This window comes from Lycorma delicatula, chromosome 2 (genome assembly GCF_047948215.1).
Source record: "Lycorma delicatula isolate Av1 chromosome 2, ASM4794821v1, whole genome shotgun sequence".
Taxonomy (NCBI): Eukaryota; Metazoa; Arthropoda; class Insecta; order Hemiptera; family Fulgoridae; genus Lycorma; species Lycorma delicatula.
This window is the reverse complement of record NC_134456.1, coordinates 75385050-75673407: the sequence shown is the minus strand read 5'-3', so window position 1 is coordinate 75673407 and position 288358 is coordinate 75385050. Positions and strand designations below refer to the sequence as shown.

Here is a 288358-nt window from a genome sequence, read left to right as displayed (position 1 = left end):
TAAAAATGTGAGCACTACAAAGAACAAACCCACGCACCATCCTTTTTCATGAAGAACGACTAGCCGGTAAGGGCTTGCTTCGCTAGCCCAACCGTCTGGAGCCCCGTGGACCCTCGGCGCTTTCGTATCCTTACGTGTTTGAGAATATTAAGTATTTTACAGAAATATTTTAAGAAAAGAAATATTAGTGTGTAGAGAATATTTTGGTGTTTTTATTTTTAAAATAGCCGTAAAAAGTGAGTAAGAATTTAATAGTTAGAAATATAATGTTTCTAACTATATTAAATCTTATAGCCATATTAAATCTTCCTTTTTCCTGTTTAGCCTCCGGGAATCACCGTCAGGTACATTACTTCAGAAGTTGAACGAGGACGATATGAGTGTAAGTGAAGTGTAGTCTTGCATAGTCTCAGGTCAACCATGTCTGAGATGTGTGGTTAATTGAAAGTCAACTACCAAAGAACACCTAATACTCAAATCCTTATAAAAGTAACTGCCTTTACTAGGTCTTGAACGCTGGAACTCTCGAATTCGAGATCAGCTGATTTAAGAAGACGCGAACACCACTAGACCAACCCCGGTGGTTAACGCTAACCATATTGATATCAGGGAATTGGCTTGTATATGTTTGTGTGAGGTTGTGTTAGTTGCCAGTCCAGTTGCTGCTATTGGCGCAGAGCGGTCACGTGATGCGCCGACCGGATGCGAACCAACAACTCTCTCCCTCTAAATAAAGAATCCTTTTTTTAATGCTAAATATTAACTAATAATTCCTTTCTTTTAATAACAAAATTTAATAAATAATAATAAGTAAATAAAAATAGTCTACGCTCAGAAATTAAATTAATCTGTAAATTGATTGACAACGGAGTGCTTCTAGCAGGAAAGAGTCGGCTGAGAGAGGGCCCGGCGCACCACCATTGATCCAATCAATAGCAGGTAAAATAAAAATGTGAGCCGTCATTTTTTTATAAAGAGTAATGAGTAGGACTTCATAATTAAAAGCTCTGCCAAATATGAAGTAAGAACTTCCAAAGTTATAGTAAATATTTTATCGTTTTTTGTGTTTTTTGATTGTGGTAAAGATTCCGGGTTGGATGATATGATTGGTTGCATATGAAGGAACTTTAGGGTTATCTTCAACACTACAATGGATATTTGGATTATGTTATGATTCCTCCATGTATAATTATTTTTCATCAACCAACTTTTTTCATTTTCCTTGACCCTTTTTCTTCTTTCTGAATTTATTGTGTGATTAAATAACCCGTTTTGTCATCTAACTGGGTGTTGAGGACACTCCCCGTGATGAACAATAAAGATGGTAGTTGAAATCTATATTAAGTAGACCTTAATTCCATAAAATAAAAATGATTTTTATTTTAATTGTTTTATTGTTATTATTTTTAATAAAAAAAGTAGATGAAGGCGGATTCGAACCTGTGTGTCTTTAAGATCCAAATATTTCAGTAATTAAAATTTTATTTGGCTATAAATTTGGAACCAATAAAAATAAGTACTACATATTATGTGATATATCGTCGAAAATCTCTCAATGAGGGCTTATTACTGCAGTGAATAAAAAGTCCAAAATTCTTTTTTCTTTTGTGTTTCGGGATTTTTTGGACACTTTGGTCTCATCGATTGCAATCAAAAGGGAGACTGCACAACTCTTAGATGTTAGAACACTTCTAAATGCAAAATTTCAACATTATACGGCTAACCGTTTTTATGCGAGATACATATGAACGTATATGTACAGACGTTATGCCGAAAATGGATATTTCTCTTGAAATTTGAAAACCGAAATTTTTCGCGATCACAATACTTTCTTTACTTCGTACAAGGAAGTAACAAAGAATTCATCCGAGGGAACATTCAACGTGTGGCGTGATTTCAATGATCAGTGTTGAAGCAGCTACAAACTATGTTTGTAACGGAATATTTCAGGTCTATTGTTTTTAAGAGTATATAATTAGAAAGGAAAATTTAAATATAGGGACGAAATGGATTTGCTGTTTTGCTATTACTGTTACAGTTATCTTTTAAAAAACCTATTTACGCTTACTAAACCCATTAATATTTTTTCTACCTTATGGCAATGAATTTTAGGTACGTATTAAATTATAGAATAAGGGTTCAATCTATTACCAGAATTTGCGGTTTAATTTTGCCACGAAAAATAATATTCTAAGGAAGGAAGATGATTATCGTTACATGCAGTAAGATAGATACACAGAACTAACTGGGGAATGGCTAAACGGCCCCCAACGGTAACCTTTTTTCCTGTTGGTTATAGATCGTCAAAATTTTCTATATACATCTCTCAAGTGCATTTTATTCGGCTCTAGAAAGTCTATGTTAGGCGAATGATAGCGGGCTTTATGATACGCTCGAGATCGCCGCTAGTGAGCGCGTTTTTTAGTACTACAAAAGTAGTGAGTAGTTTTTTATTCTAAAATTAAATTTATATTTTTATTGAATCGTTTTAGTAAATTTAGTAGTTTTAATAAATCGTTTTTTTTTTTTTATTTGTATATTTTTATTTCATTATTTAAAATATAAATATATTTTTCTTAGGATTTTATATTTTATATATATTTTTTTAAATTACAAGAAAATTATTTCCTGTTATTAGTATTTTTAATATAAATATTTAACAACCGAAAATTAAGAATGAATAAATAAATTCGATGCATTAAATATGAGTAATGCATTTCAAATAAAAACTTCAAGATATAATTTTTTAAGGAGCCTGTAGATAAAAAATATTATTAGAAATAAAAATTATATTTGAGTACTACATGCACATTATCAAATAACAAAAAGCTACACAGCACGAAACTTCACCTCGCAAACAACATATATATCATTAAGCAAGCAGATTAAACAGATTAAATGACCAATTACACTGGCTCTACTAAATCATGACAACATAGTTCTGTGCCACGATCAATAACCGTAACAACAAGATTACAACTGTGATGTGCAATTAAAACCTCACTTACGCTAGGTAACAAAATGAAACAAAAATTTCTAATTGGAATAGTAACACAGAAAAGAAAAAAAAGAATTTAAAAAATACAAAAGTAAAGTACACTTAGAAAAAAGAACACATTTGTGTGAAATTGAATAACCATTGAGTTACGGTATTAATTCAGTATTTATTACTTTAAGTATATTTCCTTAAAAAATAACGATAATAGTAGAAAAATACAGTACCATTTTTTAAATTATTTTTTTATTTTATAAAATACACAACAAAATCTTTTTTTAGCCTCCGGGACCACCATTTAGGTATTACTTCAGAGAATAAGATGAAATCGCAATTATTAATCAATTAGTATTTGTAGCATATGTTCAGGATTCGAACCCGGAACCTCCAGATAAAAGAAGAGACGCTATCATTCGCGTCACGGAGGAAACTGGTAACAACTGAACTACTCCGAGGTCACCAAAGAGCTTAAAATATCCATCCTCACAAACAATTGAAAATTATTTTTATTTTACACATCAAGAAAACTCATTCAGTTAAAATAAACTTACAGAAATAAAAAAAAAATTGTACTACAAATATGGACATTTCTCAAAAAATTAATATTTTGTTTAATTTCTTTTCACTTGACGCCAATTAACATCAACTACTCATAACGTTCCCTTAATTTAACAACACCGACGACTACAAGTCAGCTTTTAAAGAAATTAAAAAGTTTTAATTTTTTATTTTAATGTGGCTTTTTTAAGCCGGTTTACAAGACTACCCAAAAAGGAGTGTAATGTATTTAGAATATATATATGTGTGTTTTTTAAAAGTAAATTAAAAAAATAATGCTGTATAAATGGTATATATAAAAATACTATATACAAAATTGTTATCCGCTCGCTCTTTAATTATCTCCAGAACTACTCGACCCATTTTAACCTAACGTGGGCTTACTTCTGTATATGGGGCATTGATGCCATTAAATTTTCAACTTAGAAGGTTAAAGGGTATAGAGCAAGGTCAACCTCAGTATCTCGATATTTCGTATAATTCGTCTTATTTTTCTTAGGCACATTTGTTAAGGATTAAAAAAGAATATTTGCAAAACAATTTTTGAAAAAACGCACCCCCATCCCAAAAAATGCTCTAAATAAACTAGTAGCTAAGTGGGTATACAGCGTCATTAGTTTCCCACCTAACCACAAGGAGCGTTAGTGTAGCTGTCCACTTTTATTAAAGAATTGGAGGATCGTATCTCACTTTCAAATTAAATAAGTTTAAATGAAGTACAGAAAAAATGTGTATATGTAATTAATGGGCGTACAAGGAAGTCATGTGGTGTACACATCAGATTTTTTTTTGTTTTGTAAATATTTATCAAAATATAATCTATACAAAAAAATAATGCAAAAAAAGAAATGAAAATTAACCGGTAAAGAGAAGAAATTAACTTAACTAAAAATTTATTTAGTAAATAAATTATTGAAAACATCATAGTTATTGCAAGAATTATTACGTAATCTTAAAATCTTGTTTAACGGGAAAAAAATGCCTTCTGTACAGGATCGCGATATTTAGAAGAAAGACTAACGTCTTATTGGTACCCAAGGAACACAAACACAGATTACTGAAGTGAGATAAGCAAGTTGTTAGTTCACAAAATAAAGCGGTAAAGAGTATTAAAACACGCCTAGTTTGTAAAGGAGGAGTAATAAGTACAGCTCTGAGATTATCAGTGGAAAAATTTATCCGATAAATATGATATAATTTACTGCAAATTACAATACAAAAAGTAATTTATATTTTCTGAGGTTTTTGTTTTATTTTTGGACTAAGAAAATTCAATACGATGGGAAGTACAAAAATTTGAGGTTAGGTTTGATTAAAACCAATACTTTTCAGTTTTAGCTTAATAAATAACAAGAAAAATTAGTCAAAAAAAAAAGAAAAAACATTTACTAAAAGGTAAAAAAAAATTATTTTTTTTATATCAACATCGGGACCAAGTTAAAGAGTTGTCAGTAGTTCGTTTGTTTGACCGCGTAGTTAAGCTAATTTGTTTACATTTAGGTTTTCCCGTCTAGCGCTATAGCAGAGCTAAATTTTCAACTTAATGTCAAGGGGGTGAGGCTGTAGAGCAAGGTCACCCTCAGAATCTCGATATTTCGCCTAATTAACGTGTTATTTTCTTAGAAAAATTCGTTAATTAAAAAAATAATATTTGCAACAATAACCTTTGCAAAATCGCACCCCCAACCCCAAAAAATGCTCTAAATAAACTAGTGGCTAAGTGGATATACAGCGTTATCAGTGTCCCCTCTCACCACAAGGAGCGCTAGTGTAGCACTGACTTACAGCTGTTGTAATCTTCTTCTATGTTGTAGCGTAACTGGTGAGGGATAAAACTAAATAAATGAATAATATTTAAAATATAAAAAAATCTGATGTGAACCCCACATGACATCCTTACACGCCTATTAAATTACATCTACACATTTTTTTTTTTTTTAATGTAAAGTACATAAAATTATATTGCATTAATAACTTTTGATTTTTATTGTTATTATTATTATTATTGATTTATTATTTTTACAATCGAAGGTTAATAATTATTAATATATTTAAATTGAACAAAAAAAGGTAAAAAAAGAACTTTCCTTTTCTTTCCCTGAAAGAAAAAGAAAGTTGGATTCATTAATTAAAATTTTATTGGTTATTTTGTTCTTGTTTATTTTCATGCGGTAGTTCTTCCGTAGGCATCATCCATGACGTTCAGTGTTTCTTCTAAATCCTTTTTACTCTCAGCTAGAATTACTATATCACCAGCAAATCGTAGCATCTTTATCTTTTCACCTTGTACTGTTCTAAATTGTACTTAACATCATTAACTGCTGGTTCTATGTAAAGATTAAAAAGTAACGGGGATACGGAACATCCTTGTCGGATTCCCTTTCTTATTACGGCTTCTTTCTTATGTTCTTCAATTATTACTGTTGCTGTTTGGTTCCTGTAAATGTTAGCAATTGTTCTTCTATCTCGGTATTTGAACCGTAATATTTTTAAAATGCTGAACATTTTATTCCAGTCTATGTTATCGAATGCCTTTTCTAGGTCTATAAATGCCAAGTATGTTGGTTTGTGTTTCTTTAATTTTCCTTCTACTATTAATCTGAGGCGTACCATCTTTTTACAAATTATTAGATTTTAATTTATGTACCCCAAAATTTTCCTTAAGTTTGCTGTATGCTCCGTCTATTTTACAAATGTTCATTTATCTTTCCATTTCTGAAAACTTTTCTTTAATCCACTCTTTTTTTGCTAGTTTGCACTTCCTGTTTATAGTATTTCTTAATTGTCGATAGTTCCTTTTACTTTCTTCATCACTAGCATTCTTATATTTTCTACGTTCATCCATCAGCTGCAATATATCGTCTGAAATCCAAGGTTTTGTACCAGTTTCTCTTTGTTCCGCCTAAGTTCGCTTCTTCTGATTTAGGAATTTCCTTTTTAACATTCTCCCATTCTTCTTCTACACTTTCTATCTTATCTTTTTTACTCAGACCTCTTGCGATATCCTCCTCAAAATTCTTCCTTATTTCCTCTTCCTCAAGCTTCTCTAAATTCCACCGACTCATCTGACACCTTTTCTTCAAGGTTTTGAACCCCAATCTACATTTCAATATTTTATTAAAAGCTTTTAAATATTTCTTTTATTTTAACATGTTATTATTTACATAATTAGTTATTTAGGGTAAAAATATTTATAATAACCTAATAAATTATGTATTCTGGAAAAGCATAAATTCAATGAGAAGATATGAATTCTACAATAAACGTTAACTTTTTGTAATAAAACATAAGTTAAACCAAGTTATAATCGATAATTTCCCAAACGATGTGAGTTACATTACATTGCACTGATTAGATTTTATTAAAATGTTTTGACTGAAAATGAGTATAAAACCTGTGGGAGTATCTTGCCCTGGTAGTAGACAGCCTGGTTGAATAAATATGTTTATACTTTTTATGTGTGTAATTTTCAAAAGGCAAATCATAACGGGAAGGATGGTTATTTTTTTAATTGCTGTTCCTTTTAGTTTGAGAGGGTTAGGTTATGACTACACAATAATACAAAGAAATACACTGTAACGTAAATGATGTGTACGACCGCAAAATTTTCAGCTAGTTGAAAATAATGTTTTATCGTTGTTTTACAGAGTAGAGCTTGTATTAATGTTAAATTTTAATTACGCATTCGTGAATAAGAATTCATTATAAAATCTGATTAGGAAGATGTTTAATTTATTTTTGTATGCATATTTTTTGCTCTTCCTCGCTTGCTCACTCAATCTACTTCTCTCTTTTAAAAAAAAGGACTTCATACATTAATTTGTTTTTTTATTAGCTCATGATTACGTTAATCTTTTCTTTTTTTTTTAATAACTCTCATTTACTGTTTATCTAAGGAAGGTGGGCATTAAAAATAAACTACGGCGACCGTTTTGAAATTGTTGAAATGTGATTATAATAATTGATTGCAATTTATGTTTGTAACGTTACATGTATGTGCGTGAGTTTATTAGACTGTGTAATATATTTGCGTGTAATTATTTTTTAAAAATCAATGTTTTTTTTTTATTTAAGTTAATTGAATTTTTTTATCAACATGCTGGTTTATAAGTTATTATAATTGTTAAGTGGTTAATTACAAAGTAATTATTATAGTTAGATTTTTTATCCATTATTTATTATTTTATTTTCTTGACTAATATATATATATATATATATATATATAAATATATAAATATATATATAAATATATATTATATATATATATATATATATATATATATATATATATATATATATATATATATATATATATATATATATATATATATATATCACGCAGAAAATGTATATAATATTTCATTTATTTTTAATTAACTATTTAAAAATAAAAATAAAATTAAAATAATATTGAAATCAGTTGTACAAATGGGTTCTATTAAACAGATTAAATAAATAAAAAATAAAATTAATTACGAAAATGTTAATCAATAACGCTTTGTAAAATAGTAATTTTGATATTCCTATGAGTTAATCGCTTACATTTTTTTAGTAATCGTTCAATTCAAAAGGTTAAAAGTAATAATTGAATACCTCAGTATTTAGCTCCTAAATATTATTGTAATAAAAACACTGACGTGCAATATTTCATGTAAACACATTTTACTTTCTCTGCGAATACATGTGGAATAGCTGGTCAAGTCAAAAATGGGGTATCGGATTTTGCAAATCTTTACGTTTTTGAGTTCAAATAGTTCATCCAAGCCAAAACAACATATGTATATACTAGCAGGTTATCCGTCGCGGCCTTGCCCACGCGATACTTGAATTTTAAACATATTTATTGAATGTATTGGAGTGATGCTTTTGCTTATTATGTTACTATGTTTAAAAGATGATGTCGGAAATAGATAATAGAACTCCTGCTCTTATGACTCATAATCATCATTCATCATCATAGTTACTTGCGGGCTCCCTTTTTTCCATCCGAGCCCTCACAGACCCAGTGCTTTTAAAATTCTACTAATAATTACTAAAAACTTCTTAATCGCATGTTATTTACAGAATTTATTTTAACAAATATTTAAATAACAAACAACATAAATAATTTAAAAAAACATTACTAATAACAAATAACAAAAAATTATTATAAATATTTTAAGTATAATATAAAAATAAAATTATTCTAGAACTTCTTTGTAAACTACTTTAGATGATGTTTTTCCTTCTGGCACCAAAACAAATAAAACTGAAGGGTTGCTGATTCTGGAGCGTGCCACATAAAATTACCCATGTGAAAAACACTTCTCTAACATCAATCCCAGCAACTTGTAACTTTTGAGCTTGCGATTTATTTTTTCTCTTGCAATTGAATTTGAACCCCTTAAAATCAAAATTTCTTAAAATCCTTTCTTAGTGCATGCCTACTTAAAGATACGAAGGTACCCTGAAAATTTTAAGTTTCTATCTATATTAATTTTGGCTGTACGTTGATTATGATTCAGTCAGTCAGGACATTCTCTTTTATATATAGAGATGTACATTATATATATATATATATATATCGCAAATTTGGCTCAAATATTTATGTATATGGAGCATTGAACATATTATTTTTTCTCAAAAATTTGTTAAGGACGTGCGAAATACCAATTTCGATTTTCTTCATCGGTATTTTATAAAACTTTAAATGTAATTTTTTATTTATAATGCCTGTATCAATAATCCAATTCTTAATTTTTTTTTTTTTAAATCAATCCCATCTCTTAACTTTGAAATAAATGTTTTTTGTTGTTGTTTTTTTCTTTATCTCCGTTTGATTTAGGTATTTTTTGGAAACATTTTTGAAAGTTTATTCTTAACATGTAGTACTATCAAGAAATGTCTACAACTTTTCGACTCAAATGGTACGACGTAAATGATGTGTGATGAAGAACACTGCTGTAAATTATAAAAATCAGATCGCATGGAAATGGCTCTTACTTTTGGATATCCACAGGCAAACAACAACAAAACAAGTCGTTAAAAATCTAACGAAAAACGTTAAATATTTCACATGAAAAAAATAGTTTTGCTTCTTATCAAGGTTTTTTTTTGTGAGTCGGAGGAACCCCAGTTACGGGCGAAGTGTCGGACTCGCTATCAGGTTCCGCCAGATATTAATAAAGTGCGTATGTGTACTTGCGCCCTATCGACTAAACTTCCTATCTCACTAACTCCGCTCCCGGGGCTGGATCCGCATGCTGAATCTGCATGCATCATTACCATCGTCCATCCACGCAAGCGGGGACGCGCGACGGCTCCGCAGGAGGCTGTCCGTCATCCCGTCACTCTCCGGTCGATTTCTTCTCCACAGTTTTGGAGATCTTATCTACATACCAACTATTGTGAACAACCATTCTATATTATTCTATTCTGACAAGAAGAAAGTTTATTCCAGAATCCAGTGCCGCTGCCCAAACCATACCATGAGCAACTGAGCACCTGTTTGTATTCACATATAAGCACATCAGTTGCGCTCACACTCCCGTCTGCTCCTCCTGTGACTGGCCACATTGAACACACCTCGGTTTCTCCTTACAGTCTGCTTTATGGTGGCCAGGTCCATCACAGTTAATGTCCTTTCCCTTACATGTGGACGCCTTATGTCCAACCTCCCAGCATCTGCAGCAGTTTTCCTCAGCTCGGCACGACTGCCAACCAGTATTGTCGTGCCTCACTCGGCAACAGAACCGCTGTGGCGTTTTGAGTGCAACTTAGCGCCGGTCGCAGCGACGTAACCTTGGCAGAGGTGGTGTCACTCATGAAATCTTGACTGAGGGCTTAATCTCGTCCCTCGTTACCTCGGCATCTAGGTTTTTAGTCTGTACTACTACAGCTGTCCTTAGAGCACCTTTCTCAGCCATGGTCGCACTAGGAATAGAAGCCAGGATTTTGTCTTTTAACGCATGGGGCGTTCCTTCGTCCTATAGTCTAACTTCCAGGTCCTGTTCCCTGTCCTTTCAATGTATTTATTTATTGCTTAACGTTTTCTATCTGCTCAATCCTTCTTTTTGCTGCGACAAATGTAAAGCATCTGAGTTCAGAGGCGGAAGTTAGGGTTGCTTTCTCTAAGAGTAACGATATCCACTAAACAGCCAGTAAAACTCTCAATTATGGGGCTGAATATTATCTGTATTTCGATGGACTTAGTATGCTGATATGCTAGGTAATAGGAAATCAGCTGTGCTCCTCACTTCCCCGACTAATGCTAGGTTGGGTTGCTTGTTATTCTTGAGAATGGATAGTTCACTTTCGGAAAGAAGTTATAATTCATTGCAGGTCGCCTACAGCCATGAGCTTACGCCATTTAATATGCATAAAAAAAATAAAAGTAATTTTCTGGAATGCAATTTTGAAGAAATCAGTAGTTTGTATAATAGGAACTTCTTTCTTTCACAATATCTGCTCTCTATCACGCGAGATATAGTGTGCGTGAGATGTACTGGAAAAGAAAGAGTATTGCGGTGATCAGTAATATACGCTATCAGGATAAGCCAGTTGCAGATCAACTTTAAGGCAGCTAGCTGTACCACATGTTTTCTTCTACACTAGTTGTTTCATTGTTATGTAATTTGTAAAATTACTTCATTTATTTTTTATTTATTTATTTTTTTTATTAAAGAATTTTTTTTTCTTATATCAATGATGAAGCAGTTATTACGGTACCATACTTCAGATCTCAAATAATTGTGTATTGGGCAAAAGTACTATAATTTGAGTAACTACAATTCCTCTGCATTACTGTTCTTTGGCATGCTCTCTTACTTCTCTATTTTATGTTTGGCTTTACCAAGGAAAGAATTCAAAAGATAAACTTTTAATTTTAAACATTTTTAATTAATTTTTAAATACATTCAGATGATTTTCACGCTCTTTGGTAGTAGCAAAAAGGTTGCCTGTATTCTTTAGCCCGTAACCTGCTTTGTCGTCTTTTTTCGTTAATTTACAAAGACCCCTAAAACAAAACAGTCTAAAACAAAACATCTCTTTGTTAAATTTAATCCGTACCGCTGTTCCTAAATAAAAGGTGACACTTCACTCAGATAAATCGCACGTAGTATACTGCAAAATCGTACAGTTCTGGTAAAAATGTCGAAATTTCGGATCTACCTAAGATCTGAAATTTATAAATTTTATATCATATATAATTCATGACATATATATAACGGTGCGCTGTAGTTTCATGCGATAACGTTTGCTAGATTATTCTATATACATTGAATCTTTGTTACGTGTTTATATGGTGGCACGCATTAATGCCCGAAATTTTGTGCACAAATTTCAGTCACGCACAATTTCTTATCACTCATTTCTTCGCACAAAACCATACACTCGAAGTCACCGAGAATAACATGCGTATAAAGCTAGCTGATTAAGAATGACTACCGAATGCCTACGGAATAGAAATAATAACAGTCACAATAAGAATTACTTAATAATTAAACATCATAACACAAATAGTGTAATAAATATATAAAATTGCCAAATAATTTTACGAACAATAATAGTAAAGTAAATATTTAGAAAAAAATCAAAAAAATCAAAAATATATCGTTGTCTGGAAATTTACGTAAATCTTTATAACTAGCAAAATTTGTAAATCTAATGCCAGTCGCGTCGTACATACAATAACAGTGGCAGTGGTTGTGTTATTGTGCCGTACACCGTTGCACCCCTTAAAAAAATCCAAATCCAAAAAAAAAACCAAAATGGTTTTTAGTGCTTACCTGAAGAGTATTTGAAGCTAAAGTCTAGTAAATATCTCGTTTAATATTGCCGGAAATGGAGAAAAGTTTTATCATTCTTCACCCCTTTCAAGGTAAAATTACGAAATATGTAGTGAATTACTTTAGATATTCACATGAAGATTGCACAAACTAAAACTCGAATTGATATCTTCATTTGTTACCGAAAAATTCTAAAAATAATGAATTTCATTTTTACTCCATTTTAACCTTTTATGGGGATGTTACCATTCCCGGGGATGTTAGCATCCGTCGGGAGGTCCCACATTGAGGCGGCCAGGGAACTTCTTCTGTTTCCCATTTTCTTCCCATTTTCTATGTATATATATATATATATACATAGTGATAGAGAGAGAGGAGAGAGATAAGAATGGTAGAATGTAGCTCTCTCTGTATGAAATTTACCTTCATTCTCCGAAAAGTAAAAAATCGATGAGTTAATCTGAATGATTGTTAATGTTTGAATTTGAGAATGGTTTTAGATGTAGATTTATTTTAGATAACTCCATTATTGGATGAGTGGTAAACAGAGATCGCGTAGTATCTTTTTAACAGCTTGTTTTTCACTTATTAATTGTTAAATATTAACGAAATTCTCATTAAACAGTAAATAGTAGAATAGAATGGGAAGTAGTAGAATTGTTTTCCTTGAGCATATAATAAATTGCATACATTTGTGTGTTATATCATTTTAAACACTCCAGGCCATTTTCTCGTAAATTACCCACAATACAAAATAATTACCTAAATAAAAGTTACTTAGATTGTAGGGGGGGGGGGACACCTCTTGGTGGCCTTTGATTTAACCTTGATCTTATTTAAATGTTGACACAGTTTTTTCAAATGGACTGGCCTATTTTTGATCCCACCAATGAAAAGAGCAAAAACTTTACATTGAAATATATCTTCACATATATAACCCTGGACCTTTTTGAAGGTCATACGGCTAACCATCAGAGATAGTGTAATACACTAAGATGCATTTTATTTTCCCATTATCTTTGCGTTCCTGTTGTTATTTCAGTATTAAATCAAAACAAAACACCTTCAATCAATTTAGCTTCAGTAGTTTTATTTACTGCAATTTTTTCCAATTATTTAGATTTTGTGTCTATTCTATTTATTCTTAAGAGATAACATATGTCCATAACTTGTTTTAAAACGTCCTAATGGCAACAGATGCTCTGTAAGTCAAATTAAGGGTTTTAATATCTGATGCATGCGGAATAAATTGCATATAATAAATACGAAATATTCAAAAACAATGTAGCAAGCTATTTAAATAAGCATAAACCTCCCGGAAGAAAGAAATAGATTATTAAAAATAATTGATAAAGGTGTAACGATAAAAAATATAAAGAAATATCTCTTATTTATTATCTACAAGGGAAATTAATTTTAACGAGCGGAAGTAGGTCAGCTCTTTTAATAATAATTTATTTTACTTAATTATTTAAAATCCGTATAAATTTTTTATATAATCAAGCAATATCCTTTTATTAATCATAATTTTTAATGGTTTTATTAGTTTTAATATTATTTTAAATACTTCTTTGACAATATTGGTATAACAACGGAAGCGGTGAGGTTAAGAAAAATAAACATTTCCCGAAAAAATAATTTTTTTTTATCATAAAAATCTTAGGACTAATAAAGGAGCACTGCTTTTGTGAGATTACCACATCCTGAGATATTATTATAATTCCAATTACAATCGTTGTCATTTGCTAATTATCCAGAAAAGGTGATGAAGATCATGACAATAGGAATAAGTTCATGTTTAAATTGCGATATCCGTGGTTGAGTGAGATAGCGTCTCGATCTTTAATACGGAGGTCCCGGGTTCGAATCCCGGTCAGGTATGGCATTTTTCATACGCCACAAAATTCCATTCCCATATCCCACGCACAATCTTAAAGCTTATATGGCGATACCATCAACCAAAAAAAAAGAACAAAATTTAGTACATTTTCCTAATCTCATTAGATTATAAAATTTTTTCTGAGTATTTATCAATTAAAAGCTTTTTCTACGTAAGTAAATAAAACATTTTTCTTGTTCAATCTTTGATTTTTTTAAAGTTATGGCTAATTTTAAAGATGCTAAATTTGAATTCTCAAGTATATTGTAGGTTATTTTATTTTAAGCTATGTAATTAGAAAACTAAGTAGAGCATTTATATTTTGAATTATTTTTTTGTTTCCTCCATTTAATAAAAAAAGTACAAAATTTAAATACAGTTTAAATAATTTAAACGGGGAATTTTTAAACTCGTAAAGGTGGCGGCACTTCATAATTTTGTTGTTGAGATAGGAATAACCTTCTCATTTAGTAACAATGGGCCAGTGGACTGGTTCACAGCGAGCATTTACCGTGAAGGCGTATTAACAAGAACGGTGGTGACATTTTGAAACTTATGTCAAAGTATTACTTTTCTTCATGTTCGATTTTTGTGAAATGTTGTAGTAAGGTTCCTTTCACTTAGGTTGAACGATTTCTTTGCAACAGTTTTTGCAGAGGAATTTCGGCTCACTACAATTTAGGACGTCATGATCGTGTTTATAACGGGACGGATATTACTGTTCGACATTGTTTTCAAAAACAGAAGATTAATACGTGAATCCTTAATCGCATATAGTAAAGTTTTAATTTTCAGCAATAAAACTTTCAAAAATATTTTTTAACATTGGTGACAGTTATTGCAAAACTTCCCCGTTTTCTTGGTCCACCTTGAACTTAGACATGGAATTTTTTTTTTTGGTTCTTGAAAGTAGATATTTCCGACAGATTATTTCGTCCCCCCAAAAAACGACTCAACTGTGCGAAGGCAGTACAAAAAGTACAGAAGTATGGAACTATGAGTTCTTTTTTAGAATATCTTCTTTTCACAAGAATGTATCATTTAGTTAAGATAAATAATTTAAAAATAAATAATAAGAGTAAATAATAATATAATAATAAATAATAATAGTTAAGATAAATAATAAGTTCAGTAGGATAGGATTTCATTACTGATATTTTGTAGGTAAACAGAAAACGAGGATGATTCTATTTACAAAATAATAATCCTCTGATTTTTTCCGCAATTATCAAATAAATTAAGTTTCAAACTCATAGGCAATGACAAAATGCATCAAGTACAAGCTTCCTTTTGTTGACAATAAAATTGAATAAACTGGAAAGATAATTAATATTACAACTTAGTTAAATACAGTTTTTTAGTTCGTGGTAATTGATATTGCAACATGTACTAGTTTGTGCTCCAATCTATCTTTTTTCTGAAAATTCTTTGGTTGGTTAAACACATGAGTCGCCACATTACGTTCTGAATGAAATGGTTTTATAAATGTTATTTTACGTTAATAAGTACCAGTTGTTTTATAAACGTATGTCAAAGTATTACTTTTCTTCATGTTCGATTTTTGTGAAATGTTGTAGTAAGGTTCCTTTCTGTTAGATTGAACGATTTCTTTGCAACAGTTTTTCATAAATTTTTCTTTTTCCAAAATGGCGGCTGGTAATAAAGAAAGAATGGAGGGAGAAGTTTCCGTCGCCAAGATACCGCTTCAGATCGATTGATCATGTGGTCTATACTTGTTAAAAAATTATTAAGACGTGTCACTTAGCGATTTTGGGTTATTTTTAAATGGGATTCCATCCTTAACTTTAAGCGTACTTTTATTATTTTACAGCACTATGTCTTTCTCAAAAAAATTTTAAATTTGTAAATCTTAGGTTTCGATAAATTTATTTTTTTTTTGTTTACTTTTTGGATTCTTAAAAAAATGAAGCTTGGGATATAGTATAAGTAGTCTTGTGCAAATTAATGTTAATAAGAGGTACTTTTTTGTTAGTTATGTTGTACCACTGATGTTTATATGCTGTCGTGGCATAAACGTTATTGCAATCGTTAGTAAAGTGCGTACATACGGTTTTAGGTGGTGATAGTTATGTATAGAGTAAGGTGCGGGGTTTTTGATCTTCCACGTGTAGACTGTTAGTTTAGCAGTTCCTGAGGGCTACGTGGTAGAGTTAGGTGTCTGATGTATTCTTTGAAGGCAAACTTGACTAGGGTGGAATTTACCGATGTGAATGTCTCTCGAGGCATCTGCATCGAAGGCTTCTCACGAGGACGGACTGATGACTGTGAAATGTGATCAGTTTGAGGGCAAGAAGATTTCCTCCGATTAAGCCACTCATTGCTAGTAACGGAAGGGGTGGTGTAGAGACCAGACACGCTACGAGGCGGGTGTTCTTCTTCCCGGGGGGGGGGGGGGGGGTATTGAGATGTACTAGTGATGCCAGATTTATTACAGCTGTTTCCCTCCATTTCAAATATTACCTGAAACTATCTTGTTTGTTTTCACAGGTTATGCGTATTACTTATTTTATTTTGGTTTCTTCTACTGTAAGTAATCTTTTTGTGATTTCGTTAATAAATTTAGAAAAGTAACAATATGAATTTAACTCCTAAGAAAAGAAACATAATAACAGTCAATGAACATGCTCGTATGTAGAATAATTAAAATTAATCCTCAGAAAAAGAGATATGAGTTGCAAAAAGACTTATAATAAACTGGTGTGAAAGTTCACGATTCTACTGTACGAAGAAGACTTCTGGAAATTAGCAAGCCGCGAAGGCTCATAAGAAAACGACTTCTTACGAACGCCATGAAAAAGAAAAGGCTTCTTTGAGCCAAAAAATACAAAAACTGGAGTTCTGAGACACAGAGGAAAGTACTTTTCTTTGACTAGAGTCATTTTCTAGTTCAGTGCGTTAGCTTGTCGCATGTGCGACGAAGCAATGATGAGCGGGTTCGAAAAAATACATTTAAAGATGTTTTAGGTATGCTTCAGCTACTTTGGACCTAAAACTTTAGTACCCATTTCTGGGATTATGAACAGTGAAAAGTACTTCCCATTATTGGAAAATAGGGCTCTACCAGAACTTCAAAATCGTACAGATTTACTTTGACTCGAAAACTGTTGTCTTTCAACAAGATTTGGTCCCCTGCCACTCATCAAAGAAAGTTAAGCTTTCCATGTCGCAAAAAGGGATTCAGTGTTTAGACCGACCTGAAAATTCACTAGACGTGAACCCAATTGAAAATTTGTGGGCAGTTGTGAAGAAAAGACTGCGAAAAATACATTGCACTACCAAAGAAAAGATGATTTGTGCTGTGATAAAGGTGTGTAGTTTCACGATCAAGAATTCAATAAAGTATATAAAACACTTGCCTAAAAGGAAATTGTTACTGAAAAGCGAGGAGGGCAAATCAAGTAGTAAAAATACTGTATTAAACACACTGTACATTCTTCATATGAGATAAATTTCATATTTTTGAAGATAATACTTTGTTCACATCAATTTGCACAAAACTAGTTCATCTACCTTATCAGTCATTGATGACTGGATTCTTTGCAAACAGTTTCTTATTAATTAAATTTATTTTTCGTGCTAGTTACAATCAAGTTACGGACGAAAATTATGATTTTCTATTTTACTTTAATTTTTACATAATTAATTCAGATTTTTTTGTAGAGCTTAATTTGTTAAATTTAGTATAAAATTAGTAGGGTTCCGCAGAATTAATAATATATCTTATAATGGTGTGTGAACAATTAACTATACCCGTAGAATATTTTTATAGCTAAAATATATAAGGTACCAGTGCGTGGCAAGGACAGACCCCCAACAGTGTTACTCAGTGTTACACGGGCTCGAAAAATAATTTTTAGAATGTGTGTTTTTGGTGATATTACCTTTATTAATAAAGCGTACACTTTTGGTTGTGTTTAAATGAGAATCCTTTCTATGATATCATGCAAAAACAATGCTTAATACCAGGGAAATTGTTTTTAACAACATTTTATGACACCTTTGGATAAAATACTTTAAAAGAGAATCTAATTTATGTGTTTTCCTTTTTTTACTGTTTTAATAAGTCACAATTAACAAACAAAACATTTTTAAACTCTATGCAAATCTGTGTATACTCAGCGACATTGTTGATAACTACTTTTTAACTAAGGTACAAATAAATGGTTGAAGTAATGCTTAGTTTATATTAAATATGAATCGCTTTGAATTTTGAATATTATTACAACAAAAAATAATAAATTAAAAAAAAGACGTGACTGTAAAGAATATCGGAACAACAAACACAAGTGGAGAAAATTCATTAATCATTTTCACTCTTAGGATCCTTTCTAAAACGGATAATGGAGGAAGAAGATTTGTTTATTCAAAATTTGATAAATTATAGGTTCTACTGTCTCATAAAAGTATTCTGAATATTCTCTTTTCGAAATGTTATGACGTTACGATTTTTTATTTCTGAATAGATATTTAGAAGTAAGATTATTTTATTTTTTATTTATTTTTTTTTTTTAATAATAAAATGGAATATTTTATATGTTAGCCTAAATTTGTTAGCTGTGCATTGAAGTTTTAATAACTAATCATTTAATTATAGTCATTTAATTTAATTTAAATGGAATTACTGATCTATCATTGCAGTTATAATTATTAGTACATTTGTCTATTGTAAAACGATTCAATTATGTCGTGTAAACCTTTGAATGACCAATTGTTTATGATAATAGGTTGACCGTTGTATTTAATTACCATTTCGTTAGCAGGGTAACTCCAGTTATTCAGTTAAATTACGTCAGTTTACTTTCTACAACACGGGCAAACATATGCTTTTAAAATATATAAAATATTGCTGTGTCAGCTGTTCATTATAATAAACTTCGAATAACTATTCAAAATAGTAAATTTTGATTTTTCAAGTTCATTTGAATTTTATTATAAATCATAATTTTATTTTTACGAAATTTTTATTTAACTATTTTAATTTTATTTGTAAAAGCGACGGCGTTTGTTCCACCAAGTATTTTCATAACTGAAATCAGTGCTGAAAATTATTTATGATGGGAAAATGCGAAATAATATGACATGACATCATAATTCTCTCTATACTACCTTTTTAACGTGATTTGCAGCTTTGGCTGTACAACTGTTCTTTCTAAAAATGTTATGTTCTAATCGTATACATATATAAACAAAAACATACAAGATTGAATTTAAAAGATATGGAATTAATAGGTAAAGGATTCACAGGTGTATTTTTAAGATTCGAGGCAACGGTAATCTTTGTAACGTTGATGGAAAAAGAAAATTTTATACCTTTGTAAAAACTTTCTCAAATTTAAAAAAAAAAGTTATTTTCCATAAGTAGATTGGAAATGAAAATGCATGCATTTACTGTAGCATTAATTTTGGTTTTAATACATAAAATAATTGTCAGAAACATAATTTTTACACCCTGATTATAGTGTATTAGTCAAAATAAATTTATTTAGTTCTTATGAAGTAATTGTTAAAATTTTTCCCATTCTTGTTTTTTGTCCGATATTTAGTATTTTACTTTCCCGTCTAGCGCTATAGCAGACATCTTTAGAAAGGAAAGTATGTAATCGGTCCAACTTGGCATATGAGCTTTTCTCCGGGTCTTGACTTTTTTTTTTAGTGAAGGTGAGCGGTAGAATTAAATAAATGAATATTTCCGTAATAATAAGTGTAAAAATTATTTAACGTGGCCGCTACTAGTACCGCCACACCCGCGCAAATGAAATACGGTACGCGCGCGTTAAAATCATTGGATTAAATAAACAAAAAAATATTATATTTAAATGAAATAATAAATATTTTAAATTAAGTTGTGCGTGTATTTGTGTGTAAGTTGTGCATCAGAAAAAACCGCATAACGGGAAATTCCTACATCTGTGTTTTCAGCTTTTTCTTTGATTTTTTCTTTTTTTTACGTTTGAGGCCACGTTGAACCACTTTAGTTATTCATATTTCGGTTCCTCTTGAATTTCTGTATTAGTCTGGCTTTACTATTTTTCCAGTATTTATTCATTCTATCGGATCGTTGCTTCCTAACCTCATCTGTGACCTTCACTTTGTTATACCTTTCTAATTTTTTAACGTTGAATCTATTGTTTTGAAATGCGTAATTAATTTTCATTTTATCACAGGCGTCCTCAAATCAATCCAGTTTCTTGAAGTTCTCTGTGGATTTCTCCAGCGTATTTTCCACAGGTTTTTTTTTAATATTCCTTGTGACCAGTTGTTTTAGAATTCGGTTCTCAGGCATACTTGAAACGTGGAAAAATGGGAAATCCTTCGTTTTTTCATTGTATTGAGAATCGGCTCGACTTGTTTTGTAGACGGTTTCATTTGTGGCAATTCGCCAGACTCCATCATTTTGATAACTTTTATTTAAACAAGTTCTGATAATTCGCCTTTTGCTTTAATTAATTGGTCCGTTTTACTTTCATTCTTAATCTGAAAGATAGTCTCACAAGCGCCACCGGAAGATCTACTGTGTTATAATGGTGAATTTTTGGATTTTATTAAGAGACATTTTTTATTGTATATTTGTCAAGTTAGACTTTGTGTTCTTTTAATTATTCTGTTTTGCCATCTTTGCTTTTCCTTCAATTTGTGATTTATGATTTCACCTAAGTATTTAAATTTTCAACTATTTTTATTTCTTTATCTTTAATTTTGATTTTGCTTATACAGAGGGAATCCATGACAACTATTTCCGTCTTTTCATAAGAAATTTTTAGGCCAGTCCTTAGGGAAATTTTTTCTAGGCTGATGATTTGTTTTTTAACCTCTTCCATATTTAGTGCTAGTAGGGCCAAATCATCGGTAAATCCTAATATAATAGTTTTTATTGAATTTTTACCTGTTCCTATTATTGTTTTAACGAGATTTTCCTCTTGCCAAATTTTATATTTGATTTTATGTTTTGAATTTTTTTGAAAAAAAAAAACAAAAAACAATGTTGATGTAAGCTTAACTGTTCCTGTTTTTCTTTAAACTCATTAGCTCTGTATTTAATTTCTTAGGTGTATCAAATTTATAGTATTTTTTTCTTATTTTACCGTTATCAAACTAAGAGAGTGGCACACATACATTTTTGCTTTTTTCAAACTAAAATAAAGATTTAAATTAGAATAAGGAACTCATTACAAATATATATATATATATATATATATATATATATATATATATATATATATATATATATATATATATATATATATAAACGACTGTAATAGCTTACTTTTTCTCAAATATAGTAACAAAATCATTTATTAGAAAAACCACATCTAGTATGCAAAAACTAGATAATTTGGAAACTTTATCAGTGTTGTAAACTATTCATTGTTGAACAACGATAGGGAACCAATATCTGATAGTTTTTTTTTTAATTTTAAGCTAAATAAATACGTTTTTGTGAAAAATCATTACATTAAATGATTACCCTTGCTCATAAAGTTTGTTCATGGGCGGGAATATCTCATTGATTGGTTGAAGGTTTATGCTGTGTCTATTCAACCTTCACGGAGACATACATTGAATCAGTGGACATTCTGAATGTTAGGTTTAGTTAATTTAAATATATATTTTTGCTAAGTTTAGATTATCTATCTATTGATTGTCTGAAATCACAACAGTTTTTTAAAAGTATTCTTAAGTACTGTTTGTTTGTCAACTAATATTGTTTTATTACTATTATTATTACTTCTTTAATGCATTTAATCGTATTTCCCATTTATTGTTCTTTTATTTGCTTTTGTTTTCCCTGCAGATCTACTGACTGTAACAATAAAAATGGCCACCTGAATTTGGATTTTAATAAAAGATGTGTGTAATGGGGTTTATGAGCGTAATCCTCTCTTCCAGTTGTTGTCAATGATAGTTTAACAAAACTCATTTGTATTTTTCCAGATGAAAAATTTCTTCTGGACAAAGATTTTTGTGAAAACTAAAATGGGGTTGACTGTGAGAATTAAATAGAGAGACGAACATACAAAGCCAAATAAGAACATTTGTTTTTAAACGTTTCTTAGAAGTTAGTTCTTTGTACGCTGGTGATGAAAGTAACCGTTATTCAATAGAACAAATTGTTATTTGAACTGTAATAATTCAGAGAATGGATATAATCAAGAGTCTGTTAAGTTTATAAATAATTTGGCAGTTTATTAAGTTATTATTTTCTAACGTGTACGTTGCAACCTATTCAATTAGTGAACAATAAGTATCCCCCACGGCCCAATGGATAAGGATGATATGTATAACATGTAAATGAGGTGTAATCTTGTACTCTTGACTCAGACCGAGTTGTAATCATGAGGTTGTAATTACAAGGTGTAATCAGGCATATGGTGTAATCTTGACTCAGATTGACCGCTCCTAAGACGTGTGGTTAATTGAACCCCAAGAATACCTGCAGTCAAATCTATAAAAAAGTAAAATTAACTTTTTCTAGGACTTGAACCTCAACTTTCGACTTTGCTGTTAATTTATTAAATGCTGATTTAGAAAAACAAAAAAAAATTAATTTAATATATATTACTTGCGTCTCTTTCAGATCGGCTAAAACGGTAACAGTTTTATAATATTGACTAACAGACTTTTTGCTGTCCAATTTATTTTAACTAGGAGATCTTTTAATATAATCATAATAGTATCATTGATTAGTTAAATTTTTTTTCTAGTCTTCCTAATCCGTATACAGCATTGTTTTTTTAAAGAAATAAATAGATATCTATAGAGACCATATGGACATAAAGGTATTAATAAATCTTATATTTCCATAACGATTTATAAATATATGATTGCTTTAATACAGATTTGAATTTTTATATCGATATATTAAAAGTTCAGAAAATTATTATGCTAAGCACACCATAAGACAATTATTCATCAATATAACAGTTTAAAAATTCTGCCAACGGTAAACGTCTGTCCCCTTCGGCTTCACTCAATCTGATATTGATAAATTGTTATGATTTATCGTTATAAAGTCACATATTGTTGTGTGACATTAGAATGCCGTTAGTTGTATCGTATTTGATTCCTTTGCATTGTATTATAAATTAAGTTCAGACTTGGGAAAATAGATTAAACGCTGTTCTCAATAGATCTGTATGTAATCCAGTCATTTTGAATATAGTAATACATTGTATCCCCCTTCATATTTAATAAATATCTCTCACCTATTCTAATGATTTTATTTTTTTTTTTTTTAATTGATATATATATATATATATATATATAATTACTTCAAACGTTTTCGAGAGTTAAAAAAAAATCTGATAACGATTTTTATGAATTCAAACTTTAATTTATTAAAAATAAGATTTATTATATTTGAATTAGATATAAATCATATTTATTTATGATTACTAGGAAAAAATCGGTTAGTTTAAAGAAGTGAGGCCCAATAACAAACAAAACGCACGCACCATCCTCTTTACTTTCTTGTACAAAGTAAAGGAATTATTGTAATCTGAAAAAATTTCGGTTTTCAGATTTCATCGGAAATATCCACTTTGACCATCCCTGAATTCATTTTGACTAGTTTCAGCGTTACGTCTGTGCGTACATATCTCGCGTAACTCAGAAACGATTTACTGTAGGATGTTGAAAGTTTGGATTTTCCTAACATCTATTGTACACCTCCCCTTTTGATTACAATCGACTGGACCAAAAGTGTCCAAAAATGCCCAAAATCTAAAATATTTGGATTTTGGACTTTCTCTTAACTTCAGTAAGAAGCCCTTATTGAGAGCTCTTCAACTGTATATGTTAAGTTGTACTTATTTTCATTGTTTCCAGAGTTATAGCCAAATAGTTTTGGATCTTACAAGGGGAAAGCACATCGATTCGAATCCGACTACATCTCCTTTTGTTTTACTTTCTTTTTTTTAAATTTAAATATATTAATTTATTAATAATTATTAACTTCTGATTGTAATAAAAATTTACAATAAATTATAATTCAATAATACAATAAAAAAATATATATATGAAAAATATCAGAAGTTATTAATAAAATAAAATTTTATCTACTTTTAAAAATGTGTATATGTAATTTAATAGGCGTACAAGGATGTCATCTGGTGTACACTTCAGATTTTTTAGATTAGCAATGTAAAATGTAATAACGGGTAAATTTCGATCCATAAAGTTCTGATTGTATTAAGGACTTTTAGAAAAGACGCCATTTTTTTCAATAGACTTCATGAATCTCTTGATTTAAAATCCATTCCTCTTATGTTTGAAACTGACAAATTAATGTTTTATTTATTGAGGAATTCTGCCGTTTAAGCTGACTGAAACTGCTTAGAACATTATATCTCCATATTATTAAATTACAAATATAAAATTAACTAATATGTATATAAAATTAACGTTAGATGGTTTATTTAAGCTGTTTAACACTTTCATAGCATTTTATTTCTTTCCTTTTTAATTCTATGCTTCAAGAAAAAAAGGTATGGCAGTCAGTCAAAAAGTGGGGTTAATTTTATCAGAACTTTGCTAACGTAACCCCACTATTTATTAAGCTCAGTAAATGCGTGAATATTTATCTTACAATATTTTTTTTTTTAATTTGTCACAAAATTTTCCCTTCACCAAACATCGAGAAAGCTATCTTTTTATTTAATGTATATTTTTAACCGAATTTTTTATGTCTTCCTAGGCATAGTAATAGTGCAAGCGACTCAAAAAAATAAATACTTTGGGGATAATATAGTGGGTGGAGGAGTCGATCAATAAAAATTTCATCATACGTAATTTACCCCCAAAAAATCTGTTTTAATTAACTTTTTATAGGTTACGTTTTACAGTGGAATTCTTTTTAGTTTCTTCTATTTGACATAGTAAACGTAGAAAAATCTAAAAAAATTTTTGGAAGGTGATTTTGAAGAAAATCACTTTGTGGAGAGAAAACAATTTAAAAAAAATACTGATGTTTTTTATTTTTTTAAATTTTCTTTGTTTGTTAAACATTAATGATAATTTTACAATAAAACTTCATCTTAGGTAACATTTGTCATGAAATCTTAGGTAATTTTTCACGTATAATTATTTTTCCACTATATAAAAATAAATAACCATTGCCAGAAAGCTATTACAACTTTGTTGTCAGCTTGTTTTCTTATATTTTCCACTGATGCGTAAGCTAGATGAAATGTGAAAAAGTTTACGCCCGGAGTTAAAATGATTTTATTTTAACTCAATCATGTTCTGGAATACTTTGTTTAAATCAGTTCCAAATATGAATGAAATGGATTGTACTAGCGAAATAATTTTCTTTTGTAGAAGTCAGAAATTCTACTTCAGATGCGATACGAAAAGAATTTAAATTTTACTGAGAACTAATATGAAATTAACGAAATAAAACGAATTTCTTCCACCCTCCTTGTCAATCCTTGGACTGATAATGAAACTGTTTATTTCATCGACTAGCTGAGGTAATGGCATTTTATTAAAAATAAATATAGCTATCTCCAAGTAACATTTTTTGAAAATAAAAGTAAAGAAGACATAAATATTAAAAATTAAAAGACACAACTTCCAAAAAAAAAACACTGCTGACAAACACTGCTCTTTATTAGAAGGTAATATAGGATGGTAATATTAATATAGGATAATTAAAGAGTGTGCGGGGGACAATTTTCTACGAGGTATGTATATATATATATAAAACATAATTTTTTTCTAATTTTATTAGTTCTTAACATTATATATATATATATATATATATATATATATATATATCTATATGTTTACAGCCTATAACACTTCCGGTAACGTAAGGATTCCAACGCGGAGTCATACAGCTAAATCGGTTCAGCCGTTGAGCTGGTATTGAAAAAAAATGATAAGCAGAGAGAAGTTTCCATTGAAATCTCTCAAATATGTTATATATTATAATATATTTATATATTATAACCCCTTATATATGTATACATATGTATGCGTATCTTATACAGTATACATAAATATATCTATATATATAAAAATGAATGTTTGTCTGTCTGTATATCTCTTATGCCTTCCTAAACCATTCATCTGATTGCGATGAAACTTTAGTAAGTTGTTGTGCGCACGTTCGCGAATGTTTCTGAATTTATTTGGACCCGCTAGGTGGAGCTGGCGTCGAGATATTCGAAAATTTGTATTTATGGTCCGATTTACCTCATATTCAGATTTGGTCCATACAAACAAACAAATATACAAACAGACTTTTTTATTATATAGAATAAAAAAGTATGTATGTATATATATATATATATATATATATATATATATAATATATATATATATATATATATATATATATATATAAAAGGGATGTTCGTATGTGTGTCCGCTAAAGACCAAAAAACTAATGGACCGATTTACGCGTGGGCAGAAGGGGAAAAGGTGGAAAGAGAAAAGGGAAAAACGGGAAAGGGTAAAAAGGAAACTGGGAGAGAGGCGAGGGAGAAGGCAGAAAGTGAAAAGGGGAAGGAGAATAAGTGAAAGGTAAAATTTGTGAAGTTCCGTAATGTTCAATTTTTTCATTTTTTTATCAAATTTTCAATTGTGTTCATTTAAACTTTCTCTCTCCCTCTCTTTATATGTATATGTATATAATCAAATCGAGCAATAGTGAAGTATTGCCGGGTCTGCTAGTACTAAATATATATAAGTTCATACAAAGATGAGGACCCAAACAACGTTGATTTAAATCCAAGGTTCAAATAATAATAAGCAAAGAAAACACCAGAAATTAATCTTACCAATAACACAAAAAATATCTAATAAAGGAAAGAAACAAATCAAAAAACCAACAGAATTAAGTAGCGAAATGAAATGAAGAATTTTGACGACGCACAACACCCTAGTGTAGCCGATTCACCTCAAATCTCGAAGAAGGTACAAATCTAATGTATGCAGTTGTTTAAGCGCCTAGCGTCCTCGTTGTTATCTAGGAGGTTAACCGCGAACCAGTTCACACATTTGTTCAGTCTCATTTTTTATCTGTCACCGAATCACTTTATCTCCTCTCGAACGGTTGGCAATTCCAAATAATTTCTGCGTTTTCCATAAACCACACAGTGCTTCTATCAATATTTTGTTTTGGAATCATAAGACTTCGATGTTATTGTCGTACCTCACAGTTGGATTCTGTAGGTTCCAGTCTGTTTCAGGACCGCAATTGCTTGTAAGAAAATAATAATTTCCCTTCCTAGTAACCACTAAATCTCCCTGAACTTAATGTTAAGCTGCGTTATTTTCTTCCTGATATGAATTCTCCACGTCAGTTAGCTATCCAAATGCACTCCTTGGTATCGCACGCTAACATGAAAACTCTAAACTCTCGCTACTCGCCAGTAGCGAGTCCTTCCCTCCTCAACGCAAACGTAATCTTCCATTTAGCTAGCCACTTGTTAATTAGATCCAGTAAAGTTTGCAGTGTAGCAAAATCTAACCTTTCTAAGTTTCTCAGTTCGTAGAAAGGTTTACGTGTGGTTTACAAGTGTAAATACAATATATAGTTGATTTTTATTTAATATTTTCATTATGTGTGTTTTCGCGTAGGAAGTTTACATTTTAGAATATTTTATCCGTAATATTCATATTCTGTCCGTTTTTGAAATTAATTTTATTATAGTTCTATATCTTTTTTAAATCTAAAAAAAATAATTTGAAAAAGATCTATCGATCCACGTTAAATTATTTCATATTACCCTCGATCTTTTCTTTTTATTTTAATTATCATTTTCATTAAATCTTTAATCCTATCCTTTAATGGAAAGCTGTCATCGGATAAATAGATTGCTCAATTTCAATTGAACGCTCGTGTTAGGATAACGATCTCTTAGAACGTCTTCTGGTTTAATAAAATATCTACAACCGTTCTTTCTTTCAGCACGAAATCGCATCAATCTCTCTGACTCGCTATCACTTAATAAACTGACTTTTAGTTGTAAACAGTTGTTAGAAACTTGTTAGTACTCTCAATACAGTTCGTGAATCATATAGATTCTTCAGTACTTATGAATGTAACTCCTTTCCTCTTTGAATGATTTACAACCTTACCTTATATCGGATTTTTATTTTGATTATTTTATTTACTGTTTTATTTATTATTTTTAGTAAGCTGCAATAATAAAGAATATCAGTCGACCGTGAAACCTTCCATATTAATCGAGTAATAGACCGTTTTCCTATGAATAAAATAACATCGAATGAAATTGATAAATGAGTTGGTTCTTTCCATAATTTCTTGCTGAGATTATCTTGCAGAAATACTTTTCTTGTTATTCCAGAAAAGTCTCAGGAAAGCAGGTATGAAAAAAATCCAATTTTTATCATAGATTTTACTTAGTAGTATATTATAATTTTTCAAAATTTTGTGATTTTTTTTTCATTTGTTTAACTACTTTAATTGTATTATAGTGTTATCGGTAAGAAAATACGTTTGTAAAGATAGAATTTACCGCTCGGTCGGTCTAGTGGTTAACTCGTCAACGCAAATTAGCTGATTTCGAGATTTTCTTATAATCTCGTGAACTTTTAATTAACACTTGTGAAGTTTTAATTAACATTATAAAGATGACGAATATGAGAGTTCCTGAAGATGAAATATAATTCCGGAAGCGCTTGAACGCATCGAATTCAATTGCTGGTAAGTGTTTTTTTTTATATTAACTATAATTATATATTTCTACCAACAGGCCATGGTTAACAAAATTATTCGAAGAAAAGGATTGAAAGTATTACTTTTTTACTTTCATCTTTCCGGAATCAGTTTTATTTTATTTCTAAGTTTTATTTATAAGAATAAGAAAGCCCATAGCAAAGTTTTTCGTATGAAATATCCGTTCCAAGAAACGCGAAAGGCAAAATATGACCTTTTTGGTGAAAATAAGAAAATGCAAAGAAACCATTACAGAGCGTACTTAAAGGCTGAGGAGTTCATTATTAATAATATAAATTTTTACTTACATTTTTTCCAACCAATTTGTTCTATATTTTGGCATAAAAATACATAAACTATTATAATGCCAACAGTTTTTACAACATTGGGCTATAAGAATTCAGTACTTAATAATGACGACAGTATGATGAACAATTAAAGATATATCTTTAACCATATAACTTCCACTGATTTCATCTATTAAAAACCAATGGAGCATCTAGGAACTTAAAAGGAGTAAAATAAAATTTAGTTTTAAATACTTTCGGACGGGATTCAAGTTTTTTTTTTGTCTTTGTTAAAAAGACATTTTGTGACATAATTGGTGCCATAACTCAGTTAAGCCCGGTTTAATATAACATTCAGTTTTACGTTGTATCACTATTTTGATATAAGAAAAGATCTCAGCTTTACTTATCTTTTGAAGTAATTTTTGTATTTAATTGTTTAGTAATTAGTCTACAAAACTTTTAATTACGTCACTCTTTATTTTTTCCAATTTAATTTTAATTTTGAATCGTTAGAGCTCTTAGATAAATATGGTTTTCAGTTATGGGCTAGAATCGTTTAAATAATTTTCCTTTTTGTTGTTGCAATTGATTTAATTTTTCGCTGTTGACTGTAGTATTACAGTTAAGCTATTTTCTTTTAAAAAGTTTTTGAGGTTTTAATATTCGTATTTGTACGTTTACGTGGGGGGTAGGGGGAATTTCTTTGAAGCTTTTATTCTAAACTTCTTTTTACGCTAGAAATTCTTTTATTTTATCTGACAAGTTACCTACTCTGTTTCTTTTATTTTGAACTTTTTTACGTCATAGTAGAGTATATTCTTTTATTTGCTGGTTGATTCATAAACGTGTGATGAATAGAAAATCTCTTCCATTAGTTTTTTGTTAGTTTAATTTAGTTTTATAAAATTTATGTTGTGTAATATTGTGAATACGTTAAAAAGTTGAAAATTTATAGTAATAAGGTAACTAAATATATACGCCGTACATTTTTATTTTTTAAAGTTTTTTATTTAATTAAATAAAGTATTAATAAAGTTTATTTTTGTGCAAGATTAGTTTCTTCTATTCGTATTTTAAATTAAGAGATTACTGATATAGTTATATTATTAGGAAGTCAGCGCGCGCGCGCGTGCTCATGTGTACACACATATGTATTTTCATTTTCAGGGTTACGTATTTATATTTTTGAATGAATAATACTTTTTTGTTTTGAAGCTTCAATAGAAGCTATTTAAATTCAGAAGAGAAAAATGAGCTATTAATGGGAGCGAAGAAATGTGGCGCCGATCCAACCTTCCAACCCTGGAATGTTACATTGTCACCAGATTTGTTGATAACACTGCCATCCTTGCCGTTAATGAATACCCGTTAATGATGATGCCGTTAATGAACTAGCCTCGTGAGAGCTGCTAATGGCATTGGACCTTCTCTGCGCATGGCAGAAAAAATGGAAGGTGTTAATCGGGACAAATCAAAGCACATCACATTCGCCATGAGACGGGAAGACTGTCCCAATGTGAACAGGGTTTGAGATGGTGTCTTAATCCCAAAAACAGAGTGTGCGGTACCTAGGGCTGCAGCTAGATCGGCATTTGACTTGGAAATGTCACGTGAGGATGAAAAAAACAACTGAACAACTGAGTTGCATTGGCTTAGGTATTGTGGAGAAAGTCACACATCACGTTATCCAGTAATGTTGTAATTAGTTTTTTGTTTGGTTTTATGGACTATAAAGTGTTTGCAGAAATGGGGAAACTAAGCAGGCGACGGCGTCGGTCCCGCCTCTGCTGTCCGAGGAACTGCTAAAGATTGGCCGAATTTATGTTGAAAGGGATCTTTCCGACTCTCGAGGAGGTCCGCCGAGGAACAATGCTGTCTGTGCTGGGGCATAGGGTACCGACATAGTCCTTCAGCGGGCCCGACAAAAGGGGGCATTGTTTTAATTGTGGGGTTGAAGGTCATTTCCATGAAGACGGTCGAACGGAAGCTAAATGTTTACTCTGCAATTCCCGCGGACATTCACTTGGAGCAAAAAATGAGTTTCTTCGCCTTTCCTTCTGGAGGACCTAGGGTTGGGACAGCCCCGTCCAGGAGAGGTGAGCCGCTTAGGTATCCCACTCTCGATGACTGGACGGGAACTCCCTTGTGTCTTCAGAGTGAGGTAAAGTAAGACCGTAGTCACGGTGGGGGATTCCTTATTACAGGCGTGGCCTAAAGACCGGGGTTACGGTGGGGGGATCCCTTTCGGGCTCCCTCATTAGAAGCATGGCGTGCAAATAAAATACCGTGTCCCGGCTCTCTTGGGGAACATTAGTTCTCGATTAGGTAGTTCAAGGTGATGGCACCCCCTGCAGCTGTGTAAATGCTTAGTTTCGGGTCCGGATCCAAAGGGAACAATTATTATGGTTTGGCTTATGGAAGAGTTCCTTAAGAACCCCGTCTCATGTACTTATTATCAAAATATTTACTTATGGTTCCACTTAAGGAGCCGATTGTAAATATACTGGTTGTGGAACAAAAAAAAATAATTGGAGCGTGATGTTAAAAATTGATGGTTCCACTATCATTGCATATATATTATTTTTTTCTAGTAAGCTTCTAGTACGAATTTTTTTCTAGTAAGTCCATCATCCATCATCCTACAATTAATCACCTTTTGGAGTAAAAATGATGGAGTAAGACAAGGATGGACGATTCAGTTACATGTAACCTTTTACCTATTATTGGCAAAATTTAATAGTAAGATTAAGGTTTTTAATCATTCCTACCACTTATTACTACAATGGATTGGGCTAAGAAATTTATAAATGATTTTGTTAGCCGTAATTTTGTATTATTTTTTTCAGTCACTGGATACTCGTATAAAATAAAAAATTGGAATTACATTTTTTATTATTTAAATTATGTAATTTAATATAAATTAGATATTTTATTTTATTTTTGTTCAAGAAGAAAAATATATCTTAGCGATTTAATTCATAAAGTGAAATGAAAAACTTATACTTTATTACCTACAAACTTTTTAAAAATGCATTTTCTATACCATTTGCATTATCTTGAATTACATTTTCCGTTTGATGTTTTGTGTTCTCAAGAAACGTATTTTTATCTTAGTTTGAAAATGTTATAAACGCAATGTTATCTTTATATAAAAGCAGATATTATATAATATTTATGTATTTATTTTTTAACATTAGATTTAACCTTTTGTTTTTATCGTTATTTATTTTAGTGTAATAATTAGGAAAATTACAATCTATTCTTAAAATAAAATAGACAGAATAATTAGTGATTAACTACGAAGTTACAAAATTACATTTTACAAGTCACAAAAAACATTTCTGACAAAATTTTCAAATTAGATAATTTGTTGGATTTTTTAGCTAAATAGATATGTTGCCATTATTGAAAAAAAATTATAGAGCCCACTGATTTTTAATGTACGATGACATTTTTTAAATTGTAATTAGAAATTCTTTTTTTTTTGGAAATGTAAAACTTCTGTATTGGAATTATTAGACTTTCCTCAAAGTTGAGCTACTTATGCCTACATAGGTTTTAAGATTGACTTTTATAAAATTGTATTTGATTATTTTGAAAATTAAGACTGTGTTCTAGTCAACTTTTCTCCATAAATCGAGTTGCTTGATATTCATTTTGATGTACTCTTCCATGTTAGACGACGATTAGCGATGATCAGCGCAGGATAATGAAAAGGGTCATCAGTCCGCTGTCATGCATTCAAAAACGAGTATACCCGGAACACGCCGTGACAAGATAGGAACTGGGTTAACCAAGGAGAGCTCGCCAAACCTACGGCTGATAAACCTCTTCATTTCAGCATAATTTTACTTTTTCATAATCCCATCCATTATTTGGTATCTCTTCCTTCTTTTTCCTTTACTTCCGTTCATTACCTTCTAACGCATCCATTAATAAACAACACCTTCTTCTCATACAATGTCCTAGCCAGTTCCTTTTCTTATATTTAATCACATTTACCATTTTCTTGTTCTCTTCGATTCTTTTTAATACTTCTTCATTTGTTGAATGGTCTTGCCATCTAACACTTATCATTCTCCGCCACACCCACATCTCAAAAGTGTCAACTCGTTTTCTGTCATCGTCCACGTTTCAGCTCCATAGAGCATCACACTCCAAATAAAGCATTTCATTAATCTCTTCCTTAACGCTAAATTTAACTTAGCACTCAACAGTCTTCCCTTCTTATGAAATGCCTGCTTTTTTTCTGTTATTGTTTTAATTTCCACTTTTCAATTCAGGTCATCAGTTATAAAGCTCCGTTAGTACTGAAATTTCTTCACCTGCTCTAAAACTTTATTTCCTATCTTCATCTCAATTCTCTCCTCTTTTCCACCTAATACCATATATTATGTCTTCTTTTTGTTGATTCTCATACCAGGACTTTGCATTCTACATTTAAGTCATGAAGCATTTCATTTAGTTTTATGGGCTCTACTCCAGTACTGCCATGTCATCAACAAAATGTACATAGTAGATTCCGGATAGTAGACTTCGGAACCGGGCCTAAGTGGCTCTATTAAGCGATATTAACGAAAAATGAGGAGCAATGTAAAAATACGGCATATGTATTCTGATTATTAAACTCGAATTAGCGATTTACTTTTCTGAATATTATTTCTAATATTAAGATTACATGAACAATGTTATAAATTACCACAAACAAAAAAGTTAAATACTATACCGTATAACACGTGTGTAATAAAATACAGTACGTTATTTACTATCCTTTTACATTACACAGCTATGCATAAAAACAGGCCATGTATAAACAAACAGGCTATGTATAAAAAGAGCTGGTATAAAATGTTCTAGTACAATGCATTACTGAATAGTTTTTGTAATTTTACATAATGTAAAAGAAAGAAAACGATTGATAAACAATATATATAAGTTACGAAATACAGTAATATTTGCTGTTTATGATCAGTAAAGTAAAAACATACTTTAATGTCTTGTTTAAACTTTTTGAAAAAATTATTTTATTTTGCTTTGTCGTCTCCTTTTTTAATACTTGGTGTTCTACAAATTTCGCACATTAGTTCTTCTAGCGGGCTTCCTTCACTGCCTTCTTGTGTAAAATACTGCTGAAGTCATTCAAACAATTTTTTTTATCTTGTGTAAGTACGCAATTGATTTCGGGTTCGTATTCATCTTCTTCAGTCTCGTCCAGCTATTGAGTACCAGTAATTTAATTATTTCTTCATCACCGGTTTCATTCTCATCATAGCATTGTATTTTTTCGTCTATATTTGAAAACTTATAAAAATTTTCAACCTGGGGCTACAAAAAAAACGTGATCATTGTCATCAGCATCGATTGTTTCAGTATCATCGTCGGCATTGACTTTTAAACCACTTTTGGGAAAGAAATTTCTGATTGTGCTACTTTTTACTTCATCCCAACTATTCGCTACGAACTGAATTGCCTGCAACAAACTAACATCTGTAACCGTAGTTGTAGATATCAAGGAAGTCGTTGACTTCCTTGATTTCTACGGCTTGATAACACAGTTATCAATAAGGAGGCAAATCTTTCTTGATGTTTTTCTGTGACTCACTGTCCCACGTACTCAGCCAGTCGAAAAAAATTAGACTCGTCATCCTGGTTGATTTATTAAAATAGTAGTGCAGGGGTAAACTCTCTCCATTCTACCCAACTTAAAACATCGCGGTTTACCTGTTTTCCCCAAAACTTCTTGTTTTGGGAAAACTACAAACTACTGCAAAGCACAGTAATTCAATCCATTGGTTTTTCTGGGCCAGATAACGCGATGTGTTTGTAACAGATCTTTTATGTGTTATCTTTTATGTTTTATCGCGCTACGCCATCCGGCGTAGCGCGATAAAACAGGCCCGTTTCGTCTGCTTTATAGATGTCATCGCGTGAATATTTCTTCATTATTTCAGGAAGTTTAGTACTCTTCCATGATTCAGTACAGTGAGTATCGGCGCTTGCCTTTTCACCGTGAGCTTTTTTAAATTTTATTTCAAGTTTATTAAAATGTAGCGCGACAACCAACCGTCTGTTGCTTTTAAATCAGTGTCCCAATTATGTGCAATGTCTTCTGCGTGTTATTTTAGCGTAGGACTACTGAGACTTAATCCTCGAGTAGAAGAGTTTTTTCATACTGTAAAATCCGAGCTATTGTTGTTTTTGATGATCTAAGTAGTTCTGCAATTTTAAGCTGACCAGTGCGGTGGATAACTTTTTATTTTGTCTAGCAAAGCAATTCTTTCTGTCAATGACATGTCTTTAAGCGCCATGGCGACGAATTGAATAAATTATGAATACCGATTTTTAACTAAACTAACACTTCAAAGTAAAACGTTAAAAGTGATTAAAAAAATTAAATGATTAATGAAAGTAAAATGATAAGCAAACGTGATTAAAAATAATTACGGAAAAACGATAACAGCACCATATACAATAAACAACGAACTCGCAATGAAGAAAATAAAATAATTCGCTCGTCATAACTGCATGATGTCATCTGTGTCGCCACGCATTGCTTACCAGTAAAGCGATTATATCACTAATAAAATTGTGGTATTTTAGAAGTAAGAAAAAGAAACGAACGAGCTAGTAGACCGTTAAACCGGCTTTTACGTGAATTATACCAATATTATACCAGAATTGTATTATATACAATTCTGTTTTAACAAAAATGGCTGCCCCGAATAACCGGTGGTTCTATTAACCGGAATCCACTCTACATTCTATACTTCTTCTGATCTTTATTCCTCTTTTCATATTCATACAGCATTTATTTCTTCCAGGTATACTGAACAGTGTAGGTCACATGCAGCTTCCCTCGCTTATTCCATTTCCATTCCCTATTTCGTCTCCTAACTTTTATTCTCTTGTTATAGTACAGCTTTTTTATTAAGCTCCTCTTTTTCTCCCTTATTTTCCAAAATTAGCAGTAATTTATCACATCTAACTCTGTAAAACGCCTTTACTAGGTCGATAAATGTAACGTATACTCTTCGCCTCCTTTCCATATATCACTCATCTATTACTCTTAGCAGCACTATAGCGTTCCGTGTTCGAACACCTCTTTTAAACCCAAACTGTTCTTCAATACTCCCATCTAATTTATTTATTAATCTCATCAATCTTTTTGTTAGTTTATTTATTTTTCCCCTAATTTATTACATACTCTTACTTAAAACCGTTAATAGTTCCGTAGCTGCATGTGATATTAGGCTAACCATTCTTCACACTTTTTTGTACGCATTTTCTTCTCTATTGGTACCATTATTGTATTCCAGAAGTCCTCTGGCCATTTTCCTTCTTCAGTTATTCCACTGCATAGACCAGTAATAACAATTGTTTATTAGATAAAATTTTTTTGTGATATTAATTTTTTACAAATTTTTTTCTTCACATCGCTATTTTTTTTTTTTACCCGTGTAAAAAAGAGAAGCAATATTCAGTAATACTGTACCCATCTCAAATGACGTTGTGAAAATGAATATTTAAATAAACAATAGTAAGTAATGTATATAGCTGTTAAGTATAAATTTTTTTTAAATAAATTACGAAGAAGTAATTAAAAGAAGATATTTTATAAATAATTAAATGTAGTCGAAAAGATCACGTAGTTTTATATGTTAAATACTTTATTTAGTATAAAAAGACTTTTTTTATTGGTAAGGAATCAAACTTATATCCTATGGTAGAACATGATATGACATGGTGCTTTTTTTCTATATCGAATCACAACGTTCCTATGTCATTTCTGGGCTAGAAAATCTCAACATCAGGTATCATACAGTTTTCGTCCTTATTTTTCATAACAACAAAAGCAAAAATTTATCACAATTTTTATGATTCCTAATTTGTCATAGTTTGGTAAATATCAATAGACATTTGAAATTTTTTGTAGCTGTTATTTTTTATTTATATTTTTTGAGCAATTTATTTTTAGGTCGGTTGTCAAAAGGATTACGAACATAAGTAAATTTTTTGGCTATGAATAATGTATCAGGAGACCATCCAAAGATAGCCAATTTATATACAATATAATATGCATCACCTCTCATAACACAAACGAACCAGTTAGTCAAGATAATGATAACAAAGGTAACATATAATAAAGGCAGATAAACAATAATGGAGAGCGGGATACCGCAGAACATAGTGTCTTCCAGTGCCCAAGACGGGAAGAAGACAGGATGATGATGCGGACGCGGTTGGGAGAGGTCACCGCAGATAATATAGTGGAAGTAATGCTTTATGGTGAGCGAAACTGGTCTATAGTGAGTAAGGTAATAGGGAACATTATTCGAAAGAAGACCCTGGAACAAGTGGAAGCCGGGTGAGGGGTGTTATCATTAGGGTAGGGAGGACAGCCCCGTTCAGGAGGGATGGGATGCTCCGGCGTCCCACCTTCAGTGATTGAACGGGGACTCCTAGGGCCCTTATGTGGGGAAGAAAGACCCCGGATTAGAGGCAGGCGCTTATTAAAATAAGACCCAGCCACTGGGGAGTGCTGTCAGGAACGGCATAGCCGGGTCTGGCGTGGCCTCCTACAGGAGTAGAGGCAACTGGCACCCTCAAGGCCGTGTTATACTAGATTGTCGTTCCGGCCTTGAGGGGAAGGGAGAAAAAAAAAGATAAATAATAAGGGAACACAACAGCTCCAACATATGTCAGATTCCAGTATAGATCCTTAAAGTTTAAACTAACTTTAATAGAATAACCACTGTGTCATCCCACGGGTGATGCATTCCAATGACCCTCAAAGATCAGCGAGATCCAGTACCATCTTATTTTCTCACTATTGTAAAGTAGATTCAGCGCCATATGATTCACACACTTCTCCAGCTTTGATATATATATACAGGGTGTCCCATATAAAACGCAACCCAACCTTATATTGGTAGGTATCGAAATAATAAAAAGGCATGTGTAAATGTAAATGTAATTTTTATTATTACTATCCATTACCTTACATTTAGAGTAAATGTTGGAAGTGGCCGCCATCTTCTTGAATACAAGCTTCAATTCTTTTTACAGCGTTTCTTGCAACTTTTTTCAAAGTTTATGGCTGGATATTTAATACAGCTTGTTCAATATTGACTTTCAATTGTTCAAGTTTCGTGGTTTGTTGCCGTAGGCTTTTTCTTTGAGGTAACCCCATAAAAAAAATCCGCCGCAGTCAAATCTGGAGATCTTGGTGGCCACAAGCTGCGACCGATAACACGATTACCAAAGAATTCCTCAACGAAATCAGAAGTTGAACCTGCGTAGTGCGATGTCGCACCGTCATGTTGTAGCCAGCAGTCTCTGTCTTCCTTTTTCAAAAGTGCAATGAACCGAAATAAAATCCTGATATCGTTCTGCATTAATGGTGTACTCGAAAAAAATAGGACCGATTATTTTTTTCCGTGATATCGCGCACCACACGCCCAAGTTCTGCGGGTGTAATTGTTTTTCGTGATAAACGTGGGGATTTTCAGCACTCCAAATTCTACTGTTTTGGCTGTTTACGTAGCCGTCCAAATGAAACCTTGCTTCAACTGTGAAAAATAACGAATCCATAACATTAATTACCTCACGCAGAAATCGACGGAACCATTGACAATATTGTAGCCGTTTTTCTTTGTCGGGCTCAAGAAGTTGATGAACCGTTTGAATGCGATAAGGTCGTAATTGTAATTGTTTGGTCGCCCGATGAACAGTTGATTTAGACAAATTAATTTCAGCAGACAAACGTCTGATCGATTTATTTGGCGAGGCGAGTAATCGGTCTTTGATTTCTGTGACTGTATCTGTATTCAACACTGACGCAGATCTTTTGTGTTAATCTCTCTAAATTTTGCACTAACCTTAATACTGATGTTTTGTTAGGAGCTGGTTTATCTGGGTACTTATGGCGAAACAAATCTTGCACTGCAACTGATTTCATACTGAAGTACGACTCCAACAATGAAAACATGTTCATCTAGCGAAAACACCATCGTGTCTCTAGCAATACACTGAACGTTATGATTGCATTGTTGTTACTATCGGTAGTGTTCTACTGCGTCGCCGCGATGTTCAGATGTTGGACGAGACCATTTCAGTAACGAGTAAGGGAGTAAGCTTGACTATTGAAATTTCATGGATGAGTGATTGATGGGTTGCGTTTTATATGGGACACCCTGTATTATGTTGTCAAAACTTTGGTAAATGTCGACAGTAATTTGGACTTTTTTGTAGCCATTATTTTTATTAATTTATCATATCCTACTTCTAAAAACAGTTCCATAATAAATATTTTGTATGAAGAAAGGTTTAAATTATTTTTCTTATTCTATAGATCTTTTCTGCCACTCTCCCTGAAATTATAATAAACCATCAGCACGGTATAGACTGGTATGGTGTAATGTATTTTTAATATTGGTTATGGAGGACATGAGTTGTGTCCTTCTTGGACAATTATTTTTTCTAATTCCATATCACGTTATAGTACAGTTAGTTTATTTGAATCAAAATAAATTCAGACCTACTCAAAATAGTTTAAAATTTGAAATAAATATAAATTTCAGTTAATAACGCTAAAAGTTTATTTATTAATTCCAAATGTAAGTAAATTTAAATTACTTTTATACGGATTTGAATTCTAGACAGTGGATATCGGTGTACTTTCGTGGTTGGGGTTCAATTAATTACACATATCTGGAATGGTAGGCATGAATCTGTCTGTGTAAGACGTACACCTCATCTATAACTTCTTCATTTCATAACTTCTTCATCTCATCGGGCCGTAGGGTTGCTTATTGTTCACCAGATGAATAGATTTCAATGTACACATTAGGAATAGAAAATAAATACAATTTATTAATTATGTAGGTCAACTATTGCTTAGCGCTATCCATTATGCATTAAAATGTATTTTATAGAAAAATGTAAAAATAAATAAATAAATTACCAATTTATTTATTTATTTCATAATCCTTTAGTATAATTAAATATTCATATAAATTTATTCATTTTCTTTCATCAGCTTTATCTAATAGTTTCATATTATTCTGTCTCTACAGAAAATTGTTTTTTATTAATGCAGTATGTGACCATGTGAAAATTATATACATTGGGGCTTAAAAAAAAAAAAAAAAACATTTTTATGTTATTTGTATCATGTATATATTTAGACTCGTTTTGGCCTGCATATATAAAATAATCCTTCATCTGCACATTTTATTTTGTATATTTTTTTATAAAAATGAAATTTTTTTTTTTTAATTTGCGTTGTTGCTTATGTTAACTGCAGCATGTTACTATTAAATGTATTAGTAGTCTTTAAAATATTTTAATTTTTTTTCATAAGGTAAAAAGAAAATCATTTTAATAAATATTTGGTATTATAATAATTTTCATCAAATTTTTATAAAATATTAATCTTTTTTTATCTCAATTTAACAAAAGTATTTCTAATACATAGCTGGAAAATGGGAACTTATATACACTGTATATAAAATAGAATTTAAGAAAATTTTTAATTTTATTAACACAAAATAATTTTGTTTTTCTTTTTTGAAAGTTGGAAGAAAATATATTGGTTATATCTGGACAGTACAATTTATTTCTTCTCTCTTTATATTATTAAGAATAAATTTGTTAAGGGGGTTTAATTATTTTTACATTCTTGGGCGAAGTAAAGGAAATATTGTTATCGCGAAAAATTTCGGTTTTCAGATTTCACTGGAAATATCCATTTTGACCATTCCTAAATCCATTTTGACAGGTATCGGTGTGACATCTGTACGTATGTATGTATCTCGCATAACTCAAAAACGATAGCCGTAGGTTGTTAAAATTTTGGATTTAGGACTGTTGTAACATCTAGTTCTGCACCTCTTCTTTTTGATTGCAATCGACTGGACCAAAAGTCCAGAATCCAAAACATTTGGATTTGGAGTTTTTCGTAACTGCAGTAATAAGTCCTCATTGAGAGCTTTTCAACGATTTAATGAAATATTAAATCGTTTTAGCTTTTAATTAATGAAATATTTGGATCTTCTAAGGGGAAGGCACATTGGTTTGAATCAGACTTCATCTCCTTTTTCTTAATTTTTTTTAAAATGTATGTATGCAATTTAATAGGCGTGCAAGGAAGGTCATGTGTTATCCATATCAGATTTTTTTTTAATGAATTCTAATATTTTAATAATATATGTTCCAAAATTAATATTTTACTTTAATACAGTGGGTTCGGAAAGCTGCTATGCAATGTAATTATGGAAGTGTAATCACGAAACTTTCTTAATTATTTATTACTTCCTACTTTTATTTCATTATTTTATAGACACGGATATTACAGTAACTAGAGTAGCTTATAAAAAAGTATTGAAAATGACCCGTCCTCCAACATCAATACAACAATGAGCTCGTTTAAATTTGTTTTCAAACACTTTAACCAGCTGATTTACTGGAATGTCTCGTTGGTATGCCGTTATTGCGATTTTTAGTTCGTCAATCGTGAGTGGTCTGTTGCGATACACTGCTTGTTTCGCTTCTTATGTCGAAGATACTTACGGAATTTTGGTCAGTAAAATGTTTAAACCATTGACAATAATCAGTCTATTGGCATGATATGTAGGTGTTCAGTTCTTGAACACACATTCATTATTAGGGGGAAAGTTTCATTTCCTTTCTTAAAGCATTATGTGTTCTAACAAGTGCTAACTTGCGTATTGACTCTAATTGATTTTCGGCCATAGTATCCGAGATATCAAGCTGCTTCTTTTCGTTTAGTCTAGGTGGTCTTCCTCTTCGATTAGCGTCTTCAAAAGAGCCTATTGCCAGGAAATGTATCAATAAATGTTCGAATTACATTGCGATGAAGAATAGGAGTATTTGGAAACTTTTCAGAAAATTTGCGCTTCGTTAAATCAGTATATTACCTTCATGGTAGACGAGTTCAACGAGAAAAATACGTTCCTCTATCGAAAAAACCATCACGCTTCTTGCAACTATTGATTCCGATAAACGAAACGAAACGAAGCACGTTCGATCGCAACTCAACTACTGACGACACCCAACTAACCTACAGGACAAACCAACCTTACGCCTAAAGAACAGAATGCACCACGTAATTCTAACGCATACTGCACATCGACTTTCCGCACGCTCTGTATTTTTATACACTTAAAGTATATAATGTATACTTTGTATTTTTTTATATATACTTTGTATTTTTAATATACTAATATATTTTTATAACAGATTAAAAAATAAATTAACTAACTGTATTAAACAATAATCAAACAGAACAGCTTAGTAGTACTGGTGTACATAAAATTATGTACAATAACCAAATTATGGGTTATTCTACACAATTGAATCCAATATTCTTTCACCTCATACGTGACACAAATTAGGTAGGACATGGCCTCTTAAGTACCATTCTGCTATGAAAAACTGATGAGCTTCAAAATTAGCATAACATTATTTCTGAGAAAATAAACAGTTGTTGAAATTACTCACGTAAAATTAATTTTTTATTTTATGTTTATACGTATACATATGCAAGATGAATAAGATATATATACATTTAAAAAGAACCTGATGTAATCCGCTCGTATCTAATTTATTATTTTTATCAGTTAATGTTTTCATCACATAATAACCACTTTTAATAAAATTTTGCATTGGAAGCTACCATAAATCATGATTAAAACCTATATTTTCTTTTATCAAGAAATATTTATAGCCGGACCCTACCTAAAATTGTTTAAATGTTCTTTCCTGCGCATAATGGAATTTATAAAAACTATATTGTGCAAATATTTGTTCCAATAAACAATTTTCTGGAAACATGTATCATTTCTATAGTGATGATAATACATGATTATCATCCAGTTGGAAACCGGTTATTTCCGTTTGTAAATTAATTCAGAAACCAAAACTGGTTAAATCAACAATAATGGTTCATAACAGTATTTAACAGTTACATTTAAAATTGTACAATTTTATACAGGACGAAGAATCCTACCCTACTAAACGGCATTTGCATGTGCGCCCCCCTTAGCTCATCACCGAAATGTACCGATCACTAGCGGAAAATCCCGATTCGTTAGTACATGTCTGTGGTAGTCATGTGCAAACTTGTTATATTATTATATATCGATATAACGTATATACATCGATGTATATACGAAATATATATCGAATTTCTGGAAACATTTAGTACTTTTTAACCGGATCCGAATTTTTGGGCGAAAATCGCAAATATTTCGAAACGGTCGGTCCTAGCGCTCGTATGGTACTCGAGTGATGATAATATTTTTAAATGCCGTTTGGAAATTTGGGGGAAGAGGTGCGATATCCACCGTAATAACAGAATGGTATTCCACCGTAATATCTCGGTAATCGCTCTTCCGATTTTCACGATTCGAACGGCGTATGTATCAGCAGGTCCAGCGCAAATTGGTGAACGCATCGGGTATACTCTTGATGGACGGGATCTTGGTTATCCGGAAATTAATTCGTTTAGCTCTATGTTTTGATTGCACTCACCCACCGTAAAACGTACCGATCCGATCTTTCGCTAAATACGCACAAACTTGTGCGCCAACGCGGCCGTATAAAATTAATAAGACTAAAAAGTGTAAAATAAAAAAAAATATAAAAACTTTTTAAAACCACTCTTATATTAAATGCACTAAAAAGTAAAAAATAGTTTTAGGATGGTATCTCAGATTGGATTTGACGACGAGCTTTGATGGTGATTTGTAAGTTTATATGAAAGTCATAGACTCAAATTAAAAATTTGATGTTTTTGCCAATTTTTTCTTACGCATGATGAATGGCTTAAAGAGTGGGGTGCAAACACGAATAAGAAAAAATTGGCAAAAACATCAAATTTTTAATATGAAGCTATGACTTTTAATAATCTTACATATCACCATCAAAGCCAAACACGAATAAGAAAAAATTGGCAAAAACATCAAATTTTTAATATGAAGCTATGACTTTTAATAATCTTACATATCACCATCAAAGCTTGTTGTCAAATCCTATCTGAGGTACCGTCCTAAAATTATGTTTTAACCTTTTAGTGGTGTTTTAACAATTTTATTTACATATTTTTATTTATTTATGTGATTGTTTTCTTCAAAAAATAATGATCAAAAAGTAGACACCGAAATGTACCGATCACTAGCGGAAAATCCCGATTCGTTAGTATAAAATTCTAGAGTCAGATTTCTTATTTAACTTTTGTTATGTCAATTTTCATCATTCAAAAAAAAACCAAGAGGCAATCAATTTTAGATAACTAAAACAGCTAGTTTACTAAATTACTTTTAAGCACATTTCAATTTTGAAACAAATTTCCTTGAGGGTGACGGCCGTTTAACGAAAATGTTATGTATTCTTTGAATTAAAAAAAATGGACCTGCCTGCATAAATAATAAATAAATTATTTCATATTTTTATATAATACTGCAGAAAATGGTGGTTAATATATATATTTTATAATATTAACTGTTTAAAAGTTCAGTACACTCAAAGGTTCTTTTCCTTCTTTGCTATTGATCCAAACCGATCAATGAGTCTTTGTAGAATTATGGGGTTTCGAAGCAATTAACTTCGGTTAGTTGCATGAAAAGAACCCCTTAAGACCCGTTTAACACCGTACTTTAAGACTACCCTAAAGACTACTTCTAATACCTTAGGGATCTAGTAAGTAAAGACTTCAACGTAAAACCTACACTAACCTATATTTCAATTCTACCTTCTTTATATTCTTTCCTAAATTTTATTTTTGTATAAAGGTTATTTTGTTTAAAGGAATCTGTTTTAATTTAATTATACATTTACAAAAAATCTGATGTGGATACCACACGACTTCCTTGTATGCCTCTTAAATTACATATACACATTTTTGTAAAATGTAATTCATTACATTACAATTCGTAATGCACTTCATTTAAACTTAAAGTGAGATACGATCCTCACGATTACTGAAATATTACTTTTTATTAACATCAGATATTTATACAATTATTAATTCAACAATCTTACATGAAATATTAGGATAGAGTAAAAGTCTCTTTATTACTCGTATTACTAGATCAGTATTATTCGTATGTTTGTAAGTTGCTGATTAAAAAGTTTTAGATTTCTGGTGTGACTATAAACAAATGAATAATAATAAACTATTCCGTTTAGTGGAACTCCTGTATACTGGTTACAAAAGCTAATTTCGACCTAACAGTGTAAAATATTCAGTTTTTATTATTGGATTATTTGGTGAATAATGAAAAATGAAAAAGAAACAATCATACAGGATAAAGAAAGATAACATGAAGAAATATATCTCAAAAAAATGACAAGATGAATATAAAGGGGAAGAAAATGTTAAGAACAAGGGAAGAATAAAAAATTATGAGAGGATGATGAATATAAAGAGAGAGAAAATTTGAAAACTAGAGAACGTGAAATAAAGATCAGAAGAATTATTATATTAAACCAAAGTGCGATTAAATGATTGGAAACAAAAAACATATATGTATATGTTGTTCTTCTGATGGTCTATTTTTCAGTCACTCTGTAGTTAATTTTTTATGTAGATAAAATTAAACGAAAATTGCTGAATTAAATAAAACTAAACAGACATTAAACTAGAAAATCCAAAAATTAGGATTTTAAAAATTTGAATTTTAAATATTCGGTTCTGAATTATAATTTTCAATTAATAGTAAATAATCAGATGTTTTACCAAATCTATTACATGTGCACATATATAATTCCTATTAAATTACATTTACACATTTTAAAAGTACATAAAATTTTATTTCACTAATAACTTTTTCTTTTAAAACTTTTTTCACATAGTCTGATTCGAACCGATGTGTTCACCAGATGAATAGATTGAAACATACAGATTAGGAATAGAAAATAAATAAAATTTATTAATTACGTCATTTTTTTAGTAATCAAACGTTATTTAGTAATCAGTTATGTATTAAAATGTATTTTATAGAATAATGTATTAAATTATTGAAAAACTACTAAATTTAGTAATTGTATTAAAAAAATTCTCTGTTTTTGTAAATAAAAGTGAACGATTCTAATGTTGTATTTATTTATACTAATAATGGGAAGCTTTAATAAAATTAAAAATGAGTAAAAATTAATAAAATAAAAGCAGTTGTTTTTGTTACTTTACCGATTTATTTATTTCATAAAAATTTAGTGTAATTAAATATTCATATAAATCTATTTATTTTCTTTTATCTATTCATTTTCATATCATTTTGACGCTACAGAAAATTGTTTTTTATTAATGCAGCATGTGACCATGTGAAAATTATATACATTGGGGCTTAAAAAAAACTGATATGCCTTGGCTTTAAGATGAAAATATTTTTAAATTTTGATTGCAATCAAATAAGGAGTTGCACAACTGGATGTTACAACAGAGCTAAATCCAAAATTTCAGCATTCTACGGCTAATCATTTTTGAGTTATGCGAGATACATATGCACATATATACATACTACGTAAGTACACACAGTTCGAGGTCGTCGTTTTCTAAAAGCATATTGACAACTTTCTTTTATACTACATTTTTAATTAAATTATTATATAGTTCATCAGCGGTTGTGATTAAATGTATATGTGTGCGCGCGCTAAATGGTTGGGTTGGTAGTGTTTACTGTTCATCAAAATGATCTTCTTTTAGCTATAAATATCTTCTTTCATGATTTAAATCATATTCCTAGAAAACTGAAAGGTAACGAACGATTTACGTTTAGTTAGAACTGAGATATTTTGCAAGTACAATATGAGACAGCCTTTCGGAAAACTAACATTTTCTTTACATTAAATGGAGCAAGGACGATGTTTTCATTCATCCTTGAACTTTATGTATTTCTAGATGAATGAATTTAAAGCGGATGAAGAAATGTTAGGTAAGTTACTTTTCCGCATAAAACTTTTCTCATTCATTTTGGTAGTTCATGTAGGAATAAAATATTGTATTTCCTTTTGAAATACTCTCAATTTTATTTTCTATTTTTTTTTCTTTTTATTTTATCATTTATCGATTTTATTTTTTGTACGAATGGTTGTTGTTTATTATAGTAAGAAGGGATCCATAAATTAAAAGTTTATTAAACTTGGAGTTAAAACGTTAAATATACAAATTATATATGTTATTATCTAACATTGGAAACAAATAATCAAATTCACCGTATTCAGCGTCCACTGATAGATTTTTATAAAAAAATTGAACAAAGGTTGAACCATCTGCTTTTTTTTCTGTTTGGTGTTACCTATAAAATGTTCGATCTTCTACAGTACGAGGTGTGTGAGAAAAGTAATGAAACTGACTTTTTACTTACCAAAGTTTTTATTTTTTCAAACAACAATATTATCCCCTTCAAAGTAGTTCCCTTGGGCAGCTATACACCGACAGAGTCGTTGTTTCCACTCCTGTTAGCAGCGCTGGAAGGGTTTTATCTGTCGGTCACAGTCTTTTGAATTTTCTCCAAAGTTCCAAAATGAAGTCCTTTTAAGACATGTTTCAATTTCGGGAAAAAGAAAAAGTCACAAGGACTCAAATCAGGTGAATAGGGGGGTAGAAGAACCGTAGGAATGCGTTTTGAGGTCAAGAATTCCGTGATGGAAATGGCCCTGTGACACGGGGCATTATCATGAATGTGGGACGCGAAAAGAGCTCCTTGCCTCACACCTCTGTGAATATCCTCGGAGAAGCTGCCGTTAGAGGAACAACGTATTCGGAAACTAGAAGACATGTACGCTTTCTGGCCACCGGAATAAGAACGTGCACAATTTATTACGTTTTAGCTAGGTTAGGTTAGTTTAGGGTAGGATAAGTTTTTTCTTTGAGAAATGGGGCGTTTACTTCAGAAGATCTCGTTTAACTTTTTTGTCCAATGAAAGAATGATCGGTTTCAACCCTTTTAAATTTTGACTGTTGTTTGTGACGTAGTTTAACCCAAACATATTTTCCGATTTTTTATGAAATTTTTCATTTAGGTTCCTTGCTGTAAAGCGGAATAACGTACGAGTAACGATTTCTATCAAATTTCAGTATGGCGGTTTTTATTTTTACTAAATAGTGGTAAAGGTGAGGTGTGGATAGGGAAATTTTCCTTTCCTAAACTGTCGAGTGATTTCTAGTTCCTACTTGACGTAGTCTGCTTTAAAATTATCTGTCACTTTCAAACACTCTCAGTGGCTTCACATAATATGTATAATTCCTTTCACGTTTGATTTCATTTTTCTTGAAGTCTTAAGTTTATCGCTGAAACTGTTCTGTTGCTTCACACGATCGTGCTTTCTCACTATACTACTTATTACTTTACTTGGCTTTAGATGAATTAATTTAAGAGAGAAATCAAATTAAAAATTTTATTTTTATAAAGGTTTAAGCCGTTTGACAAGGGATTTGAATCAGAATGATTTCTATCTGTAGCAATTATATTGTATAATTATTGTCTTTCATCTAATCTCAGGTTTAAGTTACAAGTTGTACTTCGTAATTTTAATGACCATGAAATTCTTAAAAAAGAAAGTCAATAAGAGAGAGAGAGAGAGAGAGATAGGCCGATAATGGATCGCTTGAGTACTAATAATAATCACCATTCATTTTATTTTGTCTTTAAAAGTCATGTCCTTATGAGATTCCACCGATAAGAGTACATATGCGTGTTTGTGTATCTGTGTTAGAGAAGGGTATGCGTGCACTGTGTTAATGACTGACTGAGGGAAAGAGAAAGAGTGTTTATACGTCTGTACAAGAGAGAAAGAAAGCTGGCGCGTGTTTATATTAGCGGGTCACTTATCTCATTGTGTTGAGGTTAGAAAAACTATTACCAGGTTACGTTAGGGGAGTAGTTTCAATCTCTTGTGACTCTGGATAAGGCTTGGACTGACCATTAATCAAGGGGTGAGTGCCCCAGTAGGAGTGCCTGAGTAGAGAAAGACGGAGTGGTAGCGGAGAGATGATAACGCCCTCCCTTGTTCTTCTCTAAATGCTTCTGTCTCACTGACCGGTCAAGGACATCGCAATCTATTGTATTTTATCGATTTTCAGTTAATACCTGTCCATTATATAGGCCAAATTATTTTTGTTACTAATTTTTATTTATTAATAAATACCACACCGTATTATCGCACATCATTATATAATCTATCCGAATTTTAGTATTAGGTTTAATAAAAATAAATAACTATAAAATAAAATACATACACGTACTTATACAGAGTGTTTCTAAAATTGTGGGCTGGCTGTACTTTTTCGGATTCTACTTGTAAAACTAAATGAAAGATACCCTTAGGAAAAATGGCAATTTCTCCTTCCTTCTCCCACTGTTCGCCATTTTGTTATATCTTTATATAAAAATTTATATCTCAAGTTTGGATAGACGAATCACATTAATATTTTGGTAAACGTGTTGGTAATAAAGTTTTAAAATTAGCAAAAAATCAGGACTTAAATATCTTCGCAAATTACAAAATGGCGACTCTGTTTATTTTTCAATCCGCTATATCTCCATAAATATTAGTTTTATAAAAACTTATGTTTTATTAAAATATTAATCCTTTTATTTTGAACATAATGACATTTTATTTTTGAAAATCGGTTAACAAATAGGCGAGTTATGGCAGAAATAGGCGAGTAATTGTGTGTTGTAATTATTATATAAACAATTAATATTAATTGTTTTTATTTATTGTTAATTCTAGTATTGTAAATCAGTATCAATTTAAGTAATAATTTTTTCACCATAATAGACCTAATAATTATGACAAAATTACATCAATTTTCTCCCATAACTCGACTATTTGTCAACCGATTTAAAAAAATAAAATATCACTTTATTCAAAATAAAAGGCTGAATCTTTTGCAAATAAGATTTATCAAAATTTAACAAATTGAAAAATAAACATGGCCGCCATTTTTTAATTTCTGAAGATATTTAAGTGAACAAAGGAGAAATTGCCATTTTCCCTAAGGATATTTTTTGTTTAATTTTAGAAGTAGGATCCGAAAAATATCCAACCCACCATTTTAGAAACACTCTGTCACACACACACACATGCATACACACACACACGCACACACACACACACACACACACACACACACACACACACACACACACACACACACACACACACACACACACACACACACACACACACACATGCATGCATGCATACATATATGTATATATATATACTTCTTTGCGCGCGCGCGCGTGTGTACGTGCGCGCGCACATAAGTTTGTATTTAGTAGCAAAAAACATAGTGGGAGCTAACTATTACTCAAAATGTTTTCTTTGCATATATGTGTTACCGTCAAAAACCTAAATTAGAGAATATCCATATTTTTTCGGTGAATACCGACATTTACCAAATACGTCGGTGAAAGATCGAAGCATTTGTTTATTCGGACCTTCGCCGGTGTATATCAACAAATAAAGATAAGCTCTGGTGGGGGTTGAAACGATAACTAGAAATTAAAAAAAAATCACCCAATGCCAACCCCTAAGTAAATACACAAATTATATATGTTATTTGCAACACTGGAGGTGATTAATTAAATTCACCGCATTCATCATGCACTGATAGTGATATTTGAATAAAAATATTTTTATAAACAAATTGTACAAGGGCAAACCATTTGACCATTTATTTTATTGTTAACATATTCTGTTTATCTTGATTGACCCTTTCAATTCATAAAATAGTGTAAATTTGATTAATTTTTTTTATAAATGCGGTGAATTTGATTAATCGCCTTATATAATTGAATATTTAACGTTAATTAGACGAGGTTAGCGAGCGAAGCGAGCGTAGGTTATGTTTGACTTAAATTTAAAATTCCTTTTTTTTACAGTTGTAAACCCTACGAATTGGTATCGTTTCGACCCCACGAAGAGCTTATCTGTGTTTGTCGATGTATATACCAGTGAAGGTTCGAATAGGCAAATATTTCGGTATTTGGTATGTGTCGAGATTCACCGAAGAATATCGACATGTACCAGATATCGGTCTTTCACGGTAACATACGTATATATTGCACTTGAAAATAAGTTTCAGTTGAGCCTTAAACTTTAGAGGTTTAATTAAGTAAATGTTTACATCCTAAAATTTAAATAAATGTTAATAAATGTGTGTGTGTGTGTGTGTGTGTGTGTGTGTGTGTGTGTGTGTGTGTGTGTGTGTGTGTGTGTGTGTGTGTGTGTGTGTGTGTGTGTGTGTGTGTGTGTGTGTGTGTGTGTGTGTGTGTGTGTGTGTGTGTGTGTGTGTGTGTGTGTGTGTGTGTGTGTGTGTGTGTGTGTGTGTGTGTGTGTGTGTGTGTGTGTGTGTGTGTGTGTGTGTGTGTGTGTGTGTGTGTGTGTGTGTGTGTGTGTGTGTGTGTGTGTGTGTGAAGGGAGGGGGGAGTGGGCACGCGCTCTGTAGAGTATAAACATTGTTAATTTCTTGGAGGACAGAGAAATGAACAATACAAATAAATTGTAGAAAGTATATTGCAATCTATTACACTATTTATTTACAGTTGATAATTTTTTCTAAATTACTCCAAAATTTTTAAAGACTAATTATTGAAGTTAATCGTTAATTAACATTACATCATTTGTAATAAATAAATATTTATTTCAGATCGGATGTAAGTATACATTACGTAAATCATTAGTTATGAAATTTGTAAGCATTCTTTTCCACGAATTATAAAAACATTTATCCGTTATAATTAAGGACTACTTTGAAAAAATCTTAATCAGCGCTACATTGAAATGCAAAGTTAATGAATAAAAAAGAGAAATGATTGTGTAATTCACATTAATTCATAAAAATAATAATTATATGAAATATTAATAAAATTATTTTTTGCTGATTTCAGCTATAAATTTTAACATAAAATCCTCTCTCGTAGGTCAATATAGTGTATAACTAGGAAATAATTATCTTGCTCTTGTTTAGTAAATATTATTAGTATTATTTTTAGGAAATTGACTGTTTTTATTTATGTTCTTTGTAATAGCACGCGCAAAGGTCTAATACTGAGTAGCTTATTGATATTTCTGGAGTTATGTTACATAATTCGCTATGTTACAGAATATCTGAAGTCTATCTGGTTGTTCCCTTTTAATTATTCGGGTTTTTCAGAATAAAGCCATTTGATAGATTTCTCTCATACAAATTAACAAATATATTTAGCTGATCGGCTCGTATTTGATCTGATCACATTATTATTCCATATTTGTTTTTGTTTATATATTTCATTTACACTTGCTGAAATACCCAATTTCACAAGAAACGTTCACTAATTAAAAAACTATGCTACTATAAATTGTAATTATTAGAACTAAAATATATAAATTCAAAAGATGTCGAATTATTTATATTGAAATTCTTTTTAGTTTTCTGCAGCCTTTGAAGTATGATTCGATAGCAAAAAATTAATTTTTTTTTTCATTTATACTTTTCATTTATTAAAACCTGCCTTTACAACTAGATCAGACCATAAAAATCTAATACTTGCCTCATATGTGTTGTAAGCAAGAAAAAAATGACTACTCCATATGGTCGAAGTCATCTCCAGTGGTGCCAAGTATTTTTATAGCAGTTTTTAGTAGTTGGAGTAGTAAATAGGTCAATGAAGCCTTCGTGATGAAATTCAAGAATACTATACAAAATTTTCCTATTTCCTTAATCAGTGTTTTTTTCAAGAATGCTTTAAAGTAGAATTATATAACTAAGAAAGTAAATATTTCATCAGTAAATATATGAATATATGGATTGTTATAGCTAATATTAATGAAATAAGCATATTTCCGCACTAAAAAAGTAACCCATAAGTTAGAAGTAAATAAAAAAACTTTATTTTGTTTTATGTCGCTTTTTAAAGCTTCCATGTTTCTTAGGTTACTTTAAAGGTGCGCTTTACACAAAACTTATTCTTTTTTCAGTGTAATCAAAGTATTTTGATTAACTTAGTTTAAACGTTTGTTCTTGTTTGTTTCGTATCTTCAGTGTTCATACAATGTTCTCAATTTTCTGTAGATGTTTTTAAGTTTTATTTTACTTTTATACAATGATAATAATTGTTCTCAAGTTTTATATTACACGATATGCAGTCGTCTAGTTGAAATTTTTTTTTGAATAGTGTATGTAATTATATAGAATATAATTATTTCAAACGAAGATTTTTTTTAGACTTCAAAGAAAAAGAAGTTCTCAATTCCAGTCATATACAGATGGTGGGCGTTATACGCATGATCTCTCTTCAAATTTTGTTGAATTGCGGGACGCCTCTTGGGTGCATCGTAATAAATATGTGATGCAATTTCTTTCCAGCCATGGTGCTTTTAGGGACAGACTGCATAAATTCGGCCGGTTGATTCTGGGATGTGTCTTCAGTGTGGATAATTGGACGACACCTACCATGTTCTTTATGAGTGCTCGAAATAGGAGATAATGTATACGGAGACAATCTGTCGGCGTGATCTTATCGGGTCGGCCTTAGATCTCCGTGTAAACTGGAGGAGCCAGGCCGAATGGGCAATAGTGGAGAGTTTTGTAGTGTACTTAGCAAATGAAAGAATTGCTGAGGGGATCTAGAACTCTGCTTGGAATTCTGTTTTTGTTGATGTTTTATTTTATAAATTATTTTTATTGTTGTTCTTGTCCTTTCTTTTGTTACACTGTTACTGTATTGTTATTTTTCCATATAATATTTTTATGTTTCGAGTTATGTGTTGAACTCACTTTTACCTTCTACGGGTAGGTAGTTCAGTTCCTTTGTTTAGTTAGATCCACTCAGTCTTGCTTAAGACTCGGTGAGATGTGTTTTGTTTTGAGTTCATTAAGTAATTGTATACCGATGGGAATGTCACTCGTGGCATCCTGGCCGAGGCGGACTGGAATATGTGAAAAGCCGATGTTTCGAAAATGACCTCCGGTAAAGCCCATAAGGGCTCGGAACGGAGGGGTGAAATATTTGGATCTTAAAAGGGGAAGGGACTTCGGTTCAAATCCAACTTCATTTCCTTTTTTTTTAACTATTTTTTTTAATTTAAATATATTGATTTATTAATAATTATTAACCTCATTATATACAAATTTTTACGATAAATAATAATTTAATGAAAAAATATCTGAACTTATTAATGAAAATTTTATGTACTTTTCATTTAAGGAAACAAAATGTGAAAATGTAATTCAATAGGCATACGAGCAAGTCATGTGGTGTCTGGTGTCCACATCAGATGTTTTTACATTTAGATGTTAACTATTTTTTTTTTTTTTTTTTTTAAATAAGAATCACAATAAATCCTTTGGAGAATAATAACGTATTTATATGTTGATCACAATTTTATTTTTAAAATTTTAATTTTTTGAAGTCAGCATAAAATTAACGATTTGGGAATTGTTAGTAGTAAAGGGATTTAATCTGGCGTCGACCTTGAAAAAACATATATATATTTTTTTAAATTTTATATATATAATATATATATGTATATACATACACACAAATACATATTATTACTGTTTTTATATGATACATGTAGGTTATTAACCAGTTTCCAATAGATACTCTATAATATTTTATAGATATAAGAATATTATGTTGGAAAAACTGAAAAATTAAACATTTTTAAAGAAAATTTATTTATAATCTCTAATGATTGAATCTATAGACTGTTTGCTTTCTTGTATCAGATACGCGTACGCGTATACAGACATACACACCCAAAGAATTAAAAATACATAGTATTTATAAAAATTATTCTAACTTGTAATTAACCAGATTTCACGTATTAGTTCATGTAAATAGAAAGATTTGAGAAAAAAATGTCGCTAGGTTTGGCATGTTTTATAAACTACATGATCCTTTCTTAATAGTTTACTGGAATTGGGTATTATCTTTAGCTTGTAAAGAAAATAAATAAATATAAAATTACTTTAATAACTACTGTTATGGTATTTGTTACATTGTACAATGGATTACTGAAATTTTTATAATTTGCTGAACGTATTACTTTAGCGATGTATAAATTTTGTACAATAGTACATGTACACATTATAGTACTATTTTTATTTAATACATTCATAATTATCAAAATATAAGTGATAAATAAAATACCTTGATTCAGAGTCACGTTTTAATATTAAATTATATGTAACGCTAAATTCTTTGGAATTTAAACAAGTTATGTCGCACCATAATATGCATTGAACAAGGTTGTCATTGAAAGAGTAACAAGTTCATACCAAGGCCGCGTTAAACTACGAGATATAGTTAATAGCTGTATACAATATGTATAGACGAACGAATGTTCGTATTTTAAATCAGTCTATTACTTTTGCTGTATTGCTGGGTGGTATTCGATAATTTTTTTTTTTATAAATTATTTTGATTGTTTTAGCGTTTACGCTCGTTTTCGCCAGTTTTTATTAAATGTAAATGTAATTATCAAGTTCATAGAGTGTTTATCTTTCTTATTTCCAAATTTACTTTAAATTTTATATTTTTTACTTTTTATTTTAAAATATTTTTATTTACTTTGCATTTCCCTAGTTTTTTATTTTTTATTTTTTTATTGTAAGTTTTAATATTAATTTCATTATGTTTCGTTACACAATAATGAAAAAAAAAATTACTCCTGTTAATGTTATTTATAGAATAAATATTGATAATAGTTGTAATAAAAATTAATTATTTATTTTATAAGTATCTGTTTTCTACTAATCCCGAATGTTGACAGTTTGTTAACCGATTAGTTTTTATCACAGTTCTTGTTTGCAAGTAGAGTTATATAATATTTGTATGAATTTGAATGTCCAGTTCAATATATTTTGATCAACGGGGTTCATTTAACAGAGTGTATCAGGATTAAGCAGAGATTGGATCAACCAAATTGATAAAGTAATTGGTTACATTATGTTGAAAGACATCGTAACTGTGAGGAAGCTAGTTTCATCGGCGTCAGTACTATGCCAATAGTATAGAAGCATTATCCTTACATACAATTTATTTTGTATTCTCCATCCTTGGACGTTCTTGCAATTCTTTTACTGTTTTTTTCTTCTCTTATTTTATGATTTATCCTACTTAATCCTTCTTCATTCTATTGTTTCCAAAAATTGAGGTGCTCTTTGCCTCGACAGGATCTCTCCTATCCACGTAGCAGATTTTTAACATTTTGTAAACAATATTTTGCTTCCTTGCCATGATTCTTTTATTTTTTTTAAATATTATTTTATGCCTTACTTAATGTCTTTAATGTTACTTAATGTGTAATGCCTTACTTAATGCCTTGCCTTAATGTTGCTTTAATTTCTTCATAATTTATATGAATTGGTACTCACTCATTCTTTGCTATTACTTTAATATTAATCATCCGCAAAATCATAAATATCTACCATAACTTTTCTTATTTTCAGCTGTCTTTCCATCTCAGTAAATTATCTCATTGCTTTCTCTTCTCTAATCACTTTTTATTTAGAAGGTTGAATAAATAGGTGATAAGCAGCAGTTCTGTTTCATTCAATTTCTTTTTCTAGTTTCTACTTCACGTTCTCTCCATCTTAACATTGCCTTCCTAATTTCAAGTTCCAGATACCTCTTCTCTGCAAAAGTTCTATTCTTATTTTTCCTTTGTTCCTACGAAGGCTAATTCTAAATGATATTTTCTAAACCTTTTTCACTGGATAAAAAAAAAAAGCTCACAGCACAGTTTTAGGACTTTCCCCTCACACGGTTTTTTTCTAATGCACAGCTTACACATATATACACACACATAACTTAATTAAAAATATTTATCATTATATTGTGACATAATAGCTGTAAGTCAGTGCTGCACTAGCACTATTTGTGGTAAGAGGTGGTACTGTTGGCCCAGTATACCCAATTAGCCACTAGCTTAATTTTTGGGGTAGGGGTACGATTTTTCAAAAATTCTTTTGAAAATATTTTAATTTTTAACTAATGTGCTTCCGAAAAATAAGACGAAATATTATAAAAACATAGGCGAAATCTCGAGATAATGAGGGTGAACTTGCTGTACAGCCTTACCCTCTTGACCTTTCAAATTGAAAATTTAGTGAAATCAATTCCTCATACTGACCAAGTTTGATCAAAATCGGTCCTGTAGTTCTGGAGATATAAGGACTGTGACACCAAACACATATACGTATATAGGAACATCTGCAAAATTTCGATCGGGTTTTTTGATTCCTTAGGTGTCAAAACGTCAAGATCCGGTGAAAACCGCGTATGCCAAATTTGGATCGATTGCAATGCTTTACCCCGTCTACTGTTATAACGCTAGACGAAAAAGTAATGATGTATGTATCTTTCTCTATTTACAATATTTCCTATAGCCTTTCCCATATTTCTTATCTTGCACAAAGATTTATAAACGTAGAATCTGTCTAAGCTTAGAGATAGGAGACTACTGTAACAACTTGTACCTGATCCAGAAGGTTAGCCTGGCCAGGAAAAATTAGCTTTAATAACATCGATGTAGGAGAATAGATGAATACTTGTTGATAGAGAGAAAAATCCCGAAAGACCGGGACTAAGATGGAGCTCATAAACTGTACAAGAGATGGAAGTAGGCAGGAAAGAATGTAAGAGTATTAAGCAATTGATCAAACCGCTACAATCGGCTATCGGAAGACCAGTAAGACCATTGAAAAATCGGTTCAATGAGTTAACCTTACGTAATCGCCTATTTATTACATAACAGTTTAGCCTAGAACTTTTCGGTTGAATAGACGTGATTATTTTCCAACTGTATTCAGCGAAGGTAACCTCTTTTGAAATTTTCTACTGTATGGTGACGGGTGACGTTTGTTATTCTTAGGTGTAACTAAATCTCTTTGAAGAAGCGATTAGTTATCATTTATCAAGTCTACCAAAATCATTTCGTTGTAGCACTATTATATGAATACATAAAAATCTGTGTTTAATTTTAATACTAATAATAATTTATTTTTGTTATTTTATTTTATTTATTTTTTTGATATCGCCACATAAGCTTGAAATTTGTGCGTGGGATATGGAAATGTGTAGCGTATGAAAAATGCCGTGCCTGACCGAGATTCAAACCCAGAACCGGATGAAAGGCCGAGACGCTACCATTCACGCCACGTAGGCCGCCAATTATAATGTATTTTGTTTGTTACACTGTATACAAAATTCTATTTTATGAATGTTTAAAATAAATATTTAAAACGTAAAATATGAAAGTATATAAATATATTTTGATATTTTTCGTTTTATAAATATTTTTGAAATTTAAAGAATAAATTTTTAATTATAATAGTACATTATGTAACGAGCGTATAATGAAAACTATTAATGCACAAGTGGGCAGTTAGTTACGAAACGCCAAGGTTCATATAGTAAGCTTCGCAAGAGTTTTTCCACTTCTGAAAGAAAATATGGGAATTATTGATTTAAATCTATGATAGAATGCGTTGTTTGCATTGTTTAGCCTTCTGATTTTCTTTTTATAAAAGCAGTCAGCTTAGAGAACTTTATTTGTTTAATATTTCAAAATTTAGATAAATTTTATTATCGAATAATGTGTCTAAGGAGATGTTGATTTCATTTTTTTAGACATTTAATTTTTTTAAAACTGGAAACGAGTTTACATTTTTCGCTAATTTTCAATCCATGAACTGATCGCATAATGTTTTATAAACGTATTTGATTTCTGTGTCAATAGGTTATTAGTGATAAGTTCTGCCTTTTTTTTAATAAAAATCTATGTTAAAGATACTTCTTCCTCAGAATCCGACATAATTAGCAAAAGGATAACCATTGCAATATATAAACTTAGTTAGCTACTCATGAACTTTCAAATTAACCTCTGTTTGCTAACTATTAAATCGGATTAAAATCGAAGTAAAACAACAGCTGATACAATACCCGCTTCTGATCGGTCAGTTGTTGAAAAGAGTAGGCTTTTGATTGGTTAAGCATTTGTACCATAAAGAAAATCTGTTTCTTAATTTGGTCATAGAAAAATAACTAAGTAAGATGTATTTGAATTAACATTAAGTTACCACAGACCCAGCAGCTTGTGACTTAATAATGGAATAGAAGACCACTCCGTACGGCCAGATCATAAAGTCACCTAATTGAAGCGATAAGGCAAACCAAGAATATTGTTCCTCAGCAATTTTGAAAAATCACTGATCGTGTTATCTAATAAATTGACCGCCAAATAATTCGGTTGCCGAACCAAACGATTTTAATACCATAGGCTGACCAGAGAGATTTCCTGCCGAACAGTTCGCAACTTCAGGTATGTCAATATTGGAGTTACACGCTGTACCCCACAATTCAAACTCGTAAGTCTAAACAGGCTTCAAAACGGATGTGTAAATCAGTAATTTACTTTCTTCTGAACGCCGAGATCTATGTTCTATCAGCCAGTACATGTGTTTAAATTTGAGATCCAACTGTTTCCACTTAGAAGTAATATGTTTCGCCCAAGTAAGTCGTCGATCAAGATGAACACCCAAACATTTACAGTCTTGAGATCTCGGAATCGGAACATTGAAGATAGAACAGGAGGACGTTCACTCTTAAGAAGAGTGAACGTGTCGTGCTTTGATTTTGTTTCGTTTATTTTTATTTTCCAACATGTAAACCACGATTCGAGGAGAGTGATATAATCTTGAATAAAACGAAACGCAGTAGTTGGATTTTCGTAGACAGCAAGATTGCAGTATCGTCAGCAAACGTTGTAACTGTGGTATCTGCCGTAATTGGCAAGTCAACTGTAAACAGAAGATACAAGGTGGGTCCGTTTCTTAATGACCCTCGTTATGATACAGATTCCAACCGCGTAATTCAAAGGTTAAAAAAAAGGATTTTCTACTGGTTCCAACTAGAAAAAATAATTTATTCGGTTTTTTTTTAGTTTTTATAACTTATTAATTAGCTTAGGTTAATCGTAAGGATTTATTTTTCTAATAAAATACTTTTTAATAAAGATCTGTGGTATAAGATTTTTTTTATAAAAGATTTTTGTCTATTATACAAGCTCGCTTTAAATTCTTTACCTAATAAATTTAATTCCACTATATATCATATATTCAGATACTTTTCATGTGTATTGTGTTACACTACGCAGGCCATCAGTAATCTTGCGGTATTGGTTAATCTGTAACTAAAAGTTTTTATTATTTTTATTTTTGTAATATAAAAAATAATAAAAATATGTATGTAAAGTATTGTGTTCGAGATTTTTTTTTTTGTGGCAGAATGAGGCAGTTTCCTACTTTCCATTTTTTTTTAAATTTTTGTTACACGTTTGTACGTTTCCATAAGGACGATCCCTACGTTTCCGTTTTTAATATTTAAAAGATACGTACTTGAGATAAAAAAAGGAGCGTATCTATAAACATGGAAAAATTGAAATCTATTAATGGGGAGAACAAAAAAATGAAAAACAAGTCGTTTTTTATACGTCTCGCAGGAAAAACTCTTTCCAGTTTCTTTTTTTTTACAGATTTATTGAAATGGTTTTATGTTTATTCATAGTTAATTTTAGTAATATAAAATTAAAAGAGTGAGCGCCCAAAATTTATTCGCAGTAAGATTACAATCTTCACAAATATAATTTCAAGAGTTAAGAGTACTGCAGAAGGTTAGCACTTGCTTTCCTGTGCTGCATGGTTGAACAGTTCGAAATCGGCCTCGCTATTTATATTTTACGGTAACAGCTTTCGAGACTATAATTTAAACGGTAACAACTTCAATCAGCGGTTACCGTTCTATTGTTGGGTTCTAGTAATTAGTATATTCAGGTCTGTCTTTCCTGAATTTAATAAAATATTTTGATTTAATAAGTATACTCCTTACACGAAGAAAGAATACGAGTTTCGTCGTCTCAGTTAAAGTTTAACAATGTATCAAGAGACTTTCGGGATACCAGTCGGTCTGGATTAATTTAATATTTTTATTAAAAAGCTCACCAGGTTGGTCTAGTTGTGAACTCGCCATCGCAAATCAGCTGATTTCGAAGTCGAGAGTTCAAATCCTGGTAAATGCAATTTACTTTTATATGGATTTGAATACTAGATCCGTGGATACCGGTGTTCTTTGGTGGTTAGGTTTCAATTAACCACACATCTCAGAAATAGTCGACCTGAGACTGTACAAGATTATACTTCGATTACATTTATACGGTGGTTCCGGAGGCTAAACAGAAAGAGACAGAGACAGAGAGAGAGAGAGAAAATGAATATTTTTATAAAAGATTTATGAAACTGGTAATATAATTTATGTTCTGCATTTTTGCATAATACGCCTTTCTTATAGATGTACCGGGTGATTCTAAAAGTACTTCACAACTTTAAAAGCATATAAAAATTTATTTAGATAACAACAGATTTAGTTGAGGTCTCATTTCATAGCAAAACATATCAAGTTTTGACTCATTTAGTTCATTATTACCGAATTCGTCCACCAGCGCTGTCACCAGTGATGTTAAAAATGAATACATTTACTGGAGTGCGGAACGTGTTTTCTGTCTGTTTTGGTTTCACAATTTGCAGTCAGTAACTGCAGTTCAACTTAATTTTCGTAGAAAGTACGGTAGGGAGCCTCCTAGTAGGCTACTATTTACTGTTGCCACCAAACCAAAGGTGACTGTTTTTTATGGCCTAAGCAAACAACCTGTTATTCTTCCAGGAGCCAACCGTGAGTGGTATCGTTTATCTGGACATGCTTCAGAATTTCTAATTCTTTAGTTAGATAGACGATGATGACCAAGATGGACGCCATTACTATCAGCAAGACGCGGCCCCACCTCACTACAGCCTAGACGTCCGAGATTTTCTTGATACTCGATTCCAAGATCGGTGGATTGGTAGTGAAGGTTTAATTGCATGGCTACCTCGCTCACCAGATTTGAGCCCACTAGATTTTTTCTTGTGGGATTTTATTAAAGATCGGGTTTGTGTGTCACCTTTACCTTCTAATCTTGTTGAGCTAAGACTTCGAATTAAGCCACAGCTTCAGAGGTAATGACGCTACAGTCTTGAATGAATTCGACTTCAGATGGGTAGTATGTCGCATTAGAAATGGAAGCCATATCAAACCAAATCGGGTAAGAAAAATAATTGAAGAAAGTTTTATTTGCCACTTTTTAAATTTTATGGAATTATTTTTACTGCTGTCTTTTTTTAAGCAATAGTAATTTTATTTTGTATGTTATTTAATTACACTAAGTAAATTCATGCATAAATAATTTCATGTAAAAATGTATGTTATATTCGTAATATAAGAATATTTTATTAAATGTAATAGTTATTTTGTAACAAAAAACTAACAATTTCAGATCAACAAACACTTTACAGTTATACGATACTATGCGTATTAAGGAAAGTGAGAAGTGAAGTAGTTTCCCGTTGCCCCTTTACCAAGTCGAATGTACTGCTGTGAATCACAAAGTCAAATCCTGAAATATACAGGTTATAATCAGCTTTATATTTTGAAACCTTCTCTTTATATGCCCCGATAGCTGGATTAATCATAAATATCATTACTCTCTGAGAAAGCACTTATGGATTAAATGTACTTTTAATTATTTTTTACTTTTAATTCTGTTTTATATGAGTTTTCTTGAGCGTATAAGTTATGTTTAAATAAATTATAATTAAGTTTAAAAAAATGATTTCACATATAATGTGAAATCATAAATTAATCTCCTTTTTGTGGAAAGCATGTATTCAACTACTCAACGATATATCTACTTCCATTAAGTAGGAGAAGATTATTCGTTTAACTTATTTTAACCGTTATCTAATATTTTAGTTATATCAAAATAAAATTAGATTTTAAGATTCTTTTATTATTAAATTTTAAACAAATCTTTTTTTTTTGCCAAGTAATTTAATTTTGCTTAAAAGAGAGAATTTTTTTTATTTAAAATGATGGAAGATAAAGTTTTTAATGAAATGCAAAGTGATGAGAATTTCTGGTTGTGAAATGTCACTGGGATTAGGGTTCTGTAAAGTACGCATCATGTATTTATTCTGTCGCAGGAAGGCCCCGGTTAAACGAAGCATTTAAATGTTTATTGTTATAAAACTTTTACCAACGGAAAGAGTACTACTGTTTATTTATTGATAACAAGGCTTGCACGCTTATAATTAGTCGATTTTAAATGATCTCGTGCTGTGAGAGACACCAAAATACGAGAAAGCAGTTAATTAGAATTATGTTAATAATTGTTCAGTTGAGGGTTGTGGTTGTAATGTTAAGGGTCGTTTGGAAAAGCTGGGGCCCCCTGGAGGGATTGTGAGTAGTTAGTTTGATGTGGTGGGGGTTTTATGGTGCAGCCGGCAACACAGAGGTTAGGATGTTTTAGTGCGTGCTTGGCTGCGGCAGCCGTAGGAGCATTTTTGTTTGTACCTTACCGCGGTGTGTGTTTAATTCCCGCCACTGCACGTGAAACAAATTACACCGTGATTTAGTTAATTGTAGTGTGCGTTTTAATACTGGTTTTATTTGGTGAACGGTAATCTTCGAAATTCATCACGGTTTCCGGTTTGTTATTATCAAATCTAGTTATAGTGTTGTTTCACTTTATTATATATATATATATATTTAGAAATATTTTTTCACTATCAATTTTTTTAATTAGTTTAATTAAATTTTAAATTAATTATTTTATTGATTTATGAAAAATTACTTATTTTACGTGGAGTTGTGTATTTCTACTTAGTTATTGAATTTTACATCGATTTATTAGGATTTTATTATGCCGGTCGATTAACTGAAATTTAAAAACAATGTAAAATAATTTTTTTTTTCGGCATGTTGATCGATCTTTTAATAAAGAAAGATATCTTTTTTAATTGCGTACGTGTGTATGCAATTATTTGTCTATTTATTTTTTTAAATTTATATACGATATACACAATTCTTAAATCATTCAAATCCATTTTTATGCCGATACGATTTGAACAGATTGGATCTGTATTTGTTTTCATTCATTTTAACATAACTCATGCCGTAAACATGTTTTCCTTTACCCCATAAGTTCATATTTTGACCACTTGAAAGTAAAATTAATATCAATAAAATTATATATATTTACTGTAGTATTTTATGATTTTCGGCTAACACTGCCTGTAAAAAATTTTAATCGATAGACACTACTGTTTAAAATAACGGGACTAGAAAACATTGAGAAAAATCTTTTTATAAAAATGTGTACCTTTTTCAAACTATTTATTTCTTATTATAATTTTTTTCTTCAGTATATCTACGAAAAAGCAGTGATTGAAATTTCCTTGTTTATAATTTGTTTGTGGTACACACCGGAATAACTTATTTACTTAATATTGAGTGGTTAATTGAAATTAGAAGCACGGAGCATTAAAATTTATATACCAAATCGCTATTTGTTACGTTAACCTACATTCTGTTTGTTTTTTAATTTTCGTTTTCATTAGTTTTTATCTGCTATTTCACAAAAAAAAAACTTCATTTTGATTATGAAACTTATCACTTTCAATTATTTATTTGTGTATTGTAATGTTTTCTTAATGAATTCTCTGTTGTTATCAATATTGGTTAGTTATTCCTATTATTTTTTCATCACACTTTCATTTAGTATTTCACAAATTTTTAGTACATATTATATTTTTTTTTTTATCAGTTAATTTTTGTTTATAAATATGTAGTATAAATAGTACAGTGATATAAATAAATGCGGCATTTATATAATTGTTTCTTTATATGTCTTTGTTTACCTGTATTGTATGGACGCGTTTCTGTAACTATATTTCATCATCTAAACTATTTCTCTTCATCAATTAACTAAAATTCTAATAATTACTATTTATTGGAGATTATGTATTCATTGTGTATATTAGATCGTGTAAAACAGAGGTCGTCATAATATTGTGTGACTATCTCCAAGGAATGATATTTCTGCTAAATCTATTATATGAACAGAAATTGTCATGTAGGCGTTATCAAAGTTACAACATAATTGATGACGAATTGTAAACATCTTTTTCTAAACGTGTTTTTAACACTATGAAAAATGTTTGTTAAATAACTGGCATTTTTCAGACGTACGTTAATGAAAAATAGTAGTTCGTTTAATGTTATCGTAAGATTAAAGTATTAGTTGTTACATATCTATCTGTCTATTTTCAATTATTTTTTTCATTTAAATTAAATAAACTAACTTATTATTTAAAGAGTTTACATTATTTGCGTAAATTAACAGTTTGAATAATGATATTTAATTTATAAAATCTATTATGCCAATAACGGCATTCTAAAAATTGTTTTACCTAATACTATATTAATGTGCGTTTAATTTTAAGGTGTATAATTTTAATTTTATATATCTTGTGTATACGTATGTACAAAGGTTTGTAATTTAGTCTTTTAATTTTATTTCAGCAATTCTATTTTTAATATAATTTTATCCAGAACTGTTCTGTTAAATATAGATAATTTTGGTATGGCGTGATTTGACATGTTTTACTAGCCGTTGATTAATGACTATTAAAATATTGTTCAAAAACGAGTATAAAAGTATTTAATTAATTTAGTAATTATGGTAAAACAAACAATTTGAAAATTGAATCCACGTTCTTAGAAGTGAAGCAATATTTTATTTAGCTTCATTTTTATACTTTAATTTTATGAAATTTTTGGGTTTATTATTCAGGTAAATTGTAATTTCTTCATTATGAACAACACTATCCTAATATTACGTTTATTAAATTTTTTTATCGTACCGTACCTATCTCGGCCCTCTCTTTTTTCTATTTAACCTCCGGAACCACTGTAAGATATTACTTCAGAGGATGATATGTATGAATGTAAATGAAGTGTTGTCTTGTACAGTTTCAAATCGACCTTTCCTGAGATACGTGGTTAATTGAAACCCATCCACTAAAGAACACCGGTATCCACGATGTAGTATTCAAATCAGTATAAAAGTAATGCGGATAGGATTTGAACACTCGACTTCGAAATCAGCTGATTTGCGATTACAAGTTAACCGCAAGATCAGCCCGTACCTATCTCGCCTGAGTTGGTGTTACTATTTCGCAATTATTTTGATGTATTTTATTTAACTTACCCTTGATTCCAATTTTTACGGACCAGATCTTATTTTTATTATAAAAAAATTATATTCCCATGGATTGGTAGCCTATTTAATGCACAATTAATTTTATTTTATCCTATAAACCTTTTAAAGAAAAACCTAAAGTGCTCATTTTTGATTGTTAAAATTATTTCTCGTTTTAAACAATTCTATATATATATATATATATTTTTTTTTTTTTTCATTCTCCTGCTGTATACATTTCTTAATTTTATTTAGTTATTTTTGAGTACTGAGTATCACTACAAGTCAAGCCTGTAATTATACCAGTATTATTTATACCAGTTCATAGAATATGTTTCCAGATCATTATCTGTTTTAGAATTCCAATTTATAACACATCCTAACCAGACAAACTTAAAAATTAACACACACACAATTGTGTATGCACTTCAGTAACATCGAATGTAATATATATATATATATATATATATATAGCGTTATATATATATATATATATATATATATATAGCGTTATATATATATATATATATACAGCGTTATATATATATATATATCACACCGTAATTTATCTTTTATCAATTTAACTTTTTTTTCTTCAAAAAATAGAATAGCACGGAAGTTCATATTATTGTAGCTATTTTACTAAAAGGTAATTTATCCATGGCCTTTGTGTACCAGTTGATCTTTTCGGGGCGGTTATAATGGTACAATAAAGTACTAAAAAAAAAATTATAGTTCTTGCAAAATAGGACAATTTTTTTACTTAAAACCACCATCATATCTAAAATGCTACTTTCAATTGAAATTTTTAAGGAAATTAAATACAGATCTTCTACTTAAATAATGCAACATTATACTTTAAACTTTTGTATTCTTTAGGTGAATGAAGAACTTTTTTACCGTATGTATAAACTTTTTAAGGCTAAACTAACGTTTATCTTAACCGACTAATTGCGACATGGAACATTACCAGTTCTAACAAACAACTGTGAATGAAGACTGAATCGACGTTAAAACAGAGTTATCATAACGTATGTCCAGTTAAAATAACGCGTTCATTTATCAAGATTAATTGACCTTTAATCTTCGTTGGAGACTTTTTGGTTGGAACTGTTATTTTCGAAGAATTATGTTTTTAAATAAAATACTTTTCTTATTTTATTGTTATTTAATTTATTTAAAAATGTGTAATTAATTTAAAAATAATAATTATTGATGTAGATTCTGTATATAATTTCTTTTTTTACGTAGGTCGAATAAATGATTTGTATGAGCGTGTTCTTCGTTATAAAAAATAAATAAATTCGTAATTTATGATCAAAATATTCAATAAGTTAAAACAAATTTTAACCGTTTTATTTTTTAATTATTCGCCGAATTAATTATTTAACTGTTAAATTAATCTTTCGAATATTTTTTTATTAATAATTTACCCCTCATTTTGAATTATTTTTTTAACGAATAGAATATTTTTGATTAATAAATGTGTAAATATGCAATACTATGTCGTCATTGTTACTTGTTAAATTGAACATGAAATGTAAATAAGTTATATTGACGTATTCTTTGAAAAATTATTTTTATTCAAAACAAAAAATCCTGTTATTTTATTTCGTAATGTTTTATTGTGTGTAAAATTGGGAGAAACCTTAATTATATAAATATTTCGTAATCATAAATATTTATTTTATATTTAATAATATGTTTAAAAAATTTTACCGCAAATATAAAAGATGTTTCAGTAAGTTTCGGCATACTTTATAGGCCTATTTTTCTCATTAGAATAATAAAAATTAATAGTTTATACAATCAGATCTGGAAAAAAAATTGTTTACGAGTAAATGGTAACGAAATATTTTTCCTACATTTTTACTCGGAAAGCCAAAAAAATTACTGGAACTCCGTACAGTTCCAGTATGTCCGTAGACATAAATCATTGAACAAAATTAATATTATATAAAATTGAAAAAATCATTCACTATTGAAAAAACAATTGACAGATAGAAAAATTAACAACGGAAAAAAAATCGGTCCTGGAACTGTATCTCCAGTAGTTTTGTGAAACCCAAAAAATTTTAAGTCGTTAACTACGCTTTATTTCGGTTTGACATAAATGTTCATTATCACTGGAAATGGACATTTTCAGCATCTAACGGTAGTATTATCACTGTATGTTAATTAAATAGTATATTAAAATAATAATTTTACTTTATAAAAAATTATTTTATGAGAAGTAACCCTTTTAACTCATAATTTATTGTGACCTATTTAAAAATGGATTTAAAATTGATTTGTTCGATTTTTATTGACTTAAATTAATATCAGTTTTCTCGGAATTAAATTCTCTATAAATTTTGTCGTGAAGTTAAATCTGGTTATTGGAAATTTATCAAAGTAAAATTTTTCCAAACTCAAAAAAAAATCTGGTTTTCTATTATGAATTTTATAAAGGTTTTCTCGCAAACCGCTGGACTTATAATTGAGGGACTAATTATTTTACTTTCTTAATTTCCCGTCTAGCGCTATAGCAGAGTTATAGCTGTAGAAGGGAAAGTATTGTAATAGGTCCAATTTGGGGGTATGCGATTTTTATCGGATCTTCACGTTTTGTCACCTAAGGAACCCAAAAAACCGGATGGAAATTTTCCGGATGTTCGTATGTACGTGTGTGTGTTCATTGTCTCACACCTTTTATCTTCACAATTACTGGACCGATTTTGACCAAACTTGGTTAGATTACTTCTGTATATGGGGCATTGATGCCATTAAATTTTCAACTTAATAGGTCAAGGAGGCGAGGCTATACAGCAAGGTCACCCTCAGTATCTTGAATTTTTTCCTAATTAGGCTACAATACATATGTAGTGGCTAAGTGGGTATTTTTTTTGCCTTCAGTCATTTTCCTGGCTTGTCCTAGCTTTTTCCGTGTGTACATTTTTCGGTTATGAATTTTAAACTGGGAGTTGGCAATTACTAAATTATACTTCGTGCAAAACTCTGTAAGTCGATTCCCTCTTTTATTTCTTTTGCCCAGCCTATATTCACCCACAATATTTCCTTCCTTTCCTTTTCCAGCGCTTGCATTCCAATGTCCAACTATTATTAAATTTTCATCCCATTTTATGTGTTTAATTCCTTCGTCAATTTATTCGTATACACATTCTACCTTTGATTTTATCCTTATTACAATGATTCTGTCGCTATGCATTTTGAATTACTCTTATCTCTTCCCTATCTTCTTGTTAATTACGAACCGTACTCCTGGCAGCCCTTTATTTAAAGCTGTGTTCTAAAATCACCTGACCAAAAGTCGTTTTCCTCTTCCCACCGAACCTCGCTAATTCCTACTAAATCTACATTTAATTTATTCAATTCCCTCTTTAAATTTTCTAACTTACTAACTTTTTTTAACTTCTAACATTCCTCGGTCCGACTTGTAGAATGCTATTTTTTAATTTTCTGGTGACCCCTCCCTTAGTAGTCCCCACCCGTAGATCCGAACGGGGGACCAGTTTACCTCCGGAATATTTTACCAAGGAAAGCGCCTCCATCTTTCTTATATTTGTTGTTATATTTAAGTGGGTATACTCTGTCAATAGTACCCCCTGTCACCACCTAGTGCGATAGTGTAGCGCTGTCGTACAGCTGTTGTAGAAAAAAATATTATATTTAAATAAAATGATAAATATTTTATGTGTGGGTAAGCCGTACATAAAAAAAAAACGGGACGGAAATGTCGTAAAACTGTGTTGTCGGCTTGTTTTTTATTTTTTCATATATAGATTTCTAAGTAAAACAGCATATAAGATAGTAATATTATTATTATTTTGAGTAAAATTAGTAATTTTACTCAATAATTTGTGTCCACAGATTCAGTTTGGCATCATTGGACTTTTAGAGTAAATATCTTAGCAGAAACCTTTCTCTATCCGTTACTCGAAAACAGAGTGTTAACAGATCTATATGTGCATGATCATTTTTATTACTTTTGACAGCAATACAATTCTGAAGTGTGGCAAAAATTTCCTGAAATTAACCGCTACTTATATGAAAAATTATTTCTTCGTGTTCTTTTTTTAAACATATATATATACTACATAACAATGATCTTAATGTTTTTTTTTTTTTTTTTTTTTTTTTTTAATTAATCCACTCTTTTACTTAAATTGCTTAATTTCATTTTCATAAGGAAATGAAGTTTTTTCTTTTTACCTTGAACAACCACCTATACGAAAATCGTATTCAAAATTTATTGCTTATAAAATGTGAAAAATATTTTTTCTTTATTACTGTGCATCTGTAAACCTTCAAATATCTAGCATTTGAATGAAACATTATTTTTTCATAATTATAAAGTTTATTTTTTATTTTTTAATATTGTATGGATTGATTACTGGTGTTTTTTACTCATATTTGTTCAGGAATCTTTCGTTAAGATTTCTAACAATTGTATCGTTTTTCACAAAATTTAGAAAAAGTTAGTGATTTTTTAAAAACGTAATCATTATATGGCATTGGTGCTATTTTTATTTTTTCAAAATTACATCTAAATCATTAATTTAGCCATATAAATTTCGTTCGCAATAGTATTAGTGCGCTGTTTTACGTTTGAAACTTAGAAAAAGGAGTATTTCTTCCTGACAGATTGAAAACCATTTTTTTCCCACATCCACATTTATATGAGATTTTTTTCATAATTTTAGTCGTGGAATAAGTTGTTAATCAAAAATCTTCTAGAACAACTTACTTATTATTATGTAGTTTACTAAATATAATAATATTAATATTAAATTATTAAATATTTTTTTTCAAATCTAGTTGAAACGTACAAATTTCATTACACCCCTACATTACAGTTCATCGTGTTTTCGAAATCCACTCCCCTCGCACTATAAAGTGTTGTAATTCATAAACGGCCTTCTTAGTTAATAATAATCTAGGAATTACAATATAATGCATGCGAAATAGTATTAACAATATTATATGTATCATTTGCAGCTGTAACCTTGAACTTGATAGGTGATTGAGTATACGATCTCTCTTTGCTTTTGTAGAAATACTATAGTATTACAATGCTTACGTTGTGAATTGATAACGCATAAATCTTTATTAATATTATTTATTATATATATTACCATTTATTACACGTTACAGTCATTCCTTCTTTATCTGAATTTATTCTACCTGACAGTAAATCCCTAATTCAACTACTGTTTTACAAATTAAAATCTAACAATTTCCGTTTTACTACAGTATATTTAAATATTCGTTTACATAAAAGTAGGTTTGGAATGTTTGGAATATGTAAAACAAATTGTTAGGGATGTAGGATGTAGAGGGTATACTGAAATGAAACGACTAGCACTAGATAGGGAATCTTGGAGAGCTGCATCAAACCAGTCAAATGACTGAAGACAAAAAAAAAATAAAAGTAGGTTTATAATGAACATTTATACGTACGTAATACGTTATTTACCTACATCACATGATAATTTTTTACCTTATAGCTTTTAATTAATTAATTAGTCTGATGGTATCTTTATTTCAGTGTTGTTACTTCAATCCGAATTTAAAATTATTTCATTAATTCTATAAACAGACACAACTAAATCGCTAAATAATGCAAATTAAACTGCTTGTTATATCCTTTACAAAGCGAAGTTAAGTTAATGTAGTGTTCTTCCTTTCAATGTATTACTTGATTGTATGGTCGTGTTGTTCGGTGATGTATGCTTTACATAAGTGCTTGTGTCTTCATGCATATTAAATATATACATATCGTATATATATATATATATATATATATATATATATATATATATATGCAGGCGCAGTCACACATACATACACTTATTTATTCTGTATTCAATGTGGGTTATATATTTAAAGAGAACACAACATTAAGTACTAGTGTATTGTATGTATTGAAAACAGCAAAGTTCTGTAGTTGCAATATATTCTTCTGCTAGTGATCCCTATATATAATTAATAACATTTTTTTTATATATCTGAAATTTATCATCATTCATGACTTCTCTCCCGTTCTTCTCGAAGTTCATCAGAGAAGCTTTTTCTTTAAAGAAGTCATTAAAAGAAATTTGTTCAATATTAAAAATTACGTAAGCGATAATTTAGTAACGCATTCATATTATTATATTAAAAAAAATAAGTGATCATTATTCATTCTGAATAACTATTGGTTGAATCAACCGGTTTGGTCTAGTGGTGAACGCGTCTTCCTAAATAAGCTGATTTGGAAGTCGAGAGTTCCAGCGTTCAAGTCCTATTATTAAAAGTCAGTTATTTTTACACGGATTTGAATACTAGATCGTGGATACCGGTGTTCTTTGGTGGTTGGGTTTCAATTAACCACACTTCTCAGGAATGGTCGAACTGAGACTGTACAAGACTACACTTCATTTACACTCATGCATATCATCCTCATTCATCCTCTGAAAGGTAATTACCGGATACTAAACAGGAAAAATAAAGAAGAATAACCATCGGCTGAAAAATTATTTTGCGTGTTTTAAATGTTTATTGCGACTAAAATAAATTTATATCTGGTGTAAATATAATTACCACATTATTTTATTTATATTGTTATTGTATCTTGGGAAGGATTAAGAAATATTACTTTTGACACAATAGGCGCGGTAGCCGTTAAGCTTATCGTGCAACCAGTGAAACGGGTAACTTCCTGGTTACCCTAGATTCATATATAATCTGCCGATCAGAATATATCAAGAGTGCAATATTTCTAAAAAAAAACTCCGATTTCCTCAACATGAATTTATCAGACAGAATTTGACTTTCTCTCATTGAGACCAATGATAAGGTAGGTGCTGAGAACACCCGTGTTTTTTTACCTTTGGAGAAACAAAGTTAAAAAAAAAAACAATAAAAATTAACCAAAAATAGGCTCTAAAGTCCGTTCAATCAATCCCGGACTATAGTTGCTTTGTAAATAGGGACATTTTTATTCAAATGTTTTGAGAAAATTTCGGGTAACCAGTTTTACGTACACCAGTGTAGATATACGTAGAAAAAAAAATTCTTTTAAGAATAGTTAAAGGGTTCCTAAAGAAACAACCCTTTTCCAATTACATAATGCGTTATGAAACGTAGAAGAATTTATTTTAGCCGTAAAACTTTAACACATCTATAAAAGTATTTATACATACAAATTAAATGCAGTTAACAAACCCAAAAAGTATTTTTTTTAGAATTTTCCTATTTTTTAATATATTTCTTTAAAAAATATATATAACTATAGTTAAGCCAGGCAAAGAACAAATGAAAAATTTAGCTAAGCACACACAATGTTCCTTTTAAAATCCCAAGCTTTTTCAAGTACAAAGACACACACTCTATCTTTTGCCGATCAAACAGGATTAGCCTGCCTCACAGTCAACAAACGGGCAAATGTAACTAATATTCTAGCCTAATAGACAACCACTCTTTAGAATGGCTAAATCTTATTGGCTCCCTCCACCCTGATTGCGTATTTTATTCACATGGTTCATAATCTTTAACATTCTAATCTATTCGAATACAAATATATTCCTACCCAACCATACCCTCAACCTGAAAGACCTGAAATAATATAGCTTGATCTAAAATAATATTTTAATCTGTTTAATTAAATTAAACAACGAATGAAAAATAAGGTATAGTAATAAATTTAAACCAAAAAACAACTTTTCTAATAAAATTGATAACATGATAAAAAATTAACAATAAATATAAAAAAAAAAAACTAAACCTAAACATTTCTAAATTTGTTTATTAAAAGTGTACTCAAAAATTGAGCGAAATTTATTGCCATTTGGCTTCTCGCCACGGAAAAATATGCTGTATGGAAACCATAAGTATAATTTATTACATCGTTTGTTTAATTTCTCCACCAGTTTTCCAGCTACTACAGGATCTGGGTGTGTATATGTGTATAAGCCAATGCAGTTACCGTTACCGGCTTGCCAGGCCTGACGTATTTGCAATGTAATTGTAAATGTACCGACCGGTAAAGATGTAGTCTGGAAGAGACTCGGGTCGACCACTCCTGAGACGTTTGTTTAATTGAAATCCAACCACCAAAGAACACCGGGTATCTGCAGTCTAACATTCAAATCCATATAAAAGCAACTGCAGGATTCGAATCTTAGAACTCTCGACTCCGAAAATTTTCTGATTTTGCGATGACGAGTCTAACCACTAAACTAACCCAGCGGGTTTTTACACAACTGCCCGAGAAGGAGTGTAATGTATTAGGATGTACATATGTATGTTTGTTACACCGTAGCATCTCAGCGACTGAACCGATTTAGATGTATGACCCCGCGTTTGAATCCTTACGTTACCGACATTGTCAAAGGACAAATATGACATTGTCATATATGTTTAAATAAATTTGAAAGAAACAAAAAAAAAATTATACTACTTATAAAATTGTCACCCGCACGTTATTTAATTATCCTGTATTATAGAGAAATATTTTTTTTTGGCAGACGTAATTTTTAATTTTTAATATTCATTTATTGTGTTACATCGTATTAAGCTAAAAATGTAGAAGTATTTATTTGATTAATATAATATATCCGTTTTTAAATGTAGTTGTGTCGAGTACTACAGCATATCTAGGAGCATAAAATGTTTGCAGAATAATTTTCTCAATAATGACGAAATAGAAAAAATATTTACCATATGCTTTTTCATTTTTCTCTTACTGTAAATGAAAGCCAGTATCAACCAATTTGCGCTACGCTCTGTGGAGAACATTAACATGACATTCAGTCGGGTCAAGCCATTATAATTTTTTTTTTTTTTTTTTGTAAGTTGTGACTGATGTCTTCATTCGTAGTACAAACAGCTCCTGCAGCTGACGTAATTACGTCCTTGCACGGATACAGGTTGGGTTTTCCAATAAATAAAAACTTGCAGCAGATTACTACGTGTACTAATGACCGCGCACAGTAATGTATATGGTATATTGCACTTTCATTATAGTTTTTTTTTTGGTTGATGTACATTAGTTCTCTATTATTCGGTCACATTTTATTTTTTATTTTTTTATTTCAAATAGTTTTCTTTTAACTTATAACTACTGTAATAAGTGACCTACATTTTAATCTTGATCTTTCTGATATTTCACTCTCTTTATTGCCGAGTACATTCTCGATTTATCTTTAATTATTTCGTGTATTTTTTGTTATGGTTTCCCTAATACGATAAGTGTCTTTTTTGTATAATTTTTTTTTTTTAAAGTTCTTCGTTACTGCATAAAACTTATTTCGTATATACTTTTATACGGATTCCATCAACAAACACTATCAATCTTTTTTTTTTTTATTTCTCGATCATTTTGGTTTTTTTTTCCAAACTTTTTGATGAATTTCAGAAAAAAGTTTTCTTTAAATCGTTTTACAAACCTTAGTTTGATACAAATATTTCCACCGTATATAGGAGGATTTCATGGAATCTTCTTATCTCTTAACTTATGCCACTTAATGTGAAAAGTTTAATATGTTCTATTCGTTTGAATTATATAGGCTACTTGAACGGATGAAAAAAGTTTGTTGCGTCTCATCTTATTTTAATGAGATGTAAAACTTTCATCATACTTTGATAGTCTTGATTGCGAATCAGTGTAGTTATTTTTTTTTTAACTTCTCGTTTTCCGTTCATAATATTTATGTTTTTTATTAAATCCATTTTAAATTTTTTTAGTAATAGAAGTTTTCTTCAGTTCGCATATTATATCAACTCATTGAACGGGTATTAAGAAACGTTTCTTCAGAAGTTATATTTTTCTGGAAGAAAAAATAGTTAAGTTTTTAAATCTATTTGTCGATTCTTTTTCCTATGTTGTAATGGTATGTTGATTTGATTTCGTTTTGAAAGTAGGTTAAAAAATCTTCCAAAAGTCACATTGCTGAGTTATACTATAACTATAATTATAATGAATTAATTGCAATAATTAATTAATTGTTAATTGCAAGTTACACTGTTATTTTTTTAAATTTACAAATTTAATTTTTCTATTGTTATTTCAGTCACAAATTCTAACCTATTATTCAAATTGAAAACTTCGGATGAAAACTAAACAAAAAAAAAATTGTCAACAGGAATTTCTTGTCCTCTTGTCATCATTTGTTTAAATTGTAATAATTATTAAGTAAAAATAACCAACCGGGTTGGTCTATTGGTGAACGCTTCTTCCAAATTCAGCTGATTTAGAAGTCGAGATTTCCAGCGTTCAAGTTCTACTAAAGGGCAGTTACTTTCATACGGATTTGAATACTAAATCGTGGATACCGGTGTTCTTTGATAGTTTAGTTTCAATTAACCACACATCTCAGCAATGGTCGACCTGAGACTGTACAAGACTACACTTCATTTACATACAAACATATCATCCTCATTCATCCTCCAAAGTAATACCTGAACGGTAATTCCCGGAGGCTAAACAGAAAAAAATTAATTAAAAGTAATAATTAAAAAAAAAACCTTTACCGCTTTAAAAGAGCAAAGCTCTCCCTCCCGTTTGATATTTTTGAAGGATCTTCCACGAAAATCGATTAATTCAATGTGCTTTATTTTTTATTCCGCTCTATTTTTAAAATAAGCTGGAAAACAATGAAAACCCTTCGGTTAAAATTTTGAAAATTTCTTTCAAATTTTATAAACTTTCACCCTTTTTTATTCATTTTGAATAAGTAATTAAATAAACAAAACAAGAAAAATAATATGTTTGCTTTCCCCTGATAATTTTAAGTTAACCTAGATTTTAAACCTTACTTACATAAATTTAATTTTGTATACATACTACAGTTACATAAAACAAGAATAATACAACTTCGATTTTTATATGAAAAAATATCAAACTTACGAGTTTTCTGTGTAATTTTATAGTTAACAAATCACAAAGAAAAATGCTGACAACAACAGTTAAAATACGTTTTTGGCATTGGTTATTTATTCTTATATAGTGGAAAAATAATGATACATAAAAAAAAATTAATTTTTAAACTTTCATAGGCTCATCCACCTCCCCCCTAATATTCTCCCCAAAATATTATTTTTTTGTTACTTGCACTAGTAATATGCCTAGAAGGACATTAAAAAAAAATTTAGTTAAAAAATATACAATAAATAAAACGATAGATTTATCGATTCTTGAAAAGGGGAAATTTTTGGACAATTCAAAAAAAAACGTGCACGCATGTACTAAGCTTAATATAAAGTGGGGTTATGATTTTAAAATTAAAAAATTTTTTTATTAAAAAAAAATTATTTATCCCATCCCCTGGAGATATACCCCCAAATTTTTACCAACAAATTGTCCCACATACAGAAGTCTGTGTACAAAATTTCAAGAAAATATTTTATCCAATCAAAAGTTATTAAGTTTCGAACACTAACATACATACATTACCCCCCGCCCACTTTATTTTTGATATTTTTTGCGGTTCCTGGATCATGAAACGTCAAGAAAAGCGAAAAAAATAACCGCACACCATTTTTTTAACTGATTACTTTACTTTTCTTCGTTTAGCATCGCTCTAGAGTTATGATGCCTGGAAATTAAAATGGCAAAGTCATTATTATTGTCAAGAATAGCTAGAAAACCGATGCTTGGCTTTTTACGAAAACTGTGGAGTGAATCGATTTTCTATAGCCTTCTTAATAGAATCGAAATATTTTTGTTCATAATCACCATAATCATGCCAAGTCTTATCAATATTCAGGTCACATTTAGCCCTAGAAAGTGACTCCGATCGGTTGTGTAATGAAAGTTTTTACTCTTAGCCAAACCAACAAACACTAGTGCTTCTTTTACCTCAAGTAGGTTTTTGTCGCAGCCCTAAAAATTACTAGGGCAACCAGTTTTAAGTTATAAATTAATGCTATACTTTTTGTTGTAATTAATCTAATATGTTTGTTGTACGTAACTCATTTTTTTCTTTTTCTGTTTACCTTCCGGATCTACTGTAAGGTATTACTCAGAGGATGATATGTATGAATGCAAATTAAGTGTAGTCTTGTACAGACCATTGCTGAGATGTGTGGTTAATTGAAAAACAACCACCAAAGAACACCGGTACCCATGATCTAGTATTCAAATCCGTATAAAAATACCTTTATTAGGATTTGAACAGTGGAAATCTTGACTTCTAAATCAGCTGAATTGGGAAGAAGCGTTCACCACTAGACCAACCCGGTTGGTTACTTTTACTAGGATTACTTTTACCTTTACTAGGACTTGAACCTTAGAAATCTCGACTATGAAATCAGCTGGTTTGCGATCACGAGTTCACCACACTAGACCAACCCTGTGGGTTTCCTTAATTCCTTTTAAAATGCAAAACGTTTTTTTCTCCATATTAGACTGTTTACATATTAGTCACACTATTTACATAATATCAATTTCTCGTTCTTTTCCTTTCCCGAAATGCTTTCATTCTTTGCCTTTTGTTTCCTCGTCTTTCATCTATCCCTAGATTTTGTTCCTGGTTTCGATAATTACTGGAAAGTTCGACTCGCCAACGAATTTTATAAATTTCGATCTATCTTTGATTGGATGTTGACTGACTTGAAATTCTTTTCTACTTCTTTGAACCATCTGCTTTTTGTTTTCCTATTCTGAAAAAACGTGTTTTATTTATTTATTGTTTTATTATAATTGTGTTTAAATAAATTCTAATTAGTGTAAAATCATAACATTAGTCTTCTAATATTTTGAGTTGGTTTTGTATTTTAGAATTTCAGTACTATCTTTTGGTATTTCGTAAATAACCAGAAACTTTACTTTCATTTGGTTTAACTAATAATTTTTTATGAATTTATCAAGATAAATTATAAAATAAACTTCGTTTAGTTGATCAACAAATTGTGTTTTTTTTTAATGTTATTACAATGTAAATGTACTTTTTTCCTTTTTTTTTACCAAACGGTTAGTTGTTTTGTTAATATATATTTATATTTAGTAAATACAGTAGGAACAGTTTTTTTACACGTTAAACTGTCTTTCGTGTGATAAGTTAAAAGAAAAAACCGGATAAACAGGTTAACGTGTTTATTTTGTGAATGGATTTGTATCTAGTGAATGGTATTGTGAATTAATGGGAGGAGTAAGGAGAGTAGGGATAGTGATACTGTGAGGTCACGGTGGTCAAATAGACGATAGACGAGTATTTATACTGTTGTCCAGTTTTCTTTGTGAAATTAATGTCGAGAAGAAATTTTCTTATATATTCTTTTACTTCGTTTACAATATTTGAGTTCCATTGAGGTTGAAAATGTAGTCAAGCGACTTGTGGTCAGTGACTGACTGGTTTGTGTTACTTTAATGATTCTGACGTTTCAGTTTTCTATCGTAAATTTAATCTGTTGCGTACTCGTTGATGTATTATTAATAGAATAGCACGCTTGTATAGCGGTAAATAAGAAGTACCGCGTATTTTATTGTGAATATTAAAAAATACCAAACAAGAATTTTACATTTTTCTAGAAATTTTATAATCATTATTGTTTAAAGAGACAAGTGAAAGATTATACTGTAAGGGTTATATACTCATGTCGGTTTAAATTCTACGCTCCTTTAGAGGATTGTAAACAAATGGAGAATTACGATTAATTCTATTGTCTCCACAGTGATATTATACAAAACGATTGAATTGCTCTTTGATCAAATGAAGATTCTATACAATCGTTCTGTATTTCAATTAACCTAATTAAAAAAGATTTTAATTTTATTATCTCTATTAATAAAATAATTCGAAAATTGAGGTAAATGGAAAAGAAGATTACATTAAGAGAGAATTTATAAAGATTTTATTTAAATTCTTAACTATTTTGGTTATTAAACTGTCATTGTCAGTAGAACATTCGGAAAAAGGTATATTACAGTAAATAAATAAATAGAAATAAAAATAAATAATTATTTTAAAAAAACCATTAATCCAGTAAAACATAATAATAGTCAAACATTATAGGTATATTTAGCTAATTTTTAGAATACATGTAAAAAATACAAATTGCTGTTGTCATTTTAGGCATCCAATTACCCAATGATATACCGAAAACAATAACAGTAGTTTGTTTTTACTTATATCCTAAAAATCCAGCTAAAATTACGCGTTTTATAATGTTTAATTATTATTTATTTGTCAATAATGTTTTTTTTTTTACTATCTCTCCTTTTTATTGTATTTATTCAATTACTTTCTTTTTTTATATATAAATTAGCATCCCCGTCGCGGATTCGCCCGCGCCGTTTGGTTACTTGTGTTTCCCGGTCAAGTTCGTAAAAGTAATAATCTATTTAAATAAAAACGTAATGTCGTTTGCTCAAAATCTTAAATTTCCAAAATTCTTCACCCATTGCTTTGAAATTTTGACACAACGTTGCATTCGAATACGCGCATGTTTTTATATACTTACTAAGATGTCAAACCTGTGACAGTAAATACGTTTTTTTTTTTTAAAAAAAAAACAGCGCTATCTGTTGGACGTGTAAAAGCAACACACGCTACACTGAATATTTTACGATTCCATTTCAATTTTTCCGATTTGTGTGTGTCCGCTATAGACTAAAAAACTACTATTGGACCGATTTACGCGCGGGGAAAAAGGGTGAAAGGGAAAAGTTTTAATTGCCTTCTTTATCAAGCCAAATATCCTTCATCGGGCTAGATAATTTCATCAGAAATCTTATTGTTTTCCCTCATAATAATACAAATTTATTTGTAAATAATAATCATATACACAAAAATCATGTTCTTCCTTTTATAAAAAAAAACCCTTTCGGCACGCCAGAAGGTGAAGGTAGATTTCACCGGTGCAAAGTAGGGAATAAAAAAGATTTCCACCTTGAAGTTAAGAATAACTTCAAATTTACTCACTACGATGGTTACATGTGAAAGGTTTCAAATATTTAGCATACGACAAGCCCCATCTTATAATTCCAGCAATATTTTGATCATCCCTTGCCGTAAGAGGTGGACATATAAAAAATTGTTTCAGAAAAAGTTTTAGGTAATGTTTAGAGGACTAACGACCAATTTAAACCGATTCGATACTTTCCTATTAAGGTAGGCATAATCATACCTCCCTTAATAGGAATGGGAGGTATTTTTTTGCCTTCTAAATTACACTTTTTCCACCTCTTGGGCCAGTGGTTGGTGATATCAAAAATCAATACTTAGATAAGTTTTAGGCCCTTATTCAAAGAATAGAAATGGAATATTAACTTTAAACGAATTCGATATTTTATTTAATAAGAGAGTAATAGCTATGTTATGTTTTTCGAAAAAACCATTCCCATTTCCACTCCCACAGTCTGATTTTGCCCATTAACGAACTCGGCCGAGATTTTGGGTCGTTATGTTTTATGTATCAATTTGAAAATGATTGGCGCAAAATTACGGCAGTTATCATGTCCACAAGAAAGTGAAATATAAATGTATTTATAAACTTTCGAACTAACGGTGGTTTTGGGGTCTGGGGGATGTGAAACGTGATATGTCGAAATTTTCCGAAAGTCTAATCATGCTACCCTTTATAAGGAGGTAGGTAGCTTTCTTATGAAATCTATCTAGTTGCTAAGATTGATAAAAATATCTTCTTATTTAGTAAAAATCGGCGTGATGAAGATTTTTTAGATAGTTTAATTTATTTTTACTTTTTAACATTCTGTAGATAAATTTCATTTTTTAACTAAATGCTTTGCCCGTCAAAGTACAATTTATCAGTGTACTTTACGTAAATTTTTTCCTAGATTTCTGTTTATATATTTCTAATGATGTATTATCATTTTTGCTTAAGTGTTTTTATAAAAAAAAAATAGGTATCTCAGTTTATCCCTTTTAAATAAGAATGCATTAATGGTTAATAACTTTTTGGGTTTCACAGAGAATGTATATATATATATATATGTATATTTAAATATTCATTGGTAGAATTAAACTAAACAAACATATTTTTTATTATCAGAAAAGAGATTGTTATAAATATAAATTCAAAGTTGAAGCATGAGTTGATTTTGCCTCCTAGATAAATCCGTTTTACGCCCGCTTTTCGCACCCTTACATCTAACATTTCTACATTTTAAGTAATATTCTTTTAGCCGCTTTTTTACAGTCAGGTTAAAAGAGATAAATTATTGTAAATCTTTTTTTTTCTGTTTAAAACAAGATATACTAACTTGACAACTATGCATACTCCCACTGTTAATGTATTTTGATGCCAGTAAGTTACTCACTACGTTGAGTTTTGGCAATCTGATAAGCTTGTATCACGTAAACTGTATAAATTTATTTACTGCCACTGTCTTGGTTAAATGAATATACATAGTAAGCTTGATGTTTCTCTTAATGTAAAACTATTCGTTTTTGTAACGCTGATAAAATTTGACTCGTCGAGATAAAGATTAACTGATGGCGTACAAATTTTGTTCTAGTAGAATTACATGTGGGGTTTAAACGTGCATACAATTACAACAGTAAATTTCCTTTTACATTTAGATTCTTAATTTCTGATTTAGCACTTTAAATTATGCTGAAATAAAGTAAACTTAATTAAATGTTTGAAAGAATTTTATTAGGAAAGTAAATAAATTGACGCATACTATTCAAAAAGAAAATTAAATTATGATTATTCTATTTTAGTAGAAGAGTATATTACTTTAATACATGAGTTTTTACGCTTAAGAAATCTTTATTAATGTCTTAGAAAATATCGTAATATAATTTATTTAAGATTCAAAATACCTATGGTTAGAAATATTATGTAATGTAACAATCAGTATAAAAGCTCATATATAGTAAAACAAACCTTCATAGTTTGCAGCATTTTTGGGGTGGGGGTGCGATTTTGCAAAAAGATTTTTTTGCAAATAATGTTATTTTTTTATTAAAAAATTGCTCAAAAAGTAATACGACCTTTATTAGGCGGAATCTCGAGATACTGAGGGTGACCTTGCTCTACAGCCTCATCCCCTTCACCTTTTAAGTTGAAAATTTAATGACATCAATGCCCCATATATAGAAGTAATCTGACCAAGTTTGGTCGAAATCGGTCCAGTATTTCTGGAGATATAAGGTGATTTAGAGGCCAACACTAAACCAACAAAGTACATACGAATATTAACATCCGGAAAATTTCCATGCGGTTTGTCAAGACCAATGAAAACTGCATATGCCTAAATTGGATCGATTAAAATTCTTCTTTCCCTTTTAGAGTTATATCTCTGCTATAGCATTATCTAGACGGGAAAGTAAAAACCATATGTTTAAGATGTTAAAATGAATTTGGTATTGTAAATTTTCTTTATATAGAAAGTTTAGATAGTTAAAAACTTCCACTAATATGTGTACGCTAGATGCTGTTCTATTATAAAAACAGAACAAGCATGCTTAAAGCTTTATGAATAAATCATAAAACTAAAACTCAAAACGAAAAAACTTAGTTTTGTAATTAGAAAACCAATTTAAATTAATGTACATAAAAAATAGTTTGCATAAAAACCGTAGGCTTTGAAAAGCTATTTATAACAAGGAACTCATATTGTCATATAAAATTATTAATAATGATATCATAGGTCTAGAGTTCGTATACCTGAACGGATTTTTCCATATATAGAATTCATATCGACCCTGTTTCATCTGTATTACGCGTATCTGTACCATTAACGTTAAAAACCTGTTTTATTGATATAATACTTATCTCATTCATCTGATAGACCTTTTATCTTGAGTAATCATTACTCAGAAGAATGTGTAATTAATTTATATAATAATAGGTTCCTGCTGTGCCATTTTATTAAATTTTTTTTTGAAGGTGTGTCGTCCTAAATTGACAGCAGTTTTTTTTTTTCAACTTTGCGATCTAAGTTAAAATCTAGTTAAAGTTGTTGCTGTGTTTAATTCCATTTAATGTTTGTCTTCGTCATGTAAGCCCTGTATAGCCCCTAAATCCTCAGACTAAATAGGATTCAACTGTCAAATTATATAATTGCGTATAGTCTTTTTTATGGCATGTTATCTCAAAAAAATAATAAATTATTATTTATATTAAAAATGTAATATTATTATAAAATAATAATATATTTTAATTATAAGAATTTTTTTTAATTCATCTTTTTGGAAAAAAAATATTATTACTTTTTGCTTAAATTTCTGACTAAGTGGACTGCATGTATTATTTACGTTAGCTGGATACAAATATTGTCATTTATCATTAATCTATTCCTGCATAATACAAATAAATTTTATGTTTGAGATTTTGCTAGATTTCACAACTAATATATTTATTTTGTGATGATACAATGTACATTTTACATTAGTTTAAATATAACTTTGATTTATTGGTATGAGCATAAAATTTACTTTCCTATAATAATGTGGTTATTTTATGTAATTAACTATAAGCATGCATTTTTATTTTTCAACTATTTGTTGAAATCATTTATTAATAATTACGGAAAAGCATACTGATAAACCATGTTTTATCTAAAAGTATTTCACTGCATTGATTTGTGTAAATTTATAACTATATAAATTTCAATTATTTACAAATGTATATAGATTTATTTTTTTTATTAAACTGCATTTTTTATTTCTAATGAATTGAATTTAATACACATAATTATTTTACTTTTTTATATGCTTTTTTCCTCTTCCCCGAATCGGATTCCACAGTGAAGCATAACACAATCCGGGGGAGTGTCCTTTTACTCTAATAAACCGGCTGGATCTTAACTATTACTGCCTGCCTCTAATTCCCAGAGTAGGGTTACCAGATTCGAATATGTCGTTCCTGTTCCCCGGTACTCTGTCTTTATGCTTTGTTTGCCTCAAACGAGAACACCCAAAGGATCATTCTCGCCGGGACTACGGTCTTTTCTACAAGAGGATGACAGAGTCCCCGTGCTTCATCACTGCTACCCATCTGTGCATGTACAAACGAATAGCAGCTCAACAGGGAGCTGACCCTCATCGCCTAGATTCCCTAGCAGCCCTATCCTTCTGTTGAAGGACTTGTGTGATCAAATCAGATGTAGCACGGAATTGTACCTCATTCGCCAACATACGGCTCACAATTAAGCGGCCCAATAATCAACTCGCATTACAAGCGCTCCCTGTCCCAGGTCCGACAGGCAAACACGACATGCTCCGGAGTGTCGAGCTTCCCGCAGGATAAACAAAAGGGGTCATCAGCCCGCTTTCGTACATTCAAATATACCCGGAACACGCCGTGGCCAGACAGGAACTGGGTATGCTTTTCTTTAGCTCACTTTTGTTCCACGGTTAACGGTTAATGGATAGTACAAATGCGCAGAAGGTGGAGAGGAGTAGTACACATGCGCAGTAGGTTTTTGGGATGAACATGATGTCGATCAACCAACATAACGCTTTGATTACCATTGTACGAGATATTGAAAACTCTCGTTTTATATTTACGCCCGTAAACATTTAAATATCTTACTATTGAAAAGTATGAAGTAAAAAAAATTCGAAAACTGGATTACCCAGTAAACATAAATAGAAGATAATTTTGTTTTTAACAAAATGTGTATAAAGTTTCCTGTTTTCGCAAGATTACAATGAAAAGCATGAAGAAGAGTGCCTTCAAATTTAATATCTACATAAATTCTTTAAATATGACAAAGATATTGATGCAAAATGGAAATGATAGCTTCGGTATACAATACCTACTAAATCTGTTTGGAAGAATTTGACTTATGGTGCAAAACAGAACTGAGGTCGTACCGCATGATTTTCATTATGGTCTTGCAAAATTACACATATTTGTTCGAGACAAAATTATCTTCTTTTATGTTTTCTGTAATCCATTTTTATAAATTTGTTTTAAATTTTTTTCGACTATATTCTTGAATGTTTTTTTTTTAAATAAGAAATCATTTTTTTTCTAATTAAGATAATTTTTAAATGCTTTCAATGTGTTTTCTTCGTCTTTCTATTTCTATGTAAAAATAAGCGATTATTATCGCTGCTGTTTTACTGCATTATTAGTTTGTATTCATAAAAATAAATTGAAAAGTTGTTATAACACTTCTACCTAATTACGGTACGTCAAGGTCGACGGTATTATAATATACTACTTTTAAAAAAAAAACCTGAATTGTTAATATCTAAATTAAATTTAGTAAAATCCTTGTCTATATTTAGATTAATATTGTTTTAATTTGTCAAAAAGCGGTACACTTTTTTTCATAAACATAAAAACTCTCCCTTCCTAGCAGGAAGAGAGTTTTACGTTTGTTTTGTGACGATGTAATATTAGATCTTTTTATTATACAGATGTCAAAGTACTCTCTCAATTTTGCCTATGACATAAACTACATTTCAATTTAAAAAAAAAAGAATGCTTGACGATGTACGTCAAATATTTCAGATTTTTATGTATTTTAAGATTCTAAAAAACTAATTAAAACATTCAGTAGAATTAAACCATATAATATCAAATTATATATAAAAATCGAGGTTAGCGAGCCTATGGTTGTTTGGTTTAAATGTAACTTCTTTTTTTTATGAGGGTTTCTCGTAATCTATTTATCTTAGAAATTGGTATGGGGTGATTTTTTTTTTTTTTTAATATCTAGTTATCGTTTCGACGTCCACCAGAGCATATCTGTGTTTGCCGACATAAACCGGCGAAGGTCCGAATTGCAAATATCTTTCGCCGACCTATTTGGTATGAGTCGGATGTTCACCGGAGAATGTCGACAATTTGTCAGTTATCAATTTTTCAAGGTAACACACACACATATATATAAATTGAAAATTACATAATAAAACAATAAATATAAAAAATAATTGAAAATAAATGTAAATTGAATAGTCGGAAATTGTTTATAGAAATATTCAGATGTTTTGAATAAAAGATACTCATGACGGAGTGATAGCGTCTCGGAATTTATTCCGGAGATCCGGGGTACAAATCCTAGTCAGGCATTTTCACAGTTTTTTACACGCTAAAAAATTTCATTTCCATAACCCACGCCCAAGCTGCAAGCTTGGATGTGGTGATATCATCAAGACTACAAAAAGAAGAAAAAATTGTATATAAAAATTATAATAGGGTGAGAAATTTTATAACAAAATAAATATTTTCCAGATTTTTTTTGCAACTGTTAGAATAAGATCTATATCCTGCCCGTAACAGTGGGTACATGATTACATGATATTTTGAAAAAAGAAAAAAAAGGAAAATATTTTTATACCACTATTAATTAATATTCCTAAAGTCTCTTAAGACTTCATTTTGTTTCCTTCCTTTTATAATAAAATAATTTATTTTTTTCTTTTTCTTACATTTACTGCCAGTGAAGGCCTGGCCGAACGGTTTATAACAAAGTTGATTATTCCTTTAGGAATTGTGTATTTGATCTTAGCTAGATCATTAACTTCTTTGTGCTCGGAAAATTTTTTTTATAATATTTAATGAAGCTTGTTAATACAAAATTAGTATTTACTCTTTCAGTAGATGTTATCATAATTTTTTTTAGAAATATGTTGATGTAGAAAGGAAACTTTCTTGTTTTTTTGGGGGTTGGATTTAACCCCAACATGGCTTAAAGTGGTATCTACCTCACCTTTTCCGTTTTTCAACAAAATTTGAAAATATTGTTTCCCCAAATACACGTATTTTCTTATAAAATTTTCCTGTTCCAGAAATAGTAAGCTAATACCAAAGAATTTCATAATATATTAAACATTAAATTATATAATCACGTACATATAATACATAGAATACGTAAACACACATATTATATATATTTAATACATATAATTTACATTTATTTTTTTTTTATTTTTTAGAATCACGCAGTGGTTGTAAAATATCGAGAAATAAAACGTTTTTCCTCAGTATTAAACTGTACCCAGTAAAGTAATAAAAATAGACTAAAATGTAATGACGTTTTGTTAAGGAATTTTTTTTTTTTTTTAATTTTTAGTGAATATTTTTGTTCAAATATTGCTTTTTTATTTGAATAATATTTGTTTTTTTCTTTTCTTTTTGTATAGGTGTGTTGATGTAGCTAAAATAAAACAGTACGTTGATTATTTTCCGTAAAGAGTTTTTTTAATGACAAAAATGTTTCTTGTTTCTACATTTTTAAACATTTTCTTTTTTGCAATACGTGATTTTTTCGGAAGATATAATATGCCTGTATAAAAAATTTATGCAGGAAAATATGCCAGATATGTTTGTTTTTCCCAGTTGATAACCTTGTGTTTTACTTAGTAAAAAAAGAATTCATTTTTTGCTTTATATCTTTAAATTCCAGTGAGTTGTATTGTACTATATTAATTCTCTTTGTTCGTATGTAATATATAGTTATGTTTATATGTGAACGTGCGTGTGCGAGTACAATAGAATAAAAGGTTGTTGATTTATGGAATTAAACGAAAAGAATTCATTCTTTTAAAGCACGTTTTTAATCTACTGATGTAGAAATGTCGATGTATTCTTACAATTATTAGATTAGTTAGTTTATTTATAAGCTTTTAATAAAAGCTTTTAATTATAAGCTTTTGCTAAAAGGGATTACTTTAGTATTAAGTTCGTTATTGCATGTTATAGCATAACATTAGAAATTTTAGATTCATATTGCGCTATGAAGTAGAATAAGAATTAATAAATAACGTTGTAATCTATTATAAATGAAATTTAATTATTATTATTATTTAATAATTTACCGCCCACCAAAAATAGTCTATTTGAACAGTTTTGTTATAGGTTAAACCTATATAGGTCATAATGTTTCATAATACTGCTGTTCGTTGTTTTACTGAATGTAATTCGTTCCGTTTAAATTTAAATTAAACCGTGAATTAATTATTAGTAGGAAAAATATACGAAGTTCCTTATATATCGAGAAGGACAAACAGAAAGAAATAAAAAGGTTCATATATGTTCTATCGCAGTTAGTTTCTGATCGCGTGCTGTGTTAAGTCTCTCTGTTTCTTATAACACTTTTAATCCTTCTTAGTAGTTGTATTTACTAGAAGTTGTGTTTTAAGTCTTGTTTTTATAGCGTACTAGCACTCGTCATTCAGATTTATTTTACCAGATGCTTGTAAAATTGGACCCGTTCCAAGTTTTCGTACTGGCATTTGTTCGATGTCATAGTTAAATCTTAAATAAAAGAAGATAAAAATATATAGGCGTGTATTCCTTGACATTTCTGATGATTGAGTTTTGAATACGGTGTTTAAGTTTTGGAAAAATTATAGACATATATTATTTGCTTAATTATGTCATGTCATCAGTATATGTTAATTTAATTATTATTATATTATAATAATTAGATTTTTATTTATTTCTTTTTATTAAGTACTTAGCTATTTATTCACTGAGACGGAACTAATCTCTGAAATATTTTCTCAACTTAATTATTTATATATTCCTAAAAACATCTATAAATTACTTAAGATATTATTCGGAACGTTTGACGCTCCAATTTATATATAAATATATATATGTTTTATTCTTTAAACACACGCCTTCTTTCGTAATTTTGTGATAATAAATCGCATTAAATGTGTGTATGGTGTCCGTTGTATGGATATAGGTATATAATACTACTCTAAATTATAATATACTAGCTTCCAGGCACAGCTTCACTCGCGCTATATGGTTACTTGCGTTTCCCGTGGTGGTCAATCTTTTTATTTTATGTTTATTAGTCAAGTAACCGGAGGCAGGTGCAGTCGGTCACACATACAGTAACGGTGGCATATCCCATTTCCCGTTGCTCAGTTTTTTCAGTCGAGCGGGATTGATCTGTTCGTATTCGGTCGCTTTCTATACGTATTTCCCGTTGCTCAGTTGTTTCAGTCAAACGGGATTGGGCTGTGTGTATTCGGTCGCTTTCCAATCTTGACTGTCTTTCGTCTTCAGTCTCTGCCGCACGAACAGTTTTCATCATACGTGTTTTTTTTGTATTTCTCCCGATTGAAGAATGTATTTTAGGCGTGGTATGATGTTTTGAAAAAAGATCACAGAATTTAAAAGATTGCAATACTTTACACACTTTAAATTAGTAACACACACATGATAAACAAAAGCAGCTATTTATTTATGTTTTTAAACAGCTGTAAAAAATTGTAAAAAAAAATTGTAAAAATTGTAAAAAATTGTACGTTAAAACCTCAGCCCTTTTCAAAATTAATCAATTCAATGTTGAAAAAAAATGTTAGATAAAAATTACATTTTTCTTGAAATTCAAAGTCATCTTGAAAATTAATTAAGCTTTAAGGAAGAATTAAAGTGTTTTAAATTTCGTTGTAAAATTTCGTTATGTTGGAGGTCCAAAAAAATTAGCCTATGTTTATCGCAGGGCTTCAAAGTGTAGGTGGGCAAAACTTTAGACAAATCTGTCCGGTAGATCTTGAGTTAAGTTGGAACAGACAGACAAACAAACATTGATTTCTATATATGTAGATTATTTGTAAAAAAAAATGATAAAAAAAAATATTTATATAACTAGGAAGAATGATTTGTAGAAACGAAAGAAAAACGTAAGATTGCAGTTGATAGTTTTTTAATTATGTCTGACTACAAAATATATCTTAATGAACTATTATTATAATTAATAATTTGTAAGCATGGTATGACATGCTTGTTATTCTTTAGAATAATTAATAATTCTTATATTATGTAATAATATAAAATAATGTTCATTATGTTATATGTTTCATTCATTTGTGTTTATTTTTTTAATTTTCTTTCCGCATTCTAAAAATATGCTTAAAATGTTTAAATAGCATGTTGTTTTTGGAACAGAAAAATTTTTCAAGCGATCACGAACGGAAAAAATGCAAAATTAAATAATTTTGAGCTTTTAACTCAAGATATAGCGTGATGTAATTTTAAAATAAACTTGGATGTAATTAAAATTGTTTATTAACAACGAATCATTCATGAGTTTAGTTGGCAAAGAATTAGCTGTTTATAACTCATTCATTACTGTTCACGTTTAGAATTAATTGTACGAATGTTGTTGAAATATCAATTTAAAATAAACTAATATATATGGATGTAGATCGGTAATAGATAAGGAAGCTTGGTTAGCGGTCTCTAAATAATATATATAAATTTTTATTTTTCAAGTTTTCTTTAAATTTGTATGAATCCTTTTGTCATTGGTAAGAATGAGAGAAGAATTTAATACTGTATTAATTTTAAGCATATGATGTGGATACCACATGACTTCCTTGACGCCAATTAAATTACATATACACATTATTTTTATAAGTACATAAAATCTTATTTCATTAATAACTTCTGATATTTTTTTAATATTTTATTTTTTTATTGTTATAATTGGATTATTACAGTTAAGAAAAAGTCAAAATCCAATTTTTTTAGATTTTGGGCTTTTTTGGACATTTTTGGTCCAGTCTATTGCAGTCAAAAGGGGATGTGCACAACTAGATGTTACAACAGCCCTAAATCCAACATTTCAACATCATACGGCTAATCGTTTTTGAGTTATGCGAGCGAGATACATACGTACGTACGTATTGCAAATTTGTGTGTATTGTAAATTTTTTACAATAAACTATAATTCAATAAAAACAATAAATAAAAAATAAAATAAATTTAAAAATATCAGAAGTTATTAGCGAGATAGAATTTTATCACTTTTAAAAATGTGTATATGTAATTTAATAAGCGTAAAGGAAGTCCATGTGGTGTCCACATCAGATTTTTTAACGAAAAAATTTCTCTTTATTTTACAATAAAAAAAATTATAAGTTGCAGTTTGGTATTTTTGTTAATTAAATCTGTAGTTATGTGTTTACCTTACTTCAGTCCAGTTTGTTTCGAATTTTACACCAAAGCAGTTGACGTAAGGGATAAAATTACGTGAGATGGTTATAATTTGATGAGTTTGATTCGTAAACGTCTTAAAAATTTAAATTATTACCTTTTTATTTACTGACTAGTTTCTTCTATAAGTAATCTATCGTATAAAATTCCAGGATTCTGTAAAATTATCTAATAACTTTTCTTTATATCAACCATGTAACGATTATTTTTATTTTTGGGCAAAAATATTCTTGGAATTTATTTTTCTTACTTATAGTAATTTTCTAACCTTTTATTTTCTGCTCATTTATCATTCTTCATTCTTCTTTCCTCCTTCAAAGTCACGTTCTATCGGTTTAAGAGTTTTCTCTATCTTCCTCTTCCATGAAATTTTATATTTAATTTCTTATAACTTTAGAAATAAAATTTTTATTGCATATTATCAATTATTTGTGTTTACGTACATTCATTTCTATATTTTGGTTTTAGTTCTTTGAATTTTCTTTCATCCTGTGTACTAATCTTTTGTAAATTCTATAATTTTGTAATTTTTTTAATTGTACAAAGTATTTCTTTATTATTTCATGTTAAGGAAAACGGAGCAACGATATAAATCTAGTATTGTTTATAATCAGTTCTGAAACAGAATATTTCTAGGCTAAGGGCGGAATATTTTACATTACATTACAGTTAATGATGGTTATACTGCTACAGTGCCGTTTCATTGAAGCTATATCGGATTAAGTAGAGTAGTTTAGTAATTTATATTATGCTACACCAAAGCCGCCTTTATGTTTTGATTGCAACACCCTCTTTTGATTACAGATATTTACTCTATAACTCCGGCTGGCAGCGGTTTTGTTGTTATGTATAAAATTTCGTTTAATAACGTTGTAGTGTACACATAGACCGCTTTTTTAAAGATCACGAGAGTAATTCTAAAATTAAGAACGGATTCCGGTCTTAATACTCTTATGAGTATTTTTTTTTCGTAAAGAATCACTTTTGTCATGTTTCATAGTACTTAATATAAGTCTATGATTGAATAAATTATTCATTATTTATTTTTACTGAATTATTATTATACATGAACCTTTATATAAAATTATGTTCTTAACATGATGTTTTTTTTTTTTGAAATTTTTTGTGTTATTTAAATAATTCAAATTTATTTTGATAAACTTATTCAGCATTGTCTGTAATTATTATCATCTTCTGGTTACCTACCCTGAGGCCTCTTTTCTTGTATCATAACCTTCTTTATTCTTTTAAAAATTTTCAGATAAATCTTTACATCCCTGATACCTCCATCCTTACTCTTTACATTTTTATTAGTGGTCGCCATGAAATATGGCGCTTGTGATTAAACTATTATATCTCAGTTAAAAAAAATCGCATAAAAAAAATGAAGGTGTCGTCGAAAACTGAAATTATTTTTACGCTAACTGGGTTTGACCTCTCTTTCTTTTTCCTTTTTAGTCTTCGGTAATTACCTTTCAGATAATAATTCAGAGGGTGATGTGTATGAGTGTAAATGAAGTGTAGTCTTTTACAGTCTTAGTTCAACCATTCTTGAGATGTGTGGTTAATTGAAACCCAACCACCAAAGAATAACCAAAAAAAACCCAACCACCGGTCAGGCATGGTATTTTTCACACACGCTACAAATCATTCATCTCATCCTCTGTACAGTAATGCTAAACTGCGGCCGCGGAGGTTAAAAAAAAAAAAAAAAACTACCAAAGAATACCCCGGTATCACGATCTAGTATTCAAATCCGTGTAAAAATAACTGACTTTATTAGGACTTGAACGCTGGAACTCTCGACTTCCAAATCAACTGATTTGGGATGACGCGTTCACCACTAGACCAACTCTGTGGATTTAACTGGGTTTAACCGATTTCAGTTACAGTCAACCATATGAAAATTAGGAGCATGAAAAACGCGGTAAATTCACGATTTTCAGCACTTTTTTGAGAACGTCAACTTTGAATTACTATAAAATAAAAACCGATAAAAATAAAAATTTTCTACTTTCAGAGGTAGATTAAACGATTGTTTCTCAATAAGTATAATTAAGATTTAGCTCGAAAATACTATTATTCAAGCGTACAGTCATTTCAAGTAAAATCATCATATTTCGGTTAACTTTAGTTGTAGAAAAAAGAAATTTCCGCAGTCTGGCATTAAATTTGTAGAATTTATATCTGTATGAATTAATGTTTACTCTTGTTTGCTTCTATTTATTTTTAAACCATTGTTTAATCAACATTTCTCCTCTTGTGAAAGTCAAAAATTTGATTTCTTTTTTGTTCTGGATAATTCTGCTTTATCTTCTATTCTCATTAACTTTTTTTATTCTTTCTTAATTTTTACCTTATTTTTTCTAGTCTCTTCTATTTCCCACATTTCAGACGCTGCCATTCTTTGTCCCTTTTCTTTAATGTTCATGTATAGAAGTATATTCCAAACATAACAATTTGCGAGACCCTTCTTCAGATATCATCCATTTTATTACTTAACTCCTTCTATTAAATGTTCTACTGTCAATGCAGTTTTGTTATTGTGCTGTCTCCTTTTCACTTGTTTTGTGTTCAATAAACATTCTTCGTAAGTACCTGTACTTGGTATACGTTTTTCTTTTTACTTGTTCAAACCTTCCTTTTTTGTACCGTATTCTATCATTATGTCTTCTAATTAAATTATCTTTTTAATTTTTGTGAAGTGAAGTACATGCTGAATATGTACGTGTGTAGAAAGGTTATTTATTTTGTGAACCTTACAGTTTCTTTTGCTTCCTTCTTGGATGAATTTTTTATACTCTTCTTGCTGATATTAAATATTGTTGTATGTACGTAACACTTTTCTTATTCCATTTTTCTAGGTCAAACTGATCGGTTTGTGCATTTTTTATACATAACTATTTTCTGTTTTATTTATAACTTTAATTAATCTCTTATCTCTCCAGTAATTTTTTGGAAATTTTAGTTATTTTAATCACTTATTCGTTTAAATTTTTCTATATAGGCTCTTCAGTTGTAGTTCTTACTAGCTTAATCTCATTCCTTTTGCCTATTTCACTTCGAATTCAAGCTATTCTTCTGTAATAAAATACTTTCCATTTTTATTTATTCTTTTGTCCGTAAAAAAATAAATAAAAACAGAAAGACGTTTATATGTGAAATTTAATCAATAATCCCTTGTTCTGTAATGGATTAATAAGTAACTTAATTTGCGTTTATCCCACAGTGATTGCCTTTGATTTTATTAACCAAAGAATAATTAGCTAATTAATAATTAACTTTATTATTTGTTAAATTATATAAATCTTGGTTAAAGCGATGCATATATCCATGATTTGATAAAATTAGATCAACTATCTGAAGAAAATATCAACATTTAATTTCTTATCACTTAAAAATGTATGTTATAATACATGTTGTGTTATATAAGCACTTAAAAAATGTGTTATTATGATGGCTACACTACTTATTACAGAGAACTAATTATATATATATTTTTTTAAACAATTTTTAACAAATGGCGGTAAGCATTATTTTGGGAGAAAATAGTGAAAATTAGTTTGACATTTAGCTGCAGATTTCCATTACAGTTACAAATCCTTTAGCAGCATAACTAATTTTATGAAATTTTAAGGAATACTAAAACATTTTCATATTATCTTTACATTTTTTGTTAACATTTATTTTTGATTACGCTTATGTAGAGATGAAATATTAAAGTAGTAACAGAAATTTATTTTTTCTGTTATTAATTGGAAGAATTCAAAAGAGAAAAATATTATTATAAATTATTTGAACAGTTATTCAGATTAATTGCTTAGTGTAAATTTTCTCATAAAAGTGGAAAAATTTAATAAATTGTTTAATTAAAAAAAAACAAAAAAACATGTTTTATTAGTGATATTTTTATTAATGAGTGTAGCATGATTTTTTTGTACATTTTTCTTTACGTAATTAAACTTTCTAGTTATTTTAATTGTGATAAATTACATCAGTGGTTTAATTTTATCAGAGTTTCACTATATAAATTAACAGTTTGTAAATAGTTTCTCATAGAAACAAATAATAAAAGTTGTGGCTGTTATCTATTAATATTAGTTTTTAACTGTTTCTAAATTTTCAAGGACATAAAAATTATGTTACTTGACAAGTGTACAAAAACGTTAAATTAAATATAGGGCTGTTGCACTAATTTATCTGTATCATTTATGACATATTGCCTGTGAGAAAATGAAACTTATTAACAAATGTATGGTTCTATTGAGCCAGTTTTATTTGTCTTCCTGAAATTAGAAATGTAATTTCTTACTGTAAAATAATACAAAAGCGTATTTGCGTAAATTAATACGAAAATTAAATGACGTATTCAAAATTACGATGCATATAACAGTAGATTGATTTCGCCTGTTATTTATATAAATATATATTCTTTTTTTATTATTAAAAAGTTCATTCTATTATTCTGAATTTTTTGCTATATTCATATTTTGATCAGTTTCAGCTGGAAGAAAACAAAATATTAATGTTTCTCTAATATAGTTTAAAACTTACCTGATTTCTTTGAGTCTGTTTTACATATGAACCGTTAGACAGAAATAAATTTTTTTTTATTTCTGTCTATTAGTAATATGTATTTTTGTTTTGACGTCAAGCGAAAATTATTATTGTTTATAAAATTAACCGGTTATTATCATTTCTTCCAATTTCGTAGGGATTTTCTTGGTTCAACTCTTAGGAAGTTTTTCGATATTATTTTTTTGAAACGACTTTATTTTATATAAAACTAGCATCCACGTTTCGGCTTTACCCGTGCAATATGGTTACTTACGTTTCCCGTTACGCTCAGGAGATATTTAGTCGGTCAGGGCTCTGCCCCCCGGGCCCTCCTGTATTTATTAAACCCATACTTGTGAGAATAGTAATGATAAATAAAAATTAAAGCCTGTGCAATTTATAAAGACTAACAGTGTATTGTAATGTCTTCAGAACAAACACTTTGGACAGTACAGGACCAAATAATCGGTTTTTTGGTTTTTCAAAGCGATTTCGCTTGCAAAATACATAATTAGGATTACAGACATAAATTACCATCATAATTTTACCAAATCTCAAGATTAATTGATTTAATGTATGTTTTTTTACCCCTTAAAATATTAAAATACAACAATCCCGCAAATGGTTTTTAGATATTTATCCAAAGAGGATTTGCAATCTCGTGAGTGTATATCTCGTTTAGCATTGTCGGAAATGGAAAAAGTTTCCATCATTGTCAACATTTGTTTACCTTTCTTCACCACCTTTCTAGATAGAATTTTAAAGATCTAGAAATTCGTTTTTAGGTATTCACGTGAGCCCACCGGGGCGGTGTAGTGATTAACTCGTCATCGCAAATCAGGTGATTTTCAAAGACGAAAATTCTAATCCTAGTAAAGCCAGTTACATTTACACGGATTTGAATACTAGATCGTGGATACCGGTGTTCTTTGGTGGTTGGGTTTCAATTAACCACACATCTCAGGAATGGTCGAACTGAGACTGTACAAGACTACACTTCATTTACATTCACACTTATCTTCCTCTGAAGAAGACAGAAAAAAAGAAAAAAACTGTATTAACATGAAGATTATGCGTACCAAAAATCAAGATGATATCATGTTAGTGAAAAAAACAGTCATTGTTTCTTTATTTTAACCCGTTTAAACTTGGAATTTCATAAAATCCATTCTTAGTGTGCATTTACACTGTAAGAAGAACTTTTATACAAATTTTCATCAATTTATCTTTAATAGTCTTTGCTCGGCGTTGATTATCAGTCAATCAGGTCATTTTCTTTTATTTACGAGTATATATCTGTAAATTACATGTTGCATTAACCGCCGTTCTTTAATTTACAATCTTTTTTGTATCAGTAAATTAGAAATGGCATAATCCGCAAGTTTGAAATTAAAAATAAAAAGATTTCTTGTTAGAGGCAGTTTATATACAGTGTATCAAAAACAATTAACCGATTTCGATCAGGTATACATTTCATGTTAGAAATGTGTTACAATTACAAGACAAATTACGTAATACTCTTTACCTAGTTATAAATGTTATAGATGCCCTCCATTTGCTGTACGGATAAAATGAAGCCGATAGCTGAATTCTTCCTCAACGAGTTGCAAACCTTTATACGTTACAAAAATTACTGCAGATTTAATTCTGGTTTTCATCTTATCCAAATCACCATATAATTTTGGAAGATTAATGTTTTGTTTCACACGTCCCCACAAGAAAAGGTCAAAAAATATAATGTCTGAATATGTTGGTGGCCAAGAGTATAATTGCAAGTCTTGGGCTTCCTTACACGCTATCCGACATTGTGGCAATATTTCATTTAGAAATCTACAAACTTGGTTTTGTTAATGTGGCGGGACCCCATCTTGCTGCAAAAATTGTGTTCATCTCAAAACAAGAACACCCTACTAATTATGTTTCCTTCAAAAACGAAAGGGCATTAAACTTCTGTGAATTAAACTGCGCAGAAACTTTGTTGAATCTCGCTCCTGCTGTAAAATCAAGTCCCTATATGTGAACATTGTAACTTAAAACTTTACCGCTTAAATGAAAAGTTGCTTCATCACTAAAAAGATAACCATGGTAAGAACCTATCGTCGTCCATTTCAACTAAGAACTTATTACAAAAATCATAAACATCTTGATTCTTCAAAGTGTTTATGCTAGGGATGTTTCATAGCTGATTTAAATCAATCATGAAACGCACGCTGAACCGTTATTATGGAATCTGTCTTGCTAAATTGTAGAACCCAAAACGCCTTCTATTGCATAGACGTCATATTGTTTATGACTACGGTTAGCGTATGTTTGAGCGCTAGTATTGCAATCTAGCGGCCAGAATTTGAAACTAGGACACCTATTTTCAATTGATGCTAATTTCTTTCGTTGACCATGTGTGATTGCAGAGGTTTATAGTTATGGAATCGGGAAATTTTTTTTTTGTACTTTGTATGTTTAATAAATATTTTCTACAAAATAGTTGCATATATTTTAGAATTTTAATTCGTATGTTAGAATGATATCTCATCAAACGCGTTCTAGGCTAGTAAAAATGCTGAAGAATTATTTTTTTCATTTATGGGGAAGGAGAAAATTAAAAATTTTTTTATGTTTAGAGGTTGGTACATTCTAAAGTTTTTCTTTTAAAATAATTTTAGTTATTGTGTATATGGTGCTGTGTATAGTTAACTGACAATTTAACTATATTGATCAGTTAATTATATTACAATTTTCTTTGAAATACATTAATTAAGTTGATTTATATATGCAGCAAAATTTCTTGATTCAGCGCCTTTGGGAATCTGTATACCTTATTTATTCATCTGGTTACATGTTCGGTTCGTCAAACCATGATTTTTTTTTAATTAGATATTTAATTTTAGATTATTGAATTTATATTGAATTAGATATTGATATTTTATTGTTGTTAATTAGATATTGAATTGGTAAGTGTACTATTGTTAAAAAATATACTCTTTCGGCTTAGCCTCGAACTGTCTTTTCGTAAGAGAAATCAAGCGTTCATCATGTACACATTTCCAATAAAAACGCACTGGCACCGTAAAATTTTGAGTAAAGTGCTGAAAATATCTATTTCGTATAATATATGTTATTTTATAATATAGTATTATGTATGTTGTATGTTTTGTATAATATAAATAGAACATATAGCCTAGTCATATATAACCTATGTGGATGTAAGTCAGTTATTTTTACACGGATTAGAATGCTAGATCGTGGATACCGGTGTTATTTGGTGGTTGGGTTTCAATTAACCACACATCATCTCAGGAATGGTCGAACTGAAACTGTACAAGACTACACTCATATATATCATCCTCTGAAGTATTATCTGAACGGTAATTACCGGAGGCTAAACAGGAAAAAGAAAGGCTATGTGGATGTAGCATAAATTTTTTTCTTTCTTTTTATGGTGTTTCGTTTCGTCCTAAAATATAATCATATATTATTTATTGTATTTTTTTCTTACCATCTGAGGTTAATAATTACTAATCAATATATTTACATTTAAAAAAAATAAATTAAAGGAGATGAAGTCTGATTCAAACCGATGTGCCTTCCTTTTGTAAAATCCAAATATTTTTTTCTGAATTTTGGGCTTTATTTGAATACTTTTGATCCAGTCGTATACAATCAAATGGGGAGATGCACATCTAGATGTTACAACAGTCCAAAATCCAAAATTTTAACATCCGACTAATCGTTTTTGAGTTATGCAAGATACGTACGTATGTACAGACGTCACGCCGAAACTAGTCAAACTGGATTCAGGGATGGTAAAAATGGATATTTACGTTGAGATCTGAAACCGAGAATTTTCGAGATCACAATACTTTCTTTACTTCGTACAAGGAAGTAAAAATCTTATTCTCATTAATAAAGTACATCACCGGCAGTCGAAAAAGTCATTAGGGTTTGTTGCACAAATAGTTGAAGTAATAAAATTATAAATAGAATGTTTGAAAAAGGTTTTATATTTTATAAATTGTTTTAAAGCATTTTCGATTTAAGGCTGAATCTCAAAGACCTTTTATCATAGCTTGTTCTTTGTATGACTGAAATAATATTTTTTTAAATATTCTTGCTAATTTTTTTTTTTTTTTTTTAAATCTAATTGCTAAATAAAGTTACGGTTTTTTTTTAAACTGTAGAATTATTAAGAAAGTTAGAAAAAAGAAACTTATTTTTTCTAATCTATTTTTACGTAGTTATTTAAGTTTTTTAAACTTAAAATAAGCTTAAAAAAATGTTATTTGAAGGATTGAAACAGAGTTAAAAATCAGCTTTTTATATCAAAGTTAAAATGTAGGAGATAAGTTTTCGATTCGACCTTAGTTACTTTTTTTAGTCCGTTTGTTCTGTATAGGATTTTCTACTATTTTCATGGCTCTTTTTGAGATAAATACGAAGCTCAGGTCACTGTGTATTCCTTTAGGTATGTGAAAAAGATAATCCGTTGGGAATTTATTTCTCTTTGTTACAGAACTGTCTATTCTTATCTTCGCATTAGTTCAATCAAGTGAATATTTTAATATCTTAGAGTTTGCAAAATTCAAATTGTTTTTATATTTCTTCAGCAATGTTTTTTTTTATGTTGTTTATATAATATCATTTAAAGTATTACGTTTTTTAATAACTGAATGTAACTAACAAAAATTGTGCCAAATCATTATCGTATATTATTTATCTATTCTGATAAAAGCATTTAATTCACGTTGAACATAAATTGCGTAGGTTTTAAATATTTATTTATATACCATTAAAAAAATCTTTTGCCGGATGAATTTTACGGTTTAATATTTTTTATTTATCTGTGATAATTAATGTTCTAAACTTTTGTAAAAAAAACTTGATTAAACCCTTGAAATATTATGCCGATATAAATAACGTACTAGTTACGTTAGATCTTTAAAAAGTTAGTTGTATGAAGTTATTTTGTTAACATCGCTATATAATTGTTCCATATGGACTTTGATTGGATTCAATAGGTGGTTAGAGAAATGAGTATTTTCATAATATTGTTATCGTAAGCAGGTCACTTTCCATTCGGTTCGATATATAGATTGATGTTAGATTTTGCTGTGTAAAAGATATACGTACGAGTTGTGTTCAAAAAATAACAGAATTTTTTTAATTACGCGCCAACGGAGATATTTAGTGACGTGCGGATAGCAGCATTGTGTTCCGTATAACCTCCTCTTTAACCACATTTTCTTAGATTGTTTTTCCTGTTATTGTTTAACAATAACATGAAAACTAAACGAGATTTGCAACATGTTTAAGTGCTAGTAGCGATTATTGTAATCTGCGTTTTTCGGGATCAACGATACAACGTAAATTTTTGCGTGAAACTGGGGAAAAATTTCACAGAAACTTTTCAAGTTTTTAAATATGCTTACGGAGATGATGATCTGTGTCGTACGCAACGCTGCGGATCGTTTTCACGATTTAAATGTGGTTGTCAGCCAATTGAAGATGACTCTCGACCAAGAAGGCTGACACACTCAACTGATGACACGCACGTTCAGAAAATCAGCCATCTGGTGCATGCAAATCTCACCAAGAAGAACGTGCAAAAAGGGCTAGCATCTGAATTGGATCATGCCATGACGTGATATTTTGACTGAAAAATTAAACATGCATCGAGTTGTAAAAAAGTTTGTTCCTCGTTTGATGACCGAACAGTAGAAAGATTATCGAGTGGACAATTTCCGGCAACTCCTTGAACAAGCCGATGACGATGAAACAGTCATGCAAAGGATCGCAACGGGAGACGAAAGCTGGGTTTACGGCTACGACATTGAGATGAAAGTTCAATCATCAAAAAATCGTACATTACAATAATCGCTACTAACACTTAAACACGTTGCATTCAAATAACAATAACACGAAAACTAAAAGAGATATCAGCAATCCAAGAACTTTGGTTACAGAGAAGGTTATGTGGAACACAATGCTGCCAACCGCACATCATTAAATATCTCCGTTGGCGCGTTATTAAAAAGGTTCGGTTATTTTTTGAACGGACCTCGTGTGTGTGTGTGTGTGTGTGTGTGTGTGTGTAAATTGCATTTAAAAAAAGTTATTTAATCACTTATTTATAATTAAATTATTTAATAATCTTATGTTATAGCCGAGCCGAGTAATAGCAGGGCGTTTGCGAAGGGGAGTAGATATGCGGCTGTAAGTAGAGGAAAAAGCGCCATGCTAGAACGGCTCTGCTAATTGTTTTATAGTATCTCTAACACTGTATTAGCTTAACTAATTTATTATTTCATATCTTCTATAGCTTGTTTTAAATTGAACCACCTTGACTTAAGTATCATATAGTATAAATAATAAACAGTACATGTTATGTAATAAAACATAATATCTATAATATTTTTTTTTTATTTTTTGCCGTATTTTGGTGTAAAAAAATAAACTAGGTAACTGTCATTTAGTTGATAAATGTAGAATTAGCTTGCGTTCGTACCAAAGCGATATATCTAATTTAAACTCATTATTGAAAATAAAAATCAAAGTAAAAGACCGACTTTTCGTTAATTTAGTTTTAATATTTTAATTTTTTTTGTGCTTAATTTGGTTTAATATTGCAATAGATAACGCAGATAAAGAAACGTTAACGTTCCAACTTCCAGGATCATAACTAATCACGCTTCAACCTTGTCCAGCTCAAATATTTTTAACTTTAAATTGAGCGTAACTCAAGAACGACTAAACTAATCTTCATCAAATTTCCTTATGCACTACTACAGCATATCTAAATTTAAATGAAATTCATCTAGTAGTTTTGGAGATTTTTGAGCCACAAAATTTTATACAAAGGCCTATATATATATATATATATATATATATATATTAAGAAAACCCCAATTTTAGTAAATAATATTTTCTCGTACTCATACCTCAAAACGTAAAGAAAATTTATTTTCACCACCCACTCCCATGCGACCTTTGAAAATCTGGTAAAAAGGATATATATATATATATATATATATATATATACTTTGTATTTTTTGATTTTTTATAAAGCTTATGTTGCGTTGATTAGTAAAATATTTAATTTTTTTTAAAGACATTTCTATTGGATCCTGTTATTTTAAATTTAATTTTAACTGAAAATTCATTTATAATTAATTTGTTTAAATATTGATTACTTTCGTTTTCTGTTAATGTCAGATTTTAAATTGACGTAATATTTATTTTGTCTTAATGATTATTTTAATCACATTCTCTTGGAAAAGTTTAAGCTGACAAAAGTATAATACTTATCAGCCGGTCGTTCAATACCCGGAAAGATTGGTATTAATATTTTTCGTTAAAACAAATGCAGAATTATATCCCAGTTCTTAATAATTATGTATCGTAATAATAATTATATATTATATTCCCATAATGTAATCTTTGTAAGAAGGCATAGAGATAAAATCTCCGGGGATAAAAAAAACATTCTACGACAAGATAATTCGAAAAGTATATAGTGAAATTATAATTAACATATTTATAACGAATATCATTAATTTAAGAGAAAATACCTCGAATTAATTCTGTCTTCCATATATTATAGAAAATTTACTAAGAAATTAAAAAAAAAAAGTATACTAAATATTTAGGTACACCTCTCCACTCAGCAGGAAAAAGATTAATATTATTGAAAACACTGATTAAAGATTCTTCATTAGTTCATTAGTTTTACATATTTTATACCATACACTTTAAATATATCCGCTGATCTTCGTGACGAGGTGGTAGCGTTTCTCAGCCTTTCAACTTTTTGTCCCGGATTCGATTCCCGGTCAGTCATGGCATTTATACTGAAAAATTTCATTTCTATAATCCTACGTGCAAGGTTTGAAAGTTACTGTGGTGAATTAATTCATCCAGAAAAAAAAATAATACTATATCTTATATAAAAGAATATTTGTAAACTGGTAGTTGGATCCTTGTAATGTAGGAAAACGGTTGTATTAATATTTCAATACGACAGTAAAATTTATCAAGTATCTGCCTTGAAAGAAATTTTACATTTCGTTACTGATATAAATTTCTTTATCTTTTATAATATGTCATTACTGGGATGAAGATAAAAAATTAGAGTCTGTAAATATTTGGATAAGATAATAAAAATGAGTAATTAAAATTAAATTTATATTTTATTGTCTTATTTCAAATATAATTTGCATTAAAGATACTAGCTATGTGAAAGGAATGTTTCTGTCTTAATGAATTGAATTTTCCTTTGCTCAGAGGATTCTTTGTGATAACGAAGATTCTTTCATAAATTTTTTCTCTCTTTTTATTTATGCCTTTTTGTTACTGTGAAATTCGTTTTACATTTTTTGTATGAAGATTTACAAACATAATGTATAATTTGTTAATGACAATATTATCTGTAACAATAAATTAATATTTTCAAAGAATTACTTACTACTTTTTGACTTTCGAAGAATTTTTCCCAAAAGATTAATTTAATTTTTATCTCTATATCGTAAAAAAGAATTAAAAATTTCTGTATCAATAAATTATTTAAACAATAATAAATAATAATTAAAAAAATAATAAAACTAAGTTTGATAATATCTTTAACGATATTAAACAATTATTTAAATTAACTGGTAAAAGATACAGTACATTATGAATAAATAGCTTGGTTTTATTTTGTGAATCGTTTAGTTTCCGTGAACGTGAGTTAGAGCCTACAAGTTATGAATAAATAAACCTTCCTTTTTACTGTTTAGCCTCTGGGAATTACCATCAGATATTACTTTAGAGAATGAATGAGGATATGTATGAGTGTAAGTGAAGTGTAGTCTTGCATAGTCTCAGATCGACCATTTTTTTGATGTGTGGTTAATTGAAACCCAACCACCAAAGAACACCGGTATCCACGATCTAATATTCTAATATTCAAATCCGTATAAAAGTTTACTAGGATGAGAACTTTCGACTTCGAAATCACCTGATTTTCGATGACGAGTTAACTATTAGACCAGCCGGGTGGGCTCAGGTGAATACCTAAAAACGAATTTTTAGATTTTTTAAAATTCTATCTTGAAACGTGGTGAAGAAAGGTAAAACAAATGTCGAACAATGATGGATATTTTCCCAATTTCCAACAATATTAAAGAAAATATACACTTTTAAGTATTTTGAAGACGGGAACGCTGGTACTCTCGACTTCGAAATCAGCTAGTTTGCGAAGACGCGTTCAGACCAACTTGGCGGGTTGAATAAATAAATAAACGTAAAAAGTAATATTTACTGGAATGATCCAGTAAATAATCGATTAATATTAATTTACAAAACTCGTTTGATTATAATCAGTTTCTTTTAGACCCGATAATTTTATAAAGCAATATTAAGTATCAATTTTCATCATTTAAAAAAAAAAATATATTTTTACACCCAAGTTAATCAATTTTGTACACTTAATAATCCCATTCAGAGATATCGCCCGCCGAGGCAACCCGCCCGGAGGGCCTATCTATAGAGTGCGTGTCAAGCGCACGCCGCTGCAGCTAGTTTATAACTAAGTATATAATAGATGGCCTATTTATGTAAAGGCAAAATATGCGAGTAATTTGTATAAAATATTACTGTTACCTTTTTTCATGATTTTTCAGTTGAAAAATTTGCTTAACTGTAAACTAGTCTTGCAATTAATTTAATTAATTACGCATAAACATTTAAATTACTGATTAAATTACTTAATCTTCTTTTTTGTTTTGTTTTTGTTGATAGGTCCTCTATCGACGACTTTCCTTCTCTATACTCTTCTTTATTCTTAGTATTTGATTATGTTTCTTCTGATTATGTATCATATATACGGAGAGTTTGTTTTAAATCGTAACCCAATTTAAATAAAAATAATGTGCTATATTTAGTCCATTTAATTATAAATATTAAAAATATTTTTGAAAAAAAAATTAAGATCTGATTTTTAATAAAAAAAGATGTTGAAAGTATCTACCAGTTTCTTCAGCTTTTTTACCCTCCTTTCATATTCTGTTCAACCTTCCGAAGTGTACCTCTAACAGTTTCTGGTAATACTTGAGTTATGTTGACCTTCAGTTCTTCAGTGGTGTGTGGATTATTTTTTAAAATACAACCTTTAGATATCCTTAGAGAAAAAAAATCTACAGGAGAAAAATCAGGTGACCTAGCTGGTCATAAGCCGATCGATATTATTCTTTCATCAAAGAGATTTTTCAAAATGTCCATTGTTGCTCTTGCCGTGTGACATGTAGTCCCATCTTGTTGAAACCACGAATCTCTCACATTTAATGCTAAATTTACAATAAATTTCGTTACTATTTCTTGTAGAGGTTTGATATATGGAGCCAATTATTCTTCGCCTGGAAATTGCACAACACACACCAATTTTCTATCGGTGTAGAGGTCGTGATGTGGGGGTTGTTAGAGTTTCAGTAGCGATCATTCCGACTGTTAACGTAATCACTTACATGAAACCAAGCCTCATCTCTAAAATATATATTTTCTACTACTTTATTAATGCTTTCCCGGAAAAACCGATTTAAATCATGGACTGACAGCAGTGGAGCATAGTAGCATAATCAACCGGGTGTAACTCATGTGATACATGAATTCGGTACGGTTTTAAGTTAAGTAGCCGGGTACCTTTAAAGGCACTATACAGAAATATTCCTTTTTGTTTCGCAAGTTTTCGTAAGATTTGTTAAGCGAATTTAAAAACCCTACGCTAATATCTTCCAGTTTTTCGTCATTAAGTACTCAACGCTTCTGCTTATCTCTAATTGCAAATAAAACCAGTGTCCCTCTATATTTGTTTATCAAAAATTGGAGATTTATTTGGTATATTTTTACCCTGGAACGACAATTTTTTTTCTTGATGATATCGCCACGTAAGCTTAAAGCTTGTACGTGGGATATGGAAATGAAATTTTGTAGCGTATGAAATATACCTGACCGGGATTCGAACCCGGGACCTCCGGATAAAAGGCCGAGACACTACCACTCGCGCCAAGGAGGTCGGAAAATTGAATAGCTTCTTGACACAAAACAAAAGAAATATGTTGTTAAATAATATGTTGTAATGTTGTTAAATAATTTTCCGCAATAAAGATTCTTTTTTCCGTGTTCAAAATCATTCCTGCTTAATAAAAAACACAGATAACTGTTCACAAAAGAGAAATAGAAAATTGTATCGGCTGATTGTAAAATAACGACAATAGAGATAGTGCTGCCAACCTCTTCATCTGAAATTATAGTATTAAATTTTTGAAAAAGTATTTTTCATCGGTTGCGTTTTAAAACAAACACCCAGTGTTTATATATACTCTATATATCTCGTGTATATACATATATATACGAGATTTAAACAATAGTTTTCGAGAAATAGGCATTTATTATTCAATCCGGACTATCGATTTAATATAAAATTAATGTATTTTACTTCTAAAATCAAATTATCAATTATTTTGTTAAAAAAAAAAACACAAATTAATCAAATTAAAAACTAAATGTTTTAATAGAATCGGGAATTATGAATCACAGATCATTTCGAGTATATATCTTCTTTACTGCAATAAACAATAATCATTTTATATATATATATATATATATATATATATATATATGTGTGTGTGTGTGTGTGTGTGTGTGTGTGTGTGTTTCTAAATAAATTTATGTGCAAAAACGTCGAGGTAAGTTCTATATATAATTTTATTTGATAGATTACAAATTTATTCTTACCTCAGCCCAGAGATTTAATACGTCATTACATTACAGTAATTTCGTTGCAAAAATCGTAATATTTAAATCTCGTTTTAGATTTTTACTTTACCGTTCAGCGTTACAGCAGAGCTATAACTAGAAGGGAAAGTATTTTAATCAATCTATCTGAGTATAAGCGGTTTTCACTGGATCTTGACTTTTGCCATCTATGAAAACCCAAATTTTCCGGATATTCGTATGTGCGCGCGCGCGTTCAGTCTTACGCTTCTTATATCTCCAAAACTAGCGGACCGATTTTGACCAAACTTGGTCAGATTACTTCTATACACATAGGGCGCTGATGTCATTAAAATTTCTACTTAAAAAGTAAAGAGGGTGAGGCTGTACACTAAGGTCACCTTCAGTATCTCGAGATTTCGCCTAATTAAGGTCTTATTTTGCTTAGGCACATTTGTTAACAATTAAAAATAATATTTGCAAAATCGCACTCCCACCCGAAAAATTGTTTTAAATAAACTAGCTGCTAAGTACTGTCTCAATACTACTCCCTCTAACCACAAGGAGCGCTAGTGTAGTACTGATTTACAGCTGTTATAGTCTGCTATGTTGTGATGTCATAGGTGAGCGGTAGAATTAAATAAATGAATAATATTTAAAGTGTAAATTACGTAAAAAATCAAAAAAGAAGATCAACAAACCCTATCTAAAGTTGCCGCTAGTACCGCCAGACCCGCGCGAATTAAATACGGTATGCGCGCACGCTTTAGTTAGAATTATTGAATTAAATAAATAAAAAAAAAACATTGTATTTAAATAAAATAATAAATATTTTACATTGAGTTGTGCGTGTAATCCGCGTCAGAAAAAAAGCCGCGTGACAGGAAAGTCCTGCAACTGTGTTGTCAGCTTTTTTTTTCTTTTATTACAGTTACTCTTTTTTTTATTTATAAACAAATATTTCGTTATTGCTTTCATTTAATATTTTATGATTTTTTTTTTGCCAGATGATTAAATAAATTGTAATAGTTCATTAAATTAGTTTTCTGAACATAATAAAATTAACTGTTTTATTACTTTTTATAATCGGTAATAAAAGACTACGAGAACAGTATTTGATTACTTTATCGCCGGCACTATTGAATTTTATAGTTTTATTTATAAACTATTGGTCAAATTTCCACTCTTAATGATAACCCCTTAATGTTAAATACTTAAAAGTGAAACTATTCAATAACTGTTGCTTCATTACGATTATTATCATCTTATTAATGTTATGATTAAATTATTTGTAATTAAATTTAAAGTAAAATAGAATTTTTTTACCATATACGGTGTAGTACTCAGTGTTATTCTAATCTCTGAACTTTTAAAAGATTAAGGACGTTTCAATCTTTCTAACACATTCTTGATTTCTCATAGTAATTAATAATAATCTTTTTTTTATTTAATAAATTTCATAATTATATTTGTTTAATAATTAAAAAAAAAACATATTGTGACATTTCTGTTTTAACTTTTTAAAATTAATTTAACTAATCTAAATGAATGGTTAGGTAAAGTTTTTACATTTCTGTGTTATGTATGAACAAATGTATACATATAGTCTGTGTTCTGTTTGCATAAATGCTGAGCATGCACACTCCACTACAAAGTGAGAGTTTTTGTTTGTTTACCTAAAAATCAATAAACTTTTGAATATGTACGTAAAATCGTTTCGTGCTACATTTTCGAGTATTGAATTCAATTTGGTTGCTGAATCCTTTTGTTTACACTTATATTGTTCTACCCGTAAATTTATTAAAAACAAAAATTGTTATCTATAGTAAATAAATATATTTTTTATTTTATATTAAGACAACTTGTCCGTAAAAAACGAAGTATATTATTTAATTTAAAAGTTAGAAAATATCTAATTATTAACAAAAACGTTTATTAGTAATAATTACTACTTCGATGTACGACGACACCATTTTTGCATTAATAATGTAATTTTTCAAAAGAGTTAAGCTAGTATAATGTAATTAATCATTTTTTTTTTTAGCCGTAGGGTAATTGATTTTAAATTAAATCAAGTTTGATTGTAGTTCACCACGATACTATATAATCCTTTCTAATTAAAATTCAATTTCGTAACTTACATTATGAACTTATAGTTAACTTACCTTTCCTAATTTTCTTTCTGTTTAACATTTAATTAAACTATTTTCAGTAATAACGTATTTTTTATTCTGTTTTAATCTGAGAAATGTTTTATTTTCAAGTCTCCATGTAACATATAACAACTGAAGCATATAATTTGTTTATATCACTTTTCCTTCTTTCTGTTTATATATATAGTTTTGCTTTCTAAGAGAACCATTTTCAAATAATGATAATTTTCTTCAAGACGTTGTTATATTTCATATGTTGCACAATAACCTTTATAATAGTAAAATATATTTGTAAAGATATTTTTACCTCTCAAAAACCATTACTTACCTGAATAAATCAATCCTCATTTATAAAAGGAGAAAAAGATTTTTGTTTATTAAAAGCTGGCAGAGCTCTCTTTTAACAGTTCTTTCTTAAGTTTGAAATATAGTTTTAATTGGACGATGTGTGTAGAATGTACGTGTTATTTAAAACCAATTAGAATTAACCCCATATTAATTTTCAAGATCAATAAATATCTCATGCTTCACTTACTAAAGGAAATGGCTGCAGGTTGTCCTCTCCATCGAACTAATTATACTTCACTAGTATTTTATCTAACGTGAATTTATAAAACTTAGTTAAAAAATAATTTCCGCTACAAATTTTCATTCGGACTAATGATCGTAGCAGTTAAGCCCGTAATCTCATAAAAAAAACTTGCATATTAGCATTTCAAGCTCACTGAAAAGCAGACTCTATCAATGACTTTTTCACTCTGTTCACGAAAGAGACTGGGTTTATAATTAACGTCGTTACTTTTGGAGAAAGAAATTACGGTTAGTGGTATATATACATCATCAGATCTTTTACACGCTTTCCAGTCGTTATAAAGTATTTTAAATAATGAATTTAATAATTTAAATTTGGAAAAATACAGTAGTTATTTTAATAACAATAAACTGATTAACGATTATTGATAAGTGAAAATGATGTTTAAATTGCAGTAATGTGTATTAAATTAAAACAAATAAATTAAACAATAGATTTCACAAATTAAATAAAACCTTTTTATTTTTTATATTTCATTTTAATTATTGAATATTCATTATCATGAGATGTTTTTTCCATTTAAAGTGGTAACATAATTTATTTCATTGCATATTTATTTATTAAAAATATTCTGACAAAAATGAACACATACGTTTAGTATAACTTGTAATTGATATTACGTTATTATTTATTAACATTAATTAATTAATTTATTAATTTGTAATTATCTTGAAATTAACTTGTGCTGATTTCGTGATTAGCCAAAAGCGTACTGTACTTTTTTTTTCACCATGTTAACGGGTGATTTATTATTAATACGAGCAATTTTATAATTATATTTATTTCATATCAACCAAAAAAACTCACCAAAATACAGGTAATATTTAGTATTACAAGTGATGCCTTTATTTTGTTCATCGCACTGAGCGTTTTATTAATGTCATCGTTCTCTTTGAAACTTAATTCTCTTGACCAATGCCACTAGTATAATATAGAAGATGCTTCACTTTATAACTTTACAATGAGAGAGATATGCTTTCTTTTCAATACAGGTTTAAATATCGTGTTCATATTATTTTATCACTTCATTAATATTACCATTTGTAAAATTAAAATTTGGTTATTAATCCAAAAATTACCTCTTAGTTAGTTACTGGTCGCAAGTTGTTAGTTACTAGAAATGCTAGTCGTTAGTTGTTAGTTGGTAATAACTAGTCCTTGGTCCAATACCAGTCACTGATCGCTAGTCATTGCTAGTAGTCGTAAGTCGCTTACAGTCGTTGATGATCGCTTGTAATCGCTAGTCATATCTAGTCATCGCTATTAGTCGCTGGTCTCAAGTCGCCGCTAGTAGTCAGTATTAGTTGATAGTCTCTAGTAATTTGTAGCAGTCGATAGTCGTAAGTTGTTAGTTACTTATTAGTCAGTAACCCGTTCTAGTCACTATTCTCTGCTTGTCGCTAGTTGTTGTTTGTTAGGTGTTATGCTAGTTGCTAGTCGGCAGTCGTTTCTATTTGCTAGTGATGGTAGTTGCTATTCGCTAGTGATGGTAGTTGCTATTCGCTGCTTCTTGATAGTCGCCGCTAGTCGCTATTTCCAGCTATTCGCTAATCGCTATACTATTCGCTTGTCGCCATCTGTTTCTAGCCGCTAGTCATTGCTAATAACTAGTCCTTGCTATGGTCTAGCAGTAGCTAATCTCTGGTGGCTGCTAGTCGCTGGTTGTTGCCAGTTGCTGTTTTGGTAGCCGCTAGTCGATGTTATTCGCTATCTAGCGAATAGTGTTCTATTCGCTACACGCTGATCTCAGCTAGATGCTAGTCGCTGTCTGTCGGTATTTGTACATGATAGAGGTTTTTTCTTATTATAGTGATGAACCACGGTGATACTGTTTTTCTTTCTGTAAAAATTAAGATATCTTTTGTTAAAAACTGCTTGGTTAATATTAAAGTCATTAGCAATATTTTGTTGAATGTTTGTGTTTTACAGTTCATTATTAATGTAAGATGACTATAATAATACTGTAATACAGATTGAATACTGTAATTATATACGTTGAATTCAATTGTATCTGGAAAGCGATATTTAGCTTCACTTTCTTGACATTTTCTCCTAGTACACTTTTAATTTAAATTTATAGTCGCTGTCTATAAACAAGTTATTGTAGGTATGCACTTTGAAATAGCATGAACTAATGTGACAAATCCGATTGTACGTTCATAGTAATTGCTACAATAACCGGTTGTTGTTGTTTATATCAAAGGTATTCTTATTGAATTTTTATTTCTTTACTCTGACACTAACATTATTTAGATGTACAGGAAGACTTGAGATAAAAGAGACTGCTATTATGATTATTATATCACATACATGTAACTATTTGTAACAGTATAAATGTTTTTTCTTTTATTTTTTCATGTTTCCCCTCCCTTTTTTCTTACAGTTACAACCTACTTGTACTTGCATCAAGAGTTAAATTTTTATTATTTTTATATATCGTTATATACGATAATTTCAATAATTTTCATTTATTGCATTAGAATTCCATTTATATATATATAAATGGAATTATGTGTGTGTATGTATGCGTGTGCGTGCGCGCGCGCTTTAATTAGAACATGGTTGCAACAGTATGTGATTTTTAAAAAAAATTTATATCGCCACATAAGCTTGTAAAACTTGTGGGTGGGATATGGAAATGGAACTTTTAAGCGTATGAAAAATGCCATGTCTGACCGGGATTCAAACCTGGAACCTCCGGATGAAAGACCGTAACGCGGCACGGAGGCCGATAAATAACGTGATATTGTAAGAAAAATACCAGTGTACGATTTAAATTATTCAAAATATTACATTCCGTACAGTGAAATATGCGTTGATATACACAGGATGTCTTTCACTAATTGAATTAAAAAAAATTTATATATTATTGAAAAATAAAAATTAGTAAAAATGGTATGTGAAAACGGACACAAAATTGTCAGATTGTATTATTTTTTAAAAAATTTACTTCAATTTCAGCCACATCTCAAAACTTTTTTGTTATTTAACAAACAATCTGAACAAATGAAATGTCACTTTGTTTACAACAAAAGGGTTAACTTCCTGTCTAATAAAACGCAATTCAGTAAAACTAATATTTTATTAGAGCTATTATATTGGTTACATAATGTTACCATTTTGGAATTTTGGAAAACAAAAATTTAAAAGTTATTTATTTTTTTCTAGAAAAAGAGCGGGCCTACAGCCCCACGAAAATGTTACATAGTTTGTTTCATTACACATAATTTTGTTAAATGTTTGTGTCAATTGTAACTAAATAATTTTCATGAATTTAGCGGACAAGCAACAACGAAAAGGTTCAAAATCTTGAACATTTTTAGCTCATTCTTGAGTTATGATTTTTTAACACAGCTCTAACCCAAAAGATGATTTCCTTTTTATCCCGAAAACAAATATAAGTTTAGATAAATCGTTTGAACGAATGAATTGTTCGTGCGCTGCCGCTTGGCGCACCACAATTGGTCCGCTCTGCGCTAATAGCAGCTAAAATATGTGAGCACATGCAACAAAAAAACCCACGCACCATTCTTTTTTATAGAAAAGAAATGAAAATATCTTGAATAACTATACACAATTTAATTTCAATATCTCAAACCGGTTCTTATTGTAAATAAAATAAATAAAATTTATTTTATAAATAAACCGGTTAAATAAATAGGAGTGCAATTTATTTATGATGTATGTATGTTTGTTCCACCGTAGCAGTTTAACGGCTGAACCGATTAAGATGTATGACCCCAGATTGGAATCATTACGTTACCGAGAGTGTCATAGACTACTGTTTCTCAACCGGTGGTCCGCAGGAAAATTTTAGTAGTCCGTGAACTTCTTTATATTTATTACATAATTTTACAACCTTTAAATGCATTATTACCTATTTCTTTTTATGGTAATAATAATGCATACAACTGAGAAAGCCGAGTACTTGCTTACCGTAAACTGCGAGTTTACAGCACTGTTTCAACTTTTTAGGTAATTAGTCGGCACCCACCGGGTTGGTCTTCGTAAATCAGCTGATTTCGAAGTCGAGAATTCCAACGTTTAAATCCTAGTAGAGGCAATTACTTTTATACGGATTTGATTACTAGATCGTGGATACCGATCTTCTTTTGTGGTTGAGTTTCAATTAACCACACATCCCAGAAATGGTCGAACTGAGACTGTACAAGACTACTCTTCACTTGCAGTCATACATATCATTCTCATTCATCCTCTGAAGTAATAGCTGACGGTGATTCCCGGAGGCCAAACAAGAGAAAAATGGTAATTATTCCCCGAATTACTAAAAAAATCTTATTGCAGTACAAGGTTAAAATTTTTATTGATCCGTAATATCAGTTATATTGAGAAACACAGTCATAGACTCTATAAATGTGTGTGAGTGCGTGCGTGCGCGCGTGTGTATTTAAAACATGTTAAATATTAGAAAAATAATTATGCCATATACGAATTACAAATACTATAAACAAAATATATAATCAATTTATAAATATATATATATAAATTATATAAATAAATAAATATATATATATATATATATATATATATATATACATATATATATATATATATATATAAAAAACATTTTTCATATAAAATTTTCACCCGCAGGCGCTCTTTCATTAGCCTATATTAAAGGACAATGTTTTTTTTTGGGCAGTCGTGTTTTGTAATTCTCATATTTATCTCTTGTTTTCACAATTGCCCAAAAAGGAGTGTAATGTATTTCGTGTGTGTGTTTGTTTCACCGTAGCAGTTCACCGGGTGAACCGATTTAGATGTATGACCGATTTGGATTGCTTACGTTACCGGAAGTGTCCGTCATATGCTATATATATAGGTTTAAATAAACTTAAAAAATTTTTTTTAAATGTGTCAGATGAATGAGTCCTTTTTTAATAACTCGCATCTCAACGCTTAATTCTGAACGATTCGGAAACTTCGTATCTCATATGTCTGAAGTTTTTGTCTTGCTAGTGTTTTTACACGACTGCCCAAAATGGAGTGTAATATATTTAGGGTATGTTACATCGAGTGTTTATGGGTTTTTATGTTTCATCGTAGCAGCTCAACGGCTGAACCTATTTAGATGTATGACCCTGCGTTGGAATCCTTACATTACCGGGAGTATCATAAAGTGGTTTATATATATATATGTGTGTGTGTGTTTACATAAATTTAAAAAATTTGAAAAAAATTATACCACATACAGTTATTATTTACAAAATTGTCATCCGCACGCTCTTTAAATATCCTACATTATTAATTATCCTGAAGTAAATATCAATGTTTTTTGCAGTCTTTTTTTAAAATTTTTAATAACTCTTGTTTAATGCTTATACAGAATAACATTTCTTACGTTAATTCTCCCACTGCTACATGTCCTTCTACTGATTAAAAACAATTCATATAAAATGCGCATTGTTCCTCAGATAAACGGGTGTATTAAAGTGTAATTTTCACAATCTATTTCAGCCCTTATTATGAATGTAATACAAATAAAACATCTAAGTTTTAATAGGCAGTGAGCAATGTTACTTAAGATAAGAATTTTACCATGCTCTACTAATAGAATGAATGTATCACTTAGGGTTCGAATGTATATCTTCTGCTTTTTTGTGAACTCGACATTCTAGAGTATATTTGGTTCAGTGACGAGCCGAATCGCTCCTCACTTTTATCTATTAATAGATAAAATCGCTACTTAATTATGAGAATGGCTGTATCCTTTTTTTTTTGCTTGATTTGTATATGTAAAGTTAACTCGCTTAATTTGATTGTGGCATCTTATATACATCATATATATAATGTAATTTACTTTGATTATAGTGAAACTATGACTCATATTTATATCAGTGTTACGTCACTAATAAATCTGATTAAAAAAAAAATTATGTAAATTACATTATGAAAATAAATCGATATTTTATAGAACAGTTCTGGATTTAATAATAAGTTAAATGCAATTTTTTTATGTTTTAGTATAAATTATAACAATATAAATAACTATTTTCTTAGTTGATTATCTCTTATATTGATTCTTCTTCACTCGTTTAAATTATTCATTGATCGTTCATTAACTATGAATGAATAATTTAAACGAATATTATATAAACTTTACATTAGTAATATAGTTTTATATTTTTGTTACGTGTAATAAATAATATCAAGTATACACTGGCCTTGTCGGAGGAAATTTTTGTTTGATTATAGGAATATCTTTAATTTTTGAGTATGCATACCATTTGTATTAATATTGTATATTTATATGTATATAAATATATACATATAAATGTATACAATATATGTATATATATTCTCTCTCTCTATATATATATATATATAGAGAGAGTGAGAGGGGGGGGAGATGTTCCAGGGAATAACTGAACTTTACAGGTGTACTTATCGAGTATTTTATAACTTATAATGAATTCCACAGTTACTGTAAGATTTACTTTGTAAAAATTACTAGTTACTATTAATTTAGAATATACCAAATTTTCAAACGTAGTAGATTATTTTATTTAACTGGGCCGCGTTGAGTACAGAAGGAATTGAAATTAATATTAACCAAAAAAAAACTTTTTTAAAATTACTTTTTTATATTTTAGAAGACCAGTAAATAGTTGATAAACCAGTGGACTAAAACAGTGTGAATGATGAACTCTATTTTTAATTTTTTGTTACCGTCTCATTCATTTCAAGGATTTATAAAATGCAATTCTGATACGATCATGATTGACAAAAGTGCTTCATTTAATCCTAATTTAATATTTTAATAGAATATTTATATAATCTTTCTTTATTAATATTTAAACGGTGTCTGAATGGGAAAAGAGGAATAAAGATCGGGAGAAGAAAAATACAATACACAGTAATTTTTAGTAATGACGCGCGGTACCGGCGGAGAACCAAGTAAACTAAATGAAATGCTTGGTGATTTAAATGAAGCTTGCGAAAGTCAGGTTACGAATATAAACAAAAAGAAGACACAATGTAGGATATTAGATGGAAAAGAGGAGAGGATTGAAATTAAGATAGGAAGTGAAGTTTTTGAGCAGGTGAAGAAATTTCAGTATTTAGTGGAGCTTTATGACTGATAACCTGACTTGCACGGTAGAAATTAAAATAAGAATATCAAGAAGTAAGCAGACATTTAATAAGAACGGTAGAATGCTGTATAGAAAGTTAAAATTAGCATTAAGAAAGAGATTAATGAAATCTCTTTTTTTACTGTGATGCTGTATGGAGCTGAAATGTGGACGATGAGTAAGGCAAATAGAAAACGGATTGAGGTTTTTGAGATGTAGGTGTGGTGCAGAATCATAAATATCAGACGGCAAGATCATGTAACAAATGTTAAGGAGTACCCGAGAAGCCAGAAAAATGCTTAACGGGATTGAATATAGGAAAAGGAAATGGCTTGGACATTGTATAAGAAGAAAGCGTTTATTAGTGGATGCGATAGATCGCTTGGTGAATAAAAGAAAAGGAAGAGGAAGGGAGAGATTTCAAATGATGGATGGGATTATGAAAAAGGGAAAATATGATGAAATAAAGAGGTTATCAAAGAATAAAACAAGGTAAAGAGAACCAGCCGTGACTAGGACCAGTCCTAATAACAGAACACTATGAATGAATGAATATAATATATATAATTTATAATATATATGTATCTATAAGTCCATCGAGGGAACTAACTCGGCTAAGGCTGACATAGCTTGACCTTCAGCAAAGAGATTTGGACCCAGATAAACAACTGCGTAGTCTACAGTACTGCCTTGCATTTATGGACGGTTATTACCTCAGATGAGGTAATCATTATCTTCTTTTTTTTTTCTGTCAAACGGCTATCGGATTTGTCATTTGCTACCCAAAAGCTCGTCGCGTAGCCGTTTTGCACCATTAACGTACCCCCTTACGGAAGGATTTTTGCAAAGGTAATGGTGGTATTGTCATCTGACCTTAGTAATTGTGCAAAATTTCATCAATCGGCAATGTCAGGAAGTATGTTAAATCTAAAAGAATTACAATGAAATTGTAAACAGTACGGTAAGAGTCTTGCTAAAAATCATTTCTTTCGCTCAGAAAAGACAATTCTGTAATATAAATAAAACTGTTTATACCAAAACAATACTGATATAAAAAAAGGTAAGACATATAAAGAATTCTTTAAAAAAAAATACATGTTATATATGTAATTGACGAAAGATGTACAATAATAGATAATAAACAAACTTTAAACGTTCCATATAATAAGAAAAAAAGAAAAATTTGTTACAAAACTCTTACCGGCGCGATTTCATTTATTAAACGACGAATAATCATAAGAATTGTATTATTATATGGAACGCTTAAACATGGTTTATTATCTATTATTGCATATCTGTTGTCTGTTATATTTATTTAACACGTATTTTTTTTAAACAAAATTCTAAATATAGAAATAGATTTGATAATAGAAATGTAGTGTCTTACCTTTTTTGATATCGGTATCATTTTGTTAAAAACAGTTTCATTTATATTATAGAAATGTTTGTTTTTTAAGCGGAAGAAATGATATCTGCAAGACCTTAACCTTATCGTACGGTTTATAATTTCATTGTAATTTTTTTGGATATCACTGAGTTTTGTTAGTGTATTTTCTTTTAAATTTTATTATTTCAAGTGCATTACAAAGTTTTTCTAGGCTACCTAGTACTATGAAGTACTGCTATCTAGCGGGGCGATTCGTAAAGTCACCGTAAAAAATAAATAAAATGACATTCGATTCCCGCGGTTCATCAAATGTAAAAAAAAACGTTGTCTAACAAAGAGATATTTTTTGAAAGTATTCTTTATTATAAATCTAATTGAACTGAAATATAATGTTTTCACGCTTACTTTTTAATTTTTTCCCCATTCTCATTTCACTTTTAGATTAGATTATGTCTAGAACTGTAAACGTAGTTCGTTGACTTCGCCGTCTGCAAACTCAAACCGGCCAAAGTTCTAACGAACTCCGTGATCAAGGATGCAAGATTTTAGGACAAACATGAAAAAAAAAGACATTGTAAGTTACAGAAAAGGAAGTAATAACCTATAACTTTGTTACATTTTCTCATACATTGCATCATACATGAGAAAACTGAAATTGGTTTTCTGGTTAAAACTCTTCTGGATAAAATCAGCTGCCCTATCTAGAGAATAGTGGAGCATGCAATTTTCTGATCAGGAATGCAATTTATAAAAAAATAATGTAATAATAATTACAAATTTACATTAAAAAACAACAACCCTACATTTCAGTTTGCGTATTTATAATAGGCAATATCTTATTCAAAAATGCAATATTTTTTCAGAACTTGAAAAAAATGAACAGCAATAAAAAACATTACGGAATTTGAGTGCATTCTGTTGTAAATTTTTAATATTTTATTTTATGTAATCTGTACAACCTAATAAAAATTACACCAGTGTTATGTGGCTATGAATATTTCATGTTGTAGTGTATATGTGAATTTTAAATTAAATTTTGGCACTAGTTGTTACTAAAGTATTCGCATAATCACATGAAAACGTTCTCCGACTTGGTAAATTAAAAAAAAGTATTTAAAAAGGGTAATTAATGTAAGATTATAGATTATGTTTTTTTACATTTCATTTTGCTATATATATTCTTTTTTTTTAATTTCAGTGTTTTTTTTTTTGGAAAAACTATAAACACTCTTTCCCGTTTATATATTTTAATAAATAGGATTAAGAGTGATAAATAAAACTTTTTCATTATACAATCGGTGTGGTGAATAGTGAATATAAAATATAATACTATATCTGTTGAAAACGAATTAAATAATTATAATACAAATACTAGACGTTGAAAAATGTTCAATTATATAAGTTAATAGTGAGTAGTCGTATTAAGCTGATCATCTTTAACAGCAACATGACATCCTGGTTACAAGCATGTTTCTGTGGTCCTCCAGAGAAGAAAAGGCCTCCTGTTAGTCCTCCGCTGCACCTCTTGCTCAAGGTAAACATCTCACGTAGTAATATAATATGTACGAGTAATAAGATAAAAATCGACTTCTTGAAAATATGACTGTTGTTGTAATAGTAAATATTTTGCTAAATCATTCTGTGCATCCCGAGCTTTTTTTCTAATATTCTTATTTTATTGCGATTTTTTATTTTACGTTCGGTTTAAAATGTATTCTTTATTACTTATCCAGATCAAGTGTGATTTGGGCAATTTAGTTGAATTTTATGTCTTTTTGTACTTACATAGTAAAATTACAGCATTCTAATCTTTGTACGTATTCATACAAACACACACGCTCACATATACATACATACATATTATCTTTCAAATAATATGATTTTTTATCATTATTTAGACTATTTAGTGGGCATATCAAATATTTTTTTTATAACTGTGCTTCTCGTATTTTTTCCTTACTAATCTTTTTATGTAACGCTATGCTTAACGAATTCTAAAACTATTTTTGTATTTACATTCTTCGATAGTTTTTTCTGTTTATTGAATCTCTTTCATCATGTTTCATTTTTTATTTATTTATTTTACTTTTTAAGTTTCATATGTAATTTGTACTTAATATTATTTTTCTATTTATTTACTCAGTTATTTTTATCTTGTACTACTAGAATACTTCCTACTCTTGTTAGCTTTGTCTATTATTTTTTCAGAAGAATTTTTTAGCGAAATTTTTTAATTGATTTTAATTTATGGATAAAATTAATTAACAAGAATAATAAATAAATACAAATTAGTAATATAATTTAACAAGCTAATCTTTTTTATTGATTGTAGATTATAAATAGTAATAACTAGTTAATTATTAATATTATTAATGATTTATTTATTTAAATATATAATAAATATTTTTTTTTTCTTATTCATAGAGACAACTATATTACCTGAACTACATGATTTTAAAATGCATAAAATACCAGCAGATAGTGAGTGACTAGGTGTAACAAGAAAATTATTAAAATTCGAAATCTGTTGCTGTGCTAATTGCAAAGTTTTAATTGCAGTTTAATGTAAAGTAATAATAGAGAATGAGACCTATATGTTTTCCACTTGAGATTTTCCTTAGTTTTTTGTTAATAGATGCTTAAATTTGAAAAAATGACATTTTCAGCGGGTTTTCGCGTCTAATGTAAAGTTGAATTCCTATCGAAAAAATGTTTTTATGGAAAATTATAGGCGTTTCAAAAACCTACAATATGAGCCGTAGTAGATTAAAATTCGATAATCTGTTGCTGAGCTAATTGAAAAAAAAACGCCCAAAAAACCATATATTTCAATAAACAATAATTTTTGCAACAGCATGTATATTGCTCTGATTTTTCTGGAAAATCTGAGTCCAAATTTCAGCCCAAAAAGTTAAATAGTTTATCAAAATTGAAATTGTTACTCCCACAGGCGGTCATTTTGCAGTGCAGTTTTACTCTTATTAGTCTTTCAATCATAAACAAAGTTTTTTATAACTTATGACCGCAGTGTTTTTAAAAATAAAAATTATCTGGGTTTACTAGTGGGACTACTTTCGTTTTTTTTAAATTGGTGTAATTGGCCAGCTTTCCGAATATTTAAAAATCAACAAGTTCAAAGAAAGAGAAGAGTTATAGAAAAAAACAACCTACATGTTTCTTGAAGACGTTTTACCATATTAGAAATGAACATTAAACCTAAATACCCTCTGTAGGACGATCACCTAGGATAGAGTAAAGCTGCAAAATAACCTCATGTGAAAATAAAAATTTCAATTTTGAAAAACTAAATCAAAGCAATATACTAATTGCTGTAAAAGCAGTTCTTTATTAAAAAACTATCAGACCCGGTAATGCTCCGCTATTGTTAGATTTGAGTGTATATATATATTATAGCGAACACACATACGAACCTTTTATATATATAGAAGAAGAAAGTCTATTTGTATATTTGACGTTTCGTAAATATCTCTACACCGGCGCTTTTTTCGGGGCATAGTTTTTAGAAAAACTTTTCTTTTCACGTAACTAATGCATATTGCGAATATGAGCCAAATCGGAACATAAGTACAAACTTTCCCAATATCTCCACCCCAGCGCCACCTAGCGGTTAAAACTAATTTAGAAACCTGTGCGGGCATGCACGGGCAAGTTTCATCGCAATCGAATGAATGGTATAGGAACACATACGGGACAAACAAACAAGCTTTCATTTATATATATATATATATATAGAGGATAAGGTTTTTTGGGGCGTTTTATTTGCAATTATCTCGTCAATGAATTATCAAATTTTAATACCATGGCTCATATTGCAGGTTTTTGAAAGATCTACAACTTTACATAATTTTTTTTTTTATAGGAATTCACTTTTGATTATAGACGCGAAAAATAGCTGAAAAATATAATTTTTTCGACTCTAAACATCTATAAACAACAACAAACTAATAAAAATCTCGAATGAAAAATACATAGGTTTTCATTCTCTATTATTACTTTATATGTTACACTAGTCACCTGTAGGTATTTTTTTTGGAAAAATGGTTACCACTTCGAGCTAATTTGGCAAGAATAATGTTGTTTTAGACGAGTTGACATAGCAGGAGTACTTGACTCCTTCGTACTTCCCTTTTTGGAAGTTGAAGAGGATGACGTACGTATTCAAACAATCATCCCTATTTATGTACCATTGAACATTGTCCGGTACCTTTTTACAAGGATATGGAACTTCTACTTCATTTAAACTATTTTCATTACATCTCATTGAACCCCTGGTACAATAAATAATCTCTAACACTAAATCATTTTTAAGACTAGTAACGTTGACTAGCTATTACTAAAACATAAATATTAATTACAACTTTCAGTATAAAACTGCATAGTTTTATACTTATTAGCTATCCGTGCACTGTGTTGTGCTTAACTAATTACCTGGTAGGTGAGTTGGCTATCTAATATTCATAGCTTACATTTATACATATTCATCTCTATATTCATAACTTACTGTTACTGTCTCAAATAAATGGGTAGATTGCATGAAACGCTACGTACAAGATAAGATCCATTCCCTTTTAAATGAACATTTTTGGTACGCTGTATTTATGCCCTTTATCTTTTAATGGAGTTGTATAAAATTACATTTTAAAAAATTTATTTACGTGTATTGAAAAAGCTTTTTTTACTATAATTATGTAAAAGAAAAGAAAAAAAATGGTTGTATAATTTTCTTGACAAATTTTTATTTCAAAAATATGCTATTGTTTTTTTAAACATAACTTTACAATATTTAAAGCACACATGAGAAACAAAAAGAAAAAATAAAGGGTAAAAAATTTCCTATTGATCAAAGTACGTTTTTATCTTAAAAATTATTCATTATTAAAAGTAATTGTGAATAATATCGAAATTCTTAGTAAAAAATTGTTAATCCCAGTAGATACCCTTGACCAAAAGACGTTTATATTAGCAATGTTTTACTGTATATAGAATAAAATTACTACGATAAATCAAAAGGTTTGATCCTATTCGACTTTCTTATTACAACCTTACTTTCAAAAACAGAAAAACAATCAGAAATTTTAAGATATGTTGATATCTTTCAAAACATAAAATATTCAAAAACTTTTTCAAACTCTTAGGTCGGGCCCCACTGGATACACCTGTTCTGAAAATTCCCACGTCGTCTACATTAATACTAAATACAAATGGATTTTAAATCAAGTTAGAAATTGATATTTTAAGTACGAGTCTTATTCATCCGCCCATGTTTCTTTGGCTTAAGATTTTATTTATTGGATTAATAAATATGAGTATTTGACTTCAATTATTTTGGTACAATTTGGCCATTGTTATTTAGCAAGGCTAAAAAAAAGAAATGATTTTATAAAAAACAAAAACCAGTGCGTCGGTGCGTAGACACTCGACGGAAGCGTGTTACGCAATATTGTATGAATTATTAATGGTGCAAAATAATGCATATGCAATATACACAAACGATAAGACTTTTTATTAATAAGTAACATGAATTAACAATGAAATACACATACATTGTTCATAAAAAATATTCATTTACATTTATTTCACGCGTATACGCATACCATGTATAAGAGTGAGAGAGAGAGAGAGAGAGAGAGCGCGTGCGCTTACCGAACACGCGTGTTTGTATCTTATATAGCACGTGGTAGGCAAAGTGAGGGAATCAGATACCAGGTAACGCTAATTTTTTCTCAGTTGATTCCCCAAACCGAAGCTTGCGTTAAAAATCTTCGCTTACCCAGTTTGGGTACTGTGATGCCTTTTCATCCGTAGCTTGAAAATTATGTTAGAATTAGAATGTATGTAGCCAAATACTTGTGGCAAATTTCAACTTTGGTATACGTTTTTTAGAGATATCAGGGAAAAACTGTTTAGATATAATGTTAAATTATTAAATTGTTATCGTTCTAAACCTAATTTTACTTTTACCACTACAAAAATTAAAACTGGGGAAAATTATCCCTCCCATTTTTAATTTTGTTCAAAAATTAATGCGATCAATATTACAATGAAATTTTGTGATATTCGAAAAATTTATGTTGAGCCAGTTCAGAGATATTAATTTAAATACAGACTAACATATGTAAGTATATCTGCGGGAAATTTCTATCTATAAGTTTGTGTTTTTTTTACTTCCTTTGACAAAGTCAAGGAAGTATTATGATCGCGAAAAATTTCAGTTTACAAATTTTAACGGAAATATCCATTTTGATCATCCCTGAATCAGTTTCGGCATGACGTACGTACGTAGGTATCTCGCATAACTCAAAAACGATTAGCCGTAGGGTTTTGAAATTTTGGATTTGAATTGTTTTAACATCTAGTTGTACAGCTACCCTTTTGATTGCAATCGGCTGAACCAGAAGTGTTGAAAAAAGTCCAAAATCCAAATTTGGAATTGGATTTTTTCTTAACTGCAGTAATAAGTTCTCATTGAAAGCTTTTCAATGATACATCCTAAGTGTTACTTATTTTCATTGGTTCCAGAGTTATAGCCAAATAAAATTTTAATTAATGAAGTGTTTGGATATTACAAAGGAAGGCCACATCGGTTCGAATCAGACTTAATCTCCCTTTTTTAATTTTTTTTTAAATTTAAATATATTGATTTATTAACCTGTGATTGTAAAAAAGTTTTTAAAATAAATAATTGAATAATAACATTAAAATTTAAAAAAATTAAAATATATTAGAAGTTATTAATGAAGTAAAATTTAATGTACTTTTCATTTAAAAAAAAAAATGTGTATATGTAATTTAATAGACGTACAAAGAAGTCATGTAGTGTCCACATCAGTTTTTGGATTAAGGGGTTCTTAAAACGTCTACAACTTTGACACCCAAAATTTTGCCGATTGCTATACTTTTCCTTTTAGGTATGCTGCTATAGTAATAACAATAAAGCTGGGAATTAAAAAAATAACAAAATTGTTTAAATAAATCGTTTTAAATGTTTAAATGATGGTTGTTTTAAGCTAAATTTACTCTTTCTACTGGGATCATCTGAAACTATAACAGTTATTTGCATTTTACTTGAAAAAAACCTGCTATAAAACTAAATTTTTAGCGTTAAATAAGTGCTGTTTATCTCGCATTTAATATTTATTATTATTTATTTTTGGTAGATTTCATAAGAAAGCTACTACCTATTGTAATGGGTACCTTGATTCGACTTTCGAAAAATTGCGACATATCTTCTCGTTTCACATCTCCCAGACCCCAAAACTACCGTCAGTTCAAAAGTAACATATACATTTTTATATATATATATATATATATATACTTCACTTTCTTGTGGACAGGATAACAGCCGTAATTTTGGGTCAATCACTTTCAAATTTATACATAAAATATAACGATCCAAAATTTCAGTCCAGTTCCTTAATGGAAAAAATCGGACCAGGGGGTGGAATGGGGGGCTATTTCGAAAAATATCGCTATAACTTTCTTATTAAGTAAAATATCGAATTCGTTTAAAGTTCCTACGATTCTTTGGGTAAGAGCCTAAAACTTAAAGCCTAAAAATGATAAAACGTAATTATAAACATATCACTATATATATATATATATATATATGTTTGCATGTCCATTACTATTCTATTTCAGTTGAAAATGTAATTTACAAACAATGCTTCTATGATGAGGAGCAAAATTAGCTTGTAACACGATACGATACACGATATATTTTTTACAATGTAGGTAATAAGGATTTTCATGTCAAATAAAGAAAGCGATGTTGGTATTGTGTTATAGTAATAAGAAATTATCAGAGTAAACTTTACAAATTTCTACCCGTGCCATACTTATAAAAAGACGTTAAACACGTTAAACTTTTAACACTTTTAGGTAGATTTCATAAGAAATCTACCTGTTGTAATGGGTATCATGATTCTACTTCCGGAAAATTTCGACATATCTTCGAGTTTCACATCCCCCAAACCCTAACGAAAAGGGATAACCAAAATATTGCTGGATTTTTATGAAGATGGGGGCTTCTCGTATGCTAAACATGTGAAACTTATTTCACATGCAACCATTGTCATATTGAGTAAATTTAAAGTTTTTCTTAAGTTTAAGTTGGAAATCTTTTTCGTCCCCTACTTAACACCGGTGAAATCCATCTCCGCCTTCCGGCTTGCCGAAAGGATTTTTTTTTAATTTTTATTTTTACATTAAAAAGTCTCTGCTAAAAAAACTCATTTTTTAGAGTATACTATGTGCTGTTTATCTCTCATTTTATATGTATTTTTTTTCCATTTATTAATTTTCTATTTCCGTTGCATTTTCCGCCGTCTATTGATGGTGATTGCTAAATAATAGGAATGGCCAACTAGGTTTAGATTTTAAATAAAATTTCTATGTATGTTTTTTTTTGAACAGTTTTTTTAATACATAAAGTACAATAAAATTAAAGAAATTCTTCCTTATAAAAAAAAAATAATTCTAATACTGCTTAAGGCCTACTGATTCTAAACAAATAGCCAGTCGAGTAATATTTTAAGTACCATTAATTAACGCTATAGAAAATTATATAAATACACAAGATGCAAAAAATATTTATACACCAGAATAGGTTAGCCTAAATAAGAATGGAAATCTCAGGAATGGTCGGCTTGAGTCTGTACAAGATTGTACCTGATTTACATGTCACATATATCATCGTTATCAACTCAGGTATGCGGTTATTTACTGTTCACAGGTTTAACATGTTCCGTTTCGAAATAGGTTGGCCCGATTTTGTATGATTAATTCAGGCTTTTGTCCGTAGTGTAAGACCATTGATGACATATGCCATGTCTTATGTGTCCGCCCCAGGTACTAAGCTGAACGTATCAAAGTATCTAGAGAGGTTACGAGGATCAATTCTGCTTTTAATCTATAAGTTAATTATAAAACCGAAAGGGAACGTAGTTTCTTACTTCTGTAAATTCTTAGCCCTGCGAAGGGTGGCTGAGAGGGTTTGATGCAGTTATAGATGTATAGATAGTAACCGGGTTGACAAGGAGCACTTCTGGATGCTTACTTTGCCAAGATAGGCGTTTTGGCATCGAGCCCCGGTAAGCCCGAGATATTCTCTGTTAGAATGGATGTGTGGAGAACTCTGTGATTGAGCTACAATGTGGGAGGGTGTAGGCATTGACCTCGCTCCCGAAAGCGGACGAGAACAGAGAGAGATAGGGTATATTTTTATTAGAAGCTTATTAAATTTGTGAATTTGTTCTTGATTTTTAAATAAATCAAGAGGACTTTGAGTAAATTGAATTGTAGAACAAAATTGTCGTAGCGATCAACACTTGTTTTGTTGGCATGAGGATATTATTTTTTGTATTTAAAGATTCAGTCAAGTAATGATCTGAGTGCATATTCTAATTGAGGTTTTCGTGTAAATATAAAACCTTCGGTGTTAGGTTGAACAGACTGCAAAGTGATGATCACATCACATTGATGAGTTACCTTTTCAGATCAGGAGTTATCTTTTTATTTTCATAAAATAATAAGGAATAAAGGATAAAAGAGTTCATTTTAAAAGTTCAGTTTTAAAATATAACAAGCATAATATTAAAAAAATTCTCATTCGTTTTTATAACTGCAGTTTTTTTTTTTCTAGAACGGATCTTTATATTTTCTGCGGATCTTTTACCCATATCATATTACGTATCTTTTTTACTTAACTACTTTTTTTTTTAAAGACGGTCTTTCTAAAGCTTTTGTAGTTCTGCACCATGTAAAATTATAATAAACAGCGAGACGGAACGTAAACGTTGTTTTTAAAGAATCCATAAAAATGAGAAAATAGAATAAAACAATTTTTTTTAGACAGTATATAACAAACGTTAGCTATATCTGGACGATAAATTTGCAGGTGCTTTTTAACCGTAACTAGTGATTTTGTTTAGAAAACATTGAATTACGAGTATATATGTATATGCATAAACTTATTTTTTTTCTAGTAATTTTAATTATTTATTGCGTACGAAAGAAAAAAATAATAATTTTAATCGAATTTATTAAGAAAAAAATGTTTTTTTTTTTTTTAAATACTTAACCCCTTTGTAAAAAAAAACCGTTTGACATACTTCGAGTGTGCAAAGTAAAAAAAAACAAAAAAAAGTATGACTCTCCCGTCCATTAATAACAAACATTTTAAAAAGCTAAAAACAAAAAAAAAAAAATTAAAAAGTATATATTTTTAAGGGATGGGGAATAATTTTTTTGAAAAGGTAGATTAAATTTAACAAATTTGGTTAAGTAAAGTTTAGGGTAAATCTATTACCCCTTTCAATAGAGGAAAAATGATTTCCAAAAAATTATCTAAATTTTAGGACCGGGGTCTATAATTTAAAAAAAAAAATTGTATACATTTCTTGATAACTCAAGTATAATATCAAAAAATTATTGAAAATATTTATACCGAAGGGCGATAGAAAAAAGAACAGAAAGCATATATTTCAATTGTAAGAGTTGAAGGGTTGATTTTTGAGAAGTTTTTGTTTGGATTTTTTATATATGCGTTGTAGGCAACAAATTTTGTTTAATAAAGTTTTCTCTAAACAGCCTCTGAAGAAAATCGAAATTGCTTTTCCAAAAATGGTTTTCTTCCATCCTTTAAACGAATTTTGATAAAAAAATATGATTATGATCAATACCCCATTTATAGAAATATTTGAATCAAATCGGTTTGGTCAATCCTGAGATTAAAGCCCAAGCAGTGCGACCTACGTACGTGCAGACAAACATACATATATATATATATATATATATATATATATATATATATATATATTTTTTTTTTTGTTTTGATGAACTAGTTGAACCGTAAAACGTAAAGATTTAAAAAAACCCGATACCCCATTTTTTTCATATTCACCATACTTTCCTTTTTTAAAATACCTAGAATAATTATATAAGGGGAAAAGTAATATGCGTATTATTTTCTCCATTTCCATATTCATAAAAGCTTCAAAGCTGTGCAATTGCTTCAACAACGAAAAATTGATAAAATAACAAATATATATTTTTTATCCAAAGCGGTGTTATTTTTTAATTGATTATGTCGTATGTTGAAATCCACCCTCTCGGCTAGTATATCCCAAAGTAGATTTTCCACTACAGAGACTCAGACCATTTTTTATACGTTTTTATAAACTTGCTCTATAAAGGGTTTTGCAATTTTATTGAGTATTACTTATTATTTCAGTAAAACTGTTTAGGATTAAAAAGAAAAAATCGTGACCAAATTAATAAAAAAGTAATTATAATAATATTTTTATTATATGTATGGAAAAAATTCAATGTAAATATTTTGAATTATAATTAAGAATTTAAAAGGAATCTTTCCCCGTTATCGCCCTACCATAGGACTGAAACTGAGTCTGTGAGTTTGTTTGCAACCACATTCCCTATGAAATTACTTTAAGGATGGTTGACTCTATCAATCAGATCATGGCATCTTAGAATAAAGGATCTAAAAGGATCAAATCTAATCTCATGGTACCGTTGTACCATGGACAAAGAAAAAAAGAAGTGGTGAGAAAATTGATCTACCCTCCGAAGAATGAGACATGACCCACATGAGGCGTGAGACAAATAACCCCCGTACAGAAATATTAAGGACCCCTAGGTTCCCCTCTGCCTACAATCCATTCGAAGATTAGTGTATTTTTACTTAGCATTGAAGCAGAACATTTCCGATAAATGATTTTATAATAAACTGATTAAAGGCATGCTATAAAGATAATTTATTTTAGTACACGTATTAAACAGCCATCCGTAGAAAGTAGATATTGTTGCAAACCACAATAAGTTTGTCCTTGAAGCATTTCTATAGACGATCAAATTTTCGGTGGTGGGGTTATGCATTCGTTGTTTCTTCGAATTGTAGTGTGTTTGTTACTGTTTATTACATTAGTTTTATGAAAACATCGTATTGTGTTTTACTTACGAAAAATATCGGCGTTGTTATAATTTTTTAATTTTTACATTTTCTCTTTTTAATGGATTCTGTTTCTTTTCATTACAATAAGTTTAACGTAGGATATTATGGTAATTTCACTTTAAACGTCTGTGGTTAACTTTGATAAAAGTGTCATTCGTGAAACGATTTATAATTTTCGCATTGACAAAGGTGAACGCATTCTCTTTGATCGCTAATTACGGTCGTGAAAGAGGAAATCAATTTTCAAGGAAGCTGATGGTCTTGTAGCGCATTATCAATGATTTTTTTTCAAATGATGTGGATATAATAATAGAAAAACTTTAGTAAAAAAATTAGAAAATCGGGAACTGAGATTACGTTGATTAAGAGCTATCAAAGAATATTATAACCAGAACAGACTATATAAACACGGGAATGCTATGTACATCCCAGACATACCAAACCAATATCGTAGAGTGACTGCTCAACCGCAACGTTGCTGTTACCGTGCTTGTATTGTTTAAGCCGGTTCTGAAAATGGTTTTGTCAAGAATGTATTTCGAATATTTAAATCTGTTATAAAAATAGGAGATTACCATGAAAATATGAATACTATTAATTACGAGCGATGGGTAAAACAGAAATTAATTTCTAATCTTCACTTGAAGTCAGTCATCGTCGTAGGCAATGCTTAGGTGCACCATAACGTGCACCTAACTGCACTCCGAATTCGAGCACGCGATAAAATATCCCAACCCCGTATTTGAAGACACCCGTCTAGTGCCGTTCCGGTTGCCACCCCACCCACGTTCCTTTTCCTGATGGGCTTTAACACGGGAGTCGTCTTTCAAAAACGTCTCATAGTAATAAGCCTGGCCTCATTGGGATGCCACCGATTTAAATGCCTCGGTAGACATTTACATCGGTAATTTAATAACTCAGCTTATTGCCTTCGCTGTAGGCCTCGTCCGGACATCTTGAATGTCCTACATCGTTTCCCTTTGAACTAGCTAACAGAGTTCGCAGAAGCACAAACCCTGCGCCTAGTTTTGCTTTTATTGAGCCAATTCCTGTGAATGTCTCGAAATTCGAGGCAAGTTCAAACACAACATACCACAAAAAATGTAGTTCGCAACAACGAAATTTAGTCCTGCTTCCCTTACTTTACTCAACTTTGGTTCGTACCCTAGAGCGTGCGAAAAAAAACAGCCATGATTGAATGGCTTATATAAAATAATATTTCATTTTTGAGTACAGTGTTGAAACCAGAACTGTACTGGTTAAGTGCATAAGCAGCGTGTTATACATTATTTAAAATCTATTCAGTTTTACCTGAGAAAGATCACAGTGTCTTGAGATTACCTTCTTATTCCCCCAAATTAAATCAGATTAAAAAAAATTTCATTGGTTTAAAAGAGTATCTATGTCGCGAAAAAAATAATTTTAAATTAGATGATGCTATTACATTAATTGAAGAGCGAGCAAATTCAATTACGAATACCGAATGGAAATCAAGGTGCGACCAGGTCAAGAAAATAAAAACATCTTATTTGTTTCAGAACCTTTAATTGGTTATACCCTTGAAAATGTCGTTATTAACGTAAATGGTGGTAGCAATAATTGTGATTTAAGTGATGATTGTGATTTAAATATTACTTAAGACGGTATAAGCGATGATGATTTATCAGGATTGGAAATATGATTTGATTTGATAAGTAGCAGTTCAGATCAATGTTCGTACGTAGTATAGTACTTCGCGCCACTTCTCCACCTTTGTTCTTTCTTCCTTCTACGTCAGTCAGTTCCTCTTCAGTTTTATTGTGGTTCGCCACAAGTTCTGAAAGGTTGTTTCTTATGATCCATCTCCTTATGATTGGCATACTAATTTCCAAACAAGATATTTGGTTCAGTGACGAAGGAAACGGGGGAAACCACTTCACTCCTATTTCCGTAGTAAACCTTAGTCTAAAGTAGCTACCAGACGTTTTTTAGGTAATTACCTAAATTGGCATGAAATTCTAGTTATTCTTGATAATGAATGACTTAGTCATGTTTGGGAGGACATTGTGTCTCATGGTAAATTATCTACAATAATATAGTTATGAAGATTATCTACCAAGAAGTAAATAGCAATTATAATAACAACAAAGATTTCTCAAGAATGTCAACGATTTTTTTTATCTTCCCAACGATTTTAAAAATTAATTTTACTTTAATATTCCGAAAAGATGATAGATTTTATATACGATTGTTTACTATATTATCAGTTTAAAATTTTCTACTCTAAATAAAAAATTTAAATAATGCAATACTGTTCAATAATATAAAGTAACTTACGTATTATAATAATTATAAAATTTCCGAAGCTTTAGCATATTAAGAGAAAATCTGTCATTTAATCTGATATCTTTTTTCTAATCAGTTTTTTCTTGGTGTTCTAAAAGGTTCTAAAAGGCGCATATAATATAAATGGTAAAGAGAGTTGCTGGAGGCATTCCTTTGAACTTAAACTCGCTGAAATTTAATCTTATCTTATAACTGTTAAATTACAGTACATCAATGCAATCATTTTAATTTCATTTAAGAACCTTTTAAATATTTTAAGAAAATATCGGTTCTTACCGATAATAGTCTACTTTTTATTTAACTAAGATTTATATATGTCAGAGCAAAGCCTTTTTCAATTAAATTCACAGGTTCATTAATAATATCAAATATAGATAAATATTAATAACTGCATAATTTTATCTTCACAAAATATTTAACACATATTTTCTGAATGATTTTTTTTATACAACTTGTAATTTATCCATTTAGTATTCTATTTAAGGCGAAAAAAATGTAGACGCCTAAACCATTTATCTTTATCTTAAGTATGCAAACACATTTTTTGCAGTTAATAAATTTATTACGACATTAAGAAAAATAATAAATAGTGTAACAATAGATGATCGTCAAGGTGTTGTTGATTATGTGATCAAATAAATGATTTTACCTACACCAGTTTTGGTTTTTCAGTTATTATATAGCTAATACCTCTTGCAAAATCACATGATTTCAGCCGGATTTGGATGTACGTTTACCTCATTATAGATAAAGTTATTCCTATAGGTTAAAACCCTATACATTATTTTTTTTACTTTGGCACGACTGCATCCCGAATTGACTAACTCAAAATAAAACTTTTTAAACCTTCCAGTTTTCATGAATTTCTTTGGTAATGGAATTTGCGGTTACATCGATGTATATTGTCCTAATGTAATTAGTGTACTACTTCCTTAATATTTTTTTATTCTCTAATAGAAAATAATATTTTATGCGATCTACGTGTTAAATCAATGGCTCGATCAATCCGTAACGCTGTTCCTGTAGGGAACTAAAATCGGGAAGTTTTTCGGCTTAACGACCTGCGGCTGATCCGTGTAAGAAAGCTGATATAATATTAAGTATAAATATATAGTATAATATAAAGCTGATATATATAAAAGCCGAGTTCTGGTATACGGGTGACTGTTAGCACCCAGAAACGTCGAGATTCAAACGTAAACTATGTTTCAGACGAATGTGGTTGGACTTGTTCGAATAGCGGTTGCCTTTATCTCTTAGAATAGGCAGGAAGATTGCAGTTATGAAATAGTAGAGCTATGTAGTGCTTGGGTCGTTTCATGTTTCAATCAGACATTATGGATGATGTCTCCCGATTTGATTTGCCTCTGCCGCAAGTCCATTGTATTAATCACGAAGCGATGTTAACCCGGAGCTGGGTTAGATTCGCGTAATTTGTTGTTAATTTTTGAGGGACTCTTATGTTGCGCAGTAAATCTACTGGATGGAGTCTAGTGACTGCACCGGAGTAGGGTTTAACCATAAACTGCATTAAAATTTGCTGTTTTTAACATTGAGTCAGCCTGATGCGCGAAGGGTTGTTACTTCACAAGTGCGTAACGCTGTATGTGCTGGATTTTGATTGACAACTAGGAATGCAGTATTTGAACGGCAATCAGCGTCCCGGAAGAACGCGGATGTTCGCAATCAATGGCAGACTGCGGTAATGCAATCACGTTGAATTAAAATGTGACACAAAAGATCCCTAAAGGATAGATTTATCCTCGGCCTTTCATCCGGAGGTCCCTGGTTCGAATCCCGGTCAGTCATAGCGTATTCACACACGCTACAAATCATTCATCTCATCCTGTGAAGCAGTATCTAATGGTGGACCCGGAGGTTCAGGTTAGATAGATTTATGTTCTCTGTAGTTCTTTTGCAGCATTATCATCGCTTGAGGAACCAAAAAATATGTATAAACTTATTCAATCATTAGGACAGTGATCTGACACTGTATTAAGCAATACAGTACCAATTGTAATTACTGATAATATTAAGTTTAAAAGTTGTTAAGCAGAATCAAGTAGCAAGTCTGATAACTTCTACTTATACTTTCTGATAAATTAACTCTTTAAAAGTTGATTGCAAACCAAGTACAACCATGATAAATCACGGCTGCGAAGCAAATCAGGAACTCATCCATAAATCTCATCCAGGAAATCATCCATAAAGCCTGGTTTTACAGCTCATAGCTATCTTCATTTTCACAACTGTATTATAATACAGGTAAAGGCAACCGCTGTTCAAACAAGTCTAACCGCATTCGGCTGATACATTTCATTACTATTTAAAAAATAACACCCTGAGGTGAGACACTTAACTAGCCATTTATTTTCGTGTTTGGAAAACAATTTGAATTCAAAGAAAAACGTGTTTGTGTTAGAAGACACAGGTTGATAAAACTGCCCGATTATAGCTACTTTTAATACTCTATTAACATATGTTGGATGCGCTTCAAACCATTGAAATGAACAAAAAATTTACATATACGTAATAAATAAGATGTAATTATAGTTCCATATAATTTTGTTACTAATTTTATATTTCTTTAATATTCAGGATACATTTTTATTAAGAAGTCATTTTATGCATAAATATATATATTAATTGCTAATTCTGAATAACTTAGGTGAAATTATATATTTTTTTTTTATATGTGGGTGTATGATACTTGTTTTCACTCATTTTTCCCGTTTTTGAATCAATTATTGAAATTTTAAATGATAATTTTCATGTCAATTATGTTAATTACTGTCGTATTTATAAACTGTTAATCTTTAACAATCCGCATCCATTTTTAAGATTGAGGTCAAATTATTAAATAGCGTAATGTAATACTCATTTTTCGTATGTCAGTTTATAGAATAATTATAACATTAGAGGCTGTTATTAGAAAATAACAGCTTGACGCTTGCACAACTAAGACAAAAAATAAAACTAGACGCAACGGTTTTTAAATTACTACTGTATCTTAATAGTGGCAATTGAGTGAATAAGTGATTATTACTGTATTATTATTTTTAGGCGCTTGATGTAGTATTAATATTATTATTGTTATAATTATTAAAGCGTATAATTTTTACGCCTTATTATATAGTTTTTTTCTTCCTTTAAGCGGCTTATTATAATCCAATTATAAATGCGGTACATGTTTTTATTAATCATAATATTTGTAAATTTATTTAAAATTATTCATAATATTAGCCTAAACATCTAAATAATTTCTTTAATTTTTTAATAGAATAAATCTGTTTGCGCTTTTTCGGAAAGACGGATAATTATAAAAATTTATGGAATTTTAAAGCGTGTTGTTAATAATATCTAAAAAGAGATTTTTATAGTATTTCTTATATTTCGTTATAAATACTTGCAGTTTACAGGTTTAAATCTTGAACTATTTAATTTTCACATCTTCTTCATTATTTAATTCCTCCTTGAGCTTTCTTGCATCATCAATTCTTTAATCGCCTTTTTTTTTATTTCCTAAAACTTTTATCTTTTTCAAAAACAGCTTATGTTGACACCACATGACTTTTTGTACGCCTATTAAATTACATATACAATTATTTTTTTTTTTTATGTAAACTACATAAAATTTTATTTTATTTATAACTTATGATATTTTTTAATTTTATTTTTTATGTTATTATTGAATTATTATTTATTGTAAAACTTTTTTCCAATGAGAGGTTAATAATTATTAATAAATCAACATATTTAAATTAAAAAAAGGGTTAAAAAAAGGAGATGAAGTAGTTTATTTCGAAACGATGTGCCTTCCGCTTGTAAGATCCAAATATTTCATTAATTAAAATTTTATTTTGCTGTAACTGTGGAACCAATGAAAATAAGTACTACTTATGATATTTAGTTGAAAACCTCTCAATGAGGGGTTATTACGGCAGTTAAGAAAAACTCCAAAATCCAAATTTTTTTTGATCTTGGGCTTTTTTGGACAACTTTGGTTCAGTCGATTGCAATCTAAACGGGAGATGCACAACTAGATGTTACAACAGTATTAAATGCAAAATTCCAACATCCTACGGCTAATCGTTGTTTAGTTATGCGAGATACATACGTTCGTACGTACAGACGTCACGCCGAAACTAGTCAAAATGAATTCAGGGATAATCAAAATGGATATAATGAAAATGGATAAAATGGGATGATCAAAATGGCTTACCCATGATAAATAATGGGTAAGCCATCAGTTTAATTATTGTGAAGTAGTATATTCCAGCGACAAAAAGAAAAACGAAAAAATGCGTCAATAAAAGTTTAGCAGAGTGAAATGGAAATGAAATAAAGGGCGATTCGGGTTTAATCTTATTCGCCGAATTTCGAGATGGCAAATTTTCTTAACCAATCACTGTCACTCTATGTGTGTTTCTCTTTCAAACGACTGAGTTGCTAAACGACTGCAGCGGTGAGCAACAAGATCACAAGTTCGGTGTGATTCGGTAATGACTTAGCAGTGATGGTCGCTTATGACGATGATGACTGCTAATCTTGTAAGAGTATTATTGGTTGATCGATTCGTCTACTTCCAGTCCAGCTCTGTTGATTTGAAGCTCGCAGGCAGTAACGTTTTTTGTTTGTGAATTTGTAGCTTGTTACATCATTGGATCACCAGACTAGGATATTTAATTAATTAAAAAGAAGAAGCCAAAAATTTATCGAGAAACCGATAACCTAAAAATATAACTGGACTACTTAAACCTTAAACTGTCAACCCTCCTTACTCTTGGACAACTCTCTACGCCTCCCAGCATATGACAGAGCAGATGATGGAATTTAATCAATGTTCTGGCAAAAACATATCGCATTCAAATCTGAACAGTATAGAAATAGTTAATTACTTTTCTAATACTCGTAATTGTATTTCACTGCGAATTTTACTTTGTACAGGTTTACTTACAAAGTATTGCCAATGAACTGACGGATCTTTTTGGACAGTTAACTTGTCGGATTCTTCTTTTATTTCTTTATTTTCATCCCATATTACTTCAAAAGAGACTGTACCATATTAAACGTAACTAGTTACGTTTAATGTAGGTTTTTTTGGATTACAAAGTAGCTATTAATTCGACGGATGGAATTAGCGACATATTTGTTAAATGTTGATACTTTTCAATTCGGGAAGTTTTCGGATTCTTATAACAGAACAGCCTAATGATAAATTATAAAATATTAAATAGCTTTTAGTGAAAATTTTCGCAATAAAAGTAATTCACCTTACTTTTATTGGCATTACATAAGAACTGCTCATATGCGTATTTATTATTTTGAATGTCTCTTGTTTGCGGATGTTGAGTTAATATATTTGTATAGACTGTATAAATATTTATTTTGCTTCTTTTAGATAATGTCTTATTATAATACTTATCCAATCTATTATTGGCAAGCAATAATTTTTTGCGAGTAAAAAAGTATAAAAATTGCATTATTGATAATCTTAAAATAAAAAATGCCTTGAAGCAGTGTTTGTTAAAATTAAATACTATTTATTTTACCGAATTGTTTTTTTTTCTAGAGGCATTTCGAGTTAGTACATCACGAAAAAAGTTAAATAAATTTTATATTTTGATTATTAATGATAGAATAAATGCTATGAACGTGCAATAATTGTTTTAAAGAATTGTTTTTAAATTAGCAAATTAATGATAACGACTTGTTTTCAGGATGCACAGTGAATTTTTAAGTATTATTTACTATACTACGTGCAAAGAAAAATAAAGCCTAGCTTTAAAAATTTAAAAGAGAAAGCGATAAAATTTAATATATTGTATTATTACTTCCCCGTCTAAATAGCGCTGTAGCAGAGCTATAGCTGTAGAAGGGAAAGTATGAAAATATTACAATCGGTCCATTTTGGGCATATGCGGTTTTCACTGGATCTTGACGTTTTGACACCTAAGGAAACCCAAAAAACCGGATGGTAATTTTCCGGATGTTAATTTTCATCTGTACGTGTGTGTGTTCGGTGATGGCCTCTAAATCACCATATATTTCCAGAACTACCTGACCGATTTTGACCAAACTTGGTCAGATGGTCAGATTACTTCTGTATATTATTGGTCATTGATGCAATTAAATTTTCAACTTAAAAGGACAAGGGGGTGAGGCTGTAGAGCACGGTCATCCTCAGTATATCGAGATTTTTCCTAATTAAGGTCATATTTTTCTTAGGCACAAGACAATTAAAAAATAATAATAAAATTTTTTTTTTGTTGAAAAATCGCATCCCCGCCCCCCAAAAATGATCTTAATTTTAAAGCTTTATTGTTTTACACAACAAAGCCTAATCCACAACAAAGCAAAGGCACAGCCCAGGGAGTTGTCTACTCAAACGGGCCTCCCCATCCGCCGGCCATAAGTCTAGCCCGACAGGTCAGCCCGCCGGTTAGATTTTTTCGTTGTCTGCCTCTAACCCCTAGGGCGGGTATCCAAGCTCGACTATGTCGTTCCTGGCTTGACAGTAAGCCAACCTGAGTTAAAGAAAAAATTATAATTCTATAGAATTATAATTTTTTCTTAAGCAGAAAAAAAAAACACACCCACCTCAGAAGCCGGGACTCGGTCTTGACGCCAATGTCCCTAGTGAGAGCACCTTGTGTAAGGCTTTTACATCGGGTCTCAGTCTTTTTCGCGAAGGGATGAGGAAGTTCCAGTGCCTCATCACTACCACCCTTATCTAAGTAAATTGGGAGCCCTAAACCCCACCAAGCGGCTGGACCTCACCAAAAGTCATGCATTTTTTATAATTTTTCTTCTTTCTCTTTTTATTGTAAAAATAAAAAAAAATATTTATAAAATTGAACTTTGATTCCCACTTCGGGGTTCGCGTAAAAGAGTCACACATATGTATCATTGTCGTGTTATGTATCAATCTATATATTTTTAAGGGCGCTGATAACGATTTTAATATTTAAAGTTGTTAAAAAGGAGCATTTTTTTAATATAAGATTTGAAATATGCGGTTTAACCTCAAGCCAACATTATTATCTTCTAATTATAATGTGGAATATTTTCAATATGTCATTAAATATGTATTTTATTTATAAATAGCCGCGTGGCGGGAAATTCCTACAACTGTTGTCAGCTTTTTTTTTTTTTTTACAGCTGTTACTGAAGATATTCGTATCCATTTTTTTTTTGAGATCATTTAGGAGATACACTTCCTAATAATAACTTTAAAAAAACATTTTCTATAGAAGTATATTTTTTCGCATAAATTTGTTTGTTCAGAAATGAATGAGCCTTTTATTTTACTAAAGGTTAAGGAATTGCAAAACTTACATGCCTCTAACATAATTTTATCATTCATAAAACATTAACATTTAAAATTAATATTATTTTATTAATGAGCTGTTTCTTACTGTTGGTAAGCACAGTTTTTTCTGATCAGCTGCTGAAAATAATCAGATTAAAAAAATATTTCATCTCATATTATTAATTTCTCAAGTAATTTTAAAGTAAATGCTAAATTTTTCTCACATTTATATTTTCGTAAATGCGTAAAAATAATGTAGTAAATTCTTAAAAAAATAAATATATTTTGATGCAAGAAGAGTAAAAAGTGAGGCAACAAAAATATTTTTTTTTGTTGCACGAGTACGTCATACTGGTCTGTTCGAAGCTCCTATGTGGTTGAAAAGGGTACGGTGAGTCATTATAGTAGTTGTGGAGTTCATTAGTACTGTTTTACTAGCTATACTATATTTGTAGCATTAGTTCCTCCTAACCAAACTCAACTAATTGTTCTATTCTTATGTACAGAATATCCTATGCTGCAAGAAGAAAAGTATGATAGTCAGTCAAAAAGTATGGTTTATTTTTTCATTTCTCGACATTTCATGACCCAGTTACCCTCAAAAAAAAAAAAAACTAGGGTTAATATTCGTAAGAACATGTGTTGGTGTATTTCAATTTAATAACTTTTGACCGGATAAACCGATTTTAATGAAATTTTATTCAGAAATTTGTGTATATTGGGCAATTTGTTTGTAAAAGTTTGAGGTGAATATCTCCAGGAGGCGGGATAAATAGTTTTTTGGGGTTAGTCTTCTCAAAGTTTTGCAATTATAACCCCATTTTATATTAAGCTCAGTACATGCATGCATATCTATCCATTTTGCCCCAAAATTCCCTCCAAAAATTGGAAAAGCTATCTTTTTATTTGTTGCATCTTTTTATTTGTTTCTTTTTTTTTAACTGAGATTTTTTTGTCTTCCTAGGCACAGTATTAGTACAAGTGACAAAAGACATTGGGGGCAATATTGGGGTGGGGAAGCGACCAAAATTCCCAAAAGGTTTTCATTATTTTGTTCTGTTGTTGTTACCTTTCCTTCTTCCGTCTATAATGGTTTATAGCTTCTTCTTATTTCTCTCTGAAAACTTAGAATTTCGAATCACTTTTATAAATTTATTTGTCTTTACACAGATCCTTAAATGTTTATATCTGTTTCTATTTCTTTAAACCGGTTAATCTTATAGTGCTGTTTATATAAAAATTAAATATTTGTTTTGTCAATCTTTGGTTGTTCATTCTGCCTAAAAGTCCATAAGACAAACCCACTGTGTTGGTTTAGTGGTGAACGCGTCTTCGCAAATTAGCTGATTTCGAAATCGAGAGTTCTAACGTTCAAATCCTAGTAAAGGCAGTTACTTTTATACGGATTTGAATACTAGATCGTGGATACTGGTAATCTTCGGCGGTTGGGTTTCAATTAACCACACATCTCAGAAATGGTCGACCTGAGATTGTACAAGACTACACTTCATTTACACTCATATATATCATCTTCATTCATACTCTGAAATAATACCTGGCGGTGATTCCCGGAGGGTAAACAGGAAATAAAGTCCATAAGACTGTCTATCTATCTTCTTTTCCGGATTAAGTCCCCTATTTTTCCCTATATTTGTAAATCGTTTTTTCACTTTTCAATTTGTAAATTCCATCTTCATATTTTGGTCCATAAATGATTCTTAAAATTCTATTTTCTGTTACTATTTCTTGTTCTGAAAAAACTGCAGACATTCTGCCCCGATTTTTTTTTATTTCGAGATTTTTAATTTTTTGGTAACTTTTTTCATGTATCATTAGTTTTCCACTATATAAGAATAAATAACCAATGTCAGGAAAGTATTATAACCTTTTTGTCAGCTTTTTTTACTGAATTTAATTAATTTGCATTAACAAAATAAAATTAAAATAAAGAAAAAAAACGGAAATTATTGACCGTAATCAAAGTTTATCCAATACCAAATTACTGTTTTAGGAATATCTTAAACTCTGTTTCCAGGTTCATCTGTGAATGATTACGGGAAGAAGTGTATTACCTTTCCTTTTTCGTAATAAGATTTCTGAGGAAGAAATTTTAAAGATAAGTTTATCAAAAGAACGTAAGTTAAATAACCTAATAATATAGTGGAAAAGGCACTAAGCAACTTGTAATGATGTACAGTAGTACAAGAACCGTTCACAAAAAGTTTTTAGGATTGTTAAATAATAGACTTGTTTAATATGAAAGAGTGAAGTATCTATCTGGGAAGTGTTGATAGGCAGATTGGGAATATCTTTTGGTGTTATTTTACTACATGAGACCACATGTTCAGTCAGTGTAGTGCTGGCTTGGGGATGGAGACCACCCCTTCACCGCACTTGTTTTTCATTCCTATCAATAAAAACTAACAGCCATCATTTCTTGAAACTTAATATTTTATTAAAAAATTGACACTACATATGTTTCCTTTTTTACCAAAGAACTTCTGTAAGGATTTTATAAAAAAAACGAAAACGTGTTAAACTCCGTTACAGAGTATTAAGCGTCAATAGATCGAGTTAAAACAGGATCTCGATTTCTCCTATCATTACATTAACTAGGTAACGGACTGAAATTCACTGATACTTATTCGTGCGTCTTCTGAAAAAAAAATATTATTTTTTAATATATGTGATACTAGAACTGATAATATGTCACGTAACTGTACAATGCATACAATACATTCAACAAAGATACTGGGTTTGGATTCGGGAAGTAAATGCTTAAGAAATCGTATTAACTTAAAAATCGACTTCCTTACTTAGGTCTGAAAGCGATCATCTTATGTCAAAGCTGACAACACAGTTGTAGTACTTTCACGTCACGCGCCTAAAGCCGCGTTCCGGGAAAGTCCTACAACTGGTGGGTTGTTCCTGATGCACGGCTTACACACATAAATTAATTAAAAATATTTATAATTATTAAACATAATATTTTTCTTTTATTTAATTTAATGGTTCTAACTAAAGCGGACGAGCATACCGTATTTAATTCGCGCGTGTGTGGTGGTACTAACGGCTATGGTCAGCACTAACTGGACTAATGTAATTTCATAACTTAAATAGACTAAATTTTGCTTCTACGGTCGGCAGCTGGTGCAGCCGCGAGGCTTAACGCACCAGGTTTCAAGTCAACCGACCGATCGAGTTCGAGATCCAGTGAAACCGAGTTACATTTTTACACTTTACGCGTTTATTTAATTTTACCGCTCACCTGATGTCACAACATATAGCAGACGACTACAACTGCATTTCTTCGGGTAGGGGTGCGTTTTTTCAAAACTTTTTTGCAAGTATTGTTATTTTTTAATAGTTAACAAATGTGCCTATAAAAAATTTAACCTTAATTAGGCGAAATCTCGAAATACAGTCTGACCTTGCTGTAGAGCAAGGTCGGGCTCTACAGCCTCATCCCCTGGATCGTTTTAGTTAAAAATTTAATTGCATTAATGCCCCGTATATAGAAGTAATCTAAGTTTGATTAAAATCTGCCCAGTAGTTCTTATGATATAAGGTGATTAAGAGGCCAACACCGAACACACTCATACTTACATATGAACATTAAAATCCGGAAAATTTCCATCCGGTTTTTTGGGTCCTTAGATGTCAAAACGTCACGATCCGGTCAAAAATGCATATGCCCAAATTGGATCGATTACAGTATTTATTTTCCCTTCTAAGGCTATAGCGCTATCTACTCGGGAAAGTAAAAATGAAAATGAAGTAGATAATTTCTATAGATTTTTTCTTTGTGTAATTTTCATTTTTTGTAATTATCTGATTTGTTTTAATTTTTTTTTTTTTTTTTTTTTTTTTTTTTTTTTTTTTTTTTAATGGCACACATTAATTAAAAAATATTTCTACATATATTTAAACAATTCTATAAGTATATAAAAGAAATCGTTCATGAAGAGGATTTTAATTTTAAATACGTGGATTAATGGATTAAATCTTAGTGAAACATTTATTTTTAACTATTTCACCCTATAGTTTTCATATATGGCGAATAATATATAAATTATTTTTAATCCGCTTTATCGGAAATTCGAAAGGTTATTCATTTTTGTTACAGCTCTGTAGTGGTTACTGTAAAGATCAAAGAGACTAGATAGGTCGTTTGCTTAATTTAATGCTGTAACTTGGATGGTTGCCAGAGTATTGTTTGTTATTTTATCATTATTTTGATGCAGCTGAATATGATATAGAACGTTTTTGTCAACATATTCCTGTGAAGTAAATATGTAGATGAGCAACAAACAATAAGTTATGCAAAGTTACAACCGTACTTTGTTTTGTTAGTTATTCTAATTCTTATACACTGTTTACTTTGTAGTAGATTATTGTATTTACGTCCCGAGATAAATTCTTGGGCTGTGAAAATTAAATAACTTTAACATGGGAATATTTAATGTATTATATACATACGTAAAGATAATTAATTATAATTAATACTAGAAAACAGGGCGGCCTACGGCCCGCCGCGAAAATATTACATGGTATATATTTCATTATGTACGTATTTTGTTAAATGTTTTAACCAATTGTAATTAAATAAGTTCATGCAATATTACGCTAAACCAACAACAAAAAATTTTATTCTTTGTAAAACTTTTTGTTTCAAAAGTCTGAAAAATTTTAGCTGTTTCTGGAGTTGTGATTTTTTAACATACCTCTAACCCCAATGTTTGCCTTTTTTTGTCCCCCAAACACAAATAAAATTTTAGATAAATCGTTCGTATAAAGAAATATAGATCGTTCCAACCACAGAATCGTTCGTGCGCTGGGCGCAGGTGCCCGGCGCACCACGGGGTCCGCTCTGCGCCAATAGTAGCTAAAATAAAAACGTGAGACATCAAACAAACAAACAAACAAACAAAACAATCCACGCACCATTCTTTTTTATGGGAAAGATGATGTGTAATGAAAGACAGTGTTGGCGAATTTTATGTAGTTGATTCCAATTTTTTTTTTCTTTTAGTCATAAAGCTCTTATGTACCCGCCGTAAACAAAACATAAAATTTATGCAAATATGGATACTTCGAATTTTTTATTATAAATTTTGTTGCTATAGAATAGTAGATAATAAAACAATATGAGTTATTTATTTTAGCGTTTAACATCATTATTTTTCTGTTTGCTCCTTCAAATGTCAGTCGTTGAAGCCACTTTTATTTCAGACCATTGAATTAATTGCTAAACTTCAATTGAAAATAAGCCGTAACAAAACCCCCCCTTGACATCTGAAAAAAATTAGAAAAATAACTTCGCTCTTTCTTCAAATTTCATTGGACATTTCATTCATTACGGCGCATTCCAAGATGGCTGATTACATTTTACTCAATTTTTTGAACACTTATGTTTAATATAATGAATTCCAGATATGAAATGATAATACTGGTACTTCGCTTCTGCGCAAATATTTGCAGTCCTAAAAGTACCTATTTGATTAAATGCAACAAAACTTTTATTGAGTAAATTTTAATGTGAAAGGCCTCCCGTTTCTTATTATTTATAAATCATTAAAGTAAAAATTGTTAGTTTAATTAGTACGATTGTTTTAATTATTTTTATGATCGTATCTTTTTTTTTCTTCTAATAAATTACAACTTTCTCAGAATTATTTTTTAAAATTATACCTTGAAAATTTATTATAATCAAAACCCTATTCAATTTACTTATTGAATATGGGCTAAGTTCATGTCTTTTCTTTTTAGTTACAAAGTTATTTTTAAATAAAAATAATAACAAAGGAATTAAACTTATAATCCTTAATGAGTATTAAATTAAAATGAAAAAGAAATTAAATGTAAAAGAAAAAAACATTCTTTGAATTTTATAATCTTTTATTCCTTCCTTTTCTTTCATTTCCTGTCTCTTACTCTCTCTCTTTCTATAGATTTATTTTTTCAAACAAACATTTTGTAAGATCTCACTAGATAATAGTTTTTTCTGTTTTTTTATATGTAATTTTTTTTTTGAATGTTAGAAGTATCCACAAGAATTAAAAAATCAAACACCAGCCGTTAGCCATTATTTATTTGTTTTTTGAAATACAAATTGCCGGGGCGGAATGGTAGTCTTTCATTTGAAAGTCCCGGGTTCGAATCCTGGTCAGGTAACATTTTTCACACGCTTCAAAATTTCATCTTCATATTCCCACGTATAAGGTTCTGTGATGAATTAATTCATAAAAAAAGAAAAAAGTTACATTTAAATTTTAATGTCATTTACCTGTAACTAAATTTAATGATTATTGATTTATTAATTTGTTTTTTACGTTATAATTTTTTGTTTTTTACAATTTTTATAAGATTGCTTGTGTTTTTAATTAATAAATAATATATAAAACACCTTGACTTCTTATACGAGTATAAAAATTCTCGGTGAATAGAATATTAATTTAAAATTGTTACTTTGAAAAATATTGGCGTTAAAAACAAACATTTATTGATTTCATAATATGTCGTTTAATTCTTTCATTTTAATCCTATTCAAATTTTAATCTGTTTACGTATAGCTCGTAGATTAAGTTCAATTTTTATTTCGTTCAGTTTTTAATCTAATTGATTGAATTCATTTGAATTTGAATACGGATATTATCATTCGATTTGTACAGTTATTTCAATTTTTTTATGTTTGTAATATCAATTTTGTTTTGATTCGTAATTGTTTCAGTCGATAATCCACTGTTTGTATTACAAAACTATAACTTTTGAATAATCGGTATTATTAGGTAATTCTATAGAAACGAATATGGATTGATGAGATCGGTTTCGTATGAGATTTTTCAAAATAAAAATGAACTTAAAAAAATAATATTAAATAAATGGGAGAGCAGAAAAAGAGTGGAAACCGTGAAATATCAGTTGAAACTGATTGGATATGCTGAACAAATGAATGATAAATTATGAGGTTGGTTATTGGATTCTGCAGTCCAACACGATTCTTGTTATAAGTTGCGGTCTGTATTGGTTAACAGGATCGTCATGTCGCGCGTTGTCTAGCATTCATCATGTATTATGGAACTCGTCTAATGAGAATCACGCATGAAATTCTATACTTGTAAAGAAAGACGTGCTCATAATGTTTAATGGATGCAAAATGATTATTAATTACCCGTTGTATTATTTACATTACGTCAGGGTCTGAATTTCTCTTTGCTTATAATTATGCAGTATATTGTGTACTGTTTATCTAAAGTAAACATGAATATTTTAACTAACAATTCTCTGAAATTTAAATATTATGGTAAATTAACTTCCATCAGAACGAGTTTGTAATACTATTGCAATATATATGTTACACTGTAGAGTTTTGAAAATATTTAATTGACTTTTTCGTGGGCTACGTATTTTTTTTAGGGTTTAGTAAATTGTCTTGGTACTATATTTCACATACAAAGATTTACTGGAGAGATATATACCCAGCACCAATGTATTTTCGTATATTTCCAAGTCAGTAATGATTAACGCCTATTACAGTTCAATGGACTGTAAATTCCTTTACTATGTTGCTCTTTTTTTTTCATAGATCGAATTAAAATCGATATTCCTTGAATTTTTTTTTAATAAATTTATGCAGAATTTTCAGTATTTATTTTTTTATTAATACGTTTTTATATACCCTAAAAATAGTTTGTGATCTATAATAAGTGCATTACTTCAAAAAATCGTTTATAAATATTAAATTACCCCCAGAGTTCCAAAAAAACTGGAGTAAAGTGATTATTCCATTATCTTCAACATTACAAAAGATGTTTTCACTTTTTTTAACACAGGAAGTGACTGTATAATGAATATCATCACTCTCACTGATAGCATCTTTCTTATATTAAACACTTTGCATAGTCACAGTTAATATATCACAGCTATAACTAGGACTGGGTCAGATAATGTAATTCAACAAAGTATGTACCACCAAATGCTGTAAATTAGTATTTTTAATTAATCATATTTTATAATTACCCAGGCAAAAGCTTTCAGCTAATCGTAACGTGATCTACTTTTCAGTTTATGAGATGAGTTCCGAGTTTCATGATATACCTACCATGTTTGTATTGGGTGATTCATACCTTCACTGTTTTAAAAGCATATACAAATTTATTTATATAAAAAAAAACAGGGTGGAAGTGAGTCGAGATCTTCTAGTGCGAATTGAAACTGATCTTGATTTTCTAAAAATTGTTATTATTGGTCATGAAATTGGATATTTGGGTACGTACTAGAAACAAAATGCCAAAGCAAGGAGTGGCCCACTTCAAACTCACCACGTCCCAAATAAGTAAGAAGGAGCAAACCAAAAGTCAAAACCATGCTAATTTGTTTCTTCGATATTAATAACATTGTCCATAATTACTTTTTGCCTACAGGACAGACTGTAAATCAATATGTTTACAGAGAAATTCTTGAAAGATTGCGGAAAAGAGTTGCCCGAGTGAGACCAGTCATCAAAGACAACTGGATGCTGCATCATGACAATGCACTTTGTCACACTGCATTCTCAATTAATGAGTTTTTGGCAAATAAAAGCATTCCTGTAGTTCCTCAACCACCTTATTCACCTGCCTAGTCCCTACCACTCTTTCCGGTTCCCGATTTTAAAAAACCACCTCAAAGGACACTATTTTGGAACAGTATAAAGCATTAAAAAATATATAACCGACCATTTGAAGGATATTCCGGTTTCTGAGTTCCAACATTGCTATGAAGAGTGGGAAAACCATTTGAAGCGTTGCGTGGCTTCCCAGTGGGAACTATTTCGAAGGTGATAGAGTCCATGTATAATTGAATTATAAATAAAACGTTTTTCTGAACCAGTCTCATTATTTACAGACTTCGTATTTAATTTTGTTCCTATAAATAAAAGTTCATTTCTTGTTGTATCTGAACAAAAACGTATGAAAGGAATTTTCCCTTATATTGTTAGTTTTCCCTTTATAAATGTATCTTAAATCAATACTTGTTTTTTTATTTAACCTTCTAAAACAAATACTGCAAAGCATTTTCATTAAACCTTTATAAAGCGTATTGTTAGTTTTACCTTTAAAATCCAGTCGATTTTTGTTTTAATTTACAATTTTTTTTCTGTTATAAATAAACAATATGCAGATTGATGATTTCCGTTTATTATGTAAAATTGAAATTGAACAAGTGATGTTTGAAACTTGCAGAATTATTTAAATGCTCATGTTTATTTGAATAGCTTACTTTTTCTGTAGGTTCATTTGAATTGTTCGGTTGTTAGTAATATTGATATACTGTTTTTGTGGGATGTTAGCTACACGTTTCCCATAGTTATAACAAAAATTTTTCTCTGTCGGTTGAATCTACTGAACTGTATTAATGAAAAAAATCCGTTTTATTAACCTTTTTTAGCAAAAAATTGATAACAGTACTATTACAGTTTTTAATTAAAATAGTTTTTAGTTTTTTAATAATTCAATAATTTTCAGAAATGTACAATTAACTCATAAATATGTTACAATATATACATTTTAGTTACATTTAAATTGCACATTTTCATTTTAATTACTATTTTTCTGGAAATAATTTTTTTATAGGTTTAATTTTGTTGAGATTATTGATGATATTTTATTTTTTTCAGGTGAGATTTACAAATAAATATTTTACGAAATATCTTTCACAATTTTAAGTAAGTTTTCTTTGAAGTATTTTTTATTCGTTTAAAATTATTTATTAGTTTTTAGTACGCTTACAGTTTGCAATAGTATTAAATATCATCGGCATCACGTTTAACAAGTATAACTACTTTTCTACGTAGCATCGAGCAAGCAGTCTGAAAACATCATAGTTTGGGAATTTGATTCATAAAATCTACCCTTCAAATACCCTCATTGAATAAAATCGCATTTGGACAAATTTGGGAAATGCCGAAGCCACTGCCCTCTGCTGACAGTTCGTTCCTCAGTAAAAGCTGCATGAACGCATAGAAGAAAATCATTTGATATGTGACACATTTCTCTGTATTGTTAGAAGAGCCGTACGCTTTTTCACATTATCTTAACTGAATGGAAAATTCTTTGAAAAAATTATACGGATAATATTTGTACTGTTGGTACGGTCAAAAAATATTGACCGGGTAATACGATTACCATAAGCATAACCCCGTACACAGATATTTTGAGAATCCAGTCGCAGTAATTAAGACGTTTCAATTTATCTTTTCTTTTAAGTTGTTGCAAAGTCGTTAGTTAATGCGGTTTAAAATTTAAATCATGAAGAATCTTACGGCAAAATGTGTATTTACCTCACTTTTTTCTGATAACTTAGTTTTTTGGACAGCCAGAAATTTTTTTGAATAACGTCTATGGCCTCTGTAATCCTTTCTTTATTTTTCCTGTTTAGCCTCCGGGAATTACTGTTCAGGTATTACTTCAGAGGATGATATGTATGAGTGTAAATGAAAAGTAGTCTTGTAAAGTCTCAGTTTGACCATTCCTGAGATGTGTGGTTAATTGAAACCTAACCACCAAAGAACACCGGTATCCACGATCTAATATTCAAATCCGTATAAAAGTAAATGCCTTTACTAGGACTTGAACGCTGGAACTCTTGATTTCCAAATCAGCTGATATGGGAAGACGACGCGTTCAACACTAGACCAATTCGGTGAGTTGGCCTCTGGAAGCCTAACAGAAGGTTGCCTTTTTCGTTGCCGCCTTTATCGTTTAACCAAATATTTTAACCAAAACATGTATAGTGCTCTGTTGGGATACTGGTATTTGGAAATTTTTCCACGAATATTTGACGCGTTTCTTGAAAAAATCAACCAGAGCGCACATAAGCTTCCGCTAAAAGCTGTATTTACCTCGACTGATTAGAGATTTCAGAAATAAACAATTGCAAATAATGAAGCTATACTGCCCTGAAGCATGAACAGTTTACAACTGACAAAAATAGACGAAAGTAGTTACACACACAACTAACATATATATATATTTTTCATGATTGTATATAAGAGAGATCGCTACAGGAGGATCTGTGTTGTATAACGTTATACCATTTTTTTAACCTCTTTTTACGCTGCTAACATAAGTTTTGTAGGAAACGAAATACGATTACTATATAACAAACAATTTCAGAATTATACTGAGATTATCTTTGGATACGGTATGAAAATGATTGTTAACGAGAGAAACAATGTAATGATGATATTTATGCAAATATCCCACGAGATATTTGCGTAAAAAAAATTTAAATTAGGAAAATAGTTACAGAAGACTGAAAAAGTGAAAATAAATAAAAAGAGGAATAATAACTGGACAATGGTATGTTTCATTTAACAATTATTATATTGAAAGATAAAGTTACATTTTGAAGAAGAGACCTTAGAGGTGTTATGTATGTTTTTACTGTTGTGTAATTGTGAAAAATAGACGCCAAGAAACAAGGCGAAAAAGGCTGAAAGAATTTGAAATATAAGAATGGAGGAAATTTAGTAGATGGACAGAAAAATTGAAAAATGAAGACCTAATGAGGAGAATTAACGATAATAAAAAATAATCATAACAGTTGGTAATCATAAGACCTATTTTGTAAAAATCATCGTAAAGGGAAGTGATTGATTAAAGAGTTGAGAGGTGCAGACACCCGCCTTCTGACGATCCCGGTCGCCACATCCCCGTCCATTCCTAGATCTGATGGGCTTTAGCGGAAGTCATCTTCTACATCCTCAGTACCTGATTATATAATTCAGTCATCAGGATGGCAGCGATGCAGATGCCTCGAAACATATTTCCATCGGTGTTGAAACCCATCAACTAACGAAAAATATTTTTCAAACTCACCTAAACCGAATAAAAAAAAAATGATAACCAATAAATATATACGAATTGAGCTATAACAAAATATTAATCTTATACCCTCAAAATTGTTCGCAACATCGCAATTTTGACCTACTATACCAAAGCATTACCTAAAAATCAACGCATACCAAAATTATCTATAAATCAACCCACGAACATACCAAACAACAACCTGCTCCAATTGCTGCCGAATGCGCTTACTCTGGCAGAAAAACTCTCAAACAAGCCCCTAGCCTCCCAGTATGGTGAAAGATCAATAAAAAAATGCAATTATCTTGAGACAGTCATTGTAAACGATATAAAAGTAATGGGAGTTATCAGGAACTTAAAATTTCAGCTGAAAAAAATAGAAAGTTAAGCAAGCATAATGCACTGTCACAGAGTTGATGATGGTGATAAGATTTTATAAATTTATAATTATACGTATTTAAGGAAATATTAAAACTTTTATAGTATTTAAATTCGTTCTAGTAGATTTTTTAAATTGTTAGTTCCATTATATCAAAAGTAAAACATTAATTCTACGTAATATTTTATTAGAAAGTCATCAGAAGACTAAAAAAAAAGTTTCTAGTATCAAAGAAAGAATTAGTTTAGTGAGATCGCATATCGTCGACGCGTGATACTGTTTAACTCGACTTTTCAGCGTTTAGTCTGTGTATTTTTGACTCGGCTACGCCTAAATGCTTTCCAATTTTTATATTGAAAGATAATTCTTAGATATTAAACAGAACGATCGGTGTGTAATGATTTTTGAAAAGGTTTTAGCTTCAAAGCTGACTTAACTACTCATTCATTGAGTTACCGTTTGCGGTTTCAGTTTGTACGTAACACTTTTCAAATATTAACATTATATTATTATATTTATTTATGTGCTGTAGTTCAACAAAGTGTTAAATTAATTACTTTCTCAAAAAACCAAGTCAAATGATGTGCGATATGTCTAGAAACAGTGGTTCGATATTTCCAATATAAAAAGTTTATTCTGGACGCTAGCTATAACTTCCACAATAAATTACGATTGAAAATTTCGCTTTGAACTTTATTTTAATTTTCACTTAATTAATTCATCTTCGTTGTTAAGTTAAATTTGTTAAATTTAGTCTAAAATGAACAAAATCTATTGTTCACAGAAATACTACTACTTCCCTTTCTTTTAGTGATTAAAAATAGAGGTTATTTTTTGCAAATATATAATCTTTGCTGCATGTTTGGAATATTAAAAGTTTTTTAAAAATATTAATTATTAGAGAGCCATTTAAATAAGATAGAACCTTTTCAAGAACACATCATATACAGTAACCAGTGGTTGTTTGGTTGTTTTTACTTCCTTGTACGAAGAAAAGGAAATATTGTGATCGCGAAAAATTTCAGATTTCAACGGAAATATCCATTTTGACCATCCCTAAATCCTTTTGGACTAGTTTCATGTGTCGTCGGTATGTACGTACTTATGTATCTCGCATATCTCGAAAACGATTAGCCGTAGTATGTTGAAATATTTGATTTAGGACTGTTGTAACATCTAATTGTGCATCTCCCTTTTTGATTGCAATCGACTGAAGCAATGTGTCCAAAAAAGCCTAAAATCTAAAAAAAATTGGATTTTGACTTTTTCTTAACTGTAGTAATAAGCCCTCATTGAGAGGTTTTCAACGATATATCATAAGTTGATTTATTTTCATTGGTTTCAGAGTTATAGCCAAATAAAAGTTTAATTACTGAAATAATTGGATCTTACAAGGGGAAGGCACGTAGGTTCAATCCAACTTCATCTCCTTTAACTTTTTTTAAACTTTTTTTTTAAATTTAAATATATTGATTTATTAATAATTACTAACCTCTAATTGTAAAAACAATATGATAAATAATTCAATAATAATAAAAAAAATAGACGAAAAAATATCAGAAGTTATTAATGAAGTAAAATTTATGTACTTTTCCTTTGAAAAAAAAAAGTGTATATGTAATTGAATAAGCGTACAAGGAATTCATGTGGTCCCACATCAGATTTTTTGATTTACTTTAATACATTATCTATTAAAATTATAAACCTAATCGTTTATTATATTTCAAAAGTAGAAATTCTGAAATACTTTTAAAAATTAAAACTAGATTGCTATTTCGATTGTTAAACAGTCATCATCAGTAGGTATTAAGGAATTAGTCATAATCAGCAACTGCTACGAGACAGAACCGTTGCACCACATCTATCCCCATTCACCGCTATTTCCACCTAAACTTAATAGATCATGATAGCTTTTATTCCCATGCATATAATATTAACAAATGCGACTGCATGTCTTGGAGAATCACTGAGCGATGGTACTCCGTCCAATAATATCAGTCCTCCTAATACGGGGAACAGTTGCTGTTTGCCATCACCGTTAATATAGAAAACAGATGCTGCTCTTAAACTGCCCTAACATAGAGAACTAAACTTCTGTGAAGTATATCTTAGTTTGGCAAATAACCTTCAACATGTTCTATTCGGAAGATCCTACTAGTAACTAATCTACCGCCGGCATTGCTCTCAAGGTTAGACTAGCTCGTAAGCCCCAGTATCATCATCAAGGTCCTATATTTTCTAAATGAATAATTGGTATATATTGTAAATAAAAAAAACACACTCAAAAAAAAAAGTTAACTAAACAAATACTTCAGAAACACTTAAAATAGCTTACAAAATAAAAATCAAGTTCAAACTAAATAAAGTTAATTAACTTGTAAAGTTTAGTTACTTATAATTTATCAGTTTATAATAATTTATACTAGTAGTATATTTGTGGTTCATTTCATATGTCATCAGTTCCTTAAAGTCAAAAGTTTGTTTTCTATATAATCAACACTCGCTCATCATTTTTATTAATTTGCAGTTGTGAACACGTTAATTTGTAGGATTGTTATTTTGTAGTTTTTTGTTTGTTTTTGTACAGATGTATGAAGATTAACAATGTTTAGTTATGCTGGTTATAGTATATATATGTGATGTGATTACAGATTTATAAGAGATAAAATGTTTGTAAGTTAAAGTGATTTCTTTTTAATATCCTTGAGGAGGAATTGAAAATTAAATCTTGATGTAGAAATTCGATTATACGCATTGTCATTCTGCCTTCATACTTCAACATATTTAACGCGTGAATTAACAAATTCTTATCTCTTAACCTTCTCGCATTAAACTTAAATGCTCATAGTGCAGTACGTACTGAAGTTAATTATTATTCATTTTCGAATTATTTTGATTGCGAACAGTGTATTCGGATAGTGGCGGTATGCACTCTTTATGTTCATTTTCAAGGCCGACTGACAGATGTTGAAACCAAATGGTCACAAATAATCTCACTGTCAACTGAAATATTACCCTTCCTATTTCACTGTGCATCTTTGTCTCGCAATGGGGGAAGAATCATGGATCACTTGTAGTATACATCTGGCTGGCGTTCAGTAAGTTTTTTCATAATATTCAGTTAGATTCTAGTCGAATGAAAAAAGAAATACGCGTTGACCTCTTGTTCTTCTATACATGTGTACTGAATGCTGTAATGTCTGTTTGATTTTTTTAAAAATAAAATTGTTTTTATAAGTGATTCCGCTTACAAAGTTGATTATTTTATTGCAATGCAATAATCATTAATCGGTTGGGGGGCTGTTCAACTAGGCTTTGTAATCGCGTTGGTTATTTCTAAAAATACAATATCCTGACAACTGAGTTGTTTACTGCTTACGTATAGATTATTCTGTTTGTATTTTATTTTTATAACTTTTTCCTTCTTGTCATGAAGAAAAAAATTAACCGGTGAGAAGATTTTTCACGATTCTATTTGTTTATCTAATTTTGTAAAGTTTTCTGAATTTTAAAATTTTTCTAAATTTTCCGATTTCCCATCTGAATTCTTACCCATTTTTGTTTAAATACATTTATTTTTTAATTATTTTTCAGTAATTACATGTTTTATTATTTATTGGAAACCTAATTGTTTACGTAAAAAAGAACATACAATAGAAGTAAATTAAAATCTCTATCCTCTATAGAGTTTTTCTTGAACCTTCTGTTATAGAAAACTACCTCTTGGTGAGACTCTTAATTATTTAAAATCATAAATTTAAGTTTTTAATCATAAATTAAGTTTCATTTTATTATGAAAAGATTTTATTGTAAATTTTTAACTTTGTTTCTCGTAAATTATTAGAAACATACTAAAACATAATTTTGTTTAAGAAATAAAGTTATATAATTACCTACATCAAATAAAAAAATAATCTTTTTGAAAATAATAAAAACGTCTTTAAAAAAAAATTGCACTTCCTCTAAATTTCAATTCTTTAAATTTTGACTTTTTAAAGTTTGTGCCAAATTGTAAATAAACAGCTGTCACCATAATTTATCACCTATATACTAACCCTTAATTTTGTGCTGACTTCAACAAACAGTGTATATATATATATATATATATATATATATATATATATATAATAGAACAAGTATTCTTTTTTTTTAATTTTATATTTTTATTTAAAAAATTGATAGATCTTCAAAAGAACTCGGCTTTTAAAAAAATCTTATGTGGGTGTCATATGACTTCCTTGTACGCCTATTACATTACATATATATATATATATCTTTTTAAAAAGAAAAGTACATAAAATTTTACTTCTAATAACTTGATATATTTTTTATTTTTTTATTTTCGAAAAAGTTTTTTACAATCCGAGGTTATTAATAATTATTAATAAATCAATATATTTAAATTAAAAAAAAATTAAAATAAAGGAGATGAAGTCTGTTTGGAACAGATGTGCCTTCCCCTTGTAAGATCCAAATATATCATTAATTAGAATTTTATTTGGTATTACTCTGGAACCAATGAAAATAAGTACCACCTTTGATAAATCGTTGAAAAGCGCTCAATGAGAGGTTTTTACTGCAGTTACAGTTACAGTTACTGCAATTACTGCAGTTAAGAAAAAGTACAAAACTATTTTGGATTTGGTCCCCGTGGCAAATTGGGAATGGCAAGCGAAGAGAATTTTGCGGCCATAGGATAGCCCCCGAGGAGCCACTGAAAAGGCTCCGAAATTCACCTTGGCTGGGCTGACTTGACTTCAGGATGCAGGTTCTAGGCTAGTTATACAAAAAAAAGAGAAAAAAAAACAAATTTTAACGCAAGAAAATTATTCTTGTTTGTTCCACTGACTTTCTTTTTTCGTTCAAATGTAGTTTGAACTTACCTTCTTTGTAAGGCTATCCATATTTAAAAAATAAAAACTATGTAATCCACACACACACACACACACGCATATATATATATATATATGCGCGTGTGTATATATGTGCGCGTGTGTGTGTGTGTGTGTGTGTATTATAATACCTCGCACCTAAAATGCAGAAGAGTTTTTAAGATTTTACTTTTTTTTAGCCTCTTTAAACATAAAGTTTTAGAGAAAACTTTACTTAAGCAATTTTTTTTTTATTTTATTTATTCCCCACAAAAATTCTGTTTTGCAGCCCGATCTCTTTAAATATTTATATTTATAGCTAGGGGAAAGTAATGCAGTACATTCCAGCATTTTTCTTTTTTTGTACTTGCTTGTACGAAGTAAAGGAAGGTTATTGCGAAAAATGTCAGTTTCCAGATTTCAACGGAAATATCCATTTTGACCATCCTTGAATCCATTTTGACAAGCTTCGGCGTGACGTCTATACATTCGTATGTATGTATGTACATACATACGTATGCATCTCGAAACGATTCGTCGATCTCAAAAAACGATTAGTCGTAGGATGTTGAAATTTTAGATTTATAACTGTTGTAACATCTAGTTGTATACACCTACCCTTTTGATTGGAATCGATTGAACCAAAAGTGTCCAAAAAACCCCATAATCCAAAAACAATTTGGTTTTTAGACCTTTTCGTAAATAAGTAATAAGCCCACTTTGAGAGCTTTTCAACGATATATCTTAGTACTTATTTTCATTGGTTCCAAAGTTATAGCCAATTAAAATTTCAATTAATGAAATATTTGGATCTTTAAAGGGGAAGGCACATTGGTTCGAATACGACTTCATTTCCTTTTTTTTAACTATTTTTGTAATTTAAATATATTGATTTATTATTAATTATTAATCTCACATTGTAAAAAAAAATTACGATAAATAATAAATCAATATAAAAATAAGTAAATACCTAAGTTATTAATGTAATAAAATTTTATGTACGTTTCATTTAAAAAAAAATATATATTTAATTTAATAGGCGTACAAGGAAATCATGTGTTGTCCACATCAGATTTTATTTTTGTGAGTTGGATTTCTTTTCTTCAGTATATTTATTTTATACTAAGAAATTGTATTCATATTATTTTAATTATTAATACTTCAGTTTAATCTAAATTTATCGCTTGGGACTTTCTTTGATTTTTAAAAAAAATATGTCAAAGTTGCAAAACATTATTTTTTATTTTTTTCAGAGCGTACCTATTATAGTAATTATGAGTGCCAGTAAAAAATTAGATTTGACCTTGAAAAAATTCAACAGTCCAACATTAATGTGTGCGCGTGCACACGTGCTTGTATTATAAATATTTAAAAGGCTGTGGTTTTTTTTTAATTTTATGAATAACACTAATTACAGTTAATGATTAACTATTTTCAAATTACTGGACTATTGAGTATATTTAAGGTCTATATTTATATTAAAACAGATAAGAATAATAATGATGGGTTTTAATTTTTAATGGAAATTACTTTTAATACCGTATTCACATTTGTATATAAAATATCTTGATTAATAATTTAATACTTAATATATTACAATTGCAAATGAAGTTTCTCTTATAAATTATACTCCGGATGTCATTGTTCGACTGCCTATACAAGTTGTATATTATTTTTACTCGTACTCGTATGTTAGTTCGTGAATTGAATAGAACAGATTAGATGTATAGTACAGTAAGCCTACTGACATTCGCATCGTATAGCCAGGTAGACTAGTTAAGATAAGTAGCATTGATTCTTATTCACTATGTAATTGATTGCTTGTTTTATATTATTCTACTCCTAATATTACCTTAACTAATATGCATCTTAAATTATTACCTCTTCTAACGTTATTATTAAGCTTTTTTTTATAAGCTGTTATATTAATTATAATATTTATAAAGATTGAATACTAAGTGAAGTAAAAATTTAATTTAAATGGAAAAATAATACGTTGATTGCTATCAGGATAAAGTGATAAAATTATTTTTTATCAGATCTAATATTGTAATTCCAATGCTTATTTGGTTGCTAAGCAATTTAACTATTTATACGGTTAACGAAGTTAATATTATCCGTTAATATCCGTTATTATCCGAATATTAGTATTCAAGACCATTGATTTTTTCAATTTAATATTCAGTAAAATCCTTCATAGAAAACTTCAAAAACAACTTAAAAAATTAATAAAAATAAATAAAATCTAAAAGAAAATGCCTATTTTGATTCTTAACTTTCAAAAAAGGAGGTTTTATATTGGACCCTCTCTCTTTTTTCTATTTAACCTCCGGAACCACCGTAAGATACTACTTACGGATGAATGAGGATGATATAGATGAATATAAATGAAGTGTAGTCTTGTATACAGTCTCAGGTCGATCATTCTTAAGATGTGTGTGGTGTAAGTGCCAAAGAACAACTCACCGGGTTGATCTAGTGGTAAACGCGTCCTCCCAAATTATCTGAATAGTAAATCGAGACTTCCAACATAAAAGTCCTAGTAAAGACTTTTATACGGATTTGGATACTAGATTGTGGATACTGGTGTTCTTTGGTAGTTGGGTTTCAATTAGCCACACATCTCAGGAATGGTCGACCTGACATTGTACAAGACTACACTTCATTTACACTCATACATGTAGTCCTCATTCATCCTCTGAAGGGTAATACGGGAATACCTGAACGGTAATTCCCGGAGATTAAACAGGAAAAATTAAGAAGCACTACCAAGGAACACCGGTATCCACGATATTCAAATCCGCATAAAGGTAACTAACTGCTTTTACTAAGATTTGAACTTTAGAATTCTTGATTTCGAAATCAGCTGATTTGCGATGACGAGTTCACCACTACATTAACCCGGTGGGTTAATCCAAATAAATCTTGTTGCAATCGACGCAGCTACTTTTCGCGGTGGTACCGTGATGTTTAAAAAATGTCTTAGATATTACAGATTGGTCTCAATAGGGAAAAACTACCTAAATCTTTTCAAGGTGATTCAAGCTGATTTTTGCTTACATCACAACAATATTTTTGGTCGTGATATTTTTGAACCTGATGAACTGGGAAATATATGTTGGACTGAATTTGCTCTTCGGTACGAGACAGGTAAGGTTTATACCTTACGGTGGTATTCAGTGAATGAGTGAGGATGATATTATATATGTAAATGAAGTGTTGTTTTGTACAATGTCTGATCAACCATTCTTGAGGTGTATGGTTAATTGAAACCCAACCACAAAAGAACATCGATATCCACGATCTAGATTTCAAATCCGTATTAAAGTAATTGCTTTTACAAGGATTTGAACCTTAGAATACTAGACTTCGAAATCAGCTGATTTGCAATGACGAGTTCACTACTAGACAACCTGGTGGGTGTACGAGGCAGTGTCTAATCATACTACAGCATAGTATCACTAACAGGCAATATACATTACATCTATGTTCCTAGTACATAATTACATTACATGTATCGGTTTCTGTAAATATACATTTTATGTAATGTGAATGCCTTTTTTGTAGTAAGATTTCGTCTCAGTAGCTTGCACTTTTCGTTGATATCGTTGAAATTCATACAAGACTCACCTCTATTTGGATCTTTACATCCTTGATAAATGAATCGTGTCCTTGATTCATTGAAACATGTCACCCATTCATCAATTTTTTCTTATTCCAGAAGAATGTGCTGGGTCTTTATCTTTCGCAAATCATGCGCTGCACCGATTACAAATTATAATCTCTTTGAATTTCATTAAATCGGATGGTACAGTATAATTGACGATATGCGAAGAAATTTCAACTGAATATGGAATAATAACTATAAATTCTTACAATTACCATTAACTATTATACCCATATAGTTGTATTTTGTAATGATGTTTGTCATTTCTTAATTTCGAATGCATACCAGCTAGTTTTATTTTTTTTGTAAATGTACTTTCAATTTTTTGACTTTTGCTGCGTTTTCTCTCACTTTTTTCTATCCGTTATATTTCTATTCTCAGCTTCTTTCTCTTATCGTTATAATTCTTTGTTTGATTTTATGGCAAAAAATAAAACATTAAATTTGTAGTCCACATTTTAATCTCTCAGAAGGAGAAAAAAATTTTGAAAAATTTTTTTCTTTCCCTCCTGTTACTGTTTAGTTCCATTCGGAAAATATCTAAAAATCTTTTCTTTGCTGTATTTTTGTGAATTAAGATAAATTATATTTTTCCAGCGAATTCCAATTACGAAATTAGTAAGTTACGAAGTTAGTAAGATTGAATCGTATCTGATGGTTTTTAGCAAAGGATTTTCTGAAGATAAAGAATTAAAGCAATTAAAATAAATTATCTTCTGCAGGAAATGAACGTGTTTTCTCAGTGACTGTTCCTTTTTGAGTAATAGAAAAGAACTGTTACCCAAAAGAGCGTTATGTTATTCAGCAAGTTATATTATTTCAGATACTTCAATATCCTGTGCCTAGATATCGGACTTTTTGGTTGTTAAAAACTTTACGTATTAATTGCGTATTGTTATTCTAGTATTATATATTAATGTGTAAATTGAGGCAAATAATATTTCATTAAAATATTTTTGTTTGCTTATTAAGATTTTTAAAATATTATAATTTACTGGCGATAAAAGTTACATTACTGGTAGGTACAAGGGTTGTTTGCTTAAAATAAAACGTAAGCTTTTTGCTTTATTTTGAAACCGGCAGCTGTTTTATCACAACTTTCTATAAAGGCTATTTAGTTAAACCATTGCAAAGTTGTTTATCGGTGTAATATATCCGATTAGGTGTTTAAACTGTTTTAGTTGATTAATTTACTATACGTTTCACGTTACTCGTGTGATTTTTTGAAATATATAATTGTTGAGTAATTCTAACCTGACAAAGTAACTCATGTTATACATCGTATGAATAAATGATTATTTTTACAAACGCATTTTAAGTCTATTTGCTTTGCTACTTAGCGAAAATAGTATTTGGGGTAAATTTTTTAAGAAAGAGACATTTCATAAATAGGAGTAACGAGTAATTGAAAATCTCGTTTAACAGGTGCCTAACATTAGAACTTTTCATTCTCGCTCAGCTCTTGGAAAAAATTATTTTTCAAAATTGAACTTATTCCGTGTTTGAATTTTGACAAAAGAAATGTATTTTAATTTTAAAATAAAATTTTATTTGGTTTATCATTTTTTTATTAGGAGTGATTATTTTTTCTTATAAATCCGGACTTTTGAAAGAATTTTTTATTTATAAAGTTCCAAAAAAACCTTACCTGAAACCGTCTTTAAAATCGTTGGTTTAACAATCTTCCATCTTTTTTTTCTGTTTAGCCTTACGGTGGAACCACCGTAAGGTGATTCCAGAGAATTATACGTATGAATAAAAATGAATTGTCGTCTTGTACAGTCTCAGGTCGACCATTCCTGAAATGTGTGGTTAATTGAAACCCAACCACCAAAGAACCATGCCATGCTAGGGGCATGGTACATAACATAAGACCGAGTCCCGGCTACCTGGGTGGGATCCAGCGCCCTATAGAGAGAGTTTGATGCGAAGGCATCCCTCAGAGCTGAGTTTATCCGTAATTGCATATCCGGCTACGTTGGTGGGGAGGTGGTCAAGGAGATTGCAGCCGGTTGGAGGGAAACCACCAAAGAACACCGGTATCTACGATCTAGTATTCAACAGAATACACAAGTTTACCAAGGCTAGTTGGTATTGGTAATAAAATAAATTAGAATAATTTTAGATTCCGTAAAGAATAGAAACGCTTTTAAACTTACAAGTTAAAATGAAATATTAAAAAAACACGATTGCAGAAAAATCATTACTGTTACACGTAGGATAATTAAAAAACGTGCGGGTGGCAATTTTGTATGTAGTATATATTTTTTTTTTAATTTTTAAATTTATATATATATATATATATATATGTATATACAGCCTATGACACTCCCAGTAACGTAAGGATTCCAATAAGGGATCATACATTTAAATTGGTTCATTCGTTGGGCTGTTACGGTGGAAAAAACATAAATACTTACAACCTAAACAATAATACATTAACACTCTTTTTTGGGCAGTCATGTAAAAATAACGGACTTAATGAAAAAGCGAAGATTGATGTTCTTTTGTCACTTTGTCGAATAATTAAAATGAGTAAAAACAGTTTAATTAAATAAATCTTTTATTTATTATATAACAGGAAAAAAGAAATAAACTGAATTAAAATTAATAGTACACAGATATATATAAAAAATAGACTACTTTAGAAACAAAATTATTTGCTGACCTCCGTGACTGCTGAGTAGGTTGCGTCTCGACATTTCATGCGGAGGTCCCTAGTTCGAATACCTTTCAGGCTTGGCACCTTTTCATACTTTTTCTACGCTACCTATTTCCACCGGGTTAATTACCATAGTTGTTTATGCTCGCTCTTTCATTACAAAAAAAAGAAGAAAATTGTTTTGTTGAGGCTTTCCAAGAACAGAATACCACTGGAAATGATATGCTTTAAAAAACACAAAGAAAAACAAGGAAAAATTAAAGATATATGGGAAAAAAACTTGTCCCAAAGTAGAAATTAAAAAAAAATAAAATTAAAAGAAATTAATTAGGTGAAATGAAATTATTATTTTTAGAGATTTAGAATTAGATAAAAAAATGATATCAACTATTTGATGGTTAAGACGTTAGACAGCGTAATTCTAATTTTTTTAAAATTATTCTTGTCAAGAAGGTTAGATTTTTTAAAATTTTTGTTAAAGATTCTTAACTTATAAGTTATGTATAATGCAAAGAGGAGATTTCACTTGATTTTACATGCAGCTGAATATTGTATATTTTTTAATAAATAGGTGGCGTAAGGGTAAGGAAGAATAAAAAAAAAGGGAAAAGATTAGGCTGACCGGTTCATTGCTTTGTCATGAATCTTGATTGGTATATATTGTTCCTTCTGATTCGGTTAGCACTGATTTCACATCACACGTGCTCATTATTGCTATAATTAATTATAACTCTATTGTGCAAACCTGATACTATCTCCGGCCGTTCGGACCCATGTATATAGTATTGAATTATTATACTTCCACCCAGACATTTGCAATGTCAGATATTCGCTCTGTTATCCTATTATTCGATTTTGTTCACACATGTTGGGTTAACGCTTTCCCTCTGTTAATGACCCTCTCACAATTGATTCATTAATTTACTAATTTTATACCTATTTCAAAAAATGTATTATATATCAAAATGAAATAAGATTAATATATTAATTAGTTTTCTTTGTCATTTGTATATTTTTGTTCTTAATCCTTTTTAATCCTTAATTTTATTTTAATATAAATACCTGTGTCGGGTTTCAAGACATCGTGTTTATACATGTGATCCAACATCCGTATAAAAGCAGCTAACTTTTACTAGGATTTGAACTTCAGAACTTTCGACTTCAAAAATCTGCTGTTAACAACTGATTTACGTCGACGAATTAATCATTTGACCAGCCCAGTAGGCTAAAAAAGTTTTTTATTACCATGCTTTCTAGTTTTATTTTAATCTGAACCGGGAAGAATTAGTTGGCATTTTTACGATCGGATGTCGTTGCTGATTCCAAAATATTAGAAGATATTATGACCTTTAACGATTAATTAACAGCTAATCAACCATTTATTTTTATATCCAGTAATGCTGAATTATGGTGATCAGATAAGAGTTAATGATGTAGTGAATGAAATTCCTGTGTCATAGAATTCTGCCGTCTGTGATCTCGATCACTCAGTGACGCACCCATCTTGCACAATATTTGCGATAGCCTAGCTTCTGTGAAACAATTTCAAACAATAAAGTCCGTGAAACTTGTGTGAAACATAGAGAAATCTCAATTATTGTTAAACGGCGGTTTTCACGAATCTTTTCGTCAACTTTGGAGACCAGATCGTCAGTCACAATGCTCGGACGTCCATTCGTCTCTTTATCGTGAACGTTTGTTCGGCCATTTTTAAACTGAATGCACCACTTCCTGACAGAACTTTCACTCATTACGTTGTTCCCGTACACTTCACACAGTTCCCGATGAATTTCTATTGGTTTTAAGTTTTTTGCCAACAAAAAACGAATCACAGGCCCCACCTAACAACTGGCGGGATTTTCGATTGCAGCACACATTTCAAATTTGTATATAAAAAACGGGCAGTGCGGAGATGTTCCCGTTGTCACGGCTGGACGCTGACTTAGGTGCCGAGCACGAGCACACCAATATATATACGCGATTGGCGTGCGCTTGGCGGCGTCAGATGGAAACATTTTCCTTACTTTCTGAATAGCCCTCGTATTATTGTTCGATTACAGTATTTTATTTTTTTATTCAAATATGAACTTAAGAACATAGACAGTGTTTTATTTTCAGAAAAAAACAATAAAGAAAGCTAAATTTACAAAGTCGTTTTAATTAGCAGTTAATTGTTTCTTAATTTACATGAAATAAATATATAAAGACACAATACTGTTCTATTCAAAGTGCTTTTTTTTTTTTTAAAACTGAACATAATAACTACATTCACATTTATCTGAATAGTGGACGCCTCTATATAACGGACAGATTGTTGTTCTAGAACCGTGTCCGATATTGGGAAGTTTTACTCTACTTATTTGTTTTTATAATATATTTTTATTTACTGTAAAATATATGTATACATATAAAATACTTCGAGGTATTTCAACCAAAACCCCTTTTTTCATGTCATTTTTTTTTTTTTATTTAGATTTATTTATGGTTCCGGTAAATTGGAACTGATCGTAAATTAAACACTACGGCAACAGAAACAAAATATTAAGTTTGTATTATTTGTTGTGTAAATTTATTTCGTGTTTGAACTGCAATATATTTCTTGTAATATCTGATAAAAGCCAAATTTGTTTGCTTTTTAGACGGTTATTGAATTTTTTTAATTAAATTTTTGTGCAATAAACCAGAACTATAAATAAATATTGGAATTACTTCCTTTTCTTTTTTTTTTTAATATAAGTTTTTTTTACTAAATAAAAATTTATATCAAATTGAAACAGTTATCAGTCAAACTAATATGTAAGGTTTTTAACATTAATTCGTTGAATTAAACATTTTATTTTATTTTTAAATGAGGTATTATTAAAAAAGAATCATTTTTCCACCGATAGCACATCAGTAGTATAGACTTTTTTTAATGTAAAGTTCTTTTTAAACTGCCAGCTCAAACTAAGCCATTGTCATTTCATACATTTTTAACTGCATTTTATTACCGTAACAAAATAATTTTGGCTCAGGGTTAAAATTACACAAGTCATGTTTAAAATATTTTAAGAACACCTTTTTAAATTTTTTTAGATTAGGTAAGTTAAAAGTAATTTTATCTTTCTGACCTACCTTATCCATGTGGAGGATTTAAATTTTTAAACAGTAAAATATTTTTTTTTAAATTTATTTTTAAACGTAGATTTTTCCAGTGTTTAACTTTTTTGTTGTTACTGAACAGTAAATACGGGTTACGATCAGAAGCAGTCAGTCTACCACGCCTTCTTGTGTTCGTCTGTTGAATTGTAAAACAATGGAATAAGTAAGTTAGTATAAACCTAGATTATTCATTTCTACTGCAACAGTGTTTGATTTATAATGTGAATGTCAGCATAAAATTAAAATAAAGTACAATATTATCAAAGAGAAGAATATTGTGAAGGTCCATTTCACTCAGTTATAGTATTAAACTTCTATTACTATATATATAAAAAAAGGAATTAAAAAACATAAAATGTAACTTGTTTTTCAAATGTTTCCCTAAAGTTCGCGTTTATTTATTGCTTAGCTTTAAAACATCATTAATTTTTCTTTGCTAATTGCCTTTGGAATGCGATTGTATTTCGCTACAATTCAGGGTTTTGCGAAAACAATGACGCTTTATACTTTGTGAATATTAAGAAAATAGGTTGGAAACTTATAGTAAAAAAATAATAAATTTCCCGGTACTACAGAGAGTCTTAGTTTGTCTCGGTCGTAATCTCTTTTTATTAATTCTGAGTATTACTTTTTTCTCATGAAAACGCAGGTTTCTCGTATTTCAGTATTTTTGTAGGCATATATATATATATATATATATATATATATATATATATATATATATATATAAAACAAAAAAGGTGACAACACAGTTGTAGGACCTAGGTACGTATGTATGTATGTGTGTACGTATCTCGCATAATTAAAAAACGATTAGCTGTAGGATGTTGAAATTTTGGATTTAGGACTATTGTAACAGCTAGTTGTAAATCTTCCCTCATGATTGCAATCAATTGAATCACGTGTCCAAAAAAGCTCAAAATCAAAAAAACTGGATTTTTTACTTTTTCGTAACTGCAGTAATTCGCCCTCGTTGAGTGCTTTTCAACGGTATATCATAAGTGAGACTTAGTTTCATTGGTTCCAGGATTATAGCTAAATAAAATTTTAATTGATGAAATATTTGGATCTTACAAGGGGTAGGCACATCGGTTTGAATCCGACTTCATATACATTTTTTTTTTTTAACTTCTTGTTTTTATTTAAATATATTGATTTATTAATAAATTATTAACCTCTGATTGAAAAAAGATATGGAAAAAATCAGAAGTTATTAGTGAAATAAAGTTTGATGTACTTTTCATTTTAATTCAAAAACTTTTATAAAGGTTAATAATTATTAATAAATCAGTATATTTAAATTTAAAAATTTTTTTTTAAAATATGTACATGAAGTCGGATTCGAAATAATGAGTGCATGGTTACGGATCTGACACGTTCTCATTTACACCACATAAGTACTTGAGCGACGTGAAACAAAATTAATATATAAACTAATATAAAATGCTGATACGGGCACCACAAAAAAAAATGTGATGCAAGTTTGTGTCCAGCACAATGCAGTTGTGTAACTGCCCACTTTATTAAATAATTGTTAGGATCGTATCTCACTTTCAAATGAAATAAGTTTAAATTAAGTGCTGCAAAAATTGTGTATATGTAATTTAATAGTCGTGCAAGGAAGTCATATGGTGTCCAGATCAGATTTTTTTTTAGGTGAAATTCTAGCGTTCTCCTTATCGAAAGATATTTTCTCTGTTAAAATAAGATGTTAGTTTTGGCTAATGATAACAAATGCTTCATAATGCATTCTAGCAACTGAAGCAAATGGATATTTGCAGGCTTGATACATGAATAAAAATGTTTATAATGTGTAAGTTATTGTATACATACTTGACTTAAAATGGTTGGTTGGTTATAAATTAAATATCTTAAAAAAAAATTTCTTCAGTTTTCTAATTTCAAATTTATATTTAGTTAGACTCGAATTTCGAGATTTAAAGAAGATTTACGAAAGTATCTTTTTTTTTGAAATATGGTTTTTAAGGCGGATTTACTAGTTATAAGTTTACTATGTATTTTTCATTATATATTTTACAGGTCATAGTATATGACATCGATTAAAAGAAAATCGAATTACATAACTTATGGAAATAAATCTCTAAATTAGCATATAACTTAAAAAAGAAAAGAAACTTTCTCAAAATTGTTTTCGATATCTCCATTATTAAAAAATTTATTAAAATACATAAATTAAACTAAATATAAATAGATTTAAAGATGTTAACTCTTGTAAAAAAATTTTCAAATTTAGGATAAAGGTAATATGTTAGTGAAAGTATACATTTTTTAAACGCATTCATACGTTACAATAAAAATAACTTAAAATCAAACAAAAAATCATTATAAAAAACTCTCCAAGTTTTTATTCCAAAAAGATGTAAAAATAAATTTGGACAACCGCCAAGCATTATCATAATTCTTTTAGAATTACGGCTGTTGGTAAGAAATTTCAGACATTTTACTGTACTTTATCAGCCGAGCCAAATACGGAATATTTCTAAGGACATCCGCTACATGTCACGATAGGAAAAATAGTTTAGTTGTGGTTTTTTTTATGTAAATTTATGGAAATATTAAAAACTGTTGTGAAAAATATTAATTAAATTACTGTTTAGAAGGCGTGTTAATTATATATACTGAATGTTCTTGTTAGGTTCTATTCACTTAATTTTCTATACAGAGATTAAAATTTCCACTCTAATTTTAATCGTGATATTTAATTATTCTCTGAGTGAAAAAGGTATACGTAAACTTTTTTTTCTGCATAAAAGATTATACTAATCGTCTTGGTTTTTTTACGCCTGCGACTCATGTAAGTAATCCGAGAACATAAGTAATAGAATTAGCCGATTCATTTTATTTCAGAGTAACAAGGCTCAGTATATAGCCATTCCCTGTGACGAGTGGTTTAAAGGTTACCCTTGCTAGTTTGAGGAATCTGCATTTCGAATAGTAAATGTAATATTATACTCTATTAGCCGGCCTGTCTAGCCAGAACCTAGACCCTCAGAGCCCAGGTCAGCCCAGGCGAATCCTGGAGTCAAGTGGCCTACCCCACGGCTGTTCGCTCGCCATTCCCGGTTTGCCAGGGGGACAAGAGCCTTGGACACCCGCAGAGCTTGCCTCAGTCGCTATTCCCATCTTTCCAGAGGGCTCCATCCCCTTGGAACCCCACATTTTACGTTATCATAATGATTGTGAGATTAATACTGATGCACAATTTCAACCTTTTGTTCGCGGAAGGTCGATTACACTTCCACTCCTTTAACTTTGCATACCACGCAACGATAATCATGCTATCAGGTGCTGGTTGTCCGTATTCCCTTCAAAAATTTCGCTGCACAGTAAACTCTGATTTTGAATCGTTATACCACAACACACATTGCGCTTTCTCCTGGATTGACTCCTTTTTATAAAAAAATTATATCAGTGCCCTCTACTCTGCCTCTACCTGGAACAAACCAATATTACAAAAAAACATAATTTTTTCTTTCTTTTGCCATAAACCGCACATCTGTAACTGTAATAGTTTTTAAAATTTTTATAATCATGGAAAGACGTTATGGACATTCTGTTTTATTTTTGTTGTATTATTAATTTAATTGATTCAGATCATTCAGTTCAAACCCAACTCACCCAGTTCATTAATTCAATTCATCAAAGTTTCTGCTTTAATGAATTCTTCTTAATAATACCAAGAAAATGGATAAACCTTTGGTGGCGATTGATCGAGTAACTTCTTAACAAACAAAAACTCTCTTCCTCTTTATGTATTAGTATAGATTTGGCTCGATTATTAAGACAACTTTCTTCACTTTACTTAAAAGCCTGTCATGGGAAACTTGTAATTCTTGTCAGTAATTATGCTTAGATTAGTTCAGCTTAGACAGTTACATTATGACATTCAATTTGTAGGATTTCGTTTTTATATACTTACTTTTTTGATAACTTTTTGTGTAGTTATTACTTAAATTACTTTTTTGTTACAGTGCTGTTTCGTCTTTCAGTAAAAGTATATAGAAGTACTTCCCTGTTAAATTAAGTTGAAAAGAGTTGCCGCAAAGTTAATATAAAATAATCTTGTTACATTATATAAACAATAATATTGGTTTGTTAAAAGAAAATTTAATTAAAACTTTTTTACAAAGTTATTGATATATAAAAGTAATTTTCGTTGAAGTAAATAAGGTATATTACTTTTCCGACGCGATTAAGAAATTAAACTTTGTAAGTTTACCTGTTCCTATTAGAATTTCTTCTTATCGTATTTTTGTTCTGTTTTAAATCTTCCATTTTTGTTATTGTTTTTAAAAAGAATGATATTTGGAAGTCGATTTTCATGTAGATTATTATTTACATATTCATTGGCCATGTATTAATAAACCGTTTGTAATCTGAATGATACAATTTTCTGAATTATTCAGTAGGTATTTTACTTTCCCTAGTATATGTAATAAATAGAAAATACTGTTGTCGGCCAAAAAATACCCGTTTGAATTTTTGTTTTGGCACCCTACTCCAAATAACTTTGTTACAAAACATTGTGCATTTCAAGTTGTTTCAATAAGCTTTTAGCAAGTTAAGGCATACAGTAAGATATAATTTTCGTTTGCGTATAAAAATTTCTATTTAAGACCGAGATTCGTATTCGAGACCTACGTGATGAAAAGATAGACACTACTACTCCATCTCGGAAGTTTTTATAACAAAAAAACAATAATTATACAACTTTATGTTCCCGATTATAATTATATAAATTGTTTAATTAGTTATGAGTTATGGAGACATTGATCATGTGAAAAATATCAGCGGAAGTAATACTGTATGATAATTTTAATCGTAGTTTGGGAATAAATACACTGCAAATAATATCAGTTAAGAACGGGTTCATATTAAGATAAAAATTAACAAGCCATTCGCAACTAAGACTTCGATTTTTATACATCTTTTTAAACAGAAAAACGTTTTATAATTTTCTTCTGTTTTAACCTGAACTAAATTCGTATTTTGTCTTTCACCAAATGAGTTAAGGATAATACATCTTACCTTTATTTTACGTCTTTTTATTTTATTTTTCAAACTCTGATTTAAACCTTTAAATTAAATGAAATACCCAAGAAAAGTAAAAATTAATACTGGATATGCATTTCGATTGTTAAACTATCATCTTCAATATTTATATATTAATTAATATAATATAAATAGAACAAAAAATTACAGTTAACATTTAATACGGTTATACTGTACTTGAATTCTGACAAAAAGGAAAAAATAACGTCCAGTTAATCTATATCACGTAAATCATCCTTCTGGAATAGGCAATCGAGATTGAGATTAAACCACAATTTATGTTTATCTAATCTTATAATTTTAAATTCCTCTTTTCCGTTGTCTATTATTTTATTCTAATAAGCGTCTTCTATAACCTAATTCGGTGTTCGTTTAACATATAATTGATTAATTGGTTTTTTTTTTTTTTGTAATGAGTTATTTATGAATTATATTGAATGACTAAACTTTTCACTCTCCATAAAAAATGATGGTGCGTGGGTTTGTTTGTTGTATGTGCTCACATTTTTATTTCAGCTGCTCTATTGGCGCAGAGCAGACCAATGGTGGTGCGCTGGGCTGAGCACAGCGCACGAATGATTCATTCGATCGAACGATTATACTTCATGATACGAACGATTTTTCTAAAATTATATTTGTGTTTTGGGGGATAAAAAAGGAGAACATTGGTGTTAGAGTTGTATTAAAACAACTCTAGAAATAGCTAAAAATGTTTAGGTTTTTGAAGCTTTCGTTGTAAAAGTTTTTGTTGTTGTTAGTACGCTAAATTTCATGAACGATATTTAGTTAATTTTACAAAATCATGTGTAATGAAATATAAACCATACAACATTTTCGCGGCGGGTCGGACGCCCGCTTTTTTTCTAGTGTAAAATAAAAATAGCATTTCACAGGTTTTTGTAGGGTGTTACAAATTAAGAAGTTATAATTTTTCTTTAAATAAGCAAAGTTGGTAAAGATTATAATAAATATAATTTTAAATTTTATCGCTGGTAAGAATTAAATTTTTAAGCTTCATTGAAATGTATAGAATAATTTAAAAACATAATTTCCAGTTATATTTTTTTATTTATTAAATTAGTCAGATCTTAATTTGAAACCTATGCTCCTGTGGACAAAACATCCAGCTAAACGAGTGACGTTTGTCTTATTTCAACTTTTCAACGCTGAGTAGTCGTATAACTAAATCGATTATAACGAAAAGATAATCGTCTATGTATATTTACAAAGTTATTTACGCGAATAAATCATCTGTAATTACAATATATATGTAATTGTATAGAAAGTGCAATTTATTGTAACAGTGTATATATAAAAATGTTTTTTAGCTCATATAATTATAATTGTGTAAGAATTTATTTCTTCGACGTGGCTACAATTATTTGGCAACTTTTCTTAATAAGAAATTAATTTTAATGTCTTATTTATTTTTTTCGGTATTTTAAATATATTGTTACGAATTAAATAATAACTTTTGTACAATGTTGAAAATTTAGTTCGCATTATAAATTGTCATAATATAAGTTAGTTGTTTACTGTACGTACAAGATAATTATGCATCGGAGGGCAGTGAAGCGTGTCTGTATATTCCTAGAATATTTAGCAATTAGTTATATAATAATAGTTAGCAAGGTACTTTTAGCATGAAATCGACGGTCATATTTATTTCTTGTCCGCTTAATTTTTTCCCTTGTTTATTTTATCACAACAAAAAATTAAATTGTACGCATTGTTCAATCGGGAGGCTTATATTCTTACTAAAATTGGTACATATAAGTTGATAGTCACTTAAATGAAAATTAAGTAATAATTAAAGAGATGTATGTAATGTATTAATTTTCTAATTAGCGTGCATCGCACTTAATTACTATTAGATATAATTTAAGATACATAAATGTATAATTTTATGGTACTAAAATATGTATGTTCACATATATTTTTCGCCCCGAGCACTCTTTTGTAATACATAGTAAATTCATCATCGTTGCTATAAATTTTGTTCCGCTAAATTGTTACCCAGAAAACCCTTTGTAATATTTTGCTTTTCTATAAAAGAACTTTTAAAATTTAATAAGTAAATCTGTCTAATTAAGTTTAAATATAAAAATAAAAAATATTTCTTCCTAAGAAAAGCTTACTAAGAATTAAATCAAATTACTCTGCTAAAATTTTTTTTTTTTAAATATCTTCTTCACTTAACAGTTAAAAATAATTCTTTAGAAAAACAAAATAATTTTACAATGTAAGAGGTGGAGCTTCCTGGAGCAAATCTAAGTTACAAATAAATTAACATATTTTTTTCCAGTTCATCAGTCACTTGACATTTTTTTCAATGTTAAAGATCTAAATCTCAATAATTTAGTTTCATATAGACATATTTTGACATTCTATGTGCCTTGGATTTAAATTTTGTTGATTTCATTTACATGAAAGGAATTGTAAGAAAGAAATATAATAACAGTATATGAAACTATTTGTTCGTTATTAGGGTTATATTTTCGTAATCGTAGATCATTTATGTCAATGTCATTCAACACATTTTTCTTACGTAACCCGTAACTGCTTAAAAAATTGCCTAACTGCTTAAAGGAAGCTCTGTGTTCTTAAGGATACAGAGCTCTAGAATAAATAGGCATTATTATGATAGAAAATGTGTTGAAAAAACAAATTTTTAATTCTTTTTTCTATATTTCTTTGGCATAATTTGTTAATTCCTGGGTTATATGCAAGTGTATAGGCGTGTAATTAAACTACATTCGCTGTACAACTAAAAAAATATAAGATCACGCTGTGATTTCTGAGTTAAGTTATATCAGTGAAATTAAACCAACTAGAATATTTTTTTTAAAATTCTTCATTAATGAAGATTTATACTTCGAATATTGTAATGTGTTAAGCCCGCTGAGTAGTATCTATATATCAGGTATATGAATTGTACCCATGTTAAAAAATCAGTGGCCACATTATATAATTTTAAAACTTTGTGACGAAGAGACAAATTTTTTTTAGAAAATCACATTTCTGATTTTATTTTTTATTTATTGTAAAGAAATGCAATTCATCTCCGTAAAAAAGGATGGTGCGTAGGTGTGTTTGTTGTATGTTCTCACATTTTTATTTTTGCTGCTATGGCGCCAATACGCTTTTATTGGCGCTTTTATTAGCCAATAAAAGCGCCAATACCGGACCAGACGTGGTGCGCTGGGCGGCTGCGCACAACGCGCGAACAATTCTTTCGTTCGAACGATTTATACTTCTTGATACGAATGATTTATCTATTGTATTTTGGGGATAAAAAAAGGAAAACAGTGGGAAGTTAGAGCTGTGTTAAAAAAACACAACTCAAGAAACTGCTAAAGATGTTCAGGATTTTTTGAAGCTTTTCGTTGTAAAAGTTTTTGTTGTTGTTAGTACGCTAAATTCATGAACGTTATTTAGTTACAATTGGCAAAACCATTTAACAAAATCATGTGTAATGAAACATAAAGCGTGTAACACTTTCGCGGCAGGCCTTAGGCCAGCCTTTTTTCTAGTAAACAATTAGAAAAACTTCACTTTTTTTTATATCGAGTTATATCAGCAAATCAGCTTATTTTGAAGACGACAATTCTATGGTTCAAATTATTAATTTTTTAGATTTGAATACTAGATCTTGGACACCGGTGCTCTTTGGTAGTTTGTTTCAATTAAGCACACGTCTCAGGAATGGTCAATCTGTGACTGTACAAGATTACACTTCATTTACATTCGTACATATCATCCTCATTCATCCTCTGAAGTAGTACATTACGATGGATAGAAGAATAATGGTAGAAACGCATTTTTTATTAAATTAAAATAAATAAATAAATAAAAATAAAAATGGTTGATAATAATGTTTATGGGCAACGCGTATTTATGATAGTAACATTTTTTGTTGTAAAAACTTTACCATATTTATTGTCCTTACCATAACGTAACCGCGTTATCAGTTGTGGTAATTATGAGTTTAGTTTACTCGGTACTATAGAAATATGATCGAATGGCCTTTACAACAAAATTTTCACTCGTGTATTCGAATCATTAATAAAGTTTGTTATTTTTGTGGTTATTACCAATAATAAATTTGCCATGTGAATGAGATCTAGTCGCCTCTGACACATGAAACGTACACTAAAATAGCTATTTTACAAATTTTATTGGACAAAAACAATTCAAATAAACTGTAAAGGATTATTCACAGCTGTTTGTTTACAATTTATTGTGAACCATTCTTTTTCCTGAATTTATTCCTGTCTAACTTCATAGCCATTATGGCTTGCTGATAAACATGTCACCATTTATTTTGCTAGATAAAACTAATTTTTTCTGGTGTTACGTTACCAAATAATTGCAATTACAAAAAAAAATAATGATACAAAAGTAAAATAAATATTAAAATTTAAAATAATTAATTTTTTAAATTTTAGTAATAAAACGTAATTAATTTTTGTTGTTAAATATTATGCTATACGAAATAATATTAAGATAAACATGTCAACGGGTATATTAACCACGTATTAGAAATATTGTGTTATAAATATTCAATTTGTTTTAGTAATTAAACAAGAGGATAATAAGTAAGAGTGCGGCATGCGCTGTTAATCGTTTACTGGGTTAGCAGTGCAATAATCTGACCTTCACCTTTTGCTAGATCAAGGTCATTTATTGCATCAATACAACTTACTAACCCATCCGTTCCTCTAAGAGAAATTTCCCAACACTAAATGCACGTCATCCTGTTTCCATTTTTATGATTTTCTCCATTTTTATTTTTCATGTTCTCTTACCACTTTATTTTCTACGTTATTTTTATCGTAAAATATATGTTTAGCTGTAGTAAAAACTTATCATTCAACAACAAAAAATATTTTGTATTACAAAACGTAATATTCATAACATAACCGCTTTGTGATTTATACAATTTTTATTTTAATTTCCTTAAAAAACGCATAAAGCATAAAAGTAAGCAGAAGCATAAAGTTCTTATTGCTTGTGCCAATCTTCTTTTAATATTTCATTAACTTCTGCAAAGCACATCCGTCTAAGCCGAAGAAAATTCAAAACAGGTGGAGAAGCATTAAAAAAAATAAAAGAAATAAGTATAAAACAAGTCGTAAAAGATTTTTTCTATTTGAATACGGGCGTTGTTAGAATTGAACGTAAACCCGGCAAATTAGATTACTTTTTAGTTCTGATATATCCTTATTATTTTATTTTTATCTTCACCTTAAAATCTATCATGGCACGTACTTCTGCTTTGCAAAATTTGAAGACATCCTGATCTTCGTAGGGGAAGACATTGGCATTGTGACGATCCCGGTTGCTACACCATCCCCTCCTTCCTTACTTTCTTTTTCTGTTTAACCTCTGGGAATTACCGTTTAGGTATTACTTCAGAAGATGATATGTATGAGTGTAAATGAAGTGTAGTATTGTTCAGTCTCAGTTCGACCATTCCTGAGATGTGTGGTTAATTGAAATCCAACCACCAAACAACACCGGTATTCACGATCTAGTATTCAAATCCGTGTAAAAATAACTGACTTTACTAGGACTTGAACGCTGGAACTCTCGACTTCCAAATCAGCTGATTTGGGAAGATACGTTCACCTCCTCCTACCTAGCCCTGATGGGCTTTACCCGGAAGTCGTCTTTTAGATCCTCTAAACATAATAACTCATCAGAATCATCAGTTTGGCCTGTATCAGGGGATGCCACCGATGAAAATGCCTCGATAGACATATCCATCAATATATTTACACAACCTTCGTTTGGACTTTTCCAACCACATCCAGCTGCCTTAATTTACAACTCTCAACTATCAAATTAACTGATTCGCGGAAGCGCGATCAAAAAAACTCTTCCTATATCTAACTTAAATTAGACTGTGCATTCAGATCATTACTTGATTGAGTATTTAAACACAAAACATCCTCATAAAACTATCCTCATACCGATAGAACATGTGTTGAACGCAACGACAATTTTGTCGTTGAATTTTTCAAGACGATATTCTTAACTAACTGGCTTTAAAAATGAATTTATCTAAACAACGTCAAACTAAGTATTTTTGTGACAGACAACATAAAATAAAAAAATAAATTATTATGTATTTTTTAGCACTCTTATATTAACTCACTTTTGGGCTATGTATGTGAGATTCCTGATACGGAACATTTCAGTTGAACCACTTTCGCTTTTCCATTTGCTTTAAAAGTTTGCACACAGGTTTGCTCTCGAGGACAAAACATTTTAGCAACATTTTCAAGTCGCTATGATACGTTAATTAGCGAAAGAAATGCTCCTTGAACTTATGTAACCTCGTTTACATGCATATTTTCTTAGTGAAAGAATTATCCATGTTTGTGATGTTTCAATTAATTTAATTCAACGAAAGTAATTTTTCTACGGCTGAGGCAAAACTTCAAATTTCATATAACCGTTACATTCAACATTTATATCTGATGATTCATGATACTTTTGAGCTAATAAATAAAAATCATTACTCCACTTCGATCATAAGTGAGAAGTGCGCATTTTTCCCGAGTAGATTACAAACTAAGATCAAAATCAGCTTAAAATCGAAAAAAAAAACATCAAAACTTACAAAAATAAAATCATAAAAGTAATTTTGCTGCCGACAGAACTTGAACACCGCACACACGATGAAAAAAAATTGCACGCAACACACTCTGGCTGGACAAAAAAAAATTTGTATGAAAACGTATGAATTCAAAATACAAAAGTACCTTGAGCGAGCAGGATGTGCTGAATACAAAAACAAATTGCTGCGTGAACATCTAGATTATTGCACGAATCAAATGCAAAAAACACGATTTCTCCATCTTGCTCCAGTGAAGTGTGTATGAGTATATACACTAATATTTTAAGTTATATGAACTTTTAAAGCTACCTATACTCTTGTCTACGGTAAAGGAAATTGGAGGCATGAAAACTTCGAAAGATCCCTCAACCCGAGCGCTAGCGCAGTTGTAAAGTTAAAACTTATGAAGACTAAAAAGTAGAAAATAGAAAATGCATAAAAAAATACTTTTTGAAAACCACCTTATATTAAATGCACTAAAATTTAGAAAATAGGAAATATGTAAAAAAAAATTTATAACACCAATCCTAAATGAAACGCGCTAAAAGGTAAAAAATAATTTTAAGATGGTATCTCAGAATGGATTTGACGTAGATTATGTGAAAGAAATATCTTCAAATTAAAAATTTTATATTTTTGCCGATTATTTCATATGCGTGATAATGGCCTAAAGTGTGGGATGCTATGTCAAAGTACAAATTTTGCACCCCACTCATTAGGCCATTCATCACGCATATGAAAAAATTGGCAAATATAACATTTTTAATTTAAAGATATGACTTTCAAATATTCTTACATTTCACCGTCAAAGTTTGTTGTCAAACCCATTCTGAGATACCGTCCAAAAATTAATTTTTACCTTTTAGTGCGTTTTATTAATTTGAGTGGTGTTGTAAAAAGTTTTTTACATATTTTTTATTTTATATATTCCATTAGTAATGCTTATTTTATAGCTTATTGTGAAATATTTTATCTCGATTATCGTACTTAAGTTTTTATGTACTATTTTAAAATAATATTTATTTATGTAAACTGCATATTATGACGCACAGAATTGCTAAATTTGGCCTGTTGTTCCTTTTGACATCAGAGATGTTCTAATCTTGTAAAAGGTGATATAATTCTGTAACAGACTACTGTATAGAAAGATCTTCAAAATATTAATCTAGTAACTAATTATAGAAAATCTATTTATTGTTTTTACATATTTTAATTAATTAAAAATATTAGTTATTTTTTTTAAACGGATTGTCATAGTACGTTTTTCTTTTTTTGTACCTCTTCCAATGTCTTAGTACTACGGCTGTAGATAATAATTTGTGAAAAAAGTTATATTTCTTGAAAAATTGATTAAATTTATATTTATTAAAATAAAAAAATAATTTTCATGTCGTTCAGACACGCATAAAAATTAAAAATATTTTTCGGAAAAATCTTTCATGTGTTTATGAACTTGTATTTGCTTGTTTGTACTTAATGTCTAGTATATTTTTCTTAATAGTCAACTGATTTGTGTAAAATATTATTAAATCTGATAATTATTATTCTGAAGATTTGTTGTCAAGTATTACTGCGTTATTCCTTTATTTTAAAGTTTATAAATTTTTATAATGATATGTATTTAGTTTCAAGACCTGTTAACGTTTCAAATAATATTTTATCGGCCTACTGTGGATGTTTGCTTTGATACGAGTATATTTTAACCACAGTTTTTTCTAATTTTTATTAATGAACTAGAAAAAAAACCTTTAGTCCGCCGCGAAAGTATTACATGGTTTATGTTTCATTACAACATGATTCTGTTGAATGTTTTTGCCAATTGTAATTAAATAACGTTTACTAATAACAAATATTTTTACAGCGAAAAGCTTCAAAATCCTGAACATTTTTAGCTATTTCTTGAGTTGTCATTTTTTAATACAGTTCTAACTGCAATGTTTTCCTTTTTTATCCCCAAAACAAAAATATAATTTTTGATAATTCTCGTATAAAGAAATATAAATCGTTCGTGCGCTGCGCACAGCGTCCGGCACACCACATAATCCGCTCTGCTCCAATAGCAGCTAAAATAAAAAGTGAGCAGCACATACAACTAAAAAACATACCATATTATACAAAATAATCCACGCACTATCCTTTTTTATGGGGAAAAAATTTCCATTAATTTTATTAAAAGTCAAAGAAACAAGGAAAGTATTTTTATCTTTCTCCCTTTTAAAATTTTGATACAAATACATTATAAAAGTAATTTTTTTTCTAGAATCAAATGATTTCATTTAATATTAATTTTATTAACTTAAATTTTGATTGTATATCCTTTATAATAATTTCTGTATTACCTTTCCTGCTTATGAATGCGTAATTAAAAAAAAATCTTTAGATGCATTATATATTAACCCACGGGGTTGGTTTATTGGTGAACGCGTCTTCCCAAATCAGCTGATTTAGAAGTCAAGAGTTCCAGCGTTCAAGTTCTAGTAAAGGTAGTTGCTTTTATACGGATTTGAATACTTGAGCGTGGTACCGGTCTTCTTTGGTGGTTGGATTTCAATTAACCACACATCTAAGGAATGGTCGAACTGAGACTCTACAAAGAGACTGCACTCATACATATCATCCTCATTCATCCCCTGAAGTAATACGTAAACAGTAATTCCCGGAGGATAAACAGGAAAAAGAAGTAAGATGCATTTTATATATATATATAATATTAAAAATTTCCGATGACTTTAAAGTTTAATTACTCGTATCATTCTTCAGAAACTGTCAGCCAGGAGGGTTTTGTTTTACTTTCCAATTATAAACAGTACAATTTTATTTCATTACTGAGATTTTTCTTTCAAAAAACGTGAAGTACACTTTTTGAAAATAGTTTTTTAATCGACTTTTCTTACTTCTGTATGAAAAGGGCAATAAACGTTGAATATTTGTCCTAGTAACTGTTTTTATATGTCTTATAATTTTGAACGAAAGTTTTCCATTTTTTAACGATATTCAAATAATATTTATTTCAGACAGAAAAGTTATTTAAAAAAAAAAAAATAATATGATTTTTTCGTATTAATAAACTGAATAAAAGACATTGTTAGTTTAACTGAAAATAAACATTATTAATAGTTAGGGATGAATTAGGAATTTAAAAAAAATAAGTGTTCCAAAACTAAAGAAGAGAGAAAAATAGTGTGTACGAGTAGCTGCTATGGTAAACTGCTGCACAAAAGACAAGGTGACCTCCTATCATATATTTATATCTGTATTTTGAGACTGTTCATAGAACGTACTGTACAGAATAATTAAGCGTTTTTCAATTTTTAAATGTTCCGTGACTCTCGTTGTTCGTTTTTTTTTAATATTTACATTTTTTCTTTCGGGCTTTGGATTGTTAATTTCAATCAATTTGACCTGTAAAGGTTTGCACTAATTTTCGCAAATATGTATATACTTGTAATATTTTCAAATATTTTGTAGTATTTTGATATCATGATATAAATAATACCCAGATATGTATATGTATATTAATTAAATTTTTTTTTATTAATTAAATAAATTTTTAAAAATTGTCATTTCAAAAACAGAAATATGTGTTCAATAGTGTGAAGACCTTAATTATCAGAATTTTCAATCAATTTTTGGTTCAATGGAATTTTTCTAGGGGAAAAATAATCTGTTCAAATAAATTATAATGTAGTCGTTTGGAATAGAGAATAAATTAATAAATAGATATTCAGATTATACATAATGGTTTTATTATAAAATTATCTCGCTGGAATTTTACAATACTATTAATTTACTAATATCACATCCGCAAAGGAATGATGCACAATTGAAACATAGAAAATATGCAAAAATAATGATTAATTGTGATAAATATGATTTATAAACTGAATGAAACAGAATTCCTACAATTTAATCAAAAATAAAAGTATTGTCGCATGTTTGCGGTTCGACCAGGATATTGAGAAACTAACAAACTAAACATTTCATTTAAATACTATTTATTACCATAAAGGCATAAAACAAAATAAATAATAATAAAATTCATTTATATATATATATATATATATAACGTACTAAATAATAACATAAATAAAAAAGATAATATTTGTTTAATAGTAGTTAAATTATAAAACCAGACTACAGTCTAATTTACTAAAGTGTTATAATAACCGCTAGAACCCTATATTGAATTAACAAGATAACACTAAAACAGTCTAAAGTTCATACAGTTCAATTATCTGCAAATATTCCTTTTACTGTTTACAATAGAACTTCCCTACACTTTATGAAGTAGTATAATACTGTCACTTTCACTACCGTTTACCAATAACTCACCGAACAACTTCCTGGATTCACCCATTGCTAACCCTGGAATACTAATGATGCACTCTTCATTCGGTGTTACCACACGGTTACTGTTATCACCGTCACCGCAATCGCGTCGAACTCGGACTTGCGAAACAACTCATTGTTATCGCTTGTTATCAGGTTTACTAAGAACACGGTCTTGTAGAACTACTGACCGTTTCCGCTGGTCCCGGGCTGTGTTTATATCACCTAGCCTTCAGAACCTGCATCCGCCTTATCCATTAAATTGTTGAAGCATAATAATTTTCATTGTCCGCGCCCTTATGTTTTTCTATAAATTCTTATTCCCGTTCGGTGACACTTCTGGCCGAACAACATCTTTTGAAGGTGCCATTGTCTGTATTGCAAAGAACAGATTATTAAACTGACCTGTTGGTATGACAAAAGAAACCCTTTTATTTCCTTCTCGATTCTTTTTTTCCTTACTATTTTCTCTCTCATTCTTCTTAATTGGAAAAAATCCGTTACCGTGGTAGGACATTAAGGTTACTGTTGAAATCAAAAATATGTATGTTTTAAAATACATTTATCGGAGATTGGGGTTAGAAGAGAACCACGCTAGAGTTTCAGTGGACCATTAGTAGCCCACAGATCATGGGTTGAGCATGCTACTATAAAGGTATTTCAAGAAGTAAGATATACTCGCGCGCGCGCGTGTGTGTGCATTTTTCAGGATAAAAACGATCCTCTACAAACTGATGTTTCCTTACATCTGACACGTTTCGGGGGTAGCAGCTAACATTAACTGGAACTTAAAACTAGGGAAAATTTCCGAGCAATATTTGCCAATATTAATTATTAGAAGTAAATTCCGAGGAAAGTAAAGACAAAATTTGTCACCACCAATCCTATCATTTTAGAGTAGTTGAGAGCTTGTCTTGCACCTCAAATCCGGGATTTTATTGGTTAAGGGAAGAAAATTCCAACAAAAACTCTTCAGGTTGGGAGCTGGTTGTGGGGTTAGGGTCTCCATCCTGTTAACCGTATATTGCTGTCAATCCAAACATGTGACTTAAACAAATAGTATAGAGTTGTCAGGACCACGACAAACTAAAGAGCGGGTAGTTTAGCAATAGAACTATAGCGGTGTTTAGCGGCCTACTACAATAAGTTTTATACAAGGTTCATTTTACGTATAGCTTTAATTAAGAGATTACAAATCATATAGTAATTTAAAATACATATTGTTATTAATCATTATATCTGATATATTTTTTAATCAGATTGTCGCATATTTATAGTATTTATTTTTATAGGATCTAAGGAATCCGAGAAAAATTCAGAAAAATAAATTAATTAACTCCAACAAATGAATTGGAAAAAGATATAATTGACTCGAAAAACCACTTTAAAAATTTACAAGCAATGGTTTATCAATTCATTTCAATTTTTTAGTGTTTAATTGAGCGGAAAATTTAAAAACTCTAATAACTTTAATTTAGTGACCTTTAATTTAGAAAGAAGTCGGAATTTAAAAAAAGAATTAAGTATTATTATTTTTAAATAGAATAGCTGTTTAAATCTTGTTTTGTTTTTACGTTAAAGATATTTATGTAAATTTTTACATAATTTTTAACCTGTTTTAATGTTTTAATGTTATAATTTAACCAAAGTATAGACAAGTCAACAAAAAACAAAAGTTTTTATGTTCGAAAATCATATGGATTTTGGGGTATATATAGAATGTGTCACTAAGTTTTCTTTCATAACCTATTCCTCACATGAAAGTAGTGGAAAAGTTTACGTAAACGTAATTCCTTAAATGCTTTGTTTGCGGGTTACGGCTGTGAAAGATTTCACTCGGGTTTCAGCTAACCCGGTGAAATGAGTTCGTACTGAAACTTTTAGGGGCAAAATTAGTGATTTCTCATGGTTTATGACCTGAAGAATAGAATATATCCCAGAACCGTATCTGCAGTAGTTTTTGAAAAATCTGGGGTGAAAACTAATAAATTAAGGTAAAAACCCTGTTTTTTATGTTTGACGTACAATAACTTCTTTAAATGGTTAAACCTGTAAACAAAACTTGTAAAGAATTTAATTCGGAAGAAAATGGTGTAAGATACGTTGAATAAAACAAAGAGTGGTTAAAAAATTGAATTTTATTTAGAAACAGTAAATAGACCAATGTGCATAAGTACCAGTTTATAATAAATGTTAAAAAATTCCATTTTCAACACATTTCTTGTCACACTTCTGTACTGTTTTTGTTCTCTTTTTAGTTCTTCAGGACTATCCTTAAGTTACTACCCGCATCCATAATGCGAAAAATTAATTCCTCATGAGAATGTATTTTCATTTTATATGCAATATTTTTCATACCCCAGTTTTTTTGCTTTTCACTCCGTATTTCTCAAAAACTACTGTAGATACGGTTCTAGGACCTATTTTATACGATTTTTCAGGTCAAAAACATCAGCAATCGCTAATTCTGCACCTTAATTAACGTCCTAAATATATCTGTACGACCTCATTTCACCGGGGTAGCTGAAATCCGAGCGAAATCTTTCACTAGCCATAACTCACAAACGAAGCATTTTAGAACATATGTTTATATGAACTTTTTCCATTATTTTCTCGATTATAATAGGTTACCAAAGTCCCGGGAGAATTTCGTGATAGAGTAGTTTACCAATTAATTTTCTTACTCTTTTGTGTGAAAATATTTCAAATATCAGAATGATATTAGATATAGTAAAATGATATTAATATATAAAAATTCTATATTAAAGGAAAGATTATATTAAAAAAAAATATTATGTCTGTATATTTTTATTTTTCTTTAAAAATATTTTCCACTGGATAGGTTTTATGGGCAAACATAAAATGAGGATGCTTTTTCTATGCAAAAGTCAATAATAATAAGTAGTCAAACCAAATTACACTTAAAACTGGACTTTTTTTAAGTGAAAAACGTAAAGGGACTTATAATAAACGTAAAAAAATGGATGCGTGAGGGGTGATGGTGATTTCCATCACCCATCACCCATGACGGGTGATTTCCTCGGTGAGGGGTAGAAAAAGAATTTTGCAATGCAAAAATCTACAACTTTTGTAGAGGTTACTTACTTTTTAAGATAACTTCAACATTTTCGAGGAAAATGCAAAAAAGTTTTTTTTTTGGTTTTTTTTTCTTTTCCGCAAAAATAATTTAATTTTGATGAAACTTGGTGAAAGTATACCTTTCTGTGTCTTAAATAACCATAAATTTTTTTGACGTCAACTTTCGCCGGAAATTGCAATAATACCAATTTTCACCCCTTTTCAACTTCCCAAATCAACCTTCCACCACTACCGCCCACGAATTTACTTTTTTTACGTTTACTATAAGCCCCTTTACCATTTCCACTTATAAGAGACCAGGTAACAATGTTTCCCCCCCTAAATGAGTTATTTCGATCGGTCTAAACTGGGTTCATTTAATAAATTTACAAATTTTAAAAATATAAAAAAATTATGCGAGTTAAATCGAGAAGTCTGTTAAAATTTTAATTTCCAGCGTTTTATAATAATTTTAAATTTATTTATTAGATAAAATTAAGTATATCTAGTAAATTATAATTTTGTTTTTGCTGTGATAAGATCGAGATTTATTTAAATAAAATTGTAATAACAGTTATTTATTACGAATAAATTTTTATCAGTATTATTTTTATATAATTCTATTTACAAACCCGGTATAATTTACCTCATACTTTAAAATAATTAAATTTAACTGCAATAATAATTTCGTTTGATATCAGATTTAGATTCGATTCATTTACATAAGTTATAATTAATCTGATATCATCTGCATATATACTGATTGATATTCTTGTTTAAAAAATGTCAGTTGTATAGATAATTACATATATATACCTTGACAACCAATCAGAAGCCGTTTACGCTGTCAAGTTATCATTTAAATGACAGTGACACCGATCGTTCATTCATGGTTGATTTTATCTTTATATCTGGCAATATTTTCTACATTCAAATTGTCTGTTAAATTTAATGTTTTTTTTCTCTTGTATTCATAATATAATTTTGTTATATCATTGTGTAATATTTTTTGCACATTTAAATTTCTTGATTCTTCTTTTAGTATGGGCATCATCTCAAATATGGAGTACCGTGTGTTTGTTGCAAATCTTTACGTTTTTAGGGACTAGCCCAAAAAAAAAATGTATTTGCTCTTATGTATGTGTGTCACACTGATTTTGGCCATATCGACAGCTCAGAATTGACCATATCGATTTTCTTTAAATTAGTCTCAATTTTCTTTTTCTTATTTAGCCTTTATCGAAGTAGATGTTACATTTAAGAAAAAAACTTTACTTAAGCAAATTTGTTGAGCTTAACCTGTATATGAAACTTTTACACGACTACCCAAAAAAGGAGTGTAATGTATTTAGGTTGTATAAATATATATTTGTTTCATCGTAGCAGTTCAACGGCCGAACCGATTTAGATGTAAGACCCCAGTTGGAATCGTTACATTATCGGGTGTCATAGGCTATGTATGAGGCATTCTTTCTGAACGAATGAATACTCGTCAAATTTTGTTAAGTCCTTTGAGGTTTATAAGGGCTCAAATGAATGGTCTTGAACTCTACTTTCGAAATATGAGTAGTAAAAATTATTCTGCAATATGGCGGTCGAAACCACATGACTTTGATTTTCTTTTTCGAAAATATGACTACAAACCACATGAATAGGTCTGATTGAGGTTTATAAGTGTTAAAATGAAAGGTTTTAATCTCGACTTTCGGAAACTGTGTGATAAAATTGACTTTACGCTATGGCAAGATTCAGTATGGCGGCCAAAACCACGTGACTTTTTGCAAAGATATAACTATAAAACCACCTGGTTTGGTCTGATTGAGGTCTATAAGGACTCAAATGAAAGATCTTAACTCCACTTTCGAAATATGAGTGGAAAAAATAATTCTGCAACATGCGGCCGAAACCACGTTACTTAGATTTTTTTTTGTTGAAAATATGACTATTAAACCACTATATATATATATACGAGTATGTTTTAATAAATGTAAAAAGATGGGAAAAAATTATATAGTCTTCAAATAATGCAGTCAAATCAATACGACTACAATGTATTAAGGATGTATCTTTGTTTTCCCCACCGTAGCAGCTTAACGGCTTAACCGATTTAGGATGTATGTCCCGGCGTTGGAAACCTTAAGTTACCGGGAACGTCATAGATTATATAAATATGTACATATACATGCTTATTAAATAGATTTTAAAAAAAATGAAATAAAAATTATACAATATAAAAAACGCAGAAAAATCAATACGTCGAACGAAATGAACATCCCAGCTCCGTAGGGGGAAGACACCTACCTACCTTGTAACGTTACCGGTCGCCACACCACCCCCTCCGTTCCAAGCCCTGAGGGGCTTTGCCGGAGGTCGTCTTTAGACCCTCTAACTGATTACATCTCAACAGTCATCAGCCAGGCCTCGGTCGGGATGCCACCGATGTAAATGTCTCGACAGACATTTGCATCAGTAAATACATATCAAATTTCGCCTTCACGTAGGCCTCAAACGGACATCTTCACATCCAACCTAACATGATTCCCTCAAACTAACTGACCGAAACCGCGGAAGCGCGAACCCCGCGCCTAGTACAGATTTGACAACACCGTTCGTGTCGAATGCCTCAGAAAACGAATGAGTTTAAAGTTAAAATCTGTGCTACAATCATACCAATCAAAGTTGTGTTTTACGCAACATAGAAATTCAGATCTACACCCAAATAAGTCGACCATTTTAAGTCACCTAACAAGGGGAACGCAACCTCATTCCGGTCCGCGCAGGAGCCGGGGACAAATCCCTCATCCCCACCCGGTCCCATCATGGTGTCTCGCCCGGCATTACCAAGTCACGATCAGAACCCTCAATGTCATTTCCAAGATATAGGCAACGGGAAGTTTATATATAGTACGTGAGTATTTAACGTTAAATATAACGTTAAACGTTATTAGTTAATAACGTTATTAGTTAACGTTACATATTGACTTACGGATCTAATGGCAATGGTCCGAAATTTAGGGGCCGCACTACTACATTGCACTGACGTGTAATGATCTGCACTGACCGGAAGCATCCTATTTAGTTTTATTTTTTGGCAGTCTTCTTTGTTAATTTTTGACAAATTTAAAAATTGTTAGAAAAAAATGTTCTTAAGATTTTTTCCCTTCTCTAAAACATGTACATTTTATTTTTCTGACTTTTATTATTATTAATAGAAGGGAAAATAATACAATATTTCGCCAGGTTTCATACTTTTCTATCTTCTATTTAAATGTACGCCTAATTTTAGATTTTTATTTAGTATTTTTTTATTTTATTTATTAAGTCCTTATTGAGCCTTTTATGTTAAGAGTTTATTTTAATAATTGAAAACATAGTTTCCATGAATATAATTATAATTTCTGAAAATTTTGCTTGGATATTTTATATTGTATATACTACTTAAAAAACTAGTATTTTTTTATTTATTACTGTTAATTTAATATCATTACTTAAAATTCTTGTCGTTGAATATAAAAAAAAAAATTAAATGTAAATTCGTTTTTAATTCTTGTACTCTAATATTTATTTATTATTTCTCCTCATTGCTTATAAATCATTTTTTACACGTGTTTAATACTGCTTAGCATTCAGTGTAATAATCACGCACCGGGTGCATTGCAAATAAATAACAACGTTAGTTGAATAAAACTATAGAATAATCTTTATATAATTCATTGGCATGAGTTTGATAAAAATTACGAAACTGTGGACTTGTTACATTCATTAGTGACGAACGAAGTAATTGTATAACTGAAACTTATGAATGAAGAACATCTTGCTGGATTGTAAAAATATCATATATAATAGGTCATGCTTTATAAAATTAGTGTAAAATATTAATATTTTATATCTAATACAACAAATTTTCATTTAAGTATCATCTGTTTTATTTATTTATTATTTTTTTTTTAAGAAGAAGAAAAACAGATTATTTTCGCATATCATTGATTATTGCTGTAGAAATTAATCTTATAGCCATAAAAACCTCAAGAATATATGACAAACCTCATAATCATGACTTAACAAAAATAATAATCTATATTTTTTAAAACATCACCTCCAGATTTTGTTGTTTTTGAATTTTTTTATTTCCTAGTTTTATTTAAAGCTTACTATTTTACTATACAATATAAATAGTATATCTTTATAAACGTTTTGAATATTTTTTATTATATATTTCAGTGCCTACTTTTGAAGTTGCTGATGTAATTATATTTTATTAAGTCTCCTATTTTTAAACCAAGTAGTACAACTTACTTGTAAGAATGTGAATTAATTTCATATACCATCCAAACGAATTGTTTTATTTCGGGTTAATGTTAGTTACTTCTAACTACCTGGGTCGTCGAAAATATTGAGACGTAAAACTTTCCTTCAACGAGTTTAAAAACCAGTACACATTTTTATTCATTTTTGACTGAATTTTAGTGGTTCCCAATCATTCTTTTTATAATACTCCAATCTTTTCTTGTATTATAAAAAGAATTTACAATAAATAATGCTTTAGTTTGTGTTATTTTATACATTTTTATTTTAAGTCGAAATAATTGAATCTGTAATGAAATATTAAAAAAAAGTGTAAAAAAATAACAGTTCTTATGTGTTATACAATCAGAACTTCAAAGATGAAATGAAAATTAACTTAATTTTAACACATTGCTCTGTTTAATTATTACTAAATTTTTACCATATGCGCCTTTTGTTGTTTTTTTTTTTTTCTTTTGGTAGACCAAAGTTTTGAAATATAACCCCAGGTTAAATAAACCGTTCTTTTATGCTTACTAACGGATATTTCTCCTTTGATATTACAACATTAATAGTTGTAGTTAAATTAATATTTATTTATGCGATTTTTATGTAAATAATTTAGTTTCTTTCTGTTTCTCAGTATGGAAAACAAAATTGTTGGCTTTTTTTTTAGAAATAATTCTCGTCCGTTATTTAATACATCAAAGGGAATATTTATATTCTTGTATTTATTCACATTTCGAAGTCTTTTAATTTCTTAAAATCTTTAGATTTAAACTTTTTCTTTCGTTTAATCTAGTTGAAGTAAATAGCAATTAAATTATATTCTACTTTTTCTTTTTGTTCTGACCACTACGGATCACGTTTGCGTAATTTTGACTTCTTTTTCTTTTTCCAAAAGGTTTTCATTCTTTTGCTCTGTTGTTGTCTCCTTTCTTCCGTCCATCTATTCATGTTTATACCCTTCTTTTTCTTTCTCTCTGGAAACTTAGATTCTCGAATCACTTTTCTAAATTTACCTCTGTTTTTACACTGACCTTTAGAAATGTTTAATGATTTTAGTTCTGCTTCTATTTCTTTAAACCGGTTGGTCTTTGTGGCTCTGTAGAAATTAAATATCTGTTTTGTCAATGTTTGGTTGTTCATTCTGCATAAATGTCCATAAAACTGTAATCTTATTTTCCGGATTAAGTCCTCTATCATTCTTACTATATATCTGTTAATTTCTTTTTTACTTTTTAATTAGTAAAATCCATCATTATATTTTGGTCCATATTTTTTTTTTACTTTTGTTATTTCTTGTTCTGAAAAAACTGCTGTCCTTTTATCCCATACAGTGCTTCTTCTAGGACTACAGTTTTATAGTGTCCCAATTTGCAGTTAAATGAAAAGGATTTTTTATTGTAAACTAGTGGATCCGGCAGTGCTTCGCTATTGATAAATTTGAGTGAATGAATAAATAAATTTTGTATTATATTTGACAAATTATCCAATAAAATGTACAATATTAAGTGTATTTCAATTAATAATCATTGCAGTGCTCTGGAATATACGATGCATTTGGCGTATTTTCAGTGTATCTCCAAAATACAACCAAAACAATTATCAACATCTTGAACTAAGAACATGTAAACACTCCCGGAACAAATAATAAATTTTGAAATTTTCAGTTTTTGAGTTAATAAGGCACACGCAAAACGAAGAATGTCTTTTATTTATACAGTAGATGTTCGTGAGATGATCGGCAGTTTCCATTTTTCGTACTCCCATTTCATCCCATTTTTTTTTTTTCACTTATATTCCGTGTTATATGATTTTTCCCAAATATTTAAAATTTTGAATTCTAGTTATTTCTTTGTTATCGGAAATTTTATGGATTTGATTTTTGTTCTTTTTGTCATTGGAAAACGCAGTTAGTTTCTTCATAAGAAATTTGAAGACTAAATTTGCTTGCACAATCCCTTAGATTTTGAATTTTGAGTTTAGCCTCGTCTTCATTTCTTTGCGAAAATTACAATATCGTCTACGAAGACCAGAATTTTTGTATTTATGAATTTAGTTTTAGTCCCCATTTCTATGTTTTCGTTTATGTTTAAACTTTTTAAGTTCTTTCTCCCATTCTCTTATAACCTTTTCAATGGCACAATTAAAGAAGATTGGAGATAGTCCACCTCGATGTCTTAATCCAGTTTTAATTTTGAACGGTTCTGAAAGTTCCCTTAAGAATTTCAATTTTGATTTTATGTTTGTTGTCTTGGGATCTGTTTTAAATTCTTCAAGGATTTTAAGAGAGGTACCCTGTGGAATCTCTAAAAATATAACTAATGGAATCTATAAAAATTGTAACTAATTTTAGGTTTTTAATTTTTTGGTATTGAAAAATTTAAAATATTTAAAATTCACTATCTTTATTAAAACTAGATAAAAATTATTAGCATTTAAATTATTCATCTTTTATTTTAACCTTTGTGCTTTTTCTGATCTAAAACTCTGAGATAATAAGTAACATTGATTTATAAATAATGTAAAATTGAAGATTCATTTGTATATTTCTTTTGTACGTTTTTTGTTTATTTTATCTTAATATTTAGTATGAAAATGAAGCAAATTAGATCCAAATACAAATTGTTATTTTGAAGGAAGGAGTTAAAAACTTTAATTTTAAAAAAATTATCGACCAAGATTTTATTTAAGATTTCATTTTAAAATTATCTTGCATACAATTAAAAAATTTCATAAATGAACAATTAGTAAGTTTATTTTTTAATCTTATTTGTTGAGTTATTTCAACATAATATTGTATTCTCCAGATAATCTGTTAGAGAACATTATGCTTTGTAACTAATTCATTAAATCTTTTTAAAATTGATTTACCACGGTGAAATAAATATGAATAAAGATGCGTACTGTTTTTTAAACAAATTTTTAAATTCAGCGAAGGAAAGTTTTATGTCTTAATATTTTTGACGAGCCAAGCCGTCGTTAGAAGAGAAGTTAACCTATAGGAGATTTGATTGCTACACTGCTATAATTTTCAGATCATATGATCTCTGTTTGCAGTACTCTGTTGTCCAGGCATTTTGACGCTGACAAATCATTTGCATATAACCTTTTTAATAGTTTGATTTTATCTCGTGGTTTTGCATCTGATACGGTTATTTTCCTTTACACCGGCCGCTCCTGAAGATTTATCCTTTCATTATTTTTACTATTATTAAACTTCAGTACTGATCATATTTCAACTAAAATATAGTCAAAGTTATGTGTTTTAAGTAACCACTACTTTATAAGATAATTTTTGCATTGAAACATTTTATAAAAATGGGTTATTACTTTTAATATGATTCAACAGCTTAATAAATAATGTATAGGACTTTCATAGAACTGAAATATTGCGGATAAAATACCATCTGTGATTATTAAAAAAATTTAGCACATAATCACTTTGCGTAAAATATTACAATTGAAATTTTGGTAAAAACAAGTTTTTTCTCATATTTATTTTATCCACCGGGGTGGTCTAGTGGTTAACTCGTCGCAAATCAGTTTTTTAACAGCTGATTTTCGAAGTCGAAGATTGTGAGGTTCAAATTCTTGTAAAAGTTAGTTATTTTACATGAATTTAAATGCTAAACAGTGGAACCGGTATACTTTGGTGGTTGGGGTACAATTAACCATACGCTCAGGAATGGTCGGCTTGAGTCTGTAGAAGACTATACCTCACTCACGTGTCATGTATATCATTCTCATCTCATTGGACTGTGGAGGAGGGATGCATATTGTTCACCAGTTGAACAGATTGCAACGTACACATTAGGAAAATAATAAAAATAAAATTTTATTCCGGACTTTCTTCCCGATTTATAGGTATAGCGACTATGATAACTGTTGGATGAATTCATCTACAAGTATATTAATTAAATTAAGCATCTGTGCCTTAATATGTTATTTAAGTAACGACTCGCTTTGTCGTTTATTACAGATTGTGGGAATGTTAAACCATTTGATGACAAATTATCAAAATTATACTTCCTTAACTCTCTTAATAAATTAGACTAATTAGATAAGATAATCCTTTTTATTTCAGTTAAATTAGACGTGTAATCCTGCTAATAAAAGTTACTTACCGTAATTCTATTAATTACCGTCAAAGTAAATTACTGCTCAGTGTAGAGAAATAATTCACGGTAATCGTTTATCCTTGGTAAATCAATTTTTAATCGTAAAGTATTTGTAGTATCCTTGTTATTTTCTTCATTACATTATATATTTTTTTCCTCATTAATTGCTTTTATTGATTATTTCTGTTATTATTTTTATTGTTCTTTCAATTATCTCGCTTATTTGTATAATCTATTCAACGCATTCAAGACTCGGTAATGGATGCTTAATACGCTAAATTTACAATCACATTTGTTTTATGTTTATACGCTACTTGTATTGCAGTAGTATGTTATTTACCGCAGCTCAGACTACAAGATGAAATTCTCATCTACCTAAGCAGATTAAATCAGTAAATATTCTATTTGAAGTACTGGTGTAAAGTTATTTCTTACCTTATTATTTTCTGAAAAACATAAAGAAATTAAATAATTTTGTTTTATTAAGGCTTCATTTATTTAAAAATGTAATTAGATGTTAAAATCGTCCACCTACCGATTTTGACATCTGATGGTAGACCAGATGATATTTTTCAAAAGTTTGATTAAGATTTGTTTGAAATTTTGCGCCCAGTTTTGTGGCATGATGTAATAATAAAAAAAAAAAGCAAGTGGTTATTCAGTTAGTTAGAGGTTACTCAGTTTCAAGCTAAGATGACAGTTCAACCTGAAATCCATTTTCTGCTACACATAACTAGAAATAGTTCACAAGTGATGTGTAAATATGCCTAAAAACAGTCCTCAAGGTGTGAAAGTTTTTCAGTTTTGTTTTTTTCCTGGGCGCACAACGAGTTGTCGTTATCAGCAGCTGCAAACAGGCCTCTTTTGCTGCACGATCAGCGCACTAATTGCCTGAAAATTCCAATATGACTAGAGATCCAGCAGAAGCTCACGATTGTGTTACATTCATTTTTGTGGTAAGCTTACGATTGTAGTGAGACATTTCAGAGATAACATACAGTATATTATAGAAAACAAGGTATCTGAAGTACATCTCACTATTGGCCTGCTAGGCAGTCATTGATTCTGAACAGACAAGTACGTGTCGGAATGTTAGTCTGAGTGTATTTAAGGCCTTGTTAATAACATATAACTCCGTGACGAAAACATTGTTGATGCTGGGAAGGCCAAACATGTATAGCTACTGGCAAACACAAAAGCACAACCAACAAAATTATCGTGTCTAGATCCGTCTGTATAAACTATAGCATGAGTATTCATGCTGTTTACAATATTAACAAGTTTTTCTCATAAAATAACCGGATTCGTGTCCCGTTTTTAATATCGACCGAGACTATAGTAATAATTCACGAGAATGTAATAACATTAAGTAACAGGAGGTACTCAATGTAATTCTATATTTAGAGATAAGAAAAGTCAAAGACAAGATGAGCTCTGATGGGTAGCGGAGCAGTAGATAGGTTTTCAGTATTTAGATTTCAGAAGATCACATATTCCTTTCAATACGTGCATTATAAGTGCAAAACCGTAAGTTGTAGGACTTTCTCGTCACGCGGCTAAAGCCACGTTTCGGGAAAGTCCGGTAACTTTGGGTTACTTCTAATGCACGGCTTACACACACATACACATTCAATGATTCTAACTAAAGCGCGCGCGCACTCCGTATTTAATTCGCGCGGGTATGGCGGTACTAGCAGTGACGGTCGTCACTAAACCCGTTTAATTTCACAACTTAAACAAATTTCGTTGTATGGTTGGCAGCTGGTGTAGCCGCGAGGCTTAACGTGACGAGATACCGAGTCAACCAGGCAATCGAATTCGAAACCCGGCCAGACCGAGTTATTTTTTTTTACACTTTAAATATTACCTATTTATTTAATTATACCGCTCATCTGTGACGTCACAACATAGCAGTCGACTACAACAGCTATACATCAGTACAACCAACCTTTGACATATTAATTAAATTTAATAAAACAAATAATAAATATAAAAACTTTAAAAAATAATTTGTTTGGCAACCCTGTGGAATTTCAAATCTCCCGGTTAAATAGGACAAAGGAAAAGGGAATTTCCCACAGGAAAAAAGAGAAATTCTAAGATGGCGAACTGCGATACTAGCGCTTCTTGTGGTAACAGCGAGTACTATTGACGTAAAATGTTTACTTAACCGCTAGTTAAGAACATTCTTTGGGATGAGAGTGCGATTTTGCAAAAAAAAATGTTTTTTTGAAAATATTGTTATTTTTTACTTGCTATTAAATGTACTTAAGAAGAATGTTATAACCTTTATTAGGCTAAATCTCGAGATACTGAGTGTAATATTGCTCTACAGTCTAACCCCCTTGACTTTTAAGTTGAAAATTTAATGGAATCAATGCCCCTTATATAGATGTAATCTGTCCAAGTTTGGTCAGAAGCTGTCCAGTAGTTCTGGAAATATAGAGAGTATAAATATAAGGAGTGCGACACAAAACACACACACACACACACATACATACGGACACACACACACACACACACACACACACACACACACACACACACACACACACACACACACACACACGCATATATATATACATACGGACATCCGGAAAAATTCCTTCCAGTTTTTTGGGTTCGTTAGGTTTCAAAACATCAAAATCCGGTGAAAACCGTATATGCCCAAATTGGACGATGACAATACTTTCCGTTCTACAGAATTATCTAGACGGAAAAGTAAACTCTCATTACCTCGTCCAATGTAAGTTAATTAACTTCTTTTCAACCTAGTTTTATTTTAAAAGGTTTGTACGAAAAAACAGAAAAATATTATGATGTACATTTCTTGTTACTTTTTTTCCATATTTATATAAAATTACGCTTAAAATTATCTGTAAATAAAAATATCTGTTTCCGTATCTTTTAAAGAGGAGTATCTTTATTTAGTATACTGATTGTTAAGTAACAAGCGGAATTTGTTTTGGGTTTAAGTTATCAGAAACTTACTTACTAATATTAATATTAAATATATATTACCAGTTTATAGATTTATTAGATCTTATTTTTTCTCTTTAACTGTTCACTTTCTTTTGTAATCGTTTTTTTTTTTTTCATTGTATTAAATATCTAACGTAAACTTATTACAGTGTTGAATTTATCGAAAGTTCCGGCATATTTTTCATTTAATATGTTTTTAACAAGATAAAATTATACTTTTCTGAAGCAGCTATATTATTATACGTAGGATGTTTTATTAAAAACTGTTATACATGTACATAAATGTATGAGAATATTATTTTTTTCTTTTCTCTTATTTTTAAAGAAACCGTAATTACCATCGAGAAATAAGTTGAAATTATGGTTTTAATTAAATTTCTTCGCAAAATTATTTTTAATGGAAGGCTTTAGTAAATGGATTATGTTAGGGAATAGAGGCAGAATAAGCTGAAGCAGCGTTCTGCACAGCACTGGCCTGTTATGCGTGATAATCCTGTTCTTCCTAACTTTAAAACAGGGCGTGTGCGGTATTTTCAATGATTTCACACACACATACGAGCGCGCGCGTAACCTATAAAAGGTTGTATAAAGATAGATAGAAAGAACTGAAACGTGACTTTTTAGCCAAAAATCTGTAAAAGCAAAGTCAGTGGTGAGAAAATTAACCATTTCATAATTGTTTAACATTCTTTAGATTTTTGTACGTCTTCTTAAAACATGTTATATTTCTATTTTTTTCTTTCTGTTGATCTGGTGGGTAAATATTTACCTCAGTTGTCAGATTCATTTTCAGAATGATCAACCTGTAACTATTATTAGATGTTGCTTAAATAAATAACCCCTACCTATTTATGTATTTGAAAATTTAAAATTATGCGTTAAGTAAAAAAATGATTGAGAGTCAAAACTAATTACCAGTATTTTTTTTAAATAATAAAATTATATAAATAAATAAGTTTTTATCCATAAAATTATTCAATTATTAATAAGCAATATTTCTTTAGAAATAATTTATCTTCAATTTATTAATACTTTTACGTCATTGAGTTTAGGTAGATTTTCATAAGAAAAGCTAATTATTGTAATGGGTACCATGATTCAACTTCCGGAAAATTACGACATATCTTTGCGTTTCACATCCCATAGACGCCAAAACCACTGTCAGCTCAAAGGTTATATACGAGGTGTGTGAGAAAATTAATGAGACTGACTTTTTATTTACCAAAGTTTTTTATTCAAACAACAATATTATCCCCTTCAAAGAAGTTCCCTTGCGTAGCTATACACCGGCGGAGTAGTTGTTCCCACTCCTGGTAGCAGCGCTGGAAGGCTTCAACTAGTAGGGCTTTTTACTGGTAGGCCACAGTCTTTTGAATGTTCTCCAGAGTTCCAAAATGACGTCCTATTAAGAGATGTTTCAGTTTCGGGAAAAGGAAAAGGTCACAAGGACTCAAATCAGGTGAATAGTTGAGGGGATGAGGAACTGTAGGAATGCGTTTTGAGGTCAAAAATTCCCTGATGGAAATGGCGGTGTAAAACGGGGCATTGTCATGAGAAGCATCCACTTGTCTGCAATATCTGGTCTCACGCGAATCGCTCTTTTCCTGAGCGTTTCAAGGACAACTTTGTAAAATACTTGGTTGACGGTTTTTCCTGGAGGAACAAATTCTTTATGCACGATACCCCTACTGTCAAAATTGCAAATCAGCATGGTTTTGATCTTTGATTTGCTCATTAAACATTTTTTCGGTCGAAGAGATGACGGAGTATGCCACTCTTCGCTTTGCCGCAGGATCTTAATCAAATATTCGGGATTCATCACCTGTGATCTCACGATTGAAGAATTCTTGTTCATTGTCAATCCTCTCAAGAAGATCAACGCACACGTTTCTTCCATTGTCCTTCTGTTCCTTTGTGAGGTTTTTCGGCACCAATTTCGCACAAACCTTTCGCATGTCCAAATCGTCTGCCAAAATTTGATGTACGGTGAAAGTGTTTAAATGTAACTGTTCACTCATCATCCTTATTGTTAAACGACGGTCTGATCTTACAAGAACCCTCACACGCTCAAGGTTTTCGTCAGATTTTGAAGTTGAAGGTCTCCCTGAGTGAGGCTGATCTTCATCGTGTTCTCGGCCTACCAAAAATGATTTGTGCCAGCGGAAAACTTGTGCTCTTGATAAGCAATGTTCCCCATAGGCCTGTTTCAACTTTTCAAAGGTCACACTCCCGGATTCTCCAAGTTTAACACAAAACTTGATTGCACAACGTTGCTCTAAATTTCGATTGTCGTAACACAACTTCACTAATGGCGCTGTCAAAAATAATGTGTTGGCTGAACGGAGTTGAAACTCGTACTGAAGATGTGGAAGGGATGAACAAACCGGTCTAGCACAGACCGGTAGACACAGCGTTGCCAGATCGCTCGCAGTGTTACCAATCTCATTACGTTTCTCACACACCTCGTTTATATATATATAAACCATCGGCTAATATTGAAGAAATTTAAATAGTTCCTACGTCTTCATTTTTTGATTCAATGGATTTAAATTATATTTTTTTTAAAATCCGAGTAAAGAATCAAGGATATGGAAAAATAAATGAATCCTGCGAAAGAGACTATCTACCCGTTGCGAGACCATGAAACAAAACACAAAATCTACCAAAAGGAGTTCTTCACCCGCTTCCGGACACTGATCATCCATCTTTCCAGCAATCCTACGAGAGGACAAAGTACATTCATCCAAGACAGAACACCACATTACTGGTTATCGATCTGTCATTTATACCTTACATACATATAATGTAATAAATCCTTTTTACTTCAAAATCTATAACGTCACCCGAAAAAACTCAATTTTTCTTAAAGAAGAACCGACATATATCATCGAAGATATACGTTTAAACTGATCTACAAAGTTCACTCAGATTCCAATTGGAAGTTGTAAAATATGGTTTACTTTTAAAATAATCAAATATAAATTTCCGAAGTTGTCACGACATGGTTTCAAAACTATTGTTTTGGTAACCATTTTAGTTTTATTAAGTTATTTAGGTTTTATTTATAATTTTTATGTAAAAATAGAGATTCTTGAATTTTAATTTGAAATATATTACACAGCAATAGTTCGTATATAGCTCTTACAGAAACAATCCTGAGATTTAAGAAAAATTATTCATTAATTTTCTGAAGTAAAAAGCTTTTATTTTTATTTAACATATTTAAAGTTTTTTGTGACGTTTTGGTATTTCATCCATTTAATAAACTAATACATTTATGGATCGGTAGACATCTGTTCCTGGATAACAATTGCGAATCTGTTGTTAATAATGGAATATGTAAATATTATGAAATTTACAAAAGTTTCTGACTAGAGGGCCGTGATATCAGGGCCAGATTAAATTCCTGTTTAAATTTTTCTACTATGAAGGCAGAAATCCTTGTTTTTATGCGGTATGCACATATATATATATATATATATATATATATAAAACAGCATGAGATGAATCACATCCTTTCTTGTATCGCCATTGCCCTTTGTGGTTTATGAATTTATATCAGTTATTCATGAAATGAGATATATTTTATTTATATCCTTTTTTTTTCACAGTAAAGTATATTATCAGCTATTTTAAGCTTGTTAAGCCATGTGACCTATATTAGCTTGCATAATATGAAAACTTAAACTTTATTGAATAAAATAAATTCTTTAGAAAACATAAAGCCTTTAAAATAAATAAAAAGTAAAAAAAATAACTATTTTTCAATTAATTTTAATTTCAGCGTTTTGTAATCAGCATCAAATTAAAAGAAAATTCCAACTACTTTCAAATTTTTAAATTGTGGTCGATTTCAAAACTTCATATTCTAAGAAAAATGAAAAAAGAAATTATTTTACTGTTTATTTAAAGTACTTATTTAATTTTTTTTTAAATTTGTTTATTTGATTTTTATTTAAAATTAAATATTTCAATAGAAAAACAAGTCGTTTGTAGAAAATACCAAAGACGAGAAACCTAAATTACGATAAAATTAAAAAATCTGATGTGAACACCACATGACTTCCTTGTACGCCTAATAAATAACATATACACATTATTTAAATTGAGAAGTACATACATAACATTTTATCTCATTAATAACTTATGATAATTTTTCATTGGTTTTTTTTTATTTTTTATTGTTATTAAAGAATTATTATTTATCGTAATTATTAATAAATCAATATATTTAAATTAAAAAAAAAGGAGATGAAGTGGATTTGAACCGATGTTCCTTCCCCTTGTAAGATCCAAATATTTCATTAATTAAACATTTATTTGGCTATAACTCTGGAACCAATGAAAATAAATACACTTAGATATATCGTTAAAAAGCTCTCGATGAGGGCTTATTACTGCAGTTAAGAAAAACTCCAAAATCCAGATGTTTTGGATTTCGGATATTTTTGGACTCTTTTGGTGTTGTCGATTGCATTCAAAAGGGAAGGTGCACAAGTAGATGTTGCAACAGTCCTAAATCCAAAATTTCAACATCTTACGATTAATCATTTTTGAGTTACGCGAGATACTTACGTACAGACGTCACGCCGAAACTAATCAAAATGAATTCAGGGATGGTCGAAATGGATATTGCCGTTAAAATATGAAAACCGAAATTTTTCGTGAAGACAATACTTGCTTTACTTCGTACAAGGAAGTAAGAAAGGAATGCATAGAAATCAGTATAGAAAATGAGAGCTACAGTTAGATCTCTTTTATATATGATTACATGCAAATCTTTTACCCAAGTTTACGAACTAATTTTTAGGAACTTTTAGGAGATATAAAATATTTAATTTTAAACATCAAAATGATACGTGCTGGATATATAATAATACAATATTAAGCAATGGTGATATTATAGAAATGAAATATAATTAAAATTCTTTTATTGTGAGTTGCATTACATAATTATTCATTTGAAAAAAAAGAAAATTATTTTTAAGTTTTCTAAAAAAGTCTAAAATCGGACTGCTAAAAAAATTTTGGCACTACACAAAGTGTAAATACTTATATAGTCATTAAAAATATTTAATATAATTTAAACTTGTACGTGCGATTTCGCATCACTTACTACTGGTAGAATTACAAGCGGATTGTGTTGATTAATTATGCCAATTAAAATTATCAGTAAGACCCTATAATATAATTATTTGAAGCTACTCAATTTGCACTGGTTGTTTGTTGTATAGATATTTTCAGAACTGTTAATCTATTTATTGTGCGTTCGGAAAGTTGCTATGCATTGAAATTATGGAAGTGTAACAATGAAACTTTCTTAATTATTACTTTGTATTTTAATTTCATTATTTTGTAGAAACGGATATTTATAATAACTGGAATAGTTCATAAAAGGTATTGAAAATTAACTCCTTCAATATCAATAGTACATTGCAAACGTTTTAATTTGTTTTCAAACACTTTAATCAGCGTATGTACCGGAGGAATGTCACGTACGTATGCCGTTATTGCGGTTTCGGTACAATGACGATCATTATTAACTGTACTTTCAAAAAGAAAATTGGACCCACAATGCGCATTCTATTCACACCGATCCAAATTAAAATTTTCGCATCTTGTAAAGAATGTTCGTGTAATTCATGGAGGTAATTTGCGATCACAGTCGTGTATTTTGTGAATTAGTATGTATACCTTCCCAGATGAAACTATGCTTCATCTGTAAACAGCATAATGTCGAAGATACCTAGTGACGTTTGATCTATAAAATGTTTAAACCGTTGGCAATAATTTGATCTTTTGGCATGATCTGTAGGTTTCAGTTTTTGAATACACATTGCTTTGAAGGGGGAAAGTTTCAATTCTATTGTTACAACTTTATATGCGGCAGTTAGTCCGATATCTTGCTACTGTGTTCAGTTATGCATTGACATTTTTGGGCTTGCGGCCGTAGTATCAGAGATATCAAAAAGCTTCTGTTCATTTAGTTTAAGTGGTCTTCCACTTCGATCAGCGTCTTAACAGAGCCTGTTGCCCAAAGATTTTCCGTAAGAGTTCGAACTGCATTGCGGTGAGGAAAAGGAGTATTTGGAAACTTTTCAGAAAACTTGTGCTTCATTAAATCCACTATCTTGTCCCTTCTCGAAATGAGTGTTCAACGAAAAAATGCGTTGTTCTACCGAATGAACCATTACGTTTCTTGCAACTATTGATTCCGATAAACAAAAGAACATAAAACGAAACTAAGCAATTCTGTCACAACTCAGTACATGTAACTGACTCTTATTAGTTCTTTTGTTTTTTATTTTTTTCCTGTTAAGCCTCCGGTAATTACCGTTCAGATATTACTGCAGAGGATGAATGGATGGAGGATGATATGTATGACTGTCATCTTGTACAGTCTCAGTTCGACCATTCCTGAGATGTGTGGTTAATTGAAACCCAACCACTAAAAAACACCGGTATCCACGATCTAGTATTTAGCAACGCCCAACGAACCCACAGGGCAAATAACGTAACGTCGAAAGAACAGAGTGCACCACATAATTCATACTGCACACTTTCCGAATGCACTTGATAAAGTTGAAAAGCTTGTTTGTTTGTACAGTATCACGGGAGAACCAACCGACCGATTCACAGGGAAGGTTTTAAGCCATAGACCGAGGCCCTATCCTCCTTGGGGATGAAGGTGTGAATTAGAGATATTCATTAGAGAAAAAAATTTGATGTCAACACATGACTTCCTTGTACGCCTATTAAATTACTATATACACATTTTTAAAAGTACAACTAAAGCTTAACTTAACTTAAAGCTTAACAAAGCACAACTAAATGTCCTAAATCCAAAATTTTTAACATACTACGACTAGTCGTTTTTGAGTTATGCGAGATACGTGCAGACGTTACGCCGAAACTAATCAATATGGATTCAGGGATGGTCAAAGTGGCTATTTCCGTTGAAATCTGAAAACCGAAATTTTTCCCGATTACAATACTTCCTTGTACTACTTCCTTAAGAAAGTAGTAAAACTTCCCCTAAGGAAGTAAAAAATGAATCCTCTTACTTCACAATAATTCTGTCACCATGCCAATAGAACTGCATTATGAATTTTTCGTTTTTAAAGTCTGTTTAGTTTATTTTTTATAGTTACTACTATTCTGTCTTTGCAGTATTGTTTACTTATTTTTTTCTGTTCTCTATTCTGCCCCGACCGTCTAGTGTGTATGTATATATATATATATATATATATATATATATTTTATACTTGCCTCCGCCGACGCTCTTTCTTGGCCGAGTTCTGTACTGTTGAATTTTTATGAGCCTTTTTTAATCAATTCTCTTCCTGCAATTGTAGGAATATGTTATCGGAAATTCGTTGGATGTCTATCTTATCTTAATTTTTGTTCTTGCCTTATAATAATAATAATAACCTATTTTCTTAATTTTTTCAATATCGTATTATTTTTATATCGCCTGATAATATTTGTTGTTCTAGTTTTAGTTATATTTACTTCCTTTACACTGGACGCTTAATTTTCCAGAATTTCGCGTAGATAATTTTTTTACTTTACTAAAAATAGAAATAAATAAATGTTCCTATTAAAAACGGCCTTTCTTATTATTTTATTTCCGATCTGTATCTTTATTTTAAACATTAACCTTTTTTCGCTTCCAAGAACCTACTCTTTTTTGAAAAAGTAATAGAATTTAAATTTTTGCACAGTTCCTTAAATTATTATTATTTTTTTTGAGATTACGGAAATTGACTGTTATGGTCATTTATCTTAATGGAAATTTTTAGCATATGAAAAATACCGTGCCCGACCGGAATATGAACCTGGGTCTTCCGAATGAAAGGCCGCGACACTACTACTTCGCCACGGAGATCGGCAAAGATTAAATTTGTTTATTTATTTATAAGTTTTTATATTTTTTTATAATTAATTTTTGGTTGATGTTTTAATTGTAGTCTGTTAGATTTTTATATTTCTTAATAAAATGGAATATATAATAGTTTATTTGTATCGATCTAATGTTTACTTAATTTCCGGATTAACTATAAAGGGTAAGAGTCTGTCAAGAAATTGTTTATTGTGCTTGAGTTTCGTCCTGTAATTAAGTTTTCCGTGACAACTAACAGTTGTCAGGGAGTTTTGAGTATTTCCTGTTACGGGAGAGTTTGATTACTTTATTGTCGACGAGGTCATTGCTAGAGGGTGAACAATATAAATATCAGAGAAGGAACCAGCAGCTGTAAACCCGTGTTATACTACTTTTAGGGGTGCGGCACCTTTACAAATAAACTGCTGCACCTATTGACCGTAGACTATACCAAATTTGATACCTTCTTTGAATTTGTGCATTCCAGTTTGAATATTTTCAGAGATCTAATCATTCATTTGTAATATGAATTTTTTAAAAATCAGTTTTTGCTATATTTTGTTATTTTATATTAATTCATTTTATAATTGTATTTCATTTGCTTGCTTGAATTTTATTATTTTTTTTTACTTTTTAAATAGTGCATCATGTAAATTCAACAGTTAATAGTAAGAATTGGCTGAAAGAATTATTGTACAATTAGATAATTCCTTATGACATGTAATTCTAATAATTACTGTTCAGGATTTTTCTGAGTGAAATCTGTGTTTATCTCGAGTAATTTTTTTCGATCTATAGAAAAAGTCCCGTATTTAAGATAGTAAAACTTTTTGAGCTCATCCAGAAACTCATTCTCAAATTTTGAGATCCTGGATATTAGATCCTTCTTAAATTTTTTTTGAGAATGCCATGTTTAATCAACGGGAACGAAATAATGTCAAAAAACTGCGTGGAAGTTGTAAAATTTCACATCATATCAAAGACTTACCCAAATGCAGGTTCAAGAGATTTGGTTCCTTCCCAAAATAAAGAGAAAATAATTTTTTGAATCTCTGTCGTTTCTAGATTAAGTTTGATTCTTTTATCCAAAAGTGGGAATGAAAGCGTTTAGTTTTTCAAATAAAAAATATACTTAATTTTATTAAAATTAGGTAGAATCCTCTTCAACTAAAATGTATCATTTAATGTTCAAAAATTCATTCCTCACTTTTTGATGACTGTGTGCGCGCTGTATATTTGTAATTATTTAATATTTTTCTCGTCAATCTCTATTTTTCTTTTACTGCTTTTGTTATGTGTATCTTAACTCCCGACATTCATAGGTTAAAGTATAAATGCCTTTTACGTATACTTTTAGTATACTAATGTATCGCTATATTTTGTGTATTACCTGGAAACTTAATATGATTAGCAATACATATTTTTCTGTGCTCATAAGCCAGTATATTTAATACTTCAGTTTTTTACCCACGAAAAATATTTTTATTAATAGGTAGTATTCTTAATAGAATTCTTCTCTACTCAGCTTTTCTTCATTACTCTTCCTTTAAATATTTAAGTTTTTTTTTCCAAATTACTGCTGATCCACATTAAAACGTTTTCTTAATTTTATTAGTTTATTTAGAAATAAATATTTCGTTTTATTAGACCATGTTTCCATTCACTGAGGTCTTTTTTTTAAATTCAATTCAAAGTTTCCTTTTTAAGTGTTTTATTAGCACGTTAATATTTCAAATAGAAATAATAAAGGGAGGCAGATAACATAGAGCTATTACGAAGAGTACCCAAAAATATGTTTATGTTATAGTAAATTGATTTCTACTACTCAAGGTTACTTCAATAAAAATTTCTCATTTAACTTAATTAGTTTACAGATTTCCTATAACTAACTGTAGCCGCCCTTTAGTTTCTACTTTTTATTAATCGTATAATTAAACTGCGAGGTTATATATTTGTACCATCAGTCAAGCGAACAATAAGTATTACACTGGAAATTTAAACTGCAATATTGAAATATTATTTAATCTGTTAGATTAATCTTCAACATTCTGAAGAATCCTTTAATGGAAATTTTTCTTTTTAATTTTTTATTTCATGTAGTTTTTATTTAAATGGGTTATTTGACCAAAAAAATAAAAAATAAAAAAATATACGCGTTCATTTGGTTTGCTTTTACTATGGGGTTAAAAACAACATATTTATAAAGAATAGTAAAATAGCTTATTTTTCAAACAGAAGATTAAATTATATTTTAAAAAAAAAATTATATGAATATAGTTATAGGATAGCCGGTCTTGACTGTTTCCAACTGCAGAAATAATTCTTGGCACAACTCCGGTGTCAAAAGACCCTCACCGATAAACATCAGATAAGAGTGAAATGCTATGTCTTATGATGTATGTTGCTTATTCCTTTAGGAGATCGTATTTTTTTTAAGTACATGGATAGCAGATTTTTTTTCTATAAATCATACTGTTATACAAAAATAAGATTTCCAAAAGTGAGGAGCTCAGTTTTCGTTTGTTGCAACTCTGTTACACTGCAACCTAAATTAATCCCATTGTATATACTAACAAAAAGTTATAATTATTATTTTCTAATTAATATTTTTATATGAAGGCAAGTTGAAATAAATAATCTTTTGGTGGAACCATGGACAGACAACATATTCGAGGTTTCTTTAATAAGTAGAATTTGGCTAACTTGATACTTGTTTAATAATAACTACAATGAGTTTAACAATTTATGGAACAGATGCGTTTATATATACAAATATTTAAATGTTTCTTAACTATTACGAACTCTGTTGTGATTTATATATAGTGTTGGCAAGAAAGGTAATATGGAGAAAATATTGATGAGAAAATTTCACATTTCGATAGTCCTTTACCATTTTATTTTGAATGCGCAGTTTATTTTACTGTAATTTTTGTTACTTGATTTTGTTAATGATTGTTTTTTGTTGTCTGACTTGTAGGAGAAATTTTTTTGGCTAGTTTTAGAGTGTTTCTGCTTCCTTCACCCGTTTTATGTTGTTGGTTAATTTGTTTTTCTATTATAGAAATTAATGTTAAAAAAATCAACGAAAAATAATTTGTATTGCCCTTTCCCATAGTTTGCGAGATAAATAGCCTGGAATTGAAATATTCTTTTTAAATGGAATGACTTATTTTTGATGCCACCAATACGAAGAGCAGAAAACTTTACATTGAAACATGTGGTTACACATATGACCTTGGATCTTTTTTTTGAACGTCATAGGGCTAACCATAAGAGATATTGTTATACGGAGATAATGTTATACGAGCTAAGGTTTTTGAAGGTCATATAATATTACTTGAATATTTATACTATTATATGACCTTCAAAAACGATATCTCCGTATAACAATATCTCTTATGGTGTTAGACCTATGATCTTTAAAAAAAGATCGAAGATCATATGTGTGATCACATGTTTCAATGTAACATTTTCTGCTCTTCGCATTATTGGCGTCAAAAATAGGTCATTCCATTTAAAAAAAAAAATCGTTTTAATCGTGAAATAAGGTGATAGTCAAATCCAGATGCACCATAAGGTTTCCCCCTCCAATCTGAATAACGTTTGTTTGGGTCATTTCTTTGTATTGTGCGTAGTGTACAAGAAATCGCCTGGAGCGATTAAAATTAAAAGCCCTGGAAAAAGCTCCAAGGTCATATTGTGAACACATATTTCAATATAAAATTTTTTGCTATTTTAATTGGCGAGATCAAAAATAGGTCATTCCATTTAAAAAAATCTTTTTAACCTTGAAATAAGTCAAGGTCAAATCCAAGAGGACCATGAGGTGTCCCCCTCCAATGTGCGTAACTTTTGTTTGGGTCTGTTTTTTACTGTGCGTAGTTTACGAGAAAATCACCTGGGGTGATTAAAATGAAACATTATATATATATATATTGTCGCCGAATGGCTTCGACGGCTCGTAATTCATAATCTTGTGGAGGCCCTGAAAAGGGCCGTTTTTTAATTAGCTGAGAAGAGCTGTTGAGTCCGGAAGCTGGTCTCCGGCGAAGTCGGGGAGTTGCGGCTCATCCATTGAAGTCTGACCGGGCTTTCCCTCAGCGGCAGTTGGAACCCCACTACAGCGTGGCAGTGGTGGCCCCAGAGCTCCGCAGTGTCGGTCGTCCTTCGCCGGCGCGGCTGAGGCGGTTCCACGCTGGGCGGCTCCTTGATGCTGAGTCCACCGGCCAGGGTGATTGAAGCCCGACGAGCTGGAGCTGGAGCGGGAAGGTAGCGTCCGCGTCCAGCGGCTCCTTCGGCGGGCCGGCCAGGCCTGCTGCTCCGGCGGGGATGTTGGCATTCGCCGTGAGGTCCCACATTGAGCCGGCCAAGGAACGTCTTCTGTCTTCTTCCATCTTCTTGGTTTTCTCCAGGTTGTGGTCGACAATGAATTGAAAATTCACTGTTGTACATGCTCTTTTAGTGGAGACTGATGGAGCCTCAGCGCCGCTATGGTGGGAGAATTGCGCGGCGATAGTGATGCGTGTATCAGCGCGTCCGTATACTGTGCGCCAGTTCGCTACTGAGTTGCTATACCGTGTTCGGCTGCTGATATTAAATTAGGCATATATTTGGTAACAATACAACAACAATATATATATATATATATATATATATATATATATATAATATACGTATACATATATTATATATATGTATACATGTATATGTTGTATATATGTATACAATATATATACAACAATATATATATATATATGATATGTATTACTAATTACATTATATAATAACTATTTTAAGAAGCGAAAGTAATTTGATAAGATTATTTTTTAATTAATTTTTAATTTTTTTTTCTCAGGGTATTTATGTTGTAACTTAATAAATACAAATAAAAGTTTATTACGGTTTTATTTTTCCTAATTTCCTCTTTATATTTTTTCAAAGTAGAAAGATTTTTTTTACCTGTTCCTAGATAATAAATTATTCCTCGTTTTAATACAAGAATTCGGTACTAATAAAAAAAACCTGTTTATTTGATTTCACACATTGAACCGCTTTCGTAAAATTGTTCATTTTTTCTAGAGGATATATGTCATTACGGCGGTGCTAAATACTTTAATAATGTATAAAATGATGGATTATGTTTTTAAATATTACATTATATTATTAGAATTTAAATGTATATATTTATGTATTATTATTTAACTTAAAAGGAAATCGTATCTTAAGTTATGTTGCTTTTATTAAATTTTATACTAGTGTGAATAAACTTGAATTGATATATAACAAACGCTAACGGTATTAAAATACATAAATCCATCCGGTGAATTAGTTATTCTAAGAGAGAAGTTATCATTGAGTGCTTGTTAATGGATAACTTTAATGGATATACCACTTACTTAGGGTAGAGACCGTGTTTTGCATTCGTTACCATTAAATTATATCTGCATGAATTTGCCACAATGATGATCATCATCCTTTTCCCCAGATCTATTTTAAGTGTTTCTAATCAAAATCACTTGAAAACTATTTATTTTCAATTATTTCAATTCTTTATTAATATATTTTGTTTTGTTTTTTTAATTATAAAAATTAACGAAAGGTAAATTAACATAAATCTGCTCACATAGTTTTGTATGTTTACATACACATAGTTTTTTCATTATTTACATGAGATAAACTCACAAAAGTATGTACTGTATTATTGACCTTTCCTTTTCTGTTTAGCCTCCGGACCCACCGTAAGGTATTACTTCACAAGATATGTATGAATGTAAATTAAGTGTAGTCTTGTGTAGTCTCAGTTCGACCTTTCCTGAGGTGTGTGGTTAATTGAAACCCATCCACCAAAGTACACTGATATCCACGAACTGTAGTCAAATCCTTATAAGAGAAACTGCCTTAACTAGAATTTGAACCTTAGAATTCTCCACTTCGAAATCAGCTGATTTGCGATGACGAGTTCATCACTATTCCACCCGGTGGATTATTAGGTATTGATGACCTAATCAAGTACAATTAACTTTATTTTACTAAAAACAAGGAAAATTATGTAAGAAATATATAGCATGGACTTCAATAAAAATAAATAACACGCATACGAAATTACGAAATAGTATAATCAGTAAATAATGAACCGTTGGTCTAGTATTAACTATCTTGTCTATCATTTAGTTTGCATAATCAATTAGTAATTAATGATGCAATTTGTTAACAAATGCGGGTAACGCATAGTGACATTATTTTTTCGGTAAAAAAAATATTAAAAAATAAATTTGAAATAAAGATTAATAATAGAAAAACCTTTTAAAGTTACTTTGTTTGTTTGTTACTATATGATTCCAAGTGATTTGTAATTTTATCCCTCTAAGAATATAAGTGAACTGAATAAATATATTTATATAAAAACTTACAAAGAGGTTGCCTATTTATGGTATAAACTCTTAACCGCACTAAGTGAGAAGGAAGTTGTTTGGGTGAATAATCTAACTTCGAGGAACACTCAAAATTAATGGATGTATCCTAAGAGCAAGCTGTTTTTTTTAACGATACTAAAGCCATTAATGAATTTAATAATACAGAGATTTAAGTACCTCTATTTAGTTTGTTATTTATAGGTTGAATAACCATGAAAATACTTGTAAACTGTAGTCCAGTGTGGTAAAATACTGTGGGACTTAAATAAAGCTTTGAAGATTTCTCTTTTACAAACCACTTAATAGAAAAATTAATTTTCATTCTCCCTTAAACCTTATTCTCATCTATTTTATTTTGAAAAGTTTCAATTTATTTAGAGTAAAGCTGTAGGCTCCGTTTTTTTTTTTTTTTTTATAAGAAAAAGAATGATAGTTTCACGTATGCGTGGGTACATTGTATAGGTCTTAACGCTATAGAGTAGTGTAAAGCGATTGCATTCTTCTCTAACGGAAAGCCAAGGATATCATCAGTTTTATTCGAAATTCCTTTCTCCTTCACAGCTTTTCTCCCTCTTCGTTGTTAAGTAAAATTCTTAATAGTGTTATAAATATGTATAATTCAGGGTAAAAATAATTTAATATTTATAGTGAGAGCCAAAATAGTAACTAAAAAACCATCCGTGTTGATTCGACTGTAGGAAATTTTTGAAAAAAATTTCATAGTTAAAATTCTATTTTCAAATATAATTTTTACCTAATGTTCTTACATAATCTATTAACAAACCTACAGATAGTTGAAATTCCATTACTAGGGAATATGTTTATTTTATTCACTTTACCATAAATCTGCAATATTTAAAATAGTTGTAATAATCTGCAGGTGTTCAAATAAATTTAAATTCTTAGAAATAAGCTTTAATTTGGTATAAAACTCAATTTTTCCCATGTAGTGGTACATTAAATAACTTCAAAAACAATTTTTTCTCCTCGTTATGCCTACTATAGTTACAGTTTCCTGATGCACTTTATAACTACTTCAAATTTAAAAAAAAAAATGATTTAATATTTGTTTGAAAAAGTTTTATTTTATTTTTTCCAAACAGGCCTTCAGAGGAGCACAAAAATATAATTTCAGTTCCTTCTGTTTTTATTTTACCTTTTCCCCTCCAGAATTCTTTCATTATCCTGTGTTTTTCGTTATATCTACCATGTGTGCTCTCTTTTACATTTACGAGAACCTCTATTCTGTGGATTTTTTCCCTGGAGTTTTTCTTTATTGACAATCTTTTATTTCTGTATTTGCTTTATTTAAGTCTTCCTTAACTTGTTGTATGTAAGAGTCGGAGTTTTATATGTACAAAATTTACTACGAAATTTTTTGTTCTGTATATCTGAATCGATTGGATTAATGTGTCCCCCAAAATTTATTCTTCTTTTTCAGATTGTGGTTTCTAAATTTACAAACTTTTTTTCATATTTTTTTCTATAATTTTGTAAATTTATTTATTCCTTTTCATTCTGTATCCGTCTTTCGTTTTTGTTTGGCCATGGATCGTTATTGAAATTTTCCTTTCAGTTTTTAAAAGTGATTCTAGAATTGTTATATTGGAGATTTCCGTCCCGCAGAGGATTTCAGAGGTTTCATTATTATGGTGTCTCAATTTTGTCTTTATAGATAGATTTTTTTTTATTGTAAATATTTGTAGTTAAAAATTTTAACCTGTCCAAACGTATAAGGGGAAAGGCCATCACCCTGTCTCAGACCTGTTTTAATTTTGAAAGGATCGCTGATTTCGCCTAAAGATTTTATTTTTGAGAGTGAGTTTGTTAGATTTAGTTTTATTAAATTTATAGTTTTTTTATCTACTCCATATTCATTATTTATTTATTTTTTGTTTGATGAATTAATTAACCACAGAACTATTTGTACGTGAGAATATAGAAATGGAATTTTATAGCGTATAAAAAATTCCACGCCAGAACGAAATTCGAACTGGGAACTCGCAGGTAAAATACCGAGACACTATCACTCCACCATGGTTTATTATTTTTTGAAAATAATTTTTTTTCCAGATCAGTATTACCAAATAAACGAATAGGATCGTCTCTTTTGGTAACAAGAGAAGATAATACTATAATGAAATTCTGGTTTATTTATTTATCATCGATCATCTCTTCATCTGTATCATTTTCCTCTGCATGTTGATAAAAATGTCATTTTCGATAGAAGTCATCCATCAACTTCTTAAATATATCTATTACTATTTTTTCAATTTTTTATGATTTAAATTTTGTCAAGTTAATATGATCCGTAGCTCAATCCATCCGAACAAATTTCGAACCTACATGCTTAATACGTAAATAATCTGTTAAAAATGAAAAAAATAAGATGACCCGACCAATGTAGATGATTTACACGACAGTGTAACATAGAAGTGCGGAACCCTTTAATTTCAGACCATTGCCAGATCCGTAACGGCTTTATGCCAATGTGACTTTCTTTCTTTTCCTCTTTAGCCTCCGGTAACTGCCGTTTAGATAATTCTTCAGAGGATGAATGAGGATGATATGTATGAGTGTAAATGAAGTGTAGTCTTGTACATTCTCAGTTCGACCATTCCTGAGATGTGTGGTTAATTGAAACCCAACCACCAAAGAACACCGGTATCCACGATCTAGTATTCAAATCCGTTTAAAAACAACTGGATTTACTAGGACTTGAACACTGTAACTCTCGACTTCCAAATCAGCTGATTTGGGAAGACGCTTTAACCAGTAGACCAACCCGGTGGGTTTTATGCCAATGTGACTAAATCTCTCTAATATTATGCATCACAAGGTGGACGTTTTGAACAAAATTATTTGGCTCAATTCCATTTTTGAGTAAGCGACCACAAACAGAAAACCTTTTCTTTGCTTTGTATAACTCTACAGTTGAGAGGGTAAAAAACAGATCCTCGTTGGTTTGTAGTCTCTTTTCGTTACGCATTACCCTTGATTGTAAGTAGGTAATTGGAGTTATGAGCACTCATCAGTATTCTCTTTAATGTAGGATAATTACTAATACAGGATAATTAAAGAGCGTGCGGGTGATAATTTTCTATATAATGTAAGGTTCAAATCCTAGTAAAGGCAGTTACTTTTATACAGATTTGAATACTAGCTCGTGGATACCTGTATTCTTTGGTGGTTGGGTTTCAATTAACCACACATCTCAGGAACGGCCAACTTGAGACTGTACAAGACTACATTTGATTTACATTCATACATATCATCCTCTGAAGTAATACCTTACGGTGGTTCCAGAGATTAAACAGGGGACCATGTTCGCACCTAAAGAGGTACAAGACATCCTGCTCGAATCTGAAACAGCATGGAGAGTGACTGCTAATTACACTAGAGTGGTTATGGATGACCTAAGAAGATGGGAAGAATACCGTAGAACACGAGACCCTGAAGACGCGCTGGCGGACAGGCTCCCGGCTGAGTATCTAGAGGGCCCCCCCGAACGTGTTTGGAACACCTGGACGCGATGAGGCCGCGAGCACTCCGCCTGTGTGTCTAACAGCGACCGCAGAAGATAAATCTGTAGTAGACACGTGTCCATTGTGGATTGGGTGATGAGACGAGTTTGTTGTGATACAAATTGACTGATACTTGTAGAATATTGTTCAGCTGTTTGTTTTATGAATTCTATTTTGAGTTTTTCTTTATTTGTTGTTTACTGCTGTTTATGTATATATTATCTTGTGTTGTATTTCGCATATGATCGTGCACTAATTACATACGTAGCAATTCAGGTGTAACGTTTTGTATTTCTGATTTAATGTTATTATGTAAATAGTTACTTATGTTGTTTATGTATTTAGTTTATTATGTATTATATTGCGTAGTGCATGTTTTATATATATAAAATGTATATTTGTAATGTTTTCTGGATGCTGTTTGGTCACAAGAGATTGATGTATATGATACATGCTCATGTGCAGCACTGCATTATAGCGAATGTGTGAGTAGGCGTAGCACTTCCTCCCTGAAGAAATGCCACACTAGCGGTACCAGAAAAGGTGGATAGCCAGGGGTGGATGTTTAGTCGGTAGTGCGCAGGTATATAGACGCATACTGATAACATCTTGCGAGACCTGTCAGTCAGCCCGACATAGAGAATCTAATAAAATAAAATATATAATATCTGTATATATTTTTTTTTTCAAATTTTCTAATTTTATATATATATATATATATATATATATATATACTAAGATATTTTGATATCATAAGGATTCCAACGCGGGGTTCAGATTTTATTAATTTTTATTTTATAATAAATATTATGTTTTTAGTTATTTTAGTTTCAGTATAATTTTTTTAAATTAAATAATCGTTACTCTACCTTTTTGGAAAATAATTTAAAAATATTTTTACTTCTTTATAGAAATCATTCTTTATATATTAACTTCTCTGATAATGTAATGTATACGAATAATAAAATATTAACACTGCCTTATTACACTTCGGTTTCAGACACAGCTGATAGGTAGTTAACCCACATTTAACTTTTTGCTTCTTATGTTTCTTTTATTAACTTCATTTTTGCTTTTTGTTAAAATTGTATGGTATATAGTTGTTTTACTGACTTGACGCCTGTGATTATTTCAGTTTCATAATGTGGCATCCAGGGTTATTTAAGTTTTTAATGGAAGGAACTGTAGATGGTAAAACCTCTAGGGAGAGACAAAGGTTAGAATACAAAACGTAAACATTAAAGATATATAAGTTAATTAAACGTAAAGGATATTACAATTATATTTAAGTTAAAATATTAAATTAAACAATAGAAAAGGATTGATATTTTTATTAAAGTTGACAATAAATAACCGATTATAGAGAATTTTCTTTTTTAATTTTCTAATATGATTTTTAGGGTAGTGGTATAAATAAAATTTTATGACGATTACAAAATAATACCATGTGTTTCAAAATGAATATCGGGGTTTTAAAGTTGTGTAGTATTTTTAAAATTCTACTTACATTGATAAATTATACATAAAATGAAATAGTTACTAAAACAGTTTTTTTCTATAAGTGTTCAATGTGAGCACCTTTCATCACACGGTACACATCAACCAACGGTGGCACATACACTTGATCCTTTATAAAAAAAAAATCGCAAAGGGTCCGATCGGGTGAAGGCGACGGCAAACAAGCCCTGTAATTTGGTCTCCGGCGACCAATCTTTCGGGGTGATTTCATTCAACCAATCACGTACAGCAGGGGTCAGCAACGCGGCACTCGCGGTTCCCATAGCGCCTTCGATGAGATTTTTATATGCTTTCACTATATTACACATCTACTAAGCCCAATAACCGTATCGGCGTCGCGCGTATATTAGATAATATAATTGCGCAAGCTCAGTGTCAGCAAATAGCATTCAAGGTCAAACATTGAGACACTTGCTACTTAGCATGTAGGAATATCCTCGCTTCTGATAAATTTGGTAGTATGTTATACCGTATTCCGAGTGCTACGTATTTTTGAGTGTTGTTATTATTATTGACTATATTTTATTATTTACGTATTATTAGTATTAGTATTACGTATCACGCAAGAGAGTCGCGCTTTTCACTATCAAATACGTATCGTTGTGGTTAAACGGATTTTATAAAAAGTCCATCACGAATAATTGTAACAGAAAAAGAATTTATTGTATAAAGTTGACTGGGAAGAAGAGTTTTTTTTATTGACTTTAAAGGAAAATGTATCTGTTTATTGTATAATAATAGTGTGGCGACCCCAATAACGTTTCATGCGCCCCCCCCCCCCCCCAATAACTTTTGAATTTATTTTGCGTCCTTACTGACAAAAAGGTTGCCGACCACTGACGTACAGCATTATGTTAGTGAGGAGACACATCATCTTGTTGCCAAATAAAGTTCGGTGGTTCATAAGTGTTGAAGAAAGAACCATAGTTGTAGCATAAGAAGACAGTTCATTAATGACACTGTTGCTTCCACGAAAAAGAACGGCGGTAAACTTGCCGTCGGTATAAAGCATAAAAAACATTGTTATGGAAAGTCTCATTCACATTGCAATATTTCGTGAGGATTTTCTGATCGCTAAATACGCCTATTATGAATGCTTATTTTTACATTAACATGAAATGTTGATATGTTGATTCGTTACTGAATACGACGCAATAAAGAAAGTCTTCATCGTCACGGTGCATAATTTCATTTGCGAAGGTAGTACGCAAGCCACAATCAGTGTTGTAGACTTTAAAGCTTGAGCACAGCTAAAACTGTTTGAGTTGCTATTTCATTTAATCTTATCATTAATGTACGTGAAACTATAGAAATATTACATATCTTCAAAACCCCCATATTTATGTTGAAACATACGGTAGATTTTTTTTTTTGAAGTGGTGTATTTGAACAGTCCAATTTATATCTTCGCATCGGTTTAAGTTTTATTAACAAAAAAGGATTTTATTAATTTTTGTTAATTTGATTCTATAACTACTGAAAGAATTAGTTGGGCCATTTATTTAATGCTTGGCTAATTCATAAATTAGTAAGATTATAATATTTTAATTTTTTTTTTCCGATGTGGAATATAAAAACAGTTTTCATATGTTAACTAATACCTCAAGAAAGTAACATAGAAATTTATCTTACGGCTAAAAATACAACACTGATATCAGCTGGTTTGAATTTACTTTCTATGAATACAATTCTATTCACAACATTTATTTTCGTTTATCATTTAATTTTAAAAATTAATTTAAAACATGAAATTCGTACTTTGTGTAAACTAGAATCATAGCATTTTATCTAAAGTATTCATGTTTTCATATTATAAAAATTAAAATGGAACAGGCTTTTTTTAATTCAGATTAGGGACATTATACTTTATAGCTTATTTAATACGAACTAATGGTAAAAATAAAATCAGTGGAACAGTAGTAGAATAACATTAGTCTAAATTGTAAAATTGATCTAGTTATACTTGAATCATATCTTGATCAGCATGCAATAGTACGAGAATATACAGCATTCATTAATATATACGCTACGTTGAATAATACACTGTAAACTCAGTCATTGTAACATTTAACCATTATAGCTTTTATATATATATAACGTGAATATAAACAGTTACATACTAAATTGCAGTTGATAATAAATGCAACATTTTATAATCGATTAGTTGGGTGGGTGGCTTACATTGTTAATACATTATAATATTAGTTATGAATAATTTATTTAAAAATAAACGGAGATGAACGTAAAATAGATGTAAATAAATAATAAAAAATATTCTTCGTTTTTAATTTATCCGTTGTAATTTATTTATAGTACAGTATATACTGAGTGATTCAAAAAGGACTTCACAACTTTAAAAGCATGAAAAGCATTTTACAGATTCGATTGAGGTCTCGTTTTATAGCAACACACATCAGGTTTTTACAGGCATAGTTCATTATTATGGAATTCGGTCACTAGTGCTGTCACCAATGATATTAAAAATGGATACATTTTTCTGGTGCAGAATATGCTCGCTTGCGTTTTGGTTTCACGATTTGCAATCAGCAACTGCAGTTCAACATAATTTTCATAGAGAATACGGTAAGGAGCCTCACGGTAGGCATACAATTTACTCTTGGTATCAAACCATCGTTGACAGGTTGTTCTGTTAAAAGATACAAAATCATCACGACGCCTACGCCTCCGTGAAGCTGCTGTGGATCAATTTAGAGAAAGCTTTGCGTGTAGGCCGAAGAAATCAACTCGACGTGTGTCACGTAAGACGGGCATTCTACAGACAGTTTGGCGCGTATTAAACGACTGTAGTTGAAGCTATACAAAGTAACCGTGGTTCATCGTATTACAGATGATGACGAAGTTGCTTGGCTGCAGTTTTGAGTAGAAATGATGGACAGAATTGTAGACAACGTAATTTAATGTTTAATAGACAATTTAATTTAATAGATAATGCAATTTTTTGTGATAAGTCAACGTTTCACGTCAGTGTTAACACCCATAACTGTCGAAGCGAAAATCCTCATGAAACTTTACAGCACATTCATGATAGCCTTAAAGTGAATTTTTTTTGTGCCCTAAGCAAACAAGGAGACAACCTTTTTCCAGGAGACAACCGTAAAAGTTATCGTTTATTTTGGACATTCTTGAAAATGCACCATCTCACTACCGCCTAGAAGTTCGATATTTTCATGATACTCGATTCCCAGATTGATGGATTGGTAGTGAAGATCCAATTGCACGGCCATTTCGCTCCCCATATTTGACCCCCTAGATGTTTTCATGTGGGGTTTATTAAAGATCGGGTTTATGTACCTACTATCTTTGGCTGCTGATTTTGTTGAGTTCGAATTAACGCCGCAGCTGCACAGGTAACGCCCGACTTGCCGGCTACAGTCTGGAACGAAATCGACTTCAGGTTGGATGCGTGTCGTATTACAAATGGAAGCCATATCAAATCAAAGTGAATGTTTGGTGAAAAAACTTGATTTGTTTTTCTATGAAATGAGACTTCTACCGAATCTGTAAGTTTACCAGTAAATTTTAATATGTTTTTAAATTTATGAAGTCCTTCTTGAATCACTCCGTACAATGCTTTTCTAGAGGTAGAAGGGATTCTACATTTAGAAAACTGGAGAGAATTTGCGGTGATTCTATTTTAAAAAGAAAAAAGTGACTTCTGAAATTTAAGAAAAAATTGTGTTACTAATATCTGATTCTAGAATTGAATTTTTTTTAATTGGTATTTTTTTTTTAAATTTAGTTATACCTTGACCGAATTTGGTACTAATGAACGAGTTATTCAAAATGTGATGTGTTTTGCTATGAAATGAGACCTCAACCGAATCTGTAAGCTATCTCAATAAATTTGTATATGCTTTTAAAATTGTGAATCGCCCAGAAAATTATAATATGGAACATTATTCGCCATAAATCAAATTCAATATAATACATATTTTAAACTGGGTTTAGGTGCTAGCGGTGCCGATAAATTTTATTAGCCATTAGAGTTCAGTTAAAGATATAATTTCAAGTCTGTTAGCTTGAGATTTGATAAAATTAATTTTCAAACTGTAAATAATACAAATTGCTGTAAGATTATTATTTTAACTTAAAATATAAAGTATATCAATGAAGCCGGAGAATTTAAAACTCCTGTACTTAAACAAGTTTTCATTTTGACATGAATATTTCTACAGTTTTCCGTTGTCATATCATTTTATTATTTTTTTTTTTCAATTAACGCCTAACAGTTGGGCACCATTACGATTTACTTACTCTGTTAATATTAATCGATAATTTAACATTACTCGCGATAACAAGCCTGGTGTAATATTTGAAACTGAATAATTTTTAATTTAAGTTCCGCGAACGTTAGCGGTCGTTCGGTACGTAGCTCTTGAGCAAACCCCAGAGGAATAAGTCGTATATGATCAAATTAAGAAATCTACGCGGGCAAACAATATTCCCATTTCGGAAAGAGTTCTCTTAAACCAGTAATAGACACACATGTGCAGTATGATTTGTTGCAACATCTTGCTGGAACCGCATATTTTGCGAAAATGAAACTAATTATTTCTTTAAAAATATTATGACCGTGCTTGAGTAATACGCTGCAATAGTGATTGTAACGTTTCCTGATCGTCTTGAAAAAAGAAAGATCTAATAATGGCAGATGACGAAAGTGGACACAATGCTGTGACAGACTATGAAACTGTTTTTCATGTATCTGATGTTGGTTTTCAGCGTTCTCATACCGACTATATTTATTCACGTAGCTGTTTAGGTGGAAATGAGTTTCATATGACATATAGTGGATTAATTTTTCATCAACTTCCAAACGCTTGAACATTTCTTGATAAAAATTCGTGCCAGCAATCAATTCAGCAACTTTTAATTCCTGAACAATTTGAATTTTATAGGGGTGAAAATTTAAGAGTTTTTAGGAGACTTGAAAGGTCGATGGTTCACTGATATTTAATATTAATGCATGTTTAATCGCAAAACGATTTTGGACTGCGCATTATGCCAGTTCAATCTCTTATCAATGTTGTCTGGCGTTCTAACACTTTTTACCTCTCCTTTATGTTTTAAGTGGATTTAAATTTTAGGTAGACCCATTTTTCTCAAATTTTTTATTCCTTAAGTTAACAAATTTTTTATTTGTTAAGTTAATTGCACGAGCAGACGGTAATCGCCCATGACGCAAAATATTGACCGATTGCAAAATAGCTTTCGTAGAGTTGTCGCGGATCTCCATTTTTATAAAATGGATTTAAAATTCAATTTATTCAGCGGATAGAAAGCATGATGTGCATCTAACCTCCGATACATGTTTAATGAATTGCATTAAGTGACTAACAAGCTTTTAAATTTATCCTTTTCATTGACGTTACTTTTATATAAGTTGTGTGAAGAAAGAAGCTTTTCAGCGCAATAGGATATATTTCTCTATTGATAACCAGTTATGTTAAGTTTAATTTAAACTTAAATAATAGTCTTTGTAAACTTTAATAATCTATGTAATTAAAAGACCATCTTTGTTTTGTGTATGCCCTAATAGCTCAAAAACTACCTAATCGATTTCGCTGAAAATTTCACAATTTATTATTATTAGTCCCGGGAGTATTTACAAAGGATTTTTTTTAATTCCGAACTTAAAAGTTTAAAATGAAGTAATAATGAAATTTTATATTTTTTAAATTCCTCTGTAACAAATGCAGATATCAACTTGATTTTTGTGTGAATATCTAAAAACCAGATTGTAGATTTTTCTATTTTCTATCATGAAAAGGGTGAAGAAAGCTAATAAATTTTGAACAATGATAGAAAATTTTCCCCATTTCCGAATCATATTAAACGAGCTATTTAATAGATTTAAGCTTCCAAATTATCTTCAGATAAATATCAAAAAACATTTTCTTTATTTTTTTTTAATTTCGATTTTTTAGGGAGTGCGACGGTGTACGGCCGGCGGCTCAACCAACACAGCCACTTTTAACTATATGTGCGATGCAACTGGCTGTATCTGCCTCCTATAATTGCGTAAACAAAATTAAACGCGACGGGGAAATAAAGTAACCATACAGCGCAGGCGCAGCCGCGACAGGATGATAGTAATAAATAAAGCCGACTACCAAAACACTATTGTGAAAGAATAAAAATCTTTTTTTTTCAGTTCTTTAAAAAGTTTGTGCAAAATTAAAAAACCCACTACCAAACTTATTTACTCATAATTTTGATCATCTTCAAAGAATTACGAAGTTTGTCCAAAAAGTAAGAGTAGTGATTTTACTGCGGGCAGAAGAACAGATAACGTAAAACTTCCTTCATGTATAACAGCACGTAGGTATTGACCTTGGCTGCATTTGCATACTTGTTTCAAGTGTATCGGTCGAATCAGTTGCGCGTTACTGCTGTTCATGTAAGGTCGTGTTTCATAACCTCGTTACGTTTGTGATGGAAGAAAACACTGAACAACGTTATGCTATCAAATTTTGTGTGAAACTCAACAAGTCTACCACAGAAACATTTTATTCTTAATCATAACTTATGGAAATGCAATTCTATCGACAACTGTGGTTTTTAAATGGCACAAAGCTTTCTAAGAGGGCCGAGAAAATGTTCAAGACGACCCTTGTTCTGGAAGACCAACTTCGTCAACAAATGATGATGAGATTGGTCGATGACGTACCTCCAGAACAGACAGTTAATAGCGCTTTTTGCAAAAATGTCTTGGAAAGACTTCGAAAGTCTTTCCAAGAACGGACAATACACATGATTCGGTCTATGGGCCACGACAACGTGCCAGCTCACACTTCGCTTTCAATTCGAGAATTTCTAGCGAAGATAAACATTCCCTTACATCCTTAGCCTCACTAAAGCTCAGATCTAGCTCCGTGTGATTTCTACCTCCCCAAGTTGAAATTGAAGTTGAAGTCATTATTTCGGGATGATGGAAAACATAAAACAACTGTAACCGATGAGCTACACACACAACGGAAACGACTTCCGGTACTGCTTTGAACAGTTAAAGAAACATTGGAACCGCTGTGTAACTTCTAAAGGGTCATACTTTGAAAGAGATAAATTGTAATTTCAGGTAAGTCCAATAGATAAATTAGTACCTTTAGTTTTGGACAAATGTCGTATATCATTTCTAAAGCAGTTTTTTAGCCTTAATTTTAGTTTATTGTATTTTAAGTCTCTGATTTTGTTTTTGTTTTGAAATTAGAAAAGCCTACACGTAACACAACAACAAGCGCTTCCCGATTGTATTCAAAAGCCATTTTTAAACACAGAAAGGCTGCAAACCTGCATCTTAATTAAATAAAAAAAAGTGTGGTATACCCCACATGACTTCCTTGTACGCCTATTAAATTACATATAAACGTTTGTTTTTTAAAATGAGAAGTACATAAAATTTTATTTCATTAATAACTTCTAATATTTTTTCATATTTTTTTTATTATTATTGAATTATTATTTATCATAAAAGTTTTTTTTACAATCAAAGGTTAATAATTATTAATAAATCAATAAATTTATTAAAAAAAAAAATGAGATGAAGTCTGATTCGAACCGATGTGCCTTGCCCTTGTAAGATCCCAATATTGCATTAATTAAAATGTTATTTGGCTATAACCGGAACAAATTAAAATAAGTACGATTTATTATATATTGTTGAAAAGCTCTAAATGAGGGCTTATTACTGCAGTTAAGAAAATGTTCAAAATCCATATGTTTTGGGTTTCGGACATTTTTGGACTCTTTGGCGCAGTCGATTGTATTCAAAAGGGAAGGTACACAAGTAGATGTTACAACAGTCCTAAATCCAAAATTTCAACATCCAACGGTTAATCGTTATTGAGTTGTGCGGGAAATATAGTACGTACGAAACTTGTCAAAATGTATATTTCCGTTGAAATCTGAAAACCGAAATTTTTCGGTTTTTTTTTAATATAATTTTTTATTTATTTATTTTTTTGTTACAATAAATTTTACGGATAAATTACTTGAAGATTAACATAAAAATACTTAGCTATCATTATGACATCATATAGGGGCATATCCCTGAAACAATCAATCCAACACTGAGCAGTGATGATGAAAAATATCGCGTAACCGTTTAGAAAAAGTAATTTCTAGTTAAAAAAAATTCCTAAATTTTCTGGTGAAAACTGCTAAAGAAAGTAAAAGATAAAACATCTAACTTGGTCTATTCGTTACATCGTTGGGAATGGTTTTACGCAGTCCGGTGGACTTCGACACTGTGTCGGGAATACTTCAAATGAAATATTGTGTAGCGAGGGACAGCTGCGTACGGATCTGCCGTTCGCCCGTGCTTGCACGGGTGGGTGTCCCCGTTAGAGGCGAAGCACAGACGACGGAGTCCCGGTTGCTGGGTGATAGAGGCCGGGAACGGAATAGCCGAGCCTGGCCTTCCCTCATCTGGCGGCTAGAGGCGAAGGCATCTCCCGGAACCGTATTCATGCTTAATTAGGGGTCTGGTTCCGGGAGGCAGAGTTAAAAAAAACGTAGTTTATTTGGTAAGGAGTAATGCTTGAATAGGCGTAAAAACAACCTATAAATTGAATTGTGAAATTCCCCCTTTTCGAAGTGGTTTAAAAAATAATACGTTGCTTGGATTTTGCGATAGACTTACACAAACTATAGCAAAAAAGATTTACAAAGGTTTAAATTATTATTCCAGCTTTATACAAATTGGAATAATAATAATAATAATTTAAACTTTATAAATAATTTAATTTATTATTAATATATGTAATATTTAATTATTTATTTATTTTTAATTACGATTTCCTACTGAAGGACAAAATTTCTTGAGAAAACTTAGATAAATTTATTGGTTGGTTCCTCGATCACAACAAACTTTCATAAGTAGATTTTACTCTTAATTATATTTACTGTAATGTTATATATGAAATCAGAGATTTTTCAGGATAATTTATTGTTAGATATGAATTAGATGTTCTTATTCACTGTACTTCAATATGACTAGAACGTTTTGATGAAGTTTAATAAGTTTTCCCCAACAAAAACCACAATTGATGTCGACTAGCTAGTTTTATCAAAGACCAGATGTACAGACCTGTGCTGTCTATTTATATAATGCATGTAGTAGGAAGAAATTACTGAAGCAGGATACCCATGTGATGATGATTGATGTAAATTAATTTCACATCGACGTAATATCTTCATTACACCGTAAAATTAAATTGTTTTGTTAATTTTTTCTTCCTTGTACGAACTAAAGATAGTATTGTGATCGCGAAAAATTTCGGTTTCCAGATTTCAACGGAAATATCTTTTTTGACTAGTTTCGGCGTGACGTATATATGTACGGTATGTATCTCACATAACTCAAAAACGATTAGCCGTATGATGTTGAAAGTTTGGATTTCGGATTGTTGTAATATCTACTTGTGCACCTCCCCATTTGATTGCAATCAACTGAATCAAAAATGTCCAAAAAAGCCCAAATTCCAAAAGCTTTTTTATTTTGGACTCTTTCTTAACTGGAGTAATGAGCCCTCATTGACAGCTTTTCAATGATACATCATATAGGTGGTACTTATTTTCATTGGTGTCATAGGCGTACAAGGAAGTCATGTGTTGTCCACATCAGATATTTTCTGTTTAACCTCCGAAACCACCGTAAGGTATTACTTCAGAGAATGATACGTATGAAAAATTTAATTGAAATGCAGTCTTGCACAGTCTCATGTCAACCATTCCTGAGATGTGTGGTTAATTGAAACCCAACCAACAAAGAACACCGGTGTCCACGATCTAGTGTTCAAATCCGTATAAAAGTAACTAACTGCCTTTACTAGGATTTGAACCTTAGAAGTTATTATTATTATCATTTTACACCACTGACGGAACCTAACCTTTTTTTTGTCTGTGAGGGTAAATTTTGTAAAAGAATAAAGAGATACCGTCGCCGTTGTTTATTCATTGAATAAAACACCTTTTTAAGCAGATTCTTTATCAACAATTTCCTTTACAACACTGGCGTCTCATTGGGTTGTATGCACAAACGGTTTCAAGAATAATCTCCAAGTAAAGCATGTATATTTAACTTAATATGAATGTTTTTTCTTTTTTTTTATTAAAAGAAGAGTTTTACCAGAAATATTTACTGATAATCTAAGGGTTAGTCTCCGTAGGATAAAATGTTTTCAGCGATTGATAAATAAAATTCTTAAATGTTTAATTGATTTTTTACTTAAAACATTTACTTGTAAAAAATTATTACAATTTTTTTACTGAAAAATATGAAACTTAGCATAACATAACATTTGTGTATGTTTATATAGATAACTGTACTTTTTTTATAAATCACATTCAGTATGATAATTAATGTAAAGTAAATAAGTATTAATTTAAATGTAAGTAATATTTTAACATTTTGAAATCGACATATGTATTCACTTATGATAGTAGGTTAAATTTTAATTAAGTAGCTTATGTAGATTCATAGCATACTTAATTAGTTTTCAACGTGATATTCAAATGTACTGTTTACTAGATTTTCCTGTATTAATATTAATAATGTATTATTAACTGAACGATACTTCTTGTATATCTATGTTAATTATGTCAGCGCTAATTGTTTTATTATTAAGTAAATATTTTGTAATTAATCTTTTTAAAAACCAAATTACGAAGTTGTTAAAATCTCTTTTCTGATTTAATCCGTTTTCATAATTTTGAAGGTCGTATTTTTTAACTTTATTTAATTTGAACAGTTTTGTTATTTATCAATCGATTTGGTTTTTTTGGGTAAAGATTTTTTTTATTGATCTTGAAATTCATTAAATTTTTTATTTGATACTATAAAAAATATTTTTGTCTATAAAATAATAGTATTTAAATGTTTTGAATAGAATATCAATAATATTAGTTTTTCAATCCGAAATTAAAATTAATAATTAGGTTTTTGTTAGATTAAACAAAACTCAGTTACAAGCTTCTTGTCGATAAATCTGTTCCTGAACCTGTTGTTAATATAAACCAGATGGAAACTATCCTCTCAATTTTTCTGTTTTTAGCTTCCGGAACCACCGTAAGGTATTACTTCATAGGATGACGTGTATGAATGTAAATGATATTTAGTCTTGTACAGTCTCAGGTCAACCATTCCTGAGATGTGTGATTAATTGAAACCCAATCATCAAAGAATACCGGTATCACAATCTAGTATTTTAATCCGTATAAAAGTAACTGCCTTTACTAGGATTTGAGCCTTAGAACTCTCGACTTCGAATTCAGCTAATTTGCGATGAGTTAACTACTACAGCAGCACGGTGGGCTAGGTAGAAATTACCATTATTTTTTTTAACCTCCTGGACCACCGTTAGGTATTGCTTCAGAGGATGAGATGAATATTTGTAGCGTGTAAAAATGCCGTGCCTGACCGGGATTCAAACCAGGGACTTCCGGATTAAAGGCCGAGACGCTACCACTCGCGCTACGGAGACCGGGGTGGAAACTACCTTTTTTCCTGTTTAGCCTCCGGGAATTACCGTCAGGTATTACTTCAGAGGATGAATGAGGATGATTTGTATGAGTGTAAGTGAAGTGTAGTCTAGTACAGTCTCAGGTCGACAATTTCTGAGATGTGTGGTTAAATGAAATCCAATCACCGAAGAACACCGGTATCCATGATTTAGTATTCAAATCCGTATAAAAGTAACTGCCTTTACTAGAATTTTAAAGTCGGAACTCTCGACTGGGGAGGAAACTATGTAGATCTGTATAAGTGCATGTATTCTCTGTAGTGATTGATCGTCTCCTTTTCACTTTGCTTTTTAATCACGCTCTATATATTCTTTCTTAATAGTTACTATGGGAATTGTTTTGATGAGCATACTAGTAGCTACGTCTTCAAAAGTAAGGTGGCAGTCGCTAGTAGGGTGGCTGTTCCCTTGTTTGTGCTTACGTGAGATTGAAATTATTTTTATGAGCTTGTTCGCGGTCACAGTTTCTATATCTAAAGTTACATTGGTGAAAAATGAGAAATTTTCTTTTTTAATTTCTTTCTATCTTATAACCACGGTTTTTTTTTATTTTGTGTATTCCTTACTACAATCGTGATTTTAAATAAGAAACATTTCTAATATGATGTTAAATATATTTTCGCCCTGTGAGGTAAAACACTAACAGAGTCATTTGTAGCTCTGATTGAATGAGGGATGTTATAGCAAGTTGTATTAAGCGTCTGTAATATAACCAAATAAATATATGGAAATTATATTCAAAGTGATAGATTTAAGTTATATTTTCTGCCATTTCTAGCATTGTCACTCTTAATATTCGTAGTTGACGCGTTTTGGAGTACCTCTTTCTCAAAACTACTTTTAGCACTGAATCTTTTTGAGTTGGGATCGTCTATGTTAAGCGCTCCTCCTACTGTCATGGCCTCTTCTGCTTTATCCCTCCAGCTCTAATGGCTGTACAATTTCTTGAAACTAATCCTTCTCGTTCTTCGTTTCAACAATTTAAAGTTTTTAAATATATCGGATTTATTATTTATTTGTTTATTAATTATCTCATGCCCTTTTAAATTTAGCTTGAATATTTCCATGTTTTCTAGAATACATAAACGTTTTCCTTTTTCTGCACAATATACTTCCTTAGATGTTATCATTTTATTGGGTGTACATTCTTTTGCTATCAAAAGTTTTCATAATTTAAATCCATTTATATGATCTTATATGTTAATTAAATTTTCGTCCAGTGTGTTCTACGTACGTCGCGTTACACACATCACATTTTATTGGTATATTCCAGTTTGGTTATTATTCTTTTTTCTACATTATTTCTAGATTTATTCCAGATGGTATTATTTGTAGTAAGTGCTATATTTATGTTATATTTCTTTAAATTCATTTAATTAATATATTTATTTTCCCTTCAACGTAAATTTTGCCAATTTTTCTAAACTGGATCATTATTAACGCTTTTTATTCACTAAAAAAATTAGCTTTATTTTTAAAATACCCATCTGTAATTAGTATATATTTACTAAAAGTATTGTAAGCCAAATTACAATAGTCATATTTTCTCATGACTATGCGGTACTGATGATTAATTGAAATTATTTATTAATTCTTAATATAGTTCACAAACAATAAGTAGTTTGAGAATATGTTGACAAAGAATGAATATTAATTGAATAATTGAATTAAGTTTATAATATATCAAATTTATAGTTAAGCAACTAGTCAGTAGCCATTTCACGTTTTGTTTACTTTTTATGAAAATTTTCTTATTTCCGTCCTTATTTAGCTTTACTGTTTTTATTTTTTTTTATTTTAGGTTTTTTGCTGCATAATTTAATCTAAAATCGGTTCCAATTTATTGCATATGAATAAAAAAATAATGGCAAAAATAAATATTTAAAATCAGAATAGAATTATTTAACAACTTCATGAAGTGAAAATTTCGCATATGTTGATAAAAAAATTTTGCACAAATTTTGTATATTAGGCATATGAAAATTTAAAAGGGATATGATCTAAGTATCTTTATAATCTAAATATGTAGAATAAGGTGTCACCTTAAAAAACTGTAGTTGAATTAATAAATTATGTAAATACATTTTTAATTAAAAAAGATTTAAGTAATAACTAAAAATTTGACATTGAAATGTTGGAAAGAAACGTTGGCTATTAGTTAAGCTTACAGAAATATTAATGGAGGAAATCGGATATACTTAACTACTGGAAATATGGCAGCACTGTTTGTTTCTCGTGTAACTTTGCTTAACTTTATGCGATGAAACGACACATAGTATTCAAAGTAATAACAAATTTAACTGTAAGACATTTTTACTACTCAGTGGTAATTTTTTTTTAATTTTAGATTTCCAAATTATTATTTTTTTAAATAATTTTTTCTGCTTTTTTTATTATTAAATAAAATAAAAATTTATCTTTTTTTCAGGTTAGTAGAAAATAGAATTGACCTTAATATCTGTGTGGCAGTAAGCACTGCAAATACCAAAAGTCTCAACATTAATGAAGAATCTACATTCACAGTAAGTACAATAATTGCATTTTCTTCATTTTATCATGATATTAATTTTCAATTCACGTTCTCTTAAAACTCATACGTACGTGTTTTTTGCGTGTTCGAATTTGAGAATATATATGCGTTTTTTATATATATTTTTACTAATTTTATGTTTTTCTTCTCTTTCGGTCGTAAATTAACTTTTTCGGTAAATTAACTTTTTAATAACTATGAATATTTATGTTCATTTTTTGTAATATTATTTTTGGCACAATTAATTGCTTATGATATAAGTATTATAATATATTCATTATTTTCGCTTTGTTAATTATTTTTAAACTAATTAAAGTTTTATTTTTAAATTGACTTCAGTTAGACACAATCAATTGGAAGCATATATTTTTTTTACGTATCCCAGTAATTACACTTCACCAATTTCGATGAGTCGCCTGCTTTATAAGAAAAGTAACTCTGTAAATTACCGTCATAATTTTTTCCATTTTCATTTTGCAAAAAATAGAAATTTCTTTCAGTAACAAAATCTCATAAATGATTTGAAAGTCTTTGTTTTTTGCCGTTATCTTTGCTTAGTATCGTATTATTATTGCATAATGATATACAAGCTAATATATTCAAAGTGTTTATTGAAAATATTCGTTGAAAACAGTTTTAAAACTTAGAATTAAATAAGTCCATGTACCTGCATTCTTGAGTTCTTATTCTTAATAATAATTTATTTTTCTGCCGTTCGTCTACATTCTTTTTCTTATTTATATAAAAATTTAGGTTTTTCGTTTTTGTTTTTCTTGAAACTTCGCTTATTTAAAAAAAAAAAATTGTGTTTTTGCGGTTTTCCAAACTGAAATTGACAATAAAATTTATTTTTAAAAATGATAGTAAAATCAGTTTACTGAAACGGTAATAAAGACTAGAAACTAATACTTTATTCAGATTGTCTTTAAGTTTTGTCTATTTGAAATCGGCGCTAATTATTGGTTTGTCAATTTCAAAATATATATATATATATATATATATATATATATATATATATATATATGTATATTTGTTTTTCGACTTATAAAAATCTATAATTGAAGAATTAAAAAAAGTTTTATTTTATTTTAGTTTTTCTTGATGCAGTATTTAATCTAAAATCGGTTCCAATTTATTGGAACCATATGAATAAAAAAATATGACCTGGAGAGAGAGGTTCCATTGAAATCCCTCAAAGAAGTGTACACGTATATGGATGTATGCATATTTTATACATTTTCTGTTGTTTTTTTTTTCTGAGCGATAAACGGTGGGGCGTTATAATCGCCCGAATATCTTATATAGTATATATAAATATGTAATAAATAAATATAAGTAAATACAAAGATGAGCCCAAAGAAAATTGATAAAGTTCGGAACACAAAAATCAAAGAAAACACCTAAAAATAGTCTTATCAGTCATAGAAAGAATAACTAATCAAATAAAGAAACAATGAAACAACCAATCAAAGTAAGTATCAAAACCGAAACCATGTTTTTGATAGTTGATTCACCTCAAATCTCTGAGAATTTACAGATCAAATATATGCAGTCGCTTTAGGCGCCTTACGTCCTCTCTGTTATCCAAGAGGTTAACCACCAGCCAGTTCACTTATTTTTTAGCCTCATTTGGTACCGAATCGCTGTATCTTCTCTGGAACGGTTGGGAGTCCTAGATAATTGTGTTTTTCATTGTTTTCGCAATCCACGGTGCTTCTCTTATATTTCTCAATACATTTCTAATATATGTTCTTGATTCGCTGTACAACTTCGATGTTACTCAGATGTCATACCCCACAGTTAGATTCCGTTGGTCCGCTGAGTAGAGCAACTACTTAATAGTCAATGATAGTTGCAACCCCCGCCTAGCAACTTATTTTATAGTTAAACTTTTTTTTTTAAGATAAAATAATCCCTTACTTAGGTGTTAAGTATAATCTCTCCATTTATTTTAATGTTTAGCCTCCGGAACCACCGTAAGGTATTATTTCAGAGAATGATATTTATGTATGTATGTAAATGAAGTGTAGTCATGTACAGTCCCAGGTCGACCATTCCAGAGATGTGTGGTTAATTGAAATCCAATCACCAAAGAACACCGGTATCTTTTATTCAAATCCGTATAAAAGTAACTAACTGCCTTTACTAGGATTTGAACCTTAGAATTCTCGACTTCGAAATCAGCTGATTTGTGATGACGAGTTAACCACAAGACCAGCCTGATGGGCAGATATTGAGTATTATAATAATTAAGTATTGTAATAGGCCATTAAAATTATAAGTGTAAAAATTTTTACTAATAATGATAAGAACTTGTAAAATGGACTTGCTGCTTCTGTGTATAAATGCCCACTGCCAACGAACGTTTTATAATTTTAAGTTTAGAATTATTTCTTATACAATTCAAATTATTTTGGGAATAATGTAATATAAATTTTAAATGTTTTTATATATTATAATCCTGCTTTCTCACTCTCTCTTTCTCTCTCTCTCTCTCTATATATATATATATATACCATTTATTGTGATATTTAATCCTTGTATCTGTAGAATTTCGATTTACCATGTTAACAGAGTTCAGTCTTTTGTTTTATGTGTAAAAAATGGATTATATCCACTCTAATATGCCTTTTAGGTGCAAGACATCATCGTGATGCTGTTTCAGTTCATTAACAACTTTTAAGTGATGTTAAGTGAATTAGCAATTGCATATTAATAATAAATCCATTCCACCGTAGTTGACATTACAGTACAGTAGTAACTAAAGTAATTGTGTGCTGGTTGATGCAATAGTTGAATTACCATAAAATGTATTAGCCAATCCATAAGTTTTCTTTAATGCGTATTACTACTACTGCGAGTAACTTAACAATATATAACTACCATTCAACTTTCTGATGAATTTAGACTACTTTCTGAAGTAAATGTTCACACTGCTTCTAACAACGAGAAAGAGACAAAATGAAATTTACTAGATCTACAAAATTTACGGTTTACAAAGCACCGAGTCTAATTGTATTTAGTAGCTTTATATAAAATTATCCATCCGTATTTAAATTAAGTTTTACTCCGTAAATTAATTATAATAACGCAATTTAGCCATCTGTGTTCCAGCGTAAATTTGTAAGTAGCCTACAGTATTTTATGCTTGGCAGATCAATTAAGCACACTCGGACGCACGCTTTCATGTTATCATTAGTACCTTAAGCAGTTATATTTAAGATTCTGAGATGAAATTCTGCATTTTTAAATAGATTTTTAACATTTATTCTTAAAACCTTGATAATAATCATTAAATTCATATATGATGAGGCCTTTTATTTATCTTACCTAAATGTTTTTTATTTTATTTTATCACAGTATAATTTAATTAATTGTTTTTGTTTTAATATTTAATTTATATTAATAAGATTAGTATATTTTTATGGATAAATTCCTTAATCCATTTATTAACAGGTTTCTTTTTTTCTGTAGCATTATCTTTCTTTAATATAAGGAATATACAAGGCATTTAAAAAAACAGCATTAATAATACACACACACGCGCACACACACACACACACACACACACACAAATTGTTTATGATTTACAAAGTAGTAACTGCCCCTTTCTTCCTTTACGTATTGGAACCATGGGTTTTGAAGATACGCATTTTTATCTAGAAATCATGTAGTTAACGATGTTCGTTGTTTTTATATGCTGCTCTCAAAATAGCTGGATTCGAAATGAAAGATACAAGAGAACAACGTCTGATATACAGTGTCTTTGTAAAAGAATGGTGGGGTTTTGTACATGGATTAAATGAAACAAAAATACTTACAGTTTACGTTTATTTATCGAATTTGTCATCTCAAACATTTTTTTTTTTACATAACTAATAGATTTCAATATGTGTACCATTAGTCGCTTGGCAAATGTCCAATCGATACTCAGTTTCTGCCCATACCCGAATTAACATCTGTTATACAGAGTTACAACTGTTTCACTAATCCGTTCCTTTAAGTGACGTAGGTCGCGTATTTTTTGCGAATAAACATGTTTTTTTTATACACCCCCACATGAAAAAATCGCAAGTGTGAGGTCTGGACTCCTTGGAAGCCAGGGTATAGATCCTTGCCGGCCTATCCATCGATGTCCAAATTTTCCGTTCGAAGTCTGGTTTACGAATACATTAAGTGCAGGGGTGCGCCATCTTGTTCGAAATGAATTCGTTGGTTGCTTTCGAGTAGTCGAGAAAATAATTAATCGTTTAACATATTCGTTCTCAAATTGGGCGATAACGCTCCTTTGTGGGCGCTGGAGGCGTTCAGGCGGTCTAGAAAGGCGATGGCTGATTAAAACAGAGGCAAGCATTATGTTTTCCTGATATTTCAAACTAACATGTAAAGTAAAATATAAGTTTCAACTCAGAAATAGTATATGCCACGATTAAAAACAATTATTGCAATTGCTGCTTTTAAGAGCGCATTTTAAAATTACAATTTATATTAGTAGTTAAAATTATTATTTTCAACAGACCATAAGTTTCAAAATTTTAGGGCGCTAGAAAATTTTTGATTCTCAATGTGCGCGATGGACGAAAAATATTGATAATCAATGGTTTACCATATTGAGATAAACATTTCCATTCTTTTCAGCGAAGAAAAAAGGCTCACATTACACAACACTAAATATTAATTTTAGGCGTGTCGCATTGTTTTTCAAACATTACACTGGGTTTTCAGATCCCCATATTCGTGAATTGTGTCTGTTAACACACCCATTATGTGGAATGTAGCATCATCCGTAAAAATTATTAGTCTAAAAATGAAAAACATTTCTCCATCATCAGGTTTCAGTTCCTGCAGTAGCTCGATTTTATATGCGTGTAATTTCAGTCTTTTATGTAAAACATTGTGAATTATTTTCGGAATATCTTAACTCGAGGCTTTAACGAGAGATGGAGTTAGGATTTCTGATAGCAGACTGTCCAATTCGTTCAACAGCATCGTCTGATATTCGGAGTCTGCCAGTTGATTTTTCCTTGAGAACAGAACCAGTCTCTTCGAACTGTTTTAACCATCGTATATTATTTTTATGTGATGACGGTTTTCTATATTCACATCGTATTACACGTTGAACTAATATTACGGACGTTAATTCAGCACAAAAACGCAAATTTGCTTTTTCCTGAACAGTGAATATACAGTAGTAACGAACTAACCACACCTCAGCAAAATACGAAAAATAGTGTAGTGGTTTTAACTGATGTTACACAAACTTTTGAATTGTATGCTATCACGGCTACCAACATAACATCTCAAAATTTCCATACTGCCTTGATATTTTTTTTCTGTTTAGCCTCCTGGGATCACCGTCAGGTATTACTTCAGAGGATGAATGGGGAAGATGTGTATGAGGGTAAGTGAAGTGTGTGGTCTTGTACAGTCTCAGGTCGCCAATTTCTGAGATGTGTGGTTAATGTGTGGAATCCTAACCACCAAAGAACACCGGTATCCACGATCTAGTATTTAAATCCGTTTAAAAGTAACTGCCTTTACTAGGATTTGAACTTTAAAACTCTCGACTTCGAAATCAGCTGATTTGCGAAGACGCGTTCACCACTAGACCAACCCGGTGGGTATACTTCCTTGATCTTTCTTTTTCCTGTTTAGCCTCCGGTAACTACCGTGTAGATACTTCCTTGATCTGAATTACAGAAACCCCACCATGATTTTATGAAGATCATGTATTTTGCTATTGTATCAAATATACGGAATACAGGTGTCTGTAATAGCTGTTTCGGTCTGTAAACCAGTTCGGTCTGCTTTTCTTGTCTAGAAAAGTTCGATTATCCATCTGATAAGTCTGGTCTCTTCCATTCTGAAAATATGTCCTAGAAAGGAAATTCTCTTCTCTCTAAATTTATTAGTTATCGGGATGATCGTTTTGTAAATCTCTTCGTCTGGAATAATTCTCCAAATCCCGTCTTTTTTAATGATTTTTATTTTATTTTATATAAAACGATTGATTGTTACTTTGCCGTTGAGTTTTAGTTTGAAAAACAAAATCTTCGAAAAAATGTTTGTGTAAATGTACTAAGAAAAAGATTTTTCTTTCCCAGTCATTTAAAAAAATTATTTTTTAATTTAAACAAATAAAACCGATATATGAATGGTTTTATTGAATTTGAACGGTTTTATATGAACGTTTATATGAAGGTTAGTTCTTAAGTACAATAATTAATTTTTTTAAACGGCGAAATATTATTTTTTGCATGCGGAAAGTTATTAATTATATTTGGTTTTATTTGAAATCTACCCGATAAATTTATAATAATGAATCTATTGATAAAAAAAAAATGAAGTAGTAGATATTTAAAATATAAATTGTACGTAGTTCTTGGTCGTCAAGTAAAACAGGCTATTCGTGTGCTGTCTTTATAGCATAGTTGTTGCGTGTTTGATTGAAATCAACTCACTCTTTTCTTTTGTTCCTTGCGGTAACCTCTTTAAAGTTTAGTAATTGTGTCTTGACTACGAAAGTCGTTTATTGGAAGTTTTCTTGTGAGAGAAATAACAACTGTTAAAACTTAAAACAACTTAGAAACGCATCAAGAGAAAAATGTTTAAGTTTACACTTTTTATTAGTTATCAGCTATGTACTTTTAAATGAACAAAAATGTTTTTTAAGTATGGTTCAGTGAAGATCGAAATAGTTAGAGCATATTACGTACGTATCTGTGTTGGTATTGTTTTTTTGTTTTTTTTATTTAATATTGACAAAATTATTTTTAAACTTTAATTTTGAGTTGCCAAGGAGGTCACCACACCACCGGCTCCATGATGGGCTAGTTGTGTGACCTTCCCTCTTTCATCCAGAAAGTTCTGGGTTCGTAACCTGGTCTCAGATTTGGTATTTCTCATGTGCTAAAAAATTTTATCCTATCATAAAAAAAGAAAAGTATTTAAAATGTAATAGGAAGCTAGGTATTACTATATGAATAAATAAATAAGTAAAACTGGCCTGAGGTAATAACTCTCAAAGTACTTAAGTAAGTATGTAGCGGCAAAGGCAGTTGCTACATGCGCTTGTCTTATCATGTCATCAGTGGATGAACTCTGTTGATATCCGTGTAAGCTACTAATGATGTCTAAAATTCCTAAAATTTTCTAAAATTCCTTTTACTAATGATGTGTAAGAATGGGTTTAATCAGACGAATATCGATAGCCTTCGGTAAATATAGACAGATTTTATTTAATTATTTAATGAATTTTACCCTTTACAAAATGATTAAAGAAATGGAAATCAAGGAAGACATCGTCTAGAATTTATATATTCTTGGTGAGAGAGGATCAATTGAATGATGATTCAGTAGTTGGAGGCGGGTCTAATGGTCCTTTCTATCATTAAAAATAAATTATTATTTTTAATGTTCTTCGTAATATTTTTTATCTGATATTATCTTACAGTTCTTAGTAAAGTCTAGATTAAATGAAATAAAGTTTTTACTTATTTTTCTTCATCTATGTAAAATCAAAGAAGATTTTTAAACTAAAGTTTATTTAAAAAACAAATAAAAAAACTTTCAAAAACTTTTTTTGTTTGAATTTTTATTATAAATTCAAACACTGATTTAACTGAATTTATTCACCTTTTGATGTCTTTTTATTTCGCTCAACTTCTGTGAATTTTCAAACAAAAAACAGTTCTAAATTACATAAAAAATTTCTTATCTTAGTACGTCGCTTTCTTATTCCCTCTTTTTGCAAATTAATTTTCTTCCCTGTAGTGAATCCGTACTATTCATACAATCCTGGATTGTAGCTTTGAGTTTTTTTTATTGCTTCTTTCCTGTAAATATTATTATAAGATGTGGATGAACTTCATCCTTGTTCCTTTTATTTTATAGACATGACCTATGTTTTTCCTTTCCCAGCAAATAATTGTACTCTATAATTTTACAGTATACTGTATAGGGTAAGGTGTTCTACTCGAGTCAGATTTTGCATTTCGTGATTTTTGTAGATCTTGACGTTTTATCCTTGCTGTAAAAAAAAAAATTAAAAAGAAATGAAAAATTCTAGAAGGTTGTATAAAGTTCCGGAAGGCTGTATTTTTTGACCTGCTTTTTTATATCTTCGTACTTGTTGAACCGAATTGAAAGAAATTTGGTATAATGATTCTATATATGGGGAATACCATGCAAATTTAAATTTCTAAACATAATTTCATGCCCCTTAGGAATCTGTGATATTTTTTGATGACGTTTAGACTTATTCAAACCCTCATAAAGGGGTTGAAGCAAAAATCATTTTTTGTTTTTTGTTGTTTCTAGACTATATTTAATTATGTGATTCCATTACATTAGTATGTCGCTTTGGATATGTATTTAATCAGTATCATTCTGGGGAGTGGAATATTAACGTACTTTTTTACTGTTACCGTTTTGCATTATAACTTCAGTATGGATCAATTATCCATGTACAGAACCTTGCGTATTAACTAAAACTCATTCTCGTCAAATGCAAAATTATGATTTATTAGCCTCTTTTAAAACAGTTCGTAAAATTTTCATATTATTTTTATATGTATTTTATATATTATGTTGATTTTTAGTACCCGTAAGTATTTTAATAAATTTATTACAAATTAACTTCGGGGCTGTTATTTTTCAACTTACGATCATGCATCGAAATAAATTAGAGATATGCGGGAGCCAGGTCTGCGCGTCGTGCGATTGCGCTGCCTCTCACTACAACCTCTGCCATTGCCGGCTCCATTGCATCAGTCTGAGACGTGCTACGGGCAATTGAATTTGGCCGCTACGATCGATGCTCCTGCCAAGTGTGAGTTGCGAAGTGTGACGTTTTCTTCTAGCAGAAGGATATAGCGCTGCTGAAATCCATGGCAGAATGAGCTTAGTGTTTGGTGAAAACATTATGAGTGATGGAATTGCACGAGAATGGTATAGGAAATTTAAAGAGGAGCAAACGGACGTCCATAAACGAAAGTGGGCAAGGACGCAAGTCTGTCGCTACTGTACGCCTGATTGAGTGTGTTGATGATTTTGTCAATGACAAATGAAGGTTTACGATAGGTGAACTTTCTGCAGAAATCTCAGACATTTCTGTAGACGATTTTGTCTGTCTAAATACTTGATACCGGAAACTGTGTGCATGGTGGATCCCAAAAGTGTTCTAAGCAGTGGATGGACACTTCTTCTCCAAACAAGCCGAAAACGTTCAAACAGATATTGAACAACAGGGAAACAATGGCTACAGTTTTTTGGGACCAAATAACTCCAGTTTTTTCCGTCTTATTGGTGGACTTAATGGAACAGAGGACAACAATAACAAAAGAAGTTTATTATTGTGAATCTTTACGACACCTCCGTAGAGCGATCCAGAACAAACGAAAAGGCATACGGTGGTATTGTCGTGGTTTTGAACCACGACAATGAAGAACTGCACTGCGCCAACGTGACACAAGGAACCTTCTCAAACAATTCAAGTGGGACGTTTTTGACCATCCACCGTATAGTCCAAACCTAACACGTAGCGATTTTCATTTCTTTCGAGAATTGAAGGCATGGTTGGGCAGATAACACTTCGCCAACGAAGAAATTCAGGAGGAGGCGGAGGTCAAGACGTATCTTTCCATCCTTGGGGCGGCAAACTTGTTTGAAAAGGGCAGCGGAAAACTGGTGTCACGATAGGACAAATTTCTCAGTCGTTTTGGCGATTATGTAAAAAAAATAATAAGTTAGATACTACTCAACTTTTAGTAACAAAATCATTTTGTTATGTCATTGTGTGTTTTTTTTTATAGCCCATGGAAGTTAAAAAAAAAAACAGCCCTCGTATTTCATTGTTCTCTTGAAAAACAATAAATTTATTTCAAATGGAATTTCTTAAAAAATGTTTGGTAGATTTTTATAAAAACTTCCTCAATTCGCGTTTGTAATGTAATATGTAATTTATACATAATTTTAGAATATGCAGAGAATTTTCACAAAAGTATTTTACAAAATTAATATTTTTTTAAATTTAAAACGCTTCTCCTGATCGAATGACCAATAAATACTCATCAGAGAAACTTTATGCTGATTGATACAGTTTGGAATTTTTCTTTATTAAAAAAAAACTTTTTCTTTATTAAATTTGGTCATAATCAATCCATTAGAATATCGGATCTTTCACAAGTACTTTTTTTTAAATTGAATCATTTCAAAACAGTTCTATTTTTCATGATAAAAGATTATAAAGTACTTCCCTTGGATATTTGGGAAGCTTAAAATGTAATATTACAGATCTACAAAGAAAACAGTTAAGCATTATTACTGCTTTACATAACGCTTAAAAAAAATATCATTGTAAAATTTAAATAAGTAAAATATTATTATTACTACACATATATATGCTCCATCGAAAAGTAATTTAAAATTAGGGAAGATAATCTCAATTAAGAGGACATTTTATATTTTTGTCTCAAAATAAAATTTTCTATCGGTTACACTAATACAGAAACCATAATTAAATATGATGTCATATTCAATCACATGCAGAGAGGCTTCCATCGAAGCTCCCTCAAAGATTATATATACTAAATATTCCTATACAGAAAATTTAGTGTAATAACTGATAACGAACGATATAACTATTAATAACTAAAATCTAACGAAGTGAAATAATATGATGGGTAAAACTACGTTGATGGAGTTCCACCTCCGATGATGTGGTCACCAAGGGCCAACAAATGGAGTAGTTTTAGTCTTCTAACGGTTTTAGTAATGTTTAGAAGATTAATAATAGCTTAAATACTCGTAGTTCGCGTGGGTGGTTAGCCGCAATTTATTTTTTTTTCCGAATCGCTGAATTTCTTATCAATATAAGCTAAACCTAGATATTTGTGGATATCATTGTTTCTTCTGAAACTTGATGCTTCTCAGTAACTTTTTTTGGAATCTCTGTTTAATCTCGACGTTGACACTGCTTGCTGTATACCAAAGCTGGATCCCTTAAGTCCAGATTAGTTTCACGATCGTCGTGTTCAATAATTGTTTGTTAGATAGTGAATGCTGTCACCTCTTGGTCAGCAACCAGTACATTTCCTTAAACTTAATAACCAGTTGTTTTCTGTTTTCTCTTACATGGACCTTCGATGTCAGACTACGATTAAGATCAAGGTACCGATTACTTGAGCTTACGGCATGAAAACACCATCGAGGTGGACCGAAGTGTAGTCTCCTCATTGCAGATGTTGCATGACTCTACTTCCCGGAACGGGAAGACTAACCCTAATCTTTCAATTTGATCAGAAAGATCAAATTTCGTTGTTACGGTCCAATTCAGATTGCAGTTTACTTGAAGCTAGACTTGGGTCAACATTGACAGTCAGGATATCCGTGTCATCGGTAAATGAAGCGACAGTGATATAGTCCGTAATCGGAAGATCCGCTGTGAAGATAGAATATAAAAGAGGTCCTAAAACCGATCCTTAAGCAACACCCGTTTTGTATCAAAGAACTCAGATAACTCCTTATTGTACTTCACCTGTTAAAAACATTCGTCCAGGAAGCTACGCAGAACCAAGTAATACGGTTGAGATAGGCTTTCTTAACTTACATAACAGGCCACGTAGCCAAGAAGAACATCCAAAAAGGCAGCCGAACAATATTTTATCTCCTCAAGGTCTTGCTGATGACATCAAAAAGTTATGCGTGTGCCAATAGGAGAGTGACAACTTCGGAAACCGAACAGATGATCTACAGCTAGCTACACGATCATATGGAATTAATCATCTAAAGAGCATAAAAAAAGAAGTAAATGCCATTTTGATAATTAATTTTTTTTTCTGCAAAATATATATATATATATATATAGATTTTTTTTTTTTTTATTATTAAATATTATCGCCGACGTGGAAACACCGCACATTGGTCTCACTTCGCCGGTTAACAAATATAAATTTGTTAATCGCGTGTGACCGATTCTAAGTCTGGTCACCGCTACTTGTTCACGGCGAGTCAACTTAAAGTCGCTTTTCCATTTATAAGGAGAAGTTTTAACTGAGTTTAATTTTGTATTTAAACTCCTCCATTCAGCGTTCCACTTGTTTCTTACTATGTTTGTTAGACGGTTTTTAACATCTGCCACTCTTACAGGAAATGCATCCAAATCATCGCAGACTGTCGCCTTTCTGGCAGCTTCGTCTGCGATTTCATTACCTGTAATACCAGCATGCCCTGGAGTCCATACAAATACGCATCGCTGTCCTCGTTGTTTTAGAACGTATAAAATGGACAGGATGTTTGCAATTAGGACATCCTTAATGTTCTTGTTCCGAATTGCGACGAGTGCACTTAATGAATCAGAACATATTAGCACTCTCTCTTCGCAATAGTGTTCAGTGTAGCGAAGAGCTTGCTGAATTGCAGTGAGTTCTGCCGTGTAGACACTGGCCACATCTGGCAGTCTCCAAGAGTGGGCTTCTTCATTTACATATATCGAGCATCCAACACCATGTTCGGTTTTAGAACCGTCAGTATAAATTCTAATATGTTCTTCGTAACTACTGACGGTTGCTAAAAATTCCTGCTGGATGATCATTGCTGGTTTCTTTTTTATTTCTCCTTGAGAGAGATCCAAACTTGTATTTACCGCTGGCAAGAGCCATGGCGGTATTTCTCTAGTAGAAATTGCTAGTGTGTCTGGTATAGCAATTTCATATTTTCTTCTTAATTCGTGATACCTAATTCCGGCTGGTCTGGAATAGGTAGCACGACGTTCGTATAATGCAGCCATGGGATGATTCATAAACAATTTATTATTTATATGAGCAGGGAATGCCCATATATTTGCTGCATTAGTAGTGGCATTATTCCGGCTTCAGACATCAGACTAGCCGCCGGACTTGTGCGGAAAGCACCTGTTGCGTATCTTATTCCGCTATTATGAACTACATCTAACTTTCTTAAGTGCGACTTTCTAGCGGATGAATATACGATACATCCGTAGTCTAGTTTAGATTGAACCAATGCTTTATATAGTCTCAATAATGTCTCTTTTTCTGAGCCCCAATTTAGGTTCGATAAACATTTTATAATGTTTAGGGCTCTTTTGCATCTATCACTCAAGTCCTGTATATGTAATCCCCATGTGAGGGATTTATCCAATACTAGTCCTAAATACCTTACGCTGTCTTTATATTGTATTGGATTATCATCAATTGTCAGAGCAGGACTTTGATGAGGAATTCTCTTCCTACAAAAGTGTACACAGCACGTTTTTTCTGGTGAGAATTGGAATCCTGTATTCCTTGCAACTTCATTTAGAGCATTGATCGCTCGTTGCAATTTGTACCTCACTATAGCAGTCTTGTTGCTGGCATATATGATTGCCAGATCATCAACATAGACGCTTTTGCTGATTTCTACTGGAATGGCTAATATCAATTTATTAATGGCAATGGTAAACAAGGTACCGCTCAACGGCGAACCTTGCGGTATGCCATTTTCCAAGATTCTTTCACATGAATATTCGTTGTTGACGCGTACTTGGAAGGTACGGTCATTCATGTAGTTGCTGAGCAGTATAGGCAAATTGCCACGAATGCCCCATTCATGTAACTGGAGCATTATACCATGACGCCAGGTCATATCGAAAGCCTTCTGAAGATCAAAGAAGACTCCGACACAATGTTTCCTTGTAATAAAGCTGTTATATATAATGTCCTCTAAGCTGATCATTTGATCAGTGGTAGAATGGTATTGTCGAAAACCTGCTTGATACGGTGATATCAGGTGATATTAGGACGCTTCTTAAAGGCATTATACGCCCTTTTCTTTCTTTTTATAGCTTCACTTATTTCATCGTTCCACCATGGAACGGGTTTCTTTGTAAGTTTCCCAGATGTTTTGGGAATATATCTCGATGCCGACTCAATTATTGCATTTGTTATGGCGTCGACATCGTCTCCGATAACTCCAGTTGTTTCCGGGAGCATCGTTCTAGCTGTGAAGCTCGTCCAGTCTGCCTTTTCAAATAACCATCTTTTAGGGATGGGATATATTGTTCTTGTAACATCAGTTACAATTTGCACCGGGAAATGATCGCTTCCATGCAGATCGTCTATAACATGGAAGCTGTACCTCGGTGCTATCGATCCGCTTATAAGTGCAAGATCTATACAGGACGTCGATCCATCTCTGGCATTGAAAAAGGTTCCTGATCCGTCGTTTAAAATAATAAGTTCTGAATTCATCAGGAACCCTTCCAGTTCTCTTCCACGGGGATCTACTCGATCCGATCCCCAGAGAGAATTATGAGCGTTAAAGTCTCCCACCAGTAAAACAGGTGGGGAAGCTCGGAAATTAGTCTTTCTATGTCATCCTTATTCCAATCGTAATTCGGTAAGTATATGCTGCACACAGTGATCTTAAGCGGTCGCTTCATTCTAACGGCGACCGCTTGTAGGTTGGTGTTTAGAACAACCGCTTCGGTGGTAGCTCTAGTCGATGTTAATATAGCTACTCCACCTCTAACTCTTACATTTGGCGGTTGATCTCGCCGAAATATATCGAATCCTTTTAATTTAAAATTTTCATTTCGGCGGAAATGCGTTTCTTGCAGACATATACAAATCGGGTCTACGTCATGTACCAAGCGTTGGAGCTCATGGATGTTTGAAAAACATCCATTGATGTTCCATTGTACAATCGACTCGCTAATTTTTAATTAAATTATTGTCTAGGTTTTCCTTTCGGCCATTTTTTTTCCTTTTCTTCTCCATCCTACGAACAGCATCGTGTTCGCGGAGAAGGTCGTCGCCTGTAAGGCTTCCGGTCTCCGTATCGGAGACCACCGAAGCCGCCGACGACGACGGGCATGGATCGGCGCCGATTGAGAGGCGGCAACCTGGCCGCTCCCCAACACGGGGGTCACTCCGGTCACCGCCTGTGGGAGGGGGGACACTCGCCCCCCCTGTGTGATTTTTTGTGGCCTCTGAGGCTTAGAGGCCACTTCAGTTGCAGGAGGCTTGGAAGCCTCCATAACAGTCTCTGTCGGTATTATTGTTTTCTTGACATCAAGAATCTCGCTGAGACGGACTTCATTCTGGTTTGGTCTCCGTTTTCTTTTCTGGAGGAGCAACTTTTACTTTTATTGACTTATCTTCAGCAGGCTGTACCACTATCTTTGGCTTAACAAATTCTTTATTGCCAAAAGGTTTCATCTTGTTTTCGATGATCCTCTCAATCATGTTAGCCAAAGTAGGCGCAAGTTTATTTATAATTTGAGCCTCATCTACAGCAATCGGAGCAGGAGCGGGAACAGTAGCCGCAGCCTGAGCATAAGATGTTGTTGCTCTAGGCTTACGGGCGTTAACTATCTTCTTTGCCTCGAAGTAGCTGACTTTTTGCAGGGTTTTTACTTCCTGCACAGCTACTTCATCTTTGTAGACAGGACAATTCCTTGATCTACAAGAATGCGCTCCTTTGCAGTTAATACATGTAGGAGGCTCTTTATACGGCTCTCCCTCATGCACCTCTTCACCGCACACGCATATTTGCGGTCTTTCGCATCTAAGAGCGGTGTGGCCAAAGCGTTGGCACTTGAAGCACCTCATTGGCTGTGGGACAAATGCCCGCACATCCAAACGGTGAATCCCCGCTCTTATCTTTTCTGGCAAAGTAGGCCGGTTGAAAGTGAGGACATGAGAAGCTGAGGGTAAGATCTCACCGTTCCTTCTCATGTTCAATCGACGGCACTCTATTACTCCTTGTGCTGCCAGTTCCTCTACAATCTCTTGCTCCGAACAATTTAAAAGATCCCGACAGACCACAACACCCCTTGAGGTGTTGAGCGTGCCGTGGGGATCAACACGTACCGCTAGCTCTCCAATTTTCTTCAGCCCTAAAATCTTCTGAGACTGTATATCATTAACAGTCTCTACATGAAGTCCCGTAAAAGTTTTCCTTATTTCTTTAACAGGGCCTCCAGCACATTTGTTTATTTCTCGAGCGATGAGAAAAGGACTCACCCTCGAGAAATTTCCATCCTCCTTTGTAATGACCAAATATTTGGGTTTCGGTACATTACTACTTTTAAAAAAAGCCTTCTGTAAGCTTTTTCTAGCCTCAATCTCTATCTTTTTATTTTCCGTACTCTTCCTCCGTTTTGCCTTAGGCGAAACGGCTGGTTCTAAACGAGGGTGTTTACGTGCACCCTCTGCCACGTTGGTTTGTTCAGGAAAATTCATGAACAAATAATCCCTTCTGTAGTAAGGCTAGCCGCCGGGGTACACCCCCACTCCAGGGCTACCAACCCTGGAGGTCCGTTCCGGTACTCCGGTGGAACCGGCATATGTCCTGGCAGAGAGCGGATGCGCAATCTCTGCACTGACTCCAGGCCCCTACACACCGAAGCTTTCAGGGCTCCCATGCTCCGAACATGGGCACCTTAACTACATGCTTGCCATCGCGGGGGGCATGTGGACGACGAAAGGTCTCCGTTACACCTGCAAATAACTTTGACCGTGGCCGCCACATCACCAGCTCTAACGGCGGTATTAATCCATTTCCGTAATCGTTAATAATGTCGTATCTGCAGGTGGCCGTAAAGTCCAGTCCTGTAATTCGGCCTATAGATGTAAATCGACCGAAAAAAGTATATCCGAGAAACAGCTGTTGCCGCCCTGGACGTGGAACGTAGATGTTGTGTTCCGGACGTGGGGAATATCTACCTCAGGGCAAAAATATATATTGTTTTATATTGTTGTTTTTTATTTTTATTCTTTTCTACCTGTGATTTATTTCTAGCGCTATGTTAAGTATTGAACTTTACTTGAACCACTTATACGAGTGCTTTTTCTATATATGAGGTCTTGTACCTTTGTATACTTTAATGAGGGGTTTCATTGCGAACTTCTCTTCACGTAAGTAAATCAAATTTACTTACGGTCTCCTATGAGGTAAACGCTAACAGATAGAAAAAAAAAAATTAAATATAAAATTTTAAATAGTGTTGCACATTAATGAAATGTGTAATAAACAGTATCAGTATAATAATTTATTGAAACAATTTTAATGAAGTAAAATAGCACAATATAATTTTTCTGTGTACATTTTATTTTTCTAATTTTCGAATGCATTTATTATAATAGTAGATCTGGTGTATTTATTTATTTTGTAGTATTTTATATTTCAACATTGTAGAAATAGTACGAAGAAAATAATAGTAAACCTAAATTTCCGCGATCAAAATAAATTGCGGGTTGTAAAGAATCGTTTCCTATTCTTTATTTCTTATTTCTAAAACAGCGCTCCTGGGAAAAAAAGGAATTGTTTTAAGCAGAGCACTTTGGTAGAACGCACGATTTATAACATATCTTGTAGAGAGTTCATCATTCGGACACTGCAAATATGTCCTAGAATGGAACGAATAAATAAAGAAAAAAGATAACATTCATTCAGCATTAAGATGGCTATCCATTTAGGGTGGTCTCTACCTACATTTCCAAGAAACGAAGTGAATTTTTCCAAATTCCTCTTTTTTTTATCAACCATTAGTTTGTTTATTCTTATCTTGTTAGGAATGCGTAGTATTATGATTATATGATTTTACTCATTTTTTTTTTTAAGAAGAAAAATTCCAGAAACTTTTTTTTTTTTATTAAAGTTTTGAACTAGCATAGTATTTGACTTATCCATGTTAAAAAAAAAATATGAATCGCCTATTCATAATATCTAAATAACTAACATTAGATCATGAAGATTTTGGGGAATTAGATAAGTTTAGGGATTTTCCTTAGTATCGTCGTAGAAAGTATTAGCTTATGTGTTGCCTAAACGTGGAGCAAGAGATAAATATCGTAAAAAAAAAAAACCAAAAAAAAACGACTGCCATAAAAAGGAAAATTTCTCAAACACATTACTCTTTAATACAGGCTAATTAAAGAGCGTACAGGTGACACTTTTGTATATAGTATTTTTTCAAATTATTAAAATTTATTTTAAAACACACACACACACACACACACACACACACACACACATATGTGTATATATATTAGATCAACTAGGCGGGTTAATTATTTAATAGATAACATATATAGATATATGAACTGTATCTGTACATATTAGTATAATAGTTACGTACCACGATGAATTTGTGATGATTCAAAGAATTTTAAAATAGAATTTTGATAATTCACTGTTGCTGTAACTTGCAACTAAGAGTTATATGCCGTATTCTAGACCGGTTTAAGGAATTTTTTCAAATGTTATTACTTTTTTATGTGGTCCTAGTATTGATTTTTGGTTGATTATCTAATTAAATTTTTAATATTTTTGTTTAAAATGGTTATGTTTTTCTCATATCTTGTTTGTTTCTTTATATCGTGTATCTTCCAAGAATGCTAATGATCTAATTGAAGATCGCGTCAGATTCTATTACCTATATATAAAAAACATGTCGTAAATGATTCATAATCAACGCTTAGCAGAAACTACTGAAAATAAATTGATGAAAATTTGTATGCACGATCTTAGGTGTAAATGCACAGTAAGAAAGGATTTTTTTTGAAATTTCGAGTTGAAAGGGTTAAAGTCGAGTAACATTAAATTGTTTATTTAATTTCTCGGTAACAAAGAAGATATCAATATGATGTTTGTTGTGTGTAATCTTCATGTAAATATCTTAAAACTAATTTATAGATTTTTCGAGATTCGATCTGAAAGGAGGTGAAGAAAGGTAAAAAAAATTTGAACTATGAGTACGAATTTTGTCTATTTCCGACTTTACTAAATTCAAACGATTTGGGCTTGCAAATACTTTTCACATAAATAACAAAAAATAATTTTCCAGTTTTTTGAATTTAGATTTTTTAAGGGTGCGATAATGTACAGCGAGAGGCGGCTTAACCAACATAGCCACTACTACTGTTAACGCGACTGGCTGCGCACCTTCGTCCGTTTAATTAACTAAAAAACATAAAATAAAAAAGATCGCCCGCGACAAGAAACGCAATCAAATTCTAATTTTTACTTCTAGTATTGTAATCGCGAAAAATTTCAGATTTCAACGGAAAAAAATCCATTTTTGACCACCTCTGAATTCATTTTGACTAGTTTCGCCGTGAGGTCTGTACGTACGTATCTCGCATAACTCAAAAACGATTAGCCATAGAATCTTGAAGTTTTGGATTTAGGACTGTTGTAACATCTATTTGTCTATCTCCCTTTTGATTGCAACGACTGGGTCAAGTTCCAAAAAAGTTCAAAATCCAAAAAAATTACATTTTGCATTATCCAAATTTTTTTGGATTTTGGACTTTTTCTTAAATGCAGTAATAAGCCCTCATTGAGAGCTTTTGAACGATATATCATAATCGGTACTTATTTTCATTGGTTCTACAGTTATAGCCAAATAAAATTTTAATTAATGAAATATTAGCATCTTACAAGGAGAAGGCACATCGGTTCGAATCAGACTTCAACTCCTTTTTTTAATTTTATTTTTTTAAATTTAAATAAATTGATTTATTAATAATTATTAACCTTTGATTGTAAAAAAAACATATTAAAATAATTATTAATTAAAAAATAATACAAAATTCAGAAATTACAGTGAAATAAAATTTTATTTTTATGTACTTTTCATTTTAAGAAAATGTGTATATTTAATTTAATAGGCGTACAAGGAAGTCATGTTATGTCATGAAAGTGATGTGGTGTCCACATCAGATTTTTATATAAAACGTTGTTTGTTAATATACATATAATTCAATCTGAAATTTTTACTTTTAAGTTTCATTACTCTAATAAATTTTTTTTTTTTACGTTATTAATACTAGTTTATTACAAAGTGTACATAAATAATTCATGTTTGCTCACATGTAGTAACAATATAAGATTGTTGTTTGAATATTACTGTCAATTTAATTAATATATTTTTATACACTAATTGGGAAAAAAAGTGAAAAATTTAATATCTTTAATGGAAAGTTAAGTCCGGTATGGTAATTTGTTTAATTAATCTATCAATATTTCAGTAGATTCTGCTGTGAACTAAACCGACATACCTTTTCGTATTTTATTTATGTAATCATCAATTTTGAATGTATATATAATTCATTTAAATTGATTAATCACTATCAATTTTTAAGGTTGTATAAAAGATATTAATTTGATTGATTTCTGAACAGTTTATTTCAATTTTATATGATTTCTGTAATGGTATTAGCTTTTATTTGAAATTGTTTATATTAAAAAATCGAAAATTTAAGGTATGTCTTGCTTGTCAACTAATTATATTTTCATATATATGTATGTATACACGTAAAAATTTTCATAATATTTTATAATTCCGCCAGAATTATCATAATCAATTTGAATTTTATTTCCTGCCCTTTCTAGCATTATCACTTTAACATTTGCAGTTGACGCATTTCGGTGTACCTCCACTCTCAAGACTACTTTTAGCACTCCAATCTATTTTTAAACGTTTGATGAACTTCGTATCTGGTAAAATAAGTTTAAAAAAATTTTTGATTATTTAAATCATAATACTTTATATAAAAAAGTAATTGAATAATTCCGTATACCAGACATAAGCTGTTCCTATGATTTAAAAATAATTAAACGGTAACGCGTTACTTATGAATACAGTGCTAAAGATTTATTAAATTATATTTCATTTATTTAACCTTTATAAAATACATAAAAGAAAAAACTTGTTGCATTAAACATCAAACACTATACCATACCAGATATTGGAGATAAGAAATAACAAGCCCCAGTAAGGAAAAGGAACAATGCAATTGTTCTTAAGCCACCTAAACTATCCGCTCTGGGCATAGGTCAGGTCATTTTGTCTTCTGATTTATGCTCCGATTTGCATTTATTATATGCGGGAATGTAGCGAACATTACCCTCTTGTGAACTGGGCCACCTTATGATCATCTTCAGTCGTGGACTACAACCATCTTCTTTCATTTCGTGATCGACGGATTTAATGTGGGTGTGGAATTTTTTAAAGTATATCATAATTTTCTATCATTGCTCTTTTATTTTTAAGGATTTTATCTAGGAATAATTGTTGGCAGTTTTAGATAAAATGTTTCTTCTCGTTATAAGCGTCGATTAGAAAAATTATTGCCCCTCAATTACGTATTTTCATTGTATTCTGATTAGTAATAGGTTTTATCATAATGCTTGAAATAAACATAATCCTATCAATTAACACCTATGTTAATTGTATGTTTTTTAAGCACCCAAGTTACCTAACATGAGATACAAGTGGTCCTGAAAATGATACAGCCATTATTAAGAATAAGATTCATCTCACCCAAGTTTTACTTGGGCAAATGAAGTATGAAGTGGTTTTCAATTATATATTCTGCGAGGTGAATGTAAGCATTCGTATCCGAAAACTAAGCCGATCCTAAAAAAAGGATATTCACCACAATGAATGACTGTGGAATAAGAATCATTACTCTCAAAGAAAGCAATTATGACTAATGTATTTTAAATGTTTTCAATACCTCACAGTTATAACAAACAGTAGTATAAAATGTATTAAACAACAAATTATTGTATTACTTTCTTTGGGAAACAATCCATTTTAAATATTGTATTTATACCAGACGTTATACATTATCCTAGCCCCAGCAATAAAATTTTCGTAATAATTAAAATTTTCTCGAATAACCAATTTTTTTCAGTTGTTGGAATGTAGACTGGTTGTATTTTGATTGCATAAAATTCATTCGGTTGACTTATAACTCGATCTCTGCAAATTGTACAGCTGGCATCGTGGCTCATCATCATGAATTTTGACATAACACAACTTAACTGACTTAACACAAAAATATTTATAATTTTATATATTTTCTTTACTACTATTATATTGATATTGAAAAGACGTAATTTGTTAACATTTAATTTTGTATACTTACAAAATGTGTAATTTTACCGATTATTTATAGAATCTTATTATGATTATTCTAAACTAGCGACTACCCGCGAATTCGTACGCTTACTTGACGTGTAGCTTGAGTTCTTCGATGATCGCTTGATCTTCTGTTTCGGTAGCTTTGGATGTTGTTTGAAGTTCAGTTTGTGAGTTCTTTTGTAGCCTAACAATGTGCGACTGAGACCGATAATAAGTGGAAAACGAGTGAAAAGGAGATAGCAGATGAAATGGTGATTAATACCCACAGCGGCTAAAGAAAAAAATAATTATACACCAATTTTCAAATTTTATTGTTAATTTAATTTAATTTTATGCATCAAGAACGTTATCAGAGCCGGAGAGATTGCATTATATAGCAAATTTTATCGACTTTAGAAAATGAGTTTCCCTATTATCGATCTCCTCAACGTTTTTGAGATATTTACGAAAAACAGAAAAGCTGCGCGTTAAAATTTTGGATATCAGGGTGGAAAAAGTAAACTATACGAACGGAATCGACAAATAATGTAATTTAAAGATTAAATTTAACCCAATAAAGATAGCACGATATCGGATAAACTAAGGATTTTTCAAAAATATTATTTGTAATATCAATTTACGATAAGCCTACGTGGCTTATCTAGTGGTTAACTCGTCGTCGTAAATCACTCCTTTAACATCTACTTTTCGAAGTTGAAGGTTCTCAAATACAAATCTACAAAAGTTAGTTACTTTTATACAGATTTGAGTATTAGACTATGGAGTCCGATTTCTCAAGAACGGTCGGCTCCAGTCTGTACAAGAAGAGTACACCTCATTTATATATTATCCTCATCTAATTCTGCTGTAGAGGGGGTTACTTATTGCTCACTAGTTAAACAGATTGCAAGGTAAGATTAGGAAAGCATGAAAAGTATTATATACTGGATTGTAAAAAGTATGAAAACAACTTTATACTGCACATCTGAGAGTTACTTGGAGACAGAAAGAAATAGGCTACTACATAGTTAAAAAAGTCTGCATTGTGGTGGGTTTTTAATTTTTACCCGCCGTATTGAATCAAAATTAATTTTTTTAAATAGGAAGGTGGACGTAAGACACATGATTTTGATTTAAAATTTTACAAGAAAAACAGTGGTGAAACCCGTTTTTCTGTTAACGCCTTCGTTATCAAATTATAAGACAAAAAAAAAAGTAAATAATAAAAATAGTAATTATAATATACGTATATATCATAGACAAAATAGTAACTCAAATAAAAAGGATAAAATTAGTTTAATGATAGTTAAATTAGAAAAACCAGAATATATTCCACTTTACTAAAAACGTTATAATGATCGCTAGAACCAAATATTGCATTAACAACAAGATAACATTAGAAAAGTCTAAAGTTCATATCATTTAATTTTTGCAAGTATTATTACTTTTTACTGTTTAAAATAAAAGTACCCTACACTTTATGAATGAGTAGAATATTGTCACTTTTACTACTGTCTACCAGTAACTCACGAATAATTTCCTCCATTCACCCACAGTCCACGCTGGAATATTCGTGACGTACTCTTCACTCGTTGTTACCATACGCTTACTGATATAGCCGTCACCGCAACCGCGCCGAACTCAGGCTTACGAAACTACTCACTGTTATTACAGCGGCCTCGCAGAACTACTTATCGCTCGCTGATACCTGGCAGTAATTTATAACTGCAGAACCTGCCTCATCCCTTTAATTGTTGAAACGTAATAATTATCATCGTCCGCGTCCTTACGTTTCTCTGTAAATTCTTATTCTTGTCCGGTAACTCTTCTAGTTGAACAACAGCTTTTGGAGATGTCATTGACTGTATTACAACGAACAGATTGTTAAACGGACCCATTATCTATGAAAAGAGCATTTTAATAAAAGCCTTTTAGCTGATTCTGGGATTCTTCTTTTTTAGACAATTACTTTTTTTTATTTCTGAGAGATTAATATAAGTACACATTTATTTTATAAAGATAGTAAATATTCTAGGATTGAGCAGATGCATATCGGTAATTGGCATGATCAGTATGTAATATTTAGTTCGCCGTCCAATATATGTTTTCAGAACCCACCTTTTTTATGACTAATTCATCATATCAACTTGAAGCTTGTGAATGGGAATCTGAAATGGAAATTTTGTAGCGTATGAAAAATCCTATGTTTGCCCGAGGTTCAAACCCGGGACCTCCGGATGCAAGGCCGACACACTACCACTCCTCTACCGAGATTACTTTAATGCTCATTCTTATATCTCTCTCACTTCAAGTAAGCCAATGATTCAGACATCTCTTTTACTTGCAGAGAAGAATATTTTGTTTCCATAAAGTAGGGTTTCCTAAAGAATAACGACGTTAAATATTTTACCATAATGTAATATTCTTTATAAAAAAATTTCTTTTTCAGTAGTTTAAAAAATATGAAAGAGAATAAATTGACGTTAAAATACTCTTAGTTAGAAGTAAAGCTTAAATCTTTTAAATAGACAACAGAATCCCGTACAGATTGGTAGGCGAAGATGTCCCCACCAAACCACATTTAAAAAAAGAGCACCGCAGATCTATTGGATTTCCTTATTCTTATCTTTAAGATCCGGATTGGTGTATAGCCAAAACCCACAAAACATCTTGGGGAAAAAGGTTCAAGGATATTGTAAAGGTAGACACGGTAAAACAAGAAAAAACGAATGATTCATCGAGAGAAATATCTGGTAAATAATTAACCACGTACAAAGGAATGCTTTGAGAGCTCTCTCCAGGTAGTGAAGCGATTTCACCTGTAATTAGTTGAGAGATTTAGGCTTCTTTTCCCAGAATTTGACCTGTGTATCTTCTCTTATATAAAAGAGAATGTCCTGACTGAATCATAATCATAATACAACCAAAACTATTATAGGTACAGACTTGAAATTTTCAGAGTACCATCGTAAGTAGATGTGCACTAATGAAAGATTTTGCGAAATTTTGATTTTAAGGGTTCAAATCGATAAAACTAAATTTCGTGTTAACAGCGCAATCTGTTGGATGTAAAAGCAACATACGTTATATTAAATATTTTACGATTCCATTACAATGTTTTCGATATGTGTGTCTGCTATAGACTAAAAAACTACTGGACCGATTTACGCGCGGGAAAGAAGGGAGAAAGGGAAAATCGGAAAAGGGAAATAGAGAAAACTCGAAAAAGGTAAAAGGAAAGAAGGGCAAAATCGAAAAAAGAAATGGAATGGGAAAAGAGAAAAAAGGAAAGATGAAGGGGGAAATGGAAATGGGCGAAGAGGAAGGGATTAAATTAAAATGGAATTAAAAAATTAAAATTTGTATAGCAAATAATTTAATTTGTCAGATGCAAAAAAATTGCTTGAGATTAAAAGCTTAGGTAAAGCATGGAAATAAAGCAATTCATTGCATTTGTCAAATATTATAACATCGTGTGCGCGCGCAGAGCGACAGAATGAGTGTGCGAGTACTCCAGAAGGCCGTTAAATTTTACATCTGTATTTCTCTGTTTAAAATAATGAAAAAAGTTCATAATAAACATTTGTCCGGAAAAGGCTTAACAAATAATTTTACCATGATTTCTGCTTAGCGGCTAAATGAATCTATACCGAAATTCATCGAAAACCAACTGGAATCGAAAATCGGGGAAGAATGGAGAAAGGGAAAAATCGAAAGAGGTAAAAGGGAAGAAGGGGAAAACGGAAACAATAAAAAAGGGGAACCAAGTAAAAGGAATAACGGGAAAAAGAAATAGGAAGGGGATAGGGAAATGGGGGAAGAGGAGGAAAGGAAGTAAGGGAAAGGGATGCTAGATTTGGGATTGTGATAAATTTTTTGTTTATCTTAAATTGTTTATATTAAACAAAGATTTACTTAATAAGTTCGAAAAATTAAAATTTGTTATTAAAGATCCGAATACCAACTTTAAGAACTTTTAATTATACAAAAAGGGTTTATTCAGAAGAGGATCGTAAAGCAAGATCATTAAGGATGACTATTGGGAATGAATATTGGGAGAAAGTAAAAGCTAAGAACTAAAGGCCAAAAGATCGGAAAAAAAGACTTGAATTATTCTGACTAAAGTGGTCCTTTGCGGTCTTAATAGAAAAAAAAAAGAAGAGCATTGCGAGTGAAGCTACATCTATATTGTGGGCGAAGTCGTGACGGGGTACGCTAGTAATTGATAAATGTTTGAATAAAATAGTTCAAATATTACTGCATTAAATTGCTTTTCTTCCAGGTAGTAGAGAGCCAAACATGCTAGTTGGGTGACGTATGAAATATCTAATTCAACTAAAATCATTCAGGCCGATACCCTGTGGATGTTTACGTCATTTTATAACTTTTATTTGAATAAAATGATCATATGGTTTGTTTTCATGTTGCACGGAATTTTAAGTTTTATCAGTTTAATTCGAAGAAAACTTAATTAGTCAGGAAACAGTTTTTTTTTTTAACTATACAAACATGTATCACACTTAAAAATTTCAAAGAATGAAATCTATACTAAATTTAATTTGTTTTGTTACTTATGTTTTCTGTCTATTATATTTATTTAGGTTTTATTACAGCATGCTTGTAATTACAATAATTTACACTTAATTATAATATATATTTATATTGTTTTTTAAATTTTTTTTTTAATAAGTACATAGATGGTAAAAGTTTTAAATCTATTCTGGGAATCATATAGATTCCGAACTTATTCTAACTGGCTCCTATTTTAAAACAAATATTTTATCATAACCTCCTTTCATAAAGAAATGAAACAAAAATATTGTTAATTCAACATCTGTTTTTAAATAAAAATAATATTATAAAATATGTTTTAAATAATAAATTTTATTGTATAGCGTGTTGAAAATCAACAAGTACTATTTGTTTTTTTATTTGTTAAATTTATCTATGTATGTTAATTAAGAATATTTTGCCAACCTACGTATGTATAGCCAAAACAGCAAACTTTAATGCAACAGACCACGCAGACGTTAACGATACTATTCGTTAACATATGCGACAGTTCTTTTTCATGATTAATTTACAATCAGTTTCAGCTTACAAAAATTGAATTTTAAGGGGAGTAGTTAACCCAAAAAGAAATTTCTTTTTTTTGCAGATATTCTGCTGTTTTACATCATATATATATGTATATATATATATATATATATATATATATATACATACATTCATTACAACCCCTTTAAAATAGGGTGGTGGTTAAAACATTTTCTATGCATGGGGGACATATATTTCTCAAAAACTGTTTTATCCTAGAATCATAATTTTTTTGTCATAAAACAGAAAATTCTGCACTATTTTTTGTAGAGAGAGTTTTTATTTGCTTATTTTCTAAGTCTCTTAATAAGATTATATCAAACAATTGTTCAAAACTTTCGTAGTTACTTAAAATTTCACTTTAAAAGACTTTTTCCATTCTAAGTATTTTAAAAACCTTATCTACAAATCATATATCTAGGAATTCTGTGCAATTTGAAAAAAGAATCATTAAGATATCTTATTTCGAAGTTTAGTTACAGCTGTCCCAGTGTTTCAAAAACCTAAAAATCAATTTAAAAAAAAAAACAATAGAAACATACTTACTAACATATTTTCACATAACCAGAAAAGCTACCTGAGAATAACCTAGCTCCATTTGTTTCTAATTCTTCTTTTTTCACATTATTTTTTCTTAAATTTTCTAGTCTCAGTTATTTCGTCTTTCTTGAGATGCTGCTCTCTTGGACGTTGTATTCGACGCTTTCTTCTTTCATCTCGCTGCTACTCTATTTGGAAACTCTTGCGACCAGGTGACATATTGATCCTTTCCATGGACGAGATGTGGAATATGTTACCGAAATTAAGTTACCAACACTTTTTTGCTAATTGTTCACATTCTGCAAGTTTTGTTTACTTCTAAATTTTTTCAAGGCGTTTTTTTTTTTAGGAATTTAAATTTTTTATTTAAATGCCTTTCATGTCCTTTCGTTTAGTTCTCTGTTTAGTAGGTGGCAATTTTAGCAGCTATTTATTTTTTAATGAATTTTTTATACAGAAAATATAACGATAAACAAAGAAATCAAATTGAATTGAATATGATTTAGGTTAGATAAAAACCAAACTCAATTTCTAGGTTATGAGTAAGATGATGACAGTGATAGTTAATATACATATAAAATTATTTGCTAATATACTCAAATATGAGTTACTGATTCAAATTTGGTACACTTTAATATACCAGAACATGCAAAAAAGATTTATCCATAAAAAAAATTTTGTTTGGGTTTCTTTGGGTTGACTACCCCTTTAATAAAAATGGGCAAACTAGTAGAAGTTGTAGGAACAATTTAAAGCAAAAATGTATCACGACTCGGTCATGTATTACGAGAAATAAAATTTACCTTGTGGCTTTTGATGATGCATGGGAAGTTCCGAGGAAAAAATAAATGTACAAACAAGATATATATCACAGTTGCATAACCGTGAAGCGAAGATTATATCGAGTAACCTGTTCGGTGCGGTTAATTCCAAAATTAAAATTCTTCTGATTACCAACCTCCGTTGTTGAGATAGCAATGGCAATTCAGGATGAAGATAGGATAATAATCAGTATGATCTCTATACGTATTTTAATTAAACTCATATATTAATAGAATAAGATATCTAAAATTCTCTGTAGAAGCTAATTTTTGAAGTATTATAAAATATGATATCGTTTAATTATAATTGACCAGCGATTGTTTGTTTACGAAAGATTTTTAAAACACACCAACATGCGCAAAACATAATCTGTAACAAATACATTTTTTATAGCTAATCATTCATTCTGCACCTTTGTTCCAACATCACGATGTATATCAATGAAAAGTAGCTTCTGTAAAATAGTATTATTGTTGTTGTTATTATTCTGTAGAATACATTGTTCGAGTATACAATAAATAATATCGTAAATAAAGATAACAAAATATATATTTTAAAATATTTATAAGGCGGTTATGTTTTCGTTCATACGCGTGTGTTTATTTTATTTTTTTTTTGGCCGGCAACGTTTCCTGTTCTTGGTTAGCGAAGCTGACCTCTTGACCAAGATCTATGTGTGAGATATACGTTTAATGTCTTACGGCACCCTGTAGTTTACAATAAAATAACGAAATGCTTATCTAGTCTGTTATGTTTTCAGTTTTTTAAGGCTACAAATCTTACAGTACATTTTTTTTTCATATCTTTTATAGGATCGCTTATGTTTACTTTTCTTTTTCTTTTACTAAAATCTACCGAACAAGTTTAATTGTTAATAGCTTAATTAGAGGTTTTTGTTATTTAAAAATTTATGTGATCTTAATTCTTTTGTAATTTTATTATATTATTTATTTCTTTTTTTTTTTTTTACTTTCCCGCCTTTTGCTATAGCAGCTATAGAAGTTAACGTATAGATGTGATAATCGGTCCAATTTGAGCATATGCGGTTTTCACCAGATTTTTACGTTTTGCACCTAAGGAACCCAAAAAGCCGGATGGAAATTTTCGGAATCTTCATATATACGTGTATGTGTTCGGGACGTAGGCCTCAAAATCACCTATATCTCCGTAACTGCTCTACCGATTTTGATCAAACTTGATCAGATTATTTCTATATATGGGGCATTAATGCTATTAAATTTTCAACTTAAAAGGTCAAAGGGGTGCGGCTGCACAGAAAGGTCACCCTCAGTATCTCGAAATTTCCCCTACTTAAGGTCTTATTTTTCTTAGGCACATTCTCAACAATTGAAAATTAATAATATTAAAAAAAAAAGTTTTGCAAAATCGTACTCCCATTAGAGGCTAAGTGGGTACAGTGTATCATTAGTACCTCTTCTCGCCACACAAAGCGCTAGTGTAGCACTGACGTACAGCTGCTGTAGTCGTCTTTCTTTTTATGTTTAGCCTCCGGTACCAACTGTTTTCTAACATCGCAGGTGAGCGTTAGATTTAAATAAATGAATAATGTTTAAAGTTTAAATATCTGACATGGACACCACACGACTTTTTTTACGCCTATTAAATTACATATATATTTATATTTATTTATTACATATTTTTATTTTATTTCTTTTTTTTTGTTATTATTGAATTATTATACATTGTATTTTTTTTTACAATCATAGGTTCTTCTTTAGTTTCTGTTTAGCCTCGAGAACCACCGTAAGGTATTACTTCACAGGATGAATGAGTTTGAAGTATGTATGAATTTAAATGAAGTGTAGTTTTGTATGGTCTCAGGTCAACATTCCTGAGATGTGTGGTTAATTGAAACCCAACCACCAAAGAACACCGGTATACACGATGAATTACACAAATCCACAATCACAAACCTGTGATTGTAATAAATAAACCTGTAATTATTAATAAATCAACTTATTTAAATTAAAAAAAATGCCTTCCACTTGTAAGATCCAAATATTTCATTATTTAAAATTTTATTGGGTTTTAATTCTGGAACCAATGAAAACAAGTACAATTTATGATATATCGTTGAAAAGCTCTCGATGAGAGCTTATTACTGCGCTTAATAAAAAGTCCAAAATATAATTTATTTTTTTGTTTTTCGGCTTTTTTGGACACCCTTGTACTACTCGATTGCAATCAATAGGAGATGTGTACAACCAGATGACAACAGTCATAAATCAGAAGTCTCAACATTCTACGGCTAATAGTTATGCGAGATATATACGTACGTACAGAGACGTCACGCCGTAACTAGAAAAATTGGATTCAGGGATGGTCAAAATGGATATTTCCGTTGAAATCTGAAAACCGAAATTTTTCGGTACTTCGTACAAAGAAATGAAATACTATGCGCGCGGGCTTTAATTAGATTCATTGAATTAAATAAATAAAAAATATTATATTTAAATAAAATGATAAATATTTTATTTGAAGTTGTGTGTATGTGTATGTAACCCGTGCTATAGAAAAAAAGCTATAGAAAACTGGTTTTCAGCTTTTTTATTTAGTATTATATCGCTAATTTTTAAAATTTAGGCTAACCACATCGTTTGTTGTGTTTTTTTTTAATATGGCTTTTTAAAAATAATCGTGGAAATATTTCATATTTAATTTTTTTTTTTAATTATTAAAAAGCTAGTTATTGCATTTTTACGAGAAATGTATAGAAAGAGTAATTAAATTGGTAGGTTGGTCAAATATCGAGTCTCTCAACAGTCGATAACAAAAAATTATCGGAATTAATTGAATATTATGGTTACGTATGTATATGTATGTAATGTAATAATGCAATTATAATGGTAATATAATGTAATAATGGAAGTAGTGTATGTATATATATATATATATATATATATATATATATATATAAACACTGAACACTGTATATTAAATACTACTTTTAGTACAGGCAATTTGTCATCAAAATAGGTTGTATTTGAAAATCCTTACCTACCGATTGATCTTTGTCCATGCATTAGGGGTGATGAGGGAAGCTTAACTCCAGATTTTTAACACCCCCTCCCACAGATTTTTGAAAAACTCAAAAAGTTTTTGAAATGCGTTTTTCTCTGAATCTATGCATTTTAGAGAAATGTTTTACAAACAAAAAATGTAGAGTACATTCTTCTCTACAATTACCATCTTTGAAGTTATGCCATATAATTTGAAATTGAAATACTAGGTGGCGCTGAAGTTGTAAAAAACGTGTTTTTTCTGGTATTCACCGGAAAAAATTGTTTTTCGTCTGTATTGCATTTGGAAAAGTTGTTAATCTCAAAAAAAGACAACTTTTATTCAAAAAATTTTCTTGTACGACTTAGAATTCCAGAGTTATAGCGGTACAATGGCAACGCAGCGGTCCTATTGTTACTGTAGCTTGGGAGATCGGCATTGTTCAGCGACTAGACCGGTTTCGAACACGTGCCCAGTTCACAACATTTTCACACTTTCACAAGCTACAGCTCCAAAACGGTAAGTCGTACAAGAAAATATAATATAATTATATTTGTGGTAATGGGCTGCCGCCGTGCAGCCCATTACCGAGAACTGAGTAGACAGATAAGAAACTGGACGAAGTTGATCTTCCGTTTTTAGTGGCAGCGGAAAAATCTCCGCCTTCGAAAATTTGCCGCCGTCGGCTATAGCCTAGCTAGCCTATTTAGAAATCCGCCACTGCTCAGGGGTCCCTCGCTTCGCTTGCCGTTCCCAATTTGCCAGGGGACCGGCGCCCTGGGCACCTACAGAGCTTGCTTTGGTCACCATTCCCATCTACCCAGAGGGTTTCACCCCCTGGATCCTTGAACTGTACGTTATCCTTATGGTTATGAGAAGAATAATTATAGTATTCAGGCTTTGTAGAAACCTGAAAAAGAAACTAAATTACAAAAGACAGAATAGTAGTAACTATGGTAACTAAAGTACACACACCTTTGACGACGAAAAATTCATAACTTATTTTTTTGCTATGGTGGCAGAAATATAATTATGAAGTAAAAGAATTAATCTAATTTTTCCTTAGTGAATATCTTTAATTCATACCTAACTCCCTTCTATTTCTATTTTCTCTCTCCTCTCCTTTCTATTTCTTCGCTCCCAAGGAGGGAGCGAAGAAATAATGAATATTTTTAATCTGCAAATTAGCTAGGACCCCGGTCGATGGCTAAAAACCTTCCCTGGGATAACAAGAAATTATCTTGGAAATTTGAAAAATAATCAGTCGGTTGATTCTCGCGTGATGCGATAACAAACAGACAAATTCGATCGATGCTATTTTTAGGTTTTCTGGGGTACTTAGAGGTCATTCGTCAAGGTTCAGTGAAAACTGGATATGCCCAATTTTTTCCGATCACCATACTTTCCCTTCTCTATAGCTATAGCTGCTACAGAGACAAGTAAGTAATGTATTTGTAAGAAATCAAACATTCGTCAAAATTTTGTCGATTTACATGCTTATATGTTCCCTTATTCTAGAACGCTGAATTTTATAAAATCATGTTAACTGTCTTAACATTCAAAATTTTAAAACAAACTTTAAATCTAAACTAAATGGTCATTTCGATTGGTAAACGATAATCATCAATAAATATCGAGGATAAAGTATGAAACAATATAAATTAATAAAAACAAAAATTTGAGTTCTTTAACTATAATATCGTTCTTTCATTGTGTTTAACATTGGTGGGATTTTTCTTTCTTTATCATTAGGAGCATGAGATGGTTATTAAGCATGAGATACTTATTAGGAGCATGAGATACTCATAAATGAGTTACGCCCATTAATTTTATTATTTTATCTAATTTAAGCGGAGTAATTAATGTACGTTTAAATTATCCAGGTGTACTTAACACGTTAAACTGTTAAAATTATGTATGTTACGTATACGAGATAGAACAATTTCGATGTTCCATATGTCATAATTGTTGACAAATTGTTCTGCTTTGTTGTACGTGTACTTGTTAATTCCGTTTAATGCTTCGACTGTAAAGGCGCACATATACCGATACTGTTAACGCACTTCAACGGTATATATCGTTTAATACCCTGCACAGTTTTCACAATGCATACCTGTTATATAACAACAGGTGTTCTCTAATATCTGTGTAATTTAAATAATTACACTTGGGATCTTTTATCGAATCAAATATCCATTGAATTTCATTTCGTTTGAAAACAAGTGGTGTAATATTTCACGGTAATCGAAAACCGGGTGCTACATTAATAGGATTTGTTTATGTTAATCAGTGATGTTTATTTTTAAAAAAAATTGACGTATATCGTGATAAACAAAGAGGAATTATTATTTGTCAGGTTTTATTAACCAAATTATACGTTATATTTAAAATTCTTAATATCATTGTGGTGCGGAAAGTGATATATTTAACAAATAATTATTACTTTCCCGTCTAGAGAGCGGTATAGCTCTAGAAGAGAAAGTATTGTACTCGGCATATGCCATTTTCACCGGATCTTGACGTTTTGATTACTAAGGAACCCAAAAAAATGGTCGGAAATTTTCCGCACATCCGTATGTACATGTGTGCGTTCGGTGTTGGACTCTACATCACTTTATATTTCCAGAACTACTGGACCGATTCTGATCAAACTCTGTCAGAAAACTTCTATGTATGGGGCAATGACGCCATTAAATTTTCAACTTAAAAGGTCAGCGGGATGAGGCTGTAGAGCAAGAACACGCTCAGTATCTCGTGATTTCCAGTAAGGTTACATTTTACTTAGGTACAGTTAAAAAATAACAATATTTGCACAAAAAAGTTTTTTGAAAGATCACACCCCCATCCCAAAAAATGATTTAAACTAGTGACTAAGTGGGCATACTGTGTTAATAGAACCCTTGTCACCGCAAGGAGCGCTAGTTTAGCACAGAAATACAGCTTTGTAGTCTGCTAGTTTTGCGTCACAGAGGAGCGGTAGAATTAAATAAATGAATAATATTTAAGTAACTCGTCGGGGTAGGTCTCGAATTTGATCGCCCGGTTGACCCGATACCTGGTGTAATAAGCCTCGAAGCTACACCTGACTGCCGGCTACACAATCGAAATTTGTTCTATATAAGTTGTTTATTACATTAGTTTAGTTAGTGCCGACTGTCGCCGCTAGTACCACCACACCCGCACAAATTAAATACGGAATGCGCGCGTACTTTAGTTAGAATCATTGAATTAAATAAACGCAAAACTATTATATTTATATTAAATGATAAATATTTTAAATTAAGTTGTGTGTATAAGCCGTGCATCAGAATCAACCCACACTTTCCCGCCACGCGGCTTTATAACTGTGTTTTCAGCTTTTTTATATTATGGGTAGGTTTTAAATTTATTATTGTATTTTATAAATAAGATAGTATAGTAAGGTAAAAGGTAATTTCTTTAACACCATAACAAACTGCTCAAGCATGCTAATATCCTAAAATTGTATTGTCCCTTTATATGAACATTGTTTTTCCTGTTTTGCCTCCGGGAATTACCGGTCAGGTATTACTTCACAAGAGATATGTATGAATGTAAATGAAGTGTAGTCTTGTAGTCTCAGTTCGACCATTCCTGAATGTGTGGTTGAAACCCAACAACCGAAGAACACCGTTTCCACTATGTAGTATTCAAATCCGTGTAAAAGTAACTGCCTTTACTAGGACTTGAACGCTAGAACTCTCGACTCCAAATCGGTTGATTTGAGAAGACGCGTTCACCACTAGACCAACTCGGTGGGTTCCCTTTATACGAACTACTTTTAATAAAGGGTACTTCTGAGAAACGTGTGTTCTAAGATTAATAATAATAATAATAATAATAACAACAATAATAATAATAATAATAATAATAATGAAAAACAGTAATATTTGAATTTTGTAAAGCAATCCTAAAATTACCTACAAAGGAAGAAATGAGACTCATCATTTCCTCTAGAATTTGAATAGAGCTGAAAATCTATTATAAATTTATTCTTTAATATGTTTATTTAAGTTATTTGAACACAAAATTACCTTAAAATAGTGAATATATAGTCTTTTAGTGTTTTTTTAATGTGCAAATTAGCATACCAGATTGGAATCCTGCTCATCTGTCATCCTGTAGTATCGGACCCCTAAAATACATATATACATTTCCCTACTAAATCTACTGATACCCTAATGATTACTGTATTTAGAATAAATTGTTAAAAAATCTTCAATTCGAAAGTTAGAAACAATAATAACTGTGTATAAGATCCTTATCATTTATATAAAGATCGAAGTATATTATTACAGAAAAAAATTTGTGAGCATTAATTCGTAATTAATTGTTTAGGACTGTGTATAAATACAGTGTGAGAATTAATAACATCATTAAATATCAGGAAGGCCAGTGGTAATGGGGAAAAACATTAAGATTCAAAAGCAAGTACTTCCTAATAGTATCCATCAGAAAATATGCCTCTATTGCACGATTGCTTCATTATTTTATTATATTTAAGATTTTATGCGTTACAATATTTACACCATGAATAAAATAAACATTTATCAATTTTCTAGATTATATTAATGAAAAAAGTAGTAAAACAAATAAGAACTACAGTACACCAGTTAAAAAGAGTTAGTTAATATTAATTGATTTCAATTATTTTTTTTTATTAGTTTCGTTGTACTTAGTTTCAAATATCTGATTTTTCAGAACGAATGTTTATTGAAAACTAAAGTAATTTTTACTTTATTAATTTAATTATTAAGTCATTAAATTATAATATATGTGATAGTAATTCTGTGTCTGTATAATTTTGTTTTTGATTTTTTATAAATATAAATTCTATTGAAGAAATGGACTTTTCTGCTAAATTATTTGACGGAGCTAACAAAATATTATTGAAAATCATATATGTTTTTTATAATTCATTTTTCTATTTTCAAAAGTAATTAATTTAAAAATAATTATATTTTACTTACAGGATGCTTTTTATTAAATTAATCACAATAATATACTTGTATTTGGCTTTAAAAGAAATATTAAGCTCTAAATAGATTCAAATATTTACTATCGCGATTGTTGTAATATAATAGGTAGTCTAAAAAGTATTAAGCCTTTTGCACAGTTAGCGTATTGTGGCAAAAGTCGAGGAAGACCGGCATGTAAATAGTCATGACATCGTCAGTGGTCTAAACGTCCATCACCAAACAGTGTTAAACCATTTGGAGTAAGTTATCTACCAAAAGAAGTTCAACGTTTGGGTGCCACATGATCTGGTTCAGAAAAAAAATTACTCTGTAATTTTTTTCAATTATTTTTTCAAAATTAATTTCTGTCTGCGAATTTTTGTCTGCGAAGCGGTTGATCACGAGTGATGAAAAGTGGATAACCTTTGACAACAATGTGTGAAAAAGATCGTGGTCAAAGAGAGGGTTGAAATTCCATAGTCTGTGCAAAGCCTACATTGACGCCCAGGAAGGTTTGTACGTTTGGTGGGATGGGAAGGGCATCGTGCATCACGAGCTGCTGCCGCCAGGCAGAACAATAGACTCAGATCTGAACTGTTGACAATTAGCGTGATTGAACCTAATAATTTTTTTTAAAAATGGCTTGAACTGATCAATAGAAAGAGTGTCGTATACCACACTGGCATCGTCAGGCCGCATACATCTTTAACGACCCGTCAGAACTTGGTTGGGAGGTTTAAATTCATCCACCTTATAGCCCGGACCTGTTACCGTCAGACTATCATTTGCTTCGGTCTCTGCAGAAATTCCAGAATGGTATTTTAAGTTAATTTGAAAGGTGATTTGTGAAAACTAAATGTTACAATTTTTTGACCAGAAAACAGAGAAGTTCTATAACGACAGGGTTATGATGTTGCCGGAAAAATGGGAGAATGTAATCAAAAAAATGGTGCATATGTGGTCTCATAATGTTATTTTCCATTATCAATAAATGTATTCTCCTCAACTTTGGTCTCCAAGGGTTCAGTACGTTTTAAAAATTCTGATAAAAAGCAAAGAAAATTTTACAATCACTGTTCATACTTAAAACTCAATATACCAACCTTTTCCTTTATTTTCTAAAAATGTGTGCATTGTATGTATATGTTGGATGATATATATCTTAAAAACTATTTTGTTTTACCGTATGCTGTGTGGGTTACGTATGTTTACATGTAAATGAAAACACTTATACTTACACGTAACATATCTATTCATTGTTTGGTTAAAGATGTGCGTATCACATTTTAAATTTAGTGATTTTAAGTAAATTTATTCAGTGTCTTTTAAATATATTATTTTTTGTTTTTTCAAGCTATGAAATCAAACATTTTTAGTTAATAATAAAAAATGATTTGACTTGGACTTTTATATATTAAACGTTTAGAGATCGATTAGATCAAAAGCAGTAAAATCTTAGTTGGTTTTTTTTCTGGTCTCACAAGAAAGAGTCGTCATCAGCGCCCGGACCCGATATTTATAGTTATATAGTAAACAAATATTAAAATTAAAAATTAAACAACAGTAATACAAAAACGCAGGAAAACGCCTTTGTCGTATGCTAAAAGCGAAGTAAAACCATAATGAAATATAGTATTTAAAGTTTAACGTAAAAAAGACGAAAAATATTGTATGAATAATCAAATTTTCAAACCCAGATGCAAGTAGATAAAGAATCGTAAGAGATTCGATAACATAGTTACATTGTTCCTAAGATATTTCGGGTTTTAGCCCCTAGTTTAAACATCCAACGCAATGCCGCATAACAGACCACAATGTCCACAATGATGTGGTGTACCGTTAGTTGGCAGGCGCAGCGAACACAAATGGGTGCATCGGTCTGAGATGAGATATCCATGAGCGAGTCTTGTATGCCCTATTCGCAAACTGCTACTAATAACCTCCTCTCGACGATTATTTCTACAGGATGAGCTCCACGGTGACACACTGTTCTTAACTGGATGACGTTTTTCGGTGATGGTAGCATCCCATTCACTTTTCCATTCGTCCACGGACCATTCTCTTAAGAAAACAGACAACATCGTCAGAAACAACGCGATTAGTGAAAGGGTGTTGCAAACAAGCCTCTTCCGCCGAACGATCATTACCCGAAATTCCTTGTGGCTACGGATACAGGTGCAGCTCACAATTGTGTTATGCTGCGTCACTTTTCAGAGATAACAGAGTATGTCGCAGACAGCATGGTGTCTGGAGTACATAGCGGAGAGGGTCTTTCGCTACGGGGGTCAGGGTGTTATATATATTACTATCATCTCAGGAATGATCGATCTGTACAAGACTCCACTTCATTTACATTCATACATATCATCCTCTGAAGTAATACCTTACGGTGGTTCCGGAGGCTAAACGGTAAAAAAGTACATGTCACTAATAGCCTGCAAGGCACTCGTGGAAATCTGAACAGTGAAGTTTGTGTCGAAATATTGGGCTAATTATATTGGCTTATTTATTTAATCCCTTATTCATAGCATACAGCTGCGCGATGAAAACATTGACTACGCTGGGAAGACCAAGCATATATGTAATATTGCCAACCACAAAAGCACCACCAACAGAATTATCGTGTTTAGATCAGTCTTTATAAATTATAACATTAGAATTCACGTTATTTATACTATTATAAAACTTTTCTCCTAAGATAACCGGTTTCGTGTACTTTTTTGATATCGACAACGATTAAATCAGTAACTTTTGAGGTATGTCCCCAAAGGAGGGTAATAACGTTGAGTAACAGTATATTTGAGTTACGTTGGTAATTGTATATTTAGAGATAAGAAAAGATGAACTTTGATGACTAGCGAAGCAGTAGATCTCGACTTTTCCTCAAGTCGATTAACATGCTGGTTGAAGAGCACCTCGTCAATGGTCGGATGATTTGGTTGCGCTTTAATCCTAGCTATGTAGGAGCAGATCATTTGGTTTTGTCTATAGTAAAGAGATGGCTCACTACAATCCACGGCTTGAACGAAATGCACCTGTAGGTGGGAAAATGAATGACTGACTATATCGAGCATTTCAAGAGCGGTAATAGGCAAGAACGAATAGATAGAAATGTTGGGTTTATGCACTGGTGTAGAGTTCTATTTTGCTTTATTTTTAAGGAATGATGTCCTGCATGTAATCTTATAATAGTGTACATGAAACTTGGTGTGGTAGTTTGTACATTTTCTAAAAAATTAAATGAGTGGTTGAGGAGATACTATATATGATTTCTAACGTTTTTTTGTTGCATATATTAACGTTTATTAAAGAAATCATTGTTAAGTATTACTATAATTTTTTTTTAATAATTGAAAAAATCCTGTTTTTTAATAACAATTTTTTTTTGCATATATTCTAACTTTTATTTAAACTTCCTAAAGTAAATTTTTAAATTATTTTTTTCTAAGCCAGGTGTTATCATAGTAGAATATTTTTTACCTTAATTGTAGGGATAAAATACAATTTTTTATTTATGTATTACAACATTTAATTAAGCTTAAATTTTTTAGCGTAGTATAAAGTCTCAGTGTTTGGCAATTTTCCATTAAAAAAACTTTATTAGTGTACACGTTTGTAAATAAATATATTATACAGATAGATTCAATGCCAAAATATTCTTCGAGAGTATCAGACTATCGCAGGATAATCAGATTTATTTACTTGTTATTGATTTATGACATAGACATGTGTTTGTTGTGAAGTTTGTGTACCGAAGTAGCTGTTCTGATTTTTTAATAATTTTGTGAAAATTAAATAACATATTTGTTTATTTTGTTTTGTTATTATGAATTTTCATCAAGTACCGGCTACATCCATTGATTTTATATATATATATATATATATATATATATATATATATATACACATAAGCTGTAATATTACGGTCGGTTCATTAATATTAAACAATAAGCAAACTATAATTAACATTTAGCATTATCAATGTATCCAGTGAACTTAAATCATTTGTTAGTGACGTACAGTTTAAAATGAATGATAGGTAAATAAGGTAATGAGTATTATGATATGAAATTATTACATAATACCAGTTATCAAGGTATAACATGACAATTAAATTGTTTTTTGAATTTAAATTTATTTAGAGAACTGGTAATAGAAAATCTACATTGCCAAGATACAGATACACACAGAATACGATGAAGAAGAATATGACAGTTCCAGTATTAAAATATGTGACCATAATTACCTTTTTAACTTTTTACAGATTTCTAATTTTAAACAACTATTCCCGAAATTTTTTTACCTGTCAAGTCTATCTATATCTTCTCTGAAATGTTTTGATGACCATTCAATAGAGATATTTATTTGTTGTTTTATTTCTACTTTATAATAATCTTTTTTTGTTTTATTTTTCTTTGATGTACTGAAAAAATATGAAGATTTATTTTCATTAGTTTTCTGTTACACTCACTACAATTGGGGCTATTTCTTTGTTGTTTTTTTTTGTGTGAATTTTTTTTTTTACAATCAGTTTCCTGAACAATAAACTTTAAATAAATTTTACAGAGTAATAATGACGTGAAAGGGACGCATAGTCATCTCAGGCCGACCATTCCTTAGATGTGTGGTTTATTGAACCCTAACCACCGAAGTACACCGGTGCCCATTGTCTACTATACAGATCTGTATAAAATTAGCTAACGTTTACTAGGACTTGAATCTCAAAGACTTCGACTTCGAAAATCAGCTGAAAAAACTGCGACGATTTAATTTAAGTTAAAATTTTAATCTGTAAGAAATATGGAAAATTTTTGGAAATCTCTTCTTTTTGTTAAATATTAAGTTTTCTTACATTAATGCTTCTTATTTTAGCGTATTTATTACAGTTAGTTAATTGAGAGAAACATCATTAAATTCTCATTTTCTTTTCGTTTTAATAAGTTCAACATTATAATTCAGAATGATGATAAGTAATTTTAATATTTTTAGAATTTATGTCCTGCAAGTTTAACTTCCCAGTTGCAGTATGCTATTTCTACTCGTTTACATCAAAATTATATTATGATGTAAAGGTCATATGATAAGATAAAACCTATTTCATATTGGTTTACAAGAAAGCGAGTTAATATAGGTCATATCCTGCGTATCATTTCTTGTTATTTTGATTCAATTCTACTCTATTATTTTATCTTTTTTTATTTTTTAAGAAAAGATAAATATTTCCTGTTGTATTTTACTTTCTAAAAAGTTTGAAAACTAGGTTAGTCTTTAGGGAAAAAGACTTCTGTGAATGTTTTAAACAAGCAAGGAATTCCTGAATGCGGACTGTTGTTTTACCTTTTATCCGATTTTTAAGGTTACTTTGCTTTTAGAATTCAAAATTTTTACATCAAAGGGAATACGCAATGAAATTCTTGTTAAAAGTAAATAAAATTTACTATACATTTGAAAGTGTAAAACGTACTTTGATGTTAATTTTATTGCGTATTAAAAAAGTTTTTTTTCACTTGTAGACTGATATTATTTTTTCAACATTTTTAAAAATATCAAATATTAATCGTAATAATAATTTTTGATGTATTTTTTGTTATGAAATAATAATAATAATAAAACTTTTATGTTCGTACTGATAAGATAAATGTATTGTAATTAAAAGTAATTTGTAATGACAAAACGCATTTTTTTATTTGGCAGCTTTTGATTTACAATCGGTTTCAATTTACCGGAACCATAAGTAAATTTGAATAAAACAAAAAAAATATGACATGCATAGAGTGTTTTCCATTGAAATTCCTCAAAGAACGATATATGTGAATACATGTGAAAAATCATATGATGTGGACATCACATGACGTTTATGTACGCATATTAAATTAAATTATATATAATTTTTTTTTTTTGAAATAAAAGTACATAAATTTTATTTAATTAATAATTTCTAATATTTGTTCATTTTTTTTTTATTGTAATTATTATTTATCGTAACTTTTTTTGGAGTAGGAGGTTAATAAATATTAATAATCAATATATTTAAATTAAAAAAAGAAAGTTTAAAAAAGGATATGAAGTCTGATTCGAACCGATGCACCCTTGTAAGATCCTTTCCTTCGTTTTCCTGTTTAGCCTCCGGTAATTACCGTTCATATAATACTTCACAGAATGAATGAGGATTATATGTATGAGTGTAAATGAAGTTCTTGTACAGTTTCAGTTCGACCATTCCTGAGATGTGTGGTTAATTGAAACCCAACCACCAAAGAATACCGGTATCCGCGATCTAGTATTCAAATCCGTGTAAAAATAACCGACTTTACTAGGACTTGAACGCTAGACTTCACCACTAGACCAACCCTCTGGGTTACCCTTGTAAGATCCCATATTTCAATAATTAAAACTTCATTGCCTGTAATTCTGGAATTAATGAATATAAATACCAGTTATGATATATCGTAGAAAATATCTCAATGAGGGCTGATTACTGCAGTTAAGAAAACTTCCAATATCAAATTATTTTGAATTTTGGGCTTTTTTTATACACTTTTGATTCAGTCCATTGCAATCAAAAGGGGAAGAGCAAAACTAGATGTTACAACAGTCCGAAATCCAAAATTTCAACATCGTACACCTAATCGTTTTTGAGTTTTGCGAGTTACGTACATACAGACGTCATGTTGAGAATAGTCATAATGGATTCAGTGATGATCAAAATGACTATTCCCGTTGAAATCTGAAAACCTAAATTTTTCGCGATCACAATACTTCCTTTACTTCGTACAAGGCAGTAAAAAATAAATTTTGAAAAATTAAATAAATTAATTGTGGTACAGAAGTAACGGTTACTGCGCAATTTTTTATTGATTTCTTCTTATTTTTTACCTTTTTTTAAATAATGAAAGTGTATAAAACCGTTCGTTTTATTACAGTTTCTTACAGGCTGAACTGATATGGTCATTAGCCCTAATGGAAATTTGTAGCCTATAAAAAATGCCATGCCTAACCGGGACTTCCGGATGAAAAGCCGATACGCTACCACTTTGCCACGAAGATCGGCCAAAATAGTTGTTACAAGAAAGATCGGCAAAAATAGTTATTACAAGAAAGATTGAAAATTGTAGATCGAAAGTTACCCAAATTAGACGAGAATAAGAGAAAAAATTAGTAAATGAAATTAAAAGTCTGTATAATTTTGTTAGACGTTTCACATAGGTCGTTTATTCGAATTACGTAAAAAAGTCAGTTTTAATTAAGAAATAATTTTCTTTGGTTTTTCAAGTCTGAGTAAAATTTCAGTAGAGAAAAAAATTACTTCACCGGCAACGATTTATGACTACAGTGAAATTTTGATCTTATATCTTCATATCAACCTTTGCAAGGTCAAATCCGGATAACTGGAAAATTATTAAAAGGTTTATCACACATACTGGGCTTATAATTTACTTAATAAACTTTTTACTTTTTAAAAAAAATAAGAAAATATATATTAAAAAAAACGTGTTTCAATAAAATTAAAAAGATAAACCAATGTATTCATAGAATGTAACAAAAAAATAGATACTATAAGTTTGCTAATTATAAAATCAAAATTTACAAAAATTATCTGAAATAAATTAAAATTTACTACCCTACAATTTTATAAATAAATAAATTTAAAAAACGTATAAAAAAATCTTAGAAAAACGTACTGAAGAAAAGAAATTGAATTGGTCTGTCATATTTTTTTTTTTTTTTTTTAATAAAAAAAGTTGAAAAAATTACAGAATTTTATAGAATAAATAATCAAAACATACCTTTATTTCTTCTTTAAAAGAAATTTAAACGTGCTTGGATGCATGGTCACGCGACGGAAGCGAAGCTTCTTACGCAATATTATATGAATAATTAATGGTACAAAATAACGTATACCTAATATGTACACAAATGATAACATTTTATATTAATAAGATGTATTAACTAGTCATTAAAAGAGAGAGCGCGCTTAACGAATTGGTTTTTTTTTAAACCTCCGGGACCTCCTTAAGGTATGCTTTAGAGGATGAGATGAATGATAAAGTAGCGCGTGAAAATTCCATGCCCGACCAGGATTCGAACCCGGGACCTCCGGATGAAAGGCCGAGACACTACCACTTGCGCCACGGAGGCCGGCATATTAATATACGTGTTTTAGTATCCGTATATACCACGCGGTAGGTATAGTGGGGGAATCAGCTGGCGAGTGACATTTTTTCGTGATGCTCATTTTTCTCAGTGACTCTTCATCGCCTGCGTTAAGAAGCTTCGCTTCAAAAAATTTGTAATCTTCAATCTTCGTTTATAATCTGCAACATCACTCAATTTTAAAAACAAGAAATTTTAGACCAAGATCTTATTGTCGCTCCACCCAGGCAATAGAGATAGACAAAAAAGTTTTTTCGTATGACATTCCTGGATGCAGGTCGATGACTTTTTCTTCAGCTGTGACTTGATCACTTCTCGTACGCCTTTATGTCCTTTCGTCGCTCAAAATTTGGTACTCTGGATCATATTATCATCGCTTAATCCGTTTCATGGCCCTCTTGAAGTCGCAGTTTGTCCAGCGTGGTAAAACTCTTCTGCGAACTTTCTTTTATACCCTTTTATATTTAGGATGCGATTCATCAGTCACGCTGGGAATTATTTTATTCTAATGTCACGCTTTTGAGAGAATTCCCATGCATCAACTAACATACGAGTATAACGACAATCCTTCAAATTAATGTGTTTGATGGTCCTAATCTTGCCGCTTACATCTTCACATCATCCTAAAGAAATTTTTCATTTATTCTTTGCAGTATATCCGTATTAGGGAAACGATAATCCCTTGATTCATTGTTTGTAAAATGGGTGTAACATTTTGGAGGTAGAAACGGAACTTTTAATTTTCTGTCCTGTCCTAAGCGTAGGTCATTCTTTTGACCTACTGTGTAAGCAAAGCTGAATGAAAACAAATATCATTACATTATAGTTCATGATTGACTAATTAATTTATTTTCATCAGTCTTTTAAGAAGTTAATTTTATAATTAGTTTAACACGGGACTAAATTTACAAATTTTGCAAAAAAGTCATCCAGAAAAACAAAGATCGAAAAAATATTTGTTGAAGCAAAACTTTATTTGTATAATGTTTTCGATTTTTAAATAGTATACTATTAGTTTTTATAAAAATTACCTGGAGTTGATTTAAGCTGTCCGGATACTTGTACATTCGGAAACACGGCATTTGGATAATTGGCATCTCATTGCAGTAGTAATACGTTTTATTGGATTGAACTGGAATGTTGTAGAACCATTGAAGTAGTATTTTCCTAAAAAGTTTTATTTTGAATGTTGGCAGAATGGTAGCGCCTCGGCCTTTCATCCGCAGGTCCCGGGACCGAATCCTTGTCAGACATGGCATTTTTCACTAGCCACAAAATTCCATTTCCCACATGCGTCAAGCTTATTTGGTGATATCACCAAAGCAAAAAACAAAACTTATCATAGAATATCTTGAATGCTATTAAGTTGTTAGTACGATAATGTTTTTACAAATCAGATTCAGAATTTGTCTTGCTACCTCAGGCCCAATATTTTTAAAATTATCGTAACTTCTTAGTTTATTTAATTGTTTCACCAAATTGAAAAGTAGCGTAAATAGAAGTTTTTTAAGGCTGAGTACTTTAACAACATATACTTTATATTTGTTATCAAGTTACGGAAAAACTTTTTTCTTCATGTATTTTTTTTTACAGAATTAAAATTTGACGGATATACCAGAAGTATCGTTATGAATTCTAAACTAATATAGTTAGAGATAGTTTCAGTCTTGTACTGTGGAAAATATTTATTTCTATTGATATTCGACAAGAGATCTGCTCGTGATATGAACACAAAATTCATCTAAGTTTACCTCTTCCAAAATCAAACTTTAAGGCGAGGAAGACATAATGCACACATGGAATTTATATTTTATGTCACGTACAGTTAACTTAGTTGTTCTCGCCAACTTTCCATTTTTATTTGCATCACACTTTTATCAGCTGACTGGATCGCATACAAACCGCTTCATAGTTATTTTTTATTAATTTTATTAGGACATAATGACAATAATATCGCAAAAATAAATTTAATTAAATAAGAGGTCTCGCTTTTAGTTTTATGAGAAAATTAAATGCAGGATTGTTAATTGTTTTAATTTAATTTGTTTTTAGAATTTATTATCATATTTATGCATGAATAATTCAGAGTGTATGCTCGTATAATATAAATTATTCATACGATAGGCTAGTTATGCAAGTATAAAATATTATAATAAGTCTATATTTCCATATCAAATGCAAAATTTGTGTTATCAGTAAATAAAAAATGACATTTGTTTGTTTCCACACATTATAACCCTTTTGTTCTTTAAGGTGATAGCTTTTATGCGTTCTTCTATTTAAGGTAACATTTTTAATGATAAAACAACTTTTTACCATATAATTTATTTATTACAGTTCTCTACGTTTCATAAATAAATAATATGGTTTGGATTGATTAATTATTAAATGAACAATTAGATGTAGAAACTGAAAGTAAAGTAGTATTTTATTAAATGTTTTGGAAATAATAATAAATAAGCTGCTCAGTGCAATTTTTTTTTATGATTTCCAAACACGATTTCTTTTGTTGTCAAAGAGCGGACACTAGCAATTATGATCATCAGCCTGGTGGAAATTTGTAGGCTATGAAATTATGTTTTTTCTGCCGGGATTCGAACCCAGGATCTCCGCTCGAAATGCCAAGACAACAATATTATAAGCTTTATTATTAATCGACTTCAAAAACTGAGGTTATGTATTCGAATCGTATATACTTCTTCTGTCTTTATTTCTGTGTTCGCGCATAACAGTTATGCGCGAACAAACACAGAAGTATTATCATAGAAGAATCAGTTTTAATCAGATTGAAATAAATCTTGTTGCAATTGACGAAGCTGCTTTTTGCGGTGGTACCATGATGTTGAAACAGGTTTTAGACATAAAAAATCGGTCTTAAAATTAACAAAATATTTTTTTTTTGTCGTTCGGCGGATAGGTAGTGGGCATCCTGATATTCTATATGTATGCGTCACGTTAGAGATAATCTTATATGGTTTTTCTGTAGGGCAGGTATTGTGAGTTTCTGTATAAGATATGTAGCACCATTAATAAAATTATCAAAAATCGAGATATCTCGTCTTAATCCTTTCAGACCTAATATATATTATATCCAATGTACAACATCGCTAGGGACCGTAGGAATATTATAATTCTATATACGTGCATCACATTACGTGGTCTTTTATATCGATACATTTTTTTTAAAATAATTATTGAAAGAAAAGAAACCTTTGGAAAATTCTTAGAAAGAAAATAATTGGTATAACTTAAGTATTAAGAGAATTGTGGATTTTAATAATAGAAGGATAGGTTTAAATATTTTGTACTTCAACCGTCAAATCTCCACTACTACGAGGTGTGTGAGAAAAGTAATGAGACTGACTTTTTACTTACCAAATGTTTTATTTTTTTCAGTCAACAATATTATCCCCTTACTTATTATATTATTCGCCCAACTGGTAGGGCGTTTAACTGGTCGGCCACGGTCTTTTGAATGTTCTCCAGAGTTCCAAAATGACATTTTAAGATATGTTTCAATTTCGGGAAAAGGAAAAGTCACAAGGACTCAAATCAGATGAATAGGGGGTTTGAGGAACCGTAGGAAATGCGTTTTGAGGTCAAAAATTCCGTGATGGAAATGGCTGTGTGACACGGGACATTGTCATGATGAAGCATCCACTTGTCTGCAATGTCTGGTCTCACGCGAATCACTCTCTTCCTGAGCCTTTCAAGGACACCTTTGTAAAAACACTTGGTTGACTGTTTTGTCCTTGAGGAACAAATTCCTCCAGGAATTTGTCAATAAAGCAAAAACCCCTACTGTCGCGATACCCCTACTGTCAATAAAGCAAATCAGCACGGTTTTGATTTTTGATTTGCTCATTCGACATTTTTGTCGAGGAGATAACTGAGTATGCCACTCTTCGTTTTGACGCTTTGTTTCAGGATCGTACTCAATTACCCAGGATTCATCACCTGTGATCACACGATTGAAGTGTTTAAATGTAACTGTTCACTCATTATCCTTAATGTTAAACCACGGTCTGATCTCACAAGAACCCTCACACGATCAACGTTTTCGTCAGATTTTGAAGTTAAAGGTCTCCCTGAGCGAGGTTGATCTTCAACGCTTTCTCGGCCTTCCAAAAATGATTTGTGCCAGCGGAAAACTTGTGCTCTTGATAAGCAATGTTCCCCATAGGCCTGTTTCAACTTTTCAACGGTCACACACCCGGATTCTCCAAGTTTAACACAAAACTTGATTGCACAACGTTGCTCTAAATTCCGATTCTCCATTTTCGTTACTCAACTTCACTAATGGCGCTGTCAAAAATAATGTTTTGGCTGAACGGAGTTCAAACTCGTACTGTGCATGTGGAAGGGATGAACAAACCGGTAGATACAGAGTTGCCAGATCGCTCTCAGTGTTATACACACTTCGTATAATATACATTAATATAGCCTATGACACTCCCAGTAACGAAATGATTCCAACACGGCGTCTTACATCAAATCTGTTCAACCGTTGAGCTGCTACAGTGAAACATACACACATACTTACATCCTGCATACACTACGCTCCTTTTTGGGCAATCGTGTAATAAAAAATAAAGTATTAAAATTAAATTCTGAAATTTAAAAATTTTACAAAGTATTATTTTTAAAAAACAACTACAATCATAAAAAAATATATTTTTTTAAAGTAAAATATATTAGATTTTTAAATTTTGTACGAGTATTTTGAGTAACACCAATCATTTTTCGGATTCACATATAGTTGAATTCATTATTTGTCTCATTTTTTTTTTTTTAACCTTCGGGACCAACTGTAGGTATTGCTTCAGAAGATGAGATGGATGATTTGTGTGAAAATTCCATGCCTGACCGGAATTCGAACCCGGGACCTCTGGATGATTTTAGGTGTTTTGAATTTAAACTATGTGGTTAATAAAAGAAGCTGATTTTAAAGAACTTAGTGTTATGGAGCTTTTGTTGGACATTATATATAAAGTTTTATCTTTATATATATTTATATTTTTTTTCATCTTTTTTTCTTTATCCATTGAGTTAACGGGCAGTGTACAAGTCAAATTTTTTTCCTTTGGAAAATAATCCATTTAGCTCAGAGGGTATATATATATATATATATATATATATAAATCATCGGCAATTAGCAATACTACTGGTTATTAATAATAAAGAATACGACATAAAATAAGTTACGTAAAATTAATATAATAAAATGGTTTTTATTTAAACATGATTAAGTCATATACAAAAAAAAAATAGTTGTTAGTGAACTGTTCTGAAAAGACTGTACTGTATTTTCACTGTTTACATTAATAGCTGACTCATTCTTTTCCCCCATCAGAAAACATCCCTAAGATATAATATGACATTACACACTTAATTTCTCACCAAATTTAACGATACTTTTATGGAAAGAAGCTTCATGAATTGTATGACCCGATCACCCCCACCAGTGGTTATCCTAATAATAATAATAATAATAATAATGTGTTAATCCCTTTTGTGTATCTTTAACCTATGAGTTTTTTAACGCTTCATGGTTAGTTTAATGAAACTGTATTAATAATACGTTATTCAAACTACTGATATTACATCTCTTGTGCTCTTGTTAAACATATATATTTATTTGTGTTGAACGATTTTTATTGTTGCTGCCATATCATATTTTTATTTTCGTTACATCGAATTAATATTTATATTTTTGCTTTATCATTTATTTATTTTAAAAGAAATTGTGGATTTTAGTAGTATTATTGCTTTAGAACCGAAAAATTAAAAAATAGAGAAGGTTCTTATTTCGATCCGTATAGGTGAAGTCTTCCTTTGGTAATAAAACGCAATATTTTTTTTAAAAAGACAAGTTAACTACAATTATAATTTTTTTTTTTTAAACTAGAATGTTAGATTTTTAAATTTTATATTGCGTTAATCCACAAATTTAAATTTCATATTTAAAAAGAATACATTTAGCTCAAACAGAGCGTATATATATTTTTATTATTATTTTTTAGGATATAAATCATAAAATCAGGGTAAAAGCGGTTAAGTTTTTTTTAATTACAAAAATAAACTGAATTGGTGCGTATTGGTAAAATCTTTCTTTGGTAATAAAAAGCACAGATTTCGAAGATTTTTATCTATTATTTTTGTAAATTCTGAAATTCTGATTGTTTTATGGTGAATTTCTTCCAGGTATCTTTAAATGGAAGATTTTTTAAATGAAATTATAAATCTCTAATCAACACACATAATTTTACGATATACTTATATTTGTCGTCATTATTGCTTTAATATTGGATTCATAGGTTATATTAATTGTTATAAACTGGATATAAGTTCTTTGGATGTTACAGGTTTATAGCCTATTTTTAATCCACCGGGTTGGTTTAGTCGTGAACGCGTCTTCCCAAACCAGCTGATCTGGAAGTCGAGAGTTCCAGCGTTCAAGTCCTAGTAAAGACAGTTACTTCTATACGGATTTGAACAATAGATGGTGGATACCGGTGTTCTTTGGTGGTTGTTTTAATTAACCACACATCTCAGGAATGGTCGAACTGAGACTGTACAAGACTACACTTCATTTACACTCATACATATCATCTTCTGAAGTAATAACTGAACGATAATTCCCGGAGGCTAAAGAAGAAAAGAAAGAAAAAGAAGCCTGATATTCTGATACATAAGGTATTTTTATGTAAAAGCTGAAGAAATGAAGGCTTAGAAAATTTTCATCTACACTCAGTTTAAGAATTTGTTGAGATATCTAGTAAGTTTTTACTGGGTGTATGCACGTGTGTAAACTTATTAACACAATGTATTTGCTCTGACGGGATAAAAATAATTATTTTTTTGTAAATAATAATTCATTTTCTTCATTTGCTGACGGTCTATTTTCTTATCTTTATCACTTCGTACATCTTTTATTAACATTTATATTTGCACCATTTTCGTAACACAAGTAACATTTTTTGTTGGTAAACTCGTATTCGTAAATGAAATTTAAAAAAAAATATCATAAATTAACTTTTTAATTAAAAATTAAGCAAAAAAAAAATTCCTTTAAAAAGTGAACAAATCTGTAAAAAAATATTTTTTCAATTTAAAAAAATTCAAAGAAACGTTTTTTACCCTATTACGTACGTAGGAAGAATGGTAATGTGTTTAACTGTTAGATATGTTTGTTTTCTTCTGTGCTTCATAGATCCATCCAATTATAAATAACCTTTTGATACCTTTTGAAATTTGGATCAGGAGGAGGATGGTAAAGATAAAATGGACAGACAGAATTAGTAATAATGACGCGTTAGGTGGAGTGGGAAGGAATATTTCACTACTGCAAACTTTGAGAGGTAGTAAAAGAGGATTGGATTGGACATGTTTTACGGAAGGACTGTTTGTTATTAAAGGTTGTCGGTGTAGTGTACAGTGAGTGAGAGGAAGACGAAGATGGAAACTGCTCGATGATATTAAAGTAGAAAGAAGTTATATTCTTACAAAAATGTCAGTTGAAAATAGAAAAAATAGAGAGCCAATGCTGTGTAAGGACCTTCTTCCTTTTTCCTGTTTAGCCTCCGGTAATTACCTTTCAGATAATACTTCTGAGGATGATATGTATGAGTGTAAATGAAGTCTTGTACAGACTTATTGTACAGAGTGTCTTGTACAGTCTCAGTTCGACCATTCCTGAGATATGTGGTTAATTGAACCCCAACCACCAAAAAACACCGGTATCCACGATCTAGTATTCAAATCCGTGTAAAAATAACTGACTTTACTAGGACTTGAACGCTGGAACTCTCGACTTCCAAATCAGCTGATTTGGGAAAACGCGTTCAGCACTAGACCAGGCCGGTGGGTTTGTGTAAGGATCTGGTAAGAAGTAAAACATTGATACTGCTAGTTTGGGTAATAACAAGAGTTCGATCTGGAACTAAATAAGCTATTTTAAATTGACTTAACCTAAAAGGAGGAACGCTACACTGGAGGGAGCAGTTAAAAATTATGCTATTTTTAGTTTTTAATATTGATATTTCATAAATTAATAAAAAATAAGGATCTTTTGCCTTTTGAAAAAATTATCGTTTTCGAGATAAAAGATATGTAAAATTAACAATTAGGTTCTTTGTTTAATATTTATTTTTTCCATGTTCTGAAGTCGGAGCTAAAAAATGAATGGTTTGTAAGATATTTATTTTTATTTTATTGTATTTTTTTTATTTATTTTGGAGCTGACTTTATAATGTCTAAAATTTAAAGAACTTAAAATATTTTACTGTGTCCTCAAATCTTTCAGCCTTAATTAAACTCATTTCCCGACGTCATACAATGGTGAAATTTTATACAGCGACCTAAGTCGGGTGGCAATACAATATTCCATTATGAATTTCATGCATTTCTATATTTTTTAATATAAGGGGAATGTCTTTGGGAAGGTAGCTGAATCGATATGATGTAGCTATCGATACGATTGACTTTTACTGTCGATTCAGTTTGAGTTGTTCATGTGGGAGTGAAGCGTATTTTAATACTATCAGACCCGGCAATACTTCGCTATTGCTATAAATATATATATATATATTTATATATGAACACAATTGAAAGTTTGATAAAAAAATTAAAAGCTGAACTTCACAAATTTTACCTTTCACTTATTCTCCTTCTCCTTTCCCCTTTCCAACTTCTCCCTTTCACCCTTCTCCCTCGCTCCTCTCCCAGGTTCCTTTTTACCTTTTCCCGTTTTTTCTTTCCCCTTTTTCCCTTTTGCTCACGCGTAAATCGGTCCATTAGTTTTTTGGTCTTCAGTGGACACATATACGAACATGCCTTTCAGATATACATAAATAGAATAAAAAAGTCTGTTTGTATATTTTTTTGTTTCGTAATTATTTCGACACCGCCCCCACCTTGCGAGTATAGTTTTTGCAAAAATATTTCTTTTCACATAACTAATATATTCATATATTAATATATATATTCATATTCTTAATATGAACCAAATAGGTCCATAAATATATTTTTCTAAATATCTCAATCCCAGCGCCATTTAGCGGGTTCATTTTTTTTCAGAGATAATTCTTTTCATGTAAATAACATGTATTCTGAATATGAGGCAAATCGGACCATAAATTGAATTTTTCGAAATATATCGACGCCAGCGCCACCTAGCGGGTCCAAACTAACTCAGAAACCTTCCCTGGTATGCATCCAACCATTCCCCAAAGTTTCGTCGCTATCGGATGAACGGTTTAGGAAGACATAAGAGACATATAGACATACAGACAGACAAACATTCATTTTTATTTATAAAAATTACTAACGTAAATTTGCCTTTTAAAATTTCTGTGTGCTAATCATCTGATTTAGTTAAGTGATATCATTTATAATAATGAAAACTAATTAATTATATAGGTTATAATATAAAATAAATCTTCATAAAAATATTGCTAAAGAATTAAAACAACTAAAGTAAAAACTTACTTGTCAATTTAAATACTTATTTAATAAAAAAGAATAGTGGTAAAATTAACACTTTACTAAGAGATTTTATAACTTTAAAAAAAATTTAAGATGTTTAAAATTTAAATCCTAAAAATAAAATTTTTAAAAAAGAAATTTTAATTAATTGTAATAAAAATGTAATATCTATTTCATTTAATTATGAGTAAAAAATATAAAATAAAAAAGGTTTTTGATTATCAAAAACATTGCTTTTTAAAAAAAAAAAAATAGTAAATAAAATAATAAATCGTACAAAAAGTCAAAAAAAAAAAAAATTCTAGAAAATGTTCTTGTTTAAAAGAATTTCAACTTATGCACGATTAAAAATAAAAGCATGGGCGTGCTCTAATTATAAAGTCGTATATCAGAGCACGCCTCCACTATTCTTTTTAATCATTCATAGATAGAAAAGCTTTTTAAAAGTAATTTTCTTAATAGTAACTTTCTTGAAAACAAAATTATTTTTTACTTTTTAATTCTTTTTAAAAGGTTACTTCAATTTTTGTTGTAATACAAATTAAAACAAATAATAATATGGAGCTTTTTTAATTTATTTATTTCAAGTGCAGTATATGAGCTCATTCAGATTACTTTCAGAAATGGTGAAATTAGCTTCACAGACTTATTTAAAAATAAGTTATTATTATTAATAATAATTTAATAAATAATAAATTTACATCTAATGAAATGTATTTAAAATTAAACCATATTTATAATGGGCGTTCATAAAATAAAACGAAAATATTTAAAAATTGGATAATTTACTCGTACGTTAAACTTAAAAAAAACTTCGATAACTTATCTGTAGAATTAAATGGGAGAGTCATTTTTTTTTTGAACAAAACTGAAAGTCTCCAATGTAAAATTTTATTCCTTCATTTGGCCAATTCCACAGATAAATTGGTCTATCTGTATGACAGCGAGTCACTCTCTTTTACTGTATTGGATTGAAATAAAAACGAGACATTGGCTGCATACTAAATTTAATTTTAACATGAATCGTACACTAAATGGTTCATGATATTTATTTCGACTAATATTCGACGACAATTTTGTTCAATATTGGTCTGTGATATGAGAAGTAAGAGACATAAGACATAATAAGCAGCGGTAGAGGTGCTCGCGCCATCGGCGTCGTTCACTGAGCGCAGCGACCCGTCTTTGCGACGCTCCCGAAAGAGTCTCGCTCGCTCGGCACCGGACATTAGGGTACCTGTGTGTGGCCCTTAACCTTCCCTTTCCAACGATATGCTTAATTTATATTTCCGGCTGGCTTTTGCACTGGTTAAGGCTGACATATTTAATTTTTATACTTTTTTCATGTTCACTTTAATTTTTTACACGTAAATATTGTCCAACATACACTATATAATTAAATCGATCTATCTCGACTGACTAAACACAAACATACGAATCACCGCGCTATCACTTCTATGTTGTGAGCTATACACTGAATGAAAATGAGCGAGAGCGCCAGTTTTGGTCGATCTGCCCTGTGCCCCCTCACCGCCAATCCACTCTCCAGTGACGCAAACTCAAAGTAGAATCGGCGAGCTGACCATGTAAGTTATAAAATGACACCGCATTTATGTCTCTGAGACTAACAGTTAGGGAGTTAACGCAGGACGATAAGCTAAAAATGTCTGTTCTGATACCCGTATGTTTCGGTGTGATTTTAAAGACGTTTCACGTCAAAAAAAATTTTCACTATTATATAATTTAATAAAACAAAATTACGATAAGAATAGATTTTATTTTTATTTTTCAAAAACATGCTTTTCTTAAAATATATATATATATATATATATATAGTAAATAAAAACAATATTAAGTTTCAGATTTAAAATATGAACGTTTCCATCTTTACAATATTAAATAAGGATGAAAAAGAAACTAATAACTGCAAACAGTTATAGTATGAATATAATAATAAAAACTACATTTTGTTATTATTTGTAATGGATGAAACATTAAAATATTCTTACTTACCATTGTAAATATACATAGATGGTGTTAGATAAAATTAATTTATATAAACTGGTCAAGTTTCAGTAACTTCTTCTTTGGGTGTCATGTTCCCAAGACAAGAGTGACGACATCTTTTTTTTTTGTTGAGTTGCTATATAAATTTTTTTTTTGTGAGAGGGCTATTGTTAGAAATAATCTTCTAATAGCGGTACCTATCAAAGGTAACTACAAAACAGTATTCGACAAGCGGCGACAACAGGAAACATATTTCTTCCGTGCAACTGGTTTGTTAGATGTTACTAGTCTTGTATAGTTTAATGGTTGATCACACTTTCTGATTATAGGTAGTGTATACAGTTACTCATTCTGTTTTATTTACGTCATTTGTATTAATGATTATAATTTTTCATATATGAATAAATTTTTTGTCTGATTTTTAAATATTTTAGCATCGGAATATATGCTACCGGATTTATCTCAAATACGACTATCATAAAATGTTATATCTCCCAACTTCATAATA

The 288358-nt window shown here is 30.5% G+C and overlaps 1 long non-coding RNA gene across 3 annotated transcripts; it reads left to right on the top strand.

The window, feature by feature from the left end:
- The first annotated feature begins 63630 nt into the window (after positions 1-63630).
- Positions 63631-273626, top strand: LOC142318908 (uncharacterized). 3 transcript variants are annotated; one of them, XR_012755075.1, is made up of 3 exons: positions 63631-63795; positions 120933-121268; positions 272770-273626. It is a non-coding gene; the product is annotated as an uncharacterized LOC142318908 (long non-coding RNA). The 3 variants fall into 3 exon arrangements; XR_012755074.1 differs by lacking the exons at positions 63631-63795; positions 120933-121268 and adding exons at positions 160174-160226; positions 231733-231826; XR_012755073.1 differs by lacking the exons at positions 63631-63795; positions 120933-121268 and adding exons at positions 224609-224860; positions 231733-231826.
- The last annotated feature ends 14732 nt before the right edge of the window (positions 273627-288358 follow it).